Source organism: Ascochyta rabiei, chromosome 19 (assembly GCF_004011695.2).
Source record: "Ascochyta rabiei chromosome 19, complete sequence".
Lineage (NCBI taxonomy): Eukaryota > Fungi > Ascomycota > Dothideomycetes > Pleosporales > Didymellaceae > Ascochyta > Ascochyta rabiei.
This window is the reverse complement of record NC_082423.1, coordinates 48,600-318,059: the sequence shown is the minus strand read 5'-3', so window position 1 is coordinate 318,059 and position 269,460 is coordinate 48,600. Positions and strand designations below refer to the sequence as shown.

General features: G+C 47.1%; 60 protein-coding genes across 61 annotated transcripts, besides 255 other annotated features; 32 read left to right on the top strand and 28 right to left on the bottom strand.

Moving 5' to 3' along the window:
• Positions 1-1,086: part of a mobile genetic element that runs on past the window's edge.
• A 678-nt stretch (positions 1,087-1,764) lies between these two features.
• EKO05_0010314 (uncharacterized protein) lies at positions 1,765-2,928 on the bottom strand (the record flags this gene model as incomplete). The annotated part of the gene is made up of 1 exon (XM_038947123.1): positions 1,765-2,928. One exon carries the CDS (start codon positions 2,926-2,928, stop codon positions 1,765-1,767), a length of 1,164 nt encoding a protein of 387 aa, XP_038794359.1.
• Positions 2,642-2,704: a tandem repeat.
• Positions 2,929-3,162: 234 nt separating the features above from the next.
• Positions 3,163-3,226: a tandem repeat.
• Positions 3,227-3,295: a tandem repeat.
• Positions 3,296-3,742: 447 nt separating this feature from the next.
• Positions 3,743-3,780: a tandem repeat.
• A 1,125-nt stretch (positions 3,781-4,905) lies between these two features.
• Positions 4,906-4,943: a tandem repeat.
• Positions 4,944-5,532: 589 nt separating this feature from the next.
• Positions 5,533-6,854, bottom strand: EKO05_0010313 (Peptidylprolyl isomerase; the record flags this gene model as incomplete). Its single annotated transcript, XM_038943094.1, has 5 exons — positions 5,533-6,143; positions 6,196-6,360; positions 6,409-6,673; positions 6,726-6,793; positions 6,845-6,854. The coding sequence occupies 5 exons, from the start codon at positions 6,852-6,854 to the stop codon at positions 5,533-5,535; spliced, it is 1,119 nt and encodes a 372-aa protein (XP_038794361.1).
• Positions 6,855-7,422: 568 nt separating this feature from the next.
• EKO05_0010312 (uncharacterized protein) lies at positions 7,423-8,916 on the bottom strand (the record flags this gene model as incomplete). The annotated part of the gene is made up of 3 exons (XM_038943093.1): positions 7,423-8,306; positions 8,355-8,629; positions 8,738-8,916. The coding sequence occupies 3 exons, from the start codon at positions 8,914-8,916 to the stop codon at positions 7,423-7,425; spliced, it is 1,338 nt and encodes a 445-aa protein (XP_038794362.1).
• A 1,388-nt stretch (positions 8,917-10,304) lies between these two features.
• On the bottom strand, positions 10,305-12,303 carry EKO05_0010311 (general negative regulator of transcription subunit 5; the record flags this gene model as incomplete). The annotated part of the gene is made up of 3 exons (XM_038943153.1): positions 10,305-10,365; positions 10,420-11,999; positions 12,049-12,303. 3 exons carry the CDS (start codon positions 12,301-12,303, stop codon positions 10,305-10,307), a joined length of 1,896 nt encoding a protein of 631 aa, XP_038794363.1.
• Positions 12,304-12,714: 411 nt separating this feature from the next.
• EKO05_0010310 (D-tyrosyl-tRNA(Tyr) deacylase) lies at positions 12,715-13,385 on the top strand (the record flags this gene model as incomplete). Its single annotated transcript, XM_038943103.1, has 4 exons — positions 12,715-12,721; positions 12,770-13,000; positions 13,049-13,242; positions 13,302-13,385. The coding sequence occupies 4 exons, from the start codon at positions 12,715-12,717 to the stop codon at positions 13,383-13,385; spliced, it is 516 nt and encodes a 171-aa protein (XP_038794364.1).
• Positions 13,386-14,677: 1,292 nt separating this feature from the next.
• EKO05_0010309 (uncharacterized protein) lies at positions 14,678-16,362 on the top strand (the record flags this gene model as incomplete). 2 transcript variants are annotated; one of them, XM_059637726.1, is made up of 3 exons in its annotated part: positions 14,678-14,929; positions 15,002-15,540; positions 15,591-16,362. In XM_059637726.1, 3 exons carry the CDS (start codon positions 14,678-14,680, stop codon positions 16,360-16,362), a joined length of 1,563 nt encoding a protein of 520 aa, XP_059493709.1. The 2 variants fall into 2 exon arrangements, with proteins under 2 accessions (XP_059493709.1, XP_038794365.2); XM_038943151.2 differs by having other exon boundaries at positions 14,678-15,540.
• A 1,016-nt stretch (positions 16,363-17,378) lies between these two features.
• Positions 17,379-19,139, top strand: EKO05_0010308 (Isocitrate lyase; the record flags this gene model as incomplete). The annotated part of the gene is made up of 4 exons (XM_038943147.1): positions 17,379-17,582; positions 17,632-17,787; positions 17,836-18,731; positions 18,782-19,139. The coding sequence occupies 4 exons, from the start codon at positions 17,379-17,381 to the stop codon at positions 19,137-19,139; spliced, it is 1,614 nt and encodes a 537-aa protein (XP_038794366.1).
• An 817-nt stretch (positions 19,140-19,956) lies between these two features.
• Positions 19,957-20,511, top strand: EKO05_0010307 (uncharacterized protein; the record flags this gene model as incomplete). The annotated part of the gene is made up of 1 exon (XM_038947125.1): positions 19,957-20,511. One exon carries the CDS (start codon positions 19,957-19,959, stop codon positions 20,509-20,511), a length of 555 nt encoding a protein of 184 aa, XP_038794367.1.
• A 601-nt stretch (positions 20,512-21,112) lies between these two features.
• On the top strand, positions 21,113-23,168 carry EKO05_0010306 (uncharacterized protein; the record flags this gene model as incomplete). The annotated part of the gene is made up of 5 exons (XM_038943167.1): positions 21,113-21,520; positions 21,573-21,993; positions 22,044-22,178; positions 22,233-22,501; positions 22,566-23,168. The coding sequence occupies 5 exons, from the start codon at positions 21,113-21,115 to the stop codon at positions 23,166-23,168; spliced, it is 1,836 nt and encodes a 611-aa protein (XP_038794368.1).
• Positions 23,169-23,206: 38 nt separating this feature from the next.
• Positions 23,207-23,253: a tandem repeat.
• Positions 23,254-23,872: 619 nt separating this feature from the next.
• Positions 23,873-25,819, bottom strand: EKO05_0010305 (Ribose-phosphate diphosphokinase; the record flags this gene model as incomplete). Its single annotated transcript, XM_059637725.1, has 6 exons — positions 23,873-23,929; positions 23,983-24,497; positions 24,551-25,065; positions 25,341-25,359; positions 25,555-25,691; positions 25,767-25,819. The coding sequence occupies 6 exons, from the start codon at positions 25,817-25,819 to the stop codon at positions 23,873-23,875; spliced, it is 1,296 nt and encodes a 431-aa protein (XP_059493708.1).
• Positions 25,114-25,291: a tandem repeat.
• Positions 25,431-25,485: a tandem repeat.
• A 16-nt stretch (positions 25,820-25,835) lies between the features above and the next one.
• Positions 25,836-25,906: a tandem repeat.
• Positions 25,907-26,283: 377 nt separating this feature from the next.
• Positions 26,284-26,330: a tandem repeat.
• Positions 26,331-26,582: 252 nt separating this feature from the next.
• On the bottom strand, positions 26,583-30,661 carry EKO05_0010304 (ABC-type xenobiotic transporter; the record flags this gene model as incomplete). The annotated part of the gene is made up of 4 exons (XM_038943023.1): positions 26,583-26,835; positions 26,899-30,115; positions 30,164-30,275; positions 30,368-30,661. 4 exons carry the CDS (start codon positions 30,659-30,661, stop codon positions 26,583-26,585), a joined length of 3,876 nt encoding a protein of 1,291 aa, XP_038794370.1.
• A 231-nt stretch (positions 30,662-30,892) lies between these two features.
• Positions 30,893-31,126: a dispersed repeat.
• Positions 31,125-31,169: a repeat region (potential rRNA).
• Positions 31,170-31,387: 218 nt separating this feature from the next.
• Positions 31,388-31,556: a tandem repeat.
• A 486-nt stretch (positions 31,557-32,042) lies between these two features.
• Positions 32,043-32,275: a dispersed repeat.
• Positions 32,276-32,498: a dispersed repeat.
• A 703-nt stretch (positions 32,499-33,201) lies between these two features.
• EKO05_0010303 (uncharacterized protein) lies at positions 33,202-33,858 on the bottom strand (the record flags this gene model as incomplete). Its single annotated transcript, XM_038943097.1, has 2 exons — positions 33,202-33,550; positions 33,629-33,858. 2 exons carry the CDS (start codon positions 33,856-33,858, stop codon positions 33,202-33,204), a joined length of 579 nt encoding a protein of 192 aa, XP_038794371.1.
• Positions 33,859-35,260: 1,402 nt separating this feature from the next.
• Positions 35,261-35,322: a dispersed repeat.
• Positions 35,323-35,430: 108 nt separating this feature from the next.
• Positions 35,431-37,297: a mobile genetic element.
• Positions 35,434-35,437: a direct repeat.
• Positions 35,438-37,027: a long terminal repeat.
• Positions 35,438-40,760: a mobile genetic element.
• Positions 37,667-37,697: a tandem repeat.
• Positions 38,180-38,363: a mobile genetic element.
• Positions 38,690-38,950: a dispersed repeat.
• Positions 39,135-39,162: a dispersed repeat.
• Positions 39,162-40,760: a long terminal repeat.
• Positions 39,163-41,029: a mobile genetic element.
• Positions 39,891-40,057: a mobile genetic element.
• Positions 39,894-40,060: a mobile genetic element.
• Positions 40,761-40,764: a direct repeat.
• A 25-nt stretch (positions 41,030-41,054) lies between the features above and the next one.
• Positions 41,055-41,436: a dispersed repeat.
• Positions 41,437-43,266: a mobile genetic element.
• Positions 43,267-43,341: 75 nt separating this feature from the next.
• Positions 43,342-43,409: a mobile genetic element.
• A 69-nt stretch (positions 43,410-43,478) lies between these two features.
• Positions 43,479-45,393: a mobile genetic element.
• Positions 45,046-45,062: a tandem repeat.
• Positions 45,393-45,648: a dispersed repeat.
• Position 45,649: 1 nt separating this feature from the next.
• Positions 45,650-46,634: a mobile genetic element.
• Positions 46,613-53,874: a mobile genetic element.
• Positions 46,630-46,633: a direct repeat.
• Positions 46,634-46,793: a long terminal repeat.
• Positions 46,634-53,854: a mobile genetic element.
• Positions 49,806-49,854: a tandem repeat.
• Positions 50,305-50,345: a tandem repeat.
• Positions 52,258-52,303: a tandem repeat.
• Positions 53,341-53,388: a tandem repeat.
• Positions 53,700-53,854: a long terminal repeat.
• Positions 53,854-57,174: a mobile genetic element.
• Positions 53,855-53,858: a direct repeat.
• Positions 57,104-57,177: a tandem repeat.
• Positions 57,160-57,163: a direct repeat.
• Positions 57,164-57,431: a long terminal repeat.
• Positions 57,164-69,427: a mobile genetic element.
• Positions 57,174-57,632: a dispersed repeat.
• Positions 57,514-57,543: a tandem repeat.
• Positions 57,615-57,736: a repeat region (potential rRNA).
• Positions 57,744-58,082: a dispersed repeat.
• Positions 57,963-58,166: a dispersed repeat.
• Positions 58,282-59,505: a mobile genetic element.
• Positions 59,715-59,914: a dispersed repeat.
• Positions 60,651-62,517: a mobile genetic element.
• Positions 62,450-62,528: a dispersed repeat.
• Positions 62,551-62,725: a mobile genetic element.
• Positions 62,643-62,679: a tandem repeat.
• Positions 63,098-63,622: a dispersed repeat.
• Positions 63,362-63,406: a tandem repeat.
• Positions 63,623-64,720: a mobile genetic element.
• Positions 64,721-64,775: a mobile genetic element.
• Positions 64,734-66,832: a mobile genetic element.
• Positions 66,173-66,200: a tandem repeat.
• Positions 66,833-69,424: a mobile genetic element.
• Positions 67,545-67,601: a tandem repeat.
• Positions 68,555-68,617: a tandem repeat.
• Positions 69,163-69,427: a long terminal repeat.
• Positions 69,425-69,795: a mobile genetic element.
• Positions 69,428-69,431: a direct repeat.
• Positions 69,796-69,848: a tandem repeat.
• Positions 69,849-70,518: a mobile genetic element.
• Positions 70,519-70,529: 11 nt separating this feature from the next.
• Positions 70,530-70,680: a dispersed repeat.
• A 298-nt stretch (positions 70,681-70,978) lies between these two features.
• Positions 70,979-71,129: a dispersed repeat.
• Positions 71,130-71,377: 248 nt separating this feature from the next.
• Positions 71,378-71,439: a dispersed repeat.
• A 44-nt stretch (positions 71,440-71,483) lies between these two features.
• Positions 71,484-73,350: a mobile genetic element.
• Positions 73,351-73,365: a mobile genetic element.
• A 302-nt stretch (positions 73,366-73,667) lies between these two features.
• Positions 73,668-75,537: a mobile genetic element.
• Positions 74,463-74,671: a mobile genetic element.
• Positions 74,463-74,674: a mobile genetic element.
• Positions 74,469-74,665: a mobile genetic element.
• Positions 75,538-75,556: a dispersed repeat.
• Positions 75,557-76,805: 1,249 nt separating this feature from the next.
• Positions 76,806-78,672: a mobile genetic element.
• Positions 77,770-77,984: a mobile genetic element.
• A 711-nt stretch (positions 78,673-79,383) lies between the features above and the next one.
• EKO05_0010302 (uncharacterized protein) lies at positions 79,384-80,644 on the top strand (the record flags this gene model as incomplete). Its single annotated transcript, XM_038943145.1, has 2 exons — positions 79,384-79,837; positions 79,893-80,644. The coding sequence occupies 2 exons, from the start codon at positions 79,384-79,386 to the stop codon at positions 80,642-80,644; spliced, it is 1,206 nt and encodes a 401-aa protein (XP_038794372.1).
• A 1,377-nt stretch (positions 80,645-82,021) lies between these two features.
• EKO05_0010301 (uncharacterized protein) lies at positions 82,022-82,555 on the bottom strand (the record flags this gene model as incomplete). The annotated part of the gene is made up of 1 exon (XM_038943105.2): positions 82,022-82,555. One exon carries the CDS (start codon positions 82,553-82,555, stop codon positions 82,022-82,024), a length of 534 nt encoding a protein of 177 aa, XP_038794374.2.
• Positions 82,556-83,375: 820 nt separating this feature from the next.
• EKO05_0010300 (uncharacterized protein) lies at positions 83,376-84,108 on the top strand (the record flags this gene model as incomplete). Its single annotated transcript, XM_038943036.1, has 2 exons — positions 83,376-83,443; positions 83,553-84,108. The coding sequence occupies 2 exons, from the start codon at positions 83,376-83,378 to the stop codon at positions 84,106-84,108; spliced, it is 624 nt and encodes a 207-aa protein (XP_038794375.1).
• A 518-nt stretch (positions 84,109-84,626) lies between these two features.
• Positions 84,627-84,677: a tandem repeat.
• Positions 84,678-85,191: 514 nt separating this feature from the next.
• EKO05_0010299 (Isocitrate dehydrogenase (NADP(+))) lies at positions 85,192-86,926 on the top strand (the record flags this gene model as incomplete). The annotated part of the gene is made up of 3 exons (XM_038943064.1): positions 85,192-85,796; positions 85,947-86,446; positions 86,502-86,926. The coding sequence occupies 3 exons, from the start codon at positions 85,192-85,194 to the stop codon at positions 86,924-86,926; spliced, it is 1,530 nt and encodes a 509-aa protein (XP_038794377.1).
• Positions 85,227-85,304: a tandem repeat.
• Positions 85,840-85,889: a tandem repeat.
• A 1,285-nt stretch (positions 86,927-88,211) lies between the features above and the next one.
• On the top strand, positions 88,212-90,359 carry EKO05_0010298 (uncharacterized protein; the record flags this gene model as incomplete). Its single annotated transcript, XM_038947127.2, has 1 exon — positions 88,212-90,359. The coding sequence occupies one exon, from the start codon at positions 88,212-88,214 to the stop codon at positions 90,357-90,359; it is 2,148 nt and encodes a 715-aa protein (XP_038794378.2).
• Positions 90,360-90,463: 104 nt separating this feature from the next.
• Positions 90,464-90,540: a tandem repeat.
• A 160-nt stretch (positions 90,541-90,700) lies between these two features.
• Positions 90,701-90,740: a tandem repeat.
• Positions 90,741-90,809: 69 nt separating this feature from the next.
• Positions 90,810-90,887: a tandem repeat.
• A 101-nt stretch (positions 90,888-90,988) lies between these two features.
• Positions 90,989-91,029: a tandem repeat.
• A 1,686-nt stretch (positions 91,030-92,715) lies between these two features.
• EKO05_0010297 (uncharacterized protein) lies at positions 92,716-94,506 on the bottom strand (the record flags this gene model as incomplete). Its single annotated transcript, XM_038943120.1, has 2 exons — positions 92,716-93,899; positions 93,951-94,506. The coding sequence occupies 2 exons, from the start codon at positions 94,504-94,506 to the stop codon at positions 92,716-92,718; spliced, it is 1,740 nt and encodes a 579-aa protein (XP_038794379.1).
• Positions 94,507-96,356: 1,850 nt separating this feature from the next.
• Positions 96,357-97,931, top strand: EKO05_0010296 (uncharacterized protein; the record flags this gene model as incomplete). The annotated part of the gene is made up of 2 exons (XM_038943194.2): positions 96,357-97,533; positions 97,582-97,931. 2 exons carry the CDS (start codon positions 96,357-96,359, stop codon positions 97,929-97,931), a joined length of 1,527 nt encoding a protein of 508 aa, XP_038794381.2.
• A 478-nt stretch (positions 97,932-98,409) lies between these two features.
• EKO05_0010295 (uncharacterized protein) lies at positions 98,410-99,099 on the top strand (the record flags this gene model as incomplete). Its single annotated transcript, XM_038947128.1, has 1 exon — positions 98,410-99,099. One exon carries the CDS (start codon positions 98,410-98,412, stop codon positions 99,097-99,099), a length of 690 nt encoding a protein of 229 aa, XP_038794382.1.
• Positions 99,000-99,033: a tandem repeat.
• Positions 99,100-99,574: 475 nt separating the features above from the next.
• EKO05_0010294 (uncharacterized protein) lies at positions 99,575-100,852 on the bottom strand (the record flags this gene model as incomplete). Its single annotated transcript, XM_038947129.1, has 1 exon — positions 99,575-100,852. One exon carries the CDS (start codon positions 100,850-100,852, stop codon positions 99,575-99,577), a length of 1,278 nt encoding a protein of 425 aa, XP_038794383.1.
• Positions 100,853-102,019: 1,167 nt separating this feature from the next.
• EKO05_0010293 (D-stereospecific aminopeptidase) lies at positions 102,020-103,246 on the top strand (the record flags this gene model as incomplete). Its single annotated transcript, XM_038947130.2, has 1 exon — positions 102,020-103,246. The coding sequence occupies one exon, from the start codon at positions 102,020-102,022 to the stop codon at positions 103,244-103,246; it is 1,227 nt and encodes a 408-aa protein (XP_038794384.2).
• Positions 103,247-104,295: 1,049 nt separating this feature from the next.
• Positions 104,296-107,814, top strand: EKO05_0010292 (uncharacterized protein; the record flags this gene model as incomplete). Its single annotated transcript, XM_038943117.1, has 7 exons — positions 104,296-104,631; positions 104,749-105,077; positions 105,133-105,635; positions 105,686-106,519; positions 106,569-107,050; positions 107,104-107,321; positions 107,379-107,814. The coding sequence occupies 7 exons, from the start codon at positions 104,296-104,298 to the stop codon at positions 107,812-107,814; spliced, it is 3,138 nt and encodes a 1,045-aa protein (XP_038794385.1).
• A 556-nt stretch (positions 107,815-108,370) lies between these two features.
• Positions 108,371-108,399: a tandem repeat.
• A 312-nt stretch (positions 108,400-108,711) lies between these two features.
• Positions 108,712-108,749: a tandem repeat.
• Positions 108,750-109,528: 779 nt separating this feature from the next.
• On the top strand, positions 109,529-110,623 carry EKO05_0010291 (uncharacterized protein; the record flags this gene model as incomplete). The annotated part of the gene is made up of 3 exons (XM_038943089.1): positions 109,529-109,647; positions 109,729-109,985; positions 110,037-110,623. 3 exons carry the CDS (start codon positions 109,529-109,531, stop codon positions 110,621-110,623), a joined length of 963 nt encoding a protein of 320 aa, XP_038794386.1.
• A 329-nt stretch (positions 110,624-110,952) lies between these two features.
• Positions 110,953-111,106: a dispersed repeat.
• A 445-nt stretch (positions 111,107-111,551) lies between these two features.
• EKO05_0010290 (uncharacterized protein) lies at positions 111,552-112,524 on the bottom strand (the record flags this gene model as incomplete). Its single annotated transcript, XM_038943113.2, has 3 exons — positions 111,552-112,075; positions 112,160-112,394; positions 112,495-112,524. 3 exons carry the CDS (start codon positions 112,522-112,524, stop codon positions 111,552-111,554), a joined length of 789 nt encoding a protein of 262 aa, XP_038794387.2.
• A 415-nt stretch (positions 112,525-112,939) lies between these two features.
• Positions 112,940-113,015: a tandem repeat.
• Positions 113,016-113,169: 154 nt separating this feature from the next.
• Positions 113,170-113,219: a tandem repeat.
• Positions 113,220-113,362: 143 nt separating this feature from the next.
• On the bottom strand, positions 113,363-116,132 carry EKO05_0010289 (uncharacterized protein; the record flags this gene model as incomplete). The annotated part of the gene is made up of 2 exons (XM_038943185.2): positions 113,363-115,847; positions 115,900-116,132. The coding sequence occupies 2 exons, from the start codon at positions 116,130-116,132 to the stop codon at positions 113,363-113,365; spliced, it is 2,718 nt and encodes a 905-aa protein (XP_038794388.2).
• Positions 115,283-115,319: a tandem repeat.
• A 271-nt stretch (positions 116,133-116,403) lies between the features above and the next one.
• Positions 116,404-116,435: a tandem repeat.
• A 9-nt stretch (positions 116,436-116,444) lies between these two features.
• Positions 116,445-116,474: a tandem repeat.
• A 36-nt stretch (positions 116,475-116,510) lies between these two features.
• Positions 116,511-116,559: a tandem repeat.
• Positions 116,560-117,092: 533 nt separating this feature from the next.
• Positions 117,093-117,120: a tandem repeat.
• Positions 117,121-117,218: 98 nt separating this feature from the next.
• Positions 117,219-117,269: a tandem repeat.
• Positions 117,270-117,558: 289 nt separating this feature from the next.
• Positions 117,559-117,596: a tandem repeat.
• Positions 117,597-117,697: 101 nt separating this feature from the next.
• Positions 117,698-117,849: a tandem repeat.
• Positions 117,850-117,925: 76 nt separating this feature from the next.
• EKO05_0010288 (Ceramidase) lies at positions 117,926-120,362 on the bottom strand (the record flags this gene model as incomplete). Its single annotated transcript, XM_038943021.1, has 2 exons — positions 117,926-120,023; positions 120,067-120,362. The coding sequence occupies 2 exons, from the start codon at positions 120,360-120,362 to the stop codon at positions 117,926-117,928; spliced, it is 2,394 nt and encodes a 797-aa protein (XP_038794390.1).
• Positions 118,026-118,063: a tandem repeat.
• Positions 118,064-118,090: a tandem repeat.
• Positions 120,156-120,234: a tandem repeat.
• Positions 120,363-120,708: 346 nt separating the features above from the next.
• Positions 120,709-121,486, top strand: EKO05_0010287 (uncharacterized protein; the record flags this gene model as incomplete). The annotated part of the gene is made up of 2 exons (XM_038943015.1): positions 120,709-120,745; positions 120,858-121,486. The coding sequence occupies 2 exons, from the start codon at positions 120,709-120,711 to the stop codon at positions 121,484-121,486; spliced, it is 666 nt and encodes a 221-aa protein (XP_038794391.1).
• A 361-nt stretch (positions 121,487-121,847) lies between these two features.
• Positions 121,848-123,278, top strand: EKO05_0010286 (uncharacterized protein; the record flags this gene model as incomplete). Its single annotated transcript, XM_038947132.1, has 1 exon — positions 121,848-123,278. The coding sequence occupies one exon, from the start codon at positions 121,848-121,850 to the stop codon at positions 123,276-123,278; it is 1,431 nt and encodes a 476-aa protein (XP_038794392.1).
• Positions 121,867-121,917: a tandem repeat.
• Positions 121,922-121,976: a tandem repeat.
• Positions 122,418-122,437: a tandem repeat.
• Positions 123,270-123,337: a tandem repeat.
• Positions 123,338-123,792: 455 nt separating this feature from the next.
• EKO05_0010285 (uncharacterized protein) lies at positions 123,793-124,741 on the bottom strand (the record flags this gene model as incomplete). Its single annotated transcript, XM_038943073.1, has 3 exons — positions 123,793-124,277; positions 124,332-124,646; positions 124,693-124,741. The coding sequence occupies 3 exons, from the start codon at positions 124,739-124,741 to the stop codon at positions 123,793-123,795; spliced, it is 849 nt and encodes a 282-aa protein (XP_038794393.1).
• Positions 124,742-125,685: 944 nt separating this feature from the next.
• Positions 125,686-125,729: a tandem repeat.
• Positions 125,730-127,289: 1,560 nt separating this feature from the next.
• Positions 127,290-136,701, top strand: EKO05_0010284 (uncharacterized protein; the record flags this gene model as incomplete). Its single annotated transcript, XM_038943072.1, has 3 exons — positions 127,290-127,491; positions 127,542-130,505; positions 130,943-136,701. 3 exons carry the CDS (start codon positions 127,290-127,292, stop codon positions 136,699-136,701), a joined length of 8,925 nt encoding a protein of 2,974 aa, XP_038794395.1.
• Positions 127,971-128,007: a tandem repeat.
• Positions 136,401-136,434: a tandem repeat.
• A 20-nt stretch (positions 136,702-136,721) lies between the features above and the next one.
• Positions 136,722-136,753: a tandem repeat.
• Positions 136,754-136,790: 37 nt separating this feature from the next.
• Positions 136,791-136,860: a tandem repeat.
• Positions 136,861-136,965: 105 nt separating this feature from the next.
• Positions 136,966-137,000: a tandem repeat.
• Positions 137,001-137,082: 82 nt separating this feature from the next.
• Positions 137,083-137,125: a tandem repeat.
• Positions 137,126-137,187: 62 nt separating this feature from the next.
• Positions 137,188-137,230: a tandem repeat.
• Positions 137,231-137,376: 146 nt separating this feature from the next.
• Positions 137,377-137,414: a tandem repeat.
• A 248-nt stretch (positions 137,415-137,662) lies between these two features.
• EKO05_0010283 (uncharacterized protein) lies at positions 137,663-138,265 on the bottom strand (the record flags this gene model as incomplete). The annotated part of the gene is made up of 1 exon (XM_038947134.1): positions 137,663-138,265. The coding sequence occupies one exon, from the start codon at positions 138,263-138,265 to the stop codon at positions 137,663-137,665; it is 603 nt and encodes a 200-aa protein (XP_038794396.1).
• A 62-nt stretch (positions 138,266-138,327) lies between these two features.
• On the bottom strand, positions 138,328-139,541 carry EKO05_0010282 (uncharacterized protein; the record flags this gene model as incomplete). Its single annotated transcript, XM_038943029.2, has 2 exons — positions 138,328-138,665; positions 138,719-139,541. The coding sequence occupies 2 exons, from the start codon at positions 139,539-139,541 to the stop codon at positions 138,328-138,330; spliced, it is 1,161 nt and encodes a 386-aa protein (XP_038794397.2).
• Positions 139,542-139,898: 357 nt separating this feature from the next.
• Positions 139,899-139,937: a tandem repeat.
• Positions 139,938-140,250: 313 nt separating this feature from the next.
• Positions 140,251-140,286: a tandem repeat.
• Positions 140,287-140,474: 188 nt separating this feature from the next.
• Positions 140,475-140,512: a tandem repeat.
• Positions 140,513-141,901: 1,389 nt separating this feature from the next.
• EKO05_0010281 (uncharacterized protein) lies at positions 141,902-142,990 on the top strand (the record flags this gene model as incomplete). Its single annotated transcript, XM_038943159.1, has 4 exons — positions 141,902-141,907; positions 142,310-142,450; positions 142,545-142,748; positions 142,814-142,990. The coding sequence occupies 4 exons, from the start codon at positions 141,902-141,904 to the stop codon at positions 142,988-142,990; spliced, it is 528 nt and encodes a 175-aa protein (XP_038794398.1).
• Positions 141,922-141,962: a tandem repeat.
• Positions 142,991-143,033: 43 nt separating the features above from the next.
• Positions 143,034-143,093: a tandem repeat.
• A 424-nt stretch (positions 143,094-143,517) lies between these two features.
• On the bottom strand, positions 143,518-145,407 carry EKO05_0010280 (Nucleolar protein 58; the record flags this gene model as incomplete). Its single annotated transcript, XM_038943074.1, has 4 exons — positions 143,518-144,213; positions 144,267-145,030; positions 145,087-145,313; positions 145,379-145,407. 4 exons carry the CDS (start codon positions 145,405-145,407, stop codon positions 143,518-143,520), a joined length of 1,716 nt encoding a protein of 571 aa, XP_038794399.1.
• Positions 143,529-143,587: a tandem repeat.
• A 338-nt stretch (positions 145,408-145,745) lies between the features above and the next one.
• On the top strand, positions 145,746-147,455 carry EKO05_0010279 (uncharacterized protein; the record flags this gene model as incomplete). Its single annotated transcript, XM_038947135.1, has 1 exon — positions 145,746-147,455. The coding sequence occupies one exon, from the start codon at positions 145,746-145,748 to the stop codon at positions 147,453-147,455; it is 1,710 nt and encodes a 569-aa protein (XP_038794400.1).
• A 1,428-nt stretch (positions 147,456-148,883) lies between these two features.
• Positions 148,884-148,908: a tandem repeat.
• A 1,719-nt stretch (positions 148,909-150,627) lies between these two features.
• On the top strand, positions 150,628-152,058 carry EKO05_0010278 (uncharacterized protein; the record flags this gene model as incomplete). The annotated part of the gene is made up of 3 exons (XM_038943034.1): positions 150,628-150,711; positions 150,758-151,009; positions 151,063-152,058. The coding sequence occupies 3 exons, from the start codon at positions 150,628-150,630 to the stop codon at positions 152,056-152,058; spliced, it is 1,332 nt and encodes a 443-aa protein (XP_038794401.1).
• Positions 152,059-152,263: 205 nt separating this feature from the next.
• Positions 152,264-152,980, bottom strand: EKO05_0010277 (uncharacterized protein; the record flags this gene model as incomplete). The annotated part of the gene is made up of 3 exons (XM_038943133.2): positions 152,264-152,632; positions 152,679-152,896; positions 152,953-152,980. 3 exons carry the CDS (start codon positions 152,978-152,980, stop codon positions 152,264-152,266), a joined length of 615 nt encoding a protein of 204 aa, XP_038794402.2.
• A 796-nt stretch (positions 152,981-153,776) lies between these two features.
• Positions 153,777-154,259, top strand: EKO05_0010276 (uncharacterized protein; the record flags this gene model as incomplete). The annotated part of the gene is made up of 1 exon (XM_059637724.1): positions 153,777-154,259. One exon carries the CDS (start codon positions 153,777-153,779, stop codon positions 154,257-154,259), a length of 483 nt encoding a protein of 160 aa, XP_059493707.1.
• Positions 154,260-155,066: 807 nt separating this feature from the next.
• Positions 155,067-155,116: a tandem repeat.
• Positions 155,110-155,630, bottom strand: EKO05_0010275 (uncharacterized protein; the record flags this gene model as incomplete). The annotated part of the gene is made up of 3 exons (XM_038943109.1): positions 155,110-155,355; positions 155,402-155,502; positions 155,552-155,630. 3 exons carry the CDS (start codon positions 155,628-155,630, stop codon positions 155,110-155,112), a joined length of 426 nt encoding a protein of 141 aa, XP_038794403.1.
• A 746-nt stretch (positions 155,631-156,376) lies between these two features.
• On the top strand, positions 156,377-157,497 carry EKO05_0010274 (uncharacterized protein; the record flags this gene model as incomplete). The annotated part of the gene is made up of 2 exons (XM_038943187.1): positions 156,377-156,661; positions 156,715-157,497. 2 exons carry the CDS (start codon positions 156,377-156,379, stop codon positions 157,495-157,497), a joined length of 1,068 nt encoding a protein of 355 aa, XP_038794404.1.
• Positions 157,498-158,106: 609 nt separating this feature from the next.
• Positions 158,107-158,135: a tandem repeat.
• Positions 158,136-159,067: 932 nt separating this feature from the next.
• On the top strand, positions 159,068-160,622 carry EKO05_0010273 (uncharacterized protein; the record flags this gene model as incomplete). Its single annotated transcript, XM_038943184.1, has 2 exons — positions 159,068-159,185; positions 159,244-160,622. 2 exons carry the CDS (start codon positions 159,068-159,070, stop codon positions 160,620-160,622), a joined length of 1,497 nt encoding a protein of 498 aa, XP_038794405.1.
• Positions 159,328-159,363: a tandem repeat.
• Positions 160,006-160,064: a tandem repeat.
• Positions 160,152-160,225: a tandem repeat.
• Positions 160,434-160,467: a tandem repeat.
• Positions 160,603-160,640: a tandem repeat.
• Positions 160,641-161,405: 765 nt separating this feature from the next.
• On the bottom strand, positions 161,406-162,430 carry EKO05_0010272 (structural constituent of ribosome; the record flags this gene model as incomplete). The annotated part of the gene is made up of 3 exons (XM_038943130.2): positions 161,406-161,870; positions 161,920-162,134; positions 162,205-162,430. 3 exons carry the CDS (start codon positions 162,428-162,430, stop codon positions 161,406-161,408), a joined length of 906 nt encoding a protein of 301 aa, XP_038794406.2.
• Positions 162,431-162,650: 220 nt separating this feature from the next.
• On the top strand, positions 162,651-163,772 carry EKO05_0010271 (uncharacterized protein; the record flags this gene model as incomplete). Its single annotated transcript, XM_038947136.2, has 1 exon — positions 162,651-163,772. One exon carries the CDS (start codon positions 162,651-162,653, stop codon positions 163,770-163,772), a length of 1,122 nt encoding a protein of 373 aa, XP_038794407.2.
• Positions 162,696-162,826: a tandem repeat.
• Positions 163,773-164,196: 424 nt separating the features above from the next.
• Positions 164,197-164,237: a tandem repeat.
• Positions 164,238-165,233: 996 nt separating this feature from the next.
• Positions 165,234-165,281: a tandem repeat.
• A 23-nt stretch (positions 165,282-165,304) lies between these two features.
• Positions 165,305-165,370: a tandem repeat.
• A 250-nt stretch (positions 165,371-165,620) lies between these two features.
• Positions 165,621-165,704: a tandem repeat.
• Positions 165,705-166,595: 891 nt separating this feature from the next.
• Positions 166,596-166,776: a tandem repeat.
• Positions 166,777-166,913: 137 nt separating this feature from the next.
• Positions 166,914-168,289, bottom strand: EKO05_0010270 (uncharacterized protein; the record flags this gene model as incomplete). The annotated part of the gene is made up of 2 exons (XM_038943169.1): positions 166,914-168,121; positions 168,169-168,289. The coding sequence occupies 2 exons, from the start codon at positions 168,287-168,289 to the stop codon at positions 166,914-166,916; spliced, it is 1,329 nt and encodes a 442-aa protein (XP_038794408.1).
• Positions 167,003-167,093: a tandem repeat.
• Positions 168,290-168,397: 108 nt separating the features above from the next.
• Positions 168,398-168,579: a tandem repeat.
• Positions 168,580-169,086: 507 nt separating this feature from the next.
• Positions 169,087-169,165: a tandem repeat.
• A 461-nt stretch (positions 169,166-169,626) lies between these two features.
• Positions 169,627-169,674: a tandem repeat.
• A 907-nt stretch (positions 169,675-170,581) lies between these two features.
• Positions 170,582-170,646: a tandem repeat.
• Positions 170,647-171,128: 482 nt separating this feature from the next.
• EKO05_0010269 (uncharacterized protein) lies at positions 171,129-173,207 on the top strand (the record flags this gene model as incomplete). Its single annotated transcript, XM_038947137.2, has 1 exon — positions 171,129-173,207. The coding sequence occupies one exon, from the start codon at positions 171,129-171,131 to the stop codon at positions 173,205-173,207; it is 2,079 nt and encodes a 692-aa protein (XP_038794410.2).
• A 1,323-nt stretch (positions 173,208-174,530) lies between these two features.
• On the top strand, positions 174,531-176,721 carry EKO05_0010268 (uncharacterized protein; the record flags this gene model as incomplete). The annotated part of the gene is made up of 5 exons (XM_059637723.1): positions 174,531-174,846; positions 174,895-175,114; positions 175,168-175,355; positions 175,406-176,178; positions 176,236-176,721. 5 exons carry the CDS (start codon positions 174,531-174,533, stop codon positions 176,719-176,721), a joined length of 1,983 nt encoding a protein of 660 aa, XP_059493706.1.
• A 919-nt stretch (positions 176,722-177,640) lies between these two features.
• On the top strand, positions 177,641-178,963 carry EKO05_0010267 (uncharacterized protein; the record flags this gene model as incomplete). The annotated part of the gene is made up of 1 exon (XM_038947138.2): positions 177,641-178,963. One exon carries the CDS (start codon positions 177,641-177,643, stop codon positions 178,961-178,963), a length of 1,323 nt encoding a protein of 440 aa, XP_038794412.2.
• Positions 178,964-179,142: 179 nt separating this feature from the next.
• Positions 179,143-180,699, bottom strand: EKO05_0010266 (uncharacterized protein; the record flags this gene model as incomplete). Its single annotated transcript, XM_038947139.1, has 1 exon — positions 179,143-180,699. One exon carries the CDS (start codon positions 180,697-180,699, stop codon positions 179,143-179,145), a length of 1,557 nt encoding a protein of 518 aa, XP_038794413.1.
• A 2,470-nt stretch (positions 180,700-183,169) lies between these two features.
• EKO05_0010265 (uncharacterized protein) lies at positions 183,170-183,885 on the top strand (the record flags this gene model as incomplete). The annotated part of the gene is made up of 2 exons (XM_038943020.1): positions 183,170-183,521; positions 183,572-183,885. The coding sequence occupies 2 exons, from the start codon at positions 183,170-183,172 to the stop codon at positions 183,883-183,885; spliced, it is 666 nt and encodes a 221-aa protein (XP_038794414.1).
• A 3,504-nt stretch (positions 183,886-187,389) lies between these two features.
• Positions 187,390-187,459: a dispersed repeat.
• Positions 187,460-187,725: 266 nt separating this feature from the next.
• Positions 187,726-188,689: a mobile genetic element.
• Positions 188,690-188,717: a tandem repeat.
• Positions 188,718-190,271: 1,554 nt separating this feature from the next.
• Positions 190,272-191,667, top strand: EKO05_0010264 (uncharacterized protein; the record flags this gene model as incomplete). Its single annotated transcript, XM_038943119.1, has 3 exons — positions 190,272-190,468; positions 190,533-190,818; positions 190,870-191,667. 3 exons carry the CDS (start codon positions 190,272-190,274, stop codon positions 191,665-191,667), a joined length of 1,281 nt encoding a protein of 426 aa, XP_038794416.1.
• Positions 191,668-192,575: 908 nt separating this feature from the next.
• On the top strand, positions 192,576-193,898 carry EKO05_0010263 (Mannosyl-3-phosphoglycerate synthase; the record flags this gene model as incomplete). The annotated part of the gene is made up of 2 exons (XM_038943054.1): positions 192,576-193,095; positions 193,141-193,898. The coding sequence occupies 2 exons, from the start codon at positions 192,576-192,578 to the stop codon at positions 193,896-193,898; spliced, it is 1,278 nt and encodes a 425-aa protein (XP_038794417.1).
• A 308-nt stretch (positions 193,899-194,206) lies between these two features.
• EKO05_0010262 (uncharacterized protein) lies at positions 194,207-194,941 on the bottom strand (the record flags this gene model as incomplete). Its single annotated transcript, XM_038943056.1, has 3 exons — positions 194,207-194,693; positions 194,747-194,808; positions 194,861-194,941. The coding sequence occupies 3 exons, from the start codon at positions 194,939-194,941 to the stop codon at positions 194,207-194,209; spliced, it is 630 nt and encodes a 209-aa protein (XP_038794418.1).
• Positions 194,942-197,639: 2,698 nt separating this feature from the next.
• Positions 197,640-198,498, bottom strand: EKO05_0010261 (uncharacterized protein; the record flags this gene model as incomplete). The annotated part of the gene is made up of 2 exons (XM_059637722.1): positions 197,640-198,435; positions 198,488-198,498. 2 exons carry the CDS (start codon positions 198,496-198,498, stop codon positions 197,640-197,642), a joined length of 807 nt encoding a protein of 268 aa, XP_059493705.1.
• A 402-nt stretch (positions 198,499-198,900) lies between these two features.
• Positions 198,901-199,987, bottom strand: EKO05_0010260 (uncharacterized protein; the record flags this gene model as incomplete). The annotated part of the gene is made up of 2 exons (XM_038943123.2): positions 198,901-199,854; positions 199,904-199,987. 2 exons carry the CDS (start codon positions 199,985-199,987, stop codon positions 198,901-198,903), a joined length of 1,038 nt encoding a protein of 345 aa, XP_038794419.2.
• A 2,268-nt stretch (positions 199,988-202,255) lies between these two features.
• On the top strand, positions 202,256-202,855 carry EKO05_0010259 (uncharacterized protein; the record flags this gene model as incomplete). The annotated part of the gene is made up of 1 exon (XM_038947140.2): positions 202,256-202,855. The coding sequence occupies one exon, from the start codon at positions 202,256-202,258 to the stop codon at positions 202,853-202,855; it is 600 nt and encodes a 199-aa protein (XP_038794420.2).
• A 781-nt stretch (positions 202,856-203,636) lies between these two features.
• EKO05_0010258 (uncharacterized protein) lies at positions 203,637-205,637 on the bottom strand (the record flags this gene model as incomplete). The annotated part of the gene is made up of 1 exon (XM_038947141.1): positions 203,637-205,637. One exon carries the CDS (start codon positions 205,635-205,637, stop codon positions 203,637-203,639), a length of 2,001 nt encoding a protein of 666 aa, XP_038794421.1.
• A 1,237-nt stretch (positions 205,638-206,874) lies between these two features.
• EKO05_0010257 (uncharacterized protein) lies at positions 206,875-207,845 on the bottom strand (the record flags this gene model as incomplete). Its single annotated transcript, XM_038943099.1, has 3 exons — positions 206,875-207,092; positions 207,146-207,393; positions 207,454-207,845. 3 exons carry the CDS (start codon positions 207,843-207,845, stop codon positions 206,875-206,877), a joined length of 858 nt encoding a protein of 285 aa, XP_038794422.1.
• A 699-nt stretch (positions 207,846-208,544) lies between these two features.
• Positions 208,545-209,482, top strand: EKO05_0010256 (uncharacterized protein; the record flags this gene model as incomplete). Its single annotated transcript, XM_038943183.1, has 3 exons — positions 208,545-208,867; positions 208,978-209,237; positions 209,307-209,482. The coding sequence occupies 3 exons, from the start codon at positions 208,545-208,547 to the stop codon at positions 209,480-209,482; spliced, it is 759 nt and encodes a 252-aa protein (XP_038794423.1).
• Positions 209,483-211,684: 2,202 nt separating this feature from the next.
• Positions 211,685-211,785: a tandem repeat.
• An 867-nt stretch (positions 211,786-212,652) lies between these two features.
• Positions 212,653-212,677: a tandem repeat.
• Positions 212,678-212,770: a mobile genetic element.
• Positions 212,767-214,636: a mobile genetic element.
• Positions 214,636-214,745: a mobile genetic element.
• Positions 214,736-214,766: a dispersed repeat.
• Positions 214,767-215,135: a mobile genetic element.
• Positions 215,118-216,906: a mobile genetic element.
• Positions 216,899-221,275: a mobile genetic element.
• Positions 216,902-216,905: a direct repeat.
• Positions 216,906-217,060: a long terminal repeat.
• Positions 216,906-225,299: a mobile genetic element.
• Positions 217,376-217,432: a tandem repeat.
• Positions 221,278-222,619: a mobile genetic element.
• Positions 222,624-222,793: a mobile genetic element.
• Positions 222,777-224,658: a mobile genetic element.
• Positions 223,583-223,695: a mobile genetic element.
• Positions 224,659-225,241: a mobile genetic element.
• Positions 225,142-225,299: a long terminal repeat.
• Positions 225,242-225,290: a dispersed repeat.
• Positions 225,300-225,303: a direct repeat.
• Positions 225,300-228,773: a mobile genetic element.
• Positions 227,479-227,487: an inverted repeat.
• Positions 227,479-227,567: a mobile genetic element.
• Positions 227,559-227,567: an inverted repeat.
• Position 228,774: 1 nt separating the features above from the next.
• Positions 228,775-229,076: a dispersed repeat.
• Positions 229,076-229,119: a dispersed repeat.
• Positions 229,120-229,121: 2 nt separating this feature from the next.
• Positions 229,122-229,472: a mobile genetic element.
• Positions 229,473-229,627: 155 nt separating this feature from the next.
• Positions 229,628-230,788: a mobile genetic element.
• Positions 230,555-230,590: a tandem repeat.
• Positions 230,789-230,913: 125 nt separating the features above from the next.
• Positions 230,914-231,378: a dispersed repeat.
• Positions 231,379-231,412: a tandem repeat.
• Positions 231,413-232,291: a dispersed repeat.
• Positions 232,221-232,441: a dispersed repeat.
• Positions 232,433-233,005: a mobile genetic element.
• Positions 232,529-232,561: a tandem repeat.
• Positions 233,001-233,004: a direct repeat.
• Positions 233,005-233,063: a dispersed repeat.
• Positions 233,005-233,303: a long terminal repeat.
• Positions 233,005-241,999: a mobile genetic element.
• Positions 234,053-234,237: a mobile genetic element.
• Positions 235,720-235,817: a mobile genetic element.
• Positions 235,787-237,316: a dispersed repeat.
• Positions 235,818-236,613: a mobile genetic element.
• Positions 236,614-236,925: a mobile genetic element.
• Positions 238,581-238,616: a mobile genetic element.
• Positions 238,778-238,982: a mobile genetic element.
• Positions 239,050-240,878: a mobile genetic element.
• Positions 240,879-241,261: a dispersed repeat.
• Positions 241,500-241,761: a dispersed repeat.
• Positions 241,703-241,999: a long terminal repeat.
• Positions 242,000-242,003: a direct repeat.
• A 910-nt stretch (positions 242,004-242,913) lies between these two features.
• On the bottom strand, positions 242,914-243,394 carry EKO05_0010255 (uncharacterized protein; the record flags this gene model as incomplete). The annotated part of the gene is made up of 5 exons (XM_059637721.1): positions 242,914-242,922; positions 242,978-242,989; positions 243,053-243,175; positions 243,223-243,237; positions 243,284-243,394. 5 exons carry the CDS (start codon positions 243,392-243,394, stop codon positions 242,914-242,916), a joined length of 270 nt encoding a protein of 89 aa, XP_059493704.1.
• A 171-nt stretch (positions 243,395-243,565) lies between these two features.
• Positions 243,566-243,805: a dispersed repeat.
• A 101-nt stretch (positions 243,806-243,906) lies between these two features.
• Positions 243,907-244,004: a dispersed repeat.
• Positions 244,005-244,022: 18 nt separating this feature from the next.
• Positions 244,023-244,485: a mobile genetic element.
• Positions 244,318-244,445: a mobile genetic element.
• Positions 244,318-244,484: a mobile genetic element.
• A 138-nt stretch (positions 244,486-244,623) lies between the features above and the next one.
• Positions 244,624-245,178: a mobile genetic element.
• A 1-nt stretch (position 245,179) lies between these two features.
• Positions 245,180-245,262: a dispersed repeat.
• Positions 245,263-245,289: 27 nt separating this feature from the next.
• Positions 245,290-245,374: a mobile genetic element.
• A 40-nt stretch (positions 245,375-245,414) lies between these two features.
• Positions 245,415-245,561: a mobile genetic element.
• Positions 245,562-245,565: 4 nt separating this feature from the next.
• Positions 245,566-246,268: a dispersed repeat.
• Positions 246,269-248,142: a mobile genetic element.
• Positions 247,011-247,342: a mobile genetic element.
• Positions 247,014-247,339: a mobile genetic element.
• Positions 247,047-247,342: a mobile genetic element.
• Positions 247,101-247,339: a mobile genetic element.
• An 87-nt stretch (positions 248,143-248,229) lies between the features above and the next one.
• Positions 248,230-248,276: a tandem repeat.
• Positions 248,277-248,280: 4 nt separating this feature from the next.
• Positions 248,281-248,371: a dispersed repeat.
• A 35-nt stretch (positions 248,372-248,406) lies between these two features.
• Positions 248,407-248,563: a mobile genetic element.
• Positions 248,561-249,637: a mobile genetic element.
• Positions 249,634-250,659: a mobile genetic element.
• Positions 250,660-250,672: 13 nt separating this feature from the next.
• Positions 250,673-251,303: a mobile genetic element.
• Positions 250,869-250,901: a tandem repeat.
• Positions 251,303-251,556: a mobile genetic element.
• Position 251,557: 1 nt separating this feature from the next.
• Positions 251,558-253,622: a dispersed repeat.
• Positions 253,623-253,633: 11 nt separating this feature from the next.
• Positions 253,634-257,871: a mobile genetic element.
• Positions 257,861-257,864: a direct repeat.
• Positions 257,865-259,730: a long terminal repeat.
• Positions 257,865-264,012: a mobile genetic element.
• Positions 257,931-257,996: a tandem repeat.
• Positions 258,038-259,233: a dispersed repeat.
• Positions 258,382-258,682: a mobile genetic element.
• Positions 258,683-259,489: a mobile genetic element.
• Positions 259,490-259,587: a mobile genetic element.
• Positions 259,718-262,155: a mobile genetic element.
• Positions 262,151-264,012: a long terminal repeat.
• Positions 262,156-262,210: a mobile genetic element.
• Positions 262,323-262,978: a dispersed repeat.
• Positions 262,667-263,872: a mobile genetic element.
• Positions 262,979-263,774: a mobile genetic element.
• Positions 263,775-263,802: a dispersed repeat.
• Positions 264,004-266,835: a mobile genetic element.
• Positions 264,013-264,016: a direct repeat.
• Positions 266,304-266,357: a tandem repeat.
• Positions 266,836-267,153: a mobile genetic element.
• Positions 267,133-267,161: a tandem repeat.
• Positions 267,161-267,316: a mobile genetic element.
• A 14-nt stretch (positions 267,317-267,330) lies between these two features.
• Positions 267,331-267,750: a mobile genetic element.
• Positions 267,748-268,184: a mobile genetic element.
• Positions 268,168-269,460: part of a mobile genetic element that runs on past the window's edge.

Below are 269,460 nucleotides of genomic sequence, written 5' to 3'. Positions count from 1 at the left end.
CCTCTATTAACAGTATACTTAAAAGTAGTTATAACATACATCTATAAGGCTTAAAATAACACACCTATTACTAGAGTAGACTTCTTCTACCTATTCTAGCCAGCGTAGATGTGTAGCTTTACTAAAAAGCTAATACTTAAGTCCTTTAAGGCAATAGGTATCTATCTACTTAATCCTAACATTATCCTCTACTACTTTGTTAAAACACTAGAGAGCTTAGATTTAGATAGGTCCTTATTGTCTATTTATAGTAATAAGGATTAGCTTAAAATAGAGATGTTGTTATAGTGTGTAGTTAAAAACTAGAGTAAGAGTAATGTTAAAAAGATAAGACAATTAATCTACTATATCTTAGTTAAAACCTTACTCCTTTAGTATAAGATAGATAGCCTTAAAAAGACTCTAAAGACGTAAAAGAAGTATAAAAAGAAGAGTAAAACCTTAGACTTGTAGCAACAGCAGGAGTACTATAGTAGTGCAGTGTTCTAGTTACCTAGAAAGGTTAACAAAGCACGCTTCTGTAAGCAAGTCAGACAACGTAAGAAGAAGGAGGAGAGGCTTAGAAAAGCTACTAGTAAGGAAGTAGCAGCTGCTAAGAAGCTGGTTAAGGAGAAGAAGAAGGAGGAGAGGTGTGTAGTATAAGAGGCAGCTAAGGTAGTACGTAAGAAGGAGAAGGCTAATACAGCAAATTAGAAGGCTAAACAGGAGGCTAAAAAGCAGTATTAATAATAAGAGCTTAATGCTATAAAAGCTATATAATTACCTTAAAAGAGTAAAAGAAAAGCTTTATAAGTAACTTAGCTAAAAAAGCGTTAAAAATATAGTTCTAGGGATAATGTTAGTGGTTATAGTCCCCTATTGCTGTCTCTAGCTTCCCTACTTAAAATCACATCACGTAGCTGCAACGTTAAGTTACTAGCCAAATTTAAATAGTATATCTTTTTTGCAAGTAATTAATTAGTACTACACTACAAAATTATAAAATAATAGCTGTTGTGGGTGGCTCTATAGCCTTATCTAATTTTGAGCGTTGAGGTGGTTTTCGGTCGTTGCGCGACTCTGGTTGTTGCGCGCACGGACACGGTAGCTAAAACACAAATGCTCCCCGGCTCCCTGCCCCCAGCCCCCAGCCAGCACCAAGATGCCTGTACCTGGCGGTAAGACAGTACACCAAACGCAAACACCGCGGACGCACTGCTAGGTAGAAGATGGCACGAGTAGAGCTTGGCACGAGTAGAGCTTGGCACGAGTGGAGCACGGCACGAGCTGAGCTTGGCACGAGCAGAGCTTGGTACGAGTAGGAAATGCTAAGCCGTGTTACCACGACTACACCTCTGTTTACCCATCTGAACTTGGATAGTGCCCAAGACCTTCAAGACATTCGTGTCAGAACAAGACTGGAGAGTTCCATGGATCATGGTACCCTGCTCGCCTGCATTTCTACCTACTCGATGGCTCGAATGCCCTGGCTAGTGCCCTGTACTCTCTCGACCCATGATCCATGTGCATCTGCACCATCAATTTCGCTGTCCGCTGTCCGTTGTCCGCTGTACGCTACCGTAAATGAGATGGAAGGAACAAACAAGTAAACTGCTTCCTGTATAAACACCCACGATCAACCCGCTACCGTAAATGAAATGGAAAGAACGAACACGTAAACCGCTTCCTGCATCAAAACCCACTATCCAAAAAAAAGAAAAAGAATTGAAGGAAAAAACTTGTGCAATCGGCACTGGAATCAATGATGAAAAACTAGACGTGACTTCATCGAAACGGGCGCTCGCCCTCGATGCTCACAGGGCTGAGGGGCTGCGAGTGCGGCGGGGTTTCGCCCGAAGTGCCCGTCTTGCGGATAGCCTGGCGCATCGTCTCGACCTGGAGTGGCAGCTCCTCGCTCAGCGGAGCGTTGTGCGCTACGTGTGAGGTCGAGGGGCTGCTGGGCGAACGGGTGCGCTCGTGCTCGACGCCCTTCTCCGAGGGAGCGCCGCTTGTGGGTGGGGAAGTCGTGCGGCCCTGTGACGACAGTGGAGATCGTACAGGCGAGGGCGAGCGGTTGGCAGACGTCGAGTTTAAGCTCATGAACTGTATACCGTCGGTTGGCCCAAAGGATTCCCTGTCGTTCTCCACGTGCTCTGCCTGGACCACGTCGGCAAAGGAGATGAAGCTCAGGCGCTTGACGTCGTCCGTGTCGAGCGATCCGTAGTTGGGCGTGGGGTCGGTGCTCTCGGCGTGCGCAGACGTCACCAAGTCGTCGGGCGCTAGCGAGGGCGAGTAGACCGAGTCGGCCATGCTGGCGGAGACGGTGGCAGCAGCGGCCTGGTGTGCCGAGTGCGTCACGATCTCGACCTTTTCCGGGTTGAGGTGGTCGTCGGTGATGGCGAGAGCAGAGGCGTCAAGGGCAGGCGGGATCATGTCCTCGGTCTTGACGTGGTTGGGGATGGCGGGCGAGAGCTCGGGCTCCTGCACGTTGCGCTCGAAGATCTGCGACGAGGCGGGCGAGTGCAGGCCCGGCGACGGGGAGCGGTGGATGCGGCGCGTGGGCGAGGCGCCTATGCCAATGGGGGCCACGCGCGGGCTGCCGCGGGGCGACGCGCGACGGTCAAAGGGCGCAGCGGTCAGAGAGGGAGAGGGGAGGAGCGGCGGCGCAGACGTTGGCGCAGACGTAGGCGCAGACGTAGACGCAGGCGCGGGCGGGGGCGCCGGCCATGTCGTGCTGGGCGAGAGGGTGCGTGTGGGCGCGACCTCTTCTGCCTTTGCAAAGGCGTCCTGCTCGGCCTGCCCAATGCCTTCGTGCTGGCCACCGCCGCCCAGCCCCAGCAGCTTCTTCCCCTTGGCCAGGATGCCGGTGCCGTCGGTTGTGCTCATGTCGTCGGCCAGCCTGGCCAGGGGCACGCCTGGGGCATGCGGGGCGGGCTGCTGCGGGGACATTGTGCGGCCGTGGGTGGGAAATGCGGGTGGGCGATGCTGGTGGGAGAGGCCGGTGGGCGATGCTGGTGGGAGAGGCCGGTGGGCGAGGCCGGTGGGAAGAGGCGAGTGGGAAATGCGAGTGTGAGGGTATGGATCTGGGGTGGAAAGCGGTGCTGGTGCTGGTGCTGGAACACGGAGCAGCAGGTCGAGTCGGCGCCTCTCTTCTAGGCAGTCGTGTCAGGCAGTGCGGCGGTCGAGACAAGGCAGTCGAGACAAGAGACAGCAGACAAGAGCCAGCAGGCAAGAGACAACAGGCAAGAGACGGCAGATGGCAGACGGCAGACGGCAGACGGCAGACGGCAGACGGCAGACGGCAGACGGCAGACGGTAAAATGGCAGGCAGACGGTAAAATGGCAGGCAGACAGCAGAAGGAGACAAGGCGGTGGGGCAGAGCAACGGCGGAGCTGCGAGTGCTGTTGTGCGCCGCCATCCATGCCGTCACCGCGGTCGCATTCATCTCACAGGCCGATGCGCTTCCAAGGATGTTGCCCAAGTGGGTTCGACCGTCGACGTTTGGACCCTGGAAACTGGAAACTGGACGCGCGCACTTGACATGGCAACGCTCCCACACCACCCCGCCGGCTTCAGACACCAGCAGGCAGACGCAGACGGGCCTTCACACGTCCATTCCACATCCTGCATCCCGCATCCCGCATCGCCCACCACGCATTGCCTAAGCTCGCGCCAACACAGAGGCTGCAACAAAAGCGTTGCCTGCAAGCTGCCCCACTCGATTATTTCAACTTGCGTCCACGTGCCGTCCAACACCAATGACGTCGCCTCTCGTCCCTCTCGTCCCTCTCGTCCCTCTCTGTCGATCGCTCAAAACCCACGCACACTGCACCAACCTTCCTCTTTTCGGGTAGTCGCATGACGCGTTCCGCAAAAGCCGCTTGCATTCCTCTACTTGTAGTCTTGTACAGCCAGCTGCTGTCCATCAGCGGCTGCCGTTATGAGCCATGTTTCAAGTACCGGTCGATAAACACCCGCCGCTTATCACGTTTACGTGCCGCAGCAACCACCTGCCAAGGGAAAACGGTGGACTAAAAAAGCCTCCCGTTTGTTCAACGCCATCTTGCTGGACTACGTCGACATGCTTGACTACAAACCTGAACACTGCGCACCCGAGACGTTGCTCGTCAGCGCTTGCCCTTTCCCAACCTCCAAAGACACAACAGGAGCCTTCCCCTCAGCAGGCTGACCTTGCTGATGTGAGCAAAGGCGAGGGCCAACACAGGCGAAATACCTTGTGCTCTTCTTTTGTCCCCTCATGTGCGTACAGTACTCGATCAAGTCTGCTTGAACCACCTCCGATACACACACGGCGATTGCATGTTTGTATTCGGTATCGGCAACAAGGCGTCTCGCCTATTTCAGCCTTGTACAAAACTGCCGCCCTGTGAAAGCACGGAGCAGACTACAACGGATGTAGATACCTTTCAAGACGAGCGCTTCGCCGCTTCAACGAAACATACGATAGAACAAGAAGCTAAAGTATTCCTCGACGACTTCTATACCGTGGATGCCGCCGGGGGCGGTACATGGTACTGTCTTTACATCTCATATACACCTATGAGACCTCCAAAGCTACAAACAACAACCCCTCAACTCACCCATGATTCCTGTCGTCCTCATTCCCATTCCCACTCTCGTGCGCACACACTCACCAACACCATCCACAACACCGCCTAATAACAACACCGCGTCCAGCGATGAACGAAATCAAGCCACGAATCAAAGCAATCAAACTTGCCGTCGCGACGACTACACGAGGGTACGGAACAGTAGCCGCAGTTGAACGGATCACGCTCACGGCGCACTTCCTCGTCCGTCTCGGCAATCTGCGCGTGCCAGTCTGCGTTCGCGTTGGGAGACATTTGCATTGGCGCTGCGCACAAGGTCAACATGATAGATTCCTCCAACACAACAAGAGGCCCCGTGTGGCCTGTGGCGTGTGGCGTGTGGCATGTAGCGTCAGGAGGCTTGAGGCCGGAGGGGAGGGGCATACATTGCTGTGCGGGGTACGAGGTATCTTGCCTGACGGGTGCGTATTGCGTCGCCATGTTTTTGCGTTGAGTTGGTGGAGCACGGATCTGATTGGTGACCAGGCTTGCAGGAGCGTGGATGTCGTTGATGGCGTCGGCTCTTGGCTCAGACAGCCAAGATGATCAAGATGTTGCAATCGTTTTGAAGTGGTCCAAAGGTGGGTGGGGGGGTGTTGAAATGTATAAAGAGAAGCATGTGCAGCTTTCAAAGGCTCGTATCCGATGCATAAAAGCTCCGAGAGTGTGACATGATTGAGGCGTCCAGCCCTGCCGAGTGAGAATTCATGTAAGCAGAATGGTAAAGTGGGGCTCTCGTGCTTTCTGATCCTTCGCCTCGGCGATGCTGTATATTTGGGATCGCTAGAGTTACATGAGGCTTAGTCGCGCGCAACGAAAGCTGACCCAACCATCAGAACGACTCATAGCACCTTTACCAAACCGTCTTTCCATTACATCTCCCTCAGTCGCACCGGCGTGCTACCATGTCTCCCTCTTTCTCATCGCCTTCGAGGCTTACTTCTAGAAGTTGAATGCGTTTGCGTACGCCTTCTTCTCCTTCTCCTTCCTACTCTGCACCCTCTTCTTCACAATATCGAGTTCCTTGACAATCGCTGCGTCCCCTGGCGCATATTTGATGGCCTCGGTCAGATCTGTCAGCGCGTCTTCTTCGCTCTTCTTGCCGGCCTTTGCTTGCGCCCTTCTGAAGTATGCCTTCGCAAGGTCCTTCTCTGTGATACCCTCAATGTCTAGCGCTTTGGTCGCACTGTCAGCGGCCTCGGTGTACTGGCTGGTCTTGTTCTGAAGGAGGGCGAGGTTGAGGTAAACGGTGATCTTCAAGGCCTGGAGGTTTTTCCAGAGCTCAGGAGGGTCGTTGTCTGCTGGCGCAGGGTACTCGTGTAAGTAGCGGAGCGACTTCTGGTACTTCTTGATGCCCAGGTTGAGGTCCTGCCTCTTGAACGCCGTATTGCCCATGTCCTTCAGCTCGGTTGCGATCTTCAGGATCTGTGCGCCTTCCCACTCTTCCTCGCTCGACTTCTGGTCCTCCGGGAAGTCCTCGTATGGATCGCCGGTAACGTCAGGTGTCTTCTCGACTGCCTTGGTGTAATCATCGCCTGTGAGCTCACCGCAGTCTAAGCGGTGTCAGCTTTCAAACCTGCTAAGTAATGTGTGTCATTCTCTTACCGATAATGGTAGCGTCCTGCCATGGCTTGTCGCCGCTCTGTGTCTTCAAGTTCTCAATTTGTCGAACAATGCTCTTGCCGTTGATGACCTCGCCGTACACAACGTGCTTCTTGTCCAGATGTGGTGTAGGAACGGTGGTGACGAAGAATTGAGAGCCGTTGGTGCCTGATGTCTATTGGCAACAGTCGCACACTCCTTGATTGCCCAACTCACCTGGTCCAGCGTTTGCCATGCTCAGCAAGAACGGCTTGTCGTGGATCTTCTCAAAGTTCTCGTCTTCGAACTTTTCGCCGTAGATGCTCTCACCTCCGGTGCCATTGCCTTCCGTAAAATCTCCGCCTTGGATCATGAAGCCCTTGATAACGCGGTGGAAGCTCGAGCCCTTGTAGTGGAGAGGCTTGCCGGCCTTGCCGACACCCTTCTCGCCGGTGCATAGTGCGCGAAAGTTTTCAGCTGTCTTGGGGACGATGTCATTGTACTATGTGGGTATCAGCAGACTGTTATGCGGTCGAGGCTGGTGGTAAACGGACGAGTTCAAAGGCGATCCGACCAGTCTTCACACCACCAATGGCGATGTCGAAGAAGCAACGAGTGCGCTCTATGTATCGTCAGCAACTGCGCGTCTGCCTATCCATGAGAGCGAGCTTACTGTCAGCCATGGTTACTCAATTTACCCTGTCAAGATAGTGCGAAGTTTCCGTATTTCAGTGTGAGGTAGTGAGTGCAATAGTGAGTCGGTGCAGTGTTAAGCAAGACTTGAGGAATGGAACGGGGGAGAAGAAGGGCTCCGGTGAAGCCGCCAGAAGTTTCTCGACGTTGTTCACTCTGCCCCACCAAGCTACCTTGCAGCAGGTACGACTCTCCAGCACGATCTAACGAAGGCGGTGAGCGACATGTTCCAGTAGTATGCCAGGGGCTTTTGCAGAGTGAAAGCAAGCATTGTCGATTTCGGGATTGGTCGTCTAGACAACAGAGCCAATGAACAAGCTATGTGAGGGGCAATGTGGGGCGTGGTCCTGCGCACCGTGCGCATATCGCCTGTCACCAGGATGGCACTGTCGTCATGTGCAGTCATCAGAGAGGAAGAACCACTTCTACTATTCTGCGTACGCCTACCCATGACAACAAACAATAATGGGGGTAATCCGAATGCCATTGCAAACTAGTGATTGATGCATGTACGGGCCGAACAGGAGTGCCGTGTTTAGAGAAACAGATAAACGTCGCTCACCAGCTCTTGCCGCGGCCCATCGAGAACGGTAAAGCGGAGGAGACCACCTCGTTCTGGTCGTAGTGGTATGCAAAACCTCCTTGGAGCGTTCTCCGGAGGGCATTCATCCTGATCAACTTCCACCACTTGTCGATCCTAACCTCAAGGTTGCGGTTGATGCGAACCTTCATTCTGCCAGCTCCGTACGCCCGGCCACTCTCTTGATCTATGGCCGTCGAGTATCCTGGTCCGCGTGATGGCTTCTCGACTGAGTTGCGAATATCCGTGAATGAAGAGTGCAGTGTCTTGCGATCCTTTTTCGAGATTCTTCGGGTAGACACCTTGGCAAGCTCACCAAGAGTGTGCAGCAGCTTGGGTTGGTTGCGATAGACTTGGTAACGCTTCACCAGCTTCTCACCACCTTTCTGGTACTCCGGATGATCCTCGTCTTCGGCCTCTCCCTCAATATCCTCGTCATCTTCTTGTGCCGTGTACGATTTTTCATACAGCAATGCAATGTTCTCTCCCGCAGCGATTTGCACACCAGCATCAGAACTCTCGAGCTGATCTACAAAGGCTTCGATTGCTGTTTCTGTCACTTCCTCTAGGTCCTCGATGTCGGTTGCGAGCAAGCCCCAGTTCTCGAGAGCAGCTACGACAACGTTGCCGTTGTCCTGGGCATCGATGGATGCACCATCGGACTCGATTATCTCGAGGAACAACGTCATGATGTCTGTGATATCGTCTTCTCCAGCTCCACCGAAGAAAGCTGCCAGACCAAGGCAGTGAATCGCGTTGATCTGAACCTCCACAAATTCGGATTGGATCGCTCGCTTGAGCTCGACGGCAACGTCCTCATAGATGTCGCCAGTGTCGAGTGTCACAATGGTTGCAGCAAGTGCTATCGGATATTAGCGTCACCATAAAGAGGGTGCAGTTCTTGTCGTACCCTTAAGCGCCTTTACAGCTTCGCGGTCCGTTGTCTCTTGTCTGATGCTTCGCAGTATCGATTGCAGCAGCTCCCTGACGTGGGGCTCAATCTCTTCGTTGGCATAGCGCGCCATAAGGATATGCGCGTAGGCATTCAGACTTTCGGTGCGGCCCTCAGTGCTGCTGCGCTTTAGGTTCGTGATCTGCTCGATGCGCACGTTGAGCTCAGCCTTCCACTGCTCTTCGGATATTTGTACATCTTCGCCGTTGAGGATCTCGTCGATGGAGTTGGTACTGTGAGCGACAATGTTAGGGCGACACTCACGTTACGGGTATGATGTCACACTGCGGAACGCGGTGTGGAGAAACAACAAAACAGTTGTGGAACTTTTCAGAACTCACCTCCATGCAGTGCCATCGCTGAGGTAGCCGTCATCATCGTCGTCGGAGGGAGCGCGGCTGACGTTGCGACTAGCAGTTCGTGAGGGAGCTGCTGAAGAGGCGCCAGAGGCAATCTTGGTGCGCGCTTTGCGCGACATGGTCTTGTGGCTCTCGAGAGCCTGTTTGCGTAGGTCGCGCATGATGAATGACTATGTTCAGGTACCGAAGCGGTCCTTGAGGGATTCTGCAATCTAGAAGCTTGCGAGCCACACCTTGTGCACGTTGGCAAGTGGCGGTTGGCGGTTGGGCGGTTCGAATGCGGGGGTCCGCAGGCAAGGTATGTGCGACTATTGTAACGGGAGATCAGTCGAGTATTGATATATGTGAGGATTATGCGACATGAGTCACAGCCGGTGGCAAGGCAATGATTTTTGATGGGGAACAAATAGAGAAGTAACGATGAGGCCGCAGTGTATGGAAGAGGGCTCTTCCTGTCGTTGCGCTGCCTGATTCAAATGAATGTGACGCTAGCGAATGCTTAACCCGTCACACGTCATAGCCTTTCGACGACAAAATTTCCGCATGTGATTTGTTTGCGAGCCTTGCGCTACCCTGGATCACGGGCTCCACGGCTATGACTGGACTCAAGACCTTCGCACAGCACAGCAGTAACAAAACTGTCACGGGATGTCTGTCACAAGATACTGCTGAACCCTGGTTGGCCGGTCACGCGGTGCAAGTAGAATCGGGATCTCGGGTGAGTTCACGTAGGTGATTTGAGCAAGAACCCATGCAAGCTTGCTTCTTCTTCAATCTTGCTGTTCCTGGGAGTGACGCTGTACGTTGGTAACGGCTGAAAGTCGCCTCCAATAATGGGGTCGTTGCAGGGCAGGCGGCAGGGCAAGCGGATCTAGTCTCGGCTTTGTATCGAATCTTATTTCCGACGAAAGACAGGCTAAACTCTTTATATGCGGTAGTTTGAATATTCGAGCAAACGACATCCAGTTGAGCATATGGTTCCAACACTCTGAACAACATTTGCTGGAGCAGGCCTTCCTTTAGGCACCTGCGAGTGCGCGTGTATTGCGCATGGTGTCTCTGGTATCGGCCGGCAAACGACGATGGATGCCATGTAAAGCTTAGCTTGACGCACAAAAGTGAAGACTGACGTGGCAAGACCTTTCCGTCTAAGCATATATTGGCGACAACCATCTGCCATGCAGCTTCTTATGAAAATTGTCAGAAGTCTTCTAACAAGCCTACAGCTATTGCATGTTAGAATAGTCTGAAAGTTGCATGAATGAAAATTCTGGTGTTCCCACATTCTTAGAGTAGCGTAGGAAACCAACCGCCCAGCAAACAGAAAGCTCGCTGGTTCGTTGTCTTCTTGATTATACTTGATTTGATATCGTGGAAAAATTCGATTGCATTCAGCATGCAACGAGAAGATTGTGCAAAAAAGCTTCATGGTTGAGAAGCGAACAAAATGTTCCGCATTGGAACCCATTCCGGAACTACTTATACTCAATACAGAACGGTACCGCCATGATCCATATCATGGTCTGCTAGAGGTCAGAAAAACTTGCGATCATAGATCATCTTCCAAAAACTTGTAGGCAAATCGGAAATCTGCCTTCCTCCGGTTCATCCTAAAGCATGTCAGCAAAAGCACAAACGCGTGGAGAACGCTATCCCAGACTTACCAAGTGCTCTCGTAGTCGAAGAACCTATACGTCCCTTGTTCGTAATCTTCTGTGATTGCCTTTGGCTCTTCATGGCGCTGGAACCATGTCTGATACTGCTTGTGAAACCTCCAACTCTGCGACTTCAGCGCCTTGGCTGCAAGATACTGCTGGTATGTGTTCTGGCGGTAGTAAAAGGCGTAGAAAAGTGCATCTGTCTCAATGCGAGAATAGAGGCGAGGGTCGTCAAATATCGCCAGCGGTTCCTGTGGGTAGTGTGAGGGCGTGAAAGGATACGGATTTTGAGGGCGGTAATGGCGCGGTGCCTCAGTATCTGCGGAGTCTGGTGCGGTCGCCATCGACGCTACGAGCATGCGCTCGTTAGGAGGTTTCGTCGCAGACGCACTGATATCGTTTTTGGTAGCCTCGAATGAGTCGAGCAGATCCTGCAAGCTTGATGGTAGATGGTACACAGATTCCTCTTCCTCATCGTCGGCATGTGATTCACCATTGGTGAGAGGCGGTGTTGTTGTTGTTTGCGACTCTTCTTCCTCAGCCGGCTCTGGTGCTGATGTCTTGTTCCTGCTTGCCGCTTTGGTGTCTTCAGTCGACGCTGGACGTGACAGATCTTGCTTCTCTGCGGCTGGTGTGGCCGGCGTGCTTGGTGTGGCCGCTGGTGACTTGGACGGCTGTGATTGTGCTGGCGCCTCGGCAGGCGGTTGTACGCGTGCTGCCGGTTGCACACTCGATATTGCTGGCGAGGCAGTAGCACTCGAGCGTCCAGGGGCTAGCCCCGAGACCAACCCTGGTGGTGGCGGTAGAGGGGCGATTCCTACACCATTCTTGTCGCTCGCTGCCGCGGCTGCGGCTGCCGATGCGTATTTTAGCGGTTCGCCTGGCGTCCGTGTTGGTATCGGTGCTGGCTTCATAGAGCTTGTTGCTGTATTTGACGCGCCTGGTAACGGTGTATGTAATGTCGCCAGTACAGGTAGAGGCGACTTCAGCTGTGTCGAGGACCGTCGTCCGCCTGCTGCTTCGCTGGATTTTGCCTTCGTCACCGCCGGTCGAGATTCTGCTTCTGGTTCTTCCGTAATTGATTGTGTGTCTTGTGAAGAGACGCGATCTGCCTCGTTGCCCATGCCATAGATGGCTTCCTCTTCGTCAAGGTTGAAGTCATCGTATATTGTGTCGTCTTCCATGAAATCAGGGCTCTGGTTCTCTTCGACGTAGTACTTGATGCTGTCTTCAATCTCCTTGACCTGTTCTGTGTCGACGTTGCTGTTCTCCAGCGCTCGTTGCAGCAAGTCCAGCTTGCCCTGATGCCATTTGTGTCGTTCCGATGCGTCCTCAAGTTCCGCTATGCGCTCCGCCTTTGAGTTGTCCGACTTCTTGCCCTTCTTCATGCTTGCATGCATTATCTCTACGTCAGCCTCAATCTTCTCCACTTGCTGTTCCAGCTCTTCGTTCATATGCTGCAGGAACTCGACCATCTCCATTCGTTCTCGGTCTTTTGGATCGATTTTGGATGCTAGCGACAGCCCTTCTTTCGAGTAAGCTTTTGTCTTCATTTCCTTCTCGACGGCCTTGAACCGCTCCATTTGCTGTGCAGTGTTAGCATGAAACCGTCTTCCACGATTGGCAGCCGCCTACTGTCTCAATCAGCTTCCTGTGTTCTAGCAGCGGCTTCTTGTCCTTGATTTCGCTCATAGCGGCCCATGTCTTGATCTGGTCGCGCGACCGTTGCAACTTCTTGATCTCCTTCTTCAGCTGGTCCTCCAGCTTCTCTTTCTGCGAAGGGTTTGACGTCTGTATAATTTTGTCGTATATGCTCTCGAAGGTCGCAACGCCTTCCGCGACCTTCTTGAAACATTTGTCAATCTCCTGTTGGAGCTTGCGAGCTGCCATTGTGTTTGCGTAGCCTCGCGCGAGGGCCTGCGTGTGACGGGGTGCGCTGTGTGTGATTCGTGCGGAGACTGTGAGATGGTAACGTCGGAGGCGATCGCGGGGGCGTTTGAGCAGTCGCAATGGCTAGGGAGTGTTTGTCCAGATGTCGGCGTTGGCGAGCGTGAAGGTCGAATGCGTCCACAAGTGAGGTAGCGCGCCAAGGATTCTTTGCTAAGCAGGCATAGCGCCCCCCCCCCCCGGCACCGCGTCCACGCGTTTGGTCAGATCCAACGTCGTCGGAGCAAGCATACCGAAGGTGTTCAAACTCGTGCCTTTCTTATGTGTGATTCTGTCTCTTTCTAATAAACACATCCTCAAGTTCTGGTCTTTTCTTCCTTCGCGTCTTGGACAACAAAAAGCTACCCCACCATCATGAGGAGTACGTCTACTGCAAGCCAATCAGGACCTAGCCATTGATTTTGCACAGCTGTGCTACAGAGAGTCAAATCAGCATCCGTCACTGTCGATGGCCAACTCATTTCATCAATTGGGAAAGGCATATTGGTGTTGGCCGCCGTATCGAAAGATGATACAGAAAAGGACGTAGAATCCATGGCTTCCAAAATCTTAAAGACCAAGCTATGGGACGATAACTCAACAGACCCTGTCGGGCGTTGGAAGCTCAACGTGAAAGAGATCGACGGAGAAATTCTATGTGGTACGCACAGATTGTGAGATCGGGTCCCACTCAACTAAGGTAGCACAGTCTCTCAATTCACATTGCTTGCTACTACGAAAAAGGGCAATAAGCCAGACTTCCATCAGTCTGCGAGTGGAGACAAGGCCAGGACTTTGTATCAGCATTTCTTCAACCAGGTGCAGGACCAGTTCGGCCATGACAAGGTCAAGAATGGCGTCTTTGCTGCGATGATGGATGTTGCACTTATCAATGATGGGCCGGTAAGTGATTTTTAAGACAAAATTCCTTGCGTGTGACCAAACACTGACATCTGGGCCAGGTGACCATACAAATCGATACGACCCCACCGAAGGCAATTAGCGACAATGCTCAAGCTAACGTAGCTGTCAATACGAAACATTAGTCAACAACGTGACGCTGCTGGGCGTTGTGCCGTTCGAAAGCTTTTCTAGGTATCATTTACGGACTTTGACACAATCGAGCTCGCCTGGTGACTACAGTGATCAGTCAAGAAGATGGACCTTTTCTATACCTGCATCACGCTGCGACGCACCACGTTAGTGACGATGAATAACAACACGGTCGGGGGAGCCCAAAGCTCAACGTGTATATTGTCGGAGTGACCTTGAGCATTATTCGATGGTTTGTGTGGCCGTCGCGATTAGTTTAGTAAAGAAATGGAATCCTGTTCACAGGATCATTTCAAATCCTCGCTGATCATTCGGATCAATCGCCGACTACTGCTTGTTGCTTCGGCGAAGTGGAGACCACCCGACTGCCGTTTATGCGTGGCTCGCGTGCGTAACAAGCATGTGTAGCATCCGACTGCTCTAGACTTTATCGCCAGAGACTAGAAGTGCATGTTAAAAGTCACGGAGCTGGGAAAGTTGGCGCGCCCCGGTGTGGCTGAGGTAAACTTTGATGGGGCTTATTGCCTTTTCTAACACATATGATTCGCTAGTCGCACGTTGAAAATGGTTGCTTTCGAATGACGGCTGGCTCGCCGACCTGCGGCAACATCGGCATCTGTGGTTCGGAATGCAAACCGTCCGCGTAGACTCCACTTGGAGCGACGAACGCTCAAAGAGGAACCGCAGTCTGTTTCCGGGGCTGCAATCCCACGGCAGGAGTTGTGAGGCGACCGCAGGATCGACCCTGCATATCGACTGTGAAAATGCGGCTTAGCGCGTGTCAAGGCTAGATGAATGTCTCGAGAGCTTTTCGGTCTTCGCTGTAGCAACAATCTCAAAATTATATCGCGCATAGTGTCTCGTGGCCTATACGGCCTTCTCGTTTGAAAAACCATTCCACTCCAGCTTCAGTTGTGCCTACGAGTGTGACACGATGATGTTTGCCTCTTTCGCCACGTGGGCGCTCGGTGCAGGTGTTCGAAGGTCCTTTGGAGACCGCCAACTAACCACTGATTGCTGGGTCTTTGGTATTGTTACTGCCTGGTTAGCGAGAGAACAATTGAAAAGTCTCCTCCAAAAGAGCTGGGACGCATCTGGCGTAACGGCGGGGTCTTCTTTGGTGGTCCTTGCTCTCCTCATAGTCCCAGTCGCTATCCGGGGATTAAGATCACGATGCAAATCTGGCAACGACACGGACTTGAACAAGCTGCCCGAGGATGTTACAAAATGGACTTTGGAATATCCCAAGGCCAGAATATTTCCATGCGAAACGAAACATGCACGGATGTTCCCCAAGCGTCACGCATTTGAGTACTCGTATCTTCAATGTGGATTTCCGGTCATTCCTGGTGGTGTGAATGCCGACGGACGCGATGTTGCGACCGGGACAGACCAAGAGCTAGGAAGTTGGTGGTTACGTGTAAGGGCAGCTGATTACCTCACCAGAGGCAACAGGAAACTTGGGTTCTATGGAAAATTACAGACCTTCATGAGGGACCAGAACATCGAGGATGCCGACTGGTCATACGCCTATTTGGTAACCGCCCCGCGCTTTTTCGGATACTCCTTCAATCCTGTATCATTCTGGTACATCTATAACCGAGAACAGCAACTCAAAAAGATGATTCTCGAAGTCAACAACACGTTCGGAGAGCGCCGCATCTATCTGCTGAACGGCACGAGCACATCCAACCCTCCTCGGACGCCAGGATCTACACATGAGGAAGACGATGGGCAAGAAGTACCTATCGGCTCGAAAACGCGGTTCACCGATCTCTGGGTAAAAGACTTCCACGTCTCGCCGTTCAATTCCCGCAAAGGCTCGTATGCGCTCAGGGCCCAGAACCCATTTCCCTACGCAGGCTACGACACTCCTATGATCGACAATACCATTACATTGAAGTCCTCGAAAGACCATGCAAAGGTCGTAGCGCGCTTGAATTGTGTCGGAAACCCGCTCGATCCCGAAGAGCTTGGCTTGTTGGGTGCATCTTGGTTCATAATGTCTTGGTGGGGGGTAGGCCTAGTGACTTTTCCACGAATCCTGAAGGAAGCTTTCAACCTGTTCTACAAACGAGGTCTACATGTGTGGTTCCGGCCAGAGGTACTCACACCCAGCCTGGGTCGACTACCAACTTCATCAGAGATGTAAGCCCGAAAACTAGAAATCTTGATTTGTGAGTCACTAAGCTTTGCAGAACCCTTCATGGAATATTTTACAATTACCTCAGTGGGCTCGTCAACGCAGCTCAGGACGACTTCCGTATCATATTCCACACTACAATTCCTGACTCACCAAAACAAACGATCGATATTACTCGCTCCGCTAGAGGACAGGCAGTCAAGGAGTTCGAGATCCGCGTTCTGACCCCTGAATTCTACTCGCGTTTCGTCCACTACGCTTCCACACTGGAGGCATTTGATCATGAATGCATTTTCACAGACGACAAGAACCGGACATGCTGGGTATCTCGCCCAGAGCTGCTTACGCAACTACTCGGCCAGTCCATATCAGAGTCATCAAGGAGCTTTGTCCACCACAGCCGCGACCTTCTGAATAGCTTGAATTGGTCATTGCTCAAGAAGCTACGTTGTGCCCCGGCCGAACCTGCATACAATGCGACTCCGAAACACCCCGACTTTCGTCTTGAAGATATCCGCGGTATAGGGTTTTCGGAAATGGACCTCTTTGTTAGAAGTCAGCGTGAGCAAAAGTATGCTGGCGAATACCGGAGGATACTCGTTAAGCTGTTCTTAGCTCAGCGATTTTGCTTGGGCTTTCCCCAAGTTATCAGCTTGGCTGACTCCATCTTGAGGGCACTGCTCTGCTATCATGCTGCAAGGCAAGTGTCGTGCTCGAGTGGATCTGCCCCGCATGCCTTGCTCGAGGGGGAACGGTGGCCGCTGTCGAGAGGTATTTCGGCAGCGATTGCGAGCCACTCGTATGGGCTGCTAAAGGGCTATCGTTGATGTAATCTAATACACGTAATAGGGCAAAGGCAACGCTGTCAAAAAGAAATTCAATTGATGTGAGGATGACGAGGTTAACAGACGGGTGAGAACTGATTTCTCAACGCACAGAAGTTGAGATGTCAAATTGATAGCTGTGCAGCAATTGCTCGTCAGGATATACGGTTACTGAGGCTGTACGTACTTCACAAACCTCGCCACTCCAAGACTGGTCTGTGGCCGTTTTCTTCAATCTCAAATCCCATATGCGTTCATCATGATGCATCTGTCGAAACGTTCTGGCCATCCATTCTGATTGCGACAGCCGAGGTTATGCGGGGATGTCTTTTCCGGCCTAGTGCACCCGAGCGCGAAATCTGGGGTTGAAATGCACATTCACATGTCATACAGTTCGTCCAAGAGCGCACACGTTTCGACATGTGAAGCCGTACGCAGGTCGCGTGCCACGAACACTGTCAGCTTTGTATGAGTATCAGCGAGGTGAGAAGTCGCAAGTGAGCAAACTGCAGTGCTTTGCCCAAGCTGAAACCCAGTCCAAGCAATTGGCACGTAACGTCATCCTTGTCAAAGCTCTTGTCCGATGGTCCCCTCACCCACCGGATCTGCACCAGTCACACATTCAGTCGCGTGGTTTCCCCTTGGGCCGAGGGAATTACCTGCAGCACTCCAGCGTTAGCAGCTCGTGCAGGCCGCTGATTCACCATGCCAGCTTCCTCGGGCTCAGCGGTCGGCCCAATGGTACCTTCAGCCGGACTCTCCCGAGTTCTCTGACTGGAATGCGTGAACGTGCTAACTTGGCTCTGGGGTAGCTGGCGCGATCCGCGGTTCTACTTAAGGGACTTGGCTGCCCGGTTGTTGAAACGCTTAAACTCGCGGAAGTGTCATCATTATCTCTCACCGATTCGAAAGGCTTTCAAATTACCTTCCACTGCTTCCCTTTGCCCAAAGCGAGGCATAAAACTCACCTACTTCTTGACACCCTAAACTGCTATCGATACCCATCAAATATCGCTGTCATGTCTCACGCTGACGCCGAGGAAGCGCAGTATCAGAAAGAAGTTGAGGAGGTCAAGCAGTGGTGGACTGACTCCAGATGGAGGTATACAAAGAGACCGTTCACCGCCGAGCAGATCGTTGCAAAGCGCGGAACTCTAAGGATCCAGTATCCAGGAAACACCCTGTCAAAGAAGTTGTGGAAGACTGTCGAGGATCGCTTCAAGGTATGTTGAGATTGTGTCGACCACACATCTGTCGACTAACTATCTGCAGAACAAAGATGTCAGCTATACATATGGGTGTCTTGATCCGGTGATGGTTACACAGATGGCGAAGTACCTGGACACAGTGTACGTTTCCGGGTGGCAGTGTTCTTCGACAGCATCATCGACCGACGAGCCTGGACCCGACCTGGCAGATTACCCTTATGTAAGTCTTGCACGCATTTTCTATCGCCCAAGACTAATATGATTGTAGACGACCGTCCCTAACAAAGTCGGACACTTATTCATGGCACAAGTGTTCCACGATCGCAAGCAGCGAGAAGAGCGTGTCACTACACCAAAAGCCGACCGTGCGAAGCTCGCCAACGTCGACTACCTCCGACCTATCATCGCTGACGCGGATACTGGGCATGGTGGACTGACGGCTATCATGAAGCTTACGAAGTTGTTTGTTGAAAAAGGTGCTGCCGGCATTCATATCGAGGATCAGGCGCCAGGAACAAAGAAGTGTGGACACATGGCAGGAAAGGTTTTGGTACCGATCAGCGAGCACATCAACCGCCTGGTCGCTATTCGCGCGCAAGCCGATATCATGGGTAGCGACCTTCTCGCTGTTGCTCGTACCGACTCAGAAGCTGCTACGCTCATTACATCAACTATCGATCCCCGCGATCATCACTACATCTTGGGTGTAACGAACCCAGCCCTCCAGCCTCTTAGCGAACTCATGTATGCTGCGGAGCAAGCTGGAAAGAGCGGCGATGAGTTACAGGCGATTGAGGATGCATGGACCAAGGAAGCCCACTTGAAGCTTTTCCACGAGGCTGTGGCAGACACGATTAATGCTGGGGTTCACGTCAACAAGCGAGAGCTCATTGCTCAGTTCAACGAGCAGACCCAAGGGAAAAGCAACCCCGAGGCACGTGCTATCGCCAAGGGACTGACAGGTGTCGATATTTTCTTCAATTGGGAGGCTGCACGGACACGTGAGGGTTACTACAGATACCAGGGCGGATGTCAAACCGCAATTAACCGCGCGATCGCCTACGCGCCATACTGCGATCTTATCTGGATGGAGTCAAAACTACCTGACTTTGCTCAAGCGAAGGAGTTTGCTGATGGCGTTCACGCTGTCTGGCCGGAGCAGAAGTGCGTTCTTCCCACAACTTGTGTTTCGTTTTCTACTGACCATCGCATAGACTCGCATACAACCTTTCGCCTTCTTTCAACTGGAAGAGTGCGATGCCTCGCGACGAGCAAGAGACTTACATCAAGCGTCTCGCAGCTCTTGGCTACTGTTGGCAATTTATCACGCTTGCTGGTCTGCACCAGACCGCTCTCATGGCCGACACCTTCTCTAAAGCGTACGCCAAGCAGGGTATGCGCGCTTACGGCGAGATCATCCAGGAGCCGGAGGCGGAGAACAAGGTGGATGTTCTCACCCATCAGAAATGGAGTGGTGCCAACTATGTCGACAACATGCTGAAGATGGTGTCCGGCGGTGTCAGCTCGACCGCGGCGATGGGCAAAGGTGTCACAGAAGACCAGTTCAAGTAGGTGTGTCGAGGAATGTAATTATTGTAGCATGAACATCAATGGCGTCCCAACCAACTCGTGCACAATCTGTACTCTCATGTAAACCATGCATTATGGCAGCAACGTGTGCCCACAGCGTTGTGTGTTCAGACGACGATCATTGTGTGCTCGATTGTATCTAAGGGTAGCCCCACTTGCAGTCCCTCACTCCACAAAGTGTCTTCCGTCTTTCCTCCTGCGGCATCAACCTACCCATCTCTAACTCGTGGACATGTGCCCACGAATTTAGCCTGGCACTTAGGCAACCGCTTCAAGACAACCCTGTCCCGTTCGGCCCCATGTCATCTCGCAACAGTGGATGCTGCGCCCCACTGGATGTATCGTCAGATCCGGCAGTGCGGCAACCGAAATTGCGGCTTCGGCTTACTGCAGTTCGGGGCTGAGTGAGCGGTGGTGGCTGTCTGAGATGACGGTCAGCTGAACAGACAAAGGATCTGAAGTTATATGAAGGCGCGATGTGCCCGGTCGCATTGTCGTGTCCTGCTCTCCACCAAGCTTTCAGTCCCAGACAACGCCCGGATACGTGTACGAAAAACGAGGAGCTTGCCAGACGCGACGTCGATCAGTGAAGATAATTAGAAATTTTGGACATTTTGCTTCAAAATCTGCACTTAATCCAACTTTCTGCTGCGCGGTTGCTTAGATTCGCGCTGCCAATCTACACAAAGGACGCCTGACGTGGCTGTGTTCTGATCTGCGCAAGAAGCATATCGAACCCAAAGTAACACCGCGAGACTGACCATCAAACATCAATCGATACGACGCCTACCTCGAAGCCATGGATACCGGGAATGTATGTTGCGAAGTCGTGGTCTCACACGTCGACCCGTTTTGCGATTTTGATTCTTCAACCTCTGCTATCCCAACACCGAATGCTGCGCCTAAATTTTCGCCTTTCGTCGCACCATTTTCAACGCCAAACACAGACGAGGAAGAAAGCCCACTCTACACCGAGATCAACATACCACTCCCAGCCATCCCAACACCACCGAAGCAAGCCCAATCATCTCTGTCACCGCCACCGAAGTCGCGGTCGCGAGCAGTCTCGCTCTCGTCACTCTCGCCATTCCGCCGTAGAAGCTCGTCCATATTATCCTCGGGCAGCCCGAGCGAAGAGTGGCCGAGGATAAAGAAGGAGGTGAAGAACAAGGAGATCGCCGCGATGATGAATCCCAATCACCAGAGCAAACGAACGCACAGTGGAACAATTGATGCGCTAGCGGTTGTGCCTGCTGTTCTCGTGTTGAGTGCAGAGTTGTTCACTCCTAGCCAGGAGGACGGAGCGAGGAAAAGGGGCAGTGGTGTGGGCAGATGGGAAGATGGCATTCGATGAGAGTTACAAGGACAGAACATAGATCAGGATATAGTCATCCACGCGCAGACGAAGACACGCAAGCACAGGATGCTCACGAAAGCCGTCCATATAACACAAGGCTTACGATAGATCCACAATCTTGGAGTGGCCTACCACTGCCAACGTGGAAAGAGAACGCTGGGCTAGGGGTCAAACATGGTGTGAGGAAACCCTCGGAGTCCGTTAGATGGAAATTCACCAGTAAGCTTGGCAACACAGCCACGCAACATACAGCCCAGCCCGACAAGGTACTTCTGAGTCCCATCATGTGTTCTCATCTCCTGCTGCTATTTGTGACGACCTGTCGCGAAGGAAGCTAGCTGACTTGCGATGGCGCTAGCCTCTAGGAATTTGGTCTGAGATTGCAGCCACTTGGCGCACTCTTCCAGTTCAGGCGCCCATCGTAGCCCATTTTCAACACCGCAGAAGCTTTGCCTGATGTACCGCCTTGCGTGTCGCTGTGGACCTTCACGATTCTTCATTCTGTCATGCCCTAACGCTGTCCTCGTCGCTGCCCTACGTATGCCAATTGCTTTGATGCTCGACTCGCAGCTGCATTGCTGCACACTACTGTGACAACATGGACATGAAACCTATCGTCCAGTCGCGCGCCTCTAGCTACATGTCGTGGGTCGGCGTGCGGACGCAATCGACGCTGAAAAGATCGCCAGCCAACGTGAAAACCTTCTGGCTCGAAAGCCAACGTCAAGCTCGCAGCGACTTCCGTACCCGCGCGGGCAGTGGGTGCTTGTGGGTGCTGGTCTTTGTCTGGTTCTCCAGCCTCACCGCTGGGTTTGTGTTTCTGTGTGTCTTTTCGACTTGGACTAAAGAATACACGCTACCATCTGCCTGCCTGCCTGACGACTCGTTTAATCTCCAGCCTGGCAGTTATCAGTACTGGTCGAACTCGGGATTCTTCCAGATCACCCTGGGATTCGGACGCCTGACTTTTACGCAGGCAAAAGCTATAGATGTTATCTGGGACATGGTGAGTGACCAGATATAATCACATGAAAATGTACAGAGTCTGACGTTCACAGGCCATTGGCCGGGGAGGTCAGGGCCTTCTCGCGCTGCTATCGTGGCAGACGTTCGTGCAGCATGTAACGACGTCGATGGAGATACAGCCCGTCACCTTCAACACGTATCGCACTATATTCCTGCAAAACGAGTCTCTCATCTTGGCGATCCCACGCATCATTCGAGACTTCAGCAGACGTCGGGGCCTGCATTCCAGATCCGCCATGGTCTTCATCGTCCTGACGATGATGTTTGTCCTGATTTTTCCGACGCTCGGCAGTGCCATGACGGGTTACAGTGGTAATGTTGAAGCGTACGTGCCTGATTCGGCGGGCAACAACATTCTGTTCAGCAGTTTTCGGCCCCTTTACTATGTTATCCACGATGGGAGCCGGGTCAACTTGACCGACGACTACGAAGTACTTGCCGTTCAGGAAGCGGGTAAGCAGCACTCTGGAGCACCTCGACTGGCGCTGACGCTGTCGTGTTAGGAGATCCGGTCATTGAATCCACATCGGCCTGGGCTCAACGCACCAGATATGACTTGGGTGCAGACTGCAGCCCACTTGACTCTTACTACAGAGATAGATGTGTCTCGTATCAACGCATATACAACGTCTCGGCATGTAAGGCAACCGTATGTACTCAAGACAGTAGTCATCAAACTCATACACACACAGATGTGGGACTCTACCGCACTTCTCGAAACGCAACATCGACCTTCGCAGGCGTTGGCATCGGCTCTCCGCTCCTCAACATCACGTCCTACTATTCAGACTGGGAGCCAGACAGCTACTCGTTTTCGTGGATGCCACAGCTGAACCACTCCATGTGGCTCAATGCAAGCGGACCAGCGGTCGACCAGGCGTACACGCGCAGCTGGACAGCGTCAGGCGAGCACTTTGACATGTACAGCATTGCAGCCAACGGCGTCTGCCAAGCGACAAAGGTACCTACCTATCCGCCCACGACTCCTCATCCGCTGCACTGACTAACCAACTCCGTGTCCGCAGGATTATCAATGGGGCTTCTCCTACATCCAACTGATCATCACGATGCTCCTACTATGGCTCTGGACGCTAGGCACGACAGCGCTGCACGTGACATCAAAGTTGCGCCTGAAGCAGCGCGGCCGCGCATCAGTCGCAGGCGAGTACAAAGCCGTCTTCGAGCTCTCCGAGGCCATGCACGCGCAGCTCGCCGGCACCGACGACGCAGCCGACGTGCGCCAGCTCACCGAATCGACGCTGCGCCGCCGCATCGAAACAGACCTGCACGGCGGCGCCATCGCGTACGAAACCGCGCTGCTCCCCGACGAACGTGGCGACGAAGGCGAGGCGTGGACCCTCCGGGCGTGGGCGCGGCGGGAGGCGTGGTGGCTAGCCGCCCTCGCTGTATCAGTCTCGATTGACATACTCTGCATCCGGGCCTTTGTCCAGCTGCAGCGGGTCGACCTGTTCGTCTTCTTTGCGCTGCCGCTCGCGCTGGGGTTCGCCATGTACGTGGGCGCGACGCATGCGAGTCGGGGGATGGTGCTGGGGTGGGCGGTGCTGGCCGTGTGTGTTGTCCCTGCTGTTACGTTGGCGGTTGTGCTGCAGATGTTGTGGGGTGTGTAGGTGGTGTTATTTCACAACACTGGCTGTTACGATGGTGAATAGTAGTGAGTGATAACAATAAATGTAAAGTAGTATATAGTATATACACAATAGAATCAAGTAAAGATGGATCATAAATAATCTACGAAGTTAGGTTTAAATACGAATAAGCTGCTAACCATTCTCTTTTTTTTCTCAGTATAAAATAATCTGTCTTATATCTGTCAACATTTATGATACTATCTATTAGGATAGTGGATAATAGTAAGTACAAACAAGTAATCGATAAGCGGTACACCGCACACATGAAATAAATCCAAGTAAGGAGTAGTTAATAGTACAAGTATATATAAGCGAGTAAAATGACCCTTCTTGCATTTTAGGAAATATAGTCCTGTCTTATGTCTGTCTATGCACATACACACACACACGCATGCGTAAAGTGGAAATGGAAGATGATGTGAATGGAAAAAAAAGGTACTTGATAGATCCGCTCCACAGCGGGGTTTTTATAGACAAAAGGGCACTTTCACCAAATATGTAGGTGTGCGCGTGGGTGTGCCTGAGATTGCCTGTTTTGGAAGGGATGGAGAAATTCCAACCCAACGCTCTCTCTATGTGGGAGTCTTCTTCTATCGCCCGAAGGCGTCATATGCGTTTGGTACACGGAGCAAGATATTCACGAGGAAAGAGGGGGGAGGATGTGGCTGGCGCGAGTTCAGCGACTAGCTGTAGTCAAACAGCACGCTGATGCTCTCGCCGTGGTGGACACGTCGAATGGCCTGGGCGCCGTTAGTCAGGGGGTAGGAGATGGGTTTGGTAGCTATTGGCTTACCTCTGCAAAGACGTTGCCGACTTCCAGGACCTCCAACTTGTGGCAGCGCGACTTGTGCTCGGCTTGGTCGACCGTGTTTGTTACCACGACCTTGTCCAGGGCGCTGGCGTTGATGCGGTCGATGGCGTCTCCGCTCAGAATGCCGTGCGTGATCAGGGCAAAGACCTGCGAAGCGCCCTCCTTCTTCAGCAGCTTGGCGGCGCGGGTGATGGTGTTGGAGGTGTCGGCCAAGTCGTCGATGAGAATGGTGGTGCGGTCGGCGACGTCGCCGACCAGCATCATGGTGGCATTCTGCCTGTCGCTGATCTGGGTGGGACGGCGCTCTTTGTGGATGAGGGCAAAGGGCATGCCGAGGGCATCGGCGATGGCGGTGGCTCGCTTTGCGCCTCCGGCGTCGGGACTGACGATGACGGCTTGGTGGTAGTTGGGGATGTTGGCCTGGATGTACTTGCGGAGAAGGTGGCGGCCGTACAGGTTGTCGACGGGGATGTCGAAGAAGCCCTGGTACTGGGGGTCTGCTGCTGGGTCAGTGTCGTGTTGGTGGGCAGCGAGGCAGACGGCGACTCACCGTGCAGGTCCATGGTGATGACATGGTCGGCGCCGGCGCACGTCAGCAGGTCGGCGATCAGCGTGCCTGCCTGTGCCACCCACTGGCGGTATCCGACCTGGGGCTCAAAGGCCGGGGGCTTGGTGGTGGGCTTTGTGGCGACAGCGTCGGACCTTGTCAGGTCGAGCGTGTCGGAGCGGCGCAGGCCGTTTGTCTTGACGGGGCTCGGGGGGTTCGAGGGGTTCGAGGGCGGGTTGCGCTGGTCGTCGAGCTTCATGCGACTGAGCTGGTGGTGCAGGGTGGCGGTGCCGTGTGCGCTCAGGCCGGCGCTCTCGGGGTGGGCGGGGTGCGGTGTCTGGGGGCGCGACTCAAAGCTGTAGGTGCCGGTGCGCGAGCGCGAGGCGGGGATCTTGGCGAGAGGAGCGCCCGTCTTGTTGTAGGGAATGTCCGACTGGCGCGAGTAGGGGAAGAGCGGCAGGACGGCGGTGATGCGCTTGGCCGAGGCCGTCTGGCAGGCCGAGATGGTGATGAGGAGTCTGCACGGCGGTCAGGTCTTGTACGCGACGAGCGGCGAGGAGCGAGCAGCAGGAGGCAGGTGGCAGGTGGCAGGAGGCATGAGGCAGGTGGCAGGAGGCAGGCGGCAGGAGGCAGGAGGCAGGAGGCAGGAGGCAGGCGGCAGGAGGCAGGAGGCAGGAGGCAGGCGGCAGGAGGCAGGAGGCAGGAGGCAGGCGGCAGGAGGCAGGAGGCAGGAGGCAGGAGGCAAGCAACAGGTGGCAAGCAACAGGCAAAGGCACGGCGTGGAAGAGCCTACTCCATCAGATGGTCGTTCACTGCGGCCAGCACGGTTAGCTTTGGCTTCCGCTTTTCCCACTTGCACCAGGACGTTCACGTTCAGCTTCAGCTGCTGCACTGCTGCACGGATGCACGGATGCACGCTGCACTGCTCCATGCTGCACGGATGCTGCTCCAGGCTGCACTAGGCATGCTGCACTGGTGAGGGAAATGCACGCTGCTGGGTTGCGTACCTGGACCGCCTCCCGACTGGATGATGAAGACATCCTTCCCGCGCACGCTCTCTTCAATCTCGACGCGTGTCTCGCCCACCTTGAACTTGCCAAGGAGCACCTTTGCGGGCGGGATGCCGAGGTGGTTGCAGATGGTCCTGGCCCCTCGTTAGCACGCCGGCCTCTCTTGCTCTCCTCTCCTCTCTTCTCTCGAGGCCAACGACGGCGCATACTCGGTCAGCTGCGGGTGCGAGCTCCCGCCGAGCACGACAATATTGCGCACCATGACGCCGGTGAGGGTGGGTGCAGAGGTGCAGAGGTGCAGAGGTGCAGTGGTGCAGTGGTGCAGTGGTGCAGTGGTGCAGTGGTGCAGAGTCGCTCGTTCACACTTGGCACTGACTTCGCAAAGGGCAGCCTTCGAGCACGTCCAAGGGCGGTCGCGGGGGAAGAGCGGGTCGACGGTCGACGGTCAAGCGTAGGGCCTAGTCGCCGGGCGTGGGCGCTGGAGAGGCAGAGTTCAGGAATTCGGTAGCAGGGACAGCATGGTGAACAATGGATCAAACGTTGCGCACGCTCGCCGACGAAACTTTTTCAAGCCCGCGGCCTGCTCGGCAAACCAACCCAATCCACGCACCGCCACCGCTTCCAGCAACCCAGACGCAGGGCTACGCAACGGCAGGGTTAAGCTTCCAAGCACGAAATCGCTGCCTGCAGCGTCAGCACCCAATCCAGACGCCAGCCCCAACACACTGCAGTCATGCATCCATGCATTCGTGCATTCGTGCATTCATGCATTCCTCCTCCGTCTTGCACGCTCATCTGCAGTGCCCGCTGCCAGGGTCCAATGTGCACCTACCCAAGGGTCGACTAGTCACGTGCAACGCCCCGCGCGAACGACTTGACACAAACCTCTACTTCAACCATTCTCTACATTACCAAAATAAATAAAATCGCTACCAAGTCTAAACTATCTACCAGAATTCTCTCATCATCCCAGGTCCCGCCCAGCATCGAGCTTTCCAAGGAACAGCACCCGTGACTACTCACCTCTACTGCGGCGCTCCCATGCTCTGCAGCCGCGCCAGCTCAAAGTACACCCCCCGCCGCGACACGAGCTCGTCGTGTCGCCCCTTCTCCACAATCTTGCCCGCGTCGAACACATAAATCACATCGGCGTGCTGGATCGTGCTGAGACGATGCGCAATAGCAATCGTGGTACGTCCCTGCGCCGCCGCATCCAGAGCGTCCTGCACCACACGCTCCGACGTCGAGTCGAGTGCTGATGTGGCTTCGTCGAGGAGTCTGTCGCCTCGGTTAGCCCATCTCCTTGCTTACCACATAGTTCGGTGCAGTGCGAGTACTTACAGAACTTTGGGATCGCGGAGCAGCGCCCTCGCAATCGCGAGGCGTTGTCTCTGCCCGCCGGAGAGAAGCGCGCCTTTGGCTCCGACCAGAGTGGAGAAGCCGTCCGGCAGACTCATGATGAACTCGTAAATGTTCGCGTCCTTGCAAGCCTGCACAACAGCTTCCTCGCTTATATCCTCCTTATCGGCCAAGATGTTCTCGCGGATCGTACCGGTATACAGCGTGGTTTCCTGGCTCACAATCGCCAGCTGAGCGCGGTACTCCTGCAGGTTGTACTCCTGCAGGTCAACGCCGTCAACCAAGACAGACCCCGTGGTGGGGTCGTAGAAGCGTTCGAGCAGCTGCATCACCGTCGACTTGCCACTGCCACTCGCACCAACAAGCGCAATGAACTGCCCTGGCTCGGCAGTGAGGTCAATCCCACGAAGAACACGGTGGTCTGGCCGTCCTGGGTACGTGAAGCGCACGCCCTGGAGCTCGACGCGGCCACTGAGACGTTCAATCTTCCTGCCCTCGGGAGACCAGTGGTCGATCTTGGGCATGCGGTTGAGGAACGATTTGAGTAGCTTGGCTGCGTCACGCGCCTCACCCATGTCTGGTGCAAACGAGAAGATTGCGCCGGCCGATTGCGCACCGTTGATGATGGCCGAGTACACAATGAAGAACTGCAAGACAGTGTACTCCCCTGCCAGCAGAAGACGACCGCCGTACCAGAAGACCAGAGCAAAAATCAGCATGGACAGTCCCTGCGAAGTGGCGTACAGTGATGCCGAGATGTTGTTGAAGACCACATTACCAGCAGCCTGGTTGCCGAGCTTCTCGTGATACTCGCGCAGAAGGTGATGCTCGAGCGACAGCGAGGCGACGGTGCGGATAGACGAGGCGGCCTCGCAGGCGAACGAAGCAGCCTCGGAGGTTTCCTTGTTTCGCTTCTCCATGCGAATGAGAGCGTAGAACCTGAAATATCCACAGGCCAGCAAGAGCGGGATGGTAGCCGTGCATACAAGCGCCAGCTTCCACCCAAAAGAGCAGCCGACGATAATGGCCACAAATATCGATGCGGCTGAGCTGACAATCGTACCGAGCGTGGCCCCACTAAGACCAGCGAGACGGTTGGCCTCCGATGAGAGGAAACTAGCCAGAGCACCCGACGTCACCGTCTCGCCATCAAAAAACTCCATGTCCTGGCGAAGCATAGCTGCGAACGCGCGCTGCCGCACGTTACCGATAAGGCGGGCAGAACCCTTGGACAGCGTCATACCCTGTGCCCAGTAGAACGAACCAATGACCAAACCCAGCATGAAGAACATCCAGCACCAGAAGTTGATATTGTTACCTCCCAGCGATGTTCCTGGCGACAGGAGCGAGTTGATCGAGTTACCGAGGAAGATGGCCTGGATCGCTGGGTTGCATCCGGCAAGGAAACTGAAAATCAGTCCAAAGGCCATGGTCTGGTGTTCGCCCCTGTTCATCTCCCACGCAAACTTGACCAATGCCCAGGTGCCGTACAGATCCTCCTTTTCATCCTTCGTCGCGACGATGGAGGGAGCAGATGTCACCGTGCGCATCAATGCATGCTTCTCTCCTTCGATTTCTGCGACCTTCTCGTTCTCGATATCTTCTGTACCAGACAGGCGGCTGCCAGTCTGTTCCTTCTGAGTAAGCTCCTGCGCCTGCACGAGACTTGCGTAGACACCTTTAGCACGGATCAGGCTTTCGTGTGTGCCAGTCTCTACAATCTCGCCCTTTGCCATGACGACAATGTTATCAGCCTTCTTGATGGTGGAGAGACGATGAGCAATGACGATAGTGGTGCGGCCCTTTGCGGCACGGTCAAGCGCATCTTGCACAAGGCTCTCAGACTTGGTGTCCAGGGCTGCAGTGGCTTCGTCAAGCAGCAAGATCTTAGGGTCCGACACAATAGCGCGGGCAATGGCGATACGCTGCTTCTGACCACCACTCAAGAGGTTACCCCGCTCTCCAACCTTTGTCTGATATCCCTCCGGTAGGCTGGTAATGAAGTCGTGTGCGTTAGCAATCCTGGCCGCGTTCTCGATGAGTTCCTTCTTCTTTGCCTCCGATGCATCAGCATAGTCGGTGTTGACCAGTCCATGCACAATACTCTCGTATACAGTAGTGCTGAAGAGAACCGGCTCTTGACTGACAATGGCCATGTGTTGTCGCAGCCACCTCAGGTTTAACGTGCTGATGTCTTTGCCGTCCAGGAAGATCTGGCCCTCCATGGGGAGATAGAACCGCTCCAGAAGACCAACGATGGTTGACTTTCCTGATCCAGACGCTCCCACTAGCGCTACCATCTGCCCAGTCCGAACTGTGAGGTTGAAATTTTGAAGCACGACCGTGTCCGGGCGAGACGGGTAAATGTGCTTAAGATCCCTGAACTCAAGATTGCCGATGAAGTCCTCTGGGATCTCGCCTGCTTCCGTCTCGGGATCGATGGGCGATTTGCGCTCGATGGTGTTGAAGACCTTCGTAGCTGCTGCAGTAGCTCCGCCGAAAGCTTGGAGATGCGGAAGGTTGGAGCCAATGGAGAAACCTGCAATCATCGTTGACATGACGACTGTCAGGATGTTCGCGACACCCAACTCGCCATTGTCGAGGAACCTCTTTCCCTGCCAGAATGCCAGTGCGTACTGCAGATTTAGTACGCACATCATTCCGGCAATCATCATTGACAGCCAGAACTTGGCTTTGAAGTCGTACCCAGTTGCCTTGTCCAGAAAGATCTTGTACTTCTCTTGAAGACGCCTCTGAGTGCCGTACGCTGCTACGTTGCGAGCAGAGGCTAGGACCTCTTCAGCTAGAGACGCTGCGATAGCGTTCTCATCGATTGCGAGTGTCTGGTTCTTCTTCATCAACGTGCCGTTAACGCCCATCATGAGCACAAGGGCGACCGTAGCGGACAGCATGATCAGAGATAGCTTCCAGGACCGGATGAAGCCAATGATGACGGCAGAGACGAACGTGGAGACGCCAGCAACGAAAAGACCAATCTTCTGACCAATGCCGTCTTGGACCAGGTTCATGTCGGAGCTGATACGGGTGGTAACCTCTCCAGATCCAAGGAAGTCGAAAAAGGCAATGTTCTGCCTGAAGATGGCGCGAAGGTAGAGCTCGCGAATCTGCTTGGTGATCTGCTCTCCCGTGTAAGAGAATCCAATGATACTGATGTATGTTGCGACGAAAGAACCGATGGCTGTCCAAGTGTCAGTGAGTAGAAGGTAAAAGGTCAACGAGTACCCACCCAGGTAGACAAAGTACAAGGTGAACTGATTTGTCTGGCTTTTGAAGTGTTCAGCTGCAACAGCATCCACAGAGAGGCTTGTGAAGCTGCCGGCGAAATTACCATATATAAGCTGCGAGCTGTCAGTTTGTGAAGTTGAGTTTGAAGCTGACAGAAGCATTTCGCCTTGTCGGCATTCAGTCGGTCTTGACGGTGTCTACGTACTGTCATCAAGGGCATCACAGCTCCAGCTGCAATAGAGGCGATGAGCGACACGATCATAATCAATGTGTGCTTTTTGTTCGCATACCGAAACAATGCGAAGTATCCAACGCTGAGTTTCGGGGCATCGATTTGTGTGTCGATGATTTGTTTGTCGTGCTCACTTAGACCAGAGGTGAGCGTCTTCGCCCCTTCCTCAGACGGCGCATCGAGCTTCTCATCCAGTCCTTGGCCGGGCGGCAGATCTGCGTCCAACATCGCAACATTTGCGGCAGCGCGCTCTTGGGGGACGGCCATGTTGTCGTAACGGCTCCTCGAGATTGGCCTGTCGATGTTCCTCGAGAGAACGTCGCGAGGTTGTCTTTCACCCTGCGAGATTTCGACCTCGGCGCCACTAGCCGGACGCACAGCCCTGCAGTCGGGGTCGGGTTGACGATGGACCCGCGTCACTAGCCCACAGCAGGTCAAGGGGCGACGCCAATCGGCTCTGGTGTCTCCTCGAACGCGGCTTGGTTTAGTATGTACCTGCTATAGTCTCTGGCGAAAGTAGAGTCTCTATGGCCAGTGCAATGTGGAGGAAAAGCAGAGGCTTAGCAAGTCCAACTTCCGAGGTTTTCTTAGCTTTACACCAATTGGTGGACACATTCTCTCTTTGTCATCTGCAACAGCATCTGTGCGCACTTGTTATAACTTTAATATGTGTTTCTGCACAAGACCAACCGCACTGGCCATAGGATCCTACTTTCGCCGGAGACTACAGTAGTCAATCCTGCCAGTAGTTACATGCTTTTATTAAAGATCGAGCAAAACTTTGTTTACTAGATTGGGTTCCGCTGGATACGCAAATACGGGATTAGACGAATGTGTTTGTGAAGAAAAGGAGGATTATAGACACTTCCGTCCGTGGTGGTGCGTACTCGATACGTACGTGGCCTTCTAGGAGAGAAGAGGAGCAAGGTGAAAACACGTTGACCACGAAGAGACTCCAATGACTTGCAGTGACCGTTTAGAAGCTTAGAAGTCTACTCGTTTACTCGATTACTCGTTTACTCGTTTACTCGTTTACTCGTTTACTCGTTTACTCGTTTACTCGTTTACTCGTTTACTCGTTTACTCGTTTACTCGTTTACTCGTTTACTCGTTTACTCGTTTACTCGTTTACTCGATTACTCGATTACTAGTTTACTCGTTTGCTCATTTAGAACTGCAAATGTGGTGAAAAGAGGTGTTGGAAAGTAAACCCTTTGAACCAGAAGGGCGCCGCGTGAATCTCGCATGTCATCAGGACTGGGGAAGTTGGTCCGTACGCCACTGCACTGCAACGATGGCTTTCCAAATTCAGACTTGGCGTGCATTTCTCGGGCAGTCAGCGGGCAGAACGAGTACGCGTGCGATTCGTCGGAGCCGGAGTGTGAATAAGTACCGATGCCTCGACAGCATCTTACGCGTCCATACATTACAATGATGCATGCCGCCCTCTTGACAGTTCCAACATCCATGACAATGCGAAGGCAGGACCGCATTCAGTTCGCCTCCAGCATACCAAAAGCGATGTGTCACTTCGTATGACATGTTTCACAACATGCTACCCTGGAGCCGACACCCAGGTTCAGGACCGGTGCACAGCATCAGGCAGCAACGTTTCGTAACCCCAGGCACACGCATTACCACAATCCTACTATGGTATCCGGCGAAAGTAGAGTCCCATGGCCAGTGCAATGTGGAGGAAATGCAGAGACTTGGCAAGTCCGACTCCCGAGGTTTCTTGGCTTTCCACCAATTAGCGGACATCTTTTACCTTTGTCATCTGCAAGAGCGTCTGTGCGCGTTCCTTAAAAACATCAATAGGCGTTTCTGCACAAGACCCACCGCACTGTCTATGGGACTGTACTTTCGCCCGATACCATAGTACTATGGTCTCCGGCAAAAGTAGAGTCCCATGGCCAGTGCAGACAGGGATTCGACAAGGGTTTCTGGAAGCCTCTACCGAAATTAAGAACATGTCCCACACCAATAAGCAGGCTACCTTTGTCTTAGTAAGATAGAAATCGTCCATGCACATCTGTAATTAACAGTTCCGTATACTAGCCTACGCACTGGCCATGGGACTCTACTTTTGCCGGAGACCATAGTAAGCTTGATTCGAAGCTTAGTGCGGCGACATGAAGCTTCATCGGTGTTTTACGTCAAGCACATGACACGTTCGCTGTTGCCTCAGACTAATGGTCTTTCCTTCTCCCCGACCGGGCCGACCCCTTCTTTTCCAGCTGCCCAAGTCGTTCCTTGTCGTTCAATTTTGGCCTACTGTCGATGGCTTTTGCATGTGATTTTGTTTGGTTAGAAAGCGTTTGTTTGAGCACTTAAGATCGGCAGAAGGTCTTTTCCAATCATCTGGGGGTACGCTAGCTGTGAAGAGCTTAAGTATTGTTTACTTCTGTATTCTCCGCTGAATGCATCGCACATCGTCCAAGGCCTTCGACCAGGCTATCTCCAATACCATTCCTGTTGACATAGTACCCCGTGACGGTAAATTTTAAGACAGCCCAGTAGCGTCAGCCGCAACGTTGACTGACATCAAGCTTGATCTAGTGAAAGTATGAAGGTCGTGGGCACGTATATAGCTCTCTAATGACATACAATGGAACAAGCTCGAGAAGACGTTCTAGTCTACACATTACTCATGGCCTCTTTCTTGATTGCAGTTCTTTCGTTCAAGTTCCTTTATCACACGGACAGTCAATGGTATAGATTTGTAGAATCCTGTCGCGTAACTCCCCAAACTCCTTGCTTAAGCATTTCAACCCTATATCCTCATGTCGCTCCGTACTCTTCATGGTCTACCTCCGTGATCTGACGTTGTATGGGCTCTCTTCCGCCGCCTTGAACGCATCGAATGCGAACAGACTGACCAGGTATAATGCAACAAACCGAATCGCCAGATCCGTAAACCCACCGTTCCCAGTCATCAGCCTTTGTAAGCCAGCGAACGCGCCATCTCCTACTGGCTGGCTGGGCTGGTTTGCGCTCCCAAGCGTCCTGCCTTTAGATGAGAAGGCTGCAGAGCTTGCGCCCCCGGCGCCTGTATCGTTGGAGGCTTTGCGAACGGCGGCTGTGAGAGCGGACGGGTTGGCGCCACGGATCGTTTCGATTACAGACTTGGATTTGATCACTAGGAAAGTGGGCATACTGCAAGCTTGTTAGCATGTGTTGCTGCCAGAAGGACACCTGCTTTCTCTGTCCCTGCTTGTAGATAGATGTACGTACGCAGAGACTCCATACTTCTTTGCTACCTCCTGCTGTGCATCGACATCGACTTTGACAAACTGCAACTTCCCCGGCTTTGTCTCCTTCTCGGCAAGGGATTGGAAAACAGGTGCGATTGCCTTGCAGGGCCCGCACCAGTCCGCGTAGAAGTCGACGATTGTGTAGGTGGAAGAGCTGAGGAGTGTTTCAAAGTGCGAGGCGCTGGTGACGGGGGTGATTTTGCCCGGCATCTTGGAAGTGTGTATGTACGCTGATTTCAAGAAGGCTCATGCGGTGTGGTGTACGTGAACGAGTGGGAACTTCAGGTTGAGTGGGGGATGTGGAGGACAGCTTGCAAGGATGTCGCGTTCACAGGTGGACGTGCGCACTGGGAAACCATCGATTGGCTACCAGCTGGATATCTTCCACCTCTGCCTCTAAGGCTTGGAGAGACGACTACACCTCATGTCAAAAGTGTTGCAGATGACATCTATTTGGATGTTGAACTAACTCTATCTGGGTGAAATCAGCATCATGCCAGAGTTGGCCAGCCGAAGTGCCAACAAGCCGAGCAGTAGGGACGCTTTACTATGCCAAGAACGTCGCTCTTCCAAATTACAATAGGAAGAAGGATCTGCATCGTTCACAGTGGTCATAGCCAACGTATCTCCTGGAGACACGACCCGAAAAACAAAAGGAGATCCAGCAATGAAAAAAGTGTCCAAGATGTATTGTGCGAGTCTGCGTCGAATGTCGTTACGAGAGCACGAACGATACTAGCGAATGCCACCTCGACCTCATGTTGGAGTCTCGACATCAGACTATGGGAAAATTTGACCATACCATCTTGCTTTATGGAAAAAGAGATCCACACGATCCCAATCAACAAGCATCTTCATAAGGCTGTTTCTGCTTCTCCCGCAGTAGCTCCGCGTAAGCTAGGTATTGCACGAGACTCATTCGTCAAGCCAAAGTGACTACGAGTTCCACGGCATCTTAGGCAAAGATACCTCCAGCGCGCATGGATTGCCAAATTATAGGTGTTGCAATTTAGAACGAAAAGGGTGAAAGCAATGACAGGGACAGCATTGGTGGTGTTGACAGCCCTGACAGGCGCCCAGATCTCCAAACACTAGCTTCAACGCTGTACTACGGACCCTTGACATCACAAAGAGAAAATCCCTAAACAGCAACAAAAGAGTTTGCCCCTGAGACCCCCTACCCAAGGCGAAAGACAATGAACGGCGAACAATTCACACCGTTGGTGTTGCAGCGATACGGCTTACAGTGGATACCATGTGTAGAACTTCCGGCAATAGCTCGCACGTCCACTGCGAGCGTCGTAATGCCTGAACTGTGGCACGAAAGATGGGATCACAAAGGAGGCAGATGAGTAGGGTTATCTTGTGATGGCTGATCTTGCTTTACAAGGGGGATGCCTGAGCGAACTAACATTACGAGGGCCCCATAGAAGCTCATCAAACTGTCTTAATTACTTAGTGATTTACTTACTACAGCAGACAGGGGCATGCATTAGAATAGTGTATAGCCACCTAACTAATAGGTACTCTTCTAGCCTACGTGCTTACTATCTAGCTAAGCATTAATACCATCTTAGCATGCTTTCACCTTCTAAGTGTAGGACTAAGAGGTTATTGTAACGACGCAGGATAATAGAAGTCTCTAAAAGGGGTAGGTATCCGCTACAAGGTGTATAGGAGCACTTAGATAGTTTACACAGAGAATTGTTCTATTCCTATAGGTCTTGTACAAAAGAATACTTAAAAACTAGCTTTCTATACCTGTTATCCTTATGCCTCTTATAACGTACTCCACAGGTGAGCGGATCAAACGGGTGAGCGGATCACTCTGCCAAGACCACACCAAACCTCCACCTTACCACGCAATGCCTCAACAACAACATTAATCTACGCCCTTAAAAGAAGCTGTGATACAGCTTGCGCTCTAGGTAATTAAATAAGACATAATGCTTACTCTATAACGCGCTGCAGCTATATATAACACGCCTTACAGCACACTACACGCTTAATACACAGAACAACCTGCACAAGCTAATTATACGCCAGTTTAACAGATTATAAACTAGACTAAGAAGAACGTAATTACTAAGTATATCCTTAAGCTAGATGTATAAGAATTTACCCCTTAGCTGGCTACTATAGCTGATATAGCTAATTCTTTGCGTGCTAAGCATAATATAGGCCATGTTAGCATAAACTGGCCTAATATGTTTGTTAAGCACCACCCTAACCTTAAAGTAAGGTTTAATCGCAAGTACGACTACAAGAGAGCCCTCTGTAAGGATCTAGAGATTATTAGGGGCTAGTTTAGGCTTGTAGCAAATGTTAAAGCTAAGTATAGTATCTAGGACAATAATATATACAACTTTAATAAGATAGGCTTTATAATAGGCTAGATATTAACAGGAGCAGTTGTTACAGGCTTAGAGTGTTAAGGACAGCTAAAGGCAGTGCAGTAGGGCAATTAAGAGTAGACAACGGTTATATAGGGCATTAATGGCACAGGGTAGGCTATTCTACCCTTTATTATCTTTAAAGGCTGCAACCACCTCTCTGCCTGGTACAAAGAGGACAATCTGCCCTATAACTAGGTTATTAGAGTCTCTAAGAACAGATAGACTACTAACAAGCTTAGTCTAGACTGGTTAAAGCACTTTAATGCCTATACAAAGACGCGCACCTAAGGAGTGTACTAGCTGCTCCTTATTAACAGCTATAAGAGCTATAACTCCCTTAACTTCTAACAATACTGTAAGGAAGCAAAGATTGTTACACTGTGTATGCCTCTATACTTATCTTACCTCTTATAACTACTAGATATAGGTTATTTTACCCCTCTAAAGAAGGTATATAGGCGCTAAGCTAAGAATCTTATACATAACTATATTACTTATATTACTAAAACTAAGTTCCTACTATGCTTTATAGACGCCTATAAGGAGACATTTACTTCTAGTAATATCTAAGGAGGCTTCTAAGGCGCTAGAATAGTCCCTCTTAACCTAGAACAGGTTATAATAGGTCTTAATGTCCGCCTATATACCCTACCACTACCTACTATAGAAGATAAGCCCTGGCAGTCCCAAACCCTAAGCACTACCCTGCAATTAGGGTCGCAATTAACGCTAGTTTAAGAGAGGATTTAAAGGCATGCAAGCAGCTTACTAACTTTAATAGTTAAGGCCTTTAAAAAGCTTACTAAAGGCGCAGCTATAGTAGCGCATATGCTAGTGTTAGCTTAAAGGGAGATTACTAGGCTTTAAGCAGCAAATAAGGCTGCTACGCGACGTAAATCGCATAAAAGAAAGCAATTACAGCAGGAGAGAGTCCTAACAGCTAAGGAAGGCCTTTAATTAACTACTCTAACTAAGTTTAGGGCATATAGTAATAGTAAGAAGGTAAAGAAGTAAGTATATGCTAAAGGAGGGGAAGTAACCTAAAGACGCTGTATAAAGTGCTATAATATTAGACATAACTTACGTACATATAAGAAGGCTGTAGAAGATGTTTCTAAATAATATTATGTACTGCACTACTGTATACAAGGCTAAAGTGGGCTAATACAAGCTATAATAGGGTAGAGATTTGGTGTGGTCTTGGCAGAGTGATCCGCTCACCCGTTTGATCTGCTTACCTGTGGAGTACGTTACCTTATAAGAGTTAGAAAGAATTAGAGTACTAGCCTAGGGTGTAGGGTAGACACAGATGTAACAGCACTAAGTTAGTAATAAGTTAGAGAGGAATTAGAAAAGGCTTTAGGTAACTAGTATGTTATACTACCCGCCTTCTTATATAAGCAAATCATCCTAATACGTATAAAAATCTATAATAATATCCTCTAGCAGGATTATACCTATTTAGTATTATTTTAGGGTATTAGTAGCTTACTATTATATTATTTTAATCTTATATTATTATTTTCATCTAAGGTAAAGACAACTCTTTCTTACCTGTAATATTATTACCTAAGTTAAGGTAAAAATAAGCTATTTCCTTTATTATTTAGTGTATTATTTGTTTATTATTATTATTATTATTATTATTATTATCTATATATATTACGTATGTATATAAAGAGATAATTCCTATACTTTTCCTTACTCTAATAGACACTATTTCTTGCTATAAGTATCCCTACTATACTGCCTTATATTCTTACTAGAAATTATAGGTTTATTACTTAGTTACTATACTAATATTATTCCTGCCTAGAGCTCTTATAGAGGTCTATATGGCTATCTGTATTTGTTTAGTTTACGCCTTTATAAGAGGGAAGGAGGTTGATTACAGCTTTCTTAAGGCGTTGTTATCTAAGTATGCTTATTACACACTTAAAAATAAGAAGTGTTGCCTAGTAAGTATAATCTTTCCTGTTCTTATAACAGTTTTTAGGTTCTAGTTTACGCTAGTCTAGAATATATAACTTTTTTAGGTAACTTTGCTGTATAGAGGTAAGAGGTAAAAGAAGAAGAGGAGGATATAGAGTTAGTAGCAGAGGTAGTAGAGATAAGGTAGAATGCCTAGCGTGTTATTATAGAGTTAGTAAAGGATCTAGTAAGTATAGTTTAGGTAGTAACTACCTAGCTTAAAGAAGTCTCTACTGCTAACGTAATGCTACACTAGTACTATATCAGCCTAACTAAGGGAAAGGTGTTAGAGAGGAGGAGGATTACAGAGTTAGTAGAGAATGTAGGAGTATTAACTAGGGAGGTAGTTAAGCTGTAACAAGAGATAGTCTGTTAAGGCACTAGAGTTAGAGAGGTGTTAGCAACGCTAGCACCTACTCTACCTCCTAAGAAGAAGGGTGTAACGCACTAGTCACCCAAAGCCTTGTCCGATTCCTCTCTAACTTATCACCGACTTAGTGCCGTTACATCCGTGTCCACCCCACACCCTAGGCTAGCACTCTAATTCTTCCTAACTCTTAAAAGGTATAAAAGGTATAAGGTTAACAGGTATAGAGAGCTAATTTTTAAGTATCTTTTATATAAGACCTATAGAAATAGAACAATTCTCTATATAAACTATCCTAGTGCTCCTATACACCTTGTAGTAGATACCTACCCCTTTTAGAGACTTCTATTATTCTTCGTTATTATATTATAGTTAAAAACTTGTTCTAGCTAGTAACAGCCTTTAAATAATATTACACAATTATTTAGTTATTTTAAGTACCCCTAGATTTAGATCCCTTACAGTTACAAACTAAGACTAGGTTCTAATTATTATTTAATACAACAGTTAGGATTCTAGAGACCTTCTAGTAACTAAAGCCTTTAGGTTTACAATTTCCTACAACTTACTGCTCTAGGATTAACTTTAGAAAAAGCTGTATTAGATTGCGCTAAGATAAACACTTAGAAATTATTAAGAACCTACCTAAATTAGATTACTACTAATATTAGGTACTACTAACCCTAGTTTAAAGGAACCTATTAGAAGATCTACTAGGATTTAGGCAATTGTACCTCCTAAAGGATTAGTTAATAAACTACTTACTAAAAGCAAATTAGATAACGTACTCCACGGGTAAGCGGATCAAACGGGTGAGCGGATCACTCTGCCAAGACCACACCAAACCTCCACCTTACCACGCAATGCCTTAACAACAACATTAATCTACGCCCTTAAGAGAAGCTATAATACAGCTTGCGCTCTAGGTAATTAAATAAGACGCAATACTTACTATATAACGCGCTGCAGCTATATATAACACGCCTTACAGCACACTACACACTTAATATACAGGATAACCTACACAAGCTAATTATACGCTAGTTTAACAGATTATAGACTAGACTAAGGAGGATGTGATTGCTAAGTATATCCTTAAGCTAGATACACAAGGATTTGCTCCTTAGCTGGCTGCTATAGCTGATATAGCTAATTCTTTGTGTGCTAAACACAATATAGGCCATGTTAGCATAGGCTGGCCTAACATGTTTGTTAAGCGCCGCCCTAACCTTAAAGTAAGGTTTAATTGCAAGTACAACTACAAGAGAGCCCTCTGTAAGGATCTAGAGATTATTAGGGGCTGGTTTAGGCTTATAGCAAATGTTAAAGCTAAGTATAGCATCTAGGACAATAACACATACAACTTTAATAAGACAGGCTTTATAATAGGCTAGATATTAACAGGAGCAGTTGTTACAGGCTTAGAGCGTTAAGGACAGCTAAAGGCAGTGTAGTAGGGCAATTAAGAGTAGATAACAGTTATATAGGGCATTAATAGCACAGGGTAGGCTATTCTACCCTTTATTATCTTTAAAGGCTGCAACCACCTCTCTGCCTGGTACAAAGAGGACAATCTGCCCCATAACTGGGTTATTAGAGTCTCTGAGAACAGATGGACTACTAACAAGCTTGGTCTAGACTGGTTAAAGCACTTTAATGCCTATACAAAGACGCGCACCTAAGGAGTACACTAGCTGCTCCTTATTAACAGCCACAAGAGCCACAACTCCCTTAACTTCTAACAATACTGTAAGAAAGTAAAGATTGTTACACTGTGTATGCCTCTACACTTATCTTACCTCTTATAACTACTAGATATAGGTTATTTTACCCCTCTAAAGAAGGTATATAGGCGCTAAGCTAAGAATCTTATATATAACTATATTACTTATATTACTAAAACTAAGTTCCTACTATACTTTATAGACGCCTATAAGGAGACATTTACTTCTAGCAATATCTAAGGAGGCTTCTAAGGCGCTAGAATAGTCCCTCTTAACCTAGAACAGGTTATAATAGGTCTTGATGTCCGCCTATATACCCTACCACTACCTACTATAGAAGATAAGCCCTAGCAGTCCCAAACCCTAAGCACTACCCTACAATTAGGGTCGCAATTAACGCTGGTTTAAGAGAGGATTCAAAGGCATGCAAGCAGCTTACTAACTTTAATAGTTAAGGCCTTTAAAAAGCTTGCTAAAGGCGCAGCTATAGTAGCGCATAAGCTAGTGTTAGCTTAAAGGGAGATTACTAGGCTTTAAGCAGCAAATAAGGCTGCTACGCGACGTAAATTGCATAAAAGAAAGCAATTACAGCAGGAGGGAGTCCTAACAGCTAAGGAAGGCCTTTAATTAACTACTCTAACTAAGTTTAGGGCGCGTAGTAATAGTAAGAAGGCAAAGAAGCAAGTGCGCGCTAAAGGAGGGGAAGTAACCTAAAGACGCTGTATAAAGTGCTATAATATTAGACATAACTTTTGTATATGTAAGAAGGCTGTAGAAGATGTTTCTAAATAATCTTATGTACTGCACTACTGTATACAAGGCTAAAGTGGGCTAATGCGAGCTATAATAGGGTAGAAATTTAGTGTGGTCTTAGCAGAGTGATCTGCTCACCCGTTTGATGCGCTCACCCGTAGAGTACGTTAAGGACTTAGATTAGGACAATCTACGTACAGAGATAGACTAACTACAGTCTAAAATAGCTAGGCCTTAAGGACAAACCTCTCCATATAAAGATAATTCTGTACCTACTACTAAGTCCCCCTAACTAACTTAGAGATTTAGTTCTCTAAGCCCTGTTTATACCCCTAGGCTTAGTAAACAAACTCTAACTATTAATAAATAAAGTAATAGCAAAGAACCTACCTTTAAACAGTAGTAAGCCTTAATTTACAACTAACTTAATATTAACTTAGATTACTATCCTATAAAGAGAGCCTGTATAGCTCTAGTATAGGATACACTTCTAGGCTTACTAAGGAATACATTAAGCCCTAATACTTGTCTTATAACTTTAATTGTTTTTAGAACACTAAGGAAATAATTACGCTTCTCTACTCTTATTTTATTACCAGAAATAAGAAAGCCAAGAGTTAGGCTATGTTTAACTGCCTACAAATAGGAAAGAATAATACATTTCTAACTTTTAAAGCATAATTCCTAAGTTTTGCTATCTAGAGACAAGTACCTAAGTTAGAATAGTTTTACTACCTGTAGACAAAGATTACTCTAGCCCTCTAAAGTCTAAATCTAGGATTTAAAAGATAGTAGAATAACTTATGTAAACTTATAGTAGAGTACTTAACAGCATATAATATAGAAAGAAAATAGAACCTTATCTATACCCTACCTAATACTATCCTAACTTAGACCTAACCCTAAACAGTTAATGTTTAGCCTTGTTCTAATAACCCCCTTCTAACCTAACCTATCCCTAGCATTTATAAGCCTTTAACATCTACTCTACTACTACCTAGAACTACCCCCTAAGCCACACCTGTAAGAGAGCTAAGTCTAGGTAACTATTACAACTGTAGCAAGGCAGGTTATTTTACAAAGGATTGCACTAGTCCTTAAATTTAAGAAATCTAAGTAGATGCTAAAGATTACGTTAATACTAAAGAAGACTTTAAAGAGGACCTAATACCTAAGGGAAATAGTTCTGCCTAGGAGAATAACCTTACCTAGGCCTAAATTAATATAACCTATCTAACCTCTCCTTATCTTATTAATTTAGTAGACCCTATTTTCTTATTCCTTCTATTCTATTAAACTAATGGCTAGGTGTAGAACTTAACTCCTTAGTTTACACTAGTGCCTAAGGACTTTTATTCCTAGACTCTAAAATTATTTTTTTAGTCTCTTTAGCGCTTAGGACTCCTATCTAAAAGCTACCCTTTAAGATTACTATAAAAGGATTCTAAGACTAAATTATAACCCTAGTAAACTAGTATATACAGTTGCACCTAATATTTAATAGGCGTAAGATCTGTAACTGCCCCTTTGTTATTGTTAACCTAGAATCTTAGGATTGTATTATTAGTATTAAATAGTTAAAATATTTTAAGCTCTAGCTTAATATAGAATAGACTTAGCTTATATAGCTAGTAAAGTATCCTTAGTTATATAACCCTACCCCTCTATTATTAATAACCCTTAACTACTATACACCTTAAGCCTACGTCTTACAGAACATATAACGCAGAGATTACTTATAGAATATAGAGGAATATTATTAGAGCTAAAGCCTAAACTATTCTATCTATTAGATTAGAGGAAATTAACAATTACTAAAATCTTAAACCTTAGCATTAGCCTAGACCTAAAAGGCCGCTAACTTGCTTCTAACCCTAGCAGCAAATATTTTTATAATTTCTACAAACTCCTTTTAGTTTTCTATAAAAACACTATAGAATAAATTCTTTACTACTAGTCTATATAAGATTAACTACCTTGTTTATAACTATCTTAACCTAGATAATCTAGAAAACGCTTACCTCCTAAGAGAGCAATTGCTAGAGAAATATGCCTAATATACTAATATGTTTAGTAAAACAGAGTCTAAAACCCTTCTAGAACACTGCCCTTACAACTATAAGATTATCTTAGAAGGATAATTACTAAATTCCTATTTGCCCCTGTATAAGCAAAACCTTAAAGAACTTAAGGCTACTAAGAATTTATGCAAGGTTAACTTAAATATAGTTAGATTAAACATAGTTAGAGCCCTTTTATGTTGCTAATACTCTATGTTTTTAAGCTAAATAGAAGCCTGTGTATCTGCGTTCACGATTACAAACTTAACGCTCTTACTAGGAAAGACTCCTATCTAATACCACACATAGATAAGCTACTTACCTAAACCTTAAGAGCTAAGATCTTTACTCAGATTAATATCTAGAACACCTTTAATAGAATTTATATAGACCCTATGTCTAGAAAGTACACTACATTTTATACCTATTACAGCAGTTATAAGTATAAGGTCCTACTATTCAGATTATATAATAGACTAGCTACATACTAATAATATATAAATAACATTCTTATTAAATACCTTAACAACTTCTATATTGCATACCTAGATAACACTCTTATCTATACTAAATGTCAGGCGCTAGGCCTAGGGGTACCTCTGCCTGTCTTGGCGAGCTACTATAGGGCTAGTCAGCCCAGACTATATAAAGGTGTTAGAGGTTATTACTAATACTCTAGTAATTAGTCTTATTACTACACACTACGTACCTTAATACACCTGCTATCTTCTTTAACCCTATCCTTCCTTATAATTGCTTTATATACTCTTTATATTCTAATTACTCTTATATTATAATTAAAGATAGACCTAAGCTACTATAAGTCTTAAACTAAATTATTTAGGCTTACTGTCTTTAGAGAGGGACTAAGACAACCTACCTGTAGGAGAGCTAGTAGAGCGTGAGGTAACACCTCCCTCTGCAGATAAGGAGATACCTTAACAGACACTAAGTGTCTATAGTGCCTTAAGAGGATCTATAGGTCCTCTAGGTAGTACACCTTACTCTAGAATTTGCATCTATAGGGCAGCTTTAGCTAGAGAAGGCTAGAATAGCCTAGAAGTAGGTAATTAATAATAGGAGTTAGAAAACTTACGTAAATAGTTATAAGAGACAAAAGACTGTAAGGAACTTTCCTCTTTCTATAAACTTAGACGCAAATACAACAAAGGAGATCTAGTAATAATCCTATCCTTCTAAAAAGTACTAGAAGGAGTAGAGAAACTACAATCTTCCCTATCTATAAATCTTCTATAACCTAAACCCCTATAGAAGTATGTAAAACGCAACTACGCTAAATATAACTATTAGGAGAGAGATTGCAAGGGATACTTCCTTTAATCTCTAGTTAATTTCCTTATAGAGGAATAAAATATTAACTTTAGCGTAAGGTACCTCTTAGAGAACCTAAAGATGTTATCGTAGGCCTACTGCACAACTAACTACTATAATTAGCTAACCTAGGAACTAACGTAGTAAGAGCTAAAAAGAATTATACTAGATACTCTAGAGATACTAGCTAAACGTAAGTAAGCAGCGTATAAATCCTTAAAGCAATATAAGTAGTAGAAATCTTAGTCCCCTATAGATTTATTAGATTCTATGTGTCTACTATAGAAGGAACTAGGTAACTTATATACGCTAGAGCTTTAAGTTCTAAAATATATTACTGTACTGCTTCCTAGCATATAAAAGGACTTATTCCTTATCTTCTATAATTAAAGGGACACAATCCTAAAGGTAGAGGAATAAGCTAATATTATTAACTAGAGACTAGGTTAGCATAGCCAACAGCTACCTAAGAAGACTCTAGCTAAGGGCAAGATAACTAAAAAAGGACTACAGAAGCACTAATTTAGTAACTCTAGGTTAGAGGGGAATATAAAAACCCTAAAAAGGTTATTTAAGTCTAAGAAGTTCTGTAAGGAGCTAGTAAAGGGTAAAAAGGGCTAAGATAGGCTATATAAGGCCTAAAACGCATGCCTTAAGTACAGAGAAACTAGTTACTACTGCCCTAACTGCCTAAAGCTAAAGTTAAACTAGAAAGACCCTGCTCTAGATAAGTTAGGAAAAGACAAGAGACCTAAGAGCTAATCTCCTCTCTTGTAGCCTATATTAAATTGTGTAAGAAGAAGAAGAAGAATATTTCTCTTTATAAGGTAGTGTACCTAGAATATATATGCCTACTTACAGTTAAAGTATCTATAGGTAACGTAGAGAACGTAGAAGCCTTAATAGATAGAAGGTTACAACTAAACTTAATTTTAGTTCTCCTAGCAAAGGAGCAGGATCTAGAGGTTACACTATTAAATAAAATAGTAGCTAAAGGTGTAGGTAGAGCAGAATTACCTATCTATAGAGTAACTACAGTAGAAGTATCTATTATTAACTCCTGTAGAAGACAGGAGGTCTAACAGATACCTTTTATAGTTACAGACCTACAAAGGTATAAGATATACCTTAGATTACCCTAGTGTTAGGACTTCTACTAAGGTAAGATGGTAACCTACTAGTATGTGTCACAACCTACTAGCAGATTCCATTAAACCTAGTAGAACCTTCCTTTACTTGCCTTTACTTTTACTTGCAGAGAGTATAGGCCTTACTACTATAAGTAGGCCTCTCTCTCCGCCCTCTTGTAGCTCGCTGTCTGCTATTTTGTTCACTCCTCTTTTGAATCTATCAGTTTACCAGATCGCTACTTTTATGCTTGTGAAGTCTGCCTTACACCTAGATTAACTAGACAAACCCTAAGCTAAGCTATTTAAGCTAGCGTATGCTCTTCTAAGGGAAGAAGTATAGGGACTCTCCTAAACTAGAGAAAATAGCATTAGAAGATGCTAAAGAGTTTAAACGCACTATAAGAAGTCTCTTAGTAGACGTTTATATATATATAGTAAACTTAGTAGGTATATATAACCTAATATCTGCTAAAAAGGGCCTAATTCTAGAAGTGTATTACGAATATGCGTACTAAGGATTAGAGGATAATGCTTAGGTCCTACTAGAGCATAGAGAGCAAAACCTAGCAATTAATATTATAGAAGGAGCTACTTCCCTCTACCAACTGTTATACAGACTATCTGCAACAGAATTAGAGATACCTAGGAAGTATCTAGCAGAATATCTATAATATAGCTAGATATAACACTTAAGGTTACTAGCAGAGGCGCCTATTCTCTTTTTAAAGAAGAAAGATAGTAACCTATAACTGTGTGTAGACTATAGAGGTCTAAACAAGATAATAGTTAAAAACTACTATCTATTACTACTAATTATAGAGTTACTAGAATAACTAGTATAAGCTAAGTTTTATACTAAACTAGATATACGTAAGGCATATTACTATATCTAAATTAAGAAAGGGGATAAGTAGAAGACTGCTTCTTAAACTAGGTATAGATATTTTAAGTATATAGTAATGCTGTTTAGACTTATAAATGCTCCTGCCTAATTTTAGGCCTATATAAATAAGGCACTAATAGTATTAGTTAATATAACTTATATTTTATATCTAGACAACATATTAGTATACTCTAAGACAGAGGAAGACTACATTAGATATATTAAGGAGGTCTTAGAGAGGCTTTATAAAGCAAACCTCTATATGCGCTTAGATAAGTATAAATAGCACTTTTAATATATAAAGTACCTTAGGTACATAGTCTTACCTAAAGGAGTAAGCATTAACCTAGATAGGGTCAAAATAATCTAATGTTATAGGCTTAGACCTTGTCTAAACCTTAAGTAAGATAGGGCGGTTATATGCCCTATAGATATATTAGAAGGATACGCAACATATTACCTCCTTAAGAGATACAATACTATATTAACCCTTATTACATCCTACCCTAAGGCTAGTCTATAATATTTATATCTCTTCTTCTAGAAGAATAGCTAGCACTTATACTATGTTAGCTAGCTCCTAGAATAACCCCTTAGATAAATCTGTCCCCTTAACCCTTTAGGAATTTATAGCCTAGATATTACAGTTTATAATAAACTTATAGTAAGCCTTATTAGCTACTAATAAGTGCATAGTATTACTTAAGTGTAATAACTCTAATATACATGTGTTTATAGAGTCCCTAGCATAAACAGCTAACGCTTATACTAGACCTGTGTCTATAGTCCTATTGTCCTCCTTAGGAGTAACGCTGTACCTCTTAATATCTACTCTAGCCACCAACCTACCTTATAAAGCACTATTTTTAGTGTCTGCTTTAGGCCTGTATGCCTCTATACAGACATCTACAGCCTATAGAAAACCTCTTCCTATAGGCAAGGCCTTTACTAGAGACAAATCCTTATTTAAGGCGTAGTAGGTTATAATAGAATATAAGCTACAGGCAGATATGTCCTTTATTAGTAGGCTATAGGACATATTTACCTTTATATAGTTCTAGCTTAGTACGTCTATATAATAAGATATAGCCCTGTTCTATAAGATTAGAGGTACCTAAGGTGTGTAGAGCCTAGAGGACTTCCTAGTATACCTAGAATTCTGCTATAGCAACAACTACAGCTAGGAACAGGCCTAGGCAAAACTAGAAAGCGTCTGTTAAGGGCCTAATAAGTTGTTCTTAGACTTTTTTATCTAGTTTAAGCAGCTGCTAGTGCAAAGTGGCAGCCTCTACTTAGACAGAGAACAATGCCTATTAAAGCTCTACTAGGCCCTAAACGCAAATATCTATAATATAGTAATAAACTAAGAAGTAACTTATATAGATTATAACGTAGCTATTGTAGAGTATAAGTCTATTACTATAGATATTAAGACTATAGCTATAGAAAACTAGCTGCGCTATATCCCTACTTAGGCGCTGCCTAAGTATAATAAGGATAGTAATATTAAGATAATAGTTATGTCTACAGTTTGCACTAGCAGCAGTGCTAAGCGTAGGGGTTAGAAGTAGTCTGCTCCTAACTAGGCTACGTAGGTTCCTAATAAGGTAGTTTAGCAACGCTAGGAGGCTAACCTGTGTACCTGTTGTAGTAAAGAAGGATACATTTACTAGGATTGTGCTAATATAGTAGTAACTACAGTACAGGTAGCAATAATCTTAGGTAAGGAAGAGGCTAGTTTATATAGGGGAAATTAGCTGCTCCTAATATAAGTCTAAGTTAGGAGCGCTGTAGGAGCATATTAGTAGAGGAGACTACTAGTGCAGGGGCATTATAGGCTGCTAGAGGAGCTATTATAGACTCTATAGACAAGCCCCTATTCTACATTCTGTTATTTATTAATAGGGCAATTTAGGCTAACGTGCTAGTAGACTTAGGGTGTAAATACTTTAGTATAGTAAGTAATAACTTTGCTGCGCGCTTAGAAGGAGACTTTATTAAGGTACTGCTATAACGCTTAGCGTAAGTAGTAGGTACTAGTAAGAAGTCTATAATCTCCTGTTTAGTCCTATTTAGGTATAACTTAGATAGGTAGCGCTTATAGGCTGTAGCCTATATAGTGCTAGGTCTAAGCTAGGATATAATTTTAGAGAAACCCTAGCTCTAATAAGAGGGCGTAGTGTTAGATGTAGAAAAGGGCACACTAAGGATATAACAGGTAGGGAACCTTATTATTTATAAATCCTTATAGTGTACAGTAAATATTTACGTAGCTCTCCTGTCTATAACTAAGTTTAATAAGACCCTAGCTAATAGGCTCTAGAAGCGCCTGCCTAGGGATAGGTTTGTCTCTACCAGCCTCTACAACATTACTAAGATCCTCTTAGTTTAATCTCTAGGAGCGTAAGAGACAACAGAGGAGGTAGACCCTCTTCCCCCTAAGTTAGTCTAGTTTTAGGACCTATTTAATAAGAGTAAGGCCTCTAGCCTTCCCCTATATAGGGGCTAAATAGATTACTACATATAGTTATAACGTAACTAGTCTAGAAAGAAGAAGCCTCTACCCTAGGGCCCTCTATATAATATGCTAAGGGACTAGCTACTTAAGCTATAGAAACAGGTGTTAGCACTAATAGATAAGGGGTAGATCTGCACCTCCTCTTCTCTAGTAGGGGCCCTAGTCCTGCTAGTTAAAAAGTCCTCTAGTAGGTGGCGTATATGTGTAGACTATTACACACTTAATAGTATTATAATTGCTAACTAGTACCTACTCCCTCTTATTAAGGAGACCCTGCGTACACTAGGGGGTGCCTGCTAGTTCTCTAAGGTTAAAATCTATTTAGTATTTTACTAGATTTATATTGTAGAAGGGGATAAGCACCTTACTATGTTCTATACCTATTTTAGGCTCTTTAAGTAGCTAGTCTGCCTATTTAGCCTGGCTAGAGCACTAGTGTCCTTCTAGCGTTACATTAACAGCGCGCTTTAAGAGATATTAGGCAACTATACTACTACGTACCTAGATAATGTCCTAGTTTACAGTAGTAGGTCTAGGACAGACTACTTAGCGAAGGTTAGCAGAGTCCTTACGCTCCTACGCGATATAGGGCTATATTTAGATCCTAAGAAGTGCGTATTTATAATAAAGGAAGTACACTACCTAGGATATATTATAGAAGCTAGAAAGGATATTTATCCTAACCCTAAGAAGGTTAAGGCTATCTATAATTAGGAAGCCCTACAGTCTTTACGTAGGGTTTGTAGTTTCCTAGGGTTTACTAACTTCTATTAGGACTTTATCCTAGCCTTCTCTAATATTGCTGCCCCTCTTAATTAACTTATAGGGAAGGATACCCCGTTTAGGTAGGGGTAGGAGGAGGACATAGTGTTCTCCTAGCTAAAGAACACATTTATAACAGAACTAGTCCTAGCCTAGTAGGACCCTAAGCAAGAAACACTATTAGAGGCAGACTGCTCTAGCAAGGCGCTAGGCAGCTGCCTTTCTTAATAGCACAGGAAGGTGCTTTACCTAGTAGCGTACTACTCTACTATACTTATAATAGAATAATAGAACTACACTATCTATAATAAGAAGTTAACTACTGTTATAAAGTGCCTAGGGGTCTAGGCAGCTAAATTAGGGTCTGTTGCTAGGCTGTTTACTATCGTAACTAACTATAAGAACCTCTAGTACTTTACTACAGCGCGTAGGCTAAGTAAGAGACTGCACTAATAGGCGGAGGAGCTGTTAAAGTTCTATTTCTACCTTTACTTCTGCCTAGGATGCCTAGCAGCCTAACTAGATATGCTAAGCTGCTAGAAACAGGACTATAATAGGAGGTTAGGGGGGGTCTATAGGATAATAACCCTAGTTTTAGTATTAGTAATTAGTACACTAGGGCCTAGTATACCCTTACTTTTTATTAATACGTATATATAATTACTATATGATAAAGGTGTTTAGTAGGATGTAGGGTATATAGCACGCCTGTCTACTATCTATAATAGGGCCTACTAGTTCCCTTCTAAGGCTAAGACTACTTAGTAAATTATAGATTATACGCTTAGTGCTTATAGCATACTACTATATTACAGGGTTATATAGGTTCTGTGTTAGAAGCTACTTATAACTATAATAATCTAAAGGGCACACAAATCTAACCTAACAGGCTATCTAGGTACTAACACCACATTCTATATTATTAGACGTAACCTCTACTAGAAGGAGATATTATAGGACATTTAGCGTTATATCTATAACTATTACTATTTTAGCACGTATGTGTTATAGCGCTAACAGCAGGGCTTACTCTAGCTGTTGCCTATTACTAACTGTTTTTAGTCCTAGATTTTAATAGACTTTATAGTTAACCTCCCTTAGGCTAATAAGAACACACTACACTATCTTTTAGTTATTATAGATTACCTCTCTAAGTATATACAGCTTAAGGCAATAACTTCTATAACTATAGAATATTGTACTAAGGTCTTCTGCAATACGTAGTAGTAGTTCTAAGGCTTTCCTAGCTCTATAATCTTAGACTACAGCTTAGACTAGCTAGGATATTTTTAGACAACTCTGTGTAGCCTTATAGGGGTAGACTAGCTACTCTCTACAGCCTATTACCCCTAGACAGATAGAGGGACAGAGCAGGCTAACTAAGAGGTATAGGCAGTTCTACAGGTTATAGTTAACTTTAAATAGGATAACTAGCCTAACTACCTTCTAGCCTGCTAACTAGCTTTTAATAATTGTAATTCTTTAGTTACTAGGGTTAGTCCTAACCTGCTCCTCTATAGCTATAATATAGACCTCCTGCAGACAACAGTACTCCTAACTGTTAGCTAGAACACACTACAGGAACAGGTAGTCTATTTCCTAGACTACCTCTAGCAGGGTATAGAGCTTACCTAGGCAGCTATAGCATAGGTATAACAACACCCCTAGAATATAATAGACCGCAGCTATAGGCCTGTAGAGCAGTACTATATAGGAGATAGAGTGTAGTTTTCCCTCTGCAATATAAAAACTAATAGGCTAAGCTAGAAGCTTAACTAGTTATAAGCCTAGTACATAGTAGTTACAGTTCCTACTCCTCTAACCATTACTCTAGATTTACTAGGTAACCTCTATAAGATAGTGTATATAGACCTACTAAAACGTATAGCTTCTAACCTGTTACTAACACAGCGCCTGCAGGAAAGTAGACTAGGCCTGCTAGTTATCCTAGAGGAGGGTAACCTAACCCTAGCTAAATAGGAGGTAGAGTCTATCCTAAAAGAAAAGAGGGCCTGCAGGTAGAACAAGTTACAGGTCCTAGTTAAATAGAAAGGATATATAAAGCTAACATAAGAACTACTAGAGGTGTTATAGAATATAATAGTATAAGAGGTCTTTACAGAAACGTATACAGCATATTAAGAATAGATATAGAAAAGGAGAAACTTTTACTATTTATAATAACCCTTATAGGGTCCTTTAAGGAGATACTGTATAGGGCACGTAGCCTAGCGCAGGAGAGCTTAGGGACCTTATAGCATTAGTATAACGCTACCTTATACTTTATACTACTAGATAAATAGCAGTAAGCCTTAATACTTAAAAAAGATAGAGTTATTAACAGATAGGGAGTAACAGGCAGTAGCAGCTACGTTCTAGGCCTAGTTCTGCGCAATACAGCAGTAGCAGTTAACCTTATAGTTATTATTGTTATCTACCTTATCTACCTTAATAGTGCTGCTACGCGTTAGCTATAATATCTCCTTAAAGTTACAGTAGGGCGTGTGCAGCTCTATAACAGACAGTAAGTAGTAATAGTAGGTAAATAAGCACAGCTCTATAGGGGAGAAAGAATAGTAATAGCGAAGGGGTATAGGTAACTCTATAAGAAAGGGAGTATAGCAACAGCGCAGGGGTATAGGCAACTTAACAGGGAAAGAAGAGTAGTAACAGCAGAGAGGTAAGCAGAGCTAATAGACAAACAAGCAGCGCTTATTAGAGGAGTTAGAGCAGTAGTAGTAGGATAAGTAGGATAGTAGAGCGTACTCTAGGCAGCAGTAGGGCATAGTAAGCAGGCGCTTAACTTAGTTAATAGCATTCTTTAGATTAAGTTAGCTGTATACCTAATATAGGTAGAAAAACTTATAGTAGTGTAGGCCTAGACTACCTCTATCTAGTTTATGCGCTTAGTTTAGGACTAGAAGGCTAACCCTATAGTAGCTATAAACTACTAGAGGTAGGTATTAAGCTAGTTACTGCTATAATGCCTAGATAACAGCGTAGTAGGCAGGGCAACCTAGGTACTAGGCTTAGTAGGGGTACAGGCAGAGTAAGAGGTAGTTAGCTGCTTTACTAGCGTAGGGTTAGCTAGGGCTAAGTTAAGAGCAGCCTTATATACCTACTAATACTTATAGTAGGCACCTAATAAGACTGTTATATTAGAAAGGAAGACCTATAGGGGCGCTAAGGAGGTAACTTACAGTAGAAGACAGGCTAACGCCCTTAGTTAGCCTTGTTAGCGCCTATACTCTAGGTGCTAGGCGTCTTAATATAGGCGTTACTAGTACTTACTAATACCTTAACTACTATTAGTTAGAAATATAGGGCTAGGACAGAGATACATACTTAGATATACTGCTTAAAGTTACGCTAGGTATAGTAGAGCTTAGTGTTTATAGTAAAGAGGTTATTATTGTATACGTAAGTGTGCTTACACTTAGTATTAGTATAGCACGTCTTACTAGCGCTAAAAACACAGTTAGCTATAGAAGGTTAGTAGGTAGGTAGGCCTATAATAGAAGTAGGATACGTATAAGGCTAACTAGTAAGGATAGTAAGAAGGTAGTATAGGCATTATAGGACAGCGCTAGCAGAGACAGGGACTAGGTTCTTATTATCTAAATTACTCTTAACCTTATAGTTACCTATATAACAGCAGTAAGCTTTCTATATATACTATTAGGCCCTATAACTAAATTAGAAACTATAGAAAGAAAATACTAGGGGAATATTATAGGTAGAGGAGAGGGCCTGTAGTAGACTATAACTGCCCCCTCTAGGGGGACTACTAGCTCCTTAGCTAGTAGCCTAGTAGCTATAACTAGAAGTAATAATAGACATAGTAGGTTAAATATAGGCATAATACAAAAAAAATAGAGTAGGCGTAAGATAGGTAGGTTAGGCAGGAGCGTAGAGTAGTATAGTAGCTAACTTAGGCAGGTGCACTAGACAAAATAAAAACAACCTAGGTGCGCGTAGGGACTACCCTAGGTAAACTACAGACTAGACTAGTAGCTAACTTACTAAGAGGTAGGCCCTTACGCAACTATAACTAGCTCTAGGGTTTACCTGCTACTAGCGTCCCTCTAATCTACAGGAAACGCAGAAAGGACCCTACAAAATACATTTAGCTAGGGAGAGATAGGGAAAGGAGGTATGTTATAGGCTTAGACCTTGTCTAAGCCTTAAGCAAGATAGGGTAGTTATATGCCCTACAGACATATTAGAAGAACATGCAACATGTACCTCCTTAAGAGATATAATACTATATTAACCCTTATTATATCCTACCCTAAGGCTAGTCTATAACATCTAAGAATAGCTAATCCTGCGCATAGTTTATAATATCTAAGTATTTATAGGCTTTATAAACTACTATTAGAGGTTTATTACAGGGTTTTCTAAATTAGCCTTACTATTAACCTAATTAACCTAGAAAGGGCTAAATTTAGCTAAATCTAGTTAAGTAATAAGGAAGGAGGAGAGTTAGCTTCTTAAGCTAAGTAAAAAATCCCTATAAGCTTTCTAGAATATAAAGGATTTATTTATTAACATACCTATCTTAGTTTATTTTATACCTAGGAGACAGACTAGGATAGAAGTAGATGCCTCTAGAGGCGCTATCTTAGGGATCCTTAGTTAACTAGTCCCTAGGGAGGGGAAGCTGGCCTAATAGAGGCCTGTAGACTTCTATTTAAAGAAGCTAATCTAAGCTAAGTATAACTATAATACTTATAAATAGGAACTTCTTATAATTGTCTAGAGCCTACAGTATTAGCAAAGATACTTAGACAGTACCTTCTTTAAGATCTTAATAGATTACTAAAACCTAAAATAGTTTATAGAGACAAAGGTTCTTAGTCATTAGTAAGGAAGGGCATACTTAGTTTTATCTAAGTTTAACTTTATAATTACTTATTACCTAAAGTCTATAAACCCTATAGATAGACCTTTACAGCGTTCTAATTATATAAGAGAGGTATAAGACCCCTTATAAAAGTATAATAAAGCTTTTATATAACTACTTTAGGAGATCCTAACTAGAAGGAACCCTTATACTCCCCTAGTAGCATCTATAACCCTTTATTTGTCTATAAAAGAAAGAAAGGACATAAGAGATCATAAAAGAGAAGAATTAAGAGAGAACAGTTATATAGAGCTAATAACAGACTTAGATAATACAGACAAACTCTCTAGCACTAAAATAGAGTAAAGCAATGTTAAAATAGGACAAAATAACCTAGAAAAAGATAGCACAGCTAAAGAGAAGCGTATCTTACTTATAAGGCTAGAAGATAAAGTATAAGTAATTAAAGAATGTTATAATAACCTAATATTAGGACACTTTAGAGCACAAAGGACCTTAGAGAAGATTTAGCGCAGATATACCTAGAAGGGCATTACTAAGAACGTATATAACTACTACTACAACTACTTAGTATATAGGAGATTAACTGCTACCTAATACAAACTGTACAGGTTATTATAACCTTTACTAGTGCTAAGCTAACTATAGAAGGACGTAATAATAGATTTTATTACAGAATTACCTTCTAGTAAGGTAGCTAGGTTAGTGTACAACTCTATACTAGTAGTAGTATGCAAATTAACTAAAATGTTATATTACATACTAGCTAGGGCTAATTAGGATAGAAAAGATCTAGCATATACCTAGATTAGAGAATTTATCTACTTATATAGCGCGCTAGTATAAATTATCTTAGATAAGGGGCTGCTAATAAACTTAAAGACGTAGGAAACCTTTAACTACTATTTAAACTTAAGACAAGTCTTAACGTTAGCCTATTATCCCTAGACAGATAGCTAAATAAAAAGGCAAAATGAGACTCTTAAACAGTACTTATATTACTACTATACTCTAGAATAAGATAATTAGGCCCTATAGATTTTAATTACAGAATTTGCGTATAATAATAGTATTTACACATCTATAAATATAACACCCTTCTAAGCCTGTTACAGTATAGATCTAAGGGGCACAGATTAGCCTACTTTAGCATTAAAAGGCAGAGAATCTCCCCTTATAAAGGAATTAGCTACTAGAGTTATTTCCTTATAGGCTACCTATAAAGTAAATATAGATAAGTTAAATAAGTATTAAAAGAAACACTTAGATAAGAAATAACTACTAGCACCTTTTAAAGTAGGCAACAAAGTACTAGTCTCTAGTAAGAATATTAGAACAGTACGCCTAAAAAAGAAGCTAGACTAGAAATACCTAAGACCTACAACTATTATAGCCTAGATTAGCCCTAGTGCATACAGAGTAGACCTGCTAGAAACAAAAGGGATCTATCTAGTATTCTATGCGTTACTACTAGACCTATATAGACTAAGAAGTTAACTCCTAACTATATAGAAATAAATATAAGAACCTATATTTAAGGGAGCAGAGAAAGTATAGGATATAGAAAAAGTCCTTAACAGAAGGTAATTAGCTAATAGACAGTAGGAATACCTTATTAAGTAGGACAGATTCCCTAACTTAGAAAACTCCTAAGAAATTAGAACAAATCCTTCTAAAGAAGCGCTAAAATAATACTAGAAAATAATAAAGTAACTGCTTAGACTATATAATAAGATATAAAGGTTAAAGTCTAAAAAAGAGAGGGACTAAAAAGGCTAAATACCTTTACTTAATTATAAATTTTCCCTATAAGTTAGGGGTTTTTTAATTAATAAGTGTTTAATAGTTTACGCTAAGGGAGAACATAACCCTACCTTACTCTAAGAAATACAGACTAGCTAAAGTAGACATCTTTTAGCCTATTATAGCTATTTCTAATATAAGGAGATAAAGAAAGTTACACGCTACGTTATACAGTTATAATTATAAGCAAATATAGAAGAATTAGTATAGAAGAACACCTTTCTAGTATTATTTAGACTATCTAAGAGTGTAATGCACCTAATTACTATATTAGCCTAAACCTGTCTACTAACTACAAACTTAGGTATTATTAATCTAAACCTTCTATTATAAGGAACATCTACTAACTATAACTACTAATATAAGTATAAGTAGCAGCCTTACAACTATAAGGCTTCTTAGCAGCAGCAGCATTAGCGGCGGCCTGCTTGGCAGCTTCCTGCTCCTCCCGCTCCTCTTAGAGCTAACCAAGTGTCTTACTAGTACCTGCAATCTAGTACTTTAACTATAAAAGAAGTTAAATATTATTAAAATAGGTTAAAACATGCTATAATACCTTCTTATAGGGGGTAATAGGCGCGTCTAGATTAGACTTACTACTGCTCTCCTTAAACATCTTTTTTTACTTTTTCTCAGCTTTAACAGCGCTAGCCTTAGATTAATCTTGCTTCTTAACATAGATGCTAGACAAGGTTAACTTATGTGCGCAAGTGTTACTATTATAGAGTGTAAGCAGGTCTTCCTATAGCAAATAGTTCCTATAAAAGTTAGATTATACTATAATAAGCTAAAAAGAGATAGAACATACCCTTAAATTATACCTAGCAACAAGCTAGCCTACTTAATAATAGACTTGCATATTATAGTCTTTTTATTAATAGACATAGGCGTAGTAGTAGTAGGTGTTGTAGGGGTATTCTTAATACTAGCTATATTAACAATAGCAGTATAAGCAGTAGTGTAAGGCAGACTTTACAAGCATAAAAGTAGCGATCTGGTAAACTAATAGATTTAAAAGAGGAGTAAATAAAATAGCAGACAGCGAGCTATAAGAGGGCGGAGAGAGAGGCCTACTTATAGTAGTAAGGCCTGTACTCTCTCTAAGTAAAAGTAAAGGTAAGTAAAGGAAGGTTCTACTAGGTTTAATAGAATCTGCTAGTAGGTTGTAACACATACTAGTAGGTTACCATCTTACCTTAGCAGAAGTCCTAACATGTGCCCCTCCTTATAAATAGCAAAGTCTCTTAAGCTAAAGTCTGTGTACAAGTGACTGTAAGAGTCTAATACTAATAGTTTTTTAAGTAAGAGTAAAAGAAAAATAAAAGAAAAGGGGATATGGAAATCCTGTGTAAGAACCTGTTAGTAGTTAGAGTGCAATTAAGGTATATACCTTTAGTAGTGTTATACAGGTCTCCCTAAATCCTTATATAAAAAAAATAACCTCTAAGATTTTTTCTGCTGTATAAACCCTGCAACGTAAAAATTGTACCTTTCCCTGTTTAGAGCTTATATAAGGGAGTAGTGCAAAGAGATTTATTAATTTATTAGAGCTAGATTTATCCTTAACTTTAAGGTTAACCTTTATTAATAGTTAATTGCTGAACTGTAGCAGCCTAAGGGCAAGCTTAAGCAGGTCTAGATTATGTTTAGCGTGTCTTTAGGCGTGATTTTAACCTGTAAAGGAGCCTATTAAAAGTAGCCTAATATTCTATTAAGTAATGTATCTGCTTTTGTTAGCCTATCTTATTTTAACTAGATTTATTAATATTGCTAAACTAGCTGCTGTTAAATGTGTCTTCTAGGCAAGGCTCCTAGTCTGTTAGCATTTAGAGTGCTAGTAGAACTAGTTTGTTAGGATTGTTGTAGTAAAATAAGAAAGTGTTGTAGTAGTTAAGATGTTGCTTAGTAGGTTCCTAGGTAGGTTTAGGGTTATTAGACTATTTAATAAGGTATTCCTATGTACTGCGTTGCTTTCTGTAATTAAGGAATAAGTTAACGTACTATTCTTAAGAGACTAAACCCTAGTTGTTAGTAACCTCTATAGGTGTTAGTTTAGGTAGTGCTTAATCTAGTAGATTGTCTTAGCTTGTTTCCTAGAGCAAGTTAGGGTAAAATACTAGAAATATACCTTTTAATATTATATCTGTAGGTAGGTCTAGTTTATATGCAGCTCTATTATATATAACATAAGTAACTAAGTATAGCCTAGCATACTTATAGTCTAGTTTTTTTAAAGGCTAGGTAGTATTCTAGTTGCGTGTAGAAACCTAAACTAGGTTGCTAACTGCGTATTTTAGAGTCTGTTAGCAATAAGCATTAGCTTAGGCTTGTTGTTCTTGTTGTGCCTAGGTAAGCTAAATCTTTAGATATTCTAGAAGGTTAGCGTAGGTGCGGAGTAACTTATTAGCACGCAAGATTTAGTCTTTAGCTTCTTTTAATAATATCTCTATTTAGGTATATTCTTTACTAGGGTGTATATTACTGTAAGGATAATACCTAAGATCTACAAAGAAAGGTGTAAGTCTAGTAGATACATTAACAGTGTTATTAGCTTAAAACTTAGCAAGATACAGCTATAAAGCCTAATTATTTTATGTATAGTTAACGTACTTTTGCAAATAGATTTTAAGGCTTTAATTAGCTTATTTAGGTTAACTATTAGTTTATAGGTAATAAGAAGTTAATGGCTTAGCTAAGATTTAAAGGCGTTTATAAACCTGTTTCTAGAATTTGTTTACAAAGGAAGTACCTTAATTAGATATAATAGTACGCAGAAGTCTATAGAGGCAAAAGATTTCTATAAAGTAGTAAGCAAATTCCTTTAAAGAGCAGCTAACTAATAGGAAGAAGTGTTGCTGCTTAGTAAGATAATCTACTATAATAAGCAGGTTTATATATAATTAGCTGTTAAGAGATAAAGCTAGTAAATCTTAAATATAGTCTATAGAGATATCTAACTACCTAGCGTTAGGAATTAGTAGGGGTTTAAGGAAACTGTTATAGGCTTCCTAGGAAGGCCTTACGCATTTACACACCACGCAAGCTTAGCAATATTTTTTAATAGACTAAGGCATGCCAGGCTAATAGTAGCGCCTAATTATTAGATATAAAGTAGCTTTAGGACCTTTATAGCCTGTAATCTTATAGTTATAGTATAAGTTAAATATCTAGCGTTGTAATTATGCGTTACGGGGTATGTAGAGCTAAGTCTTGTCTAGGAACAGGCGTCTAGAGGAGCCTTTACTAATAGTGTGACAGTTAGCTATAGAGATGTAGTAGCTGTTTTTGCAGAACTAGAAGCTTAGTTTATAGTAATTTTTATCTAGGGCAGAAAAGATTTTCTGTACAGCTATATTAGTTATATATGCGTTAGTAAGTATATCTTTACTAGATTAGGGATCTTCTAGATATAGTAGTAAATCTAGTAGTAATATCCTATAAACGTTGTCTATTAGGTTAAAGTTATCTTCTAAGTTATTAGGCTCTGCTAAGGGTGTCTAAGTAGCGCAGAACGTTGTTATTGCCTAAACTTCTAGTGAGATAAATTTAGGTTGTCGGCTAGTAGTAAGGGAGAGAGCTTACAGAGTAGCTTGTATTGTAGGCACAACTCCTAGGTCTAGGTTACATAGTCCTAGGATAATTTAATGTATGTCTATTAACTATATATCTTATTTATCCTTAGGGATATCCTAAGGACGTTAGCTTAATATATCTGCTTTACTATTTATAGGTCTAGGTGCGTATATTATTTTAAAATTAAACTAGGAGAAAAATAGTAACTATTAAGCTTAACATTATTTAAGCTTCTTAGTCTTAATAAAGGTTTCTAGGTTCTTATAATCTGTTATTACCTATATTATATAAGGGGAGCCTATAGGTTCTAGTTCCTATTCTTTAAAGGCTTAAATAATAGCTCTAAGTTCTATGTTGTAGATGTTATAATTACATTCTACAGATAAGTGTTTTTTTAAGAAGAATGTAATAGGTTGTAGGTTACCTTTTTAATTCTATTGCTTTATAATTCCTCCTGTAGCCTAGCTAGAGGAATTAGTACAGATAACAACTAGCTGCGTAGGATTAAAGTGTTAGAGTATAATATCTAGTTAGAAGGCGCTTTTTAAGGTATAAAAGGCGTCTTTGTAGACTTAGGTAGGCTTAAAGTCTTAGTACTAGACAGAACGTTAGATTACTAAGGGATCTTTCTTAGAAGGTCTAGAAACAACAGTAGATTTAACAGCTTGTGTTAAGAAGAGAGTAATTAATAAGTACCCTTTAATAAAATGTTAATAGAATCTAGTAAAACCTAGAAAGGAGAGAATGTTAGGTACTGTTTTAGGCATCTCCTAATCTTAGATAGCTTTAATTTTATTAGGGTCTATTTGTATACTGTTGTTAGTAATGATTATACCTAGAAACTTAACGCGTTCCTTATAGAATAACGTACTCCACAGGTAAGCGGATTAAACGGGTGAGCGGATCACTCTGCCAAGACCACACTAAACCTCCACCTTACCACGTAATGCCTTAACAACAACATTAATCTACACCCTTAAGAGAAGCTGTAATACAGCTTGCGCTCTAGGCAATTAAATAAGACGCAACGCTTACTGTGTAACGCGCTGCAGCTATATATAACACGCCTTATAGCACACTACACGCTTAATACACAGGACAACCTACACAAGCTAATTATACGCTAGTTTAACAGATTATAGACTAGACTAAGGAGGACGTAATTACTAAGTACATCCTTAAGCTAGATACACAAGAATTTGCCTCTTAGCTGGCTGCTGTAGCTGATATAGCTAATTCTTTGCGTGCTAAGCGTAATATAGGCCATGTTAGCATAAACTGGCCTAACACGTTTATTAAGCGCTGCCCTAACCTTAAAGTAAGGCTTAATTGCAAGTACAACTACAAGAGAGCCCTCTGTAAGGATCTAGAGATTATTAGGGGCTGGTTTAGGCTTATAGCAAATGTTAAAGCTAAGTATAGTATCTAGGACAATAATATATACAACTTTAATAAGACAGGCTTTATAATAGGCTAGATATTAATAGAAGTAGTTATTACAGGCATAGAGCGTTAAGGACAGCTAAAGGTAGTGTAGTAGGGTAATTAAGAGTAGATAATGGTTATATAGGGCATTAATGGCACAGAGTAGACTATTCTACCCTTTATTATCTTTAAAGGCTGCAACTACCTCTCTGCCTAGTATAAAGAGGACAATCTGCCCTATGACTGGGTTATTAGAGTCTCTAAGAACAGATGGACTACTAACAAGCTTGGTCTAGACTGGTTGAAGCACTTTAATGCCTATACAAAGACGCGCACCTAAAGAGTGCACTAGCTGCTCCTTATTAACAGCCACAAGAGCTATAACTCCCTTAACTTCTAATAATACTGTAAGGAAGTAAAGATTGTTAGACTGTAAATGCCTCTACACTTATCTTACCTCTTACAACCACTAGATATAGGTTATTTTGCCCCTCTAAAGAAGGCATATAGGCGCTAAGCTAAGAATCTTATATATAACTATATTACTTATATTACTAAAACTAAGTTCCTACTATACTTTATAGACGCCTATAAGGAGACATTTACTTCTAGTAATATCTAAGGAGGCTTCTAAGGCGCTAGAATAGTCCCTCTTAACCTAGAACAGGTTATAATAGGTCTTAATGTCCGCCTATATACCCTACCACTACCTACTATAGAAGATAAGCCCTAGCAGTCCTAAACCCCAAGCACTACCCTGCAATTAGGGTCGCAATTAACGCTAGTTTAAGAGAGGATTTAAAGGCATGCAAGCAGCTTACTAACTTTAATAGTTAAGGCCTTTAAAAAGCTTGCTAAAGGCGCAGCTATAGTAGCGCATAAGCTAGTGTTAGCTTAAAGGGAGATTACTAGGCTTCAAGCAGCAAATAAGGCTGCTACGCGACGTAAATTGTATAAAAGAAAGTAATTACAGCAGGAGAAAGTCCTAACAGCTAAGGAAGGCCTTTAATTAACTACTCTAACTAAGTTTAGGGCGCGTAGTAATAGTAAGAAGGTAAAGAAGCAAGTACGCGCTAAAGGAGGGGAAGTAACCTAAAGACGCTGTATAAAGTGCTACAACGTTAGACATAACTTACGTACATGTAAGAAGGCTGTAGAAGATGTTTCTAAATAATATTATGTACTGCACTACTGTAGATAAGGCTAAAGTGGGCTAATACGAGCTATAATAGGGTAGAAATTTGGTGTGGTCTTGGCAGAGTGATCCGCTCACCCGTTTGATCCGCTTACCTGTGGAGTACGTTATAGATTTCTTTAGATCTACGTAAAATCCTTAATCTTTAAGTCTGCTAAGAACTTTCTTAACGTGTTCCTTATGTTTAGCTAGAGAGTTAGAAAATACTAGGACGTTATCTAAATATGCTATGCAGAATTAATTAAGATATTTAAATAATAAGTTATTAATTACCTACTAAAAAGTTGCTAGGGCGTTATATAGTCTAAAGGGCATAACTTTATACTAGTATGTACCTTTCTATATAGAGAATACTGTAAGCTATTCTAAGCTAGGCTTTATCTAAATTCTATAAAAGGCGTAGATAATATTAAATTTTAAGAATATAGTTGCCTAGTTAAGTTTTGCTATAGTTTTGCAAAAAAATAGAATAGGATATTAGTCCTTAATAGTAGCGTTGTTAAGCTCCTAGTAATCCACACAGACTTGCAGGCCCCCCCTAGGTTTAGCAACAATAAGCAGGTTATTTTAAGTAAGGGAGTTGCAGCGTTTAATAAAACCTTATACCTTGTTTTCCTTAATATAGTGTCTAATAGCTTCTATTTACTGTCTAGAGAAAGGTTAAAGGCAATAATTAGGAGGAATTGCACCTAGTTTAAGCTTTATTTTATAGTTAAAGTCACTATAGTTAGGGAGAGTTTTAGCAGCTTCCCCATTAAATGTTAGAATAAAGTTAGCGTATTCCTTTAATTCTTTAGGGGTAAGTAAGTTAGAAAGGGGTAGGTCCTAGCTTAGTTAGAAGAATTTGTTAAAATCAGCATCTACTAAAGCGCGTCTAGTAGTTATAGCTTAAAGTCTTTATAGCAAGATAGGGGAGTAATTAGTACGTTTCCTATATAGCCTTGCTATAGAAGCTAATATAATATAGATATTATATGTCTTTTATACTATATAAGTATAAGGTAATCTAGAAAGCATAGATTTAGGTTAAGTAGATTGCCCTTTGTGGTAGTTGCTAGAACTAGGTTTTAATAGTAGTAGGGGCTTAGCATCTAGCAGGGAACCTTTGCAAAGTAGGGCAGGGGTTTAAGTAGTTAAGTTGCAGTGCTGTGAACAATACTTGTCTGCAAAGGTAATAGAGTAGTTTTGCTAGGAAATAGTAGGGTTATAAATAGCCCTCTACCTAAATCTAAGGATTAGGTAAAAAGATCTATAATTATTTATAATATAGGCGCTAGTACACTTAAGGTATAAGTTAATTTTAAGGTAAAACTCTACTTAATGTGTAATAGTTTCTGTAGGTTTGCTGTTGTATCCCTAACAGATAATAGGTATTATTAGAGGAATAAGCTAAAGAGCGCCTATTTTCTTTAAGAAGGTGTTAGAGATAAAGCTGGTATTAGTGCTATTGTCTGCTAGTGTGTAGACATTGTAAGGGGCGTTTTCGTTACAGCCTAAAGAAGCCTAGAAAGCTAATTAGCTGCCTGTCTAAATAGGTTTCTTAGTAGTTGTCTAGGTAGTATTAACCTAATTAATAATTAAGCTAGCCTTAGTACTGTCTAAGTAGGGTATAAAAGGGTTAAAAGAGTGCACTTGTTAGGAAACAGTCTTTAGGTGGTAACTATTATCTAAGGTACCTACTCTTCTAAATTAGAGGCGTATTTGTCTAAGGAGTTAAATTTGTTATCTTTACTGTCTAATAGTAGGAATTAGTCTGTAGAGATATGTTAGTTTATAGTAGAGTCCTTAGGTGCAGCTACTAGTGCAGCGTAGGTCTTAGGCTTAGGAGGAGCAGGGTATTAATTTGCTTTATAACCCTTAGTTCTGTAGTTAAAACACGTAAATATATTAGTTGTAAAACTAGTCTCCTTAGGTTAACGCTAGTAGGTATCCTTGTTCTCTTAGCTTAGTGTAGGTTAAAGAACAGCAGGCGACCCTAGGGAGATAGTAGTAGTGTTTTTGCAAGTAGCCTAACAGTTGTAAGGACTAAAACAATTCTACCTATCTCCTAGGATATCCTTATTATTAACCTTAGAATAAATATAAGTGTAATTACAGAAGAAGGTGTTAAGCTAGTTATAGTAGTTACGTAGCTTAGACAGTAATTTATTATAGGCTACGTTAGCTATCTGTTACTACGCAAAATTAGGGAGTTTAGTCTGTAGCTAATAGTAATATGTTTCTAGTATCTAGTCAAGTTGCTAAGTAAAATATTCTATCTTAGTGTAGCAGACTAAAAACGCTATAGCAACATTAGTAATTTCTAGGCTAGGGTACCGTGTCCGTGCGCGCAACAACCGGAGTTGCGCAACAACCAAATCATCACAACTACACCATACTTTAACGCGTTGTAACTTAACAACTATAGCAGCTATTAACAAAGCGCTTGCAGCAATTGATGCGCTAAAACTAGGCGAAAAACTTGTGTATCAGCATTTTGCTACTAGGTTTAGCATTAACTGCGTAACTCTAGCTTAGAGACACAAGCACGTTTAGGACTCCTAGGAGACTAAGGACATTAACTAGCAACGTTTAACGCTATAACAGGAGATAGAGCTTATAAAGTACATAGAGTTGCTTAGTACTTGTTACTTACCACCTACTAGAGAGATAATCTAGAATTTTGCGTCGCTAGTAGCTTAAAATCCAGTCAGTAAGAGCTAGGTTACCTACTTTATTAACAAGTACTCTATCTATCTTATCTTATGTTACTCTACTAGGATAGATTAACTATGTTACAACCCTGATTCCTATAATAAATATACGCTCTACTTTAACCTACTACAGCATAAAATCTCTAAATACTCTATTAAGGGTCGCTACATATACAATATAGATAAGAAGGGCTTTATAATTAGTATTACAGGCAGAATAAAACATATGTTTAGCAAGCGTACGTAGAAAAAGAAAGAGATTAAAGCATCTATCTAGGATGGTAACTAAGCTTAGCAGACACTTATAGCGTGTGTGTGTAGTAATAGGACAGTACTACTACTAGGCATTATCTATAAGTTAGCTAACGCCAGCATTAAATTAGACTAGGTAGCTGAAATTAAGCTAGGAAAACACTCTGTAATAGTTACATTATCTTCCTTAGGGTGGACAAATGGGGATATAGGCCTTGCCTAGCTTAAGCAGGTGTTTAATTACTACACTAAGGAGAAAGCATAAAGAAAGTAGAGGCTTTTAATACTAGATAGCTACAGATTCTACATAACAATAGACTTTATTAAGTACTATAATAACTACAAGATCCTCCTAGCTGTCCTTTCCCCTTACTTAACCTAAACGCTCTAGCTGCTTAATATAGTGCTGTTTAAGCCTCTATTAATAGCATACTTAAAAGTAGTTACAATACACATCTATAAGGCTTAAAACAACGCACCTATTACTAGAGCAGACTTCTTCTGGCTATTCTGGCTAGTCTAGATGTGTAGCTTTACTAAAAAGCTAATACTTAAGTCCTTTAAGGCAATAGGTATCTATCTACTTAATCCTAACGTTATCCTCCACTACTTTGTTAAAACACTAGAGAGCTTGGATTTAGATAGGTCCTTATTGTCTGTTTATAGCAACAAGGATTAGCTTAAAATAGAGACGTTGTTGCAGCGTGTGGTTAAAAACTAGAGTAAGAGTAACATTAAAAAGATAAGACAATTAATCTACTATATCTTAGTTAAAACCTTACTCCTCTAGTATAAGATAGATGGCCTTAAAAAGACCCTAAAGACGCAGAAGAAGCACAAGAAGAAGAGTAAAACCTTAGACTTGCAGCAACAGCAGGAGTACTATAGTAGTGCAGTGTTCTGGTTACCTAGAAAGGTTAATAAAGCACGCTTCTGTAAGCGAGTCAGACAACGTAAGGAGAAGGAGGAGAGGCTTAGAAAAGCTACTAGTAAGGAAGTAGCAGCTGCTAAGAAGCTGGTTAAGGAGAAGGAGAAGGAGGAGAGGCGTGTGGCGTAAGAGGCAGCTAAGGTGGTGCGTAAGAAGGAGAAGGCTAAATAGGAGGCTAAAAAGCAGCGTTAATAACAAGAGCGTAATGCTGCAAAAGCTATATAATTACCTTAAAAGGGTAAGAGGAAAGCTTTATAAGCAACCTAGCCAAAAAAGCGTTAAAAACGTGGTCCTAGGGATGATGTTGGTGGTTGTAGTCCCCTATCGCTGTCCCTAGCTCCCCTACTTAAAACCACATCACGTGGCCGCAACGTTAAGTTACCAGCCAAATTTAAATAGTACATCTTTTTCGCAGGTAATTAATTAGTACTACACCACAAAATCACAAAATAATAGCTGTTGTGGGTGGCTCTATAGCCTTATCTAATTTTAAGTATTAAGGTGGTTTTTGGTTGTTGCGCGACTCTGGTTGTTGCGCGCACGGACACGGTATTGTAGGAATATAAACAGGTTAAAGGCGAGTTTAGCTAAACTATAGATATCCTTATCTCTATAAACTTCCTATAGACAATAGATGTAATTTATAGGGTTAGAGTAGTAGCAGGTAAAACTAGAGGGATCCTATAGAAGAGCGCAGGCAGGTTCTTTAGTGTAGATTAAGAAGAAATTAGCCTAGTCTATAGGATATTAATAGTTCTAACTATTAGCGCGTATAAAGTGTAAGCAGTTAAACAACTAATTATTAAAGTTATCTTTAGGGCTTGTAAAATAGAACAGTTTCTTTATAGCCTTGTCTAGTTAGTTGTTATACTAGTTTAAGGACTAGTAGAATTAATAAGCACTAGCTAGAGTAGAAGTTAAAGCAACTAGGGTAGTGCTCCCTAGTGGCGTGTATGTAGAAGGCGCCTTAACCTGTATTAGGGGGGTATAGAATTAGTCTATTATAGTAGGTGCGTTGTTATAAAGCTATAACTGTAATAGTATGCTAGTGTAGGTGCCTACTAAGCCTAGTGTTTTAGGCTTAGGAATATTAGAGGACTACTAAGCTAAGCAAAGGAGGTATCTAAAGCAGGAGGGGGGTTAGTTAGTAGTGTTATTAGCCTAGCCTCCTAGATATTCCTATACTAAGCCTTAATTAGCTTTTAGCTTAAGCTATTAGTAATACTAAGTAAGTTAAGTAGATTACTGCTAATGCTAAGTAAACTTAGCTTGTAAGTTATTTAGTTAAGAGGCTGTCTAATTATTATAGTTAATTAGTTAGGAGTAAAAGTGCTTAGCCTAATCTAGCTTAAGTTACTTATTATTTAGTTGCTAGGATAGCGCGTGTAGACTGCTATTAACCTTACTAAGAAGTCCTAGGAGGAAGGTAGAGAGTACAGAGTATTATCTGTAGGTAAAGTGCATAAAATACCTATCTAGATAGTTGTTAGACAGCAGGGGCAGCCCTAGATTCTAAACAAGAGGATTAAGGGACTAGAAGTTAAAATCTGCAAGTAGCGCGATAAGGAACTCTAAATAAGGGACTAGAAGTTAAAATCTGCAAGTAGCGCGATAAGGAACTCTAAAGGTCAGTTACCTAGGCTAAATTATTTAACTAGGAAGTGTTTAACTATAGTGGTAGGAAGGTGCTAAAACTGTTAGGAGAGACTGTTGTTTAAAGGGACCTAAGAGGACATAGCGCGCAAAGAGTCCTTATAGCAAAACTGTAGAGCTAGGGTTAAGGTGTCCTACTAGCTAGTGTAAGTAGATTCTTCCTATAGCCCTAGGGTAGCGCTAGTAAGTTTTTATAGGGAAGCCTGTCCCTAAGGGGAGTAGGGAGTAGGCTAGTAGATTTCTGTAATAGTATCCTCTGATTTAATAGTAGCTTACTTGTCTTTCTGTGTCTAAGACTTTAGTTAATTAGCAGATAAAGTAGATAGGCTGCTGCGTGTAATAAAGGTTCCTAGGGCAGTAGCTTTCTTATGTATCTTATAGCTAAAGTCTTATACATAATTAGAAATAGCACTACTACTCTAGTAATTAAAGGACTTAGGATCTATAGAGGTTTCTAGGTAGTGTAGGTAAGACTTGTTATAAGAAGTCTTCTTTACAGAAGTAAAAGAAGGCTAGAGGGGTAGTATAGAGTTAGGCTTAATATTATCCTTATTAGTTAGTAATATAGCTGCAATGTGTAAAGATGTTAGTAGAAGTTAAAGGGTTATGTCTATAAAGGTAAGTGTAGTAGTAGTAGGTAGTTAGAGGAGAAGTAGAGCACCTAGTGCCTTTAAGTAGTAGTAGGGCCTAAATATTTAGTAGTAAAAGTACTATATGTAAGTAAAAGACAAATTCTAGTAAAAGAGCTGTGTGTTAGTAAAAGATAAAGGAGTAAGCGTTTCTTAAAATAAAGGGGTAGGGGATACTTCGGGGCGCTGGACCTCTTAGAAGGCGCTGGTAGAAAAAAAATAGGCACTAGACTACTTAAAAGGTGCTAAAGGGAGGCGCTAGACCACTTAAAAGGCGCTGGTTAGTTAGGGGGTAAAACAAAAGGCTAGTACTCTAGAGCCTAAAAAAAGTAATAATTTAGCCTACTAAATGTTAAAGATAGGTAATCTATACTTAGAAGACGCGTAGAAGAGGCTAATTTGTACTTAAAAACAGGCACTTACTACCTACGCTAGTTAGGGGTAGGGACTAAGAAAAGAACTCTAAATAGGGCTAATACTTAGTAAAGAGATAGCTTACTAGACTAAAACTTTAGTGTAACCTTAAGCAGCAGTAGCTAACCACTAGCTTAACAAAGGCAGAAGCCTAAGAGAAAGCTAAAATTTTTAGCTATTAGGTCTGCTATTATGTAAGGCAGACTTTATAAGCATAAAAGTAGCAATATAGTAAACTAATAGATTTAAAAGAGGAGTAAATAAAATAGCAGACAGTAAGCTATAAGAGGGTAGAGAGAGAGGCCTACTTATAGTAGTAAGGCCTGTACTCTCTCTAAGTAAAAGTAAAGGTAAGTAAAGGAAGGTTCTACTAGGTTTAATGGAATCTGCTAGTAGGTTGTGACACATACTAGTAGGTTACCATCTTACCTTAGTAGAAGTCCTAACAAGTAGTAACTATGTAATAACTAGAGTAAAGGCGCGCTATGTTGCTAGAAAGCCTTAAATAGCTGTTAGCGTACTTATTAGGGCTCTAAATATATTAAAAGATACTAAAATAAGCTAAAAGGAGACAAAACACGTACTAATAGGCAATTCTTGTTACTATTATAACATTCTCTATAGTAGTAGGCCTAGGCGTCCCTATAGCGCAGGCTACCCTATAAAGCTAAGTTAGTAGAGAAACAATAGTCCCTATAGATATTATTATTAGTAATGTAGTAGAGACAGAGCATACAGTACTACTTAGCAGTCCTACTATTCTTAGTAATGTTAATCTTGTAGTAAGCAGGCATAGACATAACAGCTATAGTAAATAGTAGTTAGTAATAGTTAGTAACAGTTAGTAGTAGGTAGTAGCAGTTAGAAACAGTCTAAAATGGTTACTAAGGCGTGTTGTGTAGTGTTATCTGCTAAAACGTGTTTAAACATGCTAGAAAGACCTAGAAAATCCCTTAGCTATTCTTATAAAAGTACTAGACAGAATAGGTTAGTACTTACTAAAATAAAATAGGATATAGTAGTAACTTATAAAACTAGAGGTATAGATAGCTTATATACTGCTAGCCTCCTAGTTAGAGCTTTAGCCTGCGTAAACAGCTGCCTAGACCCTAGAGGTAAAGTAAGAGGTAAGAGAGGATTTCTGTTTAACTTTTACTAAGTAAAGGCAGAATTAGTATTAAGCCCTATTTAACCTTATAAGGTGTTATAAACGCCTAAACCCAGTTAGAATTAGCTATAATAGGATAGACAGAGTTAATACATCTAAAGCTAGGCTAAGATAATACAGTATTACTAATTATACTATTATTTAAGCTAAACAATCTAGAGAAGGGAGGCATTATTAGGCGCTAGGCCTAGGGGTACCTCTACTAGTCTTAGTAAGCTACTATAGGGCTAGTCAGCCTAGACTATATAAAGGTGTTAGAGGTTATTACTAATACTCTAGTAATTAGTCTTGTTACTACATACTACGTACCTAAATACACCTGCTATCCTCTTTAACCCTATCCTCCCTCGTGATCGCCTTGTACACTCTTTACAGCTTGCTGTTAAGGCTACAGCTCTGCCCACCGTGCTAAGCATGCCTTAAAAAGGTAACAATGCTCACTTTAATAGTGAGACAGCGGCTAGAACAGTACTTATTTGCCCTAAGGCTTCCTACAGGTTAGAGGTAGACGCATCTACATGCCTAAGGCTAAGAGTAAGGCTAAGAGCCTAACAATATCTCCCCTCTTAACAAGGTCCTAACCTAGGCTAACAACCTTTAGTTACAGGCTCTGACACGCTACTACACTAAGAAGGATCTCTCTTATCCTAAGTACTAGACCTTCTAGCAGCAACGGCACTAGCCTACGTAGGACTGTGCCTCAGCTTACCCACAGATAAGCTGGCTTAGCTAAGACTAGACCTGTGCAGGGTTAACTATTTATAGGTAGGCTAGGTCTACTAGTATAATTTAAACCTACGCTACGCTATAGCTATTAAAGTAAGCATAATATTAAGGCTACAGCTCTGCCTACTGTGCTAAGCATGCCTTAAAAAGGTAACAATGCTTACTTTAATAGTGAGACAGCAGCTAGAACAGTACTTATTTGCCCTAAGGCTTCCTACAGGTCAGAGGTGGACGCATCCACATGCCTAAGGCTAAGAGTAAGGCTAAGAGCCTAACACTTAGTCTTGTAAAAGGCAGCTAAGTCTATTACTAATAGGGTATCCTAACTATCTATAAAAGGTACCAGCTCTTCTTTAATCTATTTTACTAACAGTTTCTTGTTGTTGTAGGCTAATTTAGTAACCTCTACTGTTACCTAACTGTCCTAATCTTCTTACTCTGTTGTATTAATCTTCCCGCTAGGGACTCTAGAGAAGATAACTTTTAGTAGCAAACATCCTACACTATTAGTGTAACAACGCAGAATAATAGAAGTCTCTAATAGGTGTAGGGATCCGCTATAAGGTGTATAGAAGCACTAGGATAGTTTACACAGAGAATTGTTCTATTCCTATAACGTACTCTACGGGTAAGCGGATTAAACAGGTGAGCAGATTACTCTGCTAAGACTACACTAGATTTCTACCCTATTATAGCTTATATTAGCCTACTTTAGCCTTATATACAGTAGTGCAGTATATAATATTATTTAGAAACATCTTCTACAGCCTTCTTACATATACGTAAGTTATGTCTAACGTTGTAGCACTTTATACAGCGTCTTTAGGTTACTTCCCCTCCTTTAGCGCACACTTGCTTCTTTACCTTCTTACTATTACCACGCACTCTAAACTTAGTTAGAGTAGTTAATTAAAGGCCTTCCTTAGCTATTAGGACTTCCTTCTGCTGTAATTGCTTTCTTTTATGCGATTTACGTTGCGTAGAAGCCTTATTTACTACTTAAAGCCTAGTAATCTCCCTTTAAGCTAACACTAGCTTATGCGCTACTATAGCTGCGCCTTTAGCAAGCTTTTTAAAGTCCTTAACTATTAAAGTTAGTAAGCTGCTTGCATGCCTTTAAATCCTCTCTTAAACTAGCGTTAATTGCAACCCTAATTGCAGGGTAGTGCTTAGGGTTTGGGACTGCTAGGGCTTATCTTCTATAGTAGGTAGCGGTGGGGTACATAGGCGGACATCAAGACCTATTATGACCCGTTCTGGGTCAAGAGGGACTATTCCAGCGTCTTAGAAGCCTCCTTAGATATTGCTAGAAGTAAATATCTCCTTATAGGCGTCTATAAAGCATAGTAGGAACTTAGTTTTAGTAATATAAGTAATATAGTTATATATAAGATTCTTAGCTTAGCGCCTATATGCCTTCTTTAGAGGGGTAAAATAACCTATATCTAGTGGTTATAAGAGGTAAGATAAGTGTAGAGGCATATATAGTGTAACAATCTTTACTTCCTTATAGTATTGTTAGAAGTTAAGGAAGTTATAGCTCTTGTGGCTGTTAATAAGGAGTAGCTAGTGTACTTCTTAGGTGCGCGTCTTTGTATAGACATTAAAGTGCTTTAACTAGTCTAGACTAAGCTTGTTAGTAGTCCATCTGTTCTTAGAGACTCTAATAACCCAGTTATAGGGCAGATTGTCCTCTTTATACTAGGCAGAGAGGTAGTTGCAGCCTTTAAAGATAATAAAGGGTAGAATAGTCTACTCTGTGCCATTAATGCCCTATATAACCATTATCTACTCTTAATTACCCTACTACACTACCTTTAGCTGTCCTTAACGCTCTATGCCTGTAATAACTACTCCTGTTAATATCTAGCCTATTATAAAGCCTGTCTTATTAAAGTTGTATATGTTATTGTCCTAGATACTATACTTAGCTTTAACATTCGCTATAAGCCTAAACTAGCCCCTAATAATCTCTAGATCCTTACAGAGGGCTCTCTTGTAGTTGTACTTACAATTAAACCTTACTTTAAGGTTAGGGCGGCGCTTAATAAACGTGTTAGGCTAGTTTATGCTAATATAGCCTATATTGCGCTTAGCACGCAAAGAATTAGCTATATCAGCTATAGCAGCCAGCTAAGAGGCAAATCCTTATGCATCTAGCTTAAGGATGTACTTAGTAATTACGTCCTCCTTAGTCTAGTCTATAATCTGTTAAACTGGCGTACAATTAGCTTATGCAGGTTGTCCTGTGTATTAAGCGTGTAGTATACTGTAAGGCGCGTTATATATAGCTACAGCGCATTATAGAGTAAGTGTTACGTCTTATTTAATTACCTAGAGCGCAAGCTGTATTACAGCTTCTCTTAAGGGCGTAGATTAATGTTGTTGTTAAGGCATTGCGTAGTAAGGTGGAGGTTTGGTGTGGTCTTGGCAGAGTAATCCGCTCACCTGTTTAATCCGCTTACCCGTGGAGTACGTTAGGTCTTATACAAAAGAATACTTAAAAATTAACTATCTAGGCCTGTTAACCTTAAACCTTTTATACTTTACAAGTGTTAGGGAGAATTAGAGTGCTAGCCTAGGTTTAGGATAGAAACAGATGTAACAGCACTAAGTTAGAGATAAGTTAGATAGGGATTGGACAGGAGGCTTTAGAAGGACTAGTGCGTTACAATTAGCAAATATAAACAACACTAAGGTTACTTAGCCCTTTAACTAGCTGCTATTTAATACTAACCTAGTAATAGTATACTTACCTTTAAGGTAGTAGGTATACCTATAAAAGAATTTAAATAGAATTAACGTACCCTACAGGCGAGCCGCTTAACAGGCGAGCCGCTTACTTTTACTAAGCCTCTACTAAACTCCACCCTATTATGGCCTAAAATAACCTAGTTTAGTGCTGTAAAGTGCAGTATAGCCTGTAATACTATTTAGAAACTACTTCTACCTCTTTCTAACACGTTTGCGCGTTGTGTCCTGTCTGATTGCACTGTCTACAGCGTCTTTAGGAGGGCTTACCTCCTTTAGCGCGCACCTGCTTCTTTGCCTTCTTCCTATTACTACGCACCCTAAACTCCTTTAGAGTTATTAATTATAGGCTATCCTTAACTGTTAGGGTCTCTTCTACCTAAACTTGCTTTCTTTTGTGTAATTTTTGTTGTGTAGCTGCCTTATTAGCAGCTTAAAGCTAAGTAATCTCCTGTTGCGCCAACACTAGCTTATGCGCAATTATTACTGCCCCTTTTGCTACCTTCTTAAACGCCTTAACTATAGAGGTAGGCGAACTATCTATATACCTCTAAATCCTTATCTTTATAAGCGTTAATTACAACCTAAGTTTAAGGGTGTTGCTTAGGGTTTGCGACTGCCAGAGCTTGTTGTTAACAGGTAGTAGTAGTAATAGAGTGCGCAACTTCACATTAAGGGCTATTATAACCCAGTCTAGGTTAAATAGGACCAATCTAGCACCTTAGAACCCTCCCTAGATATTCTTAGAAGTAATTACAGCATTGTAGGCGCGTATAAAGCATGGTAGGAACTCTGTCTTTATAATATAGTTAATCTAGTTATATATAAGTATTTTAGCTTAGCGCCTATATACCTTCTTTAAAGCAGCAAAATAACCTATATTAAGGGGCTGTGTAAGGTGTAATAAGTAAGAAGGTAAACAAAGAGTAATAATCTTGTTATCCTTACAGTATTGCTGGAATTTAAGAGAGTTATAGCTCTTATAACTATTAATAATAAGCAAATAGTAGGTGCTAATAGTACGCTCCTTTATATGCCTGTTAAAGTGCTTTAACTAGTTAAGACTAAGCTTGTTAGTAGTCCAGCTGTTATTAGAGACTCTAATAACCTAGTTGTAAGGCAGATCCTCTTCTTTATACCAGGCAGAGAGGTAGTAGTAGGCTTTAAAGATAAGGAAGGCCAGAATAGCCTATCCTTTGGTATTAATGCTCACTATAGCCGTAGCCTACTCTTGGTTGCCTGGCTAGATAGCCTTTAGCCAACCCTGTCGTTCTAAAGCTGTAACAACTGCTCCTAGGGAGATCTGGCCTATTATAAAGCCTGTCTTGTTAAAGTTATACATGTCTTTATCCTAGATGCTATACTTAGCTTTAATGTTAGCTACTAGGCTAAACTAGCCCTATAGAACCTCAGAATCCTTACAGAGGGCTCTCTTATAGTTGTACTTGCAATTAAACTTAACTTTAAGCTCTAGGTGTTGCTTAACAAACATACTAGGCTAGTTTACGCTAATAGGGCCTAGATTGTGCTTAGCGCGCAAAGAATTAGCTATAGTAGCTACATCTAAGAGCTAAGGAGAAAATCCTTACACATCTAGCTTAAGAACATGCTTAATAATTACCTCTTTCTTATTGTTATCTAGCTTCTGTAAGTTAGCTATAGAATCTGCGCGTAAAGGTTGTCCTATGTGTAAGTTGCTTAGTGTCTTTTAAGGGACCCTGTAGATAGCTGCAGCGCGTTACTAAGAGAGATTCGCGTCTTGTTTAAGAGCCTGGAGCGCAAGCTGTATCTAAGCTTCCTTTAACGCGTCTAAATGGTGTTGTTAAGAAGACATTGGTGTAGGAGGAGAAGTTTGGTGGGGGCTTAGCAAAAGTGAGCGGCTCGCCTGTTGAGCGGCTCGCCTGTGGGGTACGTTAGCACCTTATCTATATTTAAAATATTCCTTGTTTAGAACCTCTAAACCTTGTAAACGCCTACTAAGACAAGTAAGACGCAGTAAATAAAGTAGAGGAAGCTGTTTACCACATTATTGTAGTATAGTGGCAATTGTTAACCCTAGCTAGTAAGCCGTTGCCAGCTTATATCCTACTAGCAGCAAAAGGCTTAAAACCAGCCTGTTAAGAATTTTAGTGCAGAAGCCTGTAACAAGTTAGTTTGTTGGTGTAGTGTTGCAGCCAAAAAGAGTAATTGTACTAGTACAATTACTCTTTTTGGCTGTAACAGTTATGAGCCCGGACGCTGAAACTGTGCACCAGCAGAGACAACATGGATTTTGAGTTTGATGGGTGACGACAGCCGAGTGCTGAGACCTGAGTCTTGCCGCAGCTAAGTTCTAGTCAGAGCGTCAGGCAGGTGTGCCTACAACAAAACTCTGTTACAGTAGCGCTGTCCTGTGTAAAACAAAGATTCTTAGCCATAACCCTGCTAGCCGCCACTTAGCACGGCAATACCGTTGCGATATCTCCACCTCCTGCCTTGTGGCCAGACGTGGGGGGGTGTGTCACACCGGAATTTGCCTATATTGTAGCACTAAATTGTAGTACTGTTGTACTAGTACAGTTACTCTTTTTGGCTGTAACATGTAGTTTACTAACAAATACTAACATTAGCAAGGCTATTCCTATCTCTACTACCTATTGTTTGATAGATAAACCTTACCTGCCTCTAAAACCAGAACCTTGTTACTTTCTGTCCTATCTGCCTCTAATTAACAAACTTTCGAAACAACTCTAATTTAAGGTTAAGGAACCAACTATCTCTTACTACAGATAATGTTTATTGTTTGCTCTAATATAATAACACTATCTGCTCTTAATTATATATATATTTCTAGCTGTACAATTAGGGATTTAAAGTGTTTACTAGTCTCTGCTGCTGTTAGTAGTCTCTAAGTACTTTTATACTTATAACTAGTAAGTAGTTTATGCCTCTAGATAGAGTTATTATAGGTATAGTAATATATAAAGTAGAGGATAATACAGAGCTTCTTAGCGGGTAAAAAAAGGTTTCTAGAGCGCGCTAACAGAGGTGTTACCTGCTAGTTTTTAGCGTGTAGCTCCTTTATTGTTACAGATTTTAGTCCTAGCTACATCTTAGATAAATAATAGGATTAAAGGTTACTGCTATTTAGCTTAGTAAGGGGTAAATAATGTAAAACAGTTATATTTAGTACGTGTAAAGGGGGTAACGTACTCCACAAGCGAGCTGCCCACCCAAGCGAGCTGCCCACTTTTGCCAAGACCACACTAAACTTCACTTAACTTATAATGCCTTAACGCAGCAACCTACTAAAGCCTTTTAATAAAACTGATATACAGCTTGCTCTTTAGGTAATTAAGTAAGACGTAACGCTAAGCGTGTAACGCGCAGCAGCAATCTACAAAGTTCCTAGAAGAACACTAGACACTTAACGCGCAGGAACGCTCTCTTAACGCGATTGTAAGCCTAACATGATAAGGATAACTAGTACTAAAGAGGAGGTGATTATCCAGCATGTACTGAAGCTAGACAAGCAAGGATACTTACCCTAGCTTGCTAATGTAGAGGATATGGCCAATTCTCTGCTTGCTAAGCGCTATTAGACCCCTATTAGCAAGAACTAGGCTGCTAACTTTGTTAAATGTTAGCTAGAGCTTAAAGTTAAGTTTAATTGCAAGTACGACTATAAGAGAGCGCTTTGTAAGGATCCTAAGGTAATTAGTAACTAGTTCTAGCTTATTAAGAATACTAAAGCTAAGTATAGTATCCTAGATAAAGACACCTATAACTTTAATAAATCTGGCTTTATAATAGGTACTATATTAACAGGAGCTGTTATTACAGGCTCTAAGCGTTAAGGGAGACCAAAGACAGTGCAGCAGGGCGACTGTGAGTAGACAAGTATCATCTAGGGCATTAATGCAAAGGGCTGGTCTATCCCACCCTTTATTATCTTCTCTAGCAAGCACTACCTCTTAGCCTAGTACAAGGAGCCCAGTATACCTGACAACTAGGTTCTTAATATCTCTAATAATAGCTAGACTAACAATAAGCTTAGAGTTAAGTAGTTAAAGCACTTTAATAAGCACACAAAGGCGCGCACTGTTAGTAGCTACTAGCTGCTTATTCTGGACAGCTACAAGAGCTACAACTTGGTTGAATTTCACTAGTACTGTAAGGAGCACAAGATTATTACTCTGTGCATGCCTCTACACTCGTCGCACCTGCTGCAGCCACTTAACGTGGGTTGTTTCTCCCTATTAAAGAAGGCCTATGGCCGCCAAGCTGAGCAGCTGATACGCAGCAAGATTACGCATATTACTAAACTTAAGTTCTTGCCATACTTTAAAGCTGCTTTTAATGCTTTAATTACTAATAGCAACATATAGGGAGGATTTAGAGGCGCTAGTCTAGTCCTATTTAACCTAGAGGCTGTAATATTAAAGCTTGAAGTACGCCTGCGTATACTAACACTACCTACTATAGATAACAGCACATAGGAGTCTAAAACACTAAGCAACACCCTAGAATTTGGGTCTTAATTAAATCTAATTTAAGAGAGGATTTAGAGACACGCTAATAGCTTACTAACGCCTATAGTTAACGCCCTTAATTAGCTCACTAAAGGCGCAGAGCTAATAGCGCATTTACTGGTTTTAGTGCGCAACCAGGTTGCTAACCTACAGGCAGCTAACAAGGCTGCTACACATTATAAATTACACAAAAGAAAGCAAATCTAGCGTAAAGGGACACTAACGTTTAGTAAGAGAGTGCGGCTAACTACTCTGAAGGAGTTTAAGGCCTGTAGTGATGGGAAGAAGGCAAAGAAGAGGTCACGCGTTAATAGGAGCACTTAGTCTTTAAGGCGCTGTGGCACATGTAGCAAGACAGGGCATAACGCGCAAATATGTAGTAAAGATACGCAGAGTACTATAGACTAGTATAGCTTACTATTTAGTACAGTATATTGCTGCTGTGTACTGTAGTATTACGAAGTAGTTGTGGTGTTGGTGTGGTCTTGGCAAAAGTGGGCAGCTCGCTTGGGTGGGCAGCTCGCTTGTGGAGTACGTTAGGTAAAACATGTTACAGAGAGAAAGTAAACAGATTTAGTAGCACACGCTAATAAGTAGTTTAGTAGGTTTCTGATATTAGTCTAATCGCATCTAGAGGCTTCTATCTGTTAACATCTACTCCACCTCAGCCCTACTAAACCACCCCCTGCTAGCTCGCGGCCAGAGAATCGAGTTTTTACGGTAGTGCCTAATTATGGCCGAGAACGGGCCTTAACGGATCAACACAAGGTGTTTAGGCTCCTGGTGGGCAGGAGTCCAAACACTAATATTACAATAAAGGGGGTGTATTTAGGAATGTTTAGTACGAGTAAGCCAACGTCAAAGGGTCTTAGGAACTACAGCGGAAAGAATTCCCTGTTTGTCTATTATTTGTTCTTAAAGTTAGCATGATTAATATAACTATGGTTTGAGTGGTTTTGTAGAACGTTCAGCGGATTTTGATGACCCCTTTTCGTCTCAGTCCGCTCAGGCATTCCCCTTGTAGCACTGTAACTAATTCCACGCAGCCAAACATTCCGAACCTATCCGGCTGTCGAAACCAAACACCCGTTCCAGTTCTAACAGGCTATATCCCGGCCTGTCATATCTGTTGTCCATTCAGTGCCCCCGCAAATACCGTGCTGACGTCGCCTCTTAAAGGTTCATGTCTGTTGAGTACGCGCACCATCTGCCTTCCTCTTGTGTGACCGTTTCTTCTCTTTCATTAACAAGATGCCTGGCCCTGTGTTTTCTTCACATCGCATTGCGGTTCTGGCCGTTGCCGTCTTCTTCGCTTTGGTCTTCATCTACTCGGCAGCACATGGCAAGAACCCTGTGCAGCAAATTAAAGACTCGGCGAGCGGCGCCGCCAGCGGTGCGGCGAGTGTCTTTAAAGGCGAAAAGCCATCGACAAGCGATCTGTTTTTGAGCCTCTATGAATCGATACGAACAAACGTCTCTGCGCCGACATACAAGGACGCTTCTGGGCAAGTGTACAAGATTAATGAGAATGGACCGTGGTGGAAGAAGCCGCTGAGGAATGAGATCCTTATTGTCGACATCGATACACGAGTACCGGATGGTGACAACGAACTGTGGAATTCAGAGAGAATGGACTGGCTAAACATGACTGCCGAGAAGGAAGGCAGTATGGTGTCCGCCTCGTTCATGAACCATTTCCTCTACTGTAAGGACATACACTGTGACCGAAAACCCCCTCGTGCCTGAACTGATTTCGCCAGCCCGTATCCACGGCTACGACTATCGATTCTTCAACGCAAAGGAAATGGAATCGTCCGGCTACCACAACACGTGGGTCAAACCGCACGTCCTCGCGCAGCTGCTCGAATCCTACCGTTTCGTAGTCTTCATCGACGCCGACGCGACAATCCAGCACCTCGAGCTGCCCATCGAATGGCTTTTCAACCGCTGGGGGATTACCCCATCCACCTCGATCGCCATGCCGCTCGACACACGGGAGGTGATCAACGGCGACGAAAGCGTGTCCAACGACAGCAAAGGCAAGCTGGTGCTGAACACAGGCGTCGTGATCGCACAAGCGCTTCCCCACACCACCGAGATGATGACGGCGTGGAAAGACTGCCCCACCGAGAAACAGTACCCGGGCTGCGGGATTTGGAAGCAGAATTGGTCGCATGAGCAAAGGGCCTTTAGCGAGTACATTCGCTGGGACTACAATCCCTCGGGCACCGAGATTGTCGAGATCCCCTGCGATGATGCCATGGGATATCCTGGGATCAATAAGCATGCGAAAATCTTGAGTAAATGCACGGGCAAGTTTCTGAGGCATCATACTTTGGATAAGAGCTTGACCAAGCAGAGCACCGAGGAGGCCATGTTGCAGGCTATGACGGACTTGACGCATAGGATCCTGCATGAGAATCAGGAGAAATACTGGTTCAAGGAGGGTGAGGAAAAGGGAGATGAAAAGGATGAGCGGATACGAGCCGGGAAGCTGCGACCCGCTATGTGATGGACTTTGGTGTTTCGTGATGAGTATTTTATCATTCGATTTGACGGGCATTTAAGCGAAGGCGTTTCTCGTGTGGTGGTTTACTCAGTACTTTGGTACGCCATAGATTATCTTTTCCGGACCTTTTCATCCTGTACGCGGCTTTTGGAACACACTGGGCGACTTTCAGTCAGAGTTCGCCAACCTTATCCTCTGAGCTAGTCACATCACTGTGATGCTCGAAAGCTTGAAAACGAAACGCTGGAAATTCAGCCGTATCCTCTTCTACCCATCGCAGCACGCCTTGAACCACTTGTATTTCTCCTCGTCTTGTAGCCTAGCATGGAGGCGACGAAGCCGTACTCGAGATCGTTGCGGCATTTGGGCAGATCCATGTACTCAGCTCGCAGGCCTCCGTTGTCCTCGATGCTAGCGTCCAGGCACAAGTCGACAAACGACCTTTCGCCAACGATCTCATCCTGCTGCAAAGCGAACCAGGATATTGCCGATCCGATAGAACGCACGGTACCTCTACGACTCAGATAATTGCGTGAACATGGCGGCCACTCTTGCGCACCCTGCATGACCCTTAACGACATGCGTTGGCGATGGGAGCGCAACTGCTAAACCGTTGCTATGTCCTGAATTCTTCGAGCTCGGCTTCGAGTTTGTCAAGTGCCGTCTGGCCTGCCATGGTGTGTTGATCGCGAAGCTCCGAGTTGTGCTTCAGGAGCCAGTTGACTGTTAATACTTTGGAACCTGCAGCGGCAAAATGAAGGATGTTGCTGCCTGGATGGTATGTGATGTGCCAGCGGGGGTCGTCTGTCGAAACTTCGCCCAAGCAGCTTGAGACCACTCTGAGTAGTTTATTATTGGGCATCGTGTGCAGACTTTCCTCGTCAGACACGGGGTAGAGATTGAATAGATAGCCGCGACCAAGTCCCTCAGACCATTCGTAGACCGCATCAACAGGGACTGTATGTGATGCATGGGTGGCATCGCTCGCAAATGCAAACCAGGAAGAAGACCCAACACGTCAGAAGCCTGGCTTTCGAAAGAACGCAGTTGATACGTGGGCCTCTTGATCACGAACGACCTGGGAGTCCTTGTCGTATGCCGCTCTGACATCCTCCGTCCAATCTTGCTGCCATCCAGACGGTGGCGGTACCTACCGATCGACCTCCGCTGTGAGCCAACCGGGTGTAACAACAGCAAAGAAATCTTTTGTCTTTGGCGAAATTTTTGAATCACTGCTCCAACAAGCTTACTTGCAAGTCCCCTGCGACGGTAAGCTCTGTCCACACGGACCAACTCGAAGAGCAGTAAATCGCAGTTGTCGAACTCATCTTGAAATACGCCAGCGCCCTTCATGATCGAGTGATCGTGGTAGTGTGTCTTTTAAGTGTCCGTACCTGTCGAACAAGCCAAAGCCAAGCTTGATGTCTCCTGTGAAGGCTGTTCCAGTGCTGCATAGAAGTCACAAGCGATTTTGCTTCTACGGATCAGCTTGGCGTTGCAGTAGGCCACCTCCTTGCCAGCAGACTTGGCAATGCCATCGATCTGTTCAAGCCACTCGAACTCGGCAAACTTGTTGTTTTCAAAATCATACTCTAACTCGTCGTGTTCATCTTTGTCACTTTCGATGCTGGGAAGGGTTCCAGTGGAACCTCGAGCGGCAAATTCGTCTTCGAGCGGAGGACTGAAGTGTTCGTTTAGCCCGTTTAGCTCCATGGAAGCAAGAGGCGTCCAAATCGACTCGCAAGTGCGACGCTCTCGAGACACTGGGTCGTTCTCGGCTGCTTTGGAGGTGAAACGCGGCTCCACCTCCACGATCACCTCTGGAGGATCAAGCTTTCGGCGTTTGAAATCACGACTTGCCTCAGTCGCAGTGGTGCATCCAGAGCCAGCCTCTTTAATCGTGTTGCTGACCATGTTGCTGGATGGCTATGTGCTGTCAGTATTGATTTGAGTGATGCGTACGTGAACACACCACTGTGTGTTTGTCAGGATGATGCAAGGTCGCTTGTCTACTCCCATAAGCCAACAAGTGGCACTGAAGCCGCGGATCCAGGACGGATCTACTGGTGGCGCTCAAGGGCGCGACGGATGGTGTGAGGAACAGAGTTGGGGGCTGAGGTGAAGCGGTTCTGCAAACAGAAGGCGCAAGCTCAGCACAGGTCCAAGAGCCCGGGTGGGAAGGAGAGGCGTTCACGTGCAGCTGTGACAACCTGAGGGCACTCAGAAACGAGTTTACGGAAATGTATGGAACAGACAATGCAGGCGTTTCAGTTGGCGCCGCAGACATGAGATGACGACGGAGTGGAGGTAAAGATATGAGCACAAGATCAAAAAGACAGCGGAAGCGGCAAACAAGATAGTTGGAGAAAAGAGGCTGCACGTATGGTTTACTCTACATCACCTCGAGCCTGCTATCGTAATTAGCCAGACTGCTTGAAAGCGCAAGGGGCAGGCCCAAGTACTGGGAAGGTGAATTGTCCCGACATGTCAGCGAAATCAGTATCCGTGACAGCGAGCTGCTTGACAAGACTTGAAGTCTTTGTAATAGCCACACGAGCTGTGAGGTGACGAAAGGAAGATGGGGAGCTGAGCCTGGACGAATATGGTGCTGCCAAGGTGTGACCATGGACAATCGCCGTTATCGCCGCGCCGCACATGGCTCTCACACGCACGACCATGTAGGCTTGTAGCTGCCAACATCGCAGGCGCTCAAGTAGCGCCCTCCCTTTAGTCTATGGACGTCCCGGAAGTGAACGTGCTCTTGCTGGGTGACGCTGAATGCGGCAAGTCGACGTTCCTATCGTGAGTGTTTCCTCCACAGAGACCATCTGGTGTAGCCCCCCACCTGTCCTCACCTGCATGATGCTCTACTGCTGCCATGTTTCAAGCACTTGAGCTGACATGTTGTAAGACGCTTGAGTCTCGGCGTACAGCCTCACGACGATGACCTCCCACCCTACGCGCTACCAACACTTCGTGACGAGGACCAGCCGTTCGAGTTTGATATCTCGCTCTACGGGCGTCCGTACAAGCTTCGATTCTACGACACCAAGTCGCCAGAAAACTACACACTGCTACGCCCGCAGTTTGTGATACTCTGTTACGACATAACCTCGCGCGCATCCCTTGAATCGCTCACAAAAACATGGCTCCCCATCGTCAACGGACACTTCAACTACGACGAGAACCTCCCCGTCATGGTACTAGGCCTGAAGCGAGACTTGCGCAAACAATGGACACTGCAAGAAGTTGGGGAAGAGAAGAAGGGAAGGGGAGCGAGTGTGATGCCGCACGAAGGGCTCCAGGCAGCGCAGAGAATGCTGTGCGATCACTACGCCGAATGCAGTGCTTTGACTGGCGAGTTGTGTCGGGAGGTTCTACAAGATGTCGCCAAGACATGCGCAAAGACAACGACTGAAGCTGGAGCGAAGAGTGGAGGCGTGCTCTCTGAATGTGCCGTCATGTAGAATTGGGTGGACAGCTTCGGACACCAGTCACTCGGCCTTCAGCTTCACATCGCCCCGCAAACAGGTCAACATTCTGACGGCATGCGAACCCATTGTCACTTGTTTGTTCCTTCCTCCGCCACCCGCACTGCGCTGGCAGGTGAGAGAGGCCGAGCGGTCTCCTGCTCCTGCTAGCATCTCGACTGACATGCCGAGGCAGTTGCCAGCGCGCGTTTCATCCCCCGCGCGGCAGAAGTCGGAACGCGGCAGCCACGAGGGAAAGGGCAGAATGCTCTCCCAGGACCCATGGATGAAGTGTGTGGAAGCCATGGCAAGATTCACGTTGGTCTGGTTGGCAAACAAGCCAATGGTGCCCGCCAGGTGCTCGGCTCCGGCAGCCCGCGTGGCTCGTGGGAGGGGAGTGCAGATGCAGGGCACAGCTGAGGACGCCAGTACCGGTACATAAGTACGGCGTGCAGTGCCGCCGTGTTCGAGGGCTGCCGTGTGTGCCATTCGCCTGCTGTGTGGGCCAATGGATGCTTGTTCTTTTTCTTTCTTTTCTTCTCCTCCTTCTTCTTCTTCTTCTTCTTTTGCTGCGCTGCTGGTGTGATGTCCGTGTCCACGTGCCCATGCATGTATGTATGCGGCCTAATGCACGAGCGACACAATGCACGACGCGGCAGTTCTGCAGGCGAGAGTGGCAGTTCTGCAGACAAGAGTGGCAGTTCTGCAGGCAAGAGTGACCCTTCAGCAGGCAAGTCGACCGGCGCTGGCGCGCACTGGGCCACTGGCAGTAGTCAGCCGCTCGCCCGACATGGCACCTGCTGCTTGCGGTCGGGCACGGCGGTCGGGCGCGGCATTCCACGGCGGCCCACCACGCGGTTTGGCTCCGTGGGCTCGACGAGAGCGAACCTCGGGAGAGCTTTGGCCCGCCGCGCAGTCGACTGACAGCTCCCCACCTATTTCCCGCCTATCATTCCGAGCATCGCAGCGCGCAACCACGCTACCGCGGCCGGCAAGCGCAGCAGAAGCCTCTGGCGATTCTCGTCGACACCGAGACGCTCACCACCGAGGTTATAGCTGCCAGCACCACCGCCGTCCGCCATGAGGCCGCCTTCTTCACCTTCCGCTGCCCTTCGCACCGCAACCACCGCATCCACCGCAACCACCGCAGCCATCGCAGCCACCGCAGCCACCGCAGCCACCGCAGCCACCGCCTCCCCCCTCACGCGCCTCCCCCGCCGCCCCTTTGCTACCCGTGCCCTTGCCCGTCCGCCTCCTGCGAACCCGGCTCGCTTCTCCCACGCGCGCCCCTCGACGACCGCCCGCACGCCCGCAGCCTTCCTCTCCAGCACGCGCTTCGGCCAGCAGCTCAGGATGGCGTCCACTCCGGCCTCGGCCATCAAGAAGATCAAGGTGGTCAACCCTGTCGTCGAGCTCGATGGCGACGAGATGACGCGCATCATCTGGCAGACGATCAAGGACAAGTTCATCCACCCCTACCTCGACATCGACCTCAAGTACTACGACCTGGGCCTCGAGTACCGCGACGAGACCAACGACCAGGTCACCCTCGATGCCGCCGAGGCCATCCAGAAGTACTCGGTCGGCGTCAAGTGCGCCACCATCACCCCCGACGAGCAGCGCGTCGAGGAGTTCAAGCTCAAGAAGATGTGGCTCTCGCCCAACGGCACCATCCGCAACCACCTGTGAGTCTCTTGCGTGTCCATTCCAAGCCTCTGCCGTGTCCTCTCAAGTCCATCAAGTCCATCAAGTCCATCAAGTCTCTCGAGTCCATCAAGCCTCTCAAGTCCCTCCTGCGTATACCAAACAAACAACCAGTCGCTAACCCTCCACAGCGGAGGAACCGTCTTCCGCGCACCCATTGTCATCCCCCGCATCCCCCGTCTCGTGCCCAGCTGGAAGCAGCCCATCATCATCGGTCGCCACGCCTTCGGTGACCAGTACCGCGCCAAGGACCGCGTCATCGACGGCGAGGGCACCCTCGAGATGGTCTTCACCCCCAAGGGCGGCGAGCCCCAGACCATCAAGGTCTACGACTTCCCTGCTGGCGGAGGTGTCGCCCAGACCCAGTACAACACCACCGAGTCCATCTCCGGCTTTGCACACGCCTCGATGAAGCTTGCCCTGGACAAGAAGCTGCCTCTGTACATGAGCACCAAGAACACCATCCTCAAGGCCTACGACGGCAAGTTCAAGGACGTCTTCCAGGACATCTACGACAACCAGTACAAGAAGGACTTTGACGCCGCCGGCATCTGGTACGAGCACCGTCTGATCGACGACATGGTCGCCCAGATGATCAAGAGCGAGGGTGGCTACATCATCGCCATGAAGAGTACGTTCGATGCCCTTGCCCTCCTTTTCTACCACACACCCGCTAACAAACCCAGACTACGACGGTGACGTTCAGTCCGACATTGTCGCCCAGGGTTTCGGCTCTCTCGGTCTCATGACCTCCGTTCTCATCACCCCCGACGGCAAGACCTTTGAGGCCGAGGCCGCCCACGGCACCGTCACTCGCCACTACCGCGAGCACCAGAAGGGTAACGAGACCTCCACCAACCCCATTGCCTCCATCTACGCCTGGACCCAGGGTCTCTCCAAGCGTGGAGAGCTCGACAACACCCCCGAGCTCGTCGTCTTCGCTGAGCAGCTCGAGAAGGCCTGCGTGGACACCGTCGATGTGGACGGCATCATGACCAAGGACCTTGCCCTTGCATGCGGAAAGAAGGACAGGGCTAGCTGGGTCACAACAAACGAGTACCTCGATGCCGTTGAGAGGAGGCTGAAGACCAGCCTGAAGGAGAAGTTGTAGGCGATGCTTGAGCATGTTGGGCGCGGTTTTGAACTAGCTGGTAGATAGGAGCACCAGCCTAGGTAGATACCTGTAGATGGACTTTTGGCTTACTCTATCCAGGGAAGCAGCATAACACAGCAAGACCAAAAACATCAAAATCTCTAGCCACATCATTCATACTTGTCCTCCACTCATGGGCCATGGGGAAGCTCGTTCTCTCTCTGACCAGCGCCGACATCGCTCCTCTTACCTGTTAGGCTTCGTCAACGGCCACTCGACTGCACAATCATGACCAACCTGTAGTATATGTACTCGAAGACGCGATCGCGAATGTCCCGCGAGTTCAACTAACGTGTGTCACGCGACCTTTCGAAGTTGCATGGTTTGATGGACGTGCCCATGGCTCAGGACATAGTCCGAGCCACTACTGGCAACGTCTCGCCAGAACGTATCACCCCATCCTGCGCTACCCATCTCGGCAATTTCATCTAGTCTCTGTAGTCGCAATCTCATACGACCCTTGACCTCACAGCGAGTCGAGATGGTTTTCAACGCTCGTGCATCGGCTGTCGCTATGTCTCACAACGGCACGCATGCATGGGAAGACGTAGTAACTACGCTTTGTTTGTAACACATGTTGTTTCGAAAACATGTCTCGCAAAGTTTCTCTTCTGTCTTCTTCTCTCCTTTGCCATCTCTTGGAGCTATTGTTCGGTCGTTTTCCTGTCTTGAGTGTCAGTTGTTTTGAGTTGTACTTAACAACAGCATCGCGCCACAGCCGTCGCGTGTCATATGCAGGGTCCGCATTGCTCAACATAACATTGCAGAACAACAACACCGCGATTGCCTGTATACCGATCATTCCACAAAAGTGTAAGTATTTTTCACTTTGCACAATTGGTAGTGGTAAGTGAGTTTCCATCGTCATTCCTCATTCCACGGGAGATTGGCCCGACCGTGCCATCTCCACATAGCTCCGCTAGGATGGCCGTTGGGCCCCAATAATTCACGAACCATCCTGCCATCAGGGTTTCCCCAGTCTCCACCCGAGTGCTCCTCCTATCATCACAACCAGAGTGGGAACGGAAGATCACATGATCGTGTCTTTCACTGACACGTCGCACAGCAGCCAAGGATGACCATGCACACCGAACCACAATCTGGCCAAAACGAGAACGCAGACCCTTTCGTCGTCACCCCACCGCGAAAAAATAGCCCGAGCCAACACAACCACACGACGACTCCAGCCACGCCGAAATCGAGGTCTACACCACTGCATAAGCGGTTCCTAGAGGAAGTCAAAATGTCACCCGGCGCCCCTAGCACACCTCCGCGCACACCAAGTAAAAGTCCAACAAGTGGCCAGATGCCTGTCAGGCAGACACTCGAGGTTGGGCAGAATGGATTCTACTTTTCCATGGAGATTCCCGAGAAGAAGACGTCGTCGCCTTTGAAGACGGGACGAGTGACGCCTAGTCCAGAGAAGCAGAAGAAGAGCGAGGGAAAGGGAGGGGGAAGAGTAAGGGATATATTGAGAAAGAATCTGTTCGGCACGCCGACGAAGACAAGTCTGCCAAGGAACGCTATCTCCGCAGATGAAGTGAAGACGAGCCCGCCCAAGAAGAGCGGAAACCAGATCGCATCCGTGCTTGGATCACGGACAAACGACGGCAGCGGACGTGAGAGCAGTGGAAGTGAGGAAACGCTGCCGTCAGTGTTGACTGGAAACACACGAGACGACACTGCAAGGGAAGCTGCACCTGTCGCCCAAATTGTGTCACAGCCTTCAGCGCCGCCAACACCATCGAACATAGGCCATCTGATGGCTGGTCTGAGTAACAAGAGCTCAAAAGTTCAGATAATGTCTGCTGTTAGCGGTGTAGAGTCTATGCCCACGCCGCTTCGCAAGATGTCAGAGAGACTTGGCCTGAACAGCCCGCATGTCGTACGCAGGGACATAATCAACGAGGAAACACCTACTCGGTGCGCTACAATATTGAACGGCGAGCAGTTGAAGTCTCCGATCTCTTCATTGGACTTGCGCGACGCTGCGACTATCAAGAATGGCCGAGCTTCGACTTCTTCATCCAGCGAAGCAGATGCTCCGACTGTACTAGTGGCACTGAAGGAAGTGAACGCAATGCCCAAGGATGATCTTCTTTCTCAGCTTCTTGGATCTCGCAGTGCAGTCGTGTCACCTGTCGATTACTCACGTCCAAGCACTGCGACGACGGCATCTTTCACTCTCCCCACAACACCCCTTAGACCAGACGCTCCGAGCAGATCGCAGAGCTATGGCACACCCACTCGATTGCGCTCTTCCATGCAGGAAGATATGTGCAAGGTCCAAGAATCCCTAAAGCGCTCACTTGGTCCGGACTTCGCTTTCCGCTCTCCAAACAGTACCAGACCTACGACGCCACTGTCGCCTACGGTAACAATAGCAAAGCCCACCATGTCTGCCACGAAGCATAGCGAGAGCAACGTAGAGAAACCCAGGAGACCTGTCTCCACTGCCGAGCCTGCCAGGTCAAACGGAGTGAGCAGTGCACAAGCTGTTCCGAGAAGGCCGCTCAACACTGCAGCGCGTAAGCCACGACCGAAGTCTATGGTTGTGGGTTCAGCGAAAATGTTGGAGACAATCGCCTCACAAGTCAATTCACCACGTGAGCGGGCGAAATTGCGTAGTTCAGCTGCCACACTTTCGGTCAACGGGAATGGGCCTTCGCGTCCGCATCCAGGAACTGCGGCGTCAACATCGCGAAGACCTGTTGTTGCTACCACGACACTGCCACCATCGAAGCCTCAACCCACCGTCCGCACAACCAAGTCTGCAGCTCTTCGTGCCGCCGCACATCCAAAATGCGCAGCTCTCCCAGCACCAGCCGCAGATTCACGATCCCACGGACAGCGGGTCGCAAGTGCAGAAGCCATCGCCGGGCGTGTAGCCGAATGGAAGCACGAAGACCGCAAGAACGCCGCACCCAAAGTCCCCGTGCGGGCCAAATCTACAAAAGCCGCAAGCCGGCCTCTCTCCAAGCCAGCAAACGAGCGCGCCCTAAAAACAGCAGAGCCCAGGGGCCCCAAGGCCGACTCGGGCCTAGGACAATCCTATACACCCCCGGGCAACCCAACCCGCCTCCCCTCCCCCATCAAGTCGCCCTCCAAAACCCGCCTCGTCGTACCCAACACACCCACACCGAAGCCAACAGCGGCCCTCGCATCCAACGCCGCAAAGCTGCGAACTGCCCTCCCAGCCAAGACGCCCGTGAACCGACGCCTTGAATTAAACAAGGATCCGAACGCGATTCGCACCCCCAGCAAAGAGATCCAGAGCAGTCTTGACCGAGCTATTGATGCTAAGATTGCGGAAGATGCACGGAGTGGCAAGGAGTTCACGCCCAGTAGGAACCGGATCAGCGAGTTGTTGGATGCGAAGAGGGGGGGTTAGGTGGCGGCACTGTGGGATCTCAGGTTGTTGTAAGCGTTGAGATAGTGCGAGGGAGGACGTTTGGACTGTGTTGTCTTGTAGGAAGGAATGTGAGGATGTGTGATGACATGACACGACGCGACATGACACGACACAACACGACTCGACACGACACGACACGACACGACACGACACGACACGATATACCACGATGTCGCAAGACAGGCGACGTAAGAACTGTACGGCCGAACCAAAAACACCATTTCCAACAAAACAAAAATCGCCCCCCCATCTCTCATCCTACCCTCCACTAACAGAGCGTCCTGTCCAAAACTAAGGTACTTCCCCATCGGCCTTCCCCCCGCCACGCCACGCCACGCCACGCCACGCCACGCTACGCCATACCGCAGTCTCCAGTATCGCATCTCCAACACAAGCGGCTGTGTTCGCGTCCGTGGAAAAGACTCACTCGTGGAGAGAACTGAGAGCTGGATTGTGGGGTTGGTGAGTCGAGTCGGGGGGGCTGTGCGGTGGAGTGGGATGGAATGGCGGAATGGCGGAATGGCGGAAAGAGATAGATGGAGATAGATGGACAGTAGATGGTGTGGAAGCGAGAGGCGAGCGGCGAGTGGGAAAGCGAGGAGCTGATTGGATGGAGGGAGGGAGGGAGGGAAGGGGAGGAGATGGGAGGAGATACAATAGATGACACAAAAGCGCGGCGAGCTTACGCAGGAGATTCAATCGAAGATACACCGCGCTGCTACTCCGATATCTGGGCATGCGTGGATAGAGGCCGTGCGGTCGGCTGAAATGCTCTTCTGCGGAGCCACGCAAACGATTTTCACTCAGAGGGTATCGTGTTACAGAGTGGAATGTATCGCAGATCTTGGTCTCTTGAGGGATCGGGGGTGCGAGGTGGTGGGTTCGTTTGAGTCTGAATATTTTTATTGGTGTTTTGTAGGGTTGAAGAGCTTGAAGGAGGATCTCGATTGGGAATGTGAAAAGAGCTCAAGATGGTGGTCATTCGTGAAGGAGAAGAAAAGGGAGGAGGGGAGGTGACGGGGGATGGGGTAATGCCCTCGTAAGGTGATGAGTGAGTGTGCCTTTCCTGTTCTGGAAAGGTAGCTGTCCAGGCTGGAAAATACCTACTCAAACCACCTGGGAGGCTTTATGATGTGTACACTCCGTAGTCGTATCAAGACGGAGGTGCGTTTACCCGGTTGGCTGTGCAGAAGATTCTTAAGCGATACTTCAGCCCTGCGACACTATTGGCGTATTGATCAACTCAAAATATGTACCGGGTACGTTGCGCCTGATTCTCGACTGCAGAAGGATTAATGATAGCTCATTAATTGACCGGGCAATCTGTTTGTTGTTCCGTGTCTGAGCCTTCCCAGCTCTTAGCCTGTATTGAATGGAGATGAAGTGCTGAAGAGTGTTGTTTGAGTGATCGGATATCAGAGGATGAGAGAGTTGTGTATATCCACAGTCACCTGACCGTGTACACAAACAGCCTGGTACGAGCCTTTATGCATAAGTTGTGTTGGCGTGGTAGCACATGTTTCGTGGTTCCACTTGTCAGCTTCCCGTTGCATCAGAAATATTTACTCCGGTAACCTCTGGGAGGCTGTATACTGTGTTTGGTTTTCCTGCTGGCCTCTATGTAAGAGCATTCTGGGGATCTAAGTATCGATGCAGTTTGCAGCGCAGTTGTCAGTGCAGCGTGCTATCGACCACTGGGTCACAAACAAGTCTACCTTTTCCCGTTCTATGGAGAGAGAAACCCCAATCGAAGCCACTCGCAAAGAGGCAGAACATGCGACATCATCGCGGCCTCTGAACGGGAAGCTGCGCTTGACATTCAAGACCCGGTCAGCCATATCGTCACCTCTCATGCGGTGAGCAGTCATTTTGGTGCAACAGGATCAACATCATCGTCTCTTCCAACGGAAAACGGACGGCAGCTGCACGTAGATCGTGGGTGTGCTGATGCAGATGTCAAACCCGGCGCTGAGTTAGACTTTACAACATGCAGCCCCTGTGAAGGCTGCTGTTGTCCTGCTAATGTTGTGGGACCTGCTGATGGGCAGGAAGAAAGCAGTTGGGTGTTTGTGAGTGTTGTAGACGACGTTTTGGGGATGAGTAAAGCTAGGCGGGTTGTGGACGCGAGGCCTGTGCAATAGGCTACTGATGTTACTGGAACGCTTGGTGTCGCTGCGGCGGGGTGGGTTGGTGGCTGGGTGTTGATTGCGTTGTTCTTTGATCGCTAGATTGGATGAGCATGTGCGCTGGGAACAAATTACTTGATGACATACTGATGACAGCTATGAATCACTCTATCAGTAATTCCAGCGATCAGTTAATAGACTGGGCTTTGCTATGGATGTGGTTCTGACAAACTTCTTGATGGACTGTCCTCACCCTCCGTAGGTCTGACAATCAGCCCGTTCTCATCTCTTGCCCATCCGCAACTTAGGCCCGCTTTGTAACACGGCTGACATCGACTTCCGTCTCCCAGCTGCTTGCATCCTTTCCCTGGCAACCCCCTGATGATGCATCTCGGACACACAAGTAAATCGTGGTCCGCTTTCACTGAGAACGTTTCGTCATCGATGGCTTGATAGTATTTCCCATTGAAAGTCCAGTAATCATCTGAATCGTATATGATTTGCTCGATCGGTAACTCCTCCCCGTACATGTAAGGTGGGATATAGGGAGTGCCAGAGGGGAACGAGTCACAAGATACAAGTAAGCGGCCCTTGTGTTCATGCAGAATGTCGGCAATTTTGTAGATCGAGGGACGGCTGAGGAATAGCACAGAGATAAACTGCGCCGCTTCTTCGTGAAGAAAAGCAGCATGGTGTGAATATTGAACGTGAAGGGTGAAGTCGTCCGGGAGGGTGGAGGGAAAGTGTTGTGTGACCAGTGATGTGGTCGAGCGCCAGACTATCCTTGTAAGAGAGCCAGGGTCGTGGCTGGCGTTATTCGATATGGCATTGTCGAGCATTTTGAGGTATTTGAGTGACGGTGGGAATCCATTCTCACGGAGGTAGTAATAAAGATGTGACTCGAAGCCGAGCTCGAGGTGCTGGAGATTGGTGAAAGAGCGCAATTTTGCTGCTCCTTCAGGATCAGTCTCCCGCCCTGGGAGAAATGGCAGAGAGCCGCCAATGTGAGTGAGCTTCCTGAGCGAATGTGCCTGCTGCTGTAGAGCCGGTAGAAAGCGTCTCGAGGAGGTTCGTTGCGCGGAGTCCACCGATGGGCTAGCTCCTTCGAAGACGTGTAGGCGCTCGCCAATCGAAAGCTGCTCTAGAGCCTTGGGCATACTGAGAATAGTGTAAAGCGTGTCGATATTAATGTTACATTCAATAAATGTTAGCGAGCGGAGAGCTGTGCTTTTGCGCTCCTTGCCGAAGGACTTGATCGTCGATTCCATGTCTTGATTCTCGACGTTCAGACAGGATATGGTGAGGTTACGGAGAGTTGGGTGATAGAAAACAGAAGCTAGGCGGCTGTCAAAATCAAACTTTCTGTCGTCTGCTCCATGCGCATGCAATGTTACTGGTCAGTGTTAGCCGGCAGCTTGTATGTCATCGATTTCTTATTACCTACAAGACTGTAACATTGGCAAAGCAAGCGGCAACCCTCCTCTCGGGAAGACCGAGCTTGCCACCAAGTTTGAATAGTTGATCCGTGACCATCCATCAAAAGGCTCGCCTTGCATCCACTCCGAGTTGTTCGGGCACGGACTCTCTAACGTCAGGTGGCGCAATTTCGACATGAGGGTTATCCAGTGGTTCAGATCCTCGATGCCCTCTTTTCCCTGGTCTTTGTACCGGATCGATAGCTCTTGAACGAAGTCAACTCGCGCATCTCGACTGTCTAATGCCGCGGCAATATTCCGCGCATGTCCCCCACTGAGCACTAGTAGCGAGCGCCAGATGTATGGTTCTGCTAGGCCTTGAAGGCGCGTACATGTTGCTGCAAAGTTACAAAGATCTCTAAGAGACGTGATGTGGTCGAGGACGTTGAGAAGGAGTTCATCTACGAGGCGCAACAAGCCATTGTCTGCAAGAGCGAGCAAGGTGGCGCCCGGCTCTTGCCTTGTCATTCTGAAGTCTCGACCTGAAAGACGTGTTTTGCGCTTTTTGGCACCAGGATCTGGCATGCAGAGTGGTGAGATGTCAATGTGGTGGCGCAGATTATAATAGCTGATGCTGTGTATGCTGTAGAAGAGATGCAACGAGGTGTGCGGACACCAAACCGTAACCAGTTAGCCGCCACGCTTACGTCATAGGCAGAATATGTATGCTTGCGTGTCTGGACCAATGGTTATAAATTTACACCCTGTACTCATCTTGTTAAGACCTGCGCAGTCTGGCCGTCTAAGTAGTGTACGAAAATCGTGGGTTGTGCTCCCCTAGCTCCGCAGTCTCCTCCTCAGACAGGCCTTTCATCCTGTAGTCTTCCTTACCCTCAAGCTTCGTTTTGTTCTGCGCGGTACCAGAAGTGCAATGTGGCATAGATACCAGTGCCGAGCGCAAGCAGCGCGATTGTCGCACCATATCCAGGATAGTAAGCTGGCGCATCTATGCTGCTAAATAGGAAGGGTGCCGAGACACCTGCAGCGTTTCCAATGTTAATTTGCATTCCACTGGCGAAAGCACGTTTGCCATAGCGGGGGTTGTTGACAGAAATCCATGTGAACGCTGTACCTGATAATTTCCATAGGCCCATTGCCACGATGAAGCAGCCAGCGAGGCTCAAACCAGCGCCTTGGTTTGCGATGAGGAAGATGTACCCTAAAATGCAGGTCAGGAAGCCACCCATGCAGAAGATCCCACGTTGCTGGATCTTGTCGCTGTACCAAGCGCTACCGACATGGACAGCAAATCCCGTGAAGTAGACTGGAATTGTCAGGGCTTGAACAGCTTGTCAGCTCCAACCGGCGCTCATTTCAAAAATGATGGCTGGGAGGAAGACGGAGAAGCTGTACATCATGCCCAGACCACAGAACTGCCCGATGGCGAATGCCCTTGTCTTCCAGTCCTTGGCTCCGGCTTTGACGTCCTCTTTGTGCATCACTGATGATTTGCCCTGCTAAATGACCAGCGATGATGCCGCCAACGTTGTATGCAGTGTTAATGGATCCTACTAAACTTGGACTGGGGTTGTGGAAGTACGCCACCCAGTGCTTCGAGCCTTGTACGGCATTGAAAGTCGACGAGTCGTAGTCGTACAGGATCATCGTAGTAGCCACTACCATGAACAACCCACGGCTCTGCATCAACGTTCGTTGGTTTCATTCTCCAACAACCCTGGGTGCCGCATGCCCTGTTCGCGGCATTTGCATGTCACTACATCGAAAACGACTGCGTCGAGCCACAACAGAGTGCAGACAGTAACGATAGGTGGTTTTTTTTGGTGAGGAAGATGCGTTGCTCTGGGCCAAGGATACATCTAAAGAGAAGAAACATCAATTGTTGAAGCGAAGAAAGAATCTCCACAAAGGCTTTAAGTATGTGTATCGATTGCGACATATGAACAGGTGGGATGACTGGAGAGAGTACTTAACGTAATAACATGTTACCTAGAGAGCATTTTGAATAGCAAATCTGTCAAGTTATAAAATCTGTTTTCTCGCATAAGTAATCAGAACGGACTTATCTACAAATGATTTCCAGAGTGCTTTCATACGAATGGTATGCTGTATGCAGCGACTCAGAGTAAGGAGAGAGCGATGAGATGCTCGGCCTCCCGACGCTGCCTTAGTAGTCACGGATTTCGGACTCTCTTGAGTTCCGTGTGAACATGCAATGCAGAAAAGGGGAAGGTGTGTTCAAGGTCCTCCGAGGCTGTTCGCGCTAGTTGAGCCGAGGCATGTGGAGCTGAAGTGGAACCGTGCCCTGCCAGAAAGCGTCGAACGTTCATACTATGTAAGGCGTGTCTGGCCCCTCATTGAGCTCGTCACCCCTTAACCTTTGCCGTACTACTGCACAGCAGTCAATTGAACGCATTATGGCCGCATCAGAAATCCCTCCCTTCAATCACACCTCCATGGACGACATCGCGCCGACATGCGCGAAAGTACGAGCCACATTTCTCTCGCACAAGACGCGCCCCCTCGAGTTCCGTATCCAACAGCTGCGCAAGCTATACTGGGCGTTCAAGGACAATGCACATCTCATTGAGGAGGCCTGCAAGCGTGATCTGGGCAAGTCGCAGTTTGAGACGTACCTGACCGAGATCTCGTGGGTTATGAACGACTGCGTGTGGATGGCAAACAACGTCGAGCGATTCGCAAAAGATGAGAAGCCGGCAGATATCGCCTTCACCAACAAATTCGTGGGGCCGAGGATTCGCAAGGATCCCCTTGGCACTGCTCTGATTATTGGCGCCTACAACTTTCCCATCCAGCTGACAATTGGGCCGCTCATTGGCGCCATTGCTGCTGGTTGCACCGCTATCATCAAGCCCTCTGAGTCGGCACCATATGCCGCGAGCGTGATGCAGAAAATCATGGCTGAGTCGCTCGACCCTGACTGCTACACATGCATCCAGGGTGCCATTCCAGAGACAACAGCACTGCTTGAGCAGAAGTGGGATAAGATCTTCTACACAGGATCAGAGCCTGTGGCACGCATCATCGCAAAGAAGGCAGCTGAAACGCTCACACCACTGACTCTCGAGCTTGGCGGCAGGAACCCAGCCATCATCACCAAGCACGCAGACCCTAAACTGGCGGCAAAGCGCCTCTTATGGGCGAAGACACTGAACGCTGGCCAAGTCTGCGTCAGTCAGAACTGCACCTTCATCGATCGTGAGCTTGTCCCAGCGTTCATTCAAGAGATGAAGAATGCTTTGAAGGAGTTCTACCCCAACGGTGCCCGCAACTCGCCTGACTACGGCCGCATTGTCAATCAGCGGCAGTTTCAGCGCCTGAAGAAGATGCTGGACTCCAGCAACGGCAAGATCGTGGTCGGTGGCACCATGGATGAAGATGACCTATTCATCGAGCCTACTGTCGTCCAAGTTGACAGCGTCGACGACGCTCTTCTCCGCGATGAAAGCTTTGGTCCGCTCCTCCCAATTCTACCTGTCACCGATCTCGACGAAGCCATCAAAATTGCAAACGAAGTCCACGACACACCTCTCGGCACCTATGCTTTCGGCACCAAGGCGGAAATGCACAAAAGTGAAAGCCCCTTTCCCTCCACCTACCCTCCAAACTAACAAATACTAGTCCTCGACCAAACACGCTCTGGTGGTGCTTCCCTTAACGACGGGTTCTTCCATGCATCAATACCGACTCTCGCATTCGGCGGCGTTGGATCTTCCGGCCAGGGCTCTTACCGCGGCAAGGCATCTTTCGATGTCTTTACACATCGTCGCAGTGTGACAACAACACCGGCATGGATCGAGAGCTTGATGGATGTCAGATACCCGCCGTATACAAGCGCGAAGATGAAGAAGTTCTCGGGCATGAATGAGGTCAAGCCGAACTTTGACAGGCAAGGGAGGACGATCGGATGGGGTGGCTGGCTCTTGGGCCTGGTTGGACTGAAGGGGTTGGCTGTGCTCATTGGTAAGTAAACACCGTTCCCGTGTGAAGTTTCTGCGTGGTAGAAGTTGGGATTGTCAGAGATGGATGTACCCGGTTCAGCAACCGAAGATGGGCTAATAGCGTGCAGCTGCTATCGGTGTCAGATTGTATTTGCAGCGTCGCGCGAAATTGTAGGTATTGGCTGACGCAATGTCTTGTTGCTGTATGATAACATGTTACGTTACTATGTATATTGAATCTTAATATGCCGTTTGTCGCCTTAATAAAGTTCTCCCGTCAACACAACGGGGTAGCCCAGTGCTGCAAACAATGTTGATTCACAGGTTCCTCGTCCACTCAAAGCAACGTACATCAATCATACCCACAGTCTTTGTGCATTTGACTGCACGCAAACTCACAACATTTCCAGCACACTATGTTTTATAGTTCAAATGAAACGCTTGAAGACGAATCCAACAAATGCAGCAACACCACCACTACCATCGTTACCACCGAGCCCATTGCACCATGGAGCCACATCACACACTCGCCCATAACTACGGCTCCGGCTCACACAGCACACCACCACGTTACTACACCGAAAAACACCATGACGCAGCTCACACTCCGCCAACTAATCCTCTTCACCAAGCTCCACCGCCACACCAAATGCCCACTCCGCTAGGCAGCCCACGCATGCCGAACCCCAATCCCAATCCGCAACCAAAGCGGCCCCACCCATCTCGTCCCCACCATTCCAACCCGCGCTCCAGCCGCAGAGCCAACTACCAAGGTCCACTGGAAGTGCGAGAACCAAGTATCCAGGCCTCGACCCCAGACATTCCCCCGGCCCACCACACGCATTCCCGAGAAGCGACTCTGCCGCGCTGGTTCGCTTCGCGGGTACGAGACGCTACACCATCTGCGGCCGACAAAGCACACGCCTCCATGATGGAAAAGTATGCTGGTTCGAGCGCGCAGGTCGGTGTGCAGGGTACAGCACCGTGGCAGCGGTTCGAGACGCGCAGGGTGGAGACCACGACCGAGAGAGTGTGGCAGAGGGAGTTTGTCCGCGTGAGGCATGAGCAGAGGACTTGGGTGCGGCGGGGTCAGGAGAAGAAGGGGAAGGGGAAGGGGACTAGGAGGCAGGGGTCGAATGGTGTTGAGTGGAAGGAGGAGCAGAAGGAGAGGAGGGAGACGTGGATTAGGTGTTTGTAGGTTCCATGGGATCGGTTTGGTTTTACATGAATGTACCATTGGAGCACAGATGAGGACTAGAAGAAGCTGACGGTTACACTGCCGAAGAAGATTAGCTTATGGTTACTGCTTTTATCGTCGCTGTTTCCCTGCTCCTTTCCGGCAATGTACATCACAAACAGCACTGGACCGTCTTGTACCAGACTGAAAAGTTATGCAATCATCTGACTGAGGTGGTCATCACAGTTTATTCGTGTTCATTGACAGCTATCCATATCTTCGGAGCTTTGGTCATGAGGCATGGCACGCACAGACCACGGAAACAAAAGGTTATTCATTTATTATTTGGACAGCCCCTAGGGGTTAGCTAGGAAGAGTGCTGAGCAATCGTCAATAAGCCTTATGCTCAACTCAAGCCGTTGACTTGCTTCTTTGAGGCTCATTGTGAGCTTTGGTGCGATCGGTGTAAATATCAAATAGGTATCTTGCGTATACCTCACTTTCTCTTCCGCAAAGGTGTTTGCTGGTCAGCAGGCTGATCCGGATCCCACCCAACAAGGCAATTGACCGTCTCCGCACCAAGACCAGGATCGTTGATTCTAGTGCCTGAAGGCATACGGAACTGACCCGCCAGCTTTATGTACGCATCCAGCGCGTCTACCATCGTCTTTCCCAAGCTCAGGGCCTTATCAGCACGCGTGTGGGCATAGAACGTTAGCAGATCGAGAGCGTCAGCGCGCTGGCCATTCACTACCAGAGTTTTCGCGCTGCGCTCGACCCAAGCTAGGTCGCTGAACGAAGCATTCTCAAAGCCGTGCAGCATATTTTGTACAATTGGGAGTAGTGTTTCGGGGTCAGAACAGGTATAGTACAGGGCCTGTTTATATATGCGTCCGGCAAAGTATGTAGCTTCCTGGTATTGGAAGTCTGTGTCCAAAAAAGTCGATGCAGCATCCGCCGTCAAGTAGCGATGTTGACCGTACTCTGGAGGCACGCTTGCAACACCGAGCCACCACGGATTGAATGGCGCGGTTACGGATCCCGTGGGAGCAACCCAGATGTGAATTAGATCTGGGTCCATGTTTGGGTGTAGAGAGACGACTTGGCCGTATCCAGCTTCATCGTCGGCAATGCGGTAGTCGCGTACGCGCTCGATGAGATCCTTCTCGGAAACTGGAATCATTGCAAGTGTGGCGTTCTCCAGCGCTGCTCGAGACATGTATTTGTATCCTCCATTTCTTGCGGTGTAGTTCCCACCTTGCGAACCGTACGCTTTCCAGATGTTGAAGGGCTCAGTTCCATTGGGATTCCACCAACCCTGCTCAATAGCAAAAGTGGCGATGTTGGGTGAGCCCATGTAGTCCGTGGTGTTCATGAAATCGACTGGGAACTCTTCAATGTACCCCGGGTATAAGACACGTACAACGTCTGGGCCAAGACGTTCAGCAGCCCAGAGTTTCTGACCTCCTGACATTTCCCACACCACCCAGCCTTCGTTCGCATCGGCAATGAGATGGCTGTTACCGCCGTAATCTGCGTAGCCGTACTCGGCGATCATCTGGCCGATAATCTCAACGCCTTCGCGCGCGGTACTTGCTCGCTCCATTACGACGCGGGCTAGGTCGGAATACTGCAAGCCTGTCTGAGGATTGGGTGTGATGGCGATAAGCTCGTCCCTGTTTTGCGCCCATACGTCTCTTACAGCAACACCTTTCTCGTTGACACCACCGTTGGTGAGTGGCGCGGGGAAGCCCTCGTAGTCAGAGTACTCCATTGACAAGTAACGGAATGTGTGGCTGGCTTGCGAGATGTTTAGCCGTTGGCCAGGCATGGAAGCATCTTCTGTAACACCAACTTCGACGGTTGCGTTAGGGGCATAGTTTTTCGCAGGAAGACCTCAAGCCAGTGTGAAGATACTTCCTCGCCTGTGCCACCAACCATGACGCTGCCATCTTCAGTCAATGCTTTGCCGACATAGAAAGCATAGCTGGCAGTGGTGACATGGATTAGAAGAGCCAACGACGTTAGTGTTCGTGATAACATCGTGTTGTGCACCGGGCGAGCCACTCAGAAATAAAGAGGATGAAGATGAGATAATAGGACGATGAGGAACTTGTTTCTATTACTCCACAAGTTATCACCTGCCGAGAGTGGGGGTTCGGCGGTCAACGAGAGCCGCTTGCTTCTTGGATCTACGCCAAATTTCCGATACGGCATATTGTGGGGGTGATCGATCGACTGAGCATGTAGCTTCTCGAAGAAAACCGAAGATCAAGTTATTGCTGGCGGTGCTTGCTGATGTGGACATGAGATTTAGGTGTCGTACAGTATTTGACTCAAGCGAAAGACTCTCGTCTGGCAGGTGCGGTGTGTTCATTGTGGTTGCCCTGAACCAATGGTTGAGCGATTATTGGAATCCTTGTGACATGACTCAGCTATCGAAAAATAGGTGGGAAGCGAGGACCTAGAAAGCAGGTCATCGAAAATCGAAGAGGTGGGGATACCTTTCGGAAAGCTGCATTGCGCCGCACGTGGCAGGTGGGGCAATCCTGTTCAACCGCAGTCGCTGTTGTGACTCTTCGTTCATCGTGCAACAAAGTATCGATCGACTCGAAGCTCGTCGCAAGCAACGAAAGCAGCGCGTTGATGACTCCTTGCTGCTGTTTATTGCTGTCGCACCTTCCTGATGTGGCTGCACGCTTCCACTATGACCCATAGCACAACGCGCTTTCGCCTAAAAGGCCCTCAGATCGATTTCAGGCAGCAACAATCGAACACCACCAGCCGAAAGATCAATCACCACGGGTACAGACAGAGCATGAGCACTAGCCAGGTAGAAGTTCAAGTATAAATACGAATATGCACAAGACCACAGATCTATAGTGCTAGCCAGCATTGACATCTTTCCACAAACCCGCCTCTCATCGTCTCAATGACCGCCATGTCTTCCAACATTTCTTCAAGTTCAACAAATCGCCAGCGGGTCCGGCAACTGCTTCCCACCGTCTATCTTGGCCGCTACGAGACGGGTCCAAGGAACAGCCTGACTGATGTCGCCGGCGTACTGGTCTCAACACAGTCCATCCATGAGTCCCCAAGGTATCCAGACGCGCCCGCGGGGTCGATCAACACCGGTGTTACTACGATACTCCCTCGCAAAGACTGGTTCAACAAAGGCTGCTTTGCTGGTATTTTTCGCTTCAACGGATCAGGAGGGATGACCGGTTCGCATTGGATCGAAGAATCGGGACTCTTGCACTCACCCATTGTCATTACCGGAAGCTTCGGGGTTGGCAATGCGTATAACGGCATCTACGAGCACGGCATTAGGGAGCATAGCGACAAAGTCGGTAAGGTCGGCTGGTTTCTGCTACCGGTGGTTGCAGAAACGTTCGATGGCTTCCTGCATGATGTGTCCAAGTTCGCGGTCACATCTCAACACGTTGTCAGCGGCATTGACAATGCAAGTAGCGAGCCTGTACAGGAAGGCAATAGTGGCGGAGGCACAGGTATGATTTGCCATTGGTTCAAAGGTGGAACAGGATCGAGCAGTCGTTTGGTGCCAGCAGATCAAGGCAAGACATACACTATTGGCGCTCTGGTTCAAGCGAACTACGGTCAGATGCGAGACTTGAAGATCGCTGGCGCACCGATCGGTCGTTTGATCTATGAAGAGCAACAGCGCCTCGCTGAGAAGAACCCAACTGATCCAAAGCTGATTGCACAAGCATCCATGCTCTTCAGGATCAAGGAAGAGAAGGACAAGCAAGATGGCAGCATCATCATAATCCTTGCGACAGATGCGCCACTCCACCCGACACAGCTCCGTCGTCTTGCGAAACGTGCAACCGTCGGTCTGTCCCGCGTGGGAGGCTGGGCTTCCAATTCATCTGGCGACATCTTCCTGGCTTTCTCGACAGCAAACCAAATAACAGTCCAAGAGCACACGGCGACGACACAGAACGTTGATCCATGGAGGCCAAAAGCACGCAGCGTCGACGTGATAGATGATCAAACGATCAACGCATTGTTCGAAGCAAGTGCAGATGCTGTCGAAGAAGCGATCTTGAACGCCGTGTTCATGGCCGAGAGTATGGAGGGTAATGGAAATAGGATCGATGCGCTGGAGCTAGAGAAGGTGAAAGAGTTGATGGGGAAGTACCTTTGAGAGAGGCCGCAGTTAGCAAGGGTCTTTACTGTCAGTCGCCCGGCCAAGGTTCGCTGCCACTTGCAGGTCGCCGGGGACTGCACAGTTGGAGATGGATGTTGGGCCTTGATGGGCCCTAGTTCCTTTGGTTCATCTGTCTCTCGCCAATCTGTACCATGTCCGATTGGGAGAGATGGCGGCGAACGGGCCCTGCGACATTTAAAGTTGAGACAGGTGCCGTGATCCGCGGAGCATGTAGGAAGTAACGATCGAATAAAGTGAATGCGTCGACCACTTCCGCGTGCGGTTGTATGCACAGGCCACAATCACGTGGTGGGTTCTCTCACGTGGCCTTCACCAAGATTCAACCTGGAAGCCAAGGCGCTCAGGGCAGGCGTCAATGGATGGTGAAGAGCAGAATGTAACGGTGAGGAAATGACAGCTGGACTGTAGGCTTCGCACTATAGGCTTTCCCCGGAGCCGGTACGGATGTCGCGGCCAGTCTCCACCTGACACAAGAAACATGAGGAGTAGCGTACGAGAAAGTTCCGAGCGTGGCTGAATGAGAAACTGTGGTCAAATTCGGGGTTTTGAAACCGCCGTGCCCCGCAAGGTGGGCCGTCGGTTTTTAACATGCAACAGTCTCGGGGACGAGTGTCGTGTCAAGGAGCTCGCGCATCTAGACCGTTGGGTCGAAGATGGCTGTTGGAAGGCCGAGGTTCTAGACTCTCGCAGTCAGCACCTGACATTCTAAACAGGCGACTGTCGTCAAGAGCGATGGGATCGAGCGATGGGATCGAGCGATGCGTACAGTGGCAGTGACAGTGACAGCTGCATGCAGAGATAGCAACGATAGATGCCGTGGAAGACAGTTGCAAGCACAACGGAGAGTATGCACCACTTACTTCTAATCTGATTGGCTGGAGAAACATCCCTAGCTTGACTAGATCGCTTCTGGCAGAGCGTCGATGCTGATGTAACCAAAAGCACGGCCTTTTCCCGGGCGATCAGGCGCGTGATTGGGTCTGCACTCTGCACTGGTACATGCTCGGGCTATTCTAATCCTTACCATGCCCAGCACTCAGGCGGAGCCAAGGCCGTGCAGATGGCATTTGGTCAGCGTCGTGGGGAACGGAACGGAGCGACATCGAGATCTTGTATCAACCAACGAATTGGCTGTCTTCAAAGCAACCACACCAGTCCAGACTGTCGTTGATGTGTTCGCGATCCTCGCCACGTATTCGATCTGGCCTGGCTCCGTCGTTCCACCGGACTGTGCGACAGTGCAGACGTCCGCTCCGTGGTCCTCTCACGTTTTGCTTGGTGCGCCCCCGACATGCGATTGGGCGCTGTCAGAGAGCAGGAGTTGCGAGGCGCTGTCAGAGAGCAGGAGTCGCGAGGCCCAGGTCAGTTCGCACCTGTTCATGAGTCGATGGTATCCAGATACAAATGTATCCCAGAGCTAAAGGACACTCTAATTTAGCTTCATCAGCGAGACGTGAGCGTCTAAATAGGAACGATAGCAAAACGCTGCTCGGAAGGTTGGGCCGAGACTGGTCTCTGGAGGCGCACGATCGCTCCCTCTGACAGCGGCCTCGTGCTCGCGGGGTCTGGAGACGACCATTCCAACACACCTGTCCTCAGAAAGAGCCGTCGACAGCGCAAGGCGGAGCGGTCCCGAAGAAGGAAACGCAGAGTTGCCAGATGGTGAAGCTGAATCGCATGCGCACAGCCTCTGCCCTGTCGAGAAAACTTCATGTTCGTGGGTTTCCAGCCAGCATGCGTTTGACCACCTAGCGCTGATCCGCTGGTACTCCCGGGATGCCTCCCAGATCGGAAGTCTGCACGGACTGTAAAGGGTCTCGAATGCACATCAAGCATCTTTGCTCGGCTTCTCGCGCCCGCAGGGACCCTGGGCCGGAAACTGCCCAGACTGAGAGAAACAATTCGCATCCCCTCAAATATGCAGAACTGCCCTCTGCGTACACAACAGACGACATTCCCGTCGTTCCCACATCAGGTCGATCGATTCCCCTTTCGTTTCCTACCATGTCCTATTTAAGCGAGGTTCTTGAGCGCATTGGGCTCTCGACCTATCTCCAGACCTTGTGCGTGAACGGGTTCCAAGACTGGGAAACCGTGGTTGATATCACGGAAGAGGATCTGACGGCACTTGAATTCAAGCTTGGCCACCGACGAGCTTTGCAGCGAGAAATTGCCACCTGGCGAGGAATACCGCAAACGCTATCCTTGAAGCCAGAAGCTGCTTCGCCTGAGCTGACCTCTCTCTCCACATCTGCATTAGAGACGTTGGCAAGACAGCAATCTACACCGCCGCCACGGGAGAAGAGGAGATACAGACGCCATCCCAGAGCAGACGCTAACGCACCCAAGAAGCCCAAGACAGCCTGTATGCATTGCAACCGACCACCATCTCGCAAGTACCTAACAGATATTCAGACGTAAATTTTGCAGACCAGCTACGTACAGATCCTCAGGTCAGCCAGCTCAGCTTCGTACACATCGCAAGAGAGGTTGGCCGAAGGTGGCAAGAACTCTCCCCCGAGCAGAAGCGTGTCTGGGAGAGCAACGCCGCACGAGCTATGCAGGAGTATGAATCCAAAATGGACGAGTACAAGAAGACGGATGACTGGCGGACCTACCAAGCCTACTTGAATGACTTCAGGGCACAGCAGTCTCAGCCTACCGCCGGAAGGCGGAGTGTTGGCGTCCGCACAATCTCCCACAGCACTAGAGAACATTCGCGAGCAAGCCCTGAATTGCCGGAGAGCCCCGGCTCTTCGCTGCCGTCCTCTGCTTCGTCATGTACGACTAACGCCGAGTTGTGCCACAACGCTCTAACATTGGCCTTCAGCGAGCTGATATCGCTGAGAGGAGAGATCCTCAACCAGGCCATACAAACGTACGATGAGGACCATCTGCCGTCCGAAGAGCTAACAAGACGATCGATATATGCATTCATCCGAGGAACCGGCTCACTGCTTTTCATGTGGACCTACGAGCAGGCGGACGAAATCCTCAATCGCGTCTACAGGCCGAAGCATAAGATAGACGCCATGGATCTTGCCGAGTGTTTTACCATTGCTGCAATGGGCGCCCACTACGACATGGACTGTTTTCCGGATCGGATACGCAAGATTCTTTACGCGTCTGGGACTCTCCACTTTCACGAGAGGACGGCAAGGACCGACTACCTCCGCACGATGCGCTTGCTCTTATCCATGTCCTTTTACGCACTACTCGAAAAGCACATGAGTGCCAGATATCTGATCGGTAAGTACGACAGCATCTGCCTCTGACCATCGTGCTGAACGTCTTGCAGCTGCCGGCCTGCAGATAGCACGCTGGATGTGCCCACCCCTGCACCGCACGTCTACAGGCGTCGTGGACGAGAACTGGCGCAAGATCCACCGAAGCCTGATGTTCATGGACAGCTGGCTTTCCTACACGCTTGGCTACAGCTCAGAAGTTACCCCGCAGGATGTCTCGGTACGCGTGAGCTTCAACAACGACTACCGTTTGTCTGACCGGCAGCAGGCTGCTTGTACCCCTGATCGGCTGGCCTCTGACACGATTGACGAGCTGATCCATACGCAAACAAGCAAAGTTGGCTTAATAGCAGCTGAGATTGCAAAAACTCTGGCTGCACCCGAGCTTGCCACTCGCGAGAACGTAGACATGCTCACACGGAAACTGGAGATCTGGCGGACAGAAGTACCGTTGATTCTCCAACTTCCGACTCTGACTTCAGAGGTCCCGTCTGAACTGTCGCTATACCAGAGGCGGGCTATTCTGATGGTTCACGTATGCACCTCGGCTACGATGAGTACAAGTTGATGAGCTGACAACACTGCTAGATCATGTATCTGGGTGCTGTCGTTCTCGTTTACCGCCAATTGCTCGTAGCGACCGCGGAGAGTCAGCTCACGGACGGCGCCGCCAAGAAACTCGGTTACTCTAGCCACGATGCGCGGGGTTTTCGAAACGAATGTGCAATAGCAGCCTCGACCATAGCACGGATTCTGCGGCTGATAGCGTTCGACGGCACGTTGACCAGGCGTTGCTGGCTGGTTATGTCAGTCTCTACCTCTCACCATGTCGACAGCACACGAAACTAATACAACGCTAACAGCTACTGGGCTTTTACGGCTGCCATTGTCCTCCTCCACAGTGCATCGACCAAGCTTCTGGACGGCCAATGCGATGGCGTCGAGCTGGATCTAGGCTTCGCCAAAGAATGCATGGACATGTTGGAGCCTTGTCGCAGCCTCGAACCCGTCGCAGCTCGATATCTCGACACCCTTTGGCCGCTGTATGATTCCCTTCGCGACATGCACCAGCGTATGGTGGGCCGCGCGAAAACCAGCTTCTCCTACCTCCTGCAAGCAGATCCCAACCAACTAAGCCCGCCCATCCCTCTGTCGAAGCACGAAATGGGCCCCGTTTCCGAAAAGCTCTCTGTGTTGCTGACTGATCCTTTTGGTCGCAAGCAAAACTTTGCAGCCGATGGAAGCATGAGGCGTGCGCTGAATGCTGACGGTTCTTGCTCCGTTTTCTGGTGGAAGTGAAGCAGCTGCAGATTTATCGTGATAGGACAGCCACCGATTTCAGCTGAATTGCATGGTGCATTATAGAGATACCAATCCATCATCTGTGCGCTGCCAATCCATAATCAATGTGCTGCCAAACCATGATCAAGGTGCTGCCAAACAAGAATCAAGGTGCTGCCAAACCATGATCAAGGTGCTGCCAAACAAGAATCAAGGTGCTGCCAAACCAGAATCAAGGTGCTGCCAAACAAGAATCAATGCGCTGCAACTACAGCAGCAGACCTGTCTTGCGTCACGAGCTCATCTTTCTCGCCAACGAATGACTCGGTGGCGATATCTGAGAGAGTGGACCATGGTGCTGCTGTCGATGGCGAAATCTTGTCGACTACCTAGACGATAGTCCGACGCACGCCATACAGCCTGTCGCGGGTTAGTGGTGTGGTTAGTCGGTGCCTGACTAGCGAAGAGGTTCACTGGTGGCGTGTTGGACACGACTCAGCTGAGTCTGCAAACCACGGTACGGTGTCAGTTGCAGACAGCACGGTAACGTAGAGGGTGAGCGATAGGTAGCATGCAGCCCAGCCCAGCCCAGCCCAGCCCAGCACAAGACAAGGTCATCAGAGAGGGATCCTGCCAGCGTTCCTCTGCGTGGAGAGCCCATCGTCCTGGGTCGCAGATCACGGGCACTCCCGTAGCGCACTTGCACGCCGCTAGGTACCTATTCTTGCGCGAGCTAGAGCTGGTGTCGGATTCTGCGGTAAAACCTGGTTGCAACAAGAGCGAGAATGTTGGCAGGTGGCGCAGGATCCAGTCTCGCATACGTTGGGTTTCGGCCCAACTGACGAAACGTTGAGGGTGCGTCGTCAGATGCCTTTGCTGCAACCACGACGGCATCCGCTGCACTCGATAGCCCAGGTGTCGTGGTGTATCGTGGTGTGTCGTGGTGTGTCGTGGTTCGTGGTGTGCGGGTGAAGAGGTGCAGATATTGCAGGTTCGATATGAAATGGCGTCATGCAATGAAGATGACCTTTGGGCGAGCCGCGCAAGCCTAGCGACCATGGCTATCGAATCGTGTTTCACCTTGCAAGCAAATCACGTCGCTCTGACCAGCAACATCCCGAACGAACACCAGGTTCGGGCGATGGCGAGGCTGGCATTTGGCCGATCCAGACGGGTGACGCGTGGGTGTCTCCGATTGTGCGCTCTATCTGGAGACATGGCGCCCCACTGCGCATATCGCAGTTTCCCTGTGCACCGCGATCCCACCTTCCACAACCATCGACACGTCGATAGCAGATGCAGCTGTTGGCGATACCGTGCAGCCGCAGACTGGCTCCCCGTCGCGCCGTAAAGCACGTCTCTGATAGCGGGCGACGCTGGCTGCGCGCTGTGGCGCATGTGCTGAGTGGTCGGAGAGTTTGGTGTGGGAAGGCATCGCCCGATCGGGAAAGGGGAAGGGTCTCGATTCAGCACGCCAGGAAAGCGGTGCTGCGGTGTGGGACCGCGCTCCCGTGGACGAGAGAGCGTCATTTCGTTGAAATAAGGAAAGAGTTCCCTCGAGCTGTCTGCCTGTTGACGTCTCTGCATCTCCTCACCTTCTCACCTTCTCACCTGCTTTTCCCCATCCACCGCATTCTGAGAGCTGAGAGCGTTGCTGGTCCACGAGCAAGGAGATACGGTCCGCCAAGCCTATCGATGCGCACGCAGGGATATCAGCCAATCACAGAACATCATGTTCGGCCAGGAGAGTGAAGAGCTGAGTCCGTTTGTGATCCCACAGGAGGATATCGAAGTGCTCAATGCGTCTGAGGGGTTCTGCATGTTGAGGAACTACCTCGCAAGGGACACCAGGTACGTCTGCCCCCATGTTGTTGGCCTCGCCCACCTCGTTCTGGTTGGGCTGCAACGAGACACCAGCTAACCCCTCATCAGCTTCTGCGCGCAGCACGATGAATGCGACTCACAGAGCAAGGAAACGTGGGTTCTGCACCGTGATGTGCTGCATGCGCTGGTCATGCCGGTGCTGGAGCTCTTCAACCGAGCTTCGGCACTCGCTGAGGCTGCGTTGTGTACCCACAAAAGCGAAGATCTGGAGTTAGCGTTTGCCGGGGAGGCGCGTGGAGCATTCCTGTGTCTGCAGTGCTTCGTCGACGAAGAAGAGGATTGGTGTAGGACAAGAGGGTGTCCTGGTAGGTTCAAGCAGCTCTGTGCTCCTTGCCAACGACACTAACACACGGCAGCCTGCGTTACCTCTGCAACGCTCAGCACCGAATCACACCTTCGCCTTACCATTGCCGCCTCGCTTCTCTCCACATGCTCCGTCGCTGCTGCATCCAATGCCGACACGCCAACTACCGAAGAGCCATCGACATCTCGCGCCCTGCCGCCACTACCCCACATCCTCCCCGCCCTCCGCGATGCACTCTCCTCAGACCCCTTCTGGGGACCCGACCACTGGCCCTACCTTCTCTCCCGCGCGACCCAACTATCCGCCGGCATCCAAGCCCTGATCGTTGAGTGCGTGAATCTTGAATCTCTTGTCTCGTCGCCCGTCGCCGACCGCACCGCGTTCATGGGCGGAAAGCGCATCTTCACCGCCCCTGGACTGCAGCACATGAACCCTTCGAGCGCAGACAAGGGCGTGAAGCTGAGGAAGAGCAAGCTCGCGAAGAGACAGCTCAGGCTGGAAAGCGAGGAGATGGAGCTCATGAGAAGGCTGGCGATGCAGTGCTGGGCCAAGGCCAAGCTGCCGAAAGGTCTCCGGGGCCAGATGCTCGGACTGAATGGCGAGGACAGCCGGAGGCGGAGGAGTCTGACCTGTCCGTGAGCATGGAACAAGTGTAAGGAGACTGGAGTCTGTCTGGGATTGGCGTTTATGGTTTGGGCTGCATGAGATACCACAGCATGGCTTGCTTGGAGAGATACATTGAGCATCTTGTCGAGTGTCATGGCATTACTTTGAACTTTAGTACAGACGATTATTAAGATTGCTACTGTACTTTCATCTCGTCTTGGTGTTTGTATAATCTTGTAATCTGGATCAAGACCCATGTTAAAGCACATGTCAAATCTAAGCTGTTAGGATCATGTAACGTAGCAGGACTGAAGAGTGGGATGATCATAGGGAAACAACCAATAGAACATATTGCGTCAAGACACAGCTCTACCCACCATGCCAAGCAAGTCTCTAAAAGGTATCAGCGCTCACTCAGATAGCAAGCACGCAGACTACAACAGTACTCGTTCCCAACACTAGGTTAGAGGTGGCCGTTACCACACGCTAGTGCTACTTAGCCCTGACATGTCACAGCTAAGGATAGACAGGACTCCTCTCTGACTATCGTCGTGTTGCTTGTATCACGCCTGTTGAGCCGGCATGTGGCGACGTGCACCGCCAACCTACTATCAGCAATCGGGTTACGCTCGGTGGCTGTGGGGGTTGGTGCTGGAGGTGTGGCTTCTGCGTGGGGAAGGGAGGTGGTTTGGATAGCCGAGCGCTTCGGTGGGGTTGTCGGATGTGTAGTGTAGGGGTTGTGATTTCCTGTTGGCTGGGCAATCACGATGTGGTGCGATTGGATGCTGTGTCGAAAGCGTGGCGTAGCGGTTGGCATTGCATGTACACGTTTGGAGGAACGTTGCTCGGCACGTTGTTCCCAGCTTTCCATGGAGGATTGCGAGGTGCTGCATTGAAAATACCTAGAGCTGAGGTGCTGCATTGAAAATAGAACTACAGGGTGCGGTACAGCACTGCTTGCTTACAACTTGGCGCCAACGACGCTACCGCCGTCCAACGCAATCGTCGCCCCGTTCACATACGACCCCGCCCTCGAACTCAACCAGATACACGTCCCCGCCACATCCTGCGGGCTGCCAATCCGGCCCAACGGGATCCCGCTCTCGATAACCTCCTGGAACTTCTCCAGCGTCGCCTTCATCATCTTGCTTTGGAACGGCCCGCACGCAATCGTGTTGCTCGTGATCCCCCGCTTGCCCAGGTGGCTCGCCAGCACGCGGCTCATGTGGTGCAGGCCGGCTTTCGAGGCGCTGTATGCGAAGGTCTCGAGCGCGGGGACGCGCAGGCCGTCGACGCTGCCGATGTGGATCACGCGGCTGGGGGACTGGGGGGATTGGGCGGCGGTGAGCAAGGGGGTTACGGCCTGGGTGAGCTGGAATACGCGCTTGAGGTTGAGGGTCAGCACGCGGTCCCAGGCGGCTGACGGGTAGGTGTCGTAGGATTCGCCCCAGTTGCTGCCGCTGTTGTTGATGAGGACGTCGAGTTCTGGGGCGTGCGTTAGTGGGTGGGGTTTTTTTTTGGTACTGCGTTGCGTTGCGCTGCGTGGAGTCGGGACAGGTTGGGACGTACTGCCAGCGCGCTTCTTCAGCTCATCCGCAATGCGCGTCAGATCTTCCTCTTTGTACAGATCGGCGGCGATAAAGTCGGCTTTGCCCTTGCCGAGCGCGTTGAGCTCTTTGCACGCCTGCTCGCATGCTTTTGCGTCGCGCGAGGATATGTAGACGGTTGCGCCGTTCTGCACGAATCCCTCGCTGATCATCCGTCCGATGCCTTTGGCGCCGCCGGTGACGAGCACGATCTTGCCCTGCGTCGTGTTAGCGACTGGGATACATGTGTGGAGGAGGTCTCGAGCTGGAGGGCAATCGACCGAGGGACGAGGGGATAGAGGAGCGAGGTGCATTTACCCGAACATCAAAAAGCGTCGAACCATCCATCCCAACAAACAATGCAGTGACAAGAAAGAGGAAGAGAAGCCAGCAGCATCCGTAGTCGAGATACTCTCTGCTCCGCACCCGCGGTCGTCATCCGAAGTCCCCAAACCTGGGGCTGACCTCGGGAGCCGAGGCACGTCGCTAGCGCGGCCGAGGCTCGGGCTCCACCTGGCGATGACGACACAGCAGCTGGCTGTTACTGTAGTCACGTCGTGTTGAGGTTTGGTGTTTGGTTGTTTAGCGGTTGAATTAAATGCTCTCTTCTGATAGGATACTGTCAGACGTGTCTATACATATAACTGAATAGTATAAATTTTTGACTTCTACAAGCGTAAGAACGTACTAGTAGCTGCTAAAAGGAAAAGCAGAGGATATATAATGTACTATGCTTTATTATTGTTGTAGTCTAATTGTAATGTATTCTATACTATGCTTGCATTCATGCTCATACTGTGCTATTCTACACTATACCATACTCGTACTATCTATACCATGCCATGTTGTGATGCAAACACGGCTGCGTGCGTGCAAACGTGCAAAGCGGGTATCCCAAGACGCCTCCCAACCAAACCTGACAAGTACCTTGATCAACCGACCGACCGACCAAGTGAATAGCGTCCTGTCCTGTCCTGTCCCGTCCCTAGTGACGAAACGAAAAGAAAAGAAAGAAAACCAAGAAAATAGAGAAAGAAACAAAGCGAGGTAAATACCAACTCCAGATCTAAAAACATGCCCGTGCCAGCCCAGTCCAGAGGGTCTAGGGCTATCGTACAGCGTGTCGCGTCCTCTGCCATTCATCGTACCTCCATCCTCATCACCATCCACAAGGGACTAGGCTTCTTCAAATGTAGGCGCCGTACTCTCGCCCGCGGGTGCGGGGCCTGCGCGCGCCGCTGCCGGGCCCAATGTCGATGCTCTGCAGCTCGAGGCTGAGGGCAACGTCCTCGTTCTGCATGCCACGGTCGAGGGGAATCTTGGCGGGGATGGGCGGCGCGCCCGCGTGGCGGCTGCTGTAGCTGCCGTAGCTGTTGGGCGTGTGTCGCTCGCGCAGCGCCTCGCGGGAGCGCGTGGTGGATTCATACCCGCGCGACTGTGGACGCCGGCTGTCGTAGCCGTGGTCACGGTCGGCGAGGACGAGGGCGTTGGACGTGTCGAAGTCGGGCTGCCGGCGGGTCATGACCAGCGCCTGGCTCGGGACGGCCTCTGCGGATCCAAAGGTAACGTCTGCGGCGCTCCTAATGCGGTCGCGCTCCTCGCGGTCGCGGCGGTACTTGTCCTCCCGCGCCTGCGCCTCCTGCAAGCCCCGGCTGCCGTTGAGTTGGGCGCGGATGCGGGGCGCCTTCTCCTTGACGGTGCCCTTGGGCTCGGGCTCGGGCGCCCAGTTGTCAATAGGCAGGTGGTCAGAGGCGTCCACGACGCGTCCGCTGAAGGTGACAATCTGGCCCTTGTCGTTGTACTCCATGCTGCTGCCGGGCCGCTCTGGCTCGTCGCCCGCTGGCTTGGCGAGCGAGGGATTGAGGACGTTGAAGTCGTCTGGGCCAAAGGGCACGCCTGACAGCCGGCGCTGGCCAGGCTCTTCTTCCGGAGGCGGTGGGCGCGGCGAGACCGACTTGCGGGTGGGCATGCTTCGCCCGGCCATGCGCGATGCACGCTCGCTGGCCGGGTTGGGCGAGTGTCGCGGGCTGGGGTTGGGGCTGTGGGCGCGAGGCTTGTAGATGGGGGCGAATTCTTCGAGAGGAGACCTCCGTCGCGGCTCCTCTGGGGGGTCGTGCTCGTAGTACGAATCCTGAGAGGGCTGGGCCTGGTAGTGGACGAGCTCGTGCGGCTGTACGGGCGATGTGTACTGGGGCGGTGCCCGGTAGTCGGCTGGCTCCGAGTACTGGCGCAGGCGTGGCGGTGTTTGCGACAACGTCTCGTAGGCTGGGCGCGGGGGCATTTCGTAGGCTGGAGGCGTCTGGTACGAATCCCGCTCCCGTCGAGACGCGTCCAGGCCAGCGACAAGGGCAGCGGGCAGCGACGTCTCCTGTCTGAGCGGCGAGGGCGCCATCGTGTCGCGCGAGACGGGCCGGCTGTTGGACTGGACAGTCGGACGCGGGTGCGTGTAGCGCCGTTCGCCCGGCTGGCGGTAGTCGTAGTCGGGGGCATAGGACTGGCGCTGCAGGTCGTAGCTGGGCTCGGGCGACTGCTCCGGGTGGCGGGCGAAGCTGTGGGGCAGCGTGGCGGCGTTCTTCCTGTGCGCTGGAGGTGGAGGCGGCAGGTCAAAGTCCTCGTCTTCTACCGTCGGCTGCATGGCGCTCTGCCTCCGAGGCGAGTGGCTGTCGTCGTAGGGCGAGGCGGCCTCGATGTAGCCGTTGGGGCGGTAGTCGACGGGCGGGGCGTGCTCCTGGCTGCGCAGGTTGCTCCGGCTCGACCGCAGCGGGGCTACGTGGTAGGAGGCGTCGTCGTACGGGTCCTGGGCGTACGACGCGAAGCGCTGTTCGGGCTCGTACGCGTGCTGGGTGGGCAGGACGGGCGCCGAGTGCGAGTGGAGGGGCTCGCTGAGCGGCTGGGCGTGGGGTCTGGGGGCGCGGGCGTCGTCGTGCGACATGGTCCTGCCGTGGGCGGCGTCGGTGAGGTGGCGCGGCAGGGCGTCGGCGGGCTTCACCTCGTACGGCTTTGGCGCGGCGTAGGACAGGTCGTAGGCGTCGCCGTGGTGGGCGAGGGCGGGGTTCGAGGCGCGCGGGTCGGGCGGCGTGTAGGGGTCCTGGGGCTGGTGGCGTGCCGGGGTGGTGGGCGTGGAGGCGGGGACGGGGACGGGGGCAGCACTGGGCACGGCAGCGACCAGGCTGACGGGCGAGGCATCCGGCACCGGCCGGCGGCTGGGCTCCTGGCGGTGTCGAGGCGAGCCGAGTTCTCGCGGGCCGGCGCGCACGCCCTGCAGTCCGCGGTGCTCGGGCGTGCTCACGGGCGAGGGCGCGGCGGCGGTGGGGTCCGAGGGCAGCGGGCGTCTCTTGATGGGGGCGCTCTCGCGGGCGCCTCGCGGGCCTCCCACGGCGGGGCTCTGGGGGTCTGGGTGCGGCGTCTCCCTCTTCTTCTCGGCCACGGCCTTGTCGGCCTTGGGGCGCGTGTCGTAGTAGGTGAACTCGATGCGGATCTCGCCGGCGTACTTGCCCTTGCAGTCGAGGACGTGCCAGCCGTCGGACTGGCCGCCGCCCGGGGTGATGACGGGGTGCAGGGCGATGAAGGTGTCGCCAATCAGCTCCGTCTTGCGGTCGTCGTTGAAGACGGAGACCTTGATGCGGTGGTAGTCGGGCGAGTCGTGGACGGTGAAGCGCAGCTCCTGGTCCCTGTGCGCGTCAGCATGGCGAGTCGTGGGGCAGCGAGCATCGGCACACGCACCACTTGGGCGTCTGCCCCCCGCGCTTGTCCGTGTGTGTCTTCTTGGCCTCCTTGCCGAGGCGGGCGGCGCAGTAGGGGTCCTGCTTGCCCATGGTGCGCTTGTTGGGCAGGTTGCGCGCGCGGTCGATGATGGCCACCAGCGTCCCTATCACCGGCCCGTCGACGGTCATGTCCGAGAAGATGCCCGCCGTGTGTGCGCCGCCAAACGCCGCCATGTTGACCTTGGCCGCCATGGCCGTGGGGGGTGAAGGAGAGAGTGGATGGAGGCAGTGCTGGCCGTCGCTGGGCTTCGTGCGCTGTGGTGTCGTGATGGTGTCAAGGTGACGTTGAGACGAATGGATGTCGAGGTGACGTCGAGAAGAATGGATGTCGAGGTGGCGTCGAGAAGAATGGAGTCGAGGTGACGTCGAGAAGAATGGAGTCGAGGTGACGTCGAGAAGAATGGATGTCGAGGTGGCGTCGAGAAGAATGGAGTCGAGGTGACGTCGAGAAGAATGGATGTCGAGGTGACGTTGGAGGTGAAGGTAAAGGTGAAGACCAAGACCAAGATGCAGATGAAGATGAAGATGAAGATGCAGAGAATGTCCAAAAAGAGCGACTGGGTGGGACGTTGGGCGTGGACGTGGGCGTGGGCGTGGGCGTGGGCGTGGACGTGGCGTGCGAGTGCAAGTAGAAGTAGAAGTTGGGCGCGAATCCTACGTCTGTTGTTGGCGTGTTTACTATGTCGTGCGTCGTCGAGTGGCTGGAGCATCCCAACCTCGCCGCAGCCCCCGCCTATCAGCACGCCCACATCTCCGGCGCGCTCCATCGCTCCACCATGTACCTTGCAGATGGGCACCAGTCCGGTTTCTAATTCCAGCCCTCTTCCCTGCATTGCCGACACTGCGCCGGGACCATGACTGAGGCTGGCCTGGTCTGCACTCGTCTGGTGCGCCTCATCTGCTTCTGACAGCCCTGCCAGAATCACTCCGCTTCGAGACGCGTCACTTGGAACCGCGACGCGTGCCCTCTTCCGCCTCGCCATCTCCAAGCCTGCACGACCTGCATGAGGCGCACACGAGGCGCATCGCTGGTACTTGCATGAACATGAAGATCAAACCCATCACGAAATACACCCTCTCTCTCCATCTGCATCTCCAACGCGCCCCACAACAACGACCTATGCCACGGCGCCCCCAACCCCGTCTCGCAACCAGCTCAGCACCGCTCAGCTCCGCTCAGAAGAAAAAAGAAACCCCGCACGAGCCAACAAACTCCGCAAACGCCAAACCACACCACCAAGGCTGGGTGGGGCCCACACGAATGCCAACACCCACTGACACGCCCACGCCCACGCCCACGCCCACGCACACGCACGCGCACGCGCACGCGCACACAGACAACGTTTCCTCCCAGCCATCCAGCACCTCCCGTGTTTCCGCGCCGCTGGACGGGACGCGCACTCCAGCACTCACGTGATGCCCGCAGCTCCAGCACCTCTAGCGCCGCATCACGTGTCCACCTCCAGAATCTCGCTACGCTAGCGGTGAACCGTACATGGCACGCGGCAATTCCAGCGCGCTGTTGGGTGCCTGCCTACTGCCATGTGGGTTGAGGGTATGCTGGATCTGGGTGAGTGGTCTACGACTGTATTTAGATTCTGGGATACGGCGAGGGAGGGTTTGTGGAGGTGTATGTGTATGTATGTGTATGTGTATACATGGGTAAGACATGATATAATAGAACAAAGTAGCAAGTTAGGAGGTAGGTAGGTGAGTAGCTGTGCAGTGACTCTATTGCGCGTGGGTAGTAAACAGCAAGTAAGAGTAGTAAGAGTAGTAAGAGTAGTAAGAGTAGTAAGAGTAGTAAGAGTAGTAAGAGTAGTAAGAGTAGTAAGAGTAGTAAGAGTAGTAAGAGCAGTAAGAGCAGTAAGAGCAGTAAGAGTAGTAAGAGTAGTAAGAGTAGTAAGAGCAAGCACCGATAAATCCCGAACCAGCACTAGAACCCCGTGTAGATGGATATATCAATGTTGGAACGTGAGTAGGCGCTACAGGATCCTAAACTCGCCGCTCCTGCCCTCGAACGCGCTGATGGTGCCGCCGACGCTCTTTGCGTCGCCAAAGTAGCGGATGCGATAGCGGCCTGCTTTTAGCTCTGAGCTTGAGCTTGAGCTTGAATTGGAGCTTGAACCTGAACCTGAACCTGAACCTGAGCTTGGACGCAAACGCCGAGTCGAAAACAAAGTGTCCCACGAAACCACAACCTCGCTCGTCCCCGTCAGGCTGTTCACTCGCTTCCACTCAAACACAACGTCCCAATCCCGGTCGCTGCGGACCTGCGTCCACGAGCCGTCGACGAAGCGCTCGATCGAGGCATACGACTCTTCCAGGCGGAGGTTGTTGCGTGGATTGGCGCCGACGAAGACGGCACGCACCGTGTCGCCCGGGTGGTAGGTGGGGTCGACGTCCGTCTTGACGGCGCCAAAGGAGCTGCCGAAGGGTGCGCCGTCGTAGACCACGCCGCGAATCAGGCTGATGCTTTTGTCTCGGTTGTCGGGTGGCGAGGGGCCGGGGGGGATGGCGCCGTGCTTGGTGTCGGACAGGTAAGGGAGGTGGGTCAGTGTTGCGTTGATGAAGGCGGCGAGCGTGTGCTGGCCGTACAGCGTCGACGCGCCCTCGTAGCGCTGGATTGCGTACTCCTCCGCCGTGGCAATGTAGTGCGCGTACGTGTTTGCAGGACCGCCGAGCACGACAATGGGCTCGCTGGCCATGCGAGACGTCTTGGCCGCGGCGTGCACGGCTTCGCGCCATCGCCGGCCGGACATGGTGGTGGCTTCGCCGGGGGCCACGATGATGATCAACTGGCCGATGCGCATCGCCTGGATGTCGACAATGTTCGGCGACCACGGGTAGGGTGTGTTGGCTTCACCCACGTTCAGCAGCACAGGCTTCGGGAACTGACACGCTTTCTGCGCCTCTGATGGCGGCGCAATGGCACTGCCGACGACGTTCCAGAAAGGATTCGAGGGCGCGCCCGGGTCGTTCTGCACAAAGTCGAATGCGCCTGGGCCGTCGGTCGTGCCCGCTGCGAACGAGTTGCCCATGGCGGCGGGACAGGTGGTGGCGACAGAGCCGTTGCTGAGCTGGACGGTGTAGTTGGAGAAGTCGACGTAGGTGTGGAACGAGCGCACGCTGCCCGTGATGGACGTGAAGCTGGCCGTGTCGAAGATGCTGCGGGCGCCCTCCGCTTGACGCCGTCCCATCTCGTAGCACGACCTTGCGCCGCCGTCGTTCAGGCCGAAGTAGGGACCGCGGCCGTGGCAGTCCTGGCTCTTGCCGTTGGCGCAGGTGCTGTCGTTGAAGCGGCACTGCTGGTTCGTGCCGTCTTCGCAGTAGGCACCGAGCACGTTGGGCGAAGTGTCGCCGACGTTGGCCTGCGAGAAGCCGGCGACAAAGCCTTCGGCCATGTTCTCGTCGGCCGCGGCATCCTCCTCGAACAGATAGGCGGCCACGCCCTTGTTGTCGCCCGTGATCAGCGTCTGGTTGCCGAGCATGCTGGTGCCGTGCACGGCGAACCAGGTCAGGATGCCCATGGCCTTGGCGTCGCTGGACCTCGTAAACTTGAGCAGCGTCATCGTCCTGTCGACGTCGTCCGCGTACCTGGCTCTTTCTGCTGCCGGGTTGGCGAGGTAGGCGAACAGGCTGCGGTTGATGTTGGCGTCGGCAATGTCTGCGCTGCCCACACCGACAGTGCCCAAGGCGGCGTTCTGGTGGGCGCGCTGGACGGAGAGCACTGCGCCGTCCACGATGGCGCGGTAGCTCTGCTTGTCGAAGCCGAGGCTGGTGATCTGAGGCAGCAGGTAGTTGAGCCAGGCGCCTGGGCCGGAGTGGCTGTGTGTGCCCGTGACGGCGACGTTGTCCTTTGTGTACACGGCGTACTCGGGGCCCAGCGCTTGGAGGCCGTCCAGGATGCCGTTGCGGATGGCCGTGTCGCCGGACTGCGTGTCTAGCACCATGTAGACGATGCGCTCGCGGGGGTCGTGCGGACTGCCCACGACGAAGGCGCGCGAGTAAAGCCGCTGGCGCAGGCCTGTCCCGACCTGCGATGTGTTGGCGTAGCCCATCAGGTTGAGCTCGACGACGGGCCTGCGTGGTCAGCTGGGTTGTGCGTGCGGGCCGGTGGACCTACCCGGTGATGTCTGCCTTGCCTACGCCGATGAGGTACTGCGATGCATCCGCGACGGGCCCTCGATCGCTTATGAGCGGGTCCTGCTGGATGTCGTGGTCGTGATCATGGTCGTGGTTGTGGTTGTGGTTGTGGTTGTGGTTGTGGTCGTGGTCGTGGTCGTGGTCGTGGAAGCCCTGCTCGAGCGTCCAGCGCCACAGGTCGACATTGGGGAGTCCCAGGTGGGCGACGAGCTGTCCAATGACCACGAGGGCGACGACAGCGGCGCTCAAGGCGACGGCGATGTGTGAGCGCGCCATTTTCTCTTCAGACGGTGTCCAAGGCGGAAGTGGGCGGCAGTGGACGGCAGTGGGGGGGAGGGCATTGGAGTAGCGGCGAACTCAATCCCGTACGTCAGAACACATGACAGCGCGCGGGGCGGTGGTGTGTCTACAGGAACAGGTGGTGCAGGAACAATGATGTGTCTACAAGGATAGGCTGTGCAGGAGGAATGATGGGTGGTGCAGGAAGAATGGCGTGTCTGCAGGAATAGGCTATTATAGGTGCATGACGTTCTATTCGTGGACGGCCGGGGGACGGCGCGCTAGTGGATCGAAGGTTGCAACGACTCTCTCTGCTGGTGGACCTGCGTGCACAACCCCCGCCATGCCGCTGATCAACGAATACTACGACTCTCTCCCGTGTACGTGGACACGCTCTGCTTCGTCTCTTCTGCTCGGCTCCCATGCGCCGGCGCCTGGACGTGCGGCGCGAGCCGTCTCCCTCTCCCTCTCCCACGAGCTAATGCGCTGCAGATGTCGACACCCAGGTCGACGAGGCCGGGCTGGCAGCGGCGCGTGCAGCCATCGATGCCGACATCAGGAGCGCCGGCGTAGACACGTCGGACCTGCACCCCGCCCTCGTCCCCGCCGCAACGTACACGCCGCGATTCTCTGATTTCGTCGAGCGCGAGCATGCGCGCCTGGACGGGAACCCTGCGTCGAAGCTGTCCGGCATCGACCTGAAGCGCTACGAGGACCTCGACGCGCCCGAGAACACAACCCCCACCAGCGACGAGGACAGGCCCGAGCTGCTGGAGAAGTGGAACCGCGCGCTGAAGCAGGCCTACACAAGCGCCGAGTACGTGCAAGGGCGGCTGACGCAGCTGGGACTGCTGGAGAAGTTTGGAAAGAACGCCTGGCTGGTCGGCAACGCGCAGCTCGAGGACATGCTGAAACGCGTCGAGACCGAGCTGGCAGACGTGAGGAAGCAGCACGAGGAGGTCGAGACACGGCGCAGGTCGCAGCAGGAGAGCGTGCACGGCGAGATCAAGACGCTGGAGGAGACGTGGAAGAAGGGGGTTGGGAGAGTGCTGGAGACCGAGGTGGCCGCCGAGGGACTGAAGCAGCAGATTCTCGAGCGCCGACGAGCCGGTGCAGTGTGATGTCTCGGCGCCTTCACCACGCACGACAAGCTTGAGAGATCGACGATACCCATGTCTAGGACAGGACGAGCGTCGGGGTGCGTGGAGAGTCCACAGTCCAAGTGGCTTGACAGCTGAGCAGGAGAGGCGGCAGGTCTACCCGTGCTGGGCTGCACCTCCCACTACCATGATCGTACCACTGCGGCCGTGGCTCTGGCTCTGGCTTTGTAGTCTGCAGTACAGAATACACAACAGCTGGCGACTACTCTCCCGCACCTACCATAGAAAAAAGTCAAGACTCCACGTACGGCATGGTGCTAGCCTACTAGGGCACTTCGACTGCCCCACTTTCGCGCCTTCCCCATCATCCCCGTGCGCCACCATGCCCACACGTCCACTACCTACCGCCCACTACCGCCCACTACCGCCCACTACCGCCCACTACCGCCCACACGCCGCACACGCCGCACACGCCGCACACAGCACTCGCACACGCACGCGCCTCGCACTCAGGCACCGCCACCAGCCCAATGTCGCGACCACGATGCCGCTCCAGAAGCCTTCACCGCACCGCTTCTTAGCCCCGCACCCGCCGTCCACGCAGACGCCCAAAGCAAAGCCCAAATCCAGCCTGCGCCATGTCGTCACGCCGCAGACGCCGAAGCAGACACCCGAGCTGCAGTTCAGGCAGATCACGCCGGCGAAGCGCTTCGTAGTTGCGTCTGAAACGCCACGCCCGCACGCCGCCGAGGAGCCAGGCTCGCGCGCAGCGACCGACTACACGCCGCGTTCCAAGGCGCAGCGGAAGTGGGAGAGGGTCGAGAGCATAGAAGAAGCGTCGCAGTCGAGTCCGTCTCGAGGGGCGGGCGGGGACGCATTCGACGTCGTGCAGACGATCGAGCATGGCGCCGCGTTTATGGAAGAGGGAGATGAGCACCGCAACGATGGCAGTGACGACGACGATGACGACGAGATCCTCTTCGAATCCCAGCATCGCTCCAAACGCCGCCGTACCTCATCCCCCACGACGCCGCTCCGCCAACCACCACCTCCAGAAACCCCCCTCCCCAGCGCAGCACCGCACCGCTTCCGCTTCCCTCCACCCGCACCCACGCCACTGAGCGCCCTGCACGCCTCCACCACAGCAACGGCAACAACCGCGCCACCACCGCGCCCCCACTTCCTCCTCCCAGCGCGGCCCACCTCCCCCGAAACACCGCCAGCCCCACTTCCCGAGCTCTTCTCCCCCTCGCGCAAAACGCAGAAATACCTCCCCACCGGCCTAGCCGCAACAGTGCAGCGCTGGATCATCGAAGCCGCCCAGACCGGTTTCGCAGCGCGGGAGCACCGGGGCGTAGCGTGGGAGAGAGAAGAGGGCGTGAAACTCAAACTCCGCGTGTCTAGCCTCGGGGTGCACGGTGACGGGAGAAAGAAGGAGGTCAGGTGTCTCCCCGGAACGACGACCTTCCTCCGGGGCGACGCTCAACCGGCGCTGGACGGCGTCGCAGAGAGGTCGACCTTGCTTGCAGAGGACGAGGAAGGAACGGGGACAGACCGACGAGAAGGAAGAAACACAGACCGACGAGAAGCGAGAGACACAGACCGACGAGAAGGAAGAGAGACAGACCAACGAAAAGGAAGAGACACAGACCAACGAGACCTAAGAGTCCTGCTCGCCGGCCAAGGCGGCGCACGAGGCGCTGCAGGCGTCCAGGTGCGCGTCGGCAGCGTTGTGGGCCTCCGCGCGCCAACGTGGCATGTGTGCGTTGGGGGAATCGAGTGGCTCGTGGGCGTGGACTGGGCCGTGCTGTGACGTGCTGTGCTGTGCTGTGCTGTGCTGTGCTGTGCTGTGCTGTGCTGTGCTGCGCTGTGATGGTGCGAGTTGGACAGATGGGAGTTTGCGATACTCTATCACAACTATCACTCATCATATACAATTCTCAAGACCTGCTTCTTGGGACGTGTGGCAGTGTGCGTGTGCTTGGTTATAGGTTGGTGTTGGATGTCTACACGTAAGTAATCCTGTGAGTTGAGTGGATTGTGGGTGTGGTCTAGGTTGTGCTGTAATGTAATGTGTAGGTTAGACAGATATGTAAGTTTATAATATGTCACTATAGTACTTACAGCCTGTAATTCACAAGAGCTGCTTGATAGGATATATAGTAGTATAGGTAGTTGTTTATATAAGTGTATTGTGAATACCTATAAGTAATCTTGTGAGTATATCCTTCACATCCCCCACTCCCCTGTCCATCTCCTCGCACGTGCTTACGGCGCTGCTAGTTGCACTTCGGTTCAACACCGCACACAATCTGCCTCTACTCCCATCAGCCAATGGTGTTGGTCTTTCTCCAATCGTTCACTGTTGCGTCCCACGCAAACCCCAAAGCAGGCGCGGGTCCTACCAAAGGCTTCCGTGCCATGGCCGGGGACGTTTGCGGTGCAGCTGGCGACACGCGAGGCGCCACTGTTCGCTCGCGCTGCGTCGACTTGGGCGGGTGGCTGCGTCTGTGCATCTCCCACGCGTCTGCCTTCCGCCGGAGCGTGTCGTGCTGGTCGCTGACGTTGCGTTGGGGGCCGTCCCACACCTCGACCAGGCTGTCGTGGAGCTGATCTGCGAGTTCGTGCGCGTCTCGTTTCTGCTGCAGATGTGCTTCCATGGCCAGGTTGGTGCGCGCTACGAGGTCCGTCATGACTTCCATCAGGAATGCCTCGTCTTCGTGCTGTCCCTCTGAGTGCTCGGACATGGCATCGCCCTCCGCATCGGCTTCACGTTTGCAGATCCGTTTCCGGCTGGTAACGTGTCTGCTGTCTTGAAGAGCATCAGCTTGATGTCAGATGTCAGGAATCAAATGCAGGCACGCACCTGCCCCGTACGGCCGTCGACCTCTACCGCCACCCACGCTGTCAGGAGTACCAGGCGCGCCGATCTTGATGTTGCCTGCCTGTTGCAGGACGTTGCAGACATCTTGGACGAGCGCGCGACGTAGCCGCATCGCCTGTGCAAAGTCCAAGTTGAGCCGCGAGAAATTGGGCCACTCGTACTCGCCGTGCGCTTCGAACCAGTTGAGGCTCTTCAGGATGCTGTGTTTTGCCTCGTCAGGTGAGGCGCGTGTGACGCCTATCTTCTCGTCTGATGCATACTTCAATGCTGCTGTGACCATGTGAAAGGCCCACTCAGCTGCGGGAATCAGATGTAGGCTGCTGTGTGGGAGTGGACCATGTACCAGGTTTGGTGAGAGTCCCTCCCTCTGCTTGCGTTGCTGGCGCGTTCATCTTGGCACAGTGATCAATGGGAGGGTGCAACAAGCAAGTAGACGGCCCTTCGATCGATCTCAGGTATGGTAAGGTGCTGTGAGATGAATGGGCAAAGGGGTTTTTGAAGTGTGAGATGCAAAGTTATCCGCCATCGTGCCTTCCCTTCCTGTCACTACGACGCGCTAAACCCAAGTTACACGAGTCAAGCAGCGGGTGAGCGGCGAACAATACCTCCAGAGTCGTAGGTGAGCACTGGACGTTGTGAGATGTGTCTGCGTCAAGGCGACGGTATCGGTACCGTGAACCATGGAAGCGATTCCCACACAAGAGCACACAAGCAGAACACGCTCCATACTCAAGCACTCTGACGTCCAAAAATACTATTCGTTTTCAAACTCACACGATGCCGTCCAACGCCACTCTCGTCTCCCCTGATGCCTCCTGCTGGTTGTGCTCATACGCCAAGCGCATAGGGAGATCAGCCTGTGTCGCTTGTCAATCAGCATCGCGACCTACAAAACATCTCCCGAAGCCCGTGAACACCAAACCCCAATACCACCGCCGGCACGTTCGAGCCTCCGCGCTGTACGAACTTGCCGAAGCCAGCTCACGCAACGAAGGAGCACCCCACATAACCTTGGATTCTCTCCTGAAAACCGTCCAGAGCGAGAAGATGGTTCCGATGGAGACAGACGCCCCGGGGGTGATGCTGGCGCATGGGGATTTTGGCAAGGTGCCGGCTATCTGGCTCGAGCCCGCGGATGGTTCAGCACCTACAATGGACTTGATCACCTGGACGACTCTCGAGACGCCAATATGGGAGGGTGATGAGGTGTATGTGTGCTTGGAGAAGGATTCAGTGTCGGCGCATGGGAGACGGAAAAGTTGCAAAGCGTGTGTGGTGGGGGTTTGGATGGATGCGGGTGCTCGTTTGATGCTTGGGGGCTTTACCGAAGACGAGAGAGGGGAGGGAGGATGGCAGTCTGACTGTGAGTGGGAGTGGCAGGAGGAAGAGAAGGACGAGAGTCGAGCGAGGAGAGCGTTTCGCCGATTTCGAAAACCTTTTCAACGTCAGAAACCAAGACCAGTGTCTGTTTGGGACTGATGGAGTGAGTGTCTTGGAGCAATGTAGAGACCAAAATAGATATCGTAGTAGCAGTTGCCTCTACAATCCTGCACGTGGCTCTCGCAAGTATGTCAGCAGTTGGAAGTCGAAGATGATTGAATACCTCCAGCATGGTATGACCATTGAAAAATACCGTCAACATATTGCAAAAGCCATCAAAGCCAAGTACAATGCCTAAGGCTGGCCGTGGCGTCCACTACCACTTGCTTGACGTTGGGCAACACCTTCTCAGGCTCTTCGCGCCGGTGGCAACGCTCTGCAGTCATGGTCGGACACGTACTCACTCGGCATTCACCCATGCTGGCGGAACCTTTGACGGCTCCTTTATTGCTTTACCCTCGATAGCCGCTGCGTTATCCCACGCCGCAATCAACAGACACACGTCATCAACACGACCAGGCAGACGAGAAAGATGACAGAGGCAGCAATGCATCGATTGACCACGGCAATGCACCGATTGACCACTGCAATGGACTGCGATTGATCGGCTTCGTTGCACAAACAAATCCCCGGGGGCTCTCGTTGTCCCACGTCGCGCAGTCCAAGGATGGTGGGTGGAACGAAACGACTCGGCGGCTCGGCTCGATGAAGTCGATGAATGAATCATGAGCCTAGGCCGCTTCGAGACTGGAGTGCGGCCACGCCCACTTACACGTCACGCCTCTCCATCAACACCATCACTTTTTGATTCTAGCCGTCACGTTGCTCTGCGCGCCCCTGCATTGCGAACCTTCCTTGGGCCGCCGATAGCGAGCTCGGGTGGCTCGCTACGCTGGTCGACCAGTCCGCATTCCCCACACGCGCAACCGCCGGCCGGCCGCATCCAAAATCGCCGTGGGTTACAACAGACGCTGCATCACGATTCAGGCTGGCGACATGGCCTGCAGCCTCAAGCAGCTAACTCGTGTCGAGCCAATGATGGCTAACGTCTCTACGGCAAGAGCCCACCTCTCGGGCTGCAATTCTCTCAGACTCAGCGAACGATGTGTTCCTACGTGGTCCAATTACAAGCACAGGCCAAGCTCGTCTTCCCAACATGAGTCCGTGTGCTGCCAACGTGAGGCTGGCTAGGGTGGCAGGCCACTTTGAATTTCGACACGCTGCGCGACACCTGGATTGCATACCTCAGCTCTTTACCGGAACCTGCCTCGTGACGTTGTCCTGCACCTCTGCTTCGTCAGTTGGAACGCTCTGTTTCAACTTACTGCCGTCGAGCCACGCACAACGCACCTCCACAAAACCGTGCCTCTCCTCTCAGTGATTCGCTTTCTATTCGTCTCTCCGCAATCTGATCTACTCACCCCACATCTCATGTCGCCATTGCGTACTTGCCGTTTGTTTTACACCGCAATGCATTGGAGAAGACGTCAAGTATAGCACGTAGCACCGTTTGTCACTGCTCTGCACCTCGAGAGACTACACTAGTCGGTTTGTCCGACCATGGCCGGGCCATATACTGTTACTTATGCGCAATGGACGAATCCGTACACAGGTGCTAGCACAGGCGGCCAAGCCTACTACTCAACCAACGCACAACAGCCCGCCGTTAGGCAACTGGCCCCTCCTACTACTGCGCTTTTCAGATATCCCGGCGTCAAATATGGGTATGAAGAGAGCGAGGATGAAGAAGATGAAGACTCTGGTATGATTTGAGCCCCATCCTTGCCGCCCTTGCCTAAGTTTAAGACCCAGATGACGGAGGTGCACCTGTCATGTCGGGTGCATTACCTGAGGCTCCAGAGCCACCAACTGTCGCGGAAGAGTCAACGCCAGCAACTCAGGATCCACCGGCGCCAGTAGCACAGGAAGATGTGTCAGCCGAAGCACCACCCGCCGAACCCCTACCCGAAACACCGGCAGAGGGGACGCCGGCAGGCAGTGATGAGCCCAAGGCTGAAGGTGAGCCTGCCGTTGCAGACGTGAAGGATGAACCACAAGGACCGAGCGAGACGGCTGCGGAGACTGCTCCAGCAGTGCCTGCAGAAGGAACACCAGCCCCCGAGGACGATGCGAAGGTGGAGGCGCCTGTTCCACAAGTTACAGGTGACAGTATCATCGAAGTGCCAGTCGAACAGCAGCCTGTTGAGGAAACACCGCCCGCACCAGAGAGTGAACCAACATCTCCGCCTCCGCCCCCGCCCCCGCCTCCGCCTCCGCCACCCGCACCACCTGGGGACCCCGTGCCAGAGGCCGTTACCGTCGATGGTGAGAAGAGTGGTGAGTCCGAGCAGGCAGCTCAAGAGCCCCCAAAGTCCCCTAAACCTCAAGAGGAGAAAACCGTACACTTTGCTTCTGACACGAAAGATCCAGACTCTGCAAGCATTGGCAAAAAGAAGAAAGATGATAGGAAGAAGCTTAAGATCATCGGAAAGGGCAAGCCTAACGCATTTGTTCGCATAAGAGATCCACCGCCGCCTCCATCACCACCGTCACCGAAAGAAGAAAAGAAGCCCGACAAAGCCAAGAAGAAAGAGCGACGCGGTTCTTTCCTGTCCATATCCTTGGGTCCGAAAGAAGAAAAGCACGTGGCCGCCAAAGATGAAAGTTCGAGCTCCTCCAAAAAGAAGCTCAGCAAGGCCGATGAACGGAAACGCAGAAAGCAGGAGAAGAAGGGCAAAAAGGGTAGCAACGATGATGAAGTTGCGCCTGGCGAGGACAAGTCAACCGCAGAGGATGGAGATGCACATTCGGAGGTTGCAGGAAGCGCCGCCACCACAGCTTCTGTCGAAGTGCCTTCGGAAGCCTCCGTTGAAGTCACCCACGAACCAGAGCCGGTCGTCGAATCCGAGCCCGCTGCAGAACCGGATCCTGCACCAGCGGCAGGTGCGGCACCCATGCAGTCGGCCCCTGATGAAGAAGCTGTGGATAATGCACAGCCCGTAGCCGGCGAAGCAGAGGTGGCGGCACCTGCTGCGGATACGGTCGTTGCTGGGGCAGAGGCTGTCGCCGATACAAATCCTGTTGACACAGAGGATGCCGCCGAGCTCGTCCCGCCTGCCGAAGATGAGCCAACTACAGATGAGACACCAGTGCCGGATGCGAAACCGACAGTCGAAGAAACGGTTACGGATCATGGGCAAATTACGAACGAAGAACCAGCTACGCTCGAACAACCAGCTACGGTCGAAGAATCAGCTACGGTCAAAGAATCAGCTACGGTCAAAGAACCAGCTACGCTCGAAGAACCAGCTACGCTCGAAGAGAACACCACTACCGAATCAATGCCTCCCGCCGATGCTACAGATGAAACAACTGAAGTCAACGAATCAGCTGCTGTCAGTGAAACACCTTTGATCGACGATGCGCCTGTATCCGAGGACGTTGCAGAGGTACAAACAGCTGAAGAACCGTCGTTGACCAAAGAAACGGTATCAATCGAAGAAACTCCCGCTACAGAAGACGCGCCGATCGCTGAGGAAACAGCTGCGGCAGAAGAGTCATCGACAAGTGGTGATGCCGCTCCGGTCAACGAATCATCTTCAGTTGAAGAGCCTAAAGATGAAGCACAGGCTCTTCCTATGGATTCGTCAGCTACAGAAGATGCAATCATTGATCCGGAACTTGCACTCGACAATTCCGCAGATGATGCGATTTCCAGTGACGGCAAGGAAGAGCAGCCGCCTAGCGCCGATGTAGAGACGGCGGTTCCCAAGGAAGCAAGTCTAGCAGAAGATCCCGCCAACTCTGACTCTCCTGAGGTTGACCATGGGACGCCAGAATCTGTCGACCCCATGGAACCGCTGGAGCCTGTGGAAAATGAAGACACCTCTTCTACCGCCGTTATTGATCCAGTTGTCGAAAGCTCAGTCGATGCAGACGAAGCTACCTCTGGAGGTGAAGGTAGCAATGACGTGACATCCTCTGAAGATACAGATGTGAGTCTGGTCGAAAGCGAAGATACTTCCGAAGTGTTGGACGCGAGTCAAACGAGCGAAGACACAAGTACTGTTGCTACCGAAGATCCTACACCGCCTACAACAGTTGCTGAGGACAGTCTGCCAGAGGCACAAGCCGACCCTGTCAAATCAGAGGCGCAGGTGTTAGATACAGATGAAAAGGATGCCCCAGAAGTTCCAAGCACAGACAAATCAACAACAGAATCTCCGCTGTCCGATGACAAGACCACGCAGGAAGTGCCTGCGGTAAAAGAAGCCACTGACGATGGCGAAACTAGCGAGGAAGTGGGACACGATCAGAACCTGGATGAAACAAACGAGACAGCTGTATCGGCCGACTCCTCAGCACCGGAAAACGACACCTCGAGTACCGAGAGCCCCGCAGCTGCACCTCCAGAGGTGGCCTCTGTCCCCGTCGAAGAGACAGCAAGCGCAGAGGCCGCACCTGTTGACTCGACAGCTTCACTTGAACCTCCACAAGCTAGAGATGATGGCGAACATGTTAGCGACAAGGAAAGCGACGACGAATGGGACAGAAGCGACGTAGACGAGCCTTCACAGGTGCCCGAAGATCAAACTGAGTCGCTCAAACCCATGGCTGAGCCGGATTCACTAAGCAATATTGAACAAAAAGAGGAGGGCAACGACCAGCCAGTACAGGTCGAGGTGCAGGATGCGGAAGGGGCAGTAGACGCTGTCGAGAACGACGAGTCAGCGACACCAGAGCCTACGGCTGCAGACGCATCTGCACCTATTCCAGGTACGTTGCTCTGTACTCCTAATAGCCCTACTTGCTCTTTATCCATACACATTTCTTTGGTTATTGCAACCCTGCAGGTGAGCAGCCCGAAATGATGCGGCCTGCGCTTCTGCCAACCCAGAAGTGTGCCGAAGGCTTCTGATTGGTTGCCCCACATTGTGCTTGGTCAACCACCGTTCGGTGCAGCTTATCACCACGTGCGAACACGTTGTCGAGCCACTATTCGGGCTGCAGCGCATGCGCGCAGTCAAGCGGACATCGCGACATACGTGGTTCCACCAGAACAGTGGATGCGTTGACGCCTTCGCTACCAATCTTGTCTCTCACATTTTGCTGATTTTCTCCCGATCACCTTGGTTCTCCGCTTTTACCTGTTATGTGATCAAGCACGCCTTGCCCATTGTTTATATCGCAAGGCTGAAGCTGACTCGATCTAGTCATGCCGTCGGATGTCTCAAAGACAGAAGTGGAGAGCACCTACGACGCTCTACTCGATGACGCAACGCCAGCTAGTACAGAAACTCAGGACCTCGCATCCAAACCGATATTAACAGAGCCTGTCTCCTCTGAGTCTGAAAAAGCCGACACTGCCCAGGCCACACCGAGTACAGATGCGCAAGTGACTGTCGTTGTAGAAGTCGTCAATGACAGCGAGAGCGCGACGGAGCCGCCCGAAGCCGATGCAGCTGCATCTGATGACCACAGTAGAGCCATTGAAGCAGACTTTTCGATCAGCAAAGACGTTGGCGAAGATGAGAATGGTGACGATGCGAGTACTGAATCTGGATCAAGCCCATCTTTGGTGGAAGTAGACACCGACAAGTCAGCAGACAATCAAACGTCTGCGACTGGCAGCGCTGAACTCGTGGCGGAAGACACTGGCGATTCTTCTGCAGAAAACCCTCCTGAAACTAACGTTGGCACTGAAGAGCCTTTTGCAGTCGACCCAGAGGCAGCTGCAGAAGCCAAAAATGATGGCAGGGTCGCCGATGATACAACAGATACTCCGGAACCAGTACACAACGAGGTCGATAGTGTGAGCTCTGTTTCAGATACTTCAGATGATGCTGCAATTAGTGAAAATGTCGTGGACGCGGACTCCGATATTGTGGCGGCGGATGAAGTGCCGGCAGATTCGAAAGAAGACCCAGTACCAGACGATACACAGGATACTGAACCAGAAGTTGAAGTCGAAGCCCCACCCAACCCTGTCCTTGTAGCTGCGGCAATGAGAGCTCTGTGCCAACCCGAGAAAGAACCAGACGAGCAAGACAGCGAGCTGTTGGTGGAGCAGTCAACCTCCGCTGAGCAAGACGACCAAGCCGACGATTCAGTACTGGAAGCGGAAACTGCGGTATCCCCGGAAGGTGAACTCAGCACAGATGCTCCAGAAACCACGTCGGAGATTGAGACCGACCTCGCTACCGATATTGCGCCTGGAGAACCTTCTGCAGTCGAATCAGAAGAGGCTGAAACCAAGGAAACAATAGACGATACGGGTGAGAAAGAACACGTTGCAGTCATCGATGTTGTAGAAGCTGCAAAGCCTGAAGTTAGCACAGGACCGGACGAGCAGGCACCGGACGCTACTGCTGGCACGGATGCAACTGCTACTGCACAACCCGCAGATCAGAGCGTCCTTGAGTCTACTTTATCCACTGTAGAACCTACCAGTGACTCGCAGGCCGAAGAATCCATCTCACCAGTTCCTGTGGACGATGCAAACAAGCAATTAGATGATTCACCAGGATCAACTGGTTCGCAGGAGGCTACAGATACTGAGACAGCGGGTTCTGCCACTCCAGCCGAGCTATTAGCACACGCTGAGGAAGCTTTGGATGCAGATAGCGAAGAAACAGCGGTATTGGACGAGGTTAAACCTACCGAACAGGATGCGGCATCAGTACCGGCTGCAACATCTCCACCAGATCTTGAACCAGATGAGAAGAGCTCGCCCGCCGAAGTCACCGAAAGTGCATCTGCTCCAGATGATGACTCACAGCAGCCAGAAGCAGACGCTGAGGTCACAGTGACATATGCACCAACAGAGGAAGCAGTAGCAGTAGATTCTTCGACTGAGGTTTGTTCTCAGCCCGAAGAAGATGAAGACAAGACGCCTACGCCAGAACTCGAGATGGAAGCTGCCGTCGAAGAGCAAGTCCAGTCAGTGGAAGAAGTCATCAGCGACCTACCTGACACGGATCATCCAATTTCTGAAGCCAGCGACGAAGAGAAAGATACGACAAAAGTAGCCAGTGATGTACCCAACGACGCTGCAGAGAAAGCTGCGGATGCGAAACCCTCTGAAGACACAGAGGAGGGGAAAACGACAACAGTCGAAGATCAGGCTACCGAAATTCATGAAGAGTCTGCACCAGAGCCAATCCCGGAGAGTGAGGATACCCTTGTTGAGCTGCAAGAGAAGGAAGAGCTAGCAGTAGAGGTACATCCGGAGACGCCTAGCGCTCCGACTACGGATGTGGTCCCAATAGAACGGGCCACGAGTGATGGCGAGGATGACGGAACAGCGACGAACTCACCAAGCGAAGCTAGTGAGCCAGTCTCCGATAATGCTGCGCCAGCTGCAGACGTTGAGCAGCAACTGGTCACAGAGCCAAAAGCAGCACCAGAGCAGCCTCCTGCCGAACAGCAACAAGAGCTTCCTGCCCTAGCTGAACCTGAGACTGAGGTCAAGACCGAGCAGGAGCTCACTGAATCGACATCCGTAGTGGATGCCACTGTCGAGGCGCCTCCGGAACCCACTACTGAGGATGCCAAAACAGAAGCTACTCCCGCGGTAGACACAGCAGCGGAAGACGCCGTGCAACAAGAACCACTTCCTGAGCCAGAATCAACCAAGATCGAGACCGAAGACAGCTCTGAATCACCAGCAATAGCACAAGATGATGCGGCTGCTGCCGAAGACTCTACCGACAAGGCTGAGCAAGTTGACAGCCCTGCTGAAACAGAGAACGCTGATGCCGTCGTGGTGCCTGAATCGGAGCCTCAAGCATCGACTACGCAAGTAGAGAATGAGCCTACTACGGAGTCGAAACCTGCGATAGCAGTAGACGCTGCTGAGTCCGCATCAAGCGAAGTACCAGCAGTGGACACTGCCACTAAGGAAGACGCTCCTCAGGAGGATGAGACTGTTGCATCAACCACAGAGCCGTCTGAAGTCGCACCAGAGGTTCCTTCGGAGGCGGAACGTGCTGTCGAGCCTGGCACTGCACCTGTAGAGTCTGTTCCCGAAGAGCCTGCGCCTACCGAGCCTGCGCCTACCGAACCTGCGCCTACCGAACCTGCGCCTATCGAACCTGCACTTGTAGTTGAAGTTTCTGCTCCTATCGAACCCACGCCTGATGAACCAGCTCCCCAAAAAGCAGACGTGGAAGAACACGTTCTACCTGAGCCTGCTACTGTGGAGGTTGCAGTCTCCGAACCAATTGAGGTTAGCCCCACCCCTGTCGAGCCTCCTCCTGCTGAGCCTATTGCTTCAGAAGCAGTGGTTGTCGAAACTGCATCTGCGGAAGCCGTAAGCGTGGAGCCTGCTGCTGTAGAGCCTGTTGTGGAAGAGCCTGTTGTGGAAGAGCCTGTTGTGGAAGAGCCTGTTGTGGAAGAGCCTGTTGTGGAAGAGCCTGTTGTGGAAGAGCCTGTTGTGGAAGAGCCTGTTGTGGAAGAGCTTGTTGTGGAAGAGCCTGTTGTGGAGGAGCCTGCTGTCGAGGAGCCTGCTGTCGAGGACACCGCTCCTCAAGAGCCAACAGCCCCCGAGCCCCCTAGCGAAGAACCAACCCTGGAAGAGCCTGTGAAGCCCGAGCCGAGTGCTGTCGAGTCAGCACCTATCGAGCTTGTCGAAGCAGCTGACAGCCAGCCTCCTTTTGAAGAACCTCCACCCACTGCGTCTCTCCCTGCTGAGGCTGTGGCTGTTGAGGCCGTACCTGTAGAAGCAACACCTGAAGAACCGACTACTAACGAAATTGTTAACGAAGTACCTGTAAGCGACGAGTCAGCAGCCCCTGGATCACCGGCGGCCTCTCAAGAAGATGCACCCCAGGAAGCTGTCGCTGAAGCATCTCCGCCAGCACCACCGCAAGAAATCATACAGCCGATTGAAGATGTCGTCCCAGATCCAACTGTAGAGGCAGATGAGATTAATGAGCGTGGATTGACTCCTCTGGAAGAACAACCTACGACCGAGTCGATTGAGAAGGTGGCTCCCGCACCGCCAGTTGATGCTACATCTGCAGCGCCCCCAGCTCCCGCCTCGGTCTCCCTCGACCCAGCTCCAAGAACACGAGATTTTGCTGCGGTAGACGACCCTGCTGCTGAGTCACGAGACAAACACCACCGAAGACACTCTCACTCCCGCCGCGAGGGCAAACACCACTCCCACCGCAGACTTGAGAGCGATGCGAGTACTAGAGAAAAGCCAAACTTCCCTGGGGCTCCTATGCTGGCTGCTGCAAAGCCCTTTGGGTCTACTAAAAGTAAGCGCCGCGACAGCACGACAGACCGCGACCTCGTCAAAAACAAACCAAAAGCGAGGGAAGCAGAAGCAAGAGGTAGCCCAATTAGGGAGCCAGCATACCCTGAACACCGATCTCACCGTCATCGCGACAGTCAGGAGCCGGCGTACCCAGAGCATCGGACTGATCGCCACCGTGAAAGCCGGGCCGAGGATAGGCATGGTAAGCGTCGTGCTCCAGATGTGGTGGACGAAGACCTCGAGCGAAAGAAACGGCGCGAAGCTCGTCGTGTCGAGAAAGAACGAGCAGCCGCAGATGAGCTAGCGAAACTTGCAGAGGAGGAAGTGCAGAGACAAAAGCGTCGTGAGCAGCGTCGAGCTGCAAAAGTCGCGGAAGAAGAGGAAGCAGCTAAGCTTCGAGAGGAGGACGTGCAACGACAGCAGCGTCGCGAGCAGCGTCGTGCTGCAAAATTGGCCGAAGAAGAGCAGCGTCGAGCAGCGAAGCAGGCAGAGGAGGAACTAATTAAGCAGCAAGAAGCAGACAGGATGAACCAGGAAGAAGAGGCACGGCGCATTCGGCATGAGAGAAGACGACAGCGTTATGAAGCCGAGAAAGATGCAAAGCGCTTGGAAAAGGAGAAAGCAGAGCAAGCCGCACGTGATGAAGAGGAAGTGCAAAGAGCTAAGAGACAACGGCGCGCGGAAAGGGAAAAGGAGAAGCTCGAGGCGGCGAAGGCTCGATACAGAGAGGTCGAAGTCCCTCGTGACGCTGCACGCCGTGCAGCAGAAGAAGACTCAGCCAGTCCTGCACCTGAGGCTACTGAGTCACCGCGTGGTACACCTCGTCGCCGAATGAGTACCCGCGAGCCTCCACCGCCCACACCGAGGCGCGGCAGCTTTCTCGGAGGACTCTTCGGTCGCTCGAAAGCGGAGCCTTCTACTCCTCCTTCAAAGCTCGTCACGCCCAAGTCTCGCGTTCGTACCGAGCCTGTTGAGGTTGTCGAAACGCCCACCTCGGCCTTGCGCAAGGAAAGGGAGCATCACTCCAGCAGCAATCACTCATCAAACGAGAGCCGCGAAAGAGGCGAGCGCCCTCATCGCAGTCGCCGACACTCGCACGGTCATCACCACCGATTCAAGTCGGCCGAAGAGGAGGCAGAGTACTACCGCCGCAAGGAAGAGCGAAGAGCTGCACGAGCAAGAGAACACGAGATGTCCGGGGCCCGAGACGGTGGAGTCTCACTAGAGCCTCCAGTCTATGACCCTCCCCCACCCCCTCCAATGTCGGCCGCCATGGAAGTCGACCTTGGCCCTGACCCAGCCGACGAACCAGCGGGGCCCCCAGAACCCACAGCCTTGGACACGGAGTCACCCGCGCTCTTAACCGACGACGCCGCCGGCATCCTAGGCATAAGCTCCGGCTCAGAGCGCCGCGACCGCGACCGCGACCGCGACCGCGACCGCCGCCACGGCACAAGACGCGTCTCGATCCTCGACGAGCGACCCAACCGCAACCGACGCATCGCCCCGGGCTCCGACAAGGGCGAGCGGCCCATCAGCCGGCGCGTGCAGTCCGAGCGCTCGCGCGCGAAGGCGTACGGCGACGAGAGGCCACGGGCGCGCAGGAGCGAGACGACGGAGAAGCGGAGCGCGAGGACGGCGCAGGATAAGAAGAAGGGGAGCGAGGGGGGGCTGAAGGGCTTGTTTGGCGGCTTCTTGAAGAAGTCGTGAGCCTGTCTTTTTATAATTTCCTTCTTCTTCTTCTTCTTTTCTTCTTCTTCTTGGTATTTGGCGCTTGGCGCTTGGAGCTTGGGGCTGAAATGAGATGAGATGAGATGAGATGAGATGAGATGAGATGAGATGAGATGAGATGAGATGAGATGAGATGAGCAACATGAAGGGATATTTGGGATACATCGGGTAAGAGTGTTTGTTCTTCGTTTGAACCAAAGCGGCGTTTTGGGGCGCGTTTCCCTCTCTCTTTCCCTGCTGCATCTTTCTTACTTTCTTACTTTCTTACTTTCTTACTTACCCACTCCGCTCTCCCCCCGCCTCTCCCGTCGAGCATCCAGCACGCTTTCACGCTCGCGGTCCCGATTCGTGCGTGGCTAGCTGATCTGATCTGATCTGATCTGATCTGATCTGATCTGATCTGTACTTGTACTTGTACGATTTGTATGTCTTGCGACGGCCGTGGGAGTGCACATGATTTGTCATTGAATGAATGAATGAATGAATGAATGAATGAATGAATGAATGAGGCATGACGATTTCTTCACACTGCACACTGCACACTGCACAGAAAGTCCTGCGTGTTGTCTGACTGGAGTAGAAGAGTACCATTGTGGTTCCTTCTGTTTGCATACCGTGTCCATGTGTGTATGCGAATTTGCTCGACCAAGCGTGAGTAGAAAAAAAGAAGAAGATGAGAGGAAGAAAAAAAAAACGCCACGCCATGCAATGCGAACAAGGGTATCGCCGAGTTTTGCTTTTTCCACGCACATGTCGGTGTCGTAAACGCCGTTGACCGGCCATAACACATGCCCTTTCGTCCCGTCGCCGAGAAGATTACTTCTCACACGGGGCTCCTACACTCGCGCCTCTCCTCCATGACGCTGAACATGAGGCTGCTCATGTCGCTGCTCGACCGCTCCATCTCCCTGTTTTCTCGTCGTAGCGTCAGGTCCGCGTGCTACGTGGACCGTGACTTCTTGATGATGAAGACGCCCACCTCGACGCCCTTCTTCGGCCCTCCGCCCAGGTACTCGCGATGCGAGACGCCGTTCAAGACCTCCTCGATCAGATGCGCGCTCGTCATCTCCGTGTTGGTCGGTAGCCGTGATGCTTTTCGGAAGTACTTGATGACGGTTTCACGAACCCTGGGCTTCTCCTGCTTGATCCACCAGTCGTCCGCCCACACGGAGCGCTCGAGCAGCATCTCCTTTCTTGAGGCTTGCACAACTTCGTACATGACTTGCTCGTTGCTGAGACTCCGCCGGCTTGATCGACTCCCGTTCAACTTCTCGCAGAACTTGTCCACGTGCGCAGCCAACTGGTCGTATTCGTCCAAGTAGTCCACTGAAGTCATAGAGCCGAGGCTCTTTCCCAGATCCGACGTCAGATCGTGGATGACGGTTACTGTCCTCAGCAGGGGATCGAGGATCGGCCCCAAGTACTCTTTCATGAAAGTTCGCCCGCCCTGCCGTGTTGGGTATATGAAGAGGAGGTTTCCGTTGTCAGGCGACAGCTCCACCAATCGGTCGTATAGCAACGAGCGTCCCTTGAACGCAAACATCTCGGCATACTCGTTGGTGTTAGTAGGGGGGGATATAACGCTCCACTATGGAGATGTTGATACTACCGGGGGGGGACGACGGGTCGCGGAGATGGCGGTAGGAGATTCGAATCGAGCTGATAGTCGGGAATGGCAACGGCGCTATCGAAGACCTTGGTGGTGAAGTATTCATCGCCTCCAACGACAGGACCGGGTGTCGAGGGCGGCGACCTGGGTAGGTCTGAGAGGGTGAAGCGACCGGGCACAGCATGGAAGACGTTAATCCAGGACGTATGCGAGTTTGTTCTTTCGTGAATGGCTTCGATGATCTGACCGAACAAATGGCCCGTCATTGACGGACAAGGGAGGGCATGCGACAAGACCTTGACCTGGGCCAGGTCCAGTGATTCTGTTTCAGTGCCTACAGATAGTAAGCATGTGGAGGGTACAAAGTCGTAGTGGTGAATATCTCACTGAGGGTGTCCTTGACGTTCTGCACCCACGCCGCCATCCTAACGGCCTCGCTTATCTCGTCCGCGTAAGTCGGCACAATGATCGGAGCCTGCCCTGGCGCGGCGGCACTTGCTGTGAGGGTTAGATTCGGAGACACGCCAGGCTCCGAGCTCGGTGGGGAACCTGCGCCGGCGGTTCTCACTTTCACGAGCGATCCCCAATTGAACGTCCCCGGCTCCGTCGGAGGCGTAAAGGTCGGGATCTGGTGTTCCCAGTGCTGCCTGGTGGCTTTGGGACTGGCAGCCGGACGTTGGGCGGGCTTGTCAAGTCGACTGCGAAATTGCAACGGTGGGCTGAGCGCATGGAGAGGGTCTTCTGGTTTCGAGAGGGGCCCGGCGCCCAGGGAGGAAAAGGAAGCGGTCGAGTGTAAGGGGATGCGGTCAGGGTGGGGCACAGCGATACCTAGGACATCAAACGAGGGCAAACGGAAGTTGTGCGCTGTCCTGGCCAGCGTTGGAGAGGGCAGTGACACATCGGTGGGCAGGAAGGTTCCAGCAAAGCTCGGGTCCAGGTGAGGTTGATCGGCCAGGGTGGGCGTGGCTAGAGGCTGGGGTGAGGCGGATGGTAGCGGGAAGGGCTGTGGAATCAAGGCATCCAAAAAGGAAGGGAGCTGGTTCGTGGGCACCTCGGCACGTGCTCTGCATACCGCTGGGTCAGCGCAGAAGACAGCGGTGCCCTCGTCCGGTGTCGCAGGCATGGCAGGAGAGGTGGGTGTGGCTGCAGCGTACGGCTCCTGCGTGTCCATGAGGCTGGCAGGAAGAGGAGAGAAGTGAGGGTCCGTCATGTGCAGGGTGGGTGACAGCGCGCTTGGTGGTTCTCGCCGCCGGCGCAGTGTCTGGTCGCAGCTGGCCTTGGTCACGCTAGCCTGGGCGAGGAGGGGAGGACAAGGTAGAGGAGAAACGGGGCTGAAGGATCTGACAGCCGAGTGGCTAAGGCCGTGGCTCCACTGGCACCTAGTCTGGAACGAAGCTCGCGGTTGCTGGAGGGTGGAAGCCAATGCCAAGCCTCGGTGAGCGCGGGGTGGCAGCGGAGAGGGTCGTGGGACGCCAACAGGCAGGTTGGGAGTGAGTGGCAGCAAACGAATGAACGGAGGGCGACGGCCCAAGGGTGGTGGGTGGCAGGTGGTGGATGAGCGAGCGGCGGTCTTGGGTCTCGGGTCTTGGGTCTCGGGTCTTGGGTCCCGGGTCAAGCTTGGGTGGTGTTGGGCACACACGACCAACGTTGAACGCGCAGCAGCAGGCAGCGCGGACGTGACGGGGTGCGGACGGGCGTGACGGGGTGCGGACGGGCGTGACGGGGTGCGGACGGGCGTGACGGGGTGCGGACGGGCGTGACGGGGTGCGGACGGGCGTGACGGGGTGCGGACGGGCGTGACGGGGTGCGGACGGGCGTGACGGGGTGCGGACGGGGTGCGTGTGGTGTGCAGCTTGCGCCCATGGCCCGTTGGGTGTTTGAGAAAGCCGGGGCCCGTGCGCTCAGGGCCCACCGATGGTCTCGAACTCGAACTCGAACTCGAACTCGAACTCGAATCCTCCCTCCACCCCGGGCAAACATGGCCTGACCCTCTGCTGCTGGCTGCATGCAGAAGGCTAGCTTCCGTCGCCATGCAGTGTGCAGCCTGCGGGCATGGCTTGCTGGCCTCGATCCGTCCTCCACCCATCGTTTGCCCGTATCTTGCACCTGGCCATGGCCGGCGGACCAGCCCAACCTCTCTCGTACGCTGGCGCGCTGGCACGCTGGCACGCTGGCACGCTGTCCCTGCTCGTCCACTCATCCACTCCTCCACTCATTCGCTCGTCCACTCATCCACTCTTCCACTCATTCACTCGTCCACTCATCCACTCTTCTACTCATTCACTCCTCCACCCATTCACTCTTCCACTCATCCACTCTTCCACCCATTCACTCATCCACTCATTCACTCCTCCACCCATTCACTCATCCACCCAGGCACGCCATGTCCGAGCACACCATGCCACCTCGTAGTCCCTCCGGTTCCCGTGCTCGGCCTGCTGCACCACCAACCCCCCCAGCCAAATGCACCCTTCCACGAAGCTCCAACGCTGTCGACGGGGTCTAGACTCTGCGCTGAGAAACTCGATGCGGCCTAGCGCTCACGGCTGTGAGGGCGACAGGGCATCTGACAGCTTCCACCACCTTCACCTCCGTTGCGCTCTCATCTGTCCGCCCTCCACTTTCCCAGCACGAATCCTCGCACTGCCCGCACTGCCCTGTCCTCTCACATTGCATTTCTCGGCCTCGGAGCCGCCTGTGTCCAACGGCCGCTGCTGCACGACCAAGGATGGGCCATTGCCCATCTCGGCCTTGCTCATGCGAGGTCGGCCGAAGCACATGGTTGAGCCGTTGCCAAAGCTGAAGCCATCTTGTGTCTAAATGTGGATGCGATCAGAACGCTCTACCGGTATGGTTCTTCCTCTCCCTCGGCAGATACCGAGATCCTGTCACCAAGGCGTTGCTTGCGTTTCAAATTATCTCCGTGTGCGCTCCAACTTCGCGGGGTCTCAACCTTGCCCGGATCATTCAGGCCAATCCGCGCCCCCAACGCCATCTGTGACACAACCTAGCTTGTGGGCAGTTTGCATTCAACACGCCCGCACATGTTGGCAAGCTATGCTTGCTGAAAGTACGGACTGTGTGCTCTTGAGATGGAGAAGCCCCGGTCCAACGTCGGCGTGTGCAGCCAAGCCGCTACATGGCGCTAGCGCGGAAAACTGCCTTCACTTGAGCGAGCAACACCACCACACGTGCTCGAAGCGCCCTCACCACCACGTGCCCATAAAATCGAGAACTCAACTTGAATACATTGAGAGGCTTCGAATCGTAGAATACTAGTTCGGTCGCTCAGGTAGGTGGCTACTGCACATGTCGACATCTGCCAGTCCCGTGCTTGATTTCACCAGCCCGGGCTTATCTCGGCCCAGTCCTTGCCAGCCTGTACTGTGTAGTTTCGAAAACATGGTCTCAGGCTGCCAGAACATCGCTCGTGTACTGCCAGTGTGGTGATATCTGCTCACGACGGCCAGGGATTCTTCCATAGATCTGCCTCGATCCATTTCGTCTCCACGCGTGTGCTTCGTCTGGGCACCCGTGAGCCTGAGCAAACACACACTCACCACCGCCAAAATGCATGTAAGTAACACATGTCTAATCCTTCTGTCTATCTATCTGGCTACCATTATCTATCCGCGCTGTCATCCATTCGCACTGTTGTTCTTTCCAACATTTTCCTGGGTACCGGTTTTTGTAGCCTCTCTTCACTTCCCACTTCCATCTCAACATCACCTCGCATGTAGACGTCTTATTCCAGTATCACGCGTAACCAATCTCTTCGCTGGAAGGCTCTCATCCACATCAATCTCAATCAATCTCTTCGCTGGAAGGCTCTCATCCATATCATGCGCAATCAATCTCTTCGCTGGAAGGCTCTCATCCATATCAATCTCAATCAATCTCTTCGCTGGAAGGCTCTCATCCATATCATGCGCAACCAATTTCTTCGCTAGAAGGCTCTCGTCAATCTAACGACGCCAGATCAAAAACGCACAATCCGCCCTCCTCTCCAACCACGAACTCCTCCTGCACCTCCGCCAGGAAGAAGCAGAGTACACGGGCGAAGACGGCACGGAGCGCAAGAGATGGAAGCCCAAAGGCCTCGAGCACATGCTACGAGACGTACGTTCTTGACCTCCACCTCCACCTCCACCGTATCCCCGCGAGCCCGAGTCCCTCCACCACCACTATTTTTAACTAACCAGCAGAAACCCAGGGCCTGACCTATCTGCAAACCGCAGACTACACAACCCCGTTGATCCCAGCCACGCACCCAACCCGCCCCATGACGCTGTACAAAGGCTCACACTCCCTCTTCCGCGCGTTGGCCCCGCACTACCGCCTGAACAAAGCCGAATTCATCCAGATCTACAACCTCCGCCCCACGACCCAAGTCATGCTCGAGTTGATCATCGAGGAGGTGCGTCCCATCCACCCACCCTCCCGCATCTACCCCACCCTCCCTAGCTGACAAGTCGCCCACAGGCAGGCACCCGCTTCTCCGAAGCCGAGCTGCACGAGATCCTCGCGACCATCGCGCGGGTGCTGGACGAGGAAGAAGCGGCCATCCCGCGCGGAGTCGAGGACGAGGCGCTGCCCAAGCTGGCGAATAAGTTGCTCGGGGCTAGCAAGAAGAAGAGGAAGGTTACGAGGAAGGTGTGAGCTGGCTGGGGGTGGGAGTGGGGGTGCCTCGTTAGGAGACGGCGAGTGAGTGAGTGAGTGAGTGAGTGAGTGAGTGAGTGAGTGAGTGAGTGAGTGAGTGAGTAGCAGTGAGGGAGGGGGGGGAAGGGGAAAGGAGGACGAGGGTGGATCGCTGGATGCAGGCGAGTGCCGTGGTGGAGGTGAGTTCTTGGTCTGGCAGTGTGGTGGATGGACATGTTGGTAGTTGCAAGAATAGACAAGTCGATCGGGCTTGGAGGACAAGGCTCAGTCACGACAAGTACGGACGGCAGCGGTCAAGTTTTGGTGTGAAATTGTATGCATAGCGGCTGGCGGGTATTCTTCCGCACCTCGTCTTCGTCCCCAGTATGCAATGCCTCATCAACAAGAAATGGTACATGAATCCAGCCCTGCGCCACGCGCCCTTGGATAGCACGACATGCGAAACGTCAAAGAAAAACAAGCGAGATCCCCCAACGCCACCCGTTTTCACATGGTCAAACGTACAACATCGGCTAAGATGCATGCGTCTAGTCCTTGCTCTTCTTCTTCTTCTTCTTCTTTTCGGTTGTGTCGTCGTCGTCCGATTTCCTCTTCTTCGAGTCCTTGGACGCCTTCTTGGCTTCCTTTGCAGCCTTCTTCGCCTCCTTGGCGTCTCGCTTTGCGGCGCGCTCGGCTTTCCGTGCCTTCTTGGCCTCCTTCTCTGCCTTCTTTGCTGCCTTGTCACCGCCCTTGGACGCCTTGGTCTCCTCCTCGGACTCGGAGTCGTCAGAGTCCTCGGCATCGTCGGCATCAACCATGCTTGCGTCCTCGTCAACCTCCTGGACAAGCTTCTTCGGTGTAGTGCCGTTGACCTTGTCCGACTTGGACTTCTTGGCCGCAGGCTCTTCGCCAGTCAAGCCGTCAGCATCGGGGTTGTACTTGCGCGCCTCCTTGACATCCCACTTCTGTCCTGAGCCGAGTGCGGTCGCGTTCGCGTTGGGGAGGCTCTTGAGGGGCTTGCCCTCGAGAGCCCTCAGTCTCCTCTCGATGCCGAGACGGGCATCGCGACCGATCTGTGACTTCTCCTCTTCGGTGGGTTCGTTGGACTTGTCCTCGGAAGCGATACCCCATGTGCTGAGAGCGTCGACGCGCAGACCAAGAGCGGACTTGGCAGCGAGCATACGTGCAATCTTTCCCTTGTTCTTGCCCGTTGCCTGACCGATGAGGGAGGCGTGGTAGATCAGCTGAGGCTTGTCAGTACAATGTTCATCTGTTGAGCTTCAAGTCTGCTACTTACACCGTACTTGGGAGTGTCGTGCTTGGTCTTGAGCGCACGGAACAGCGCCTTCTCGGCACCGAGAATCTGGATGGTGGAACCGGGGGACTTTGCGAGGTTCATGAGGGAACCAGCGTGGGCGATGAGGCGGGCACCGACGAGCTCACCGACGAGGGCAGTCAGGTTGGGTGCAAGGGCCTGCATGCGGGAGGAGAGGTAGGCGCCAAGGTTCTGGCGATGCTCGGTGAGGTCGACCACCTGCTCAGCAAGAGCGCTGGTGGCCTCGAGGTCCTCTTCGGAAATCTCGGTACCCATGCTGATCTCAGCAGCAGCCTTGACAGCAGCCTCGATCTCCTCGGGCAGAATGCCGGACAGATCGGCGTCCTTTGAGTTTGTGCGGAAACCCATCTTGAGGACGACCTTGGAGTAGGCGAGGTTGTCGTTCAGGATCCTGGCGAGCTCGGGGAAGTGCCAGCCGTACCATTCCTTGACGCGCATGGCGTATGTGTTGAGCTGCTTGTCGAGCACGTCCAGGCTGGCAATGGACTGGATGATCATGGTGTCGACCTTGTCGGGCGAGAACTTGAGCTTGTGGCGGGAGAGCGAGTGGGCAAGACCGAGGCGGGTCGAGTTCATCTCCGCGGGCACCAGGTCGGGGATGAGCGAGGTCATGTGCTCGCGGATCGCACGGTAGACGTCCTGGGTGGACGAGTCGGAAACGGGCTTGATGGACAGGCCGGGGATCTGGGCAATCGAGTTGGCGAGCTTGGGATCGGCGACAGCCACTGCAGAACATTAGCCATCCGTGCGCAGCGGCACTCGTCATTCACGATGGGCGTACATGAGGCCTTGGTCTCGTCCTTGAGCTCCTGCAGCAGGCTGCCGAGCATGGAGCTGACCTTGCCGTCGGTGAGGGCGGCGGCTTCGTTGAGCGCGGTGACGGCGCTCTCGAACTTGGTGAACTTCTTGAGCTTCAGCGACTCGACGACGGCCGAGACGTCCTTGCCGAGCTCGCCGCCCTTGTCGAGCAGCTTCTTGTCCTTGGCCTTGAACAGAGCATAGCCCGCGCTGCAATTCCACGTCAGTCTCTGATGCACTGCAGCTGCCATCGTGCGCGGTCGCCGCCGTCGTACCTCGTCTCGCTGAGAATGAAGAGACCCATTTTTGCTGGAAGGCGGCTCCGGGTGACGTTGGTTCGGTTGTCACTGCTCCGTTCGAGCTGGGGAGTTGCGCGGTGTGGGAAGGCGCGAGGTTGTCGGTAGCAGGTGCCGTTGTGCGCCGGAGAGCTTTCTGCAACATTTTTTGCCGCCAAGCCATGCGGGAGCCAGCGCCCAAAGCGGGCAAGCGCGCCTGCCGCATCGATGGCCACCCAGGCCTGCCAGGGTCCCAGTGGACGTGAAGGTCAGGTCAACCGTCAGATGCAGTCCAAGTCCATCGCGAGCTGGAGCTGGTGGTGAAGCAAACCAGCCGCCACCTGACTAAGCCACCGGGCGCGCCACCATGTCCACCAGCGGCGAGCGCAAGGCCTCTGCCTCCCTCGCCCGCTCCGTCCGAGGCGCCCCTCCGCGTCTCGCTGACCTCGCTGCCACGCCCGAAACACCGCGGACGCCCCTCCAGCGCGCATCGTCCTCCCTCTACGGCTCGCCCGGCGGCAACTACCGCACAGAGGACGAGTGTGCTGTGTTCGAGATCGGGTCGCGGTTTCTGCGGGCAGGCTTCCCGGGCGAGAGCGCCCCACGATGCACGCTTCCATTCAGTCCAGACAGGCACAGAAGGGCTGGTGACTACAGGCAATACGATCCAGAGTACAGCCAAAGGCGACGACGGCCGAGAAAGAACCAGACATGGGGCGAGGAGCACGAGCTGTACCGTTTGGACCTCACCACCGTCGACATGGAGCTGGTGGGCGACAAGCTCGAGAGGGCCATACGGGAAGCATACACGAAATACTTCTTGCTCGACACAAAGCCACGACGCATCACGCTTGCCATCCCTCCACGGTTGCCACACCCACTCATCACCAAGATGCTCGACCTGCTGTTCAAGAGCTTCCACGCACCAAGCATCACCCTCCTGTCGAACCCCGTCCTCTCCACCGTCGCCGCAGGCCTGCGCTCAGCGCTGGTCGTTGACATTGGCTGGGCCGAAACACTGGTCACCGCCGTTTGCGAGTATCGCGAGGTACACGAAAAGCGAACAGTCCGCGCGGGCAGGATGCTGAGCGAAGAGATGGCTAGGCTGCTGAACGCCGAACTCGACGACGACGCCACACCAGGAACACCCAAGGCACAGGTCTCGTTCGACGAAGTAGAGGAGGTGCTCACGCGGGTCGGCTGGTGCAAACCCAGCTCGAGAGGAAACCGACGCACCGTCTACTTCCCTGCGCGCGAGGCACCTGTACTGGAAGAGTGGGAGGACGCTGTCGAGACACCTCCGCCTACCGTTGTGATCCCCTTCCCAAAACACACACCACCGACTGAGCTCAAAGTCGCGTTTGCTTCGTTAGCCAAGCCCGCTGAAAACGCGCTTTTTGTACCAGAGGCACCCCTGAACGAGTTCGACGATGAAGACCTGCCAATTCACTACCTCCTCTACCGCACGTTGGTCGCTCTGCCTGTCGATGTTCGTCGCTTGTGCATGTCACGCATCGTCATCACAGGCGGGGTGGCAGACATGCCAGGCCTGAAGACTCGCATCCTGAAAGAGCTGGAGGTGCTAGTCCTGTCCAGAGGCTGGGACCCAGTCAAGAACTGGGGCAAGGGCAGTGCGCGCCACGAAGAGAAACTGCTAGCACAACTGCGCCATCGAGAGAGGGAATGGCAAGATGGTGCAGACAAAGCCTCTGACACACTCGATCGTGCTGCGACACCCACACCGCTGTCTGCTGGCCTGCAGGAACCGGAACTTGACAACATCGACGTCAAGCTCGCCAACACCAGTCTAAAAAACGGGCCGCCTCCAGAGTGCTCCATTGGTGGCACCATCAGAGGTGTACAGACGCTGGGTGCTTGGGCTGGTGCGAGTCTCGTTGCCCACCAAAGGGTGAGAGGTATCGTCGAGATCGAGCGAGAGAGATACTTGCAACATGGTCTGCAGGGTGCATCGCGAGACAAAGAGGTGTCTGTCATCCCGCAGCGGCAGAGCATGGGCCCTGGCGTCGCGCGCGGTGCAGGCGAACGAGTGAGCTGGACACTCGGCGTGTGGGCATGAATATCAACGCCTGCAGAGCCACTAAGTCCGAGCATTGGTGCAGTCCGCGAATACCCAGCAATGTCTACGTCTTTGATACCCCAGTAATGATCATTTTGCAATCTGCCTCATCTCTGCTTCTCCTTGACCGAGCTTTGTGCAAACCGCTCACCATGTCGCTAGTGTCCATGGTAGCTGTAGCGGCCAGGCAGAAAAGATACATGAGAAGAGCAGAAGAGCACACTATTAGAACTGTAGCGTCTATCAACTAACTGACAAAGCGCCAAGGTGGACACTAAGCTTTGTGCGAACGCACCTTCCAAGAGCTTTGCAGATCCAGTAGTGAAGCAGGTACAAACGCCGAGACAAACCCAACCAGGACGTCAGAGCCTCATGCCAACATGATACCCAGCGCTTCCGAAGGTCTGCACCAGGGTCACATTCAATTCACCGACTCAGCTTCTTATTTACCCCCGTCTGGTCTCCCAGCTGGTACATTGAAACAGCGGTTGCTGTGCTCGTGCCCTCCAACACTTTCCGGTAGCGGCCAATCGAGGCCTGAAGTGCAATTTCAAGCTCTGTCGCTATTCGATAGACCTCCGGCTTCCTCTTCAGCGTTTACTCTCGCTCTCCGCAAAGTGAAGGGACCGTAACCCATGTGTAGAAGCCCAACGAATAGTATTGTCAGTAGCGATCAAACCTGCTGCGAGTCGTGCAGGAAGACGCTGCAGACTATATACCCAACCATTCAGCCAGTCATGGATCTGACTCTACACGGCAGGACCGCAGCGCTTTGTCTCCAGACCTGTCTGTGTCAGCCCAAAGTGAACTTGTCGTCTCACACCCACCTTCGCCCGTGCGACCTTTTGTTACGGTTCGTGATGATTCCATGGCACACTTTGATCCTACAAGGGCGTCAACGGGAGCAGATGCAGACACGGTCGGTAAGTATGAATGACCTGTCTTGAACCACATAAGCTTATACAGTTAGACATGTCTATTACATGCGTGCCGCCTTCCCAGGTAGAGGCTTTCCCACCGCGATGTTCGATGGAATTCCAACCCGCTTCGATGGGCAGGAACCGCAATCTAATATTCTGTCCAGGGTTGTTATCCGTCTTCCCAGATGTACGTGTACTGAGTGGCTTTTCTAGACAATCATGTCGCAGAAGCCACAGGCTGTCTGTCTTTGGTGAACTACTATCCCTAATAACGACTGTAACGTCAGAACTTAATGCGGCGCATTTAACATGTGCCGAAAGTGAATGTGCCAGGTTGTTCACTAGTGACTTTCGACGAGGAAACCTTGCTCGGCATATTAGAACTGTATACGAGAAAACACCTCATCCCTGTAGAGGCCGCGGATGTGATAGAATCTTCCAACGATCTAATGCTTGGTTGAAACATCAGCGAAGAGACACCCTGACCACCCAACGTTCCAATTTATGCAAAAAGGAAAAAAAAAAAAAAAAAAGACATACAACAGCGGGTATATGCTAGTAGTCACCTACCTAACTACTAATCCGCCGGTACGTTTGCTCAAACAGGGCTGAGCGAATGGGAAGCCTGGTTGTCTCCTGGCCGTTTACCACAAAAGTACCTAACTCTACCGTATCTGGTAATGGTGGTGCGGGAATCGGGCAAATTGGCATAAGTACCAAGGTTCTGCCTTGGCTGCGCCTTAGCTAATTATAGCCACAACATCTGTCAGACTGCGGCACTCCAGCATCTGCACTGCTTAGCCACGGATTCCGATTGCGCTTAAAGCACTTTAGTGACGCAAATTGCACAGACAACGGCTCTTTAACCAGCAACCCTAAGCCTCCTTTGTTTTTGCATCCCGCAACTCCATCAGCACAATGTCTGATCTCGTAAACGCCGTCAGAATCAACAATGTTTAAGCTCTCCGTCATATTAAATCTGTCAACAAGGAACACGTCTCACCAAGCGAAGCTACAATTGAGACACAGGACGCATGCGCAGCAGCAGCGCTCGCTAATCACCCTGCGGCAGTTGAGCTGCTCATAGATAGCAGGTGTTGCATTAGTCTAGACGTTATTTGCGCAACTTTAGAGGGGGAAAGTAAACATGTGTTCCAAATGCTTATTGCGAAAGGGTGGAACGTGAATCTCAACTTGGAGCGCTTGGGGGACGCATTAACGTAAGTCACTACATAGTTCACCAATATTAGTCAATCAACAATAATACAGCGTCTGCGGAGATTTTCTGAATTCTGCGTTTAGTCCAGCTACTGGCTTAAATGATCTCGATATGGTCCAATTTCTGCTGTTGTAAGGCGCAGATCCGAATGCAAACACAGATGGCAAAATGTATCGCGCTGTAGAGCAAAGAGCAGCAATATCTTCCATCCCCGTTCTTAAGGCGCTACCTAACGCTAGAGCGGAAAATCTAGAAACTGCACAATGGCAGTAGCAACACTAAGGGCAAGAAAGGGCTCCATTGTGGTGTAAAGAATGCGCGCGGCTAACAATTTGCCTGTCCCAAGCCACGTATGCACAGCGTAGACACATGCACAATATATAGCTAGTAATAAGGCTGGAACTCATAGCGCCCCACAATTTGATTATCCCCTTGTCATCAACGCCTGATCAGTGCAGAACGGGAATTGGCTCCTAATCAAAGGGAGGGCTGGGCCTACGCTGCTGTTCATTATAGTGGCATACTTTCGTATCATACGCGAGCTGAAGCCTTTAGATGACCCAAGTGGGAAATATCACCGTGTGGCTGCTTACTTTGCAGTAGAGCGGCGCTGACTACCTGCAATCATACCGTGTTTGTGCGCGTGGTGTGTTTGCGCAATTACTAAATACCTATCTAAGCCCTTGTATAGTTGTATAAACACTCTATAGCACTGGAATAGAGCTGCAGAATATTTAATCTATCATACCTATGTTCTGTGGGACAGATCTCTGAGTTCGGATAAGCAATGAATCCTGCGAGAGGGGACTAGCAGCCTAAACGAGGTCCTCTACCGCAGGAATACGAGTTACCAGAGTCAACACTCTCGATTCTATGCAGGTTAACCTCTAAACAGAACGTCCAAGATTTGGAGCCCAGTCACCCAGTATCTCCACTCTTTTAGGTGCCCAACATTTAAAGTCCCCATCCAACTGTAAAGTACGGGCATCATGCTCTGCTAGGTATTATCGCGATCAGTCAGTTATCACACGATATGCTGCTTCTTTGCACCCTATTTTTCGCAGTCGCGAACCTGCTGCGTTTCGCTGCTGCCCAGCGCGTGTTCGCACATGTTATTGTAGGCATACCATTAACGGTGCATGTCTTTATACTTATACATTTAGGTTGGTAACAATGGCGCGTACAACAAGGACAAATGGATCAGCGACATACGTCTCGCTCAAGCGGCAGGCATCGATGGTTTCGTCCTGAACATGGGAACACCCTGGCGCGGAACCATTGAGACGCAAGTCAGCCTCGCCTTCCAGGCCTCCAATGAGGTTGCAAACGAATTTAAGCTGCTCTTCGCGTTCGACTACGAGGGTGGCGCACAAGGAGCCTGGCCTGCTGCGGATGTGAAGACGGTGCTATCAGCTGTGGGTTTATCTTGTTTCTTTAGCTATTTAGGATACATGTTGACTCGAAACAGTATATTGAGAACTACTCATATGCCAAGCATCCATATACGCGCTTTCAGAACACTGGTAAAGCCATTGTATCCACCTTCGAAGGCTCCAACAACGTGGGCGACTGGGCATCGATCAAGTCTCAGTTCTCCTCGCGTGGCATCTACTTCATCCCAGAGTACACGAGCCGCGATCCTAACTGGCACCGCAACTACCTCAACACCATTGATGGAGTCTTCTCCTGGAACATGTGGCCCAACGGCCCCAACGATATGCCCACCGACCCCGCTACCGATCCTGATGTCGCCTGGAAGGGCGTGAATGGTCAGTACATGATGGGCGTATCGCCTTGGTTTTTCACCGACCTGCCCCAGTACGGCAAGCGGCGCCTCTGGCGGGGTGACGACCTATGGCACCAGCGATGGGAGCACGTTTACGATATCAAGCCGCAATTTGTGCAGATTGTGACCTGGAACGACTTTGGCGAGTCGCACTACGTGGGCCCTATTTTTGATGCCGGCACCCCTGACGCGCCGGAGGGGAGCGCAAAGTGGTATGTGAACAACATGCCACACGACGGCTGGCGTGCCTTGTTGCCGCACTACATTGCAACCTACAAGAACGGTGGTGTTGAACCCGCCGTCACCACCGAGAAGCTCTCGTATTGGTACCGCGTCTACCCTGCTGCTGCGAATCCTAACGGCGTCGTCTGCAATGCCCCTTGGCAAACAACGTTCTCCCCCGCGACTTGTCTCCAGGACAAGGTCTTCTTTACAGCACTGATCAAGTCCCTGCCTGCCCAGATCAGCGTGCAAATTGGCAGCAATAGTCCGACAACCTTCCAGGCTACTAAGCAGGGTCTGAACCACCTCTCACAGAACGTCAATGGTCAGACGGGCGCGGTCATGGTCAAGATTATCAGGAATGGGGCGACAGTTATTCAGGGATCGGGTAGGCAGATTATGTCAAACCCAGGATCCAGCCCCAACAACTATAACGCTTTCGTTGGAAGCGCATAATCAAAAACGCTTTGCTAGATTAAAACATGGTTGTAACCTATGCCTTTGTAACGAGACGTTTTAATCTTAGTAGTGTAGTTATATTATGCTTTACTACCTATAGTGACTCTTAACCATGGCTTATATTGCAACACTTTAATGTAGCGCATCAGCTTCAAGCATGCCATCGCGCACCATCATTCCCATTGGTGTCTTTGCGCTACTATCAAGTAGTTTCGATGCCTTTAAACCATGGATGGTCCAATGCCTGACGAGCTGTAAGCCGCTGTGACGGGTTCAAATTGTTCAATCCTCGAATCAAGTCCTTGAACGTCGAGTCAACATCTGTCCACTCTGATAACGGCACGTATGGAATATAATCTGCCGCCCGTTCCTCCCAAAGCATTCTAAGAATCTCGCAGTTTGCTTCCTCATCACCAACATACTTGATGAGCCCATTCAACCCTTCTTTGTCCCCAAAATATGATACTTGGCGCTGCAGGCGGATGAACGCAGGTAGTGCACCTTTTGATTCGTGTAGTTTGAAATCATCGTCAGGTCCTAGTATGACACGCCCGAGAATAGCGTAAATGCACTTGATTTGTTAGCAATAGAATTCCTTACTCATATTAAGCACTTACTACTAGCCCAAATGAATATAAATCAGATGGTTTGTTAAGCTCTCCCTTGAAGTGACCTTCAGGGCTGCGCCAGTTGTCATTTCCAGCTAGCATTCCTTTGATACACCAAGGCTTTGGGAGATAGGCTGCATTCTCAAGATCAGAGATTTGCACCTTTTCGATTATGACCTGCTTTTCAACATGGCGGTAATTGACCAGAATGTTGTCAGGCTTAACATCTAAGAAGATCAGTTGTTCATATTGACTGTGTGGATGCCTAGATTGCTAGGCTTACCTAAATGGACAACGTCGCGGTCATGCATATCGGCAATTCCTTGCAAAGTAGCATTAAGGATTTCCTTCCGAGCTCGCACTGGTATCTGATTCCGAACCAGATTCAGGAAATCATTATTAAGGTATTCATACACAAATATGCGTTGGTCTGGGATGGTATCCAATGGAAGGCGTATGTGGCGAGTTTGAGGAAGTCTTGGTCGGATGTTCTCGTTGAAGGCTGAGAATATGCTTTGAGGTATGTCTTTTAATATGAATTCATCATTTCCAGATCTACAGGAGTATTAGTTCTCTCGAAATACACACGACATGGGAGGTTGCTTAAACGATGCTAACCAAACGCGACCAATGTGTGGTCTTTCCTGTATTAATTTTTTAAAGAAATAACAACGTCCAGTTGAGCCGACCAGATTGAGGGACCTTGTTGCCGCCATCTTGATGCTCGTCCGGGGCATGCTTTTCTCACCGCGGGTGACGGGAATGATGGTTGATAAGTACTAGAAGGCTTGGCGAGGCTTGGTATCACGTGCGAGCACAGCCGACGAAGCGCTGCAGTTCCATCGTCCATCGAGCGCTTGGAGATCAGCAGGTGGCGCAGTTGTGTCAACACGACACCAATTTTTCACCATTGTTAACCAATTAGAGGTATCGCGTTGGCGCGCATATAGAGAGGTTGTGGCCTCGAAGCGCGTATTTGCTCAGCGGCATAAGTTTCTGACCTTCTGTCGGTACGAGTCAGATCGTCTACATGAGATGATTCGCAAAGTGTCCAGCTGCTGGAACAATGTGAAATGTATCATTTCTAATGCGCTATGCTGAGTGACTATGCAGACGGAGTGGAGGCACTCCTTGGACGGCTTGAGACTTGGTGGATATATGGGGGTTGCCTACTCTGGAGGTAGGATCACGATTTCGCTCTTGGTTGCCAAGTCCGATAAGATGCACGGTAGTTGCCAAACACTTCCCACTTCCCACTTCCCAGCACCACCATCTCACAACCTCCTCCACCTCCCCCCGCTTCCCCTCCATCTTCTTCTTCCTCGACCGCCACCACGGCACACCCACAACCAGACTCAGTCCCCCTATGTCTTCCACAACGCCACCCAGGACAACGATGTAGCTCGAGGCCTTGTGGGACTTGGCCGAAAGGACCTTCCACTCGCGCAGCGCCTGTTCATTGCACCCGTCAATTGTGTAGTACCGGTACTCGGTGTACGAGTAGCAACGCCCATTGTGCATGGGTTCCGGGGCGCCGCTGCAAGCACTTATAGAATTTGGCTCACGCTCGAGGGAATAGAGATGGATTAGCGGCTGTCAGGTGGCATGGACGAGATTTTGTTTCTATTTTTTATTTTCTTAGGACACTGCAGGTCAACTGACTCTGACAACCTTCTGGGTCCTCGTACGAAAGCCAGTGCGCGAACGACTTGTCTGGGCCGGAGCTCCTCACGCGGCCGCAGGTGCCGTTGAGGAGCAGGCCCACGCCCCGCTGGGACTTGGGGGTGTCTGCTGCGCGTGAAGCGTCGCTGTAGACGGCGATGGAGAAGGCGTTGGCGAGTGCTGTGATCGTGGAGAGCAGGAGGGCAATGTCGGATTTGAACATTGCGCTGCGGGACTCGACATGACGGAAAGCAAAATCCTGGGCGCACGCGCGGTTTTGACACATGTACTACAACGAGGCGGAAACTATGGCACAGCTAGTCTGGGTGAACTGGGCATAGGTTCTCAGAGCGTCTGACCTTTTGCAGCGGCCGATGTGAAGAGGCGTCTCGTGCTGTCCCCACGAACCAATCAGCTGCGAACCCGGTGCCCTGTTGGTACGCCCGATGAGGCAGCCGCGAGGTGCGGATTGGTTGCTTCGCACTTGCCACACACGTGCTTTCGAGAACGCGGCTGGCTTGTTGTTTGATTCGTCAGAATTGCGTTGTCGAGGGCTTACACTCGCTTAATGCGTACCTACTCCTACGACACAGCTGGACCGGTGAGTGAATGCGACGTAGAGGCAAGAAAAGCACGCGCGACAAGCGGCAGAGACTGGAATTCACTGTAGACGAGTTGTATAGTGTAGCTGGCGATCAATCGAACTTTCAAGGTTTCATTGATGATGGACCTGGGGCTGCTGCTGCTGCTGCTGCTGCTGCTGCTGCTGCTGCTGCTGCTACTGCGGCACGTAATTCATCGAGTCCCTCTTTCCAGGCTGACCCAGTAGCATCTTGGCCTCCTCCTCGCGATGCTGGACCTCCTTGTCCTGTTGCATGAGATCGCAAGGTGAGCATAAGCACGCGCAAAGAACGTCCTTGCAGCCGTTGCCGGTCAAGTTGTACTTTGCGCGGACCTCGCCGCGGTTGGTCAGCGGTAAGATCCAAGCCAGTCCTGCGCAGGCCATACCGGCAAAGGCAGCGCACTGTAAAGGTTAGCATGTTTGGGCAACAGGTGAGAGGATGGCGTACGCTTGTATTGCAGCAGGAGTACTTGCTCATGTCGCCGTTTGTGTTCATGCGGTGACGGGTGCGGCCATAGACAATGCAGGGACACCACCATGTCATACAACCTCAGTAGGCTGTCAGTATGCGCCTCTTTTTCTTCTACAACGCGCTTACATGTATCAACTGGTGTAAAGCATGCCGAACCCTTGTGGTGCCAGTCTCGCTCTTGCTCTTTCTCTTGCATTGCGTCCATGCTTGTCGAGCGAAATATTGAGATGAAAATCACGGACGACTTAATGACGGAAGACGCGTAGATATACAGTACTGTATCAGCGGACTATGCAACGGGCCTTGACCACAAACAACGGAGTCCGCCCAAGGCCGTGAGATTAGTGTACCGGTTGCGAGCGCGTCAAGGTAATCGTGCTGGATGGTAAGTGGATGAAAAGAGGACTAAGATTGCGGGAAAAATACAGAAAAGTGCGAGAGGATCATCATACAATACGAATACCTAATGTACTGGGCCAGGACCACCATGGCAATGGAGGATGTGTCAGGTGGCCCATCCGTAAGCACAGCTGAGGCCGATATCCGTGCGGTCAAAGAGCTATTCAAGTGTCTGTTCCCGAGTCAATGCTGGGTCTTGGCTTGAAACGCCGTCTAAGGCCGAGGATCTTTGTCGCGCCAAAGAGGGAGTGTCGTGCAAAGACGACCCCAAGGCTGCGCTGAGTGATCTCCCGGCCATAGTTGTCCTCCCAATATCGGTCTTGTGGCGGGTGGTCGTCTCTCCAAGGCCGGAAGATGAGGCAGACAAGCTTTGTCCTTTCCATAACATCCGAGAATAGCGCTCGCGCTAGACCGCAGCCGTGCTAGCTCAGGAGCTTATGACCGAGGCCCTGGGTCGTTGTCTCCGAACGGCATCCGCGGATCACTCTTCAACCACTCCCGACCGTCGTCACTCACTGCCATTTCTTTGCGTTGTTCGTGTTTTTGTAAATCATGTATTTTCGTTCGTTGCTCGGCCTCGCTGCGGCTGCCTCTGCTGTCGTCGTTGCTGCTCAACAGGATGCTCCGCCACGTCTTGAGCTCGACTGGGCCCTGACACCTGACAAGACCGCGGATTGGTACAAGGATCACAAGAAGCCGGTACCCGAGTTTGCACCTGAGATTACGGTTGTTGAAGAGAAGAATAGCTATGTTGTCAAGCTTGATTGCTCGGATTGTCCTTTCCTGGTTAAGAAGAGCTTTGTTGAGTCTTCATGGCAGAAGCAGGAGAATTCATTGGTATGCTTAGCACATGATCATGTAGGTTCAGGTCATATGCTAATTTTACACAGCTCTTGAAGTTCGACGTGAAAGACGCCCTATCTCAACCCAGCCCCATTCCAACATTACACATCAATGGCTTTCCAGTCTTGCCGCTTGGCGCAATGCCTCTCTACATCAATGCCCACCAAGTCGCCGCCAACCTCACCCAAGAGACTATGAACAACATGGTTCGTGAACGTTTGCTTGACCCTGACTTTGGCTGGCAGACAAAGTACCACAAATTCCCACTCCAGTACGAGCACGTGCTTCTTCGTACCGAAACTCCAGGACAGTGGTGGATGCAGTTCGACGTCACGGGTCTTCAGTATGGGGCAGATGGAGAGCCAGTGCACTTTGGGGAGAACCACAAGCTCGTGCAGATTTTGGTCAAGCACGTCAAGAGCACGGAGGACTCGGACGAGAAGCTCTCAATCGAGGACATCCAGGTGGTGGAAACAGCGCAGCGCGTGCAAGCCATTCGGATGAAGTGCGGAAAGTTGGCTATGGTGAAAACATTGTTTGATCCCAACGAGTGGGACGAGTACGGCAAGCTAGGCTCCTGGTCGAGAGAGTGGAACATGGTGTTCGGAAAGATTGGACAGTACTGGGAGGACCACATCCAGCACAACGCTCTCCTGATGCCCGTGGCCTTGCTACTAGCGTTTTTCATCTTCTTCGTCCGCGTCTGGTACCAGAAGAGACAGCAGGAGAAGACAATGGACGCGGAGTACGCTTTGCTGGAGTCTGCACACGATGACCTACCTCCAGCATACTCTGACATTCCGATCATCAAGATCGAAGAGTACGATTGATCGTGGCTTGGAAGGGCGGACTGCGGAGAAAAGGGCGCATTCGCCGGTTTTCATGCAGACTGTGCCTGACGAGGTTAGACCTAATACAAGTGGCTAATCCTCAAAACCCCATCTTCGTTGACACTCTTTGCTCACTGTACGCCCAAGTGACGACTTAACACTTGTAGTCTCACAATCAACAACCAACCCTAAAACGGCAGGTCTACCAACCTCCTACCTGCACCTGGCCGTCCACAAGCAAACCCGCAAGACAGCATTCTCACAGCGCCACCGCACCTCCCTCGCATAAACCCAACTCGAAAACCCCCGACCCATGTCTTCACCCACCTCACCCCACGCCTGGGAACCACTGACCACGCGGCGCCTCCTGCTACGGGAATACACCACCGCGGACGCCGAGAACCTGTTCATCCTTGAGTCCAATGCAGACAACGCGCGGTACCAAACCTGGGGCCCCTGGACCCGCGAGAGAGCGCGCGAAAGCGTCGCGCAGAGCCTGCAGCAGCGTCACGAGGCGCCGCGGACGGTGGTGGAACTCGCTGTTGTTTGGCAGGAAACGGGGGAATTCCTAGGGCGGGTTGGGGCGCGGGTTCAGCGCTTGGATGGCGTTGCTGCTGCTGCTGCTGCTGCTGCTGCTGTCGACGACGACGCCACGCGTTGCAACCAGCGGGGTGGGGAGGGGGGTTGGGGCGTGTTGATCTGTGGTTCTCGTTCTTGCCTGGGGCGCGGGGAGGGGGTTTGCGACGGAGGCTGTGGGGGGCTTGTTCGTGCGGTGGGGTGCGGGAGGGGGAGGGGGTGCGGTTTCAATGGGAGATTGAGTGTGAACCGCGGAACGAGGGGAGTGCGAGGTTAGCGGAGAGATTGGGGTTTGAGCGGGTGAGTCTGACGGAGAGGGCGTATGAGAGTAAAGGGGAGTGGGTGGGGTCGCTGGTGTACAGGAAGGTTGTGTAGGGTGGTGTTGTTGGCGTGTGCCTAGTGATTATGAATCGAATTCCGTCAGCATATTCAATTTCCGTCAGCATGATTGGTGATGGTGTATAATTGTTAATAGTGTACAATTGTTAATGGTGCATAGTTGTCAAGCGTGTATAATTGTTACTAGTGTAAAATTGCTACTAGCGTATAATTGTTAATAGTGTATAAATGTTAATAGTGTATAAATGTTAATAGTGTATAAATGTTAATAGTGTATAAATGTTAATAGTGTATAAATGTTAATAGTGTATAATTGTTAATAGTGTATAATAGTTAATAGTGTATAATAGTTAATAGTGTATAATTATTAACAGTGTATAATTGTTAATGGTGTAGGGCTTGGGCAAGGCAAGGTGAAACGCGGGCTAAAGATAGCAGCGCGGCCCCACGTGCGGCCCCGGGAGTGGGAGTCGGAAGGCGACCGGATCATCGGGGACAAGCGTGACGAGCAGCGAACGAACGCCCAGAGCCTTAGGACCCTGCATGTCCTCTCCTCGACCTCTCCCCCCCTGTAGACTCTTAGTTCCCCAACGCGAAGCTGCAGAAACGTGGAACATCCAACGAAAGCAAAGTCGGGCTAGCACTACAACCCAGCATGGCGTCTCCGATGATCGACGGCCGGGTCGAACCGCACCGCAAGGCGACGTACACGCTGGACGTCAGCGGGGCAATCCGCAAAGAGGACAGAGGGAGCGGGTTCAGCAGTGTGAAGTGTATGCCTGCACCGCTGTCCGACGATAGGATGTGACATCAGCTGACCAACACGCCCAGACAACCACAAGCCCGCCCTCGCGAGCGGCACCCGCAGCACGACGCTCCGGCGCTCGACAGCAAGCACGTGCAATCTGTCTCTGCGCGACGGCGACGAGCATGGCGACGGCGACAGCGACGTGTTCGTCTTCAACGGCAGCCGCACCGCGCCCACCACGTCGTACGTGCTGCTCTTCGACCCAACGACGCAGAGGGCGACGCTCGAGCGCCTGGACAGCAGCTACACCTTCAACCTGTCCACGCACAACGGCGCCGACGTCTCCTCGCAGCACGTGACCATCTACCCCAAGAAGCCGCACAAGGACAGCCTGCACGACAGAGACGCGGGCGAGCACGACCTCTTCGGCGAGACGCAGGAGCGCGGCGACGAAGGCCTGGAGCCCGAGCCCGGCAATCCCTACGACTTCCGCCACTTCCTGCACGCGGTGAAGAGCGCGAAGGAGGCCGGAGAGGCTGGATACGCGAGCAGTCCCGACGCCCGCTCCACACACACCGCGACCCATGTCCTGCCTGCGCGCCGGGCCGTGGACCCGCTGGCCAAGAGGCGCAAGGCGGCGAGTGTGTTTGCAAAGAAGCCCGCTGCCAAGGGCGGAGTGAAGAAGGGGGTGCCGAGCGTGAAGCTGGAGCGGAGAGCCTCCGAGCGTCCTGCATCGACTTCCACCTCTACTTCCACCTCCGCCGCAAAAGCAAAGCCGTCTGCATCGAAACCCTCGGCCCCAGCGCCCTCGGCCAGCAAGATCAAGAGCGCGGAATTCATCGCCTCGAGCGACGAGAGCGACGGCGATGGCGACGTCGATACGACCCACAACGACAACGACGACATGGACATTGACGCAGAAGGCGAACCAGACTCGGCGTTCCCAAGCCCACACCCGCACCCGCCTCGCCACCACAGCCCCTCTTCCTCGGAAGACGCCGACGCCGACACCGACGCCGACGCAGAAGGCGAAGAAGAAGACGACGACGATGACGACGACGACGATGGCGGACTCGAAATCCAAGTCCCCGACCCTCGTCCCGCGCACAGAAGAAACGCACACCTGGGCCTGGCAACGCACCGCGGCGCGACGAGTCCCAGTAACGGCCCGATCAGTCTCGCGAGCGCCGCGAACAGTGTGCAGAACACGCCTAGACGCGGGGCCAGAGAGGAGGACGAGGAGATTGATTTTGGGGAGTTGGACACCAATATCGAGGGTGATGATAACAGTGATGGTGATGGTGATGCCGACGCTGACGCAGAGGGCAGGAGAGGTGGCAACGTCGCGGGTACCGGTGCTGCTGCCAAGGCGGAGGAGGTGGATGAGGATGATCCGCTGTATATGGAGATGATGGAGGGCTTGGCGGGCGCCGAGACCAGCGAGGAGAGTGAGGAGGAGTAGGAGCAGTAGGAGGAGTAGTACCAGTACTGCTGAATCAAGATAGATAAGAACCATCTACCACACACCGAGATACTGGAATGGTTGGTAATCAAAGAGAGTGGTAGTAAAAGTTAATGAGGGTCGGTGTGCACTAATGTAGAACTATAATTAAAATAATAACGGTATTGATGATAGCTGGGTTTACAGAGGTATATACTGGGATTAGGAAAATAAAAGAGAGGAATAGAAAGAGGAATAGAGAGCTAAAAGTGATGATGATAAATTAAGAAGAGTAGAGATATTAGAGAAACTAGTACGACTAAGATAGACGAGGTAGATGAGGATAATCTGTTGTAAAGAGAAATGATAGAGAGGTAAGTAGAGAGAGTAGTGAGAAGACTCTTAGAAGAGGAAGAGTCAGAGACAAAGAGGGATACACTGTATCTTCACATGTCACTGTCACGAAAAAGGGTCACGAATGAGTAGTGAGGAGATGGATTCAGGAATGGGCCGTCAGCTCAAGAACAACCCGACCGCCAGCGCAGGGCTTTCCCCCGCTCTGCTCCCAGCATACATTCAAAGTCGACGTCGATATTGAAATCAACACACAGGCGCAGCGCGGATATCTTTCCCTCATCAGCGCAGTGGCTTTGGTCATGTTCCTTGCAAGTCCCCTTCACACAGACAGCCGGAGCGTGGGACAAACGATGAAATGGTCTCATTTTGCTTTTCTTCCTTTTTCCATGCCTGTCCTGTCCTGCCTGTCGGCCGCCTGGCGGTCAACGACAGGGCGCGACAACGCGTCTACCACTGGGTGGTGGTAGCGGGGGCAGCCTCGGCGCCCCAGCCCTCGTTGCCAGTCTGCTGGGCCTGCTCGCCAGAGGCAGCGGCCCAGTCAGAGGCGTCGGCGTCCCAGGAGGCGCCGGGAGCGGCAGCCTGCGAGGTGAAGGCACCGGCCAAGGCGCCAGAGACCTCCCACTCGGAGGTGAAGCCAGCCTCGACGGCGGCGGGGCCAACCTCGTCGGCACCGGGGACCTTGGCCTCCTCGACGCCAGAGGCGTCCTTGTTCTCCTCGGCCTCGGGGTCGCGGTAGAAGTACAAGTCAGTCATGACGTCCCACTCGGCCTCGCGCGAGGCGAGGGTGCCGCGCAGGCGGAGGACCTCACGGGCGAGCATCCACCAGACGAGACCGATGGCGTGGCGACCCTTGTTGTTGGTGGGGATGGCAACGTCGACGTACTCGGTGGGCGAGTCACCGTCGCAGAGGGCCTGGTGGGTTAGCGTCGAGCACGGAGTGTGCCGGGGAGGGGGGTCTTACAATGACGGGGATGTTGACGTACGAGGCCTCCTTGATGGCCTGGGCGTCGGTGCGCGGGTCGGTGACGATGATCAGGCGCGGCTCCTTGAACGAGCGGGTGATGTAGTTGGTGAAGTTACCGGGGGTGAAGCGACCGGCAATGGCGACGGCGCCGGTGTGGGCGGCGAACTTGAGGACGGCACGCTGGCCGTAGGGACGGGCAGAGATGACGCAGACTGGAGTGGTCAGCCGTGAACTAGAACTCTCGGCGCAATCCACGAGGCCGGGCGCAAGTCGGAAACTCACTGTCGGCCGGGTTGTCGATGGCGGCGATGATGCGCGCGGCCAGGACAATCTTCTCCCACGTCTTGCTGACGTTCAGGACGTTGACACCGTCGGCCCTGGTCTTCCACAGGTACGGCTCCATGTGCACCTGCAGGTTCTTCGCGCCGAGGTGGCACTGGGCAGCGAGGAGCATCTCAATGTCCTGCTGGGTGGGGTTGAAGATCGCGGGAAGGTTGGAGGGGGCCATGGTGACGGATTGGGGCACGAGGGCGAGCTGCTGGTCGGTGGTGAGAGAGTGGCTGTCGCGATGCACAATTGTGGGAGGGGAGGGGAGAGGGTTGTGGGATTTCGCGTCGGCGGTAGCCGCATCGGGCAAGGCGGGCCGGCGGCGGAGAAACAATCGGCCTCGATTTGCACTCACGGCCGACACGAGGGATGCAGGGCGTGCAGCGTCGAGGTCCATCATCATGCCGCCCCGGATCGCCGTGCCATTGTGCCTGCGGGCCTCGCGCTCGTCGTTGTCGTCGTTGTCGTCGTTGTCGTCGTCGTTGTCGTTGTCGTTGTCGTCACCGTCATTGTCGTCGTTGTCGTCGTCACCGTCGTCGTCGTCGTCACCGTCGTCGTCGTCGTCGTCGTCGTCGTCCCTTCTCGCCCGCCCGCTGCGGCCCTTCTCGACGTCGTCGCCGCTGCAGAAGAAGCTCACCTCGCTCGAGCGCAAGCAGCGCTACGAACACGACCCCTACATCGCCGCCCAGAAGGCGCGCAAGAAGGCCGCCAATCTGTCGCGCCGCGCCGAGCTGGAGCACACGCGCGTCGAGAGCCTGGGCAATCCCGTCCGCGGCGTCTCCACCCCCTTCGTGCAGTCCTTCGACACCGCCCGCCCGCCCGCGACCGCCGAGCACTCCGTCGCCGCCGATGCCCAGCTCAACTACCGCTTCGACCCGGCCATCATCGAGTCGCAGCTCGAGCGCAGCAGGCGCCTGGCCGTGCCGCTGGCCGAGGTGGTGAAGCCCACCAGCACCGGCCCCTACCAGTGGAGCGACGCGCTGCGCCACAAAGCCGCCGCCGACCTGCAGCCGTCGGTCGACGAGCTCGAGGCCCAGAGCCAGAGCGACCACGCCCGCGCCGCCGAGGCCATTGCCCGCATCACCGCCCTCGAAAACGGCTCGAGCAAGGACCGCATGCGCGTCAACATCACCCGCTGCATCGAGACCTTCGGCCGACACAACACCGACAAGGCCCTGCCCCCGCGCGCGCCACACCTGACCAGCATCAACTCCAACACCCCGCCCGCCGTCCGCCCGGACACCAACGTCGCCGCCACAGGGAAGCGCATCGGGCCCGACACCGGCTCGTCTGAAGTGCAGATTGCCATCCTGACGGCCAAGATCAAGACCGTCGCCGACTTCCTCTCCACGCGTGGAAAGGGCGACAAGCACAACAAGCGCAATCTGCGGTTGCTGGTCCACAGGCGGCAGAAGCTCTTGCAGTACCTGCGCAGACGGGAGCGCGGCGGGCCGAGGTGGCAGCACTGCATCGAGACGCTGGGGCTGACCGAAGGCACCTGGAAGGGCGAGATCTCGCTGTGAGAATTGTATGGAGGAGTGTATAGTAGCGGTAGAAATCGCGTGCATTGCGGGTGTACCATAGTTGTAAGCAAGCAGGATTCACGTTCATGTTCTGAGATATTTGCACCGCCCTGCTGTCATCTCTTCTTCTACGCACTCGTCTCGTACTGCACTCAACGCCCGACAACAGCTTCTTGACCAGTATCGACAACCTCGTATGTGGACCCTGCCTGTCTGGCCTGACATGCGTAATTTATTGTTTGTGTCTGAAGGAGATAGGAAAAGTGCATCTCAGATGGTTTGCTTTTCTATCAGGGTACAATGATCATGACACTGGGCTACGGAAAATGCGAGAACGACGAGTTCGTTTGGTGGTAAGAACAATGTCGTGTGGACTATGTTGGGTGTATGTCTTCTTGGCAAGCAAGGCGAACCAGTAGCGGAGACAAGAACAAAAACAAAGAAAAAAGTACACAAACAAGACAAACCCTCACACAAAGCACTCTACCTGACACCTCGCTTACCACCGCGTCTTTCAGGCTCTGCTAAGCCTGCTAAAAGCATCTCGACCGCGATAGTTGAGCATCAAGATCGACATGTCGGCCAAGCCCTGCACCCGCATCATGGATCGCATCCTCCAACACAACGGCCGTTGTCCAAGCCACAGCCCCGGATCCCCACCGCTGTCTGTGGCGCTTGCGCTAGACTAGTGCATTGCGGCCCGGCTGCTTGACTAGACGTGGGTTGTGTGTTGAAATTCAACGGTCGCGATGCGCGGTTTATGTGAGGTTGAGAAGTGGTGTTCCCACTGCGTTTGTTGAAGTGCGAGGTACAGGGAGCTGTGATTATTTGTATTCCCCGAACGAGACTGGACATGCGAGGCGTGCTGATTCCTGTGCATGGCGCAGTGCTACATCGCATCAACGGTACGGAAAGCGCCAACCATTGAAAAGTATGCATGGTTCCAGACCGACATGTCAAAAGCCTTCGACGAGGCTAGTCGCGCTCCAGCTTCAGCCTACCTACTACCAGCCCACATGCACACTAGCACGCCTTACGAGCGGTTCATCTCCCGCGTGGTCTGAGTTCAAGGCGGTACACAACCAGTAGCGCAGGCCGAATGCACCACTTCGAGCTGCCAGAACCACGGGTCTTGGCAAAGTGACTCGTCTGGGAAACGGACAGCACGTGGCGCTTCAACTTCAACAACGCGAGCAGATGCGGAGGACCTTGTCTAAGGTCAGCCTTGACAAGCAATTTCGAGGCCAGCGTGGTAGTAGGTTGCTCTGAAAAGGCTGGTTCCTGCAGCGAAGCAATACCGGCATGAGAGCCGGGGGCTTGGAGCTGAGGTCGACGATGTAATTTGAATTTTGGAAAGTTTCGTGGATAGAGTCTGGTATGTCTCGACGAGGGATTGGGGATGTGTATAGCAGAGGGAGAAAAGGTATATAAAGTACCGCCTCACATCCATCGATTCATCTATCACTCAACTCTAGACACTACTAAACTTCTCCACTCATTCACTCACTCCAACAATCCTCTAAAATGAGTCTCTCAACCCTAACCCTCGCCTTCACCGCTGCATCCCTCGACAGCGCACAGCTCACCTTCAACCTCACGCAAGCCCTGAAGTCGGGGAACTTTGCAAAGTACCGATGCCGTTAAGACCCTCAGATAACCACTCCACAACAATAGCACACAACATCGATACACTGCGTAGCGACAACGACAAGCCCCTCGCCCTCATACCCCCAGCAACAGCGCAATGCGTAAAAAAAAATGCCAAACCGCAGCCAACAAAGCCAACGGGTGAGCCGAGAACGGCAATGCATGTAATTGCGTCAACCACAACACCTACTCCAACGTGAGTCCATGGCCTCCATCTCACCCTCCAATCCATACACCATGCATCCGCCATCGGTTCCTCGTACACCCTTCCATCCATCCATTCATATACTGACCCATCACCTCTCCCGCGGCTCATGGAACCCTGTGCCTTCCTGCCCGCGGGGACCTGCACGCTCGAGCAGCTGGGGCCTGCGCGTTTGATTCTTCGGGATATGTGTAGTTTCTTCAATGCGACGCTGTATGCCGACTACAGGCGGTGTCCGCAGCGATTGAGCGAGAGGGTGACGCTTGATATCATTACAGACAAGGAGGTTAAGTGCAGCTAATAAATATATTAACAGAGTTTAATAGATAGGTAAGGGGGTTAGGGTGTGTAGGGTGTGTAATGTAGTAGTAGTTAAGCAAGAGGGTGACGCTTAATATTATTGCGGACAAGGAGGTTAAGTGCAGCTAATAAATATGTTAACAGAGTTTATTAGATAGGTAAGGGGGTTAGGGTGTGTAGGGTGTGTAATGTAGTAGTAGTTAAGCAAGAGGGTGACGCTTAATATCATTACAGACAAGGAGGTTAAGTGCAGCCAATGAATGTGTTAACGGAGTTTGATGGATGAGGGGGTTGTGGAGACGAGTGCGAGGATTGGCGAGAAGATTATGTCGCAGAGGTTCATAAAGCAGACAAGTCTAGCACCAACCAAAACCACCTCTTTCCATCTATCTCCAGTACTAAACAGAGACTCCAAGACACGTAGATTAGTAAGGAGGACACATTGTAAATGCTTATTGAGGTAGATTAAATCCAGCACCACCTAAAACACCTTCTTAATATATGTATTATCTTAGTATAAGAGTCTCTCTTATGTGGGGTAGTGAGAAGGATGTATTATAGAGGCTTGTAAAGGCAGTTGAGGATAAGGGTGAGAGATGCTTAGTTAGCAGCATCTCTTTGATTGGTGCAGGTTAGGTCGAATGGTGTCTTGGTGTCGGTGTCTCGATGTCTCAGAGTCTCGGAGTTCAGAGTTCAGAGTTCAGAGTTCAGAGTTCAGAGTTCAGTTCAGAGTTCAGAGTTCAGTTCAGAGTTCAGAGTTCAGTTCAGAGTTCAGAGTTCAGTTCAGAGTTCAGAGTTCAGTTCAGAGTTCAGAGTTCAGTTCAGAGTTCAGTTCAGAGTTCAGAATTCAGACATTCATTCAGAGTTCAGACAATCAGACAGAGTCTACGTGCTATAAATCTACCATGCTTTGACTCTCATGCTACAGAAACGAGTTGGGGTGGGTATAGGGACCAAGCTCCGGCCCACGAGTCGTCAGATATCATCCACTACCACCACGCAAACACAGCCATGACAGCCACCAGCGCAGCTCCAGCACCCGTCAGCTCGCGGCTCCGTCCATCCGTCGCCGCACCGGTGCTGCTTGCGCTCGCATGGCTGGCGCTCCCACTGGCAGTCCCGCTGGGCCTCGCGGTGCCGCTCGCGCTTCCGCTTCCGCTTCCGCTTGCACCGGCCGTGGCAGTAGCCGGCTGTGCGCTGTACACCTGGCCGAGCGTAGGCAGAGCAGACGTGGGGTTGACATCCCACACACCGCTCGTCTGGTCCGGGCACTCGGGCGCCGAGTTGGTTGGCTTGTACGCGCTCTCCTGGACACCGGTCGGGCTCAGCGTCTTCCAAACGTTACCCAGGTTCGAGAAGTCGGGCTGCAGGGGGATGGGTGTGCCGGAGCGGGGGAAACCGTCGGGCGGCGCGGAGGGGCTCGCGGGGTCCACCTTGGTGCCGTAGGAGACGAGGCCGTAGTTGTTGGCTTCCTCGATCCACTCGTAGATGATGCTGCCGGACCAGGTGTCTGCCATGTCGCCGAAGATGGCCGTCTGGTCCTGGAAGGTGCGGGGACGGACGGTCTGGCAGCCCGTCTCGGACAGGAAGATGGGAATGCTGTAGGCGGTCGCGTTGGCCTCGAGCATCGCGTAGCCGGACGTCTTGTAGTCGCTGTCGCCGCACCACGAGTAGGCGTTCAGGGAGAAGAAGTCGAGGGCCTCGGACGCGTTGCTTCCGCAGGCGAGGTAGTTCTGCAGCATGGGCCGCAGGCTCGCAATGTCGGCGGCGGAGTAGCCGATGGGGATGCTGCGGTACTTGTTCGCCTCGCGGTGGGCCTTCATGTCGCGCGCGGCGGCCTTGACGTAAGGCGCTGCCACGGAGCCGTTGGCGGTGGTGAGGACTTCGTTGCCCACGAAGAAGCCGGCCAGGTTGTCGTACTGCTGGAACTCGTCCATGACGGCGGCAAAGGCATCGCGCTGGCTCTCGTTCCACGTGGGCGCCCTCTGCTCGATCTGCGTGTCGAACGTGTCCAGGTCCAGCCAGAGGTAGATGCCGGCGTCGGCGAACGCGCTCATGCACGTGGTGTGGTCCCCAGCCGGGTCGACGTGGTAGACGCGGATCGAGTTGGTGCCGATGCTCTTCATCAGCGCAGCGTCGAGGCCGCATTGGGTCGCGTCGAGGAGCGGGTCGTCGGGGACGAGCTGGTAGGCAATGCCTGGGGGGGTCAGCGGCTGCCGCACGTGATGACAGGACGCTGCACACCCTTGACGTAGAACTGGTTGCCCTCGCTCGTGAAGAACTTGGAGCCCTTGACCGAGAGGGTGGGAATCGCAGCAACCGCGGCAGCGCCAGCGAGCGCACAAGCCGCGAAGGAGCGCAGCATGGTGGGTGGGCGTCGAGAGAGGCCGGCGAATGGACGAGAGAGGGGATGTTGTGTAACAAAGACAGCAGCACAGCACGGCGGACGACGACAGCAAGCAACGACAGCAAGCAACGACAACGACAAGGACAATGACAAGGACAACGACAAGGACAATGACAAGGACAACGACAACGACAATGACAAGGACAACGACAAGGACAACGACAAGGACAATGACAAGGACAACGACAACGACAATGACAACGACAACGACAACGACAACGACAACGACAACGACAACGACGACGACAGCAACGATGGAATGGATCAAGCGAGAAACAACCGAGAAAGAGGCTCTTATACCCAGCAGGCAAGCAAGGAGAAGACGCGGCGACGATGGACTGACGGGCAGTCGCGACGGCGGCCTTGCCTCTCCCTCTCTAGCCCCGTGTGAAGCGTCGAATCAGCTCCCTTCGCATTTGGCCATCCAGGCCATGCGAAACAGCAGGCAAACCGCTTCACGTTGGTGTTTGCGATTAAGCGGAGAGCCGTGCGTTCTCGATGCGAAGACTCGGCTGCCTGATTGGCCGGCAGAGTTGTGTCAGTGGCTCCAAAGGAAATAAGCTTGTCTGATGTGCCGTCAAGCGCGCGACGGCGTGGCCTTGGCTGCAGCTGGAAAACCGGCGCCTCAACACGCCTGGTCTGGTTTCGCGCAGAGCAGACAGAGGCCGCAGAGCTAAAGCGCCTGTCTACCTGCAGATTCTCTACTTCGTTTCGTATTCGCCCAGCGCCATGGTCGAGGTAGGATTGGATGGTCCCTGTGGCTGTGGCTGTGGCCGTGGCTGTGGCCGTGGCTGTGGCCGTGGCTGTGGCCGTGGCTGTGGCCGTGGCCGTGGCCTGTAGGCAACTTCTCAGCACGACCTGCTTCTTTATAAGTACCTTGACCGTAGTTCATGGACCAGATCCAATCCTACTGTAGCACTGAGCAGTAATCCAATCCTACTTGTAGTAATCCAATCCTACTGTAGCACTGAGCAGTAATCTAATCCTACTTGTAGTAATCCAATCCTACTTGTAATAATTCAATCCTACTGTAGCAGTAATCCAATCCTACCTGTAGCAGAACCTGTAGCAGTCATCCAATAGTCACTCCATCATGGAATGATTGCCATGTCTACGTCACGCGGAGACCGGTGCTCAAGGACAGTCCTACCTGGACAAGCCTTGCTAGGACGGTGGTGGGGTTCAGTCGAAGAAGGGTGCACACGACTGGGCTGCTACATTCACATGTCACTTTGACTGTTGGTGCAGGTTCCAGCCAGCTCCTTCGACGCCGGTTGAGCGCTTGACCCGGCAGCGTGGTGGAGGCAGTGTGGTGGAGTGTGGTGCAGCGTGGTGGAGTGTGGAAGTGTGCAAGGGGAGGGAACGCAAGATCCGGCGCGGTTCTAGCGTCCGTCTGTGCGCGTCGTTGTTGGAAAGAGCTCGGAAGGCGGAAGCTCGGAATTCCTGCAGTCTGGCAACTGCCATTGTCTGTGGGTAGTGGGAGAATCCAGTCTCAGCACACCACACTACCTGCAATCAGGGTTTCTTTGGCAAGAAACACAAAATCTGCAACGGTACGCATCCGATCTGATACTCAGACGGCTGTGCCGCTATCGGCTCAAGCTTCACCAATTCAGGCTGCTCCTACAGCCCGCGCGACGTTCCACCGGAACACTCGTGTGTGACGGTTGACCGAGGCAGAGGCAGCATGAGCATGAGCGTCAGCGTATTGCGGCAACACTGCCCGACGCCTCCATCCCTCCGCAACCTACTTTCGGCCGACTGAGCGTTCAGAACAATGAACCGCCGCACCGTTCAGGAGACAACAGCAGGGTTGCGAGAGAAGTTGCGCTTACTCGGTAGATTCACACAGTACCAAAGCACACGGTACGGGGAATTGCGCAACACAACTGGGGCCTGACCATCCATCCTTCGCTCCTCGCTCTCGCCAACACGATCCGCTTCCCATGTCACGCAATTGCGCCGCCATTCGTGTGGCGTGCATGCGACAGTTTGACATTTCCAACCGGCATTTCCCAACGGCGATGCCTTGTTGGTGGGATTGCCTCGCCCAGGGTCTATCGTCTTTAGCACAGTAGGCATTCAGATCACTTCTTTAGCCGCGATGCCGCCGCGAGGCAGAACATAGTCGGCCTGATCTCACACCTGCTGATGGCTGTTCCTGCCACCAAAGCGTCTAAAAAATGCGATTGGCCTGGATCCCACAGGCCCTTTTTCCGCTGCACGCCCTCGCACCAACACACATACACGCACGCACACGCACACGCACACGCACACGCACACGCACACGCACACGCACACGCACACGCACACGCGCAATGTCTTATCGTCCCTGCAACGTAGGCAACCCTGGCTCCCATCTCACATGGCCGGCCGTTTTCTGGGCCAACAGCCGCTGCATGGGGCAAGGGGCCCCTCCCACGCCGCGCGCCATGCCTGCGAGCCTGGCGCCCGGGCCCTGCTGATTGGTTGCTCATCGGCGCAAGCGAATAGCCAGATATCCGCGCCATGCCGCTTGCTACAAGCAGAATCGTCCCGAAGGGCTGATGAGCCACTGTACAACGATTGCAAGCCCGATGAATCTGGCCCCGCTGACGCCTCGAGGCGCTGTCTTACCTACTCGAGCTTAACAAGTAACGTCTTGTACCATCTCCACGCTCACACTCCCTCTCGCCCTCCCGGAAATGAAAAGCAGTGTGCAACACCTCCCAAGTTCCCTGCGACCAGGGTCTTTTACCGAGCATTCCACCTCCACCGCATTGACACTTGGGCCTCGGTCCCATCTCCGCTCGAAACCATGACTGCAAGGACGCTAACAAACGTGGTCAACGACCAAACGGTAGCGTTGAATGCCATGATATATGGCTATGCCGGCCACTCACTCGTTACACCCCACGCTGCGCTTCAGCAGATCTGGTGGACCGACGAGAGAATCAACGAGAAGGTCACAAAGGACTTTGTTACTTCGCGCCTGCAGCCCCGCGAAAGGGAACGCCTAACTCAGCCTGTGGGTTTCGGCGATTTGTCAGACGACACCTACTTGGAATGGATCCTAGAGAAGGCCCGACGCCTGTTTCTCGTACTGGCTGAGATCGGTGAAGCAGATGGCATATTCGCCGTGGTCGATCGATCGTGGGACGATGATGACCTGCCGCTAGAGATGGACGACATCGAGCAGCTGGCGCTTTCAAACAGACGCGACGAACATGCTAGTGCCCGCTTCTACTCCACACAGTTCACCTTCCTCCTGCGAGAACTCCAAAACGGTGTGCACATAGACTACGCGCCAAACGAGGAGGTTCCGTTGGAGTACGTCATGGGTCTTCCACCTGCAGCTAGCCTCCAAAACTGGTCGCGTGTGCACCTGCCGAGAAGACCCAAAGATGTTTACGTCCGGAGGAAGTTTGCTTTGGGAAACCCAGAGTCGTCGACCGCTTTGGAATCCGTCTTCATGATGGACGTAGAGAGCGCTCGCATGATTGAGCATGATCACATCGCTCCTGTGTGGGCTTCCTATACAGCCAAAGGCACCGGCTATGTGCTGACCAGCTTTGTCGGGCAACATACTCTCCGCACTTTCATCGACCATCGAGATCCAATCCAATATAGGAAGCTACCCAAACCAGAGAGGAGATGGCTCCTACTGAACTGGATGCATTGCTTGGTGGATGCGGTTGCGACTCTGCACCAGAATGGATTCTGCCACTCCGCGATACGACCATCGAACATCATCATCGACGACCGCAATGCCATTGCATTTAGTGATATCAGTAGCCTCGAGACGTTCCAAAAAGACAAGAGACCGGATCCAACAGACGCATACATCTACAGCGCGCCAGAGACACAGTCGACACAACCCGCCCTTGATTCTTTGGACCCAAAGGCTCCAGCGCCAACTTCGGTTCCTTTCAACACACGAACCTCTGTCACAAGCAAAAGCTCAGCAAGATCGTCCAATAGCAGCAGTTCATTGGGAAGGAAGCTATCCAAGGCCTCGACCAACGACCTCGGTGCGTTTAATTTTGGATTCCGGCGGACCAAACCAGCTCTAAAGCCACGATCAAGAGTTCATGAAACCGAACAAGCGGACATGTTCTCGCTTGGCTGCGTCTACCTAGAGATTGTGACCTTTATGCTGAAGAAGAAGCCTCACGAATTCGTCAAGCATCGTTCCACCAAGCAAAGGACCAACTCAGGCGGCAAAAGCGGCCGGACAGATTCGTCTTACCACTTCAATCTGGGAAAGGTGGAGAGTTGGATGAACATCCTTGAAAAAGCGTCTTGCGAGCACGACGAGGATGCTTTTCGCGCGATCCCGCACATCCTGACGTTGATACGCAGCATGTTGAGTGCGACTCCAGCTGCTCGACCGACGGCTCGAAGCGTTCGCGATGAACTGCTTGAGATCTTGAATGCCTACACTACCATTCCGGATGTGCATTGTGGAGCGCACAAACACGACTTTGGATTCAGTCGATCATCGACCTCCGGATCTGATCGAGCATTGAGTGTAACGTCGCTGCGAACGATATCGACAATGAGCTCCGGATCAGATGCAGACACCATACGTCTGTCAACCTCTTCCATGACTCGAGTGAACTCCGTTGTCAACTCTTACTCCGACCGTATGACCCTTGCAGGAATCTCGGAAGACGACAGTGCTTCGATACGCACAATGGAAACCTTTTTGCCCACTTCTTACAACCGCACACCCCGACTTCCCCCGTTAGTCAGCTCATCGGGCTCACCAACGGCAACAAGAACCCCGACTTCTCCTCGTTCTTCGGAGCCACCATCAAGTCCATCGAGTCCATTAAGATCCAACTCGTCAACACAGAAGAAATCTTGGAAAGGATCTTTCTTCCGCATGCCTTGAATTTCCACGTGGAGCTGACCCGAGGTTCGCTCGTCTTGTCTAATGTGGTAAATCGTCCGCCGAGGTCCGTCAGATTGCGGGTTCGGGATGGATCGTCGTATGGAAGTTTAGGCCGCCAACGTTGCAGAGGAAGCTCGACAAAGGCTGTCGCCAATGTCACATCGCATCATAACCACGCTCGATTGAAGGCTCCCTACTTTTGCTACTGGTTCGCAGGCAGTTGGAAAAAAAAGCCCCAGCGCCGAGTGGAGCTGGAGAGCGTTTGTGCACAGGACATGTAGAACGGAACACATGGGAAACGTTGGACTAAATACCCCGTGGCCCTCGCCCCTCGCCTTCACAGTAGATGCATGCGACACCACGCGTCTAGCGCAGAAAAAGCCTGTTATATTGAAGGATGCATGGCTATAACGATAGCCTCTCTATAGTCCTTATCTCAATGTACCAAGCGTGTAGCCTCATTGAGCAGGTGCTCTGGTAGCTTTCGAACTGCTTTTTTGTCTAATATGCGGGGTACATCTGGAGTGTGTCCTTGTAAATGAGCAAACGAGAAAGTGTCCACTCGATCCTCCTTAGGCAAGCCTTCTCCTTGGGTCTTCGCGGCTGCTTCGTCTCGCGCCGCACCCTCTACGCCAGCGCATGTCACACGGCCATTCATCTCAAGTACAACGTGAACACTGCTTCTGAGCTATGCCACGATCTACTGTGCCATGAACTGGCGATGCGTTCGTCTGTTCAACGGGATCATCGCCTCTGGAGAGTTCGCGTTGATGCAGGGCGCCTGCACGCTGGTGTGTGCGGGGAGCCTCCAACTTCCGCCGCCAGCTGCCAGCCAAGACGCTGATCAGGCCATGCGGCATCTCATCCGGCGCCATCATCTGACACCGTGCTCTTCCGTAGGCACCTTCAGCGTTGTTGCACTACGCTCCCAGCCTCCTCAAGCGCTCGCGTCTTCTTCCCTTCTCTCGCCTGATCACGGCTGCGTCAACGAGCGGAATGCTGGCCTTCGTCTGCGAGTCCCTCGCGCGCAAAGCATCAGCTGCCAGCTCCATCTGAGTACGAACATGCCACCTCCAGAGCCGGTCCGAGAAGCGTCAGGGCTAGGTATCGTGATCGACAAAGGCGCATAGCTACCCCTCCGAGTCCCGCCGCTAAGCCCCAGGCCAAGCCGAAGGCATGCATCCACTACCGGTACCAGGGTCCGATGTTGTCATAAGCATGCAGGCCGAACACCCTTAAATACTTGGACGGAGCATCCTCCTCCCTTTTTGAAAGCGGGGAAAACTCTACATTGGTTGCATAGACGCATCCACCACCACGAGAATGCGACTTCCAAGAGCTTTTTCTGTCGTTTTGGCCTCGGCCGCGATTGTCTCAAGTAGCATCGTACCACGCTACAATAACGACATCGGCTACAAGTTGCAGACAGGTCCCCTCGATACACCTTGGACCGCCGACGTTGGCACAAATCCATGGCCTGAGCACCCTCGCCCAAGAGTCCAGCGATCGCAATGGAAGAACCTCAACGGCGTCTGGAGGTGGAGGAATGTGACGGCTGGCCAAGTCAGCTCACCGCCCACGGGGCAAACGCTCGAACGCGCTGTACTGGTCCCATCTTGCCTCGAAAGTGCCTTGTCCGGTAAGTTTGCCACTCGATGTGCACCTATATTTTACTAATGCTCCATAGGTATCATGGAAAAGGGCCATCTCTACAGCTGGTTCCAGACGTCGTTCGACATACCATCAGATTGGCCAACTGGAAATCGCGTATTGATCAACTTCGGCGCTGTTGACTACGAAGCCACGGTTTTTGTCAATGGAAAAGCAGTAGGATTCCATCGGGGCGGATACTTTGAGTTTACCTTTGACGTGACCGACCACCTGTCGAACAACGGCACAAACGAGCTGTAGGTGGATTGTGCGACCGTGAATTTGCGCACGCTGACATTGAAGTATCTAGACTAGTGCACGCTTTTGATCCTACTGATACGGACCGATATCAAATTCCCATCGGCAAGCAAACTCTGACTCGCGAGGGCATGATCTGGTACACACCTTGTACGGGGATCTGGCAAACAGTTTGGCTCGAATCCACGCCCAAGGAGTACATTACGAAGCTGGATTTGGCTGCTGGAGCGGATGGTAACGGTACGTATGCATCTCGAGATGCTCAAAAGTTGATTGTTGACTTGCCGCAGTAAATGTCACAGTCCACAGCAGTACTAACAGCTCCACTCCATATCAGATTACCGTCCACGAGTTGGGCTCAGATGTAGCAAAGGCTACTGCTACAGGCAATAGCGGTGCTCCGTTTATCTTCAAAGTCGACTCTCCTGATCTTTGGTCACCCAGCACGCCAACGCTGTACAACATCACAGTCCAGCTAGCGGACGATTTGATCTCGAGCTATACTGGTTTCAGAACTATTTCTAGAGGCGTCATTGATGGTGTACAGCGCCCGCTTCTCAACGGGAAGTTTGAGTTCTTCTGGAGCCCTCTCGATCAAGGGTTTTGGCCTGATGGCATCTACACCCCACCAACAGTAGAAGCTATGCGATATGACTTGGAGAAGCTCAAAGAGGTTGGCTTCAATGCGGTTCGCAAACACATCAAGGTCGAGCCAGCGCTGTACTACAAGGCCGCGGATGAGCTCGGATTCCTGATCATTCAGGACATGCCTTCTTTGCGTCCCGATCTGCCAGATCCAAACAACGCCTGCGGTATCATTCGGTTGGAGGGACCGGATGCACAGCAAGAGTTCGACAGGCAACTGGGCTTGCTTGTTGAGCAACTCAAGAACTACCCAAGTATCTTTGCGTGGACTATTTACAACGAAGAGTGGGGCCAGTCGACAGATCCAAGCCAGCCGTGGCCCGAGTTTGAGCTCACAGATCTCGTGCGCTCCTTAGACCCAACCCGTCTTGTGAATGCAGTGAGTGGCTGGACGGACCACACTGCTGGGGACTTCGATGTAGGTGACAGTTTCTCAAGGAAAGTGAACTTTGGAACGCTGACGGCACTGCTGCAGGACAACCACCACTACTCCACACCACAGTGCGGCTCGCCGTTCTGGTCAGTCTCAGGCTCCGGTCCTTCTGGATACAACTCTGCATACGACCCATCTCGCATCGGTTTGCAAGGCGAGTTTGGGGGTGTCGGACAGCAACTCAGCTTCGATCACGCCTGGTTCGACGATCTGTCCAAGCAGACAGCCTACGAGCTTACAAACACAACTGAAGCCTGGAACTACCGGTCCTTGCAGAACATAATTCAACTCCGCGAGCAGATCGAGTGGTATGCTTGCTCTGGCGGCGTCTGGACACAGACCACAGACGTCGAAGGAGAGGTCAACGGTTTGCTGTCTTACGATCGGAGGATCAATCGCATGGACAAAGAGCTGTGGAGCAGCACAATCCAATCTCTCTACGATGCCGCGGCCAAGCGAGGAAACAGCTCTGTAGTGATCACGGGGAGAAACAATGGCATGAATGGAATGCAAGAGGTATTTCCTTGAGGAAATTGACGAAACGTCTTTTTGCAAGACCTCATCTCGTGCCCCTTGGTAGCCTAAGTCCACCATCAAATCAACTAGTTTTCGCTCTCCTCAATCCTAATAGCTCTGCTTGTCCTCCAGCGCTCTCCTTGACTAATCTCATCCGTCTTCAATGCACTTTGCATCCCTACCCACTCTCTCTCCATCCCCAACGAAAACCCATCCCACCACCTCCTCTCATGCCACAACACCTCCCTCTCTCCCCCCTCCAGCTTGAATCCCACCTTCTCGTACAACTTCACAGCTCCAGCGTTCCACTCAAACGCCCTGATCCGTACCCTATGCAAACCCGCGCGCTTAACGCGTAGTCCAGCGCCTACTCAATGGCTTCCTGCCCGTACCCGCGCCCTTGGAACTCGGGCAGGATAACGATACCGATTTTTGCGCAGCGATAGTGCTGCGCGTCTGGCGGGAGTTTGCTCAAGACGCCAATCGCAACGCCCCACTCGTTCGTCAAGTGCTGCTGTTGGAGGGGGGCGGGCTGCACATGCACATTCTGTTCTATTGAGCTCGCTGACCGAGGCATTCCCGAGGGTCATGACGCGATTATCGCATCTGTAGAGATCACAACTACTGCAACCTTCTATTGCAACCAGTACGTCGAGATGTCTTTTGCAGAGTTTGAGGTGGACAGTGTGCTCACGTGTGTGCTGACAAAGCAATCTCGCTCATCTTGGGATCTGCTTTTCGTCCTTTGTTCATTGTCATTCCAACACAATCTCAACGCCCAAACTGCAGTCTATCGTGTCATGTCCGAGACTACATCGCATGCTACTGCCTTGCAGCTCTCTGCGTATCGGCAGTGCGGACCCATGTTTCTTTCACCACATGTTGCTAACAATTCCCCAATCAAGCCCTAGCGCGCGGACTTTGTCAATGCATGGCAAAGACATCAAGCATGTATTTTGCCCTGACCAGCCCCCCAAGGTCTGAGAGCGAGAGCGTGACGAACCACTGCGAACAGCAGCCACCTACTCCAGTTACCACTCCAGAGCTGCGTGGAGAGCCTGAGAGTCCATACGACAAACTGTCTCAAGTTTCGGTTTCTCACAGACGTGTCGACTCATTCGAATGGGTAATGACACAATCGGCGCCAAACACTCCACCCACGTTAGGCGTGTCGAGCTACGAGCCATTTTCGCCTCCCCCAGCAATGCTGATCAGTTCGGCTCCGTTACCAGTTCCCAATGAGCGCTGGTCAACTATTCTCAGGCATGGCGAGGCGAGAGAGAAACGAGGCTATTTTGACTGGTGGTCATCGCCAAGTCTCGAGAACGATAAAGGTTATGTCAGGATCTCAGAAGATGATGGACTGGGTGAGCATGACCAGCCAGTCCTCATGACCACCAGTCAGAAGACATCTGTAGGGCCATCGCGGGCGCTCATACCTCAGTTACACGCAAGTCCAACATCGTACATGGGGGTTGAGAAACATCTCCCAGCTACAGAGGACAATCAGCATCGTCCTCCGGAGGAGCTCAATGCACTCGGGATCGTGTTCCCATGTAATTCTCCGCCCAGCCCGCCGGTTCCAGCGCCCACAAAGTTGTCCCAGCCCGAAGCCTCGCCTGATGACAACCCCAGCCGACGGACACCACTCTTGCCAAAGAAGGTATCGTTTTCACCTATCATTGACGAGGTAGTCTTCGAGTCGTCCTCAAACTCGAAGTCACTGGTACAGCAACCGTTGTCATGGGGTACCTACCTGCCTTCGTCCTTCCTTGTGGCACGCCCTCCCCTAGCTCGCACGACTTCATCTCCAGCTTCTAGAGCGAAGACGGCTACTCGGCCAATATTGAGGCGCTCAACGTCGCTGAACCATGATTTCCATCAAGACCGGAGCTCGAGCTGTATAACCGATAAGAGTACTGAGATGACGTGGCTCCCGCCACCCGGACAAGGCGGTAAGCGCACAGCCTGCGAAACGTCAGCGCCTTCGTCAATGCCAGCCCAGAGGCTATCAGCAGGGGCTATGCACACTGGTGACAGTTGTGCGGAAACTAACAAGAGTACTGAGATGACGTGGCTCCAGCCACCCGGACAAGGCGGTAGGCGCACAGCCTGCGAAACGTCAGCGCCTTTGTCAATGCCAGCCCAGAGGCTATCAGCAGGGGCTATGCACACTGGTGACAGTCGTGCGGAAACCGATCGAGCGTTTGCCGTGCTTTTGGTTGCTGCGCAAATGCCAGCAAGACGACGGTAAGACTCTTTGCTTCCAACTGCGTCGAGCGAGGGTCATAGAGGCCGACCGCCCTAGGTTCTGAATATATTTTCCAAGACTTTACACTCTCACTTTACCTCACCATTCCGTTCAATCCGTTCATGTCATGGTTTTTACATCTTACCTTATAAATCTATCTCTATTGGAAGTTCCCGATCTACCTACTGTTTTGGTCGGTGCGGTCGCTGTTGCGTTGTGATCTCTGTCTGACAGTTTGGGCACAGATTGGACGTCTTTGACGCACCGTTCACCCAATCATCTAGGCACTCAGCATGAAAGATATCCAGACACCCAAAGGGACCAACACAACGCTGCTCAGCCGAGTCACCCAAGCCAATGACAGCTTGACAGATGGTACAGATATCATCTGCACCAGGCTGTTTATCAAGTGCGAAATCAGCAAGGCCGAGTCTAGCTCCATACGCCTCTACTTCGACGTCGTCCAGCTCGAATTCCTCGTAGTGGAAATTCATCTCCGAAACGCTGTCCATGTCGTCGTCCGGCTCAGTTACTGGGTAGCGTGCATCATACTGCTCTTGGGTCATGCCTGGAAGGTGAGGGTAGAACCACTTACACAGGCCGTTTTCAAGAGTCTGAATATCATCCAGATACGGATAGCTGTCGGTGTGCGTGATGTGTATGATCCTTTGTTCATCAAGTAAACTCTTTAAACTAAATTCTCGGTCAAGGACTGCTGTAACATCAGTGCCGTAAGATTGGAGTTCGTCTCGTACTTTGGCAAGCACATTATTGTGCACCTGTAGTCGCACGTTGTGACCGTCGAATCCATCGGCAGGTATGCCTCCAGCCTCGAGATGCACCCACTGCCAACATTCCTCGAAGACTCGCATGTAGCTAAGCAGCTTCAGCTGATCCCGAATCTGATAGGGATATTCAGAGAAAGGATCCCGCAGGTCTTTCTTGAACTGCTGCCACATCGCCTTGTAGATCGCTACACACCACGAGTAGTCAGGCATACAAGACTGTGATGCCAAAAAACCCATATCTGCTGATACCCATGCCTCCCAGTGGTCAGCAATGGTCATGGCCTGTCGAAGGTAAAATTTGATGACTGGGACGATACCGCCCAAGCCAACGACAAGGTCAGCGTTCCACAAGCTCTGCTCGAATGTGAAAGTTCCTACAATGTCTTCGTAGCTTGGTGTATCGATGACTTTTTCGGGCTGCTTCTGGTACATGAGTTGGAGCCAACCCCTGACGTGCTCTGGTATATCGCTCTCCAGAGCACAACGCACGATCCAGTCATGACCTCGATTGACGATCGCGTAACTCGGCGAGACCCATCGATCTATCGATTGAGGATCGCCCAAAAGAAAAAAAGCAACCATACCTTGGAGATGTTTGTATGTTGCCCATGGAGAGATTTGCCCAATGACTGCATCCACTCGTCCGCAGGTCTCGGCGTCTCGATACGCATCGTGATTGGGATTTGAAAGTTCCTCCAAACGCAACTCCCACAGTTCCAGGACCTCTTGTTCGTTCTGCGGACCGTGTGAGGACTGGGGGGAGAGGAGGGCGCTGAAGAAAAAGACTAGGCCTTGGAATACGTATGGATCGTCAAAATACTCAATGCAGATCGTCATCGCTTCTTGCAGACATGGGATCGCAACTGGTATATCATCCGCGAACCGAATCTCGAGCTGACGAGGAGGCTCGGAGAGAGCCTGCTCTCGTAGTGCTTCGTAGTTACGATTCATGCTGTGGTTGAGTTGTTTGGTGGGTGGAACCGGTGCGTGAACCCAATATTCATGCGACGCGACTCCACCAACATTGTGGGGGTTTTGAGCATGATGAGCGCACAACAGGCCGCGCAGAGATAAGTGAAAGGAAATTGGGGCTGCTGAATAGGCGTGCAGAGGAGATTGGGTGGCATTGGAAGACATACATTGTGGAGACGTTCGATGTTTCTGGATGCGATTTCACACTGACAATTTGAAGAACCACGGCTGCGTGGGTATGCATCACCATTGAACCAAGCTCTTCGTACGCTCTTTGAATAAAATGTTGACCAAGGTTAGATATGTTCCTTCGGATAGAGTGTCGAGCGATGAGATTCCGTCGACCAAAGCGTTACCCAAACAAATCGCAAAACTAGTACATGGATCTCGCCAGTTGAAATTCAAATATGTGATCCCCTGCAGCACCTCACAAGTCCAATTTCCTTGATTGACTCGAATTCTACTCCGACTTCACGCTCGCAAACAAGCATGCGAAATCTAAATTCTGAACCCATCCCCTTCCAATTCAAACAGACAACTATACATCCGGAAAGCAAACACCATCATAAAACAATCCAGACTACCTTCGGGCCAGCCACAGAGAGCGAGTAGTTTCGCCACTGGAACATGTGTTGCGAGTTAGATTGGACGTTTGGCCTATATCCCCAAGCCGACATTGTCGCTGATCTAACAACATTCATCCAAGAGACCATCAATCCACAGACACCTGAATTCGAAGGTTCAGAGAAAGGTACAATCTCTGACGCAGGGTATGGATGACCTGCTGCACTACCCTAATTCTGAGTTTGAGGAGGTCGATATGGGTAGTGGAATTCCTGACTCGCCTTCGGCAGTATACACTCATTCCTGCAGCTTTTACCCAGACATTGATAGCGAAGGAGAAAAGCACAGTGGCTGAGAGGTCTTCTTTGTCAGAGCACGAGCCACGTCGACGCAGCTGAAGCCCACAACGGCGCCAACACCGAACAGGGGTTTCCAGAGTTTGCGCAAACACTGCGCGAAAGCCTGGCTTCTGAGGTCGGGGGCTCTGGAAACATTTCCTAGATCCTCGAAAGACCGACTTTTCAAGTTGCCGAGCAGGTGTGGACGAGAGAATGTGACTAGGGGGGTGGAGATCGGGTTTTAAAAGAGGTCGCTCGCGAGATCTCCAATATCCTCTCTCTGGTTCCGCTTCCGGTTCGCAGGGCCATCAGTAACGCCAGCCTACGGCGCGAGGAGGAGATTGAGGATCATGAGCCTCAGAGCCAAATCATAGCTCATGCGAACGACAACGAAGCTGGGACTGACTCTGGCCAAGGCTATGAGATAGCTTGAAGACTTGTAGACAAGATGCGATCAACGTTGAAGGCTTACGGCATCCTGCATCGTGGATTTGAAGTGCTAGTACTTGTTGATGGTCTTTAGGAACCCTTGAGGTGTTTGAAATTATCAGCGTGTCTTACCTTTATCGTATACTTCATGCAAGTCGCCAATAGGAGAATCTCACACATGGAACTTTCAATTGTTGTTTTGACTTCATTACAGGCTCGGCAAGACTGGCAAGGCTATCCCCACTTCCGGATACGGTACGGTTTCAAAAGCCGATATGGGCTGACCAGAGCACGGACTCCCCTTCGCGCTTCCCTCGCTTGTCAACCGTGTTGATATTATCGTGATGATTTACAATTATTGGTGCCTGGCGCGATGTACTTATCCATCCCGGCTCTTCATGGCTACAAACAATATTAAGTCATAGACAAGCGGGAGGTTCCGAATGGCTAGCTGTATTTAGTTGATAGTGAAAGTGACAGGTTAGGTGACAAATTAGGACAGCATGCAGTGCAAAACGTGACAACTACAGAAAATCAGCTAGTTATTTACCAGCCTGCGTTCATAGTCTGAGTTAATAAATTAACGCTCTAGATTTGGAATAGGTTCGTACATACCGCCAGGCATTATACAGTTAATTTCCGAGAAAGTCATGCAAGAACGGAAAGGGCTTATTCGCTCGATGAAAAGGCTTCTCAGAACACATTATTAGAAGGGATGACATGCGTTACTATGCAGATGTGGTATGCCGTCAGTTTCGTAGAAAGGATGCCAAGCGAGACCCACTACCGGTATGTTTCAATTTCTCCGGATGTCAACGTTGCTGCAGGGTTGCTAGGATGTCTGAAACCATCAACCTGTCAGAACGGCTGCACGGCCCGAACATTAAACACATGCAGGATCGGATGATAAGCTCCAGCCAAGAAAAAATAAGGATTGCAGAAAGTCTCACTTTTTAAGCCTTGTGCATACATGTTTCCGTCCCCGTTGAAAAGCAGCTTGGTTCGCGGTTTTCAGCAGATATCCACACTCATTTAGTTGCATTTTCAACATCATCTCATCTTTCGTTTTTGTCCTTACTTGTGTACAAACCTGGAGTCGTTCTTTTCAACCTATCAAGATGCCTTCTCTACGCCAGATTCTTCCTGTTCTCGCCGTTGCCGCCTCTGTGGAGGCTGCTATGGGCCCATCTTTCAGCACCGGCCCAGTTGGCGGTAATTCTTGGATTCGCGAGTCCACATCCACTCTGATTTTACCAAAATCCCCTAAGATCAACAACGACAGCATAGCCTCTCTCTGGGTCGGCATGGGCACTTCCAACGGTGATCTGATCCAGTCCATCGCCGACAGCACGAACAGAGATGAATGGAGCATCTATGCATACACACTCTTGAGCCTCTCAGCAAACACTCAGATGCCCGTCCAGACCGCCGGCACTGACGCTGCTGAAGGCGATAAGATCACCATGCACTGTAAGTCAAAGGAGCCTTGAAGCACAAGCTCACGCCTGACGAATCCAAAGACAAGTTCGATGATGCGACCGGCAACTACACCCAATATGTTTTCATCAACAATAAGAAGCTGCCGACACTCAGCACCAGCGATGGCCATGCTCAGGGCTGGGGTAGCGCGGTTGAATGTCCCGAGAACGACTGCGGTACCATGCCTGCCCACAAGTGGATCAACACAGTCATCACTCTCGATTCTGCCGACCCGAATTACGACCAGACTTTGAGCAAGGGCCAAGGCGTTAGTGGTGATATGTCCACAAACGATGGTGGTGTTACCTGGAAGGTCACCGACATTAACATTCCCAAGTTCACCTTCGGCCAGTAAATCTCGGGCCGACAATAGTGAACCAAGAGATGTGTAGTCAAATATTTTCACACTTTGCGGCATATCTTAATCTACTCGTTGCTTCAAGGGCCACTCAGTTCAGTGTATCATATTTGAAACTTTGTGTTTCTGATCCTGAACTGGAACTGTGTAACCATTGAATCTGTTTGTGACGAGTACAAACCCTCCAACATTTGATCGGGCATTGCAATCGCTTTTCTCCAACGTCTGCTGTAGCACCCCATTTACTCCCATTGCGATGAAGATATTTGAGCTTTATGGCCTGTGGGAACGTTCCACACGAACACGTCAGGTGTACTTGGTCTGTCCTGGTAAAGCTCTTTCCTAGTCAAAAGAAACACAAATACTGTTAGAGAGATTTCGCCATTGCCTAGCAATTATTTTCACGTACAGACTAAGTAAAGAGCCCCTCAGCGAGAGCTTTTGTTTGGCAACGATACGTCAAAAACCAAAACAGTTATTTGTTCTCGAGAGGTATCTGCTTCATAAATTCCAAACTCACACGAAAGATTTCCCCCCATCAGTCCTTCTTTTTCGTTGTTGCGTTTGACTTGTACGTGGCCAGCATCAAATCTGTCACACTTCCATGAGATGTCACAACCGAAATGGGTATCACAACAGCTTTTGTTCCGCTCGATTTCAATGTCGTTCAGCCATGACAGCCCTTGCTCTCTCCAGGTCATCGCTGATGTCATGATCCCAGATCCAACTCATCCTTGTTACTGCATTCCTTTCAAGAGCCTACAGATCATCGCCCACCCCTTCACCCTCAAAGTCCCACAACATACCGGCCTCTTTACTAGTCTTTACCAGCTTCTGGCTACAAGGCCTCCTTACTATATCGTAAGCGTAGAAAGCACGTTCGAGATCTGACCTCGAGCGGCAGGTCGAGAGCACTTGACTCAGTTCATGTGCTTCTTCAATGCACATAGTTGCGCCAGAACCTTGATGGGGAGTCGATGCATGAGCGGCTTCATCGACTAAACATATCAGGGCTCAGACGTGTAGTATGTGGAAGCTGGTGAATGATCGAGAAGTGCCATGATTGCACGCACTTTCGGGCTCCAGTGCTCGTAGTCTCTCAGCATATCTTCGCGGGATGACTGCACTACCCAGTCAGGGTCTGTCCAGATTGGACGAGCAGAAAATGCGACAACTTATGGGGATGTTAGTAATTGCAAAGGATGAAAGGAAGAAACTGGACCACGTACCTTTCAGAATATTCCTATTAGAAATGGGAACCGTCAAAACGTGACCGTGATAGCCAAGATGAAGCTGTGGCGTTTTGGTTTCGTCTTCACCCAAGATCTCCTTGGCCATGGGAACCAGCCCGCGATACGCACACTTACATGAGAACATAGCAGCAGCCGGGTCTGATCTATTGAGAACTACGGAACGGATACACGACTTAATACCATCACAGCTAAGGACTGCGGTATGTTGAGCAGTTGTGCCATTTGCAAAATGCAGCATTAAATCTTCACGCAAATGTCAGAAATGACCTAGTAAGAGACATGGACTACAGAGAAACATACCTGAGCCGTCGTGCATCTTTGTTACTTCGACTAATTTTTTCCCAGATTGTGCAACACCCTCCGGTATCAGCTTTACCAACTCAGCTAGAAAGTGCGCACGATGCACGCCGCCCCTTGTTCCATCCCTTGCAGGTATAACGAACAGGGCTTTCCCAATAGTGACATCTTTCTTTCTCTGATCGCTCACTCGGACGGTAAAGCAAGTTGGAGGATCTATTTCCTCATTGCCTCGAAAGCACTTCTCGAACGCTGTAGCGATGCGGGGATCTATCATGCCCATTGTGCGAACCATGACAGGCTGGAAACCGACGCCTGCTCCAATCTCACCGAACGCTGACGCCGACTCATAGAAGGTGATACGAAAGGACGGGTATTGAGTAAGTAGCGCAATGGTAAGTGTGACGCGAGCGATTCCGCCGCCGACGACGGCAATGCTTGGTGCGTCTAGCGAAAGTTCATGGCACCAAGGAGTCAAGTATATTCGTTGGACCACTGTAATGGTGCTGTGATGTAAGAGACAGATTTTCCTTCAAGAAATGACTCAGTGGTAAACCATTTGAGGTCTGCTTCTACAATTGGATCACTTGTTCTGCAGGTTCGCGCAGGGTTCTTGCCGCGGGGGCGCGAAGACACGCTTGCATATCGACCCCTCTCTGTACGTGCCGAAATAAGCCGTAGAACCGCTATGGAAGAATACTGTGCTGTTTTTCACATTTAATTGATTGTGTGACGGGTACATCACCCCCTAACTTGCAATGGAGTAAGTTTCAAAAAAGTCTTAGTGCTACCGGGACATTATTTTCAGATTAGTTGAGTTGAAGACTCCCTAATATCACTGTTATCGTGAGACTGTGGTAAGTGTGTGGTCAATAATCTCCCGATGTCTGGTTCCTTCGTCACCTGGACATCACTAGCCAGTCTTATACTCAGTATATCCATGCCACTAGCTCCGCTCGCACGGATGTGAAAGCGCGCGTTCGTTCTAGTACAACTACAAATATTCGCGACAGGGACATTCACATACGCAATATCAGGTTACAAAAGGGTCGAAATCCATATGTTCGGTCGCCTTTAACCTGTAGAGTAGCAGAAAAGTCACAATTGTCATCAGGGTGACTAAGCCCCAGGACAAAACTCTCTGCTCTTTAGGATAGGTGATGGGAAACATCGACTATCGTTAAGCAGGGTGTAGATCCTGAAATCTTGCAGTGTATACAGACCATATGTCGACTTCATGGAAAGACACGAGAATTCCACTCTACTTAGTCTTATTACGCAAGCACATGTGCAAGAAAGTTAAAATCCTGCCTGCATACTTTGCACGAACAACAGATAGTTGTCGTTACGGTTATGTTGTTGGTCTCAGGGCAGTCGCCTCGTGGACTAAGCATGCCATGCTGGATAATCAAGCCAGAGTTTCGATTTGATGGTGGATGATGGAGTCTACTACAAGCCTGCTAGATGTTCCTAAGAGATAGTTAGCTATGATTACATATATCGGCCTTGGCTGTATTTGCTTGTGGTTGCAGCATGTCAAGCAAAAGGTGGTGAGAGCTTGAATATGTGCATGGTTCGTGTTGACTGAGAAAGCTGCCCAGCGTTTGCTGGAAGGATTTAGATCATATTGCAACATGAGTTAGACAACATAAACAGATATATGATGTGTAAGGATGCGTTGTGCCCGCTTCGATTTTGCTATACGTATTTGCTTCGTTGACACGGCGTTCGGCATCCAATGTCCGTGTCGCACAGAGCTACGGAAAATTAAAGGACCATTAATGGCGGAGCGAGCGGGATGGCTCACCGAAGGCTCGTAACGGACCCGAAGATCTGGTTAGGACAGGGGTATGGTGCGGACAAGAAGACGCTCCACTGGCGGTGTACCGTAGCCATAGGCTAACAAGCCTTGAGGACGATTTATGCATATCTGACTCAGCCCTAAAAGCTACTATGGTGTCTGGCGTAAATATTGTGAGTCTAGAAGGCATGACAGGGGTTCTTGGCTGTATTAGTTAGATATAGTAGGCATGGTTTTAACACTAGTTATATTTTGCATACATAGGCGAGTTTCTTCAGCGCCGCTATTACTTTTACATCCTCGGTTGGGCGGTCCTTGCCTCCATTCTTGCTGTCGAGATTGTACACCCCACTAACCCAAAAGTACGCTACATGGGCATGTTTTTCATTGCTTGTGGTTGCTACCTTGCAATGCCGATCTCGATTATCTAGGTTTCGATCAATTTGGGCAGTGGATGCAAACGTGCCGTAGCTATCGCGGCTATTTTACAACATTGGCAAAGGCCAAATTGTATACAATGGAGAACTAGAAGGCATAACTAGAGGCTTTGAAATTGCAGCTACTATAGCTACTACAGCACAGGACATCTAAATCTTCGCAGATAACCAGGCAGCAATCCTAAGACTAAAAACTCCTTTAAACAAACCTAGACAGGCCTAGCAAATATACTGCATAAAGGCAGCTTAAACTATTAAAGATAAAGGAGCTACAATTAGCCTTAAATAGGCCCCTAGCCACTAGGACATTACAGGAAACAAGAAAGCAGACTCTCTAGCAAAAGAAGCAACAAAAAAGAGGCCTTCCTCTAACTTAATAAGCATTGCTATAACTAGAATTTAAGTTAAAACTATTATAACAGACAAGTAGGAACATAAACTAGACACCTACACAGCTAAAGTAATCCTAAGGAAAATAGACACCTACACAGCAAAATACTATCTAGAACTAATAAATAAGATAAAACTACTAAAAAATACTAAGAAAGAGGTAGCTAGTGCCTATTACTAACTAAAACTAGGATATAGATATAATAAAGCATACCTACACAATATATAGAAGGTAGATAATAATAGATATATCTACAGCTACGTACAAACAATATAACACCTTCTACTTAGCTGTAGAGAATACAGAAACGTAAGAAAAATAATATAAGACAGCCTATAAGAATAAAGGCTTTTAATAAGACTACTACTACATACAACCTAAGGAATTCTAGCTACCCTAGCTTTTATTTTAGAGATAAGAGTAGGCACACACAAGTAGTACCTATAATAAATAACAGACACCTAAAAACCTCTGTTAACCCCTTAGAGTATAGGCTCTTACTACAGGACTTTAAATACACATTTACTATCCCCTTTTACAAACACACTCCTTAAATTACTAGAGTAGCTTAACTGCTCTCGTCTTATATAGTCTTAGACTTACACAGGACGTTAAACTTATTAATCAATCAATCAATCAATCAATCAATCTATCGCGGCTATCATCAACCTTGTTACTGCAGGTACGTTCGTCAGCTCTACCGTTTTCTTATTTAAGAGACACCAAAGTTCCGCACTGGCTTCAGCACTGGTCTTGGTCTGGAGTGCCCGGGAGCTCTAGCTGCCACTATCATGTGGTGGTGTTGCAAAAGGGAAAACCAGGGAAGGGACTAAAGAAGGGCTGAATTGCCAGAGATTTGGCATGAGAGCATGATGGACTTGGGAGATGAGCATCCTAACTTTCGGTTCGCGTTGTAAGCTGGCTTCAAGGCTGATAATAATCGTGGTGCCTCAAGATTCTTGCAGTATGTTTTGTTCTACATACTGTCCCTCGGCTACGAATTGACATCGAACATGGTGCGAGAAGTGAGAGCGACAATCTCGGTACTGATTCGACCCAAGCGACTGATATAGGTGCAGGAAAACCACACCTGCACCAGGGTGTGCCAATCAAGACGACCGATGGTCTTGGAGGGGGCGCATATGCTGACGAGTGATTTTCAGTCGAGCTGCCTGCACTCTTTCTTGTATGGCTTTCATAGCCAAAGACAGAATTCTTGAACATTAAGATGATCTGGGCGAACTGGGATATCGACGAGCTCGAGACAAAGGCTGAGACCATTCAGGGGGGCTCGATCATGATGATAGGAACTGAAGGATGGCCATTCGGTCCTGGCCCGTAGATTTGTACCATGAAGTCGTTTTGCTTTCGCTGCAATGTTGACAATCTAGCTTCTGTGGTTACATCATGGTCGTTTTCATAATTCCTTATCACACGGCATTAATAAATGATCTAATGCTTCGACAATCTACTCATAATTATCAAGGAAACCATGGATCTGTTCGACGGACTTCCGGACGTTGTGATTGAGATTCGCTCTGCGTTCTCGATGACCGGTCTCTTATATTGGCGATCTTCTAGTATCTTTCGAGAGTTCTTGCAGTCTTAAATATCGTCACTACGGGCTATAAGACAGCGAGGGGGTACTTAGATGAGTAACCCCGAGGCAATGGGAAGAAAAAAGAACAGAATACGCTGCTCGTGGCATATTGGTATACCTCGCCTGTGACGGGGATGCTACGGAGATTGCCAAAGGCATTTTGACAACGGCGGTGAAACAAAATCTATCTTACGTGGATTATTTGATCCAACTGCATAACAGGTTGTCTTGGCTAAGGATGTCGTTTCAGACTTAAGCACGGGAGAAAGGAGATTCGGATCTAGCCGTCTGGGGGGCAGATGGTGAAATGCTATTGTGGGCAATCTGGAAGGACCGAGTCGCGATTGGCGCGAATCTCGCGTGGCTACCGTGGTCGAAGATGGCGTGGGCGTGTCGAGACTGGGAGCACGGACGGCCTGACGATCTGATAAGATCAAATCGTCAAAATCTTATCAGATGGTGACCCGTGGTGGGGCGCTCGCCCAGTACTTCAGCCTGTCATGACGCCGGCATCGCTCTGACAACGTCTTTCAGCGAGTCTCTTCTTTATCTGTTGAACGTCCCCTGACTTCAATGCTGCGACTCTCTGCAGTTGCTTCCCACAATGGTGGTCCTAGTTGATCTGGAAGAGGACGGGCTCCCTGCATATCTTGCCCCACACACATTAACAGCCAGCATCCCAGATGTGAAGCCGTTGCTGCACGATCTGCTGGCCTCGACAAACAATGAGCATGCGAGAACAGCTGGCGAGAGGCCTAACCCGAACATCAACGGGTTCTCGGCAGCCCTCAGCTGTTATCCGTGAGCTTGAACCTACAGACCTGCTCCGTGCCATGAGGGTATGCTAACCACACCAACGATACAGTATCGTCAGGCAGCTTGCCGGACAGCTCGATCTGAACACGTTACATGATCTCTCGCGCACGTGCAGGCAGTTCCGCGTCAACCTATTGGAATACCGTGACCAGCTTGTCAAACACACGCTGCATTGCTGCTATGAGGATGACGACACCGACTCGCAGCTGCAGGCGCGGTTCCGCGAGCGGCCAGGCAGCATCCAGTCGTCGCGCCATATGACGAGCGGGAAGATTGGGAAGTGCGCGCGAGACATGGTGGGCGAGTGTCAGCGTTGCGCAGCTGTCGTGTGCCGAGTATGACGTCGTGCCGGAAGAGCTGGAATGGCGCTGGCTGACAAGAAGTAGAACTGCACCATGAAGCCACCCCCAACGCCCGCTCTGCGCGCCCGTCATCGGCGGATATGTCGCACCTGCATTAAATCACCATTGCCGTTGCTCATGGCCGCCATAAAGAGGCGCACGTCGTCTTCGGGCAGCTCGCCGTCGCCGTCGCCGCCGTCTTCGCCGAATCTACGGCCCGTTCTTTGTGAGAGTGGTGCGCCCCGGGCCTTCACCGCACCTGCTTTCGAGAGAACACCGTGTAACTGCGACAATGTGGTATGGCTTTGCGCGCCATGCGGCAAGGATTTAAAGAGTGCCGATACCAACTACGTGCGTGGTTGGAGCTGGCGCACGCGTTACAGCCACTACTTGGGTGGCGTCGGTACAGGGGCTGGCGAGGGCGAGCAAGGCGTCGAGTGCGGACGAGGAGCAGAATGCCTGGGTGCTCGTATCGTTGAGCACGAGGCTTGTGAGGCAGAGACGCTGGCTGCATTGGCTGCGCGAGACAGGCGCCACAACACACCAGACTCCCCAGAAAGGTGGCGAGGTACAAGCTACCTTGTGCAGGAGATGGAGGGCATTGGTGGAGTGCTCAAGGTGAAGCACAAGAAGCACACTAGAGTCGGCGAGTGCGTGAAGATGTATGAAGATGAGCGGGAGAAGTCCATACAGTGGCTGCCTAAAGAAAACGCCGGGAAACTGAGGAGTTGGTGCTCCTGGTGTCAAAGAGTGGTGCCCGGTGAAAAGGACAAAGCGGACCCTGCTGGGCTGCATCGAGTACGGAGCTCGACTAGCTCAGCGTCGTCGAACGCATCAAGATGAGTGGTCTGATGCAATCAATGCCCTAAGATGAAGCATAATGTCCTTCAAGTCGGCGTATGACTGATCGACCGACCAACCGTAGAGCACATGCTCCCTGTTTGCGTCATTTGGTTAGGGCGCTTTCCTCTCTGGGCCCTTCTGACCCATGCTTTCTGTGGGCAACGAAGGCCAATCCAGAACTCTCATCTTAGTTGGCGCTCCGGTGCTACGGTGCTTGACTGCACGTGCACCAAGCAGCCCTCGACATATCTGCAATCTGACCATAGGCAGTTCCGCTTACAACAGTCTTTACCATTATCTCAAACCGCAATGATTCATAACGAACTCATGGTACCGTAGGCACAGGTAATTTTTGTGATGTCATTTCTTTCTTACTGTTCATGTCCCTTGTCTCTACCCGCCCCTGCCTCCGCTTGCTGATAGCATGCGTGCGACTTTCTGAGCAATCGAGATAGATGGCCCAGTAAGTACGTTCGCGATTCACACGCTCAGTAATACCACCACTCTCCTAGGTCAATGTCTCTCTGGATTCACTAGCAATGCAGGTTAGAGCCTCCAAGCCCACTTCAGCAGACCCTTGAGGCAAAAGCACGACTTTCTGATGGGCTTCTGGACTATGATGGAAGGATTTGGTCTTTTCGCATTGCGACAATTAAGACTGCATTGATGCACGTTTCGAATCGAAGCATCCTTTGTGTGCACTGTATGTCTGCACGATCACTGCTTCATAATAACAAGTTCAAGTACTTGTCCCGACGATTTCCTTGTTCCACGGTCACTGTCTTTCTTTACACTGTACATTCACGCTTCAACCCCCTAGCGCTGCTCATGCTCCTTCATGTATATAGGACTGTGAGTAAGTCTGCCATTTAGTGATGTACATACTTTTATCACTTCACACCTCAAACATGCAAATCAACATTAAACCTCAGACTGCTCGCGTGGGAAACGTCGAAATCCACGACCTTTTCCGCGTTACAGAACTCGATTCTGGCCTGATTACAGGACCAAATGAACATCGAAGCCTTGCTGATGGCACCTCAGACATCTCCTTGTCTCACACCGCACTTCACGCCATTGAGATGCAACTTGCTATCGTAGTTCCGTGCATGAACGAAGAGCGCTCCATTCTTGAGGGCGTGTTGCGCGGCATTCCTCATGACTGCTTGATCGTCCTAGTCTCAAACAGCAATACTGACATTTACAAAGCCGAGTTCCGGATGTTGGCAGACTTTTGCACTGACACACAACGAGAAGGCATTGCTGTCCACCAGCAGGATCCAGGCCTCGCGCGTGCTTTCTTGGACGCTGGCATGCCACAGATTGTTGAAAACACATCTGAGTCACAGCGGCACAATAACGCTAGACGAATCCGTAACGGCAAAGGCGAAGCAATGATGATCGGCACAGTCTTTGCGAAGCTCGCCGGTAGGCAATTTGTGGGATTCATTGATGCTGACAATCTCGTTCCAGGGGCAGTTCACGAGTACTGCAAAGTGTATGCCGCAGGACTACATTACGCGCTACACAACACTGGCCCTGAGAACACAGATACAGATAGCCACCCGCATGCTATGGTCCGCATCAAGTGGAAGTCAAAGCCCAAGATTGTTGGTAACAAGCTTGTCCCACAGGAATTCGGACGCTGCTCGCGAGTAGTGAACGAGTGGATGAGTCGCCTGCTCAATTCCATCATTGGCGAGTGTATCGACCAAGACTTTATACGAACGGCCAACGCGGGTGAGCACGCCATGAGCGTCGACCTAGCCCTGCAGCTTTCCTTCGCAACGGGCTACGCAGTCGAGCCTTTCCAGCTCATTGATGTATGGGAGCGATCTGGTATCTTCCCCCCTACGCCGCCTTCGGCACCCCCTCGGCTCGGGTTCGCGACCCCAGAGCCGGGAACACTTGGACCGATGACACGAAAACTGAAGATTCTGCAGATCGAGACACTGAATCCTCATATTCATGACTTTGGTAAAGGTGCAGGGCACATTCAGCGCATGCAGGCCCAAGGGCTCGGGACAATATACCACTCGGGTTTGGCACCGCCAGCGTTCAAGGACGAATTGAAAAAGCACATGAGACAGGAAATTTCCCCACAAATCATGGAAGGAGGAGTGCTGCAGCAAGCGCGTGCGTATCCACCGATGGGGCACATGGATTTTGTAAGCTTTGAGGAGGTGTTGAAGGCACAGGCCGGCACCCTGAATATGGTGGGTGGCTTCTAGACCTCAGCTACATGTTCTTGTTGTGTATCTTTTTGTGGTATGTCTGCGTCAGATATGGTCATCTGTTAAGTATTTTAGTCCTTGCGCTTTGGTTTCTGATTTTGCTCGCCCTTGGGTATTGGAGCCATACATTGCATAACACATAAGTATCCCTGTTGGTTTTCCCCACAGAGGGGTTTTCGTCTCACAGGGGGGAATATTAGCTTGCATTGGCTTTACTAGTCCGGTAAAATAATTCGAACGTGAAGGAGTGTGGTGATTTCAACGGCTCTGCCTAGCACATCAATTCCTAATTCTTAGCCCTCAGCTTACTTCAAGGTAACCTCATACGTCATGTCGTCAAACGCCATCTGAGCTACAGCTCCCAGAAGGTTCGGTAATGTAGCTTTGATGATTTTCGGTTTCACCTGTACCAAGTCGCTGAAATCAAGCACTGGGAATTCATGGCTCTTGACTGGAATTGCGTGCAGTGCAAGTCCAAGAATCTCCCCAGTACCGTAAACTGAGTCATATACCACCTCCTTGCCATCTCTTTTGGTTCCCGTGTACCTGATCGTACAGTTGATAGCTGGGGCCAGAATGCCATTCTGGGTGGCTGCGTAACAGCCGTCTGCTATGCTCTTCAAGTCGAAAGAAAGAACCTTGCTATCAGTGTAGTTGGAAAAGACAACTGGCATTACAAGGGGCGCGCCAGCAAGTAGATAAGGTGCAAAGATAGCATTCTTAGCTGATGACGCTTGAATGGTGATAGTGCCTGGAACAGGAGCCCCGAGACCGTACCCAATGTATTGAAGACTATCATTAGTATGTGAGTACGATTATAGAAAGGCTAAGGGAGATGAGCTCACAACTTATAAGGTTTTGGTGGTGCGATTCCGATAGCAGGGTTGACATTTTTGATGTCATCATACTATAGAAATTAGATCAAGCTAAAGCGTTCATAAGTATGCACTGAATCTTACATGTGCAACCTGCAAAGGCTCTTTGGTTGCAGCTGTGAGATTCAGCAAGGCGAGCATAAGCCCAATTGAAGTAAGCAACATCTTCGGAGACGTTTGGGAAGTGTCGTATAAGTAGCTTGCAAATGCACAGTGTGATTATCAAAGGACCGGCCCTAAGCAGGTATTTATACGAATAAATCAGACGTTGACGTACTGAATGATGATGCTGGATCAAGATCCACAATCTCAGCTACTACCGGAGTTGCTCGGTTGAAATACTAACTAATAGTGGTATTTGAACGCCACTTAGGACACATCAGGTAGCACAACGCGCCAAAATCAATGCGCCTGCGTGAAATTTAGTTCTAGGCCTCATCATTCTGCTTCGCGTGACGTGATCGTAGAAGTTGGGTAGGACCATTCAGTTAGTGCCGCAATACTCGATGATACCTCATGAATCCTTGCAGCTTCAATCACTTGAAACCTGCGTCAGGCAGAACGCTGTGTGACTTGAATATTGGCTTCATGAACTGGTAGTAGCTCATTTGTAAGATTCTAGCAATTATTTTCTACACCGTCCTTCTTGACACAAATCTAATCCGTAAAATCTCTTTCTTCTCAATTGTCTGTGTTACAGTTGGTGTCCAGTTCGAGGTAGATCTGCGTGGAAACGAAGGCAAGGGTCAGTTTCGGGAATCATTCGGAAGCTGTCTAAACAGACCGATCTAAGACGTCCAGGAAAACAGATCAGACGACGAGTGAGTCTTGTCAGCTATATTCTGTCCTGCGTCACGAGAAAGCAAGGCAGATCAATAGCCACGATGAGTATAGCGGCAGCCAAACCATCTCTCGATCATGGGGAACGTCATGGTCATTCCTGCTGATCAGTAACATTGCATTTGTCGCCATAATGCGGGAGTTGACTGGGAGCTACACTTGTACAGGCTGTATCTTTTCACCACTGCGATATAGACTGACAGCGAGATCGGAAAACAAGATAGGAATGGGATTATGTAACTGCCTTGCAACCGTCTTTAGATGTAGGAGATAGCCTGATAAAAGGCTCGGCAGATCTCACACAGAACGTCCACCCAGCAGATTGAGTCGCTGGATGACTAACTAAGCGTGAATGAGTTAATGACCTGGTATTCAGTCGAATAGCGAGTCAATGGCATAGCTGGGGTACAACATGGTTTGATCAAGGCCATTGTCAAACTTGCATACCATCCTAATATTGTGAGTGCAGCCTTAGGATTTTCTGTCACTACTCGGATATGCGGTGCTACAAAGAGGCCTGCACTCAGGGCTCAGCTCGTGCACCTTTTTCTTTGTAGGTGTTTCTCAGCTAGAGCTTAATCTGGCTGTCGTCCTCTGTTGGGATCTTCAAAGTTGGGTTAGTGCTGGCTTGAGGCGTACCTTACGTCTTCTGATACGAGCCAACTGACAAGACTTTGTGATGGCCTCTCTGAATTTAGTAGTTGGAACGCGGAGAAAAATTTGCCCACTTCAGAGATAGACTGCTACGCTGATGGTTTCATGTTTCTACTGATAATAATACACTGTTCTATCGAACAATCGTCTCGCTGTACGGCTAACACTGCACCGCTCAACCATGGCCCAATCATCCATACATGCCGCTACGACTCCGAACTCGATGGCTCCGCTCGCATGGAAGAGTTTTACAAACCTCTGTTCCGAGTTCAGGATCTCTTATTGTGAAGTTGGAGGAGAACTTGTGCTGCTGTATTCAAAACATTTACTCGCAGGACTACCCGCGCTCGAAGAAGATCGTGATCGCTCCATTGTGCTGAGCCGCCGGGAGAGCGCGTCCAGCAATATAACCTCCTTGTGTGTCCTAATATCATTACTTGAAGCGTTGTGCCATGCCACCATACCCTCAATACAAGTTGGATACTCAGGCTATCATCTTCCTGAGAAATTGAGCCCGTGGGTGTAATTGCTGGCGCAGGGGACAGGAGCGCCAATTTGGGCGTGCCGTGGACCTTCGCAGCTCCTTCCGCATGAGCGTGGCTGGAAGACTACATCGTGCCCTGTTGTTCCTAGGAACAGGGGTTGCTGTAGGCTCGGATGGCATATGTAAATATGTAGGGTGGTAAAGACTTTCGTAACAACTTGAGTACTTCAAGGGCTAAGGAGGCAAGGCTTGAACAAGTCTGCGAAGCATCTACGGAACTGCGATGTAAAAGCGGTATTGAGATTTGTGCCTAATGGCCCACCATACGCTGTCTCTATGGTCGTTGATATAGGGAATGCACACATGTAACGTCTCAAAAAGCCTTGCGTAAGATGGTGAACTCCGACCGCGCTACAGGTACGTATCCGGGATTCGCTTGATGTATCCGCTTCCGCAACTTGTGCCTTCGCGGATACTGAGTGTTGAGAGATTTGCCGAAGATACCTATGCCGCGGTCCGCTCAGTCCGCTCGATTTAGTAGGGCGGTCAACACAGGAGCGGTAGTTCCTAACGCGGTACTATCGCCCAGCTACGACGTAGAAACTTCCTGAAGTGATGGTAGAAACTAACCAAATAGCAACAGAAACACAGTAAGACTACCGTAACGGATATGGAAGCTACCCGCTCCCTTATGCCACGGAAGCGGCCGCAACATGTGTTCAGTGAAGGCAAAGAGCGACTTCACCTGGGACAACGTATGCAAAGAATGAGCGCACGATCAAAAATCGTTGGTCCTGTCGAAAAGGCGAGCATGGAATACAGCGGGTACTGTGGCGAAGCTCTAGAGACCACGCGAAAACAGCCTTGGATGCCAGGCTGCTGAATTCACATAGACTCCCAGTCTAAGAAGGTAAAGTTATCCAGAGCAGACCCATTAAGACCGTAAAGTAGGTCGTCCACTGGCATAGAAGCTTCCGCAGCCTGCGAATACTGACTCTGTAGACCTACACAACAATGGTCCTGCACAGGAATTGGGATTTGCTCATCAGTATATACACCAGAAGTCTTCAAAAGAGGACCACGTGTTTGCACCAAAACTGCTGCAGTTATGCCGTTAGCTGATTTACGGGCTTGTGGTGACGCTTGCAGTAGTCGGGCGTCTTCCTGCTCGCGGACGAAGCTTTCGAGGATGCCATCGATATCGGGGGTTTGGATACTCTCTTCTTGTTCAATCGATTGGCTTGAAAAGCTGTCTGTGCTGCAGTGGGTTGCTGCGTTGATTCCGTCAACGTTGGTGAAATCAGGAACGTCCAGACCTAATCTTTTCATAAGATTTTGGACGACTGCATTTGCACGCCGTACAGCCCAATTTGTCTCTTGGTTCTCACGAAATACGCCCAAGCACGCCACAAGATTCCCATGAGCGTGGGAATCGGCTCCTCGTTTTGCAGCAATGCGCGCGTGTATCGTCGCTGCTACATAGGTAGCGTATGAGATTAGGTACGGGGCTTTTCGTACGCTGAAAGCTTTGTCGTACGCGCGCAGGAGCTCAACGATGTTATCTGCAGCTGTCGCACATATTTTGAATGAGCTTACGGAGGTAGCGCGTGAAGTGTTGTAGAGGTGCCCGTCGGTCACAAAAGGTCGGTGAAGAAGTATTGTCAGCACGTTGTACAAGGCGCTGGTAGCTCATCAGTAAACAGTGAACAATTTGGGGACAATGAAAGGCTTACTGCAAGCTCATGACATGCGGCGGAGGTGTGAAACTAGTCTTTGCATGATGAAAGTCAAGGTGTCCTGGCAAGTTCTCTCGCCATGATGTTAGTTTTCGGTGAATACCCTGCAGCCTTGTTAGGAGGTCTGCTGGGCTGGTGTTTGGACTTCTTTCGGTGTAAATACTACTGAGTATTTCGCTCAGAATCACTGAAAGAAGACAAAGTTGTCTGAAAGTGGTTACGCTGAAAGCCGGAGAGCCTGGATATTGATCAATTTGGGCAGTGTACGCAAAAGGGGCCCAGTGCTCGAGCTCTTCGTAAGTATCGAGAAATTTGATAGGTACCAGAGTATCAGGCTCTTTGATGCTGACGGGTCGACCTTGGTAGAGGCTTTGAATTTTGTCGACGACGAGAGTGGGGTAAGCAGAGAATTAGGTGCTAGGTGGAAGAGAGGACAACATATCAAATGCAGCCCAAAATACGCGTCTTCGAATCTCGTAGTCTTCGTTTGATAGACTTGAAGTACTTGCGAGGTCGAGTGTGTCTACATGTAATCCTAGATCAACAACCATGCGAAATGCAATCCCTGCATACGTCCAAGCTGCACTTCGTTCGTCGCCCAGAGCAAATAGAGAGTTCGTCATGACAAGCAGTGCTTGGATGGTGGTAATCTCACTCCGATCAAGGGCTTCTCCCAAGAGTTGACGGACGCGCTTTCGAAACTGCCATCCCGCAGTTCGCACGTCCCCGGTAACTCTGCGAACTTCTTTATGTCGCGAGGAGAACTTAGAAGCCCCAAAGTATATAGCATTAAGGAGAAGCTTCGAGAAATAGGGCCCGCCGCAAGCCATATCTCTCATAAAGGCTGGTCGGTAGGTAACGAGAAACGAATGATGCTGCCGATTCCAGTGCAAATTCAGCAAGTGCATGCCAAGGTCAGGATCAACGCCATCAAAGTCTAGAGTTTGTCCTCGAAGATTGAAGTCTTCAAGTTGACGCTGACGTGTGGCCTCAGCAACAAGACCATTTTCGATCCATTGTTCTGGCATTTTGGGCTGTGCTTCGGCTACAGGACGGTCATAGTGGACATTTTCGTCGAACAAAGTGCTGGTCCGGCCGTGGTAGCTTGACATGCCTCTCTCGGTGATGATGCGAGAAACGCTGACCGGCCGTTCACCACCAGAGTTAACATGTGGGAGGTTTTCGGTAACTGCAGGGCCGCACACGGCAGTCACGTTGGTGGGACTGGAGGCAGTCACGGAGACGGGTAGCTTGGGCTGCCGTGTGCGGGCGGCATTCGGGGTGTCTCGGCCGCCCTCATAACTGCAAATCTTGTTGTACGTCTTGCATGCCACGCACGAGGGCCTTTCCGCGCTGCACTTGATCTGCGAGAGTCAGCCACAGTAGAGCGTTCATGTTGAGGTGTTGACAGACCTTTCTCCGGCGGCAAAAGGCACAGGCCTCGGCAACGCGTTTGCGCACTTTGTCCATGACGAACACGGCATCTCTAGAGCTCATCGTGTGGAAACGGAATCCTGCACGACCTTGTTGGGACGGAAGCTGGCTTTAGGCTGTTGTGCATCGCAAGTGAAGTCGCGCACACGTGTGCCGGACAGAAGGATGGTCAGCGGCGAAGTGCATCCGACAAAACTGAAAGCGTGTGGGGTAGTGGGGCGAATTGATTCACGGCTCTAACTGCTTCCGCTCTGCAACATCACCACAGGTTGTGGAAGTCAACGCCTGGTACCATTGTCTGCATTACTCACCGGATGTACAGCTTTTTCGAGGATTGGTGTCGACGACTATAAAACATGTCGTGACGTCGGCCTTTCGTATGGACTTGTACAATGTGCAGAAAGAACCGTCGAAAAAGAACCGTCTGCCTCAGAACAATTTGGGCACGTATTTGACACGAACTGGGGAGCTATCAGCGTAACCGAGGGGACTTAAACAACATCTCGATTGCCACAATGTTGATATGAGAAGCTGCGTCTCAGCACACATGGTGCGAGATCGAACATGTCACAAGATTCAAGAGGAGACCAAATGCGATAATCAACGCCGCCAGCCGTTGCATAACAGGTGGAGAGCGGTGAGGTAGGTCTTGTATGGAGAATAAATAATCGATCATGACGGTTGAAGGAAATTTGGGCTGGGAAACTATGCTTATTCGAACTATTCGTCTGCCATGTAATCTGAAGAGACAATTCACTATCTTGCACTACAGCCCATTGTGTTAAGCAAATATTAAAGTTGCGGCTTAATTGCGACCGCCTAACTGGACTTTGTCATTACAGATCACAGTACCGACCTTGCTAACAAGAGGTTACTGTGAAGACTTCTTCACTGTCTTCCAAATCTACACACACAAATGCCATCGTTCAACTACGTGTGGCAGATTCCTGAAAACTCTTTACTGCCATTTCGAGCTACTCAAAGCGTCGCGCTCAGTTTGTCAATATATCCTTAAAATTGAAACCACCAGCCGGTATCGCTGTTGTGGTATTTGGTAACAACCTATGAGCATCGGCTCAGCATAAAAAAGGCACTTACAGAACACACACGCATTGAAGTCTGGAGAAGAACTGGTTATGAGTCAAGCCTCAAATTCGAAAGAAGACTTGATCGCAATGCATGAACGACTGCCCAGCACTTTTTGCCACACAACAGGCGCCTCGAAATAAGATATAGCCGCAATCGTTGGCTACCAGCGGTACAGGCGCTATACCATGCAAAAGATTAGCTCCATTAGAATTCTCTGCTGCAGTAAATTGGAGGCTGTCGTTATAACTGGATGTTTGAAGGAACAGTTGCGATCATCGATGGCTTCATCGGCCCCAATTCTTCAAGGTCATGGCCTAGATATGGGATGCACTTGCTGGAGGTTTACTTGGCCCAAGAGCCTCCGGACAATCCGACTCCTAAACTCCCCGCAGAGCTGAAGACTAAGACATATTTTGCTTCAGAACGTGCTATCCTTGCTGCTCCGCTCGGATTGAGACATGCTCACTCGAAGAGAAATCGGATGTTTTTAAGGGCAGCCTGCCAATCCCATTCTTGACTGTGACTGTGAAGGCTTCGAAGTGATGGAAACCAAATTTCATTATGCGATTACGACAGAAGTATTGAGCAGGTTGCATCAGCACTACATGCAATTAGTTGTTTGTCTCCCAACACCGCATGGAGATTATCGTGTATATTCTACTCGAGTTGTGTTGATGCGCCGCCTCACCAACGTTCATATGCATTAGATACAAAATGTTCATTCCCCAGATTGATCTTAGCGTTAATCCAGCCTTCTCTTTCCAACTAGCTTGACGAAGCCTAAGTACCGACAACTCGTACGCTTTTCCCTCATGTATTTCGATGCCTGAGTTGTCTGGATGGAGATATCGGAGCTTGCTAGCGGTAAACTCCAGCCTTCTGGGGTTACTTAATGTCGTGAACTTGAGAGCTAAATGAATCAGTGGCGTTGATGCAGTTAGAAGATATGGACAGGTCAGTGGTACAGTGCTGCAAACGTAGAAATGCTGCCTACCGTACAACTTGAGGTCAGGTTGCTCCTAGGTTAGTAGCACTCACGTATCCGCGAGAGAGTTGTTTTCAGAATAATTTAGACTTTCACATAACTGTACAGTGAGCGAGTGTCTGTTTTCAGGTCGCTAGCTTACCCCACTTTGGTTAGACGTTCATTCAGAAATCTTCTTTTAAAAGGCTTTCTCTTGATGTCTGCCTTCTTCCCTCACTCTTCACGTTTACTGAACACTGCTAAAAGCTATCGTTACAATGAACGCCCCTGATGGTTTGGCGTCTCAATTAGTGCTCCCAGAAGGAAAAATACTTTACCATGGCACACTTGCTGACGAATTCGTTCATCGGCACGAGCCCTACCCAATCCACTTCACTCATCCGCCAATGTCCGACTCACCAGCATGGTTCGCAGACAATCGCAACTTCTCACTGCACGCTGCAATGCGATTTACCGTTCCCGGAGAGGAAGGAGAGATTGTCCTTCACACATACACAGTTCGCAAGCAACTGAGCATGATGTCTTTGCCAGACATTGAGAACTTCAGAGTTTTTATGCGGGAAATGCTGGGGGTAAACAATCTACAAGTGAACGGACTCATGGAAGGGATTGTTCTAGCTCGATGGTCCAATGAGCCAATGGGTCTTGATGGGTACGCCCTCGAGCGCGATATGGTTCGCGGTGAGCCTGAATACGTGTTGTTCCAGGTTGGATTGGCGAGGTTGAACGCCCATCCTAGCCAAGTTATCCGCGTCCTACCAATTAAAGGCACGCAGAGCAGCAAACTGGTCGACAAAAAAACCGGTGTGCACCTAGCTACCTATACATACGACAATGGCCCTGGAAAGCTACAGTGAGCTCGCATCACTAGAATTAGTCTGAGTCTGGACTCCTCCAAGGTTCGATGTGCTTGTTAATCTAATTATGGAAAGTTCAATCAGAACATCACTTCCTTGCTCGCAAAATCTAATTATTTACTTTACATCAAATAGTGCTTGAAATTTTCGCTCTGTGCCACCGAACGTGATTTTAAATTAGGATTCTCGTATTGACGCGTATAGGCTATGAAATGGTGGCCTTGGTGACGTCTTGTCGTGATCTTCAGCTCGCACTTGTGCCGCCACCATTCCCACGATACCGGCAAGCTGGTCTGAATACGATGCGGCCATCAATGTGCTCCAAACTGGCACCAACAATTGCGTAGAGCAAGCGACCTGCATAATTCGTGACCAAACTAAGCTTGATTCGGTGTTTACGCTGCCCCGCAAGTAAGGCCAAGCGGCTAATGTCGTTTCCTTGTTGGGGCTTCCTGTGTAGTGCTCCCGTTTTCGTCCACATGCATGATGTACGGTATGGAAAAGTCGGCTGGAATGCTCCAGACCCGTGCAAAGGAAGCAGCTCTTCATTGTGACCGCGAAGACATTAGGCGGCTTCCAGGAGATAAGGCATCTTTCTCAACAACACAATATGATCCTACGCAGGACGTGACGCTCAGCTGAAATTTTGGTCGCGTATACACTGGACTTGATAAAATTTGTAGTCTTGTTACGGGAGATCGAATTTGAGGCTAACTGGACTTGTGTCTCGATTTACAAGTAGAGCGCCCTGGTCTGCAACATTGGTCACATCCCGCTACTATCAGTCGTCAAAATCAATGAGCTTCCACACCAAAGCAAAGTCCTGCTCTTTGGATGTAATATTAGCCGCTCTGACCGTAATTCTGACCTTGCCTGGTGGAATTGCCTTCCAAACTACTTGCTCAACGTTGTTTCGATCGTCATATCTATTTGAGTCGCTGCCCATATTACCGTTCCGAGAGACTCCATCGCTGGTGGTCAAGATAAGATTGAGATCGTTCTGTAATGCTGCGCCAGGGGCATCCGTGTAGGCAAGTGTTGCCTTGAGTGTGAGACCGTTAGTTACTGGCGGAGTTGGTTCGGGGGTGTGACCACCGGGGCTGTACTTTGAGTGAATTTTCACAGGAACTTCGACCGTGAAACTGTAGTCGTCGAAAATGTCCCTGAGCGGTTGTCCGATGACAAAGCCAGCAGTTTTCGCTTCGCTTGTGTCGACGATGGAGTCTTTCAGGTTGACACGACCAAATCCTTCTTTTCCTCCATGTGCATGATGCAGAGAGTAGGAACCATTGATCAGCATAGCCTTAAGTAGAGCGGCCGGGGGGCGTTCAAGGCCACTTTTAACAAGAGTTTCTCGAAGAACTGCGGCGCAGCCAGATACAAGTGCTGCTGACATGCTTGTACCAGTGCTGTACATGTAGTCTCTTTGGAGAGAGGTACCGTAGACCTCTTTGTCAATTGCATCGCGAGATTTTGCAGATAGGATTGCTGTGCCAGGTGCGACAACATCCGGTTTGATCCTTCCCTCGAACGTAGGACCGCGACAGCTATAGGTCGGAATCTCTGTAGCATCATTCAACGATGTTTTTGAAGAGACGTAGCGTCCAGCAGCACTTGGTCTGCTCGAGTCCGTTGCGCCGACAGTGAGGCAATTTTTTGCTGAAGCGTACCCCTCTATTGATCCGAATGGCGTCTTGTAACCATAGTTTCCGGCTGCAAAGACTATCAATAGTTCAGGATGCTCATACACGGCTTCATCCACCTGTCTTGCTGCCTCACCGTAGGGCTGCTGAGCGCCCTTCCACTTGCTAGACCAGGAGTTGCTGTGAATATAAGCTCCGTGGTCTTGTAAGGGTCGGGTGAACATGTTCTTCAAGTCGCTGGTCATGCCCAACGGGAAAAGACTCGGCCCGTCGGGAGGAGGGAGGTCATTAAGTAGTGACTGTAGCACAAGTTCTGCTTCAGGAGCAATGCCTTCAACCGTCGTCTCACCGCCAAGCACCTTTGCGCCAAGTATCGAGCCTGCACAATGGGTTCCATGTCCCTCAGGATCGTTTGTAGAATCTTCACGCCCGATTGGAATAAGCGCTCTGACCCTTCCTGAAAAAGCAGGATGAACATCATCGCTGAGGCCTCTGTCGAAGCCGGTGTCTGCCACAGCGACAACTTGGCCAGCCCCTCGGTATCCTGTATCATTGATGACAACTTCCCCATTAAGTACTTGCTTTGCGAAAGTATTCGCCAGCTCTACTGCAGGCGTTTCTTCCACGGTACGAACAAGATCGTTTCGAGATAGCTCTTTTAGCTTGTTCAGGGGCACAGTCATCTGAATACGATTGCCATCCACCTGAATTTCATCGACTGAGAGTCCAGTCTCGGCAGCGATATTTTCTGCTACTGACTCAGGACCAGTGTTCTTGTCTTGATGTAAGACCAGATAGACAGTCTTTTCTTGAGCAGGATCGTAGTTCGATACAGCTTGAAGATGACCATTCACTTTATAGCCCCTTTGATATTCGCCGGCCTTGGTGACAAATTCCAATTGTCGAACGCGCGTCATGTCCGTAGCCGCATAGCGAAACAAATAGGTGTTTTCCGCAAGATATTCCTGAAGCTGGGCTCCAAGCTCTTGCAATGTCCCCAACTGCGCTGCGCTCAGCACATTGGATGTTTGAACAATGATGTAATCTCCTGATTTGTCTGCATCATCATCCAGGGATCTGTTTTTCGGGTGGCCGGAGTCGAGATCGACAAGGTTGCCATTGATGAGAATGGGCGGCATGGTGTCGCAACGGTTGGATGTGGATAGATAGATCTTCGAAGACAGTGGACAGAAGGGCTACACTCAATGACTGTGCTTGTCAACAATCATAACCTCGCAACAAAGACGGGGTTCGAGATTAAAACATGGCTTTTGGCTACTTTGCAGTTGTTGCCAGGTAGCTACAGTTGTGGCCATACAGCCAGCTGCTTCCGTACTGAAGCATCTAGCGAAGCTGCTTCCGGCCGCAGGGACTGATCCAGCAATGTGGACCAAAGACACGAATGCTGTGGTTCAGCTGCGATGCGCAAGCCAGTCGACCAAAGAATGATACCAAGTATGAGGTTCATAGCTCAGAAATATCTAGCTGACAGTCGACGTGGGGCCTTCTCAGCTGAAAAGGAGATTTCCGACTGTTTCCGTCTAGATGTGACGTTGCCGAGGCATGAAACGTGCACCACTGTACTGAGAAAACAAGACCGAGCAAGCTATGAAATCATGGGCTGATCAATTTGGCGTTCAGCTGAGTCTTCGAAAGCCATAGCAGCTAAGGGTGGGTGCGGAGAGGTTCCCCGAGATCCGCCAGAGGCGTTGCGACATGGGGTAGCGAGAATACGAGTTGCTACAGCCATCTTTTAGAAAAATTACGTCAATGAAGGGAGAGTCCATACTAACAAAGGATATCATGTACATCCCTTGTTGCCCGTAGTAGACATGGCGCCATGTCGTAGCTCCTACCTGTTAAGCCTGGGCTGTGCTAGCGCCGGGAAAGGGCCGTCCCTTCGAAATGGCAGTCCCCGGTCAATCACGAGGCAGGAAGCCGTGGGCGCATCTCCTATGGAGTCAATCACACGTATTCTGCCCAATCGGACTCGCCGCTGCACACTAGGTCACCTAGGTACAACAAGCGGGGTAATTATGGCTCCCGCCGAATATGGCGATCCTTGCAATGTCCCGCTGTCTGCCCGCCCGCAATCGAGTCTCAGCTGAGGCACGGGTATGCAGGGGCCACATTGCATGCTACACTAGTGCCATTGCTCTCCAATAATAGACAAGCCACAGACTCAATAACAACCTCACCCGTTTTTTGATAACCGTTGCGTCCTGTATACTACTTTTACGGCGTGGAGAAAGTCAGCGCCATGCAAGGTAAAACTCGTTTTTGGAGCAAAAGAGTGTGATTCATCGCTAGATGCATGATACTAGTCAAAGAGTGTGCCTGACCTGCGCAGCCGAATGAAGCCTCATCAACGTGCCTTCAAGGGTCGCAATCAATAGTTTGTTTCTGGACAAATTCCAAGCTCGCCTTCTTCTGAGACTCCAAGAACGCCCTCGATGTCTCCCGCCACAAAGAACGATTGAATGCGGCCTCATACTCAACGTATTCGATAGTGCACTTTACGTCCTTCCTATCCCTTTTGGCGGTATGGATCTCCTGCATCTTGTTGCTGACACTGAACGAAATGAGTCGAACATCTTCGTGCGCAGTTAGTGGTTGTTCATGATGGGCAGCGTGCGCGAGTGCTTACAGGATCGGATCGAGTCTGCTTCAGGGATGTACTGGTACTTTTCGCAAACAATAGTTCTGGTCTCTCCAGTCTCGCTAGAAACCTCCACCGTCTTGGAAAGTGATTGCAGAATAGCTTCAAGAGCCTTGAACACCGATGGCGTTATGTCTACAAAGCCCTCCAGGACATCGGTGATAAGCTTGGTATGGAACTCGTTGGTCGAACACTCGATGTTCTTGCTCACGTTGTTGTTGGCGCTCATAGCGAGCCTTCGTTTGGTCAATATTGTGCACACTAGTAGTCATAATTTCCCGACTGGCGAGACTTACCATGGCGTTTGCGTCATGTGCTTCATTCCAACCTTGGCCGCAAAGGCGCTACGCTTTGCGGTGGACTCTTTAGAGCCATCTTGAGGTACTTTACTGTTGCTGTACACCGTCTTCCACCACACATTACTTGCCCAGCAGCGATAGTCAAGTACATCTTGCATATAAGGGCCTAGCTCCTTAGAGCCAGAAGTGGCGGCCTCTTTTGAAGGAAAGTTCACGAACCACAGAGAAGGTGCTTCTTGGGCATCCTTCACCGACTTGTCTGCAACTGTCTTCTCGTCGAGAGCACTGTCTTCGGCCGCAGCAATAACAGCGTCGAAGTGGCCGATTGGAATGTCAACTTTTGGCGCCTTCGCGTGGATCAAAAGTCCAAGCTCTGCGGTACCAGCCATGTTGCGAATTCGGGTTGTTGGGGTAGGTTAAGAACTAATCGAAAGAGGAGTATGCAAGATCGAGTGCTTCTGAAGATGATAGCAAGTTCAGCGGTCGCATCTCAGACTTTATATGTCCAAACACACACCATTGCATAGCATTGGTGCCATACCGCCTCGCCTGCAAGCAGTGTTTTCGGGCTCGTTCCACTGAACCGTTCGGGTACTTGCAGCCCGAGGCGCGCTGAAGTCTCGCTATAGCTCGGAATGTGGCTGGCTGCAAGAGCAATTTCGGGATGTTCATCAGCTTTGTCTGAACTGCGTGGTGCGGCTGATTTTTGCTTAGTAGATCCAGCCATTACTGCATGCATCAACAAGGATCCATAAACCAACAGCTTTTTTCCGTGTGAGTATACCGTATGAATTCAGATTGCATCCGCTGCAAATGAAAACGGAAAAGCCTTGACCACAATCTTTATTCGTACACTAAATGAAGCTAAGCCGAGACTCTTGGTACGCGTAAGGGGCGGAGCTGAGTCCAGAGTAGTGTGATGGTCTCGGCTGTAGTGCATGCCCTAGCGCCTCGGCCCAGTCCAAGAGTTCCTTGTTAGAACAGTATATTACACATGATGTACTGCTAAGAAATTGTTGTAATCTGTAAACAGTACGCGCATAACCCAAGTACCCGCTAGAAATCTTTTATCTCCGTACCCCTTCATTATGTCTTCAACTATCGCAGCCCTCGAAAAGACCATCTTTGCTAAGGGCCGTGATGATCCCATCAAAGCCTTGGACTCAGATGCGGACCCGCAAACTGTCTTTTACCTCAATCCAGTCGGCCCTGAGGGCCTAGTTGGAAGTTCTTCGAGCGATGGTGCTCGATACCTGCAACAGACACTTTATCTCTGGGCCACGAGGATTGAAAGCACTGTCAGTGAGAAACTAAAGACCCCTCCCAACGAGCATGGATCCGCTCGAGCGAGTTGGAACCGAGCTTCCTTCCGTTCAAAGCTTTTGGACAATTTGATGAGGAGCACGCCATGGTAAGTCGCGTTTATCTACTTTCACCTCTGCTTATCATCCGAGTTCCATTCGTCCTCAAATGCCGTCTCCATTATCTATGAGACTAACCATGGCACTTTTGCCAATATAGGATGGCCATGCGCGGCGATGCAGCAGAGAACACAGGCAGTTCCCCTCTGACAGGCAACTATAACCACGACAAACGTATTTTTCGAGACATTGTCATGAGTGCACTCCAGGACAAGGGCATTCCTATCAACAACGAACGTCTCGCCATCATCCCCAACTACATCTCTGAGGCCATGACTTTGGCTGCTGACACACTGGAAAAGGTCCAGCGATTCGCCATCTTGTTGCCAGATGCTGGGGGAGATGAGATGTCTCGAGGATGTACGTCCAATAGTCCCTATCATAAGAGTCTATCTTGTGGTGAAGAATAAGCTAACCAACCTTGTTCAGCGATGAAGCTAGTAGTTATTGGTTTTGAAAGGGCTGGTTCTGAAGTGAAAACAAGCAATATGGGATATGAAGCAATTCTCAATGGCAGGCTTTTCGAGGACCAGAAGTTGGACGAGAATGTGCTGAGTACTGGCAAGGCTATTGTGCAGCGTATGACTGTCGACTATGTCACGTAAGGATCTAATGACGGACTGGTTCACGCAAGAAGAGTACACGCAGTGGATTTGTGATCAGTAAGAGACTACTGAATTGTGATTGGCAAATTCTAAAAACCCCCTGAAGTAACAAATGATAAAACAATGCCACGTTCCTACTCCTGCACGAGAGGGCCAGAAATCACAGCGACTAGCAGAGGCACATGGTCGAAACAAAATGCAGATTCCTAGCAGCTGCTGAGAAGTCATCTCGTTACACAGGAAGAGCCTGGCAGCATACGAGGTGCCCTGAGATCTTCGCTGATAACGGGGACTTGGTGTTCCAGGACGCGCGTACCTCCTGTACATCACGATCACTCCGCCGCATCACATACATGCAAAACCCCTCAAAGATGCAAACAGAACTCCACAGCCCAATATCACATAGAACCCTGCCAAGCTCTTAGATATGCCCGCATTTCATGCATGCCCAACCCATCAAACACGTCATGCCACGAACCCTTCAACCCGTATTCACATGACCCGCTAACATGAAAGCTACCACGTCAAAAGCGTACATGCACCGAAAAGATCACATCAGGGCTGGGGACTATTCAAGTGCAAGGCACGAATGCGTCGAGCAGCCCCACCGTTTAGATTGAAAACAGAGAATAATATGTGTACATGGGGTTACTAATCCTGCGGAACAGTTGTGGTGACCCGTATTTGTGCTAGTCTGTGCCTCGTTCTTTATGATGGTGCAGCTGAGTTATAATGACGTGCTTGTGTTACTAGGTCTCGTCTGAGCTGAGACGGGAGGTAAAGCTACGGACTAATGCAGTGATTGGTGATGCGGCTAGCTAGGTATCTTGCAGGAATACGCTAGCTTTATTGTTTTGTGGTAGCAATGCAGTTTTATGGAGCGATTTCGGGGCGTGGTAGAACAAAGGGCGTTGATGCAGGTGTGGGTAGTTGTTCTTGTGGTCTGTGTTGTTTTGTTCGACCGAGGGCATTTTGTATCAGTTCAACATCACTACAGCTTCTGACTGCTCCTAAACAATCTACACCTTGTCTGCACTTGCAGGAAATACAAAACAGCACACTTGAAGCCGTCAGCAAAACACAACAGCTATGGCCTCTCCAAGCACTCCCCCCGCCATCATCGGAGCTCTGATGAAGATCCCGGCCGGCCTCGACCTTGAAATGCAGTCGTCACAGCAGGCCGACACCGAGACAGCCAACTTCGACCCTGGAAGCATTTTCGGCATCATGGGAGGATCAGCACTCTCACAGACTTTTAATCAGCTCATCCCCTGGCTGCCGCTCGGCTCGGGGATCCCTATCATCGCACAGGTAGCGGTGCGCGCGACAGCAATCGCAGCAAACTTTGCGCCGATTTGGTTTGTGAACTTCCCGCCTGCGCTGAGCGGCGCTGAGCAGAGCCTTCTGCGGGAGTATATGAAGGAGATTCTCGACTTCAGGAGCTGGTCTAGCTTGAAATGGTGGGCGGACGCGTTCGGGAATGTGCCGTCGTCAGGTGAGGGCGCTGCGATTATGATGCAACAGAGTAGTGAGTTTGCGCGGATGGCGTTTAGAGATCTGGTTCAAATGCCATGGTGAGTTTACAGTAAAATTACGCCGCCTGCGGTAGTGTTGGGTTGGCTGACGCTCATGCAAAGGTTGCGTGCTACTAGAGAGCCCACGAGCTACAAGGACGCATTTGATTGTCATATAAACGACCTACATGGGAATTTGATTAAAAGGACGATGTCGTCGTGGGGTTCTCTGGAAAACGACACACTACTCGCGCTTGAACCTGTGTTGCAGCGTGTCTTAGCTTCGGTTAATACAGGCGAGGCCATGTCTTCTTCCACTCAAGTTCGTTCGGTGCTGAGTGAGCGGTATGAATACCAAGACAACAACAGGACTTTCAAATCCTGTAAGGCATTTCTGCATCAATTTGTTCCACGCTTTGCTGATTTGTTGGGCAGACTTGCGACTCGTATGCTTCGAAGTAGCTGAAGCCGTGCGGGACGTGGTCGATGGCAAGAACTCTAGTCATCGACAGGTGGAATGCCAAATGAGCTACATGTACTACGAAGCAGAATTTGACATGAATCGATGGAAGACTTTTTCCGAAACCATTAATGATCAGCAGAGAAGCGCTTGCCGAGAATTTGTCATGCATCAAACTGTCGATATGTAGATAATTCTATAATTACTGCAACGAGCATTTATATACCTCTACTACTACTACTACTACTACTACTACTACTACTACTACTACTACTACTACTACTACTACTACTACTACTACCACTACCACTACCACTATTAATACTACTTCCTTATAAATGACATAAATTATCTCATCAGCCAACTTCCAGGAAACTGTCGGCTTGTAGAGGCAGGTCCACAATGGCTGCCGCCGTTGATGATGGGGTTTGAGTCTAGGCACTAATCTTCATGCCAACCGCAACCAGTGAAGCAGGTTTTGCAGTGTGCCGTTTCTTCAATGGGTTCTCGGAAGCTCCATTCCAATTCTGGCATTGCGCTGGGTAATTCATTACGAAGCACAACTTGAGACCGAAACCGAGTGATTATTATTCCAAGGTTGACATCCTCATGATGCACTAAAGAGAACGGTACAATGCGCATGGCCATCTGTGGCATGCCTGGCAACGGTCTTCCTTCATCGAAGGCGCCGCATCCATTCTAGTAATTGACACCGGTTCCTCATACTCCGTTCTTGGCAACGCAACACTCAATAGCTATCCAAGGCAGAGTATGAGATAGCACAGTACAGGGATCCAGGTCTCAAACGGCGGTAAACAGGTACGAAGGAAATGGAGGTACCTGGCTTAGGCTGAGAGAAAAGGCTAAGGATTCCTTTACATGATACTTCTGCCTGATTCAGTTCGCGCTCGTCGCGGCTCAAAGCTGCAAGAATTTTCTGCTATCGACAAGCTCCCAATTGATTGGTAATTTGCTTGTATCTCCAATACCGAAAGGAGCATACTATGAAGACTTCTCATTTCAACACCTATACGGCCCCACCTTATACGGGCAACCCCTCAAGTCATTATCTAGGCCACCATTTGTGGTCCTCAGTATAATTCCGGACGCTTCCAAGAATCCTTACACCATATCGAATTACTCATCGTCTCCAGCGCTGCGGGCGCCAGCATACTAATTGAAACTTTGAATGTTGGTTGATTGATTGATTGATTGATTGATAAGTTTAACGTCCTGTGTGAATCTAAGACTATATAAGACGAGAGTAGTTAAGCTACTCTAGTAATTTAAGGAGCTTGTTTGTAAAAGGGGATAACGTACCCCACGGACGAAAGAATCAACGGACGAGAGAATCACTTTTGCCAAGCCCCCACCAAACCACCCTTCACATAATAATGCCTTCTTAACAACACTATTCAGACGTGTTAGAAGAAGCTTAGATACAGCTTGCGCTCTAGGCTCTTAAACAAGACGCAACTCTCTCTTAGTAACGCGCTGCAGCTATCTACAGAGTTCCTTAAGCTACACTAAGTAAGCAATACGCAGAATAACCTTTACACGCTAATTCTATAGCTAACTTCTAGAAGCTAGACAATAATAAGGTAGAGGTAATTATTAAACATGTTTCTAAGCTAGATGCGTAAGTATTTTCCTCTTAGCTTTTAGATATAGCTACTATAGCTAATTCTTTACGCACTAAGCGTAGTCTAGGCTCTATTAGTACAAACTAGCCTAGTATGTTTGTTAAGTAACACCTAGAGCTTAAAGTTAAGTTTAATTGCAAGTATAACTACAAGAGAGCCCTCTATAAGGATCCTAAGGTTCTATAGGGCTAGTTTAGCCTAGTAGCAAACATTAAAGCTAAGTATAGCATCTAGGATAAAGACATATATAACTTTAACAAGATAGGCTTTATAATAGGCTAGATCTCCCTAGGAGTAGTTGTTACAGCTTTAGAACAACAAGGTCAGCTAAAGGTAGTCTAGCCAGGCAACTGCGAGTAGGCTACAGCTATAGTAGGCATTAATACTAAAGGATAGGCTATTCTAGCCTTCCTTATCTTTAAGGCCTACTACTACCTCTCTGCCTAGTATAAAGAAGAGGATCTGCCTTAAGACTAGGTTATTAGAGTCTCTAATAACGGCTGGACTACTAACAAGCTTAGTCTAGACTAGATAAGCTACTTTAACAGGCATATAAAGGAGCGTACTGTTAGCACCTACTATTTACTTATTATTAATAGTTATAAGAGCTATAACTCTCTTAAATTCTAGCAGTACTACAAGGATAACAAGATTATTGCTCTCTGTTTACCTTCTTACTTATTACACCTTACACAGCCTCTTAATGTAGCTTATTTTGCTGCTTTAAAGAAGGTGTATAGGCGCTAAGCTAAAATACTTATATATAACTAGATTAACTATATTATAAAGACAGAGTTCCTACTATACTTTATACGCGCCTACAGCGCTGCAATTACTTCTAGTAATATTTAGGGGGGGTTCTAAGGCGCTAGACTAGTCCTGTTTAACCTATAACAGGTTATAAGCAGCCTTAATATAAAGCTACGCACGCTATTACTACTACTACCTATTAATAATAAGCTCTAGCAGTTATAAACCCTAAGTAACACCCTTAAACTTAGGTCGTAATTAATGCTTATAAAGATAAGGATTTAGAGGTATATAGATAGCTCGCCTACCTCTATAGTTAAAGCGTTTAAGAAGGTCTTAAAGAGGGCAGCTATAATTGCGCACAAGCTTGTGTTAGCGTAACAAGAGATTGCTAAGCTTTAAGCTGCTAATAAGGCAGCTATATAACAAAAATTACATAAAAGAAAGCAGGTTAAGAAAGAAGGTACTCTAATAGTTAAAGAGGGCTAGCAATTAACATCTCTAAAAGAGTTTAGAGTGTGTAGTAATAGTAAGAAGGCAAAGAAGTAGGTGCGCGCTAATAGGGCTAAGCTAACCTAAAGGCGCTGTAGATAGTGTAGTAAGACTAGACATAACGCGTAAACGTGCAAGAATAATATAGAAGTAGTCTCTAAGTAATATTATAGCTTGTGTTGCCTTATACAGCGCTAATTTGTAGTGTTTTAGGCTATAATGGGGTGAGTTTTAGTAGGGGCTTGGCAAAAGTAATTCTCTCGTCTGTTGATTCTTTTGTCTGTGGGGTACGTTAGTAAATGTGTGTTTAAAGTCCTATAGTAAGAGCCTATGCTCTAAGAAGTAAACAGAGGATTTTAGGTGTCTGTTGTTTGTTGTAGGTACCACTTACATATAACGTACTCCATAGGTAAGCAGATCAAACGGGTGAGCGGACTACTCTGCCAAGACCACACCAAACCTCCACCTTACCACGCAATGCCTTAACAACAACATTAATCTACGCCCTTAAGAGAAGCTCTAATACAACTTACGCTCTAGGTAATTAAATAAGATGTAATACTTACCCTGTAATGCGCTGCACCTATATATAACACGCCTTACAGCATACTACACGCTTAATATATAAAACAACCTATATAAGCTAATTATACGCTATTTTAACAGACCATAGACTAGACTAGGGAGGACGTAATTACTAAGTATATCCTTAAGCTAGATACATAAGGATTTACCCCTTAGCTAGCTACTATAGCTAATATATCTAATTTTTTAGATACTAAGTATAATATAGGTGTTGAATAAAAGGTATTAGAGAAATGGGTTAGGCGATACACCTGCTAAGAAACTGTGTAGGGACCCCTACTAGAACCTAGATAAGACGAAAATCACCTTTATATAGAACAATAACAGATAATTAACACATTATTATTAACTTATTACTATTACTATCTAATCTAATAATAAAGAGTCTTACTGCTGCTACAATAAGCGCTAATAACAAGCAAAATAGTAACTAGCTAAAGCTAGAGGGACGCAATAGTTATTCTTACTAACTTAAGTAAATAGATTTCCTAGTATTACTAACTTAAGATGCAATGTAAAGCTTTAAAAATCTGGGATATTATAGACCTAGAAGGTAACACTTAACTACGCGTAAAGCCTATTAAACTATAACCTCTACTTATCTTAGAATATAAACCAGCCTCTGCTCTAAGGAGCACTTAGGCATCTTCCTTAATATAAACTATAAGGGGTAATACGCGCATAAATACGTAAGAATTAATTAACCCTATTAATACCTTTATAGTAATTACTAATACCCTAATATAATAATTAAAACTCTTAGTAGAAGGAGAGAAAGTATATAATAGTAACGCGTAAGAATTTAAAATAATTTTTAACTTATATAAAATATATAAGTAAAACTACTAAGATAAATAGAAATATATAGCTGTAATAATAAAACATTTAAATACTATAGTTAGCCCTTATCTATAAGTAAGCTGCTTTAACAAACATAGTACCCTACAGACTAAGATTATAAATGTTAAGGCAGCAGTAGGAGTAGATCTTAATAATAAGATTAGAAGGGTATAAGAAAGGTACTATAAAGTACTAAAGCCTATAAGAGTCCTATTAGATTAGGAACTATAGCTTAGTAAATATAACTAAGCTTTAACTTACATAGAAGCCCTTAAAATAGGGGACATAACATAAAGCAAGCTAGTTATAGATAACTTCCTAAAAGTAGTCTTAAAGATTACCCTAGTAAAGATAGTAATATTTACTAGTGTAGGAAGCAACTAAAGTAATATATAAAAAAGGTAGATAATAAAACTCTTCTATAAGCATATAAGCCTAGCCTATCTAATATAAGGTAGAATAAGAAGTGCCTTTATAATAGATAGTAGAGCCTTTATAGTAAGCAGTAAATCTTACTTAAATATACAGAGGGACGCCTTAAGTATGTAAATTAGAGCGCTATCTACAGCCCTAAATTAAAGGTGATTAAAGCTTAAAATGAATGCATCTAGTAATAAGTCTTAGTTTTTCTAAAGAGGGAATGTAGCAAAAGCTGTAGACATATGTCTAGCTTATAAACAGTGCTATAATTTTAGTAAGTATTACTAAATTAATAATAATTTAGAAACCCCTAAGTAGTTTAAACTAAATTAAACTATTATAAAGCTGGTATAGTATAGACTTTAATATAAGATAGACTTACAAAAAATAGTAAACAAACTAAATACTAGTTTATAGCAACCCTGCCTAGTAACAACAAACTCTTAATTAAGCACTCTACACATTAAGACGTCTTAAACACTAGATAAAATTATTAAATAACTAGATAGCTAAGAAATTACTTAGGTTAATAAAGGTAGTATAGAAGCAGCATGTAGCGTAAGCAACTAAGGATATCTATTAAAGGAGGTATTTTTCTCAGATTCTAGATTAACTACGCATATCTATAATAACCTCTTAAGACTTAGAGACGTACGCTAGCCAGAAATAGGAGTCTATATCTAGACTAGGAACTCTAAAGTCTAGATATAAGGATATAGTTGTCAGATAATATGCTTAATATGTAAAGATAATAATAAAGGTAATTAATTAATAATTATCTGTCTTAATGGCTAATTTTATGTGTGTGTGCTGCTAGCCCCTACGTTAGCTAAGGTTAACCCTAGCTTGGTTTGGCAAGGTTAGTTATCTAACACACCCCCTTAGCTTTAAGGCTCTATTAAAGCTAGACACATTTAGCTCTTATTGTACCTCTAGGTTAGCAAGCTTTTAGTTAAGTAATTCTATCTAGGTGTTAGCTAGCTTTCTTTGTTTAGTATGTTTCTATAGTCCTAGCTACCTTAGAAAGGTTAACTACTTGCTTGTAGGCAGAGCCTTTGTAAGTCTGTTAGCTAACATCTTAGTAGATAGGACATATGTTACTGTTATAGTGCCTTTGTTTGCCTTTTGTTGTAGCTAGTAGTTGTAAATGTCTACATATTGTAGTTTAGTTTATAGTTTAGAGACTTCCTTATTAATTAAATAGATAGTCTAGGTATTATTATATTAAATAGTAATTGTTAATTATAAGAGGTTTATACTAAGTTCTAATAATAGTTATAAGATAAAGATAGCTTCCTTAACTACCTGTGCTAGGGCAAGTAGCTCTACTTTAGTTGTTAATGTAGTAACTGTATATTATATATTAGCGCTCTAGGTAATAAGTCCTTTATATAGTTTAATAGTATATACTAAGGAGCTCTTCCTATTAAGAGTATTATTAGCAAATAATGCATTACTAGGAACTACTAGGTGCTTACTGCCTCTAAAGGTTAGAGATAGGTCTTGTGTTCCTTGTAGGTATAATAGTACTTAATCTGCTACGTTATAGTGCTGCTGTCTAGGGTTAGTTAGAAACTGTGCCAGCCTAGATGTGGCAAAGGCAATATTAGGCCTAGTAGTGACTGCAGTAAAGAAGAGAGATCTAATCTTTCTCTAGTATTTGTTAATTTCTAATGCAGCAGCTTCCTGTTTATTTAGTAGAAGCTTAATGCTTAATATTAGTGTGTTATGTTGTATGTCTGTCTTATTTGCTAGAGAGCTAATTTTGTTAATGTAAAACGCCTGTAAGAGAAGGATCCTTAGATTGTTTTAGTCTTAGGTTATCTCTACTCCTAGGAACTATTGCAGATTATCTCCTCCTGTAATAGAGTATTTGTTAGTAATATAGCTAAGAGCCTTGTCTGCCTTATATTTTCTAGTCTAGTAATAAGCTATAATAATATTATCTATATAGAAGAAGATAGTACCTCTATTCTTATGTAAGCAACAGGGCTTATAGGGAACAACTGCAAATCTATAGCTTGTTAGAGTAGATGTAAATTCCATCTACTAGAAGAGTAGAGAGATTGTTAGTTTATATAGTGCCTTGTATATCTATAGAACTATGCCTAGTTTCTAATACCTGCGTAGCATCCTTATATAGACTTCTCTGTTAATTAATACATAAATAAAGGCGTTTAAAATATTAAACTGCTTAAGTTCTAGGTTATATGCTGCTAAAATTGCTATAAGCATTCTAAAGGACCTACTAGCTAGTGTTGCTGCGTAGGTATCTTTAGAAGTAATGTTTTATTGCTAGTTACCTTAGACTACTAGTCGCGCCTTATATCTAAGTAGGTAGTAGTTCTTATTAAGCTTATACGTGTATACCTACATACAGTTAAGTATCTAGTATCCTGCTACCTTAATCTTTATTAGGGGTACTTTAGACTATAACTTTATGTACTAATAGCTGCTAAGGTGTTCTTGTTTAGCTTCTTTAAACTATTTATAAAGCAGGTAGTCTTCTAGGTTTAATTGTGCTGTTAGCTCAAGTAGAAGTTAGCTTTAATAAGGCTTAAGCCCCTTTATTAGCATTTGTTTTAGCCTATCCTTATTAATATTATTGCCCTAGTATATGCCTCTACATCTGCCCTATATGCTAGCTATAAATACAGCTTTCTATAGGATAGTTTATAAAGTTCCTTAAGATTGCGCTAGCGTTAATTCTAACCAATTAGCAGTTAGCAGGTGCTACCTGCTAACTCCTGATTAGCTGTTACCTCTTGCTAACTAGGATAACAACAACATGTTTATTAACAGTGTAACTAGTAGCAGAGTTAGAGGAGGAGTTATATATACATATGTAGCTTTCTGTCTATTATTATATCTAAGTTAATCTTCTATAGTATTTAAGTGTGCAATAGTGTTGTCCTTATAGAATAACTAGATTTTATCCTTATTTTAGGTTAGAAGCAGAAGCTCTGCGCTTCTTATCTATATTGCTATGTCCTTAAGAGTGCTTTGCAAAAGGTTGTCTATTAGGTCCTAAGTCTAGCTACTAAAGACAGTATCCTTATTAAAGATTATATCTCTTATGCTAATAACCTTTACTAAAGTTAGAATCTATATCTAATATATGTTTAAGGATTAGTATCCTACTAGGTATCCTACCTATGCTCTTAGATCTAGTTACTAGAGTTGTAACTTTCCTTTAAGGGTGTTACTTATAAGAGCAAAAGCTTTACATCTATATACTTTAAGATATACCTAGTTTAGTTTCCTACTTTATATATTTAAGCTAGCTAGTTAAGCTATATAGGTAAAGAACATATTATAGGGTATTTTCTAGTTATTTAATAATCTTAGTGTTTAGTTATATAGGTATACTGCTGCCCTTATAATCTTTAGCTATATTTCCTATAGTAGGCTTGCGTCTAATCTTATAGTACGTGCCTTATCTTTTATTACACCGTCTAAGCGTTTGGCACCTCTGTTCTGTGCTTAGGTGTCTAGTGTAGAAGGCTTAAGCCTAATTAATTGTGCAGCGCACTATTATAATACTTCTTGTTTTATTATAGTAATTTCACTATTACTCTTAATTACCTTAACCTAGATCTTGTATTGTTTTAACAGGAATTATGTAAAAGTGTCTAGGAAGTAGATAATAATTTTTCCTAGTTAATTATCTTTAAATTAGAAGTCCTAGAGGAAGCTAGATTACCTATTAACAGTAAGTAATTAGCTCTTTTCTTTAGTAAAGCTTCCTTCTTTATATAAGTAGAAGTTAGTTACTATGCATTCTCCTAGTCCTTTATTACTTATTTGCGGTGTTTAACTAATTTGCCTCTTAGTCTTAGCTTATCTGTAAGCATTACATTAGACTGTAGTAATACCCCTAACTCTTACCCCCTAAGATTGTTAGATAAGGTGTTTAATAGTAGCAGCTCTAGGGTGCCCTATTCGCTTATGCTATAGCAGAGCAGTAGTTGTCTTAGGTATCTAGCTTTATGTTAATTATATTGTAAATGCTGTCTATAGCTGTTCCCTAAGTACCTATTATCTATGTTATTTATCTAAGGGTAGACTAGCCGTGTTGTCTACTTATCTAAGCTAAGTTTAATCTCCTTTTGTGTCCTACTAGATGCCCTGTTAACGTAGTTGTTAGAATAAGATAAGGTTGCAAAGTATGTCTAGGCACTATGCTACGTTGTATAGTTTAAAAGTAGTTTGTTAGCTTATATTTAATAGATAGAGATAGACAGTGCTATATCCCTATATCTATACATAGGAGTTTTCTACCTATAGTTTGTTGTTTAATACAGGTAGAGTAAGGTCTTATATCTAGTCCTTGTTATTTATAATATAGATTGTTAATCCTAAGTTAAGAATAAAGGAGTTCCTAAGAGGGTAGCTTAGTAGCTCTATATTGTATATTTCTTTTGCTAGACTTATATTAATTATTAATAATTTCTATCTCTGTAGTTATCCTAGAGGTGCCTCTAGTGTTTAGGATGTCTTTATAGCTAGTGTCTTAGTACAAGCTTGTTTTACAGATCTAACCTAATCTTAAAGGTTAGCATTTTGTTCTATCCTAAATTGTACTATCTTAGCAATTCTATTATATAGGATAAACTATTCTAGTACTTTATCTTTATAGACGTAGTAGTAATCTTTTAGTCTATAGCGTTGTCTACAAGCAGGGCTTTCTGCTCCTCTAGCTGCTGCTGTATCCCCTCTTAGGGACTGCTTAGATATAGTTATTTAACTAATATTCTGTTTTTAACAAGGTCTTCCCTAACTCCCCTGTGTAGTAAGAGTAGATAATACGTCTTTAACAACATAAAAGGCGTCCCTGTTAGTGTCTAAGGTGGATTTACTACTAGTAGTAAGAGTTAAGTTGGTCCCTGCAGCAAAGGCGCCCTTTTACTATCCCCCCTTAGGGTAGTATTTACTTATATACTCTTAGAAGTAATTTATTATTTCTTTATAAGTTATGTTTTGTTCTTATCTACTATAGTCCTAGAATATTATTACCTAAGTTAGCGCTATTATTATTGCTAAATCTAAGAAGTCTTAGATAGTGTCTTGTATATTGTATATTTTAGTACAGTCGCACGTTAAAAGTTAGTTCTGCGCTAGCGTCCCTCTGACGCGTTAACCTAGCCACCTATACTTTTTAACCACCTATAACTTTACCACTACTACTCTGTTTCCCTTACTTTCTTGACTATTAGATACAGAAACGCTGTTGCTTAAATTCTGTAGAGCAGGATTATGTAATTAGGTGGCTACAGGCAGGTGCAGGTACCTATAAAGTTGCTAGTTACTTTAGCTGTTATAAGCGTACTATCTAAAATCTTTATAAACATTTTAACACTACAGGAACTACACGTAATAGACCTTGCTTAGGCAGACCTAAGATACTATCTATTATGTAGAAGAAGCTCCTACACTGCGCAACGCAAAAGAATCCCTAGATTACCTACTCTAAGCTGGCTAAAGTTGCCCAGATTATTCTACCTAATCACACTACTACCTACAAGCTAAGTAAGTTAACTATTTATTACGTACTTAAGTAATACTATATAACCTATTAGAGGAGTAAAAAGAGGCCTATACTTACTTGTTAACATACTCTCTAGCGTCTTTAGTTTGCTTAAAAGTATTAGACATTTAATTAGCGTTAGCACACAGTTAAGTTTAGTAATAAGTGCTCTGTTTAGAAGGGCTCTGGCTATAAACAGCAGTGGGTGTTTTGCTACAACAATAAGAGATAGAAGCTAAGGATAATTACTAGGATCTCTACTAGTTGTCTACCTGCTTAGATGGTGTAGGGAGCCATATGGCTAGATGCACGGGGTAGATTACAGCAGGGTCCACTTATTATTATAGAGAGGGATCCTAATACTCTACATAGTAGCTATAGCAGCTAAAGTTATATTAAAACACTTAAGTAAGGTCTCTTACCTTACTATTATAAGTCTTAGTTTTTTATGCAGGATAATGCGCGTATACACACCTCCTACGCTGTATAGACATTTATAGCAGATTATAATATTACAACTCTCCTATAGCTAGCTTACTTACCTAATCTAAACCTAATTAAACACCTCTAGTGGCGCCTTAAACAGATAATGTATAAGCTCTACCTACAGTACAACAACTATAGCAGGGTAGAAGAGTATTAGGATAAGTTTTTTAAGGCGTTAAAGGAGTGCTAGCGTTGTATCCTAAACTTACTTATTAAGAAACTTATTAGTAGTATGCCAGCACGCCTAAGTGCCTGCAGGAAGTTAAAAGGCTAGTAAACAAAATACTAGTATAGAACAGTACAACCTTACAATTTAGAGCGTTTTAACTATATGTAGCTATATCAATTGCCTTACAGAGTGGGGTAGTAGGCGTGGTGATGATGCGGGGATTCGCTTAGTGGAACTAAATTTTAACGTAGTACTGTAACACCCTTAGTTTTAGCGTTAGTTGCAGCATAGTTATATCTAAGGAGCTAGGTATCCTAGCTCCTAGGTTGTCTTATTAGTTCAAGAGCTGCTAGGTATTAGTAGCGTGCGCGTAATTGTTCTTCTTTAGCATTAATACTAATAATATGTTTAAAGCTAATAAGCTAACGTACTCTACGGGTGAGCGGATCAAACGGGTAAGCAGATCACTCTGCCAAGACCACACTAAATCTCTACCCTATTATAGCTTGTATTAGCCCACTTTGGCCTTGTATACAGTAGTGCAGTACATAATATTATTTAGAAACATCTTCTACAGCCTTCTTACATGTACGTAAGTTATGTCTAACATTGTAGCACTTTGTACAGCGTCTTTAGGTTACTTCCCCTCCTTTAGCGCGCACTCGCTTCTTTGCCTTCTTACCATTACCACGCGCCCTAAACTTAGTTAGAGTAGTTAATTAAAGGCCTTCCTTAGCTGTTAGGACTCTCTCCTGCTGTAATTGCTTTCTTTTATACAATTTACGTTGCGTAGCAGCCTTATTTGCTGCTTGAAGCCTAGTAATCTCCCTTTAAGGTAACACTAGCTTGTGCGCTACTATAGCTGCGCCTTTAGCAAGCTTTTTAAAGGCCTTAACTATTAAAGTTAGTAAGCTGCTTGCATGCCTTTAAATCCTCTCTTGAACCAGCGTTAATTGCGACCCTAATTGAAGGGTAGTGCTTAGGGTTTGGGACTGCTAGGGCTTATCTTCTACAGTAGGTAGCGGTAGGGTACGTAGGCGGACATCAAGACCCATTATAACCCGTTCTGGGTTAAGGGGGACTATTCTAGCGCCTTAGAAGCCTCCTTAGATATTGCTAGAAGTAAATGTCTCCTTATAGGTGTCTATAAAGCATAGTAGGAACTTAGTTTTAGTAATATAAGTAATATAGTTATATATAAGATTCTTAGCTTAGCGCCTATATGCCTTCTTTAGAGGGGCAAAATAACCTACATCTAGTGGTTGTAAGAGGTAAGATAAGTGTAGAGGCATACACAGTGTAACAATCTTTGCTTCCTTACAGTATTGTTAGAAGTTAAGGGAGTTGTGGCTCTTGTGGCTGTTAATAAGGAGCAGCTAGTGTACTCCTTAGGTGCGCGTCTTTGTATAGGCATTAAAGTGCTTTAACTAGTCTAGACTAAGCTTGTTAGTAGTCTATCTGTTCTTAGAGACTCCAATAACCCAGTTATAGGGCAGATTGTCCTCTTTGTAACAGGCAGAGAGGTAGTTGTGGCCTTTAAAGATAATAAAGGGTAGAATAGCCTACCCTGTGCCATTAATGCCCTATATGACCGTTGTCCACTCTTAATTACCCTGCTGCACTGCCTTTAGCCGTCCTTAACGCTCTAAGCCTGTAACAACTGCTCCTGTTAATATCTGGCCTATTATAAAGCCTGTCTTATTAAAGTTGTACGTGTTATTGTCCTAGATGCTATACTTAGCTTTAACATTTGCTACAAGCCTAAACTAGCCCCTAATAATCTCTAGATCCTTACAGAGGGCTCTCTTGTAGTTGTACTTGCGATTAAACCTTACTTTAAGGTTAGGGCGGCGCTTAACAAACGTGTTAGGCCAGTTTATGCTAACATGGCCTATATTGCGCTTAGCACGCAAAGAATTGGCTATATCAGCTACAGCAGCCAGCTAAGGGGCAAATCCTTGTATATCTAGCTTAAGGATGTACTTAGCAATCACCTCCTCCTTAGTCTGGTCTATAATCTGTTAAACTGGCGTATAATTAGCTTGTGCAGGTTGTCCTGTGTATTAAGCGTGTAGTGTGCTGTAAGGCGCGATATATATAGCTGCAGCGCGTTACAGGGTAAGTGTTGCGTCTTATTTAATTGCCTAGAGCGCAAGCTGTATTGCAGCTTCTCTTAAGGGCGTAGATTAATGTTGTTGTTGAGGCATTGCGTGGTAAGGTGGAGGTTTGGTGTGGTCTTGGCAGAGTGATCCGCTCACCCGTTTGATCCGCTCACCCGTGGAGTACGTTATATTTAAATTAATTTACCTAGTTAGCAGCAGTTATTTATAAGGTAAGGTAATACTAAGCTTTAGATAAATATTACTACCTTGTCTAGGTTAGCTTGTTCCTTATAGTAGTCTCTATCCACTATCTTGTAGGATTTAAGGTAGCTCTTCGAATAGTTATTGTCTTTCTTCTATACCTTTAGGCTGTTAGCTAATAGTTTAGATAGAACTTCTAGAAGCTAAGGGTTTCCTTATTTATTATTGCTAAGGGCTAGCCTCCTCTTATAGTTAGTGATGTCTAAGGCGTTAGGTACTTGTAGTTTAGTCCTTAGAGGGATAGTCTAATTTAGGTCTATCTTCTCCTATACGTCTAGAGAGGCCTAGCAGGTCTATAGTTAATACAGCTAAGCTGTGTAGGTTATATAATCTATAAGAATTATAGTTAAATTACGCATTATTAATAGCAACATATTAAAAGAGTATTTTAGTAGTATTAGTAAGACTCTTAATTATTAGATAGTATACTTAATATGCAAAGATAATGATAAAGGTAATTAATTAATAATTATCTGTCTTAATGGCTAATTTTATGTGTGTGTGCCGCTAGCCCCTAAGTCAGCCAAGGTTAACCGCAGCTTGGTTCGGCAAGGTTGGTTATCTGACAATAGTACTGTTAATATATTAGTAGAGGGATCTTAGGGCAAACAAGTTTTACGCTTAGACAACGTCACATAGTGCCTAGATTTCCTCTACAACCTAGGATTATTTAGGCTACTCTAAAGACAAGGAATATAGTAGGATCACTAAGAAGATCTACCAACGCTACATTATAGCTATCCTAATAGAAAGCTTTAGATAGTAGGTTATTAAATAACTAAATATAGCCATAGTAGCACTCTATATGCGTATAAATTATAATAGAAGATTATTATAGAGAGTAACAGCTATAATATAGCATAAGAGCCTTAGACATTTAGAACTATCTGTAATTAAGTACCTTATGCATTACTCTAAGGGGGTAAAGATTAAAGGTATTATAACAGTGCAATGTAACGTATATAGGTAACTAAAGTTAAAGAATTAAATATAAAGAACCCTATAATTAAAAAATAAAGGCCTAGGTAAATAAATAGCTATAGACTTCTATAAATATAAAGCAGGAAGCCTTAATAAGGAAAAGAATTAAATGCTTATTACCTGCTAACACTCTTAGTACGTGTAGGACTTCTACATTAAGGATAATAGGCCTGTAAGATCCATTATCTGTCTACTTAGGATCTTTGTCTAATTCTTAAAGAAACAGTTTAATATTATAGTTGAGGTAATTAGGATAGACAACAAAATTGTTATAGTTAAACAAGAGGTTAAAAGATAGATCACGTTCCTTTTAATAAGAATTAAGCCTTCTACTCTAGACGTATATGTTTAAAATAGAGTAGCTAAACACTTAGGGGGTGTAATAAAAGAGAAAGTACGCGTAATTTAACTAGACGCAATTCTACTATAGGAACTCTGGCTAGAAATTACTAGAGCAGCAGTATACCTATACAATTAGACACTAAATTATCTAAATAAGTAGAGATTAATGTACAAAATATTCTTTTTGTATATAGCTGCTATAAATAGCATAGGTACTAGATTTTAAACACTAAACTAGGCTTACCTAAGAGCATATAGATACGAAGCATCCACAATAAATAATAATACCTATTACGGAAAATTAAGGCTATAAAGACTAGACCTAGAGGTATAGATTAGATACTTAGTAGGATATTAGTCTACTAACAAATACTAAATCTAGGTCCTGTTAATAGCTAATATAATTAGCACCTATAATGTGGTGTTTAATAAAGAAACAATATTTAATAGTAAAATAGAGGATATTGTAGAAAACCTTATATATAATATGTAAGAAGAGATTACAACTTAGATTAGTATAGTTAAACCCCTAGCTATACAGAGCTATATACCTAAATCTAAAACATTCTATAAGGATAAGATAATACAGAAGGATACTCTACGTGTTAGACAACCCTAATATTACTAAGGCAGGAAGATTATAGAGGCAAACCTAACGCCTCTACTAACTCCCCTACTAGCAGCATTCCTAACTAAATAGATAAGCTACAATAGGACAACAGACTAAATTAAAACAAGACTTAAGAACGACTATAACAACGCAGTAGGCAGCTGTATTTATAGCAGGCGCTAAGGCAGGACACCTTAGTTAATATAAAGGAAAAACCTTTAATAAAGCCTATTCAGAGAGGATTATAGCAAAGGGAATTAAACTATATTATAATAAACTCCTATTATTACCTACAGTATACTTTACGCTAGAGGAGCACCCTTTCTATAAGATATTTAAATAGTAGAAAATAAACACCTATAAAGCTATAAACAAATTCAGTAATAGACTAAAGTCCTAGCAGCTCTAATTTAGAAGTCTAGATAATACATATCTAACTGTATATAGGTCTATACATATAATCTTAATAAATACTACTACTTTAATAAGTATAAAGTAAGGCTTATAGTTAGAAGAGACTAATAATATAATATTACGTAATAAGACATATATACAGCAACACTTACAGATTAATTACTTAGAATGCTAATAGTAGTTGCTGCAAAATACAATTTTAAACTAAAACAATAGGATGTTTTAAATGCGTTTGTCTATACAGCTATTAACTGCAAAATATATATAGGGTTACTAAGAGGATACTAGAGGACAAGTACCTTACTAAAAGTATAGAAAGCCCTATATAGACTCTGCATCTCTCCTCTACTATAGTAGAAGGAATTTACAGCAATATTAGCTAGAATAAGATTTAAATAAGTACTATAGGAGCTATAATGTATAATTAAGGATAGAATAATTATTATCTTCTATATAGATAATATAATAATTACGTACTACCTATAGCACAAATAAGAAGCAAATAATGCTATTAAATAGATATAAGAGCAATACCTATACACTAGAGGAGATACTCTTTAATAGTTCTATAGTATAGAAGGCTAACAGAATAAATAGTAATAGACAATTTAATTGTTACAAGCTGCATACGTTAATAAGATTAGTTAATTAGTAACTAGACAGGATATAAGGTATAATACGCTAATATCTAGAATTAAACTTAAGCCTAGAAACTGTCTAGCTAAACTACTAGAGATTAATTAATATTAGCAAAAGATTAGATCTCTATTATTTGCAGCAGTAACTCCTTAACCTAACATAGCGTTTGCCATGTTACAACTTACACACTTTCTAGTTAACCTAAGTAATACACACTAAGACGCTGCTAACTAAGTGCTTCTGTACCTACAGAAGATAAGAAATCTGTTACTTAACTTAAGACAGAGTAATAGACTTAAAATTATAAGTAATATATTATTTGCTAATAACACTATAGACTAAAAGGGTCCCTAAGGATACGCTATTAAGCTATTTAGAGGACTTATTGCCTAGAGAGTAAATAAACAAGATACTGTTACAACGTTAACCACTAAGGCTAAGCTCCTAGCACTGTCTTAAGTAGCTAAGGAAGCAATATTTACCTCTTAACTATTAAAAGAGCTTTAGGTAACCCTAAGCAATCTAACAATAATAATTAAATATAACAAGATGCAGACAATACGTCTAGTTACTATAGATGTTGCTAAGCTATAAATTAAGCTTTAGTATATTAATATACATAACTACTAGTTATAATAAGAAGTTAACTATAAAATAATTAAAGTAGAATATACCCTATCTAACAATATAATTGCAGATAGATTTACAAAGTTGTTGCTTATTAGTAAATAGGCTGGCTTTCTTAATTAGTTAGGACTTGTTAAGGGCTAGAAGGGTACATTAAGGGATATCCTGCTTAAGAAGATGTAAGAGCATCTAGAGGACCTTACGTTGAAGTCAATTAACTAGTTTGCGCAGCTTGCAATAGGATTCTAAGCTGAGGGGGTGTGTTAAATAAAAGGTATTAGAGAAATAGGTTAGGCAATATACCTGCCAAGAAACCGTGTAGGGGCCCCTACTAGAACCTAGATAAGACGAAAACCACCCTTACATAGAACAACAACAGAACATTAATACATCATCATCAACGCATTACTATTACCATCCAATCTAACACAAACAGATTAGGTTACACACAAGGTTCTTTCTTAAGTCCTAAACTAATAGGGCTTTAGGGATTAGTTGTAGCAGGCTTAGATGCCTAGTGCTGGAAGTAAACGTGGTTTGGTGAAGGCAAACCATCAAGCCACAGTCCAATAAATTGCTAGGTGGTGCTGGGTGGTTGCTTGAAGTGAAGAGGCTCAGAGGCAAACAATAGTAGGGCTCCTTTCAGAACAGAAAAAGGGCAGAACAACAGATAGAGGCCAGACGTAAGCTTAATAGAACTAAGCTCTTAGGGTGGGGGAGAAGAATAGTAGATCGAATACAACACCTGTCTTGCATTAAGCAATACTCTTACCCACACTATTAGAAGGGCTTCCTTATAGAAAGTAATTAATTACTAGATTACTTAGTTTTTAAGCAGGTTCTTTGCTGTAAAGGTGGGCGTAGTAGTAAGTACTATGTTGTTCCTTCTGCTTACCCTAGTAGTGGCAATTATAGGGAGATTTACTCCTTTATCTATAAAGGCCTTGTTAAAGGCGTTACGCATTTCTAGGGGGGTAAAAGAGGACAATTCTTTTTCTTGTGTAAGGACTAGTTAGCGTACACTTAGAGAGTCCTTTATAATAGTAGGGTTTTTCTTTTTTATAACCGTTTACTACTCTGTATTCTTAGGGAGGTTAGTAGTAGCTGTAGTGTTATATAGAATAAGCTCTAGCAAGGCCGAATCTATACAATCGAGCAGGGACCAATAGGCTTAGCACACTAGCGAAGAACCTAAATCTCACTGAACACAGGGGAACAGTAACACACAACAATCATTAATATTTTAAAGTTACCTTGTTACACATTTATTTTACTATCTAACATGTAGATGTATATAAAGTAAACTTAGGAGTAGGTTGTATAATAGAGATCTTAATTTCTAAAGTAGGTTTTTAGAGGAGTTTTTCTCTTGTTTTAATTGTCTTTAACACTAATTTAAGGTTCAATACTTGGGAAGCCATGATAGAGAGGACTTGCTTGTTTATCCTATTGTTTTCTGTGTAATTCCTAAAGATTTTAAGAAGGTCTAGGAGGTTTAATTGTTCTTTGTTAGAGGTAGCTAAGGAAGAAGCCTATATAACTATTGTCCTAGCAATATATAGTGCTTCTTTTACTGTCTTAGCAATAAGACCTTAGGCTATAGGTCTAGTAGCTATGTTAAATTAAAAAGGGGAGAGTCTAGGTGCTGTTAGAGTAGCAGGTCTGCTAGCTAGTTGTTTAGAAGAAGCAGAGGGAAGAGCTATAGTTGCAGTTTTATTAAATATACTAGGTTAGTGTATTCCTAGAGTAGATTACTAATGTGGTGTTAATAATAAGGGTATAGACAGAGGTCTAGGGGTAGGTGTAGGCTGGTACATCTCTCCTAGAGGGATTAGGGAGCTTAGGGGGCTTATTTCTATTGTCCCTGTTTTTAGAGAGTGCTCTCTATTAGGTAGTGGTTCCAGTTCTATAGTCCTGGGTCCTGGTCCTAGGTAGGGGTTTCCTTCTCTTTTAAAAATGAAATAATTAAGAAATGACTAGAAGAGAGCTTTTTTTGCAGAGATAGAGGTACCTAGTCTCTATCCACTTTTTAGAGCTAAAAAACAAGGAAAAGGCAGTCTTAGCTTTACTAATCTTGCCTTTATTCTGTTCTTACTGGCCTAACTAGTAGACCTCTAGGAGTAGAAAGAAGGGGTTAAAAGCAGAAAGCTAAGGAAAGACTTGTTGCTATTAGTGGCATTAGGATGTTTTGTTAGTTTTTGTGTTCTTTTAGATAAGATCTTTTTAAGATAAGATAAGATAAAATATTTGTTGCAGGGGTAGTAAGTGCTCTGCAAATCCAATTTTTTTTTTAACAGAACAGGTTGCAGAACCAAGCAGCGTGCAGTAATGAGAGGCCTAGAGGCTCTAGGAAGCTTAGGATAGTATATCCTCGCTAGGTTAAGATAGATTCTAATGTTGTTTTAGTGTGCAGGGCCCTATGTCAAATTCTTTCTTTATTATGTAAGGAGTAGGCGTTATAGCGCGCTATATAAGGCTTTCCCTATATTAGAGTCTATAATTACTAAGCTAGAAACCTACCTTAAGCTATACTAAAGCGTTGATTATATACTATCTAAGGCACGTAAAGACTACCTTTAAGTGCTAAGAGTGTCTAGAGATATAGGGTTGCTAGGAACTTTAGCACATAAAGAGTAGTAGAGGTAATAAAAGAAGCTAGGTGCCTAGTTATAGTATACAGTGTTGGAATTTATATAGTAATTCTGCCTAAAAGGTAGAGTATTAAACAAGCAGACGGGTATATAGGCAGTAGCAATGTTATAGAGGAATGGAGCAAGATTAGCACTACTAATAAGAGCTGTTATAAGGGCTTCTGTAATATTTAAAGCTAAGGAGCTGTCTATATATTTGTCTAGGAAAGAAAGCACTAAAAAAGAACTATTAATAACATATTTGGGCTAAAAGAGAAGAAATTAAGGCCTTCTAAATAAGCTAAGCTTACTCCTATAAGGGAAGACAATTAGCCTTAGTTAGGCTAATATTAAAGCCTGTGCGGCCACCTTAACCTCTACGTAGAAGCTTCTTACTATTGCTGCTACTACTGCTGCTACTACTACTACTACTACTACGCTTAGCTAGGGAACTAAACGCCAAGGTAGACATAATAAAGAAGTAAGGGTCTAAATGCTTAATGTGTTTCTAAAAGTTAAAAAAGTAGAGAGTTAAGCGCTTAATAAAGTAGATGTTAAAGGTAATAAGAAAGAGATACAGTAGACCTAGGAGCTGTTTTTAAAGGTCCTAGTTGCTTCCTTATTATAGTGCTACACTTAGATGCGTTATTTTAAAAGTTTCTTAAAAGCAGTAAAGTTTATTTGCTATTACGTTAGTAAGACTAGAATCTTGCCTAGTAAAAGGTGGTAGGATGCTGGACATAATTAAAGGCCTACTAATTAGCTATCTCCCAGGTTAGGGAATTATAGTCTCTTAAAAGCGGTCTAATAGGTTATTAGGCTGTCTTTCTCTAACAGCATAGGCTAACAAACAAACAAGCTAGAGGTCTCTACAACAAACAAACAGCAGGTAATTAGGCTTATTTTAACTTTTATAGTAAACAGATCTTAGTTTATAAGTAAGATTTAGGATCTAGTTTCTTAGTCCTAGACTGATATGACTTTAGAGATTAGTTGTGGCAGCCTTAGGTGCCTAGAGTTAGGTTAAACGTAGTTAAGTGAAGGCAGGTTTTTAGGCTATAGCCTAAGGAGCTGTTAGGTAGCACTAGGAGATTGTTTAAAGTAAATAGACCTAGGAGCAAACAATAGCTAAAGGCTTCTGTTAGAGCAGGCGGTAAGGCTTTAGCAAGTAGGTGAGGAAACATAGAGACTAGATGTAAGCTTAATAGGGATAAGCTCTTAAGGTAAGGGAGCTGTGTAGTAGAGCAAAGAATAAAGTTAAGTAATAAGAGCTTAGAGGGCTATTAGGGATTAGATCTACGTAATTATTAGGAGAGTTAAGTAACAAGGGCTTAAAGGACAATTAGGGACAAGCTGCACGTGATTATTAGGGAGTGTATTAGATAATCTTAGCAAACTATTAGGGCTTAGTATATAATATAACCACCTTCTTAATTTAAGTAATACTTTTACTTATATTATATAACTTTATCCTAGATACTATATTTAGCGTTAGTGTTAACTACAAGGCTAAACTTTCCCTATAGAACCTTAGAACCCTTTTAGAAAGCTCTTTTATAGTTATTCTTATAATTAAACTTAAATTTAAGCTATAGGTGTTACTAAACAAACGTACTAGGCTAGTTTATGCTAATAGGGCCTAAATTATACTTAGCGCGCGAAGAATTAGCTATAGTAGCTATATCTATAAGTTAAGAGAAAAGTTCTAGCATTTCTAGCTTAAGAACATGCTTTATAATTACCTTTTTCTTATTACTATTAACCTTCTATAAGTTAGCTATAGAATTAGCGCGTAAAGGTAGTCTAGTACGTTAGATGCTTAGTGTGCTCTAAAGAACCCTCTAGACAACAGCAGCGCGTTGCAGAGATAGTGTTAGGTCTTATTTCAGAGCCTTAAGCGCAATCTGTATTTAAGCTTCCTTTAACGCGTCTAAACAGTAGTGTTAAGAAAACATTAGTGTAGGAAGGGTGGTTTAGTAGGGGCTTAGCAAAAGAGTCTAACTTGCCTAGTGTCTGACTTGTCCGTAAGGTGTAACGACGCAGGATGATAGAAATCTCCAAAAGGGGTGGGTATCCGCTACAAGGTGTATGGGAGCACTAGGATAGTTTATACAGAGAATTGTTCTATTCCTATAGGTCTTATACGAAAGAATACTTAAAAACTAGCTCTCTATGCCTGTTAGCCTTGTGCCTTTTATACCTTATAAGATTTAGAAAGAATTAGAATACTGGCCTAGGGTGTGGGGTAAAAAGGGATGTAACAGCACTAAGTTAGTAATAAGTTAGAGAGGAATTAGATAAGGCTTTAGGTAACTAGTGTGTTATACTACTCCCCCTCTTATATAGGTAGATTGTCCTAATACGCATAAAAATCTATATTATTGTCCTCTAGCAGAATTATACCTATTTAGTATTGTTTTAGGGTGTTAGTAGCTTACTGTTATGTTGTTTTAATTTTGTATTGTTGTTTTTGTCCAAGGTAAAGACAACTCTTTCTTGCCTAAAATATTGTTGCCTAATTTTAAGGTAAAAATAAGCTAGTTCCTTTGTTATTTAGTACGCTATCTATTTGTTATTATTATTATAGTCTAGGCGCGTTGCATGTGTATATAAACAGTTAATTCCTACACCTTTCCTTACTCTAATAGACACTATTTCTTACTATAAGTACACCTGCTACGCTGCCTTATATTCTTGCTAATATTTAGAGGTTTATTACTTAGTTACTATACTAATACTAGTCCTGCCTAGAGCTCTTACAGAGGCCTATAGGGTTATCTGTATTTATTTAGTTTACGCCTTTGTAAGGAAGAGGCAGGTTAATTATAGCTTCCTTAAGGCGTTATTGTCTAAGTGTGCTTATTGCACACTTAAAAACAAGAATTGTTGCCTAGTAAGTATAATCTTTTCCTGTTCCTACCTAATACTAACAGTTTCTAGGTTCTAGTTTACGCTAGTCTAGAATATGCAACTTTTTTAGGCAACCTTGCTGCGTAGAGGTAGGAGGTAAGGGAGGAAGGGGAGGATACATAGTTAGTAGAGGAGGCAGCAGAGTTATAGCAGGATACCTAGCGTGTTGTTATAGAGTTAGTAAAGGATCTAGCAAGTGTAGTGTAGGTAGCAACTACCTAGCTTAAAGGAGTTTCTGCTACTAACGTAATGCTACACCAGTACTATGTTAGCCTAACTAAGGGAGGGGTGTTAGAGAGGAGGAGGATGGCGGAGTTAGTAGAGAATGTAGAGGTGTTAACTAGAAAGGTGGTTAAGCTGCGACAAGAGATTGTCTGTTAGGGCACTAGAGTTAGAGAGGTGTTAGCAACGCCAGTAACTGCTCTACCTTCTAAGAAGAAGGGTAGTGCTTATAAGCTAGATATCCTAGCTAACTGTAACTCTGTTATAAGTAACATTAAGGGACTATAAGAGGGTTTCCTTATTTATATAGTGAGGAGAATTCTCTCTTTTATTCTTTCTTTTGTTTTTCTGATGTATTACACAGTTAGAGGCGTTTTAGCTTTAATAGATTTCCTTTGTCCTTTTCTAAATTAAGATGTCTTTATGCTTACTAAATCTCCTAGCCTTCTTCCTACGCTTTAATCTACTTAGTTAGTGCCTTTAGAGGCCTAGGTTAATTAGGGTACTTGTTATAGTACAACCTTAGCTTGTATAGAGCTCCTGTAAAGTTCTCCACAGGATACTAGGTTAGGTCTAGGTTATAGCTAACCCAGCTTACGCAGTACCTAAGCTTTTAGCAGATAATCCTACTAGCTAAAATTTCTTAAACTTCCTATTCTTCTACGCCTTAGATAGGGATACCTGCAGGTTTTAGGGCTTCTTGTCTAGGTAAGGGGTTGTTAGGATCCTTATATAAGACATTTAGTGCAAACATATTATATATTCTTAAACCTATTAGAAGTTTTAAACAATATAAGTAACCTACCTGCTCTAGGACTTTAAAGGGACCCTCCCACTTGTTAGATAGCTTCCAGCTTAGTTGCTCTATTTTTAAGTTCTAGGTAGAAAGATACACCTTGTTACTAACAGTCTAGTTTATAGGGTAATAGTAGCTATTAACTACAGAGCGCATACAGTCTTAAGCGTTTTCTATATTTTCTTTAGCTACCTTCTAGGCGTTATACATGTAGGTAGCTAATGCTAAGGCATCCTTATAATTAAGTTTCTTAACTAGGTTTATACCTAAATTAGCTTTGTTCTAATCCTAACTGTGTTTAGGCTTACTAGTATAGATAGCTTAGTAATGCAATATTCCAATTAAGGAATATAGCAGAGTAAGTTAGGCACAATTAATAATTAGGAGGAGTTTAGACTAGTTATCTTAGTAGTACAAGACAAATAGGCGAAGTTGCTAGTCTATGTACTTATTAATGATTTCTGTTTAGCTGTTAGTTTCCTTATAATAGGCTGTAGATAGTTTAACCTTTATGCCTATAATCTAGTAGACTTCTAACTAGAAGGTTAACACAAATTGTAGTCCTTAGTTGCTTACAATAGTTTTAGAGGAGTGTCTGAATTAATATACCTATTATATAAACAAGTTTACTATCCTAAGTACTATAATTGTTTTATAGCACAGGATTGTTATAGCTTATTTAGTTAACGTGTTTCACCACTAAGTAGTCACCACCACCGAGCGGTCACCCCTCACCAACATTGCGACTATTACAGACTATTACAACAATACCACTACAACGCAACGCGCAATTAACCTACAACAAAGGCACACTCTACCTTGCTATCCAGGCTACCTAAGCTACCCCTCCTAATACTACAAAACACGCGTCTAGAGCATTTAACGTCTTCTAAATAACGCTAATATAACAACGCGCTAAAAAGCGCGCCTAACGCAACTGTTAACCTAACTTAAGTAAGCTAGATAAGATAGAGGAGGAGGTAATAGTAGTATATATACTTAAGCTAGATATATAAGAAATAGGCGCTATAAGGACTATAGTGTAAGAAATAGCTAATAATCTCCTTACTGCACGTAGTAAAGGACCTATTAGCAAGAACTAGGTAGACAGGTTTAGGACGCGTACCAAGGAGGTTAAGCTTTAACACAGTTACTTATATAATTATTAATAAGTGCTAAACAAAGATCTATATGTTATAGAGCCTTAGTTTAAGCTAGTTAGGAATATAAAGGAGAAGTATAGGATCCTAGATAAAGATATATTTAACTTTAATAAGTCTAGCTTTATAATAGGCATAATTGCTACTTAGATAGTCTTTATAGGCTCTAAGAAGCAAATTAATCCTAAGAAGATACAGCTAGGTAATTATAACTAGGTTACTATTATCTAGGGTATCTACGCTAGTAGGTAGGCTATTCTACCCTTTATTATCTTTAGTAGTAAGGTCCTTATATTAAGCTAGTATACAGAACTACCTTACAACTAGGTAATTTAAACTAGCGCTAACAGCTAGATAATAAATAAGCTTAGTGTAAAGTAGCTAAAGCACTTTAATGCGCATATAAAGGAGCGTACTGTAGATGTGTACTGTCTACTAATTATAGATAGCTATAAGAGCTACTAGAGCTACAAATTCTATAAGTACTATAAGGAATAGAAGATTATTACTCTCTATATACCTTCTTACTTATTACACCTACTATAGCTGCTTAACGTAGGCTGTTTTGCCCCTTTAAAGCAGGCGTACTCTACTAAGATTAACAGCTAGGCAAGGTACTCTATCACGTAAGTTAAGAAAGAAACGTTCTTACTAGCCTTTTATATTACTTTTAACAAGGCAATTATAAAGGAAAATATCCTAGTAAGCTTTAGAGGCTTTAGTTTAGTACCCTATAACCTAGAGCAAGTGCTATTAAAGCTTAATGTAGTGCTTTGCACGCTAACACCTCTACTACTAGAGGCTACCCTATAGGAGTTAAAAACACTAGCTACCCTAAAGGAGATAGAGGCGTAATTTACGCTAGTTTGTAAGCGCATACAAAGGCATAAAGGATTACTAGTCTCTCCTCTTCTATAGGCTATTAATTTACTTATAAAAGGTATAGCTATTATAGGTTACAATTTAGTATTGTAGGTGCAGGAACTAGCTAGTATTTGTAAGGCAATAGCTACTCTAATAGAGCAGCGCAGTTATAAAAGAAAGTATATTTAAACAGAGGGGAGTCTTACAGTAGGTAACGTACAGAATTTAATAGCTAAGAAGGACTGTCGTAGTAGAGAGGCAGCTAAACAGCCTGTTAAGAGGGTATGCAAAGAAAGGCACTATAGGCGTTATAGCAAGACTAGCTATAACACGTGTACCTATACAGCAGAAATTATAGATACAGATAATAGTAACACTTCTAAATAGTATATTAGGCTAGAATAATTATTAGTAAAGTGTTGTGGTGCAGTAGTAATAGTCTGTAATGGTCGCGATTTTGGTGAGGGGTGACCGCTCGGTGTTGGTGACCGCTCGGTAGTGAAACACGTTAAGCAATTAATAATAACTATAATCTAGTTATAGCCTAATTTGTCCTTAGGGAAGTCTTTAAAGTTAATACACAGATGTTACATTAGTTTGTTAGGTATTAGCAAGGGATGTAAGTATCTGTAGAGTCAGGTCTGTTTTAGGTGACCTTAATAACGAGGGATATAATTCTAGACATATCGTTTACAAGTAGCACTTATCCCCTTCTAGTAGTACTGTTTTGACAGTAGCTAATAAGTCTTCTTAGTATTGGGATAAGCTGTTAATGGCTGGTTATAGGCCTCTCTAATTAGGCAGGTGCACAAGGTAGAGTTGGCTGGTACACATAGTTAATCCTAATAGAGTAGGAGTCTGTTATAGATCTAATATGGCGATACTAGAGACAAGCGTTCTTGCTTAAAGAACTTCTAATTTTCTTTAATAAGTGCTTAGATTAATTTAAGCGAATGTAGGTCTATAATAGGTTGTATTAATTAGATAGTAGATACAGCCAGGTTAGTTTTAGCTAGGTATTTCTAAGCTAAATTAGAATTAATCTGTTTGTGTAACTGCTGTGGACCCAACAGTACTTAGGATTAGTTATCTTTCTAGGCAGATTTATGGTTTACTAGATCTTGTTCTTGTTAACTAAGGATATTAGCACGCTTGTTGTTCTTTCCTAGGGTATATTTAATACAGAAGTTAAACAGAGCAAGAGCTTCTGCCTATTGTGCCTGTTAAGCGTTTAGGCCTTTAGTAGTTATAAAATAGTCTAAGGATTAATAGTTAGAGTAGACATAAATCTGTTTTGTAGTAGAGGTAAGTTTTAATCCCTACTTGTAGAATGCTTATAAAATAGTAAATAGTTCCTTGTTATATATCTCCTAGTTAAGATTAGCACTAGAGAGTACTTAGCTGTAGAAAGCAACTAGGTACTATTTATTATTTAGGTGTTATTAGGACATAACTCCTGTAATAACTCTATTAGATGTATTAGTTTTAATCTTTATATTATACTTAGGGATAAAGTAGCAGAGAGTAGGTATAGATAATAGTGCCTCTTTTAAGCTTGTAAAACTAGATTAGCATTAAGCAGTCTATTTAAATAGGTTTGCTAGACTTTATAAGGCGATAAGGGGCTTAGCTATGAATAGGAATTTAGGTACACATTGTTAATAGAACCTAGTAAAGCCTAAGAACAACTTTACACCAGTAACAGTAGTAGGAGGGGTCTAGTTTCTTGGGGCTTATACTTTCTTAGAGTCTACTTTAATTCCCTTATTAGTTAGGATATATCCTAGGTATTTGGTATAAGTAACGTAGAACTTGCTTTTCTTAATATCTACTTATAGTCTAGCTAATTAGAGACGTTCTAATACTAGTTTAACGTGGTACTTATATGCAGCTAGGTCTTTAGAGTAGATAAGGATGTTATCTATGTATGCAATATAGAAGTTGTTACGGTATTTAATAAGAACGTTATTTATATATTATTAGTACGTAGCTAGTCTATTATATAATCTAAATAGTAGAACCTTATACTTGTAACTGCTGTAACAGGTATAAAACGTAGTGTATTTCTCTAACGCAGGGTCTATACAGATTCTGTTAAAGGCGTTCTAGATATTAAACTTAGTAAAGATCTTAGCTTTTAAGGGTTAGGTAAGTAGCTTATCTATATGCGGTATTAGATAGGAGTCTTTTCTAGTAAGAGCGTTAAGTTTGTAATAGTTAATGCAAATGCGTAGGCTCCTATTTAGTTTACACATAAAGTATTAGCAACACAAAAGGACTCTTACTATGTTTAATCTAATTATGTTTAAGTTAATCTTGTATAAACTTTTTAGTAGCCTTAAGTTCTTTAAGATTCTGCTTGTACAGGGGCAAGTAAAAATTTAGTAATTATCCTTCTAAGATAATTTTATAGATGTAAGGGCAGTATTCTAGAAGGGTTTTAGACTCTGTTTTGCTGAACATATTAGCATATAGGGCATATTTCTCTAGTAATTACTTTCTTAGAAGATAGGCGTTTTCTAGATTGTCTAGGTTAAGATAGTTATTAATAAGGCAGTTAATCTTATATAGACTAGTAGTAAAGAATTTATTTTGTAGGTTTTTTATAGAAAAGTAAAAGGTGTTTGTAGAAATTATAAAAATATATGCGGCTTAGATTAGAAGCAAGTTAGCAGCCTTTTAGGTCTTAGCTAATGCTAAGGTTTAAGATTTTAGTAATTGTAAATTTCCTCTAATCTAATAGAAAGAATAGTTTAGGCTTTAGCTCTAATAATATTCCTCTGTATCCTATAAGTAAACTCTGCGTTATATATCCTGTAAGACGTAGGCTGAAGGTATAGAGTAGTTAAGGGATATTAATAATAGAGGGGCAGGGTTATATAACTAAGGATACTTTACTAGCTATATAAGCTAAGTACGTTCTGTACTAAGCTAGAGCTTAAAACGTTTTAACTATTTAATACTAATAATACAATCCTAAGATTCTAGGTTAACAATAACAAAGGGGCAGTTACAGATCTTACGCCTATTAAATATTAGGTGCAACTGTATATACTAGTTTACTAGGGTTATAATTTAGTCTTAGAATCCTTTTATTGTAATCTTAAAGGGTATCTTTTAGATAGGAGTCCTAAGCGCTAAAGAGACTAAAGAAGCAATTTTGGAGTCTAGGAATAAAAATCCTTAGGCACTAGTGTTAACTAAGGATTTAAGTTGTACGCCTAGCCCTTAGTTTAATAGAATAGAAGGAACAAGAAAATAGGGTCTACTAAACAAATAAGATAAGGAGAGGTTAGATAGGTTATATTAATTTAGGCCTAGGTAAGTTTATCCTTCTAGGCAGAACTATTTCCCTTAGGTATTAGGTCCTCTTTAAAATCTTCTTTAGCATTAGCGTAATCTTTAGTATCTACTTAGATTTCTTAAATTTAAGGACTAGTGCAATCTTTTGCAAAATGACCTGCCTTGCTACAGTTATAATAGTTACCTAGAGTTAGCTCTCTTATAGGTGTAGCTTAGGGGGTAGTCCTAGGTAGGGGTAGAGTAGATGTTAAAGGCTTCTAAATGCTAGGGTTAGGTTAGGATAGAAGTGGGTTATTAGAACAAGGCTAAACATTAGCTGTTTAGGGTTAGGTCTAAGTTAGGATAGTATTAGGTAGGGCATAGATAGGGTTTTGTTTTCTTTCTATGTTATACGCTGTTAAGTGCTCTACTATAAGTTTAAACAAGTTATTCTACTATCTCTTAAATCCTACATTTAGACTTTAGAGGGCTGGAGTAATCTTTGTCTATATGTAGTAAAACTATTCTAACTTAGGTACTTGTCCCTAGATAGCAGAACTTAGGAATTGTGCTTTAAAAGTTAGAAATGTATTATCCTTTCCTATTTGTAGGCAGTTAAACACAGCCTAACTCTTAGCTCTCTTGTTTCTAGTAATAAAATAAGAGTAGAGAAGTGTAATTATTTCCTTAGCGTTCTAAAAACAATCTAAGTTATAAGACAAGTATTACGGCTTAAGGTATTCCTTAGTAAGCCTAGAAGTGTATCCCTATACTAGAGCTATACGGGCTCTCTCTATAGGATAGTAATCTAAATTAATGTTAAGTTAGTTTCAAATTAAGGCTTGCTACTGTTTAAAGGTGGGTTCTTTGCTATTACTTAATTTGTTAATAGTTAGAGTTTGTTTACTAAGCCTAGGGGTATAAACAGGACTTAGAGAACTAAATCTTTAAGTTAGTTAGGGGGACTTAGTAGTGGGTACAGGATTATCTTTGTGTAGAGAGGTTCGTGCTTAAAGCCTAGCTATTTTAGACTGTAGTTAGTCTATCTCTGTACGCAGATTGTCCCAATCTAAGTCCTTATCTAATTTGCTTTTAGTAAGTAGTTTATTAGCTAATTCTTTAGGAGGCACAGTTGCCTAAATCCTAGTACATCTTCTAATAGGTTCCTTTGAACTAGGGTTAGTAGTGCCTAATATTAGTAGTAATCTGATTTAGGTAGGTTCTTAATAATTTCTGAGTGTTTATCTTGGCGCAATTTAACGCAGCTTTTCTGAAGGTAATCCTAGAGCGGTAAGTTGCAGGAAATTCTAAACCTAAAGGCTTTAGTTGCTAGGAGGTCTCTAGAGTCCTAACTGTTATATTAAACAATAATTAGGACCTAGTCTTAGTTTGTAACTATAAGAGATCTAAATTCAGGGGTACTTATAATAACTAAACAATTTTTGTAATATTATTTAGAGGCTGTTACTAGCTAGGATAAGTTTTAAAGTATAATGTAACAACGCAGAATAATAGAAGTCTCTAAAAGGGGTAGGTATCTGCTACGAGGTGTATAGGAGCACTAAGATAGTTTATATAGAGAATTGTTCTATTCCTATAAGTCTTGTACAAAAGAATACTTAAAAACTAGCTCTCTATACCTGTTAGCCTTGTGCCTTTTATACCTTATAAGAGTTAGAAAGAATTAGAATGCTGGCCTAGGTTGTGGGGTGGACACGGATGTAACGGCACTAAGTTGGTGATAAGTTGGAGAGGAATCAGATAAGGCTTTAGGTGACTGGTGCGTTACATAAGGTACGTTAACAGAGTTAAAAGTACAGAAGAAAAGGTCTAGATAAATCCTTTGGAAAATAACAGTGCTTACCCATCAGTACATGTTAAGAATTTCGTAGTTTTAGAAAACTAGTTCGTTAACTATTAGCGAGCGTTACCGATGCAGTACTCCGCTAGCACTAACTTCCAAGACTAGGGCTGTACCTAGATCTTATATCATCTTTCTCTATTCCTTTCTAGCTATTGTACCTACTATTTTTAAAGCACGCATACATCTAACATTATTTAAACACATATAAGAAATGGCTACACCTCCTATAAACTACAGGATTAAAATTCTTTTTCAAGCCTAGTGCCTACTATAAACAGAGAAGACAGCTACGTGCGTTACCTAAAAAAAACAGGTACTGGTGTTCACAGTGTGTGGTTCTTCTTGTTTCCTAAGTACACTAAAACCTGTAGTGGCTATTACTTATCATTTATATAAAGATCTTAAGGTCTAAAGTAATGCTTGTACTCTTATTTAGTACACTAAAGTCTATACATTTTGTTTTCTTTACATGCTTAAACAATTTAATTGAATTTTTATAAAGAGGTTTATTTGTATTAGCTTACTCTTGGCCTAATCTATAGCAATTAAAAGTATTATACAAAGTTAATGCCACTTTAGCTAGTTAGTAAGGTGGATGTTAGATCGCACCTCTAATCCTATTCTCCACTTAATTAATTAATACTAACATAACTTTTCTGTTTTAAGATATAGGATAACATCATTAGTAAAAGCTATGTAAACTACCGCTTATACCTCTTATATAACTAATTTAAACACTAGGGGTAAAAGAAAGAAACTGTTTTAAAGGTAGTTTTTAAAGAGAGAGGTCTAATATAGGGTTTTAATATCTAAAAAAAGTTCTATACACAGCTTAAGGGTATTAAGCACACTATATTTATTAGTTAACACATCCTAGAGATAGAACATTATAGTCGCCGACTTACACAATAAATTGTCTAATAGATTATAGATGTTAGCCAAATGGTACATATAACAGCGTATTTACATAGTAGACTTACCCCATCACGGTGACACGGTGGGTTGGTATAAAATGTTATCTCGCCTCCATACTTAGTGTCAATAAGCGCACGACAATCCCTAGAATACGGGTAAAATTTAGTCTGCTTGCCATTATTTGCGCACTAACATGTATTAGCAGACACAACTTTTATGCTACCCGCAGACCTACGCAATATGTGTTAGGCTAAGCAAATTAGCACATACTTTAGCAGAAAAAGATATTAACTTACCCTACTGTCATAACATCCTGTATTAGCTGGTTTTCCCCAACCAGAGTTGCAGTATTCTGCAGCGCTGACGAATGTTGTTGTAACAAACAGAAGTCCAAAAGATGCCTTCATTGTAAATATTAAGATAACAGGCTCCTTATTTTCAGAGGATTCAGAGGGAATAGAAAGCTATTAAAATAAGACACTTAAATACTTCTGGTATACACTAGTAGGGTCCCTATGCTTTGTCCTTAGATTTAACCGAAGGAAAGCACATGGGTACTGTTGGATTTTATTTAGTTGCTGGCATGACCAGGATGTTCTCCGGATGACTCGGAATAGCTTTTTTGACTAGTTAACATTAGACTTACCCCCAACCCCCCTATATTTCTACATCATACAATGTTTAATTGCCTCTAGAAGCCCCTACGTAGCACTATCACAAGGTAAAATATTAAGTAAAACAACTTAGTCTGTCTGAAAAATAAATCTAAACATCTATGTTGTGCTTTACTACCTACGTTAATTATCCCAGCAACCATAATACATGTGCGGTACTTTTGCTCGTGTTCTTAAATTTGACCGAAAGTAAGCACTAAAGACTTGTGCGGGACTAAAGTCTAAACTTAGTACTTGCACTAAGGTAACGTATTCCACGGGCGGGTCGCCCACTTAAAACCTCACCAAGATTGCCCAAAATCACAACCCTTTATCTCAAAAATCACGCAATAAAATTTTCTAAGAAAGTTGGACGCGCTACAGTCGTTCAGCCAGGCAATTGCGAGTAGGTGACAACAATTAAGTGTGTTAACGCGTCAGGTTGGTCTATCCCACCCTTCCTTATACTAGCAGGGAAGCTCTACTAGGCCAGCTGGTATCAAGACCTCCCACCTGACTGGACTGTTGCTGTTAGTGACAACGGCTGGACAACAGATAAGCTAGGCCTTGACTAGGTAAAGCACTTCAACAGGCACACACAGACTCGCTTATTAGGTGCTTGTCAGCTACTCATCCTTAACAGTCACAGCAGCCACGCTACACCTAAGTTTGATTAGTACTGTAAGGACAATATGATTATTACCCTCTGTATGCCTCCTTACACCTCACACCTTCTCCAGCCACTAGACGTTGGCTGCTACTCTCCTCTTAAGGTAGTGTATGGACATAAGGTGTCTGAGCTTGCCTGCCAAAGCATCTTCTATGTTAATAAGCTTGACTTCCTATAGATGTACCTGAGGATTAGACCAACTGCTCTATTAGAGAGCAATATTAAGGCTGGATTTCAAGCAACAGGGCTTATCCCATTTAATCTAGAGCGTGTCCTGTCATGCCTCACTGTTATTAGAACACCATCACCACTAGGGACAGCAGCAGGACCAGCAGGGCTGTGGACAGCAGAGACACCACATACAGTTGACCAGCTTCAGCAGCAAGCTTGCCTTATACAAGATCTCCTTAAGCGTTAGTTATAGAGTCTAACTAGTTAAGCTATATCCCAGCTTGTTAAGGGTTGTTAGCTTACAATACAGTTAGTAACAATCTTAACTTAGGAGAATGCTAAGCTACGTGCTTTAAACTAACGCTAGTAATATAAGTGTTAAAAGCGTAGACAGTATATAGCACGTAGGGGAGTTCTACAGGTTAAGGAAGCTTAATTACTAGTCTTATAGGCTGATAATGTGGTTAAGGAGGAGGCCCAGGTTGACGCTGCCCCACAGCGTCAGCGAGCACTACTAACATGTAGCAAATGCCACGTGCAAGGCCACAACAGGACTTAATGTAGAGCTATCTAATCTATTATGCTTTAAAACCTTACTTAATTCGACTGCGTAGTTGTAGAGTAATTGCACGCCAAGTTAGGCTGGTTTTGGTGGGGTTGGCCGGATACTGGTGTTGGCCGCTTACTGGTGAAACACGTTAGAATGTTAAAATCTATAATACAGAAATTATTAAGAAACTGCTGTTTTATAGGGGTGTTTAGAGGCTATCTCTATAGATATATTTTTTCTTATACATATACAATACCATTGTGATAGTTTTAGATAAATTTAACGTACTCTAAAAGCGAGCTGCCCCTAAGCGAGCTGTCTACTTTTGCTAAGACCACACTAATACTATAACTACTTTGCAACGCTATAATACGCAGCAGCGTTACGGAGGAGCATTTCAAAAGTCCCCCCCCCCCCCAGTCAACGCACGGGGTAGTTAGGGGTAGTGTTAGAGGTAGTAGGCCTAATAGATTCAATTTACTGTGTACAGATAATGAGTAAATTAGTCCTACGTACATCTCTGCCCTCCTCACCGGACACCAACTTTTCATAGTTGGAGAAAGGTCGATTTCTATCGATTTTTCATCCCAATATTACAAACATGCCTTCCTACCATCTATTTCTAGCGTTTGTTTTGTAGTGCAGGCGCTGGAACAGGCGCGCTGGCTATTGTAAGCTGAACAGAGTGGTTATCTAGTCTTAGTTGAGACGAAATCTCTGCAATGGCCCGTGCGCTTGTAGATGTAGACCGGTTAAAGGCAACAAACAGAGGAGTACTAGCTATAGCTATTGCCTGCCTAGCAATTGCTACATAGCTATTACTTTATTACAAATACCCCCCTATTATAACTATCTATACCGACCCAATATACCTAGACAAAATCGACTAAGTAACAGCTTAAAAATACCCCTATAGGACTACCCTATCGACAAAGCAACAGCTTACTTCTTAGGCCTATAAATACCTGCTACCTTAGTAAAGTATAAGGTCTATATGCCTAGCTACAACCTATACAAATACCCCCTATCATAACCAGCTATACCAACCTCCTATACCTAGACGAAATAACTAAGCAACGGCTTAAAACTACCCCTATTCGACTACCCCATCAACATAGCAACAGATCTCTTCTTAGGCCTATAGATACCTGCTGCCTTAGTAAAGCAACAGGTCTATTTGCCTAGCTACAACTATGAAATCGACTAAGCAACGGCTTAAACACCCCCAGCAGTCTATTAACGTACCCCACAGGCGAGCCGCTCAACGGGCGAGCCGCTCACTTTTGCCAAGCCCCCACCAAACTTCTCCTCCTACACCAATGTCTTCTTCTTAACAACACCATTTAGACGCGTCAAAGGAAGCTCAGATACAGCTTGCGCTCCAGGCTCTTAAACAAGACGCGAATCTCTCTTAGCAACGCGCTGCAGCTATCTACAGGGTCCCTCAAAAGACACTAAGCGACTGACACACAGGACGACCTTCACGCGCAGATTCTATAGCCAACTTACAGAAGCTGGACAACAATAAGGAGGAGGTAATTATTAAGCATGTTCTTAAGCTAGATATGTAAGGATTTTCCCCTTAGCTCTTAGATGTAGCTACTATAGCTAATTCTTTGCGCGCTAAGCGCAATCTAGGCCCTATTAGCGTAAACTGGCCTAGTACGTTTGTTAAGCAACACCTAGAGCTTAAAGTCAAGTTTAATCGCAAGTACAACTACAAGAGAGCCCTCTGTGAGGATTCTAAGGTTCTACAGGGCTAGTTTGGCCTAGTAGCTAATATCAAAGCTAAGTATGGCATCTAGGATGAAGACACGTACAACTTCAACAAGACAAGCTTCATAATAGGCCAGATCTCCCTAGGAGCAGTTGTTACAGCTTCAGAACAACAGGGTCGGCCAAAGGCTATCCAGCCAGGCAACCAAGAGTAGGCTACGGCTATAGTGAGCATTAATGCCAAAGGATAGGCCATTCTGGCCTTCCTTATCTTTAAAGCCTACCACCACCTCTCTGCCTGGTACAAAGAAGAGGATCTGCCTTATAACTGGGTTATTAGAGTCTCTGATAACGGCTGGACTACCAACAAGCTTAGTCTTGACTGGTTAAAGCACTTTAACAGGCATACAAAGGAGCGTACTATTAGCACCTACTATTTGCTTATTATTAATAGTCATAAGAGCCACAACTCTCTTAAATTCCAGCAATACTGCAAGGATAACAAGATTATTGCTCTCTGTTTGCCTCCTTACTTATTACACCTTACACAGCCCCTTAATATAGGTTGTTTTGCTGCTTTGAAAAAGGCGTATAGGTGCTAAGCCAAAATACTTATATATAACTAGATTAACTACATTATAAAGACAGAGTTCTTGCTATGCTTTATACGCGCCTACAATGCTGCAATTACTTCTAAGAACATCTAGGGAGGGTTCCAAGGTGCTAGATTGGTCCTATTTGACCCAGACTGGGTCATAATGGCCCTTGATGTGAAGTTGCGCACTCTATCACCACTACTACCTGTCAACAACAAGCTCTGGCAGTCGCAAACCCCAAGCAACACCCTTAAACTTAGGTTGTAATTAATGCTTGTAAAGACAAGGATTCAGAGGTATATAGATAGTTCGCCTACCTCTATAGTTAAGGCGTTTAAGAAGGTAGCAAAAGGGGCAGCAATAATTGCGCATAAGCTAGTGTTGGCGCAACAGGAGATTACTCAGCTTTAAGCTACTAATAAGGCAGCCACACAACAAAAATCACACAAAAGAAAGCAAGTTTAGGCAGAAGAGACCCTAACAGTTAAGGATGGCCTGCGATTAATAACTCTAAAGGAGTTTGGGGCGCGTAGTAATGGGAAGAAGGCAAAGAAGCAGGTGCGCGCTAAAGGAGGTGAGCCCTCCCAAAGACGCTGTGGACAGTGCAATCAGACAGGACATAACGCGCAAACGTGTCAGAAAGAGGTAGAAGTAGTTTCTAAATAGTATTATAGGCCATACTGCACTTTACAGCACTAAACTAGGTTGTTTTGGGCCATAATAGGGTAGAGTTTGGTGGGGGCTTGGCAAAAGTGAGCGGCTCGCCTGTTAAGCGGCTCGCCTGTGGGGTACGTTACTAGCAATAGTAATAGATAAATAAATCCTAGAGTACAGCCTACAGGCTCTCTCTATACAGCTACGTTCTGATAGAGCTTTAGCTCTCTATAACAACAACAACAACAACAACAACAACAACAACAACAACAAAAACAATAAGAAGACTTTCTGCTGCAATAGCAATAGCTAGCAATAGACAACAAACAACAAACGCTAGAACAATAGCCTACTTGTAGGATAGTTCTACACAACTCTAATTCGACAGGGCAACGGCTCTTCTAAACAACCTAGGGTACAGGCCCTCACTATATGACTGCGAACACATAGTTACTATTCCTTTGTACAAATACACTTCTTAAATTACTAGAGTAGCTTAACTGCTCTCGCCTTATATAGTCTTAGACTCACACAGAACGTTATTCTTATTATTTTATTAGTTAATCTCTGCCCTCCTTGTACTTATTACCTCTATCTAACTTAATAATCTTCTAGATATAAATTAGGATGCGCTTAATCCAGCTCTAAATCTTTCCTTAAGGTAGCTTATCCTAACACTGTTTCTATGCCCGAATAGACTAAGCTCTACTTTTTTTACGTCTTTCTTTATTGTATATCTCTCTATTAAAACTAAGAAGGCTTAGTAGCATTTAGACGTTGTAAATTACTGCACTAAAGTAGCTATGCTATATACTTTTAGCTATACATTTACACGTTGTATATAGTAGTTATAAGCAGGTGCTTTATTCTCCTAACCTAGTGTACTAGGTCTCTCTTTTATACACTTTTTTGCAAAAGGAATAGCTTTAGCCTTATAATAGTTAAATAGTAGCGCCACTAGTTTATACCTAAGCCTTTGCCTCATAATAGCTTTCTACTCTTCTAATTCTATCTCTATTAAGATCTCTTACTAGGCTTTGTACGTAGACTAAGCCTCTTTATACCTGTTATAAGCTCCTACCTCTTTTATATCAAAGGCTCTATCTCTTAGCTTAATTTATTAATCTTCCTTATAGCCTCTTCCTTCTCTTACTTTGTCTTAGCTGTCTAGTAGTAATAAGGACCTTTCTTATATGTAAAGCAACCCTAGAATATAAAATTAGAGTAGCCTTTCTATCTCTTCTAGATACAGCTCTTAACAACAGCCTTATCTACATTTCTTGAGAGTCTATATCCTCTACGTTAATAAAGGAGTACTACAGCAGTCTTATTAGTCTAGATAACATTCTTCTAATCCTTAATTGTCTAATCCTTACGGTTAAGATACTAAGCTAACCTTTCCTTTCTTATCTGTTTTGTCAACCCTGGTTTTATTGTTAGTTTTGTCTTCTTGTAGCCTGCTTTTCTAGGTACTCTCTACACGGTAGAGGCTGAGATATCTAGGCCATTCTAACTAAGATCACCAGCAATATCAGCACAGGTCTTCTCTCTGCCATAACAATCCCGTCTTACAAGGTTTACAACCTTCTTAAAGGCCTCTTGCTGTTCTTAAGGCCTCCCAGACTGCACTTCATCTTTAATTAATTAAATGATTGGTTTAACGTCCTGTGTAAGTCTAAGACTATATAAGACAAGAGCAGTTAAGCTACTCTAGTTATTTAAGGAGTGTGTTTTTGTAAAGGGATAGTAAATATGTGTTTATAGTCCTATAGTGAGAGCCTATACTCTTAGTAGTAAACAGAGGGTTCTAGGTGTCTGTTGTTTGTTGTAGTTACTACTTGCGCGTGCCTACTTTAGTCTCTAAGATAAAAGCTAGGGTAGCTATAATTCTTTAGGTTATGTGTAGTAGTAGAACCTTTATTAGCTTTTGTCCTTATATGCTGTCTTGCATTATTTTCCTTTTTTCTCTATATTTCTTATAGCTAAGTTGAAGTTCTTGTAATGTTTGTATACAGCCGCGGATATATTTATTATTATCTAACTTCTATATATTGTGTAGGTATGCCTTATTGTAGCTATGTCCTAGTTTTAGTTAGTAATAGTCGCTAGCTATCTCTCTCCTAGTGCTATTTAGTAGTATTATGTAAGTTATTAGTTGTAGCCAGTATTATCCTGTATAGGTGTTTAGTTTTCTTAGAATTACTCTGGCTGTATAGGTGTCTAGTTTAAAATACTACTCTTTTGTTGTAATAGCTTTAATTTGTATTCTAGTTATAGCAATGCTAGTTATATTTAAGGAAGGCCTCTTTTTAGTTACTTCTTTTACTAGGGTGTCTGCTTTCTCGTTTTCTGCGATGTCTTTGTGTCCTAGGGCCTATTTAAAGCTAATTGTAGCGCCTTTGTCTCTATTAGTTTTAGCTGCCCATATGCAGCATATTTGCTAAGCCTGTCTGGGCTTTTTAAAAGGAGTTTTAGTCTTAGGAATACTGCCTGGTTATTTACAAAGACTGAGATGCTCTATGTTGCTGTAGCTATAGTAGCTGTAATTTTAAAGCCTTTAATTATACCTACTAGTTCTCTATTATATATAAATTAGCCTTTACTAATGTAATAGCTTATTAAGTGGATTTCTTTTACCTGTTGCTTAGAGTCTAGAACTGTACAATATCCACAAGCACAACAAAGTAAAATACGGACATAAGGCCCTGTACACCGAGAAATCATTAGAATTAATCTTAACCCAGCGAGGATATACTATCCTAAGCTTCCCAGAGCCTCTAGGCGTCTGGTTGCTGCACGCTGCCTGGTTATTTAACCTGTTCTATTGCAAAACAAAATCGGTTTTGCATAGCACAGACCACTCCTACAACAATCTTACTTATCTTATCTAAAATAACCTTATCTAAATATCACTGAAACTTACAAAACTACCTATTTCCACAACAGATAGCAACAAGCCATTCCTTAAATTTCTGCTTTTAACCCCTTCTTTCTACTCCTAGAGGTCTTAAAGTTAGGCTAGCGAAAATAGAATAAGGGGAAGATTAGTAGAGCTAAGATTGTCTTTTTCCTTTTTTTTAGCCCTAAAAAGCGGACAGAGACTAGGTACCTCTGCCTGTGCAAAAACAAGCTCTCCTCTAGTTATTTTATAGTCATTTCTTTATAAAAGAGAAGGAAACCCTACCTAGGACTAGGACCCCAGGACTTTAGAACTAGAACCACCACCTAATAGAGAGCACTCTCTAAATAGGGATAAAATAAAAATAAGCCCCCCAAGCTCCCTAATCTCTCTAGGATAGATGTACTGTGCCGGTACACACGGTGATTGCCTTAGTAAGAACCAGGATGCTTAGCTAGTGTACGTAATCTGGCCGGCAGAAGGGTATAAGAGGCCTTAACAGGAACTGTTAAGGCAGGACACCTATAATAAGAACTAGAAACACTTACATAGAGAATTTAACTACTGTATCACCTATCTCTTTAACCCTTAACAATAATAAAAATAAGTATCCTTTCTAATGTGCCTGCTAATAAGATGCTTTAACACTTATACTAGAACAAAATAGTAACCTAACTAGGGGGCACAGTATAGCAGGTAATATTAAAATTCTGCTACTCTAAAGGCTAGGGTATAGTTTAGGAATTATCCTGTTAACTCTAGACTAGGACGTTATTATCTAAATATCTGCCACTCTAAAGGCTAGGGCACGGCCTAGGAATTATCCTGTTAATTCTGGACTAGGACGTTATTATCTGAATATCTGCCACTCTAAAGACTGGGGCACGGCCTAGGAACTATCCTATTAATTCTGGACCAGGACGTTACTATTAGACCTATTATTTAGAAAACGAGAAAAAAAAACAAAAAAAAGCTTAAAACAAGGCGGGCATCTAGTTAACCTGGAAAAGCCTTAGCTAAGGGACTATCTTAGTCTAATCTCTAATGCTTATTATATATATTATCCGCACAGTTCTGCTTAGCCCTATTCCTTAGGATCTGCTTAGCCCTATTCCTTAGGACTAGAGGAACATAAAAGACAGGGACTGAGCTGCTCTAACAGACAGAGTAATAAAGATTACTTTAATTATAAGAAACTATTATCTACTTAAAATAACAGACTACTAAGGATTAATGTATACTACTATAGACAACCCTTTAGACTCTATAGAGACACTGTCTTCCCTAACAGGAAACAGCTGTTAAATTGTTGTTCTAACAAAGGGAAGGTGTATCTAACTATCCTTTAATAGAAAGGAGGTTACAGAGTTTCATAATAACTATAACTACATAGCAGAAAACAGAGGGTTAAGTAACAGGTAGAAGGTTAGGGTCCTCTCTAACTACTGCTATAATTACTGCAGGAGGTTTATTAAACGCCTAAAACTATACGCTTTAGATAATTAGGTTAAGCTTTAGATTGCTATAAAGGATTACTAGAAAGACTAGGACACTGCTTAATGTATAGGCAATTAAGCGTTCCTTAAAGCCTATATTAAAGAAACCTCTGAAGCCTTCCCTAGACTATTACACTACTATACTAACTTTATAGTGTATAGTAATATATATTAGAAGAATAATTAAATTCTAACCTCTAAGGAAGGATACTACTTCTTCTTAGGACTGCTAAAGGTTAACAAAGACCCTGTCCTCTTTAACATGTAAAACAGGCTAGACATAAAGGATTAATCTTTATTTATACTTAATAATATCTACAATTTTATAAAAAGGGTGTATAAGCAGCGCTAAGGCTTAAAGGAATTAGTACTTAGAAGGGATAATAGATATACTAAGGAAACCCAGCGCCTTATAAACAGCACTAAGGAGCTAATTAACGCTAAATCTATTTTTACCTAGGCTAAGGATTAACTAGCTAGTTAGGGTAGTAAGAGCAAAACACCCCTACCTTCTGGTGTTAATAAAGATGTTAAAGAGCTCGTCTAGGCAATAGGCAGATGGAAGTTATCCCTAGCAGAGGTTAGCACCCTTATAAAATCCTACAATTAGATAAGAGAGATCCTTTAGTCTCCTACTAATTACGCTTACTCTATTTCTTAAGCAACTAGAGCTAGTGCTACCTAGGAAAGGAACGATAGCTCTTACATCACTAACACACCTAGAAACGTTAACCTAAGATAAGAAGTAAACTACTCCTAAGGAAGAAAGTATAATAACTCTTGCAATATATGTAGAGAGCTAAACTACTAAGCCTGTAAGTATAAGTTATATAGAGCACTTACCCGCATAGGGTAGTGTAGTTTCTAACTTAACTAAGACAGTTAACGCAGATACTATTTTAGCCCTACTTAATATTAAATTAAACCTATCTAAGGATCTGTCCTACCTACCTATTAACTTAATTAGTTAAAACAGAAGATTTAAGAGTACTTTGAAGTTTCACAGGATGTCTTAGACCAGCTAGCCTCTGCAGTTTAGCCTAATCTATTTAAAGGTGTAGACTTTAGGCCTAGAGGAGTAATATATAGATCTAGGCTAGGTCTAGACGTACAGAGAAAGGTTATGAGAAGAGTTAGCGCACTAACTACAATAGATAATTACAAGCTAGACTATAAGTTATTGCACTCTTTTTAGAACTTCTAAATCCTTAACAATAACTATTACAAAGTTTATAGTCTTAATTATATTAATAAAAGGGACATTATACTAGGGGCATATAACATTAAAGATAGCTTCTCCTTAAACACATTAACTAGGTTAGACAAGGCACGCAACCGCTAAGTAAATACTATCCTAGAAAGAGGTTAGAGAGCTGCAGTTAGGAAAGAAAGACCTTTAACATTTTAATAAGCTACAGTTAAGTAAGCATACAATAATGCTAAAGATAAGTTAGTAGTAGATATTAAAGACTTGTTAGGGTTAAGCCCTTTGCTAATAGAGAGCAAGTAAATAATACCTTTTACTAGTTAACCTTACATTTAGCTGTATGCTATTATTAAACTACTATTATAAGAGAGGGTATTAGAAACTATTCTACTATTAAATTAGCAAAAGAGGAAGTAGTTAATAACTAGCTTAGACAATAGAATAGTGGACCTACTTAAACTATCTTAAAACAAGTTTCTAACAGTAATTCTTTGTTAAGAAGTATAAGGGATTACTGTTAGAGACTTAGTCTCTTAGGGTTATATCTAAGCAATGTTCCAGAATCTTATAAAGGAGTTAGACTCTAACCTAATAGTTAGCAGGAGCGTTAACGTAGCGATCCTAGGGGCTAGGGGTTCTAACTAATTAGGAGCTAACAGGTCTTACTAGTTAACTGCTAATTAGCTAGAAATTATAAGGGTCTGCACTAGCGCTAAATTTAGCAAAAATTACTCTGCAATTAAGAACAGCAGGGCTTAATGCTTTAACGTTAGATTAGAGAGGAATGCTTACAGGAGCTACTAAGTAGAAGCATATAGCAATATACAGGACAATAAAGATCCTCTAAATAAGCTAGCTAAAACTATAGAAACTACTAGGTTAGAGAAGCTAGTGTACTAAGATTTACTAACATACTAGGCTTATATTAGGTTACATGCAGTTAGCTGCTTAATTAACACTAGAGCTTAGATAAATTTAATAGGATTTAGTGCTTCTTAAGCGCTAGGAATAGTGTACAAAGAAATAACACACCTAATACAGAAATAGCAGGGCGTTATTACAGCTAATAGTAGTATAGATCCATTTGTTAGAACGTTGTAGAATGTCCTAGTCTAGATTAAAGAAGTTACAACCTTAACGCACTTTAGACTTATAAGGAACCTAATAGGATTAGTTATCCTTAGAACGCTATAGTGCTTATTAGTAAGACTAGCTATATAGTACAATATCTTTAGAAGAACTGCGTGCTATAATATGTCTAATAATAGCAGGAGGAACGCTACCTTTATCGCATTAGACCTATCTCCTTACTACTCTACCCTAGTTAAGCATAACTAGGATAAGGGAAAAGTTAGGGGAACTCCTTAATTAGGCTGGGATGTTCTGATACTAGTAAAGACCTAACAATACTAGAGTTCTGTTACTTAGTAGAAGTAAACTACTACTTCCTACGTACAACTATAGATTTAGGAATCTTAAAAGGCCTAAGTAGTTTCATCTTTACACAGAACAATGCCAGCAGTCTCTAATAGATCTCTAAGGGAGGGGACCCTAGGCAAGTACATGCGGATAAGGACTTCCTTATCTTACTGTCCTAAATAAACTTACAATTATTAAGGATAAGAGGTTATCATAATTTAGTTAGAAACTAAGAAGTTAACACTCTCTACAAATAAGTAGGGGTAAAGGTTTAACCTGTTAATAATCTATAACCTAATAAACCTATAGAACTTAGTTAAGAAGACTAGAAAAGAGTTGCATATAAACAACAGCAGCTAATACTTTATTTAAGGCTATATAACATTAGGCCTTTTAATTACTTATTTAAAAGGTAATATGCCCCTTTCCTAAGAGGAAAGAGGCTTACTCCCTAGAGAATAGAAGATTAGAAGTTTAGCAATACTCTATTCCTAGCAAACATAGCACTCTTTAAAAAAATAATCCTAAGCAGAGAAGCAACTATAGCTTTCATTTTTTCTAAATCGAGGCAGATTAAGAAGGAGGTTTCTCCTCTATACTGAATTAGGATAATCCTACTTAAAGCTTAGCAGGTTAAGACCTTCCCTATTGCAAGTAGTCTAGAAGGAGAACTTATTAAGATGCTAAATAATAGGTTAAAATAAGGAACACTTAAGTAATGCAACAGCTAATATATAAACCTATAGCATTTAGTGTCTAAGAAAGACAGTAGATTTTAGTTTATTAACAACGCTTAACATATAAACAGGGTCTCTGTTTAAGATGTAGAAACCCTACTAACTATAAATAAGTTCTCTAAGAGGTTTGCTAGCTATAAGATTATATTACTTATAGACTTCTTCTCTAGTTATAACTAGATAATACTGCACAAAGATAGCAGAGACATAACAGTAGTTATAACGCTAATTAGCCTTTTATAATTATATACCCTAGTTTAAGGGGCTACTAACTTAGTAGCTGTATTCTAAAGAATTATAACGAAGATTCTTAAGGATTACTAGCTTAATACACTTCTTTTCCTTAACAATATTACTAGCAGTTGTCTAAAGACAGATTACAATAGCAAGGAGGCTTTACCTAGTGTTAGTTGATATGTGCTTAAGCACATCTAGTAACTAGATAGGGTCCTTACAGACGTAGAAAGAGCTAGTAGCACAGTGTTAGGACTTAAATGCTACTAGAGACACAATTAAATAGGGGTAGTTAGCTACAAAGTTTTAGTAGAAGTACAATATCTAGCATAAAAGAAAGTTAACAAAATTATAAATTAGCTGGAGTGTTAGAACCTAACAGAGGTCTAGATGTTTGTAGGAATTATAGTGAACTACTGCATCTAGATACCCTTGTTTGCCTTAAAGGGAAAGCTACTATTCTAGTTATTAAAGAACAACGCAGTATGGCAATAGGGCAATGTAAAATAGAGCTTAATGTTACTCCTAAAAGAGCACATTATTAACGCACCTGCGCTTATAACAATATCTTATAAAAATCCTAGTTTAGTGTTTCTCTTAGTTAATGCAAGTAATAAAGGTGCAGGAGCATGCCTTAAACAAATAGGCCTAGACAGAAAACAACACCTATGCAGGTTTAAAAGCACTATCTAGTGTAAGGCAGAAATTAGGTAGCACTTAATAAAGCTTAAATATAAGGTAGTTGTTTAGGTACTTAAGAAGTTTAGGATGTAGCTATATAGTATACACTTTATTATTAAGACTAATACCTAAATATTAATTACCTAGCTAAATAGGTTGTTGTTAGACCTTCTAGGCTTAGTTATAAACAGGTGGCTTGCTGCAATTCTACTCTAGGACTTTAAAATACGCTATGTACTAGGAAAGAAGAACATGGTTACAGACGCACTATTAAGATACCTAAAGCTAGAAGGGTAGGAGAACCTAGACAAACCTAAATCTAATGTTAAAGAGTTTGTTAAAAACCTAATAGCAAACGTGGTGTTAGGTAACTAGGTTAACACAAGGACTACCTAGATTCTAAGACAGAAATACTCCTAGGAATTAGAAGATATTGCTGTTTTTCTACACTCCCTAAAGACTCTAGTTAGGTTAAGTAGGAAAGAGTGCAGGGCTTAGAAGAAGAGAGCTATAAACTTCTTTAAGAGGGACAGCTACTTATTCTAAAAAACATAAAGGAATATTACTATTAGGCGTGTGGTTAATAATGCAGATATCTAAACTGTAGTTATATTAGACATCTACTAAACTATTAGTTATAAGGGTATCAACGCAGTATTCTCTATAGTCTCTTAGCAAAACTACTAGCTTAACATGTACAGAAGTGTTAAGAGAAAAGTCTCTACGTGTAAGGAGTGCTAACTTAGAGTAACTAAGATTATAAAGGATATGCTTACTAGTATCTACTCCTATACGCTGTAGGAGTTAGTTACTATTAATATTGTGTATATGCTAATAAGCAGAGGCTTCTAGTACCTAGTTGCAGCTAGAAAATATTTAAGTAGGTAGATGAAGGCAAGAGCGCTTTATAATAATAAGTTATTAACAGTAGCAAAGTTCCTATATAAAGACATTGTCTGCAGGTAGAGCACTTTAAGAAGACTTATAGTTAACAGCAGACTAGACTTCGCTAAAGTAGTTAAGAGGCTTACTTTAATCTATAGGATTAAGAGGGTACAGGCAGCTACACATAACCCTTAAGTAATAGGAAAAGTAGAGGGTAGACATAAACCTATTGTTAACGCACTTGTAAAGCTTAAGAGGTTATAGGTGGACAACCTCCTAATAGTGCTCTTAGCTAACAGGATCTCTATACAATCTAACGTGTTTTACCACTAAGCAGTTACTACTACCGAGCGGTCACCCCTCACCAAAATCGCGACTATTACAGACTATTACTACTGCATTACAACACTACACTAATAATTACTCTAGCCTAATATACTATTTAGAAGTGTTGCTATTATCTGTATCTATAATTTCTGCTGTACAGGTACGCGTGTTATAGCTAGTCTTACTACAACGCCTCCAGTGCCTCTCCTTACGTACCCTCTTTACAGGCTGTTTAGCTGCCTCCCTAATACTACAGTCCTTCTTAGCTATTAAATCCTGTACGTTACCTACTATAAGACTCTCCTCTATTAATATATACTTTCTTTTATAACTGTGCTACTTAGTTAGAGTAGCTATTGCCTTATAAATACTAGCTAGTTCCTGTGCCTATAATACTAAATTATAACCTATAATAGCTATACCTTTTATAAGCAAATTAATAGCCTATAAAAGAGGAGAAACTAGTAATTCTCTATACCTTTGTATGCGCTTATAAACTAGCGTTAATTGCGCCTCTATCTCCTTTAGGGTGGCTAGCGTTTTTAACTCCTATAGGGTAGCCTCTAGTAGTAGAGGTGTTAGCGTGTAAAGCACCATATTAAGCTTTAATAGCACTTGCTCTAGGTGGTAGGGTACTTAACTAGAGCCTCTAAAGCTTACTAGGATATTTTCCTTTATAATTGCTTTATTAAAAGTAATATAAAAGGCTAGTAAGAACGTCTCTTTCTTATCTTACGTAACAGAGTACCTTACCTAGCTATTAATCTTAGCAGAGTACGACTACTTTAAAGGGGCAAAACAGCCTACATTAAACAGCTACAGTAGGTGCAATAAGTAAGAAGGTATATAGAGAGTAATAATCTTCTGTTCCTTATAGTACTTATAGAATTTGTAGCTCTAGTAGCTCTTATAGCTGTCTATAATTAGCAGAAAGTATACACCTACAGTACGCTTCTTTATATACGCATTAAAGTACTTTAGCTACTTTACACTAAGCTTATTTATTGTCTAGCTGTTAGTGCTAGTTTTAATTACCTAGTTATAAGGTAGTCCTGCATACTAGCTTAATATAAGGACCTTACTACTAAAGATAATAATGGGTAGGATAGCCTACCTACTAGCGCAGATGCACTAGATAATTATAACCTAGTTGCAATTACCTAGCTATATCTTCTTAGGATTGCTTTTCTTCTTAGAGCCTATAAAGACTATCTAAGTAGCAATTATACCTATTATAAAAATAGACTTATTAAAGGTATATATATCTTTATCTAGGATCCTGTACTTTTCCTTTATATTCCTAACTAGCTTAAACTAGAGCTCTATAATGCGTAGATCTTTATTTAGGGCTTGTTAACAATTATATAAGCAACTGTGTTAAAGCTTAACCTTCTTAGTATAAGTCCTAAACCTGTCTGCCTAGTTCTTACTAACAGGTCCTTTACTGTATATAGTAAGGAGATTATTAGCTATTTCTTATACTATAATCCTTATAGCACCTATTTCTTACATATCTTGCTTAAGTATACATACTACTATTACCTCCTCCTCTATCTTATCTAGCTTACTTAAGTTAGGTTAATAGTTGCGTTAGGCACGCTTTCTAGCGCGTTGTTATATTAGCGTTGTTTAGGGAACGTTAAATACTCTAGACACGTGTTTTGTAGTATTAGGAGGGGTAGCTTAGGTAGCCTGGATAGCAAGGTAGAGTGTGCCTTTGTTGTAGGTTAATTGCGCGTTGCGTTGTGGTGGCATTGTTGTAATAGTCTGTGATAGTCGCAATGTTGGTGAGATGTGACCGCTCGGTGGTGGTGACCGCTCGGTGGTGAAACACGTTAACCTAATTAACCTAGAGAGGGCCAAATTTGGCCAAATCTGGTTAAGCAATAAGAAAGGAGGAGAGTTAGTATCTTAAGCTAAGTAAAAAATCCCTATAAACTTTCTAGAACATAAAGGATTGATTTATTAACATACTAATCTTAGTTTATTTTATACCTAGGAGACAGACTAGGATAGAAGTAGATGCCTCTAGAGGCGCTATCTCAGGAATGCTTAGTTAACTAGTCCCTAGGGAGGGGAAGCCGGCCTAATAGAGGCCTGTAGACATCTATTTAAAGAAGTTAATCTAAGCTAAGTACAACTATAATACTTATAACTAGAAACTTCTTGTAATTGTCTAAAGCCTATAGTATTAGCGAAGATACTTAGACAGTACCTTCTTTAAGATCTTAACAGACTACTAAAACATAAAATAGTTTATAGAGATAAAGGTTCTTAGCTATTAGCAAGTAAGGGTATACCTAGTGTTATCTAAGTTTAACTTTGTAATTATTTACTGCCTAGGGTCTACAAACCCTGTGGATAGACCCTTACAGCGTCTTAATTACATAAGAAAGGCATAAGACCTCTAATAAAAGTACAATAAGGTTTTTATATAACTACTTTAGGAGATCCTAACTAGAGGAACCCTAATACTCCCCTAGTAGCGGCTATAACCCTTTGTTTGTCTATAAGGGTAAAAAAGAACATAAGGGATATTAAAAGAGAAGAATTAAGAGAGAACAGTTACACAAAGCTAACAACAGACTTAGATAACACAGACAAAATCTCTAGTACTAAAAACAGTTAAGCAACGTTAAAATAGGACCAAATAACCTAGGAAAAGACAATATAGCTAAAGAGAAGCACATCTTGCTTATAAAACTAGAAGATAAGGTGTAAGTTATTAAAGAATGTTACAATAACCTAATATTAGGACACTTTAGAGCACAAAGGACCTTAGAGAAGATTTAGCGCAGATACACCTAGAAGAGCGTTACTAAGGACGTATCTAACTACTGCTACAACTGCTTAGTATGTAGGAGATTAACTGCTGCCTAACACAAACTGTACAGGTTATTACAACTTTTGCTAGTGCTAAGCTAACTATAGGAGGACGTAACAATAGATTTTATTACAGAATTACCCTCTAGTAAGGTGGCTAGGTTAGTGTACAACTCTATACTAGTAGTGGTTTACAAATTAACAAAAATGTTAAACTACATACTAGGTAGGGCTAATTAGGATAGAAGAGATCTAGCATATGCCTAGATTAGAGAAATTATCTAACTACACAGCGCGCCAGCACAAATTATCTTAGATTAGGGGCCGCTGATAAACTTAAAGATGTAGGAAACCTTTAGCCACTATTTAAACTTAAGACAAGTCTTAACATTCGCCTATTATCCCTAGACCAATAGCTAAACAGAAAGGCAAAATCAGACTCTTAAACAGTACTTACGTTGCTACTATACTCTAGAATAAGACAATTAGGCCCTATAGATTTTAATTGCGGAATTTGCGTATAATAATAGCATTTACGCATCTATAAATATAACACCTTTCTAAGCCTGTTACAGTATAGATCTAAGGAGCATAGATTGGCCTACTTTAGCATTAAAAGGCGGAGAATCTCCCCTTGCGAAGGAATTAGCCGCTAGAGTTATTGCCTTACAGGCTACCTGCAAAGTAAACATAGAAAAGTTAAACAAGTATTAAAAGAAACACTTAGATAAGAAACAACTACTAGCACCCTTTAAAGTAGGCGACAAAGTACTAGTCTTTAGTAAGAACATTAGGACAGTACGCCTAAAAAAGAAGCTAGACTAGAAATACCTAGGACCTAGGACTATTACAGCCTAGATTAGCCCTAGTGCATATAGAGTAGACCTACCAGGAATAAAAGGGATCTATCTAGTATTCTATGCGTTACTACTAGACCTATACACACTAAGAAGTTCACTCCTAATTATACAGGAACAAATATAAGAACCTATAGTTAAGAGGGAAGAGAAGGTATAGGATGTAGAAAAAGTCCTTAATAGAAGGTAATTAGCTAACAGACAGTAGGAATACCTTATTAAATAGGACAGATTCCCTAACTTAGAAAATTCCTAGGAAATTAGCACAAATCTTTCTAAAGAAGCGCTAAAACAATACTAGAAAATAATAAAGTAACTGCTTAGACTGCGTAATAAGACGTTAAGGTTAAAGTATAAAAAAGGGGGGGACTAAAAAGGCTAAATACCTTCACTTAACTATACTTTTTCCATACAGGGGTTTTTTAATTAATAAGTGTTTAATAGTTTACGGTAAGGGAAAACATAACACTACCTTACCCTAAGAAATATAGACTAGCTAAAGCAGACATCTTTTAGCCTATTATAGCTATTTCTAATATAAGGAAATAAAGAAAGTTATACGCTATGTTATACAGTTACAATAATAAGCAAATAACGTGTTTTACTACTAAGCGGTCACCACTACTAAGCGGTCACCCCTTACCAAAATTGCGACTATTACAGACTATTACCACTACACCACAACACTGTACTAATAATTACTCTAGCCTAATATACTATTTAGAAGTGTTGCTATTATCTGTATCTATAATTTCTGCTGTACAGGTACGCGTGTTGTAGCTAGTCTTACTATAACGCCTATAATGCCTCTCCTTACATACCCTCTTTACAGGCTGTTTAGCTGCCTCCCTACTACTACAGTCCTTCTTAGCTATTAAATCCTGTACGTTACCTACTGTAAGACACTCCTCTGTTTAAATATACTTTCTTTTATAACTGCGCTGCTCTATTAGAGTAGTTATTACCTTATAAATACTAGCTAGTTCCTGCGCCTACAATACTAAATTATAACCTATAATAGCTATACCTTTTATAAGCAAATTAACAGCCTATAGAAGAGAAGAGACTAGTAATTCTCTATGCCTTTGTATGCGCTTATAAACTAGCGTTAATTGCGCCTCTATCTCCTTTAGGGTAGCTGGCGTTTTTAACTCCTATAGGGTAGCCTCTAGTAGTAGAGGTGTTAGCGTGCAAAGCACCACATTAAGCTTTAATGGCACTTGCTCTAGGTTGTAGGGTACTAAACTAGAGCCTCTAAAGCTTACTAGGATATTTTCCTTTATAATTGCCTTGTTAAAAGTAATATAAAAGGCTAGTAAGAACGTTTCTTTCTTAACTTACGTGATAGAGTACCTTGCCTAGCTGTTAATCTTAGTAGAGTACGCCTTCTTTAAAAGGGCAAAACAGCCTACGTTAAGCAGCTATAGTAGGTGTAATAAGTAAGAAGGTATATAGAGAGTAATAATCTTCTGTTCCTTATAGTACTTATAGAATTTGTAGCTCTAGTAGCTCTTATAGCTGTCTATAATTAGAAGACAGTATACGCCTACGGTACGCTCCTTTATATATGTATTAAAGTACTTTAGCTACTTTACACTAAGCTTATTTGTTATCTAGCTGTGAGTACTAGTCTTAATTACCTAGTTATAAGGTAGTCCTCTATACCAGCTTAATATAAGGACCTTACTACTAAAGATAATAATAGGTAGGATAGCCTACCTACTAGCGTAGATGCCTTAGATAATTATAACCTAGTTATAATTACCTAGCTATATCTTCTTAGGATTGCTTTGTTTCTTAGAGCCTATAAAGACTATCTAAGCAGTAATTATGCCTATTATAGAGCTAGACTTATTAAAGTTGTATATGTCTTTATCTAGGATCCTATACTTCTTCTTTATGTTCCTAACTAGCTTAAACTAGGGCTCTATAATGCGTAGATCTTTATTTAGGGCTTATTAATAATTGTATAAGCAACTATGTTAAAGCTTAGCCTCCTTAGTATGCGTCCTAAGCCTGTCTACCTAGTTCTTACTAACAGGTCCTTTACTGCGTGTAGTAAGGAGATTATTAGCTATTTCTTACACTATAGTCCTTATAGCGCCTATTTCTTACGTATCTAGCTTAAGTATACATGCTACTATTACCTCCTCCTCTGTCTTATCTAGCTTAGTTAAGTTAGGTTAATAGTTGCGTTAGGCACGCTTTCTAGCGCGTTGTTATATTAGCGTTATTTAGAGGACGTTAAATGCTCTAGACGCGTGTTTTATAGTATTAGGAGGGGTAGCCTAGGTAGCCTAGATAGCAAGGTAGAGTGTGCCTTTGTTATAGGTTAATTGCGTGTTACGTTGTAGTAGCATTGTTATAATAGTCTATAATAGTCGTCATGTTAGTGAGGGGTGACTGCTCGGTGGTGGTAACTGCTTAGTGGTGAAACACGTTAGAAGTAATATAATAGTGCGCTGTATAATTAATTAGGCTTAAGCTTTCTGCACTAGACACCTAAGTACAGAACAGAGGTGCTAAACGCTTAGGGGGTGTAATAAGAGATAAGGCACGCACTATAAGATTAGACGCAAACCTACTATAGAAAATGTGGCTAGAGATTATAAGGGCTGCAGTATACCTATACAACTAAACACTAAGGTTATTAAATATCTAGAAAACACCCTATAATATGTTCGTTACCTATATAGCTTAACTAGCTAGCTTTAACACATAAACTAGGAAACTAAAATAGGCATATCTAGAAGTATATAGATATAAAGCGTTTGCTCTTATAAGTAATACCCTTTAAGGAAAGTTATAACTCTAGTAACTAGACCTAAGAGTATAGGTAGAATACCTAGTAGGATACTAATCCATAAATATATACTAGATATAGATTCTAACTTTAGTAAAAGTCATTAGTATAAGAGATGTAATCGCTAATAAGGATACTGTCTTTAGTAGCTAGTCTTAGGAACTAATAGACAACCTTATGCACAGCACTCTTAAAGAGATAGCAATATAGACAAGAAGCGTAGAGCTTCTGCCTCTAACCTAAAATAAGGCTAAAATCTAGTTATTCTATAAGGATAACACTATTACATACTTAAGTACTATAGAAGATTAAGTAGGATATAGTAATAGACAGAAAGCTAGATATATATATCTAACTCCTCCTCTAATCTGCTACTAGTTGCACTGTTAATAAACATGCTGTTGTTATCCTAGTTAGTAAGAGGTAACAGCTAAGTAGGAGTTAGTAGGTAGCACCTGCGAACTGCTAATTAGTTGAATTAACGCTAGCGTAATCTTAAGGACCTTTATAAACTATCCTATAGAAAGCTGTTTTTATAGCTAGTATATAGGGCAGATATATAGGCACATACTAGGACAACAATATTAATAAGGCTAGACTAAAATAAATGCTAATAAAGGGCCTTAAGCCTTATTAAAGCTAATTCCTACTAGAGCTAACAGCATAATTAAACCTAGAGGACCACCTGCTTTGCAAATAGTTTAAAGAAGCTAGGTAAGAACACCCTAGCAGCTATTAGAACATAAAGTTATAGTCTAAAGTACCCCTAACAAAGACTAAGGTAGTAAGACACTAGATATTTAAATGTATGTAGGTATACACGTATAAGCTTAATAAGAACTACTACCTACTTAGATATAAGGCGCAACTAGTAGTCTAAGGTAACTAGTAATAAAACATTACTTCTAAAGATACCTACGCAGCAACACTAGCTAGTAGGTCCTTTAGAATGCATATAGCAATTTTAGCAGCATGTAACCTAGAACTTAAGCAGTTTAATGTTATAAAGGCCTTTATTTATGTATTAATAAATAGAGAAGTCTATATAATGATGCTATATAGGTATTAGAAACTAGGTACAGTCCTACAGCTACACAAGGCACTATATAGACTAAGGATCTCTCTACTCCTCTAGTAGAAGGTATTTACATCTACTATAACAAGCTATAGATTTGTAGTTGTTCCCTATAAACCCTATTACTTACTTAAGAATAGAGTTACTATCTTCTTCTATATAGCTAATATTATTATAGCTTATTACTAGACTTAAAATTATAAGGCAGATAAGGCCCTTAGCTATATTACTAACAAATACTCTGTTTCAGGAGGAAATAATCTGCAATAGTTCCTAGAAGTAGAGATAACCTAAGATTAAGACAACCTAAGGATCCTCCTCTTACAGGCGTTATACATTAACAAAATTAGCTCTCTAGTAGATAAGACAGACATATAACATAACACACTAATATTTAGTATTAAGCTTCTACTAAATAAATAGGAAGCTGCAGCATTAGAAATTAACAAATACTAGAGAAAGATTAGATCTCTCCTCTTTGCTGCAGTTACTACTAGGCCTAACATTGCCTTTGCTATATCTAGGCTGGCACAGTTTCTAACTAACCCTAGACAGCAGCACTATAACGTAGCAGATTAAGTACTATGGCACCTACAAGGAATACAAGACCTGTCCCTTACCTTTAGAGTTAACAAGCACCTAGTAGTTGCTAGTAATGCATTATTTGCTAATAATACTCTTAATAGGAAGAGCTCTTAAGGATATACTATTAAACTACACAAAATACGTATTACCTAAAGAGCTAATAAATAAGACACAGTTACTACATTAACAACTAAAGCAGAGCTACTTGCCCTAGCACAGGTAGCTAAGGAAGCTATCTTTATCTTACAACTATTATCAGAATTAACATACACCTCTTATAATTAACAATTACTATTTAATATAATAATACCTAGACTATCTAATTAATTAATAAGGAAATCTTAAAACTCTAAACTAAACTACGACATGTAGACATTTATAACTACTAGCTGCAACAAGAGGTAAACAAAGGCACTATAACAGTAACCTATGTCCTATCTACTAAGATGTTAGCTAACAGACTTATAAAGGCTCTACCTGCAAACAAGTAGTTAACCTTTATAAGGTAGCTAGCACTAGAGAAACATACTAAACAAAGGTAGCCAGCTAACACCTAGATAGAATTACTTAACTAAAAGCTTGCTAACCTAGAGGTACAATAAGAGCCAATTATATCCAGCTTTAATAGGGCCTTAAAGCTAAGGGGGTGTATTAGATAACTAACATTGCTAAACCAAGTTAGGGGTTTAGGGTTAACCTTAGTTAACTTAGGGGCTAGCGGCACACACACAAAAAATGAGCTATTAAGACAGATAATCATCAATCAATTACCTTTATTATTATCTTTGCACATTAAGTATATTATCTGACTACAAGACAGCCTACAAGGACAAAGGCTTTTAATAAGACTATTACTACACACAACTAAATGAATTCTAACTACTCTAGCTTTTATTTCAGACATAAGAGTAGGTACCCGTACGTAGTACCTACAATAAACAACAGACACCTAAAAACATCTGTTAATTCCCCAGAGCATAGGCTCTTACTACAGGACTCTGAACACACATTTACTATCCCCCTTTACAAACACGCTTCTTAAATTACAAGAGTAGCTTAACTACTCTTGTCTTATATAGTCTTAGACTCACACAGGACGTTAAACTGATTAATTAATCAATTAATCAATTAATCAACCTACACAGCTAGAGCAGTCTTAAGGAAAATAGACACCTATGCAACAAAATACTAGCTAGAACTAACAAACAAGATAAAGCTACTAAAAATCACTAAGAGAGAGGTAGCTAGTGCCTATTACTAACTAAAACTAGGATATAGATAACGTAAAGCACCACCGAGCCGGCAACACCACCGAGCCGGCAACACCACCGAGCCGGCAACTCTGAAACACAGCAAAATCTCGACTTTCTGCACCTTACTATCTCAACAACCACCTAAATGGGTTCTTGAAATATTTAAATACTATGTTGCATCTATACAAATTCTCTGTTTCTAGACTTATAGAACATAATCATTTCTATTAAGAAAGTTATTAAGAAAAAACATAAATTGTCTGTGCGTTTTTGAGTATCTTGTGCTACAGTATAGCTACAGCTCTGTTAATTTAAATATAGAGTATTTGTATAGCTGCGGTGAATATTTCAAATTTTTAGAAAATTCTGCCTTGTAGTTGTTGACATAGTAAGGTGTAGAAAGTCGAGATTTTGCTGTGGTTCAGAGTTGCCGGCTCGGTGGTTTTGCCGGCTCGGTGGTGGTTTACGTTATAACAAAGCATACCTATATAATATATAGAAGGTAGATAACAACAGATGTTTCTACAGCTACGTACAAATAATACAACACCTTCTACTTAGCTGTAAGGAATACAGAGACGTAAGGAAAACAATGTAAGACAGCCTATAAGGACAAAGGCTGATAATAAGACAACTACTACACACAACCTAAGGAATTCTAGCTACTCTAGCTTTTATTATAAAGACAAGAGTAGGTACACGTAAGTGGTACCTACAACAAACAACAGACACCTAAAATCCTCTGTTTACTTCTTAGAGTATAGGCTCTTACTATAGGACTTTAAACACACATTTACCATCCTCTTTTATAAACACGCTCCTTAAATACTAGAGTAGCTTAACTGCTCTGGTCTTACATAGTCTTAGACTCACACAGGACATCAAACTTATTAATTAATTAATTAAGTAGGTGATTTACAGTAAAGGTAGGCGTAGTCGTAAGTACGATGTTGATTCTTCTGCTTAAGCTAGTAGAGGTAATAATAAGTAGATTACTCCTTTAAATGTAAAAGCTCTGTTAAGAATATTACGTATTTTAAGGGAGGTAAACGAGATAGGTTATTGTTCTTGCGTAAGGACTAGCTGTCGTACACTAAGAGAGTTCTTTATATTAGTAGATTGTTTTTTCTTTATAATTGTTTCCTAATCTGTATTCTTAGGAAGGTTAGTTACAGCCGCAGATGCGTACAAGGTGGGCTAGGAGGTAGGCTGTGCGGTAGAGGTCTTAGTAGTAGCAGAGGCTGGTTCTTGTAGGAGTTTTGCCCTAATTTAAATTGTCTTAGACACAGACTTAAGGTTATATACTTAAGAATCTAGGATAGAAACGCCTTTTTTATTTCTCCTTTTGTTTTTGTATAATCCCTAAATATTTCCAGAAGGTCTACAAGTTTTAAGTATTTTTTATTAGAAGTAGCAAGAGATAAAGCTTAAATAACTATTATTCTCGCAATAGATAGTGCTTCTTTCACTGTATTGAAAATAGGAGCTTAGACTATAGGCCTAGTAGCAATGTTAAATTAGAAAGGGGGGAGTCTAGGTGCTGTTAGAGTAGCAGGTCTGCTAGTAGGTTGATTAGAAGAGGTTAAAGGTAGGAATATAGTTAAGTTTCTTATATATGTGCTAGTTTGCTATGTTCCTAAAGAAAATGCTAAGATAGAAGCGTTAACAATAAGGGTATAGACAGATGTCTAGGAGTAGGTGTAAGCTAGTACGTCTCTCCTAGAGAGTTAGGGGAGCTTAGAGGGCTTAGGTCCATTGTCTCCCTGTTTAGAAAGTAGTCTCTATTAGGTGGTGGTTCCAGTTCTATAGTCTTCGGGTCCTAGTTCCAGGGTTTAAGTCCTAGGTAGTGTTTCCTTTTCTTTTATAAAGAAATGACTATAAAATAACTACAGGAGAGCTTGTTTATGCACAGGCAGAGGAACATAGTCTCTGTCCGCTTTTTAAGGCTGAAAAACAAGGTTAAAAGGCAGTCTTAGTTTTACTATTCCTGCCTTCTATTCTTTTCTTACTGGCCTAACTTGTAGATCTCTATGATTAGAAAGTAGGTATAAAAGCAGAAAACTAAGTAAAGGCTTGTTGCTATCTGTTGTGTAGATAGGTTGTTTTTTTAGTTTTCATATTCCTTATAGAAGATTCTTTTAATAAGATAAGAAGGTTTATTAACAGAGTAGTCTGTGCTTAA